General features: G+C 41.3%; 1 protein-coding gene across 1 annotated transcript; it reads left to right on the top strand.

The window, feature by feature from the left end:
- Positions 1-75587: 75587 nt before the first annotated feature.
- Positions 75588-211290, top strand: EPHA4 (EPH receptor A4). The gene is made up of 18 exons (XM_050964015.1): positions 75588-75700; positions 78234-78301; positions 82787-83450; positions 131589-131744; positions 147386-147724; positions 178827-178951; positions 180027-180186; positions 181427-181538; positions 188707-188765; positions 190746-190859; positions 191076-191261; positions 195568-195629; positions 196142-196351; positions 198904-199053; positions 201845-202038; positions 204412-204567; positions 204850-205717; positions 208769-211290. Exons 1-17 carry the CDS (start codon positions 75610-75612, stop codon positions 204962-204964), a joined length of 2961 nt encoding a protein of 986 aa, XP_050819972.1. The 5' UTR covers positions 75588-75609; the 3' UTR covers positions 204965-205717; positions 208769-211290.
- Positions 211291-288358: the final 77068 nt, after the last annotated feature.

The raw sequence follows: 288358 nt of genomic DNA, 5'->3' as shown, positions 1-288358 counted from the left end.
CAGCCTCCACGGTTGCGTAAGTTATTGAAGCCTTTCTGCAGCTGCCTGAGGCCTGCAGTGCAAGGAAGAAAGACCAAAGCAGCATGAGCTAAAAGGATATATCTTAAAATGGACTTGCAGAGTGGCCAGTGTAGGTCTACCCATGACTATTCAAATCAGTACCTGCCCCTGGGGAATTCTCCATCTTCTAGAAGGCTGTTTATGCTCTCTGTTCATTACAGGAGAAAGTTACAGGAGCCAGAGCAGGTGTCAGAAACCTCATCTATATCTGCTTTAGTTAACAACCAGTAACAAAATTGGATGCTCTTCTGGAAGATATGCTTTAGTCAAACACAAGTTATTGGGCTCATGCAGGAGTGACTAGATGTGAAATTCTATGTAATATATTATAGAGGAAATCAGATTAGATGATATAATGATCCCTCTGGACTTAAAAATCTCTGGCTCTATGAATCTATTTTAACACTAGTACTAGTATGGAGGGCTTTTCTGCATATCTGAGTGTTTACCTAAAACATTCCCCGCCTCTTCAACTTGCATGGGAAATTTGGGTTCCCCACCCTTTCCTGTAATATTACTACTTGTTATATTTCCCCTTCCCTTAGTTAAGATTTAGGCTTTGCTCCCCTTTGAGCTACAGTCCTGTTTTGATGAAGAAGAAACTTAATGCAGTATTAAGCAAAGATAGAAAACTTATTTCTCTATCTCTAACTTGACTCAGGCTATCAGTTATCCTGGAATAAACAGGAGATTAAACTGCTATAGTTAACAATAACATTCAGCTTTTCTTATCCATCTCCCTCTGGAAGTTTTGATCACAGGAAGAATAAGTCATTGTTGGCTCTTTCTGATGAACTTGACATTTGGCAAAGTTCTGGGCCAAATTGTGATGGCCCTTGCTTGGCTGCAGAAACGAGAGGGGAGGGTGAGTGCAAGAAACCTCCTGCTATCTACAGCAGAACAAGGGCTGTTGAGAATTGTATTCCCTGTGCTCTGGAGCATGTGGCTGGTGTGATTCTGCTTCCCACCACAGTGGGGTGCAAACTAGATTGAAGGAGGCAATGTGACCCCCACCCAGCACACCCTGGGTACCAATGTGCTCCATCCCAACCACAGCATGCATTTGCACAGTATAACTCCGATAACTTTCATCAACAGAAACATGAGAAACAAATATTCCTTTTTCCCATGTAGGCAAATTGCTCTCCAGAAAACCAGAAGCTAAATGTCGTATTTAACTTCTAATCTTCCCCCTGAACCACAGTGGAAGGGGCATGGCCATTAAGCTGCTTTCTGGCACTCTGCTCCTTCCATAGGGAATGCCCTATTTTTGCTGATCCATAAGGCCACTGCCCTCTCCTCCTCCAAATCCCTCCTCAAGAAACACACAGACTGTGATGCTACGAAAAATCCATCAACTCACCATGTTTATTCCACAAAAACTCTCCAATGGCTGAGGACCCATGCAGTAGCCTATGCAATTGCCTGTGTTGTAGTTGCTTCCCTCATTCTCTTTTCCCACTCTGATACTACTGTTTGTTAGGATCTTTTAATTGCAAATTAGATGGTAAGTTGTGTGGGGCAGGGAACATGTGTACCTCTGGGTATGTACAGAGAATAGCACAATGGGGCCCTGATCGTGACTGGAGCTTTTGGATACTGTAGTATCAGTATGGAGGGATTTATGTTAAATAAACATAAATAAATAAATAAATAAATAAATAATAGCTATAGAAGTAGGAGAGATCATCTTCATCCTAGGTTTGTGGCCATGAATCTGGCCTGAGCAGGTCAGATGCATCTGCTGTGTACCTTTCCTTACAGTTTATGGCATCTAACAAACTCTGTTCGTTTTGTGTGGATAAAGGCAAGCTCCTAACGCGCTGTCATTTTCTCTTCCCCACCTCTTCTGTAGCAGCTCTGCTATCAGGATTCCCCACGCCCATGACTCTTCATAGTATCTAATGGAGACCTGTGAGCCTCTCCATCCCTATGTCTCAAGGAGCCTGAGCCCTGGTAGAGGGGAGCACACAGCAGAGATGGCGCTCCCCATCCACACAAGGACCCACATACTCAGGTTTAACTCATGTCACAAAGCATATTTGTGGGGCTATATCTAATTCTCTGAGCTAGAGCATGTAAAGCACCTGGGGCTTCTTCCGACTGAAGGGTGCTTTTTAAGTCTAAGATGATATTATTTATAATGATTTGATTATGAAGATTGCAGGCTGTGAATCCTAAAAGCTTTATAAGCTCCTTGTAATCTGTCTTCCTTTTTTTTTTATTAATTCTCACCTCAAAATTCAACCCCACCAATATATCATTTTCATTCCAAGTTATAGCCACTCTGCCAAGTTCTACTTTTTCCTCATATTGATTTTATTCTTGTCTAAAACCTCTCTCTGTCATTCTGTAATAGAATAAAAATGGGCTAAATCAAGCACCTTACCCAATCAATGATTCTTCATACTTAACCAAGAATATCTATGCCAGAAATAACATTCCACAGTTTGGAAGAGATAAGGATGAAAGGGTCCATTTAATATATTAATCATTGTTCTTTCATTTTTCTTAGGGCAGGACAAGTTCCACTGTTTATTCTCTTGATTTGTTATGGGAACCTTTGAAGCTTTATTATTCTGAGTCCACTTTACAAAAGCAATGACCTTACGGAAAACATTCAGGGCCTGATTTTTCTAAATTTCCCTTGCGGAACTGCAGACACAGTTGTGGGTCTAATGTGTATATGCCATTACTGTAACTGTGTGTGTAATGGATGCCTAATTTCAGCACCCAATGGCTGTTAGATGGCTTTTTTGGGGCTCACACACCGGGTTAGAATGTGCAGTAAGATAACTGCATGCTGAAATTAAGCTCACAATTGTGTGAGTACTGACTGGAAAATCCATCTGTAACAGGGTATATTCCCATCTAGGTCTCGAGACCTCTGGACAGTTAGCTAAACATCTTGAAATTACTTTGCCACTCTTGTTCAGTGTATGGATTTAAAAAAAAAAAGCGAATGTTCTTGATATTGAATTGGACATTATGAAATGCAGAGACAGTGACACCACTATCATTCATGATTGATTCATCTTATATGTAAGGATAATGCAAAACAGGCTGCCACAAGAGCTTATAGCAAAGATAGATCACTTGTGACATCAGTTTCTGCTGAAGCTAGAGGAGGTGAAAAAGAAATAAATTAACAAGAGAATGGGCTTCACATCTGCTGTCACTGGCAGAAGAAGGATCAAGTAGGTGGTTTACTTGTTATCATTTTAGAAAAAAGTATACACAAATGAAAACTATCACCATAAAGTACTTTGGTCTCTAGATCCTGTCACACATGCTCATACACCTCTATAGCTATTAGATGAATAAACAAATGTAATCGCCATGCTTTTAAATTAGGGATATTCATGGCCAGTTTCTGCCACTGCTACTCATGGGGTGGAGCATCTTACTCCATGAGTAGTTCCATCAGTTTCAGTGAGGTTACTTGCAAAGAAACGGTACTACTTAGTGTGAGTAAGGTTGGCAGAAATAACCGTAAAAGGAGTAAAATTTATAGTGATAAGTACATACAAGGACATTACACCATCATAAGAAAATCTTACTTGAAATGATTAATTGTAAATACTCTTATGGTAAGAAAAAACAAAGCAAGAAAATATTTAAAAATAGAATGTGGAATGTGATACAGTAGGGGAAAGAAGTGACACCAAGCCTAACATAAGTTAGCCATTTAAGAATCAACAAAGGCCAAATAATGTACTTCTAAGCCACTTGTGTGAAGGATGGGAGAGCAGCTTGACCAGTGGTAATATATGGTGGTGCTTACACAATACAGTAATGAATATTATGGCAGGCCAGTGTATCTATTGGGTGTCTGGGAAGTGGGCTTTGCCCGCCCACTGCTAAAGGATCCCCCCCCAGCCTAAGGGGAGGATCCACAGGACTTTAGAAACCCACTAATTCCGGGGGACAACTAATAAAAGAACAGGGACAGGAGCGAGGTCAAAGGGTCATAAGAAGGGAACCTGAGGGGGACACCGAGCAGAGAACCCCGGACAGCGCCCACTGCTCCTCGAAGGCGTCAAGGGAGCCAATGGACGCCGCCCAGAGGAACTCCACCCGGATGCGTGAACGAACCATGGATCAGACACAAGCCCCACAGTCATCAGTGTCTCCATCAGCCAACCTCCTCTCCCTGGTAGTGTAGATGGCCTGTTTGGCCAGGGCGAGGAGGAGGTTGACTAGGAGGTCCCGGGACTTTGTGGGGCCACGGATAGGGAGTGAGTAGAGAAGGAGGTGAGGGGAAAAGTGCAGCCAGAAACGTAATAGGATGTCAATGAGGAGCCGGTGTAGGGGCTGCAACCTGGCGTGCTCCAAGTAGATGTGCGCCAGGATTTCCCTCACGCCGCAGAAGGGGCAGGTGTCTGGGACAGGGATAAACCGCACCAAGTACACGCCCGTGCTCACGGCCCCATGAAGGAGCCGCCAACTGATATCCCCAGCGGGCCTCGGGACCAGGTTAGAGTAGAGGCTGGCCCACTGGGGCTCCTCACCCTCCAGAGGTGGCAGAAGGTCCTACCACTTCATATCGGGGCGGGACATGAGGGTGAGGAAGTGAAGGGTGTGGAGCACGAGCATGTAGAACTGTTTCCTTGGCGCGGGTTGGAAACGGACCGGCTGCAGGTCGTGCAGCCGGCTTGCGGAGAAGGGGCGGGGTGGGGGGGCCGGTCGGGTCTATGGGGCAGGGGCCTGATGATAAGGTCCGGAGGGCTTGGGGTGGGGGGTGGGTGGGGCGTGCCCTCCCACAGGATCCGGTCAAGGTAGGCCCAAGCAGCGGGCGGCAAAGCAGCCTCCACCTCCTGGAGTACGCTCTGGGGAGTGCAAGGTCTGGAGAGCCTCATGCGTTGAGCGAGCATCAGGGGATCCAGCCAGCCTCCCGAGTCGTAGTCCAGGAGGTCTCCGATGCTGGTAGCTCCCGCCAGGACCAACCTCTGGCGCACCGCGGGGGACTCCGCCACCTGCACATGGAGCTGGTGATTGTGTAGCAGGGGCACTTCGGTGGCCGCCACGGACCTGGTCGCAGAGAACAGCTTCCAGGTCAGGAGGAGGTCCTGGTAGAAGACCGGCAGCCTGGAGAGGTCTCACGGAAGACCCCTCGGTTCGAGATAAAGGAGCTGCCGGTCGTATTGGAGCCCTCGGAAGCGGTGCAGAAAGGCGTGCGCCAGTGCTCTCCACGCCGGACTACCCGCACCATAAAGAAGCCTCTGCAGTGCCTGGAGGCAGAAGACGTGGACCTGAGTACGCAGGCACTTCAGGCCCTGCCCTCCCTCCTCCAGGGGCAGGTGGAGTACCCCTGCAGGGACCCAGTGCAGTCCTGGCCAAAAGAACTCCAGAACCACCCTCCGGAGGTCGGCCAGGAAGCCCAGGGCCGGGACCAGGGTGTTGAGCCGGTACCAGAGCATGGACAGGACCAGTTGATTGAGCACCAGTGCCCTCCCTCGAAGGAAAAGGCACCGGAGGAGTCCTGTCCATTTCCGGAGCCTCTCCGCCACCCTGCCCTGCAAACCTTGCCAGTTTTCCGGCGGAGACGGATGCTTGGCAGAAAGGTAAACGCCGAGATAGAGCAGCGGACCCGCACTCCACTGGATGGCCTGAAGTGCGGGGGGGAGGGAGCTTGCCCGCCACCCGTCCCCGACCACCAGGCCAGAGCTCTTGACCCACTTGACCCGGGCGGAGGAGGCCGCCGAGTACACCTCCTGGCAGGCCTCCACCCACACCAAGTCACCCGGGTCCTGGACCACGAGGAGCACATTGTTGGCGTACGCCGACAGGACCAGTCGCAGCTCCAGCTCTTGAGGCACCAACCCCGTCAACCTCCTGCGGAGGAGACAGAGGAAGGGCTCGATGGCCAGAGCGTACAGCTGGCCTGAGAGCAGGCACCCCGCCGCACTCCCCGCCCGAAGCTGACCGGCTCAGTCAGGGTCCAGGTGAGCCTGACCAGACACTCTGCGGAAGTGTACAGCACCCGGAGAAAACCCATAAACGCTCGCAGAGTGCCCAGGAGATACTCGTGGTCCACCCTTTCGAACGCCTTCTCCTGATCCAGGGACAGGAGGGCGAATGACAGACCATCCCTGCACCCAAGCTCCAAGATATCCCGGACCAGATAGAGGTTATCGAAGATGCTATGGCCCAGGATGGTGTAGGTCTGGTCTGGGTGGATCATGTCCTATGGCAGGCCAGTGTAGCAGGGTGGTCCCCTGCTCCTGCCCTGATGGGTTAAAAACAGCCCTGGGAGGGGCCTGTGGCTGGAGAAAGCAGCTTTAGGCTGGGCTGATTGGGGGAAGTGGCTGCAGCTGGGGCCATGCCCCAAACAGACTCAGCTGGCCCTATAAAGAGGCTGGAAGCCAGAAACTCAGGTGTCTCTTTCTAGCTATAGAGGGAGATGGGCCTGGCTGTAGGGAGCTGGACATAGGGTACCTGAGTGAAGCAGGGCTGGGGAAAGGCAGAGGAGCTGGGGAGCTCCAGCCTGGAAAGCCCCAGACTGCGGCCTAGCATTGGGCTAACAGGTACTGGGGGTTGCAGAGTGCAGCCCAGGGGTAGGCCAAGGCAGCAGGTCCAAACCCAACCTTGCCAGTGATGAGTAGGCTGATACTGCAGTCTGCCCCAGGGCATGGGGCTAGACAATGACCGACAGTAGCCACATACTGAGGCAAGGTGGGGATAGAGGGTGGAGGTTCCCTGGGGAGGGGAGACCCTGAGAGAAAGGGGTTACTGCCAGGGAGTAGCACCCCATGTAAAAGGACACCAGGCCCAGGGAGGGACACAGGGGCCAGAGAACAGGCAGATCACTGGCCTGCAGAGGGTGCTCCAGAGCTGAATTGAGCTAATACCTGGAAGACACCAGCAAGAGGCGCTGCAGGGGTGAGTCTGCTCATCTACAGCCAGATTTTCATAAGGACTGAGTCCCCCACAGTCTGGCTCTGAGCTTTTTGGAAAATCTGTCCCTGCATTAAAATATCTAGATTATTTTACAGACCATAAGGAGCACTTTAGTACATCCCTAATATGTATGTACAAATATCTGCCAGATCTGGTCATATACCAGCTACACAAATGGTTGGAACTATATTTTACTTATAGAAATATTAATTTGATAAGTATCACCTTGCTGTTAAACATTGGTCAAGGTCAAGATCTCTTTAAAAGTCATTGAGTCTTACCTAACTTACCTTACCTAATAAGCTCTTGGATGCTTGGAATGGGAATTTAAATCTGTTTCATTAAGTTCATTTTCCTGCCTCAAAATAAGCACAAACCAGTTTGTTGTTGTTAGATTGCTCAGCATGTGTTTGATAGTGAAAGAATATCATCTACCAATATAAACATGGATGTCTTTGTTTTTGAAAAATCTATCAGAAGCCTCGCGTATAAATACATCCTTAAATTTTTAACACAGATATGTTAGACTATCAGCAAGCCCAGTCTGGCCCATGTTCCACAACAGCTGCTAAACTGGCTGGGATTGAAAAAATGGATTGGTACTTGGTTTGTTTTGTCCTGAGAGGTCAGAGAGAATAAGGTGGGCATGGTACTCAGGTCTCTGGGGGAAGGGGTCAAAAACAGATGGTGGGAACATATGGCACAGTGTGAGTATAACATGAAGAGTGCAAGCCTACGGAAAGGATGGGTGGGAGGAACTCTTTCCAGGCAAGAATTTCCCTTGTAGAATCGAGAAAGCCCTGCCTTTCCAAGGCTCTGCCTCCCATCCCCCAACAGGTTCCATCTATTAGTCAGGCCAGCATGCACCTGTAGGTTAGATACAGTTTAGTAAGGGTTAACACAGGCCTGGGTTTTAATTGTGTGGTGTGAGGGAAGGTTGATTGTACTTAGAAGAGGGTAATAAAAAGAAATGCATACTTAATGTATAGCCAGAGAGCTAAAGATGCCTAGAGAATGTTAATGTTTTATGTGGAGAGGTAAAGTGAGTAAATAAAGTCATAACAAGCAGAAAATTCTCAGTTTACTGGTAACACTGTGAGTAAATGGTATTGTTTACGGGTCTGTGCTTTACTGTTTTAAGATGACACTGCCATACGTTTTCATTTAAGCCATGCCTCCAAAAGATTAAAACCATTTAAGGCAAAGCCAGCCTCCCTTACATTTTCATTCAGGAGTAAAACATGCTCCTCACTTGGATTCCCAGTAATTTGGGGCTTGACTGAGATTTAGTTTGACAATAAAAGAGAGAGAACCTATCGTTTGGTGTCATGATTCAGTATATAGCCCAGAAGATAAATGACTCATTTCAAAAGTTGATGAAAATGTATTAGTTTATTTACTGGTATATGATCTGTTATATTTTTCAACCAATCTTACATTATAAATAACATCCATTAGTTTAGAGCAGCTGTCTGTCTGTAGAGTTTAAGAAATTAGGGTATATTTTCACTTTACAAAATGTTTTATATTTTTTTCCTGGTTACTAGTACATAGTTGATTTTGTCTTTAAGCATCATTGGATATTAGGGTGGTGAGTTCTGTAGAAACCCCTAAAATGGATACATTGATTAATTAACAACATGGTACTTACCAAACCTACCCTTCAAATGATTCACCATGTGGCAGTTATGGGCCACATCCTAGCCCCACAGTGCAGAAAGCCACCTGAAGCTCTGTGGACTGATCTGGTTTCATGACCAAGGAGCACAGGTGGAATTCAGAAGGTAAGCTACATAGCAGCTGGATACTGCCTTCCTTCCAGCTGATCTGCCTCTGCCTCTTTGGGAATAACATCAGAAAGGCCATACATGCATTGAGAGACTCCTTAGAGTGGGTTTCTGTGGCTGACAGAGGGTATACAATGCTTCATATCACAGACTACCTTTAGTGGTTGTTTAAGACTTGTCTTTGCCCCTTCTTTTCTCAGTGTGGTAGAGGTCAGGGCTCTGAAGGGGTCGCACTTTATCCTAATGAGTTCCTCAGATTCCTCTTTTTTGTTAAATATCCTTGTAGACAGAGCAGAGGAATGTTTGATGTCATTCTCCTCTTGCTAAATCAATCTATGATACAGCACCTGTTTTCCAGAAGCAGCCCCCACCCTCCATAACACACAATGTTGCATCTTCTGATCCATTATACTTTAATTTGCTCTTGCTTTCTCCAAGAACATTTTCAGAAATACAGCCCCAAGTGAACCATCTTAATTCTTCTGTGTTCTTACCAGGCCTAACTTTTCACCTGATTTTCTTTTTTGTACCAACCATTTCAGGCTTTGATTCATTGAGCCCAAAACTTTACAACATACCTTGAAATGGACAACAAAGGATCTTACTGAAGAATTATCTATCTTTTCTTGGTTGCAGGTGTCAGCAGGAATTTTACATATTTTTCTAGTGACAGTGGTTCTAGATCAGGAGTGGGCAAACTTTTTGGCCGTATGGCCATATCAGGGTTCCAAAACTGTATGGAGGGCTGGGTAGGGAAAGCTGTGCCTTCTCAAACAGAAAATTTTAAAAAATCCTCTTGGCCTTCACAAAATGTGTGTGTGTGTGTGTGTTTTTTTTTCCCCCTAAGATTTGTTGTGAGGTTTATCTAAGTTTTTATCGAGAACAATATCAAACCTGTTCCTGAAAGTGTACACATTTTCATTTATCAAAACCCAGCTTTTTTGGTAAATTGATTGAAAACTCATTTTCAGTAAACAATGAAAACTTTAATTCTTTCAATAAAAAAAAACCTATCACACACAAAGACAAATGGTTCAATTTCAAACCCTGAGAAATCATAGCACTGTTGGAATTTTTCACACATTTTTGAGTTATTTTTGTTTTCATTTTTCAACCTGCTTTAGCATTTGCTCTCTAGGATGTATTTTATAGCACTGTGTGAACTGTAAATGTGCACAAAGCTAATCTATCCAAAAAACATTTTCTAATGTTACCCTGTCCTCCTTTCCCTCTGTCCATTTGTTTTTCTCCCATTTTTGCATTTTAACTTTAAAAATGGGGCAAGGATGCTCTCTTACTACATGTCTGTACAACACCTAATGCAATGGGGCCCTGATCAAAGTCTTCTAGGCATTACTGAAATATAAATATGTAATAATTAGCAGTTCTCTTTGTGCACTTCACATCCTCTTATCTATGACCCTTATATAAGATTGGTAATAGGTAGAATAGGAACTATGTAACAAAAAATACATTTATTTAAAAGAAAACATCTGCACATTTCCTCTTATTGTATTGGGTTATATTATGTCACTTATTCTCATATCATGCCTGGTGGGACATAATTCCATTTAATACAATGCACCCCTGGCACCGCACCAAAAAAGCGAACAAAACTTCCTATGTATGGTGTGTCCATTACCCAAAGAAAAGTATTTTCAATGATTACTGGCTTGCTTACTAATTTAAGGCATATAATAGCCTTGGATTGTATGTTCTGTGTAGCTTTTGTGCTTTCTTGAATAACGGCTCAATGCAGAGGGAAGACAGTTCAAGATTAATCTTTCCAACTGCAGCAGCTAATGTCTCTGAGGCTCACTGTAGTGATTTCAGGGTGATTAGTCATTCAGGAACACAATCAAGTACAGGAGAGTTTTTTTCAACAAGGTTACAATACCCAAATAAAATCGGCATCGAGAACTGGTATCTCTATGGGCTCTGCGTCAGTCATCCAGATGGGACCTATCTACTTTTTTTTCATTAAAAGCAGTGATTTACTGTCTTGGGTCTAATAACTACTTTCCTCCCAGCACCATCCTGTTTTCATCTGATTGAGAACAGAAGAAGCTTGAGCCTCTGCAAGTGGTTCTGAGATTCTCTGGCTACTGGGAAGACTATCCTGATTTTGCTCCAGAATATAGAGGATTTCAAACGTATTTCCAGTCCCATATCATTGTGCAGTCTCATAACCTGTGTCAAGCTTTTCTGCAAGTTTAAAATGTGCCTTTCTGATTAAAGATTCACTCAGATTTTAAAATGTTATTTCTGACTGGACAGCTAGTAAAGTGATCAACTGTTATTTACCTAGAACATAGCAATAGGCCCTTTTTACATTGAGTAGTTTATTGTCCATTTTTAATTAATTGATATATCTGCAAAAGTGTGTGTGGGGGGGGAAACGAAGGGTAAATATCACTTAAAATCAAAAGCAGATGCAAATGTACCATGGATTTGAATTTGTTCATTAGCTACCTCAGGCCACCTGGTGTAAATTGGCATAGCAACATTGTCTTCAACTGAAGAATGTTGATTTACACTGGCTGAGGGACTGGCCATAATTGTTTAACATCTTCTCCTGCCCTCCCCTGCTCCCCCAAAATCTTATTTCATTTTTAATGGTATTGATTGCAAAGTGATCAGAACTGAAACATAATTAAGCTGGGGGAAAGCACCAAGAGGCTAGATTTCAATGTTGTACATTTAAGAAAACTAAGAAATGCTGACATTCTGACATGTGCAAGGTTAAAAGATAGTTTCACAGTAGGCCCCAAAAATGTACTACACTTTTCCTATGGGATGCATCTAAGGTCTGTGTGGTGGGGTCCCCCTGGGGTGCCACCTGGAACTGGGGTATCAGTGAGCCCTCTGACTCACCAGCCTAGGCTCCCTCTCAGCACTGTGCTGCTGTGACAAGCTACAGACTGCTCCTGGTCCTACACTTCCGCTGGCATTCACACAGGCAGGGACACACCCAGCTGCGGTTACATGCAGGCTGACCAGCCACTACATGAACCAACAATAGACAGGCTACAGCTAAAATAACCCCCAGACCCTCAGCCTAGGACCCCAGATCTGTACCATCCTGCCCTGATCAAAATCCTGATCAGTATGCATTTATTACCCAGTTCACCTCCCCTAAATGTGGAGAGGAATATGCACAATAAGCATGTGTTAAACCAAGCTGAGATTTTCCCCAGACACTTCAGTCAAAGGCACACTGGTTTAGATTAAAACAAGTTTAACTACAAAAAGATTTTAAATGATTATAAATGACAGTAAAAAGATTAAAGTAGATTACCTAGCAAATAAACAAAACCATAAACTAAGATGGAAATCCTAGATTGCTAATTCATATCCAATCTCTCTCTTACCCTGGCTGCTGATACAAGCAGTTCACAAGGTTTCCATACACAGGCTAGAAATCCTTTTAGCCTCGGACCAGCACTTCCCCCAGTCCAGTCTTTGTTCCTCAGGTGTTTCTAGGAGTTCTCTTGTATGGAAAGTAAGGCCCTTGATGATGTCACAATTACACCCCACTTTATATAGCTTTAACAAAGGGCAGGAACCCTTTGTTCCAAAATCAGTTCCCAGCCCAGTTCATGGAAAAATACAGGTACTCAAAATGGAGATCAGTGTTACGTGGTCTGGTCATATGCCCTTGTATATCCTAAGAGACCATTACTTACAAGCCGTCTGGACTGTTCTCAGGAAGGCTCATCAGACTGAGGACAAGCTTCTCATAAGGCCCATTGTTTTTCCTAATGGCCCATTACCTTTTCCTTCACAACCAGCTATCTAGCCTGGAAGCATCTTGCCTAGTGGGTGTTGCCCAGGTCTAACTACATTTGAAATACAGATACATAGTCAATATTCATAACTTCAGATACAAAAATGATACATGCATACAAATAGGATAATCACATTCAGCAAATCATTACTTTTGCAATGACACCTTACATGACCCATCCTGTACAAAAGGCATCATAATTATGCCATTATCATATAATAATATTACTAGGATGAATATGGGGTATAGTGTCACAGCCTGATCCTGGTGCTCACCAGCTCAAACTTCGATTAAAATCAATCAGCATTGCAAATGCATAATATCCCTCAGGAGCACATCCTTAAAAGTGACCTGCAATATCCTGGAGGGATGAAACCTGCCCCTCCCCAGCTTCTGTTTATGATGTATAAAGTAGTCTTGAAAGAATGAAGCATGGGGAGCTCATTATTAAGCATTTTTTCTTTTTCCCCCCATGCTTGTTCCTTTCCCGTAGAAGTTTAGGAATTGCCTACCCATGTCTCCATTGAGTCTAAATGGATAACTGGAGAACTATAACATTACAAAATTGCATCTAACAAGGAATGTAAATCTGAGCAATTGAGAGAGGTGGAGGGTTTTAATTTAATGCCTTTAATTCAAGGGCCTGAAAAACAAAGATCTCATTTGTAAAGATTCAAATCACGCACTCTGCACCTTTCAGCTGAAGGCTGAAAAGCTCTCGTGGTTCTTTGCTCCTTCCAGGAGACCTCCAGCTAAACCAAAGACAAGACAATGTATTCTATGATTTAAAAAAACAGGCATACTTAAACCTTTTGGGCCTTCTTTGTACATCGTAAAATAAGTACAATAGAACACTTTCCTTATTTAATATTTCCCTTTGTTGATCACATTTAATGGACAAGAAATCAGTAAACAATAAATCAACCTTTGTGTGTTCGGATTTACTAAACTGAAATTTTATGGATGTTTTTAGATCATAAAGTTCTGTCTAAGCATACAGTAAATAAATGCTATAATAAATGTCGTACATATCGTAATAGCTTGTCAAGAACAAATGAACTGAGCTGTAGACTGTAATAGGCTACTTTTCATAACATCTGAACATAGTTACCAGATATCATTATGAATTTCTTAACAGATTAACATTATAGGAGCAGTGAGATTTGTCACTGTCCTAACTCAAAGCCATCATGTTTTTACCTCAAGGATGGGGGTCAGGGGGCGTGTTAGTTATATGAATGGCTTTCTAAATTCTCCGGTAGGTTCTGCTGTCATATTTAGTTGCTGCTGTTAATTCCGATCAATGTTTCTGTTGATGTAAAGTAATCCTGCCATTGGAAGAGGTCTAATTTAGATGCAGCATAATTTAATTTGCTCTGTTTGGACATGCTATATAATCTGCTGCTGAAAAACAAATCTCAGAACAGCTTTTCTTGTCTAGACTGACAATTGCACAAGTTGTTTTGCCTTTTGGGACACAGTGTTTCTATCTATCTGGCAGATTAATATTCTTTATATTCAGGTGCTATTTCAGATTAGGTTTTATGTGATGATCACTTGGGCAGACAAAGTAGCGTTTTCTTGTTTGGCTAATACTAAATAACTTCCTTCGTAAGCAGTCAGGAATATTATAAACTTGTAGCTTCAAGACATATAATTCATAAATAAACACTAATTGCTTTATTCTGGAAATATATACATTACCTTTGAAGATAGTTATACATTTTTAGACTTTGCATTTGCTCTCATATACATTTAATTATTGCATTACCATCATACTCAAAAGCCATAGCTGTCAGCTTCAACTGATAAAGTACATTGACGTGAATAAAACAGAATTGCAGTTCCATATGTTAATATGGTTCCATAGCTATTTAAATAGTCTAAAAACATACAGAAAATAAAACATGATTACAAATAAAATGCTGAAGTATGAGCTAATTTGTTTTACTTGCAGATGTCTTGTAGGATTATTGGGAATTTAAGATCCGTTCACTCTAAATTATGGAGCTAGAGGCTCACTGGGTGTAAATCAATTACTTCAGTGGAGCTATGCTGCTTTACACCAGCTGAGGATTTGGTCCATTGCCCATAGTTCACAAAATGATCATTTCTGAGTTGGCCTTCTGCCCAGGCTGAATTTCTCCCTTGCTGTGTGTGGTGGGGTAGAAATAGTCATTCTGCCTCTAAAAGACAAGGTATTATGTAAAAATGAAAAAAAAGACACAACAAGGAGGTGGTTTTGGTTTCAGACTGAATCCAAACTAGACAAATACCCTGCTGGACACAACCCAGAATTTTCCTTTCATCTGCATGCAAAAAAACTCCCCAAAAGCTTACCTTGACATAAGTGTGAGGATAACACTGAAGTGAATAGCAGTATATAAAGTACACACTGCTACGAAGCATGCCATACTTCATCATTCTATGACTTCCCATACCTTTTCTGCAGCTTTTTGGACTGAGCCAAATATCACAAGTTGATGTATGATTCAATGAGGGCTGCTGTCACCTCTTCTGTGATATGTATAACAAAATATGCAATGATGGTGCCTTAAAGCTTACTAGCTGCATTAAATAACTAAGATGTGCATTTAGCTAAACTCAGCGTTGGCTGGATCCAGCACCCATTCAAATCAGTGCAAAGTCTTCCACTGACTTCAGTGGGTATTGGATCAGGCCCGCTATGCAATATTTTAGCTCTTTCCTATAGTAAATGCAAGATAACACCACACATACTGAACTAGCCACATCTATTACCTTAAGCAAATAAGAAAGAAGTCTACTAAAAGAAACTACAAGAAAAGGAGAGAGGTTTGTTTCACATAAGGCAATATGAGATAAATTAAATGGCACATATCAAGTTACATTAAAACGATTAAAAAAACCAAGAATTGTCACCCAATTAAAGAAGAGCTGAAGAGGTAGATCAAGTCAAAGCAGATAAAGTCTCATGCATTAAGAACCTGATTCTATAAAACACTTAAGCATGTACTTAACTTTTAAGCATGTGAGCAGTCCCATTGAAATCACTGAAGCCCCTCATGTTTAGTTGTACATGTCCTTCAGTATCTTGCTGAACTGGGGCCAAAGTTATCAAGTTCAGTCAGTACTTGACTAGTAGAAAACATCCCCCCAATTAATTCACAAAACTTATTATATAAGTTTATCTGTGACAATGCAATAGTTTGGTCTGGATCACAGTCTGGTCCAAATATTTTTGACTTTCATACTTTATGGTGCCCATATTCAAAATAGTGCATTGGAGATAGGCACAGAACATATACATCCTTGTTTAAGGCTGCTAGCATGAGCCCTAAGTATCACTTAACTTCTGTTGAACCCTGATCTTGAAGGCATAAGTAGCACAGAGAGACAGATGTGTGTTTGTGTCTGCCCAAGAGAGGTAATGACTGGAGAACCAGAAACCTGAGAGTGGGGATCCTTGCTGGACCATGGAGAAGGAATACAGGCATAGCTGCCCTGAACTGTGATAGTTACCAGTGCAAACTAGAGCAACCTGCTAACCCACCCTTTGCAATCTTCTCTGTCCTGAGCTCCTTGGCAACAGCTTAGGATGTGGGTCAGACTGAAGAAAGATGTCCCCAGTCATTGATATCTACAATTTACATTGTACCTTTATAAAAGAACAAAAAGCTTTTACTGAGCGAGCGAGTGAGTGAGTGAAATGTCTCATATATATTAAGAGGATGGTACTAATAGGTGTCCTTATGCACAATATCAACAGTATCAAGCCATGTCAAGTAAATAAACCAGCTCTGGTTATCAAGAAAATCAGAGTTTTAAGAGTTAGGTGTACTTGAATTAAATTACGCTAAGAAGTTAGTAACATACTAAAACAATCTTTAAAGGTTTTGGGCTTACCTAGCAAGGGCTTCAGTTTCCCCCATTCCTCCTCGTCAGTGAGAGTCACTGGGCGATCAATATTGGAATCGAATTAAACAGCTTTTAAAGCCGTGTCAGGTGGTATCCACAACTGAATTATTTATGCTATTGGGTGACAGGTATATGCATCCAAAAATAATAATAATAATAATAATTTAGCACACTATTAGTAATATGAAATATAAAGGGCTTGATTTGGAAAAGTTGTTTCCAAATTAGTGCATAGGATTTTGTGCCCAGAAATAATTGCCGGCACATCTCACAGCACTTAGATCTCTACCTCCCTGCCACTCTCTGGGGTAATTCTTCTCCCAAATTGGGTAATATGATGTCTTGGCAATTTTGTGGGCTTCTTTTATAGTTTTCTCACAACTACTTGTGGGTGCAAAAATGAAGGGGCAAAACCAGAGGCTGCATTGAGGTGCTTAAAAATAAGGGCCAAAATACAGATAGCCTGCACAAAGATATGGATGACATAATAACCATGGACAAATGGACTAGTTGTCTCTCATACTCACCTTAGTCACATTATATGCTTGGAAACTTCAGAGGAAGCATTCATTGGTAAGATATGCAGGATTTTGTGTAACACCTACATGAGATATATAAAGGGGGAAAATATACAAGTTCATAATTATGAAAATATTTCCCCCCCCCAAAATAGAATGAGCATGGTCAAAGAGAAATCAGTCAGACCTCACTGAAATTATGCTGATTTACACCAGCTGAGGATCTGCCCATAAATCTTTATTTTTAGGGACTATCCCACTGAGGTACCTCTGTTCTTTAGGGTCATATCCATATACCCATCTCTTCCGAGTAGACAGACTTTATTTTGGGGAACAAATATCAAGACGAAGAAAGAAAATCTGTTCTTAAAAGTTTGTTTTCCTGTGATTACATCTTTTTGCTCATTGCTGTACCTTTCCAAAGTTCTGGTTTTCATGCCAGTAAAATCATGCCCAGAGTCATCTGACCAGGTAAACAGGATAATTGATTAACATAATTAGGATGAAACATACCAAAGTCTGTTTGAATCATTAGGGAGCAGAGTGCACAACATCACTTAGTGATACTAGCAACTCATCTATGAAAAGAAATAGTATATCAGATCTCAAGTGGGATTAGGTGATGTAGTACATCCCAGTTTAAAGCTCAGTGCTTCAATTGTCTTACTAGAAGCCAATTTAATTTTCTTTAGTTTTACGAAGAAATTACAGTAAGTGGAGATCACCATGTTGTGACTTGTATTATGATTTTTTTTATTATCCTCTTGTAACAAAGACACATTTAAGAAATATGTAGTATTCTCCTTAGAAGGCTTACTAATGATTTTGTGCAATCTTTTTACATCTCAATTAAGGAGACGGCATTCAGGAAGTAAAGACAATAAAAGAGCTTTAAATGTAATAAAATATTTTGGTTATTATACAGTTATGAAAAATGCAAACATTCATCTAGAAATGTATGAAAATACAACTTGCTGAAATAAAACCTCCATGTTTAGTGGGTGATCTAACATCTTAAATAGCTGCTAAAGTGTACACAAATTTAATACCTGTACAAATATAGAAAGTGAGTACTCCTACCCTTTAATAAAGATAAAAATGTAGGGCTTGATTGTATTTTTCAGCCCCCTTGTAGTAAGGGGCAACCCATAGCTGAGCTGCCCCATGAGTAGCCCAGGGAGAGAATTAATATTTATAGAGTAAAATGAGAGGGATTTTTGTCATTGTTGGGTCACAGGCTCATCAATGACAATTAGCGAAAATGGTCAGGGATGCAACCCCATGCTCCGGATGTCCCTAAAGCTCCAACAGCCAGACACTGGAACTAGACAATGAGGGATGGATCTTTCGAAATTGGCCTGTCCTATTCATTCCCACTGAAGCATCTGACACTGGCCACTGACAGAAGACAGGATAGTGGGCTAGATGGACCATTGGTCTGATCCAGTATGGCCGTTCTTTTATTCTTATGCCATTGATGTCAATGGAGCCAAGATTTAACCCATAGAATCTCAATTCCTTGCTCTCGCTTTAAGTGGAGAAATATTTTGTTGTTGATGTATACCAGTAGCAGATTAGTTCTCCCTCTGCTTCAATTTAACTCCATTGGTCTTGCAGTCTACTCTGTGTCATAAAGGCAGATCCACAATCTTTCCCTTACTTAAACCTTGTTTATGATGTGAGCACGTAGTGCAGCCCTTGTCATATCCACTCCTGATACAATAAATGTACAAAGAAACACGCCTAGGCAAATATGTGCAGATCTCAGTCTCTATTACTAGATATGGTCTATAGTACACAGCAAGATGTGCTAGCCTAATACTAACATATCACCCAGATGATCGTTTGGGGTTGAGTGTCATTGAACACCAGGGTGTGCCTCTTCAATGTATGATGAAGGAATTTAGCCATGTGACTGGTTACTGTTAATGGAAGTTGCACAGCAGAAGCCCCACTCACTATCCTGAAGATTTTCTCTCATAAATATTTCCAGGTTATCACAAAATCAAACAAAGTGAGCATCAATCGGAGCCCTAACTGTGCTGAATAACATCATGCTGCTCCATTATGAGAGCTGGCAGTAAGTAATATCACTTAGAATTTATTCATTGCTTATCTGATCTAGTGGTTATGCACTGGACAATGTTACACAACACATGGAGATATTGGCAAGGATCCTGTCTCCCACAGCCCATCCCCTGTACAGTGGTCTGGGAGTGTAATTCCCCCAATGAAGGCACCGTGAAAGGATATTGTAGAGGTCTTGCACAGGATGTGTCCAGGGCCGGTGCAAGGATATTTTGCGCCCTAGGCGAAACTTCCATCTTGCGCCCCCCCCCCCCAAAATCACATATATTATACACAATACACGGTCACAGAGTAACATGTTATAATTTAGAATTTATGTTTCCGCGCTTTAAGTTTAGCAAATTTAGAAACAAGTTCCTCCAAGTCAATGCTGTGAGCAATGTCATGTTCTATTGACAAGGTAGATAGCCCAACAAGTCTTTGTTTGCAACATTGATGTTTCCATATATGTTTTTATCAACTTGAGCTTCGAGAAGCTTCGCTCACCACTGGCCACAGAAACTGGGAGAGTCAAGAGGATGCGAAGAGCAATAACTGTGTTAGGGACACTATCTGTCAGCTTATTCTCCCATATGAAGTTCAATACATCTTGCGGTGATGAACTCCTTTGGACTCGTCTTGCAATAGCTTGCAATTCACTGCACAAGTCAAAGGCATCAATATCTTTGGATTCACCATGTTGCAAAGCTTTCTCCAGATTCAAGCAATGTTCCATAATTTGCTTTGGTGTTTTATTTTGCAAAACTGTAAACATCATATATGAAGCCAAATACTGAACTAATTTGCTGCATCAATGTGAATCTTTCTTCAACCGAATGTATTGCTGTGTCAATGACTGCAAAGTAAAAGTTCACTTTGAATTTTTCTTTCGGATCATAAATAGGTTTGTCATCTGCTTCATATGTGAACTGCTTCCTCTTCTTTCTAATACAGATTGGATCTGGTTCGAAAAGTGCCGGTACATCCAACTCCTCTGCAAGTTCACCTGCATCTACCAATGTTTTCTCAAAGGCTGCGTCACTTCTGCGGCCCACAAGAAACTTCTTGGTTTCTCCAAGTTGATTAATGGCATCACATATATCAAATTCTTTTGCCTGAAGTTGTTTGCTAGTTATGTTGATCTCAAACAATATGTCATACCACAAAACAAGAGAAACAAGAAACTTGAAACTAGAAATGGCTTTTGTAAGAGCCTTTGCATCAACTCGTGATGTATTGCCAGATGATCCTGTCAGAGTATTGTCTTCATAGATGTCTACCAGAGCATCACAGATGTCACCAATGAAAGCAGGATGGAAAAACTCCCCCCCAAGAAGACCTAAGACGTGATGGCTGGATACATAAACAGACACCTGTCCCTCACAGGCACTACCTCATAATATGCCAATGTTGCTCAGGACAGAACATCATAGAGGAATACTATGCATTCAGTGGTCTCTACACTGGCCAAGCAACAGCATGACAACTAACCTAACCAGTCCATCCAACTTTTTTGACTGCTTCTTGGGCACTGGTGAGGGGTAGCGGTGCCAGACTGAGCCCGGTGATGGGTGCACTACAAATCTAAAAACTGAGGCAAGGTGCTGGGCCTAGAGTCCTGCTGAGACTGCTGTCCTGCACCAAGTGGAGCACAGCCTCCATGAGGAGAGAACTCAAACAAATATCACGCTCCTTCTGCATGATTCCCCCAAGCACTTCTTCAGGCAGCTGCTATGGGGGTCACTCACAGGCTTAGGCCTGCCTGTTCCAGGCAAAACACAGCAGCAGGGCTTAAAACTCAGACAGGGCCGCCCAGAGGACTCAGGGCGCCTTGGGCAAAGCAAAATCGGGGGCCCTTTCCATAAAACATTTGCAATACTATAGTAACATGTATTAGGAAATGTAAAAAATAACTAGTGAAATACATTCAAAAACTAATTTGTAATAATTTGAAAATAAACTAAATACATTATTTAAAAACATTAAAAGCTGTAATGGTATGTATACATTTGCAATTACATAATGGGCAGTTGCTGGGTGATTGTGATAGTTGGTACCAATGGGCTGTCGTTGCCTGGGGGTGGTGCTGTTGTTGCCCACGGCTGGGTGGGGAGCTGGGCTCTGGGTTCAGGGGTGCCCAGCTCACAGGGGCTGGGCTCAGGGATGTGGGGAGATAGGGTCAGGGGGGTGTCCAGCTCAGAGGGGCTGGGCTCAGAGCTGGGGGTCAGGGCTGTTGGGGGGATGGGGTCAGGGGGTTTCCAGCTCAGAGGGACTGGGCTCGGAGCTGGGGATCAGGGCTGTGGGGGGGATGGGGTCGAGGGGGTTTCCAGCTCAGAGGGACTGGGCTCGGAGCTGGGGGTAAGGGCTGTGGGGGGATGAAGTTGAGGGGGTTTCCAGCTCAGAAGGACTAGGCTCGGAGCTGGGGGTCAGGGCTGTGGGGGGGATGGGGTCGGGGGGTGCCTGGGGGCACTGGGGCAGCTCAGCTCTGCAGGCTGCTGTTCTCTCCAGCCGTCCAGGCACAAGGGGAGCGGGAGCAGGAGCAGGAGCAGGGACCAGCCAAGGATCAAGGGGGCAGGAGCACAGGCACCTGAGGCCGACCTGTGGGGATGCACTTGCTTACCTTGCCCAATGCATGAGCGTTGAGGTCCTCTTTCTTCCTCCGCTCTACCAGACCACTGCTGAAGCTCTTTTCTTCTCCGTGCCCCTCACTGGGGCTGACGTGGAGGCTGAGCCAGGGGGTAGCAGCGGCTTTCCTCCAGAAGCGAAGCCCTGGTGTTGCGCCGCTGTCACAGGGCCCCTGCCACGTGCCCTAAGCAGAGCTGCGCAGCTCTGCCCAGCCGCCAGCGCCCCCGGCGGCTACGAGAAAAATTGCAGAGGCTGGAGCCCCTGCTCTGGGAGGGAGAGAGATTCTGAGCCTCTGTCTGCAGCTCAGGGATTCCCCTGGGTCAGCGCAGCCGTCGTCAGCCCGAACCTATGGGCTGCCGCGGCGGCGCCCTGACCCCGGGGGGCACCGTGGGCTGCTGGGCTGCCGCAGCGGCTCCCTGACCTGGGGGGCGCCCTGGGCTGCCGGGCTGCCGCGGCTGCGCGCTGACCCTGAGGGTGCCCTGGGCTGCCGGCTGCAGGCAGCTGCTGCCGCAGGCAGCTCAGACTACCTCTCCAGCAGCAGCGGCTGCAACCATTTAAAAATTTTGGGGGGGGCGCCGCTTTTTGGCGCCCTCAAATCTTGGTGCCCTAGGCAACCGCCTAGTTCGCCTAAATGGTTGCCCCGGCCCTGGATGTGTCTCAACCCTTGGTAGAGGGGCATGCTAGGAGATAGAGTTAGGGGTAGAAAGTGCTTGTTGGGATTGAGTGGGGCAGGCCACAGCACACAGCATTGCTGAGATTCTGGGTACTGCTGCTGCCCATAGACATTCATGAATGGACAGAGTTGTTCTGGGGCCACACTGGTGCCCAGAACAGCCAGTATCAGAAAGGTGTAAAGATGGCTTAAAGCAACTGTAGCCCCACTTACACCTCCAACAGGTGCAGCACACAATTACTCCTCTTAGCTCAAAACATAATAAATTTCATGTCCTGCCTTGCCAGCATGAAATCCTTCATGCACCCTTTGTGGTCATCTCTTTGGAATTCCCTGCAGCCACTTTTGAACTTGGGCATTTTCAATCCATACCTGGACACCTGAATAAAAGTGGTCTGGTCTTTAGAAATGCTGATCAGCTGCAGCTCCCATTGGTGCTGATAAAATTTTTAGGGTGCTCTTCTTTCCTGAAACAGACCACTTTTGGGTGGATGCCCAAATATGGATTTCGTAGCCTAAATTGAGACACTTACATTTGAATATGTTGGCTAAATCTTTTAAAGTTGTAAACAGGGCTGCAGATAGGCTATCAGAAATATTGACCTCATATCCAGATGTTATCATGGGATAGTGCCACATTTGACTGTTTGTCCCTGTGGTAACTGCAGGCGGCTCCATGTGCCCAGCAGGGCAGCCCCCAGCCCGAGTGTCCCCTGCTCAGAGCCTGCTCTGCCCAGCCCAGCCACAAGGTGTGGGTGCTGCTCCTCCACAGTGTGAAACGCAGCAGCCCCAGGGTGCCCCCTGCGCATGACGCGCTGCTGCTGCCAGGGCCGGCTCTAGGCTTTTGCTGTGCGAAGCACGCAAAAAAAAAAAAAAATGGCCAGAATGCCTCCCCTGGAATTGTGCCGCCCCAAGCAGATGCTTGGTTTGCTGGTGCCTAGAGCCGGCCCTGCTTCCTCCCAGAGCTTGCACCCTCCATCCCTCCTGCACCACAACCCCCTGCCCGATGCTCAGCCTGGAGCCTCCTCCCACACTCCAAACCCCTTGGCCTCAGTCCAGAGCCCGCACCCCCTCCTGAACCCCACTCTCCTGCCCCAATCGGGTGAAAGCAAGTGAGACTGAGGGAGAGCAAGTGATGGGGGGGGGGGAATGGAGTGAACAGGGCAGGGCCTTGGAGAAGTAGATCCTGGGTTGCACTTAAATTCAAAAAGTGATCTTGTGCGTAAAAAGGCTGGAGACCACTGCTATACACGTTCTACACAGACTCTCGTTATTCAGAGGTGCCGAAGTCATTTGTGCATATTTGCACATCTTAGCAAGCTTTTCAATAGCCTTCAGATATAACCTATGTATTCATTGGATTGCCACTTCTGAGACGCGCACAGTTGCTATTCATTATAAACATTCAAAGTGCTATATTATAAATTATAGTCAGAGCCCTTGCAGGACTAAACAAATTTTTACATCAGTCTGAAGAATTTAATAAACTTAAACCTCTTTAGAGTTTAGAGGCTGATACGGTTGAAATAAAGTAGAATGTGGAATGATCATTAGTACCCATCATTAAGTGAAGACTTCTTCAGACATTTCGGATTTAGGGCTTGTCTTCACTACAGGGGTAAGTCAGCCTAAGCCTACTCCAGCTAAGTGAATAACATAGTTGGAGTCGATGTAGCTTACGCTGACTTCCCATGGTCTTCACTGCACTGCATCAATGGGAGATGCTCTCCAGTCGACTTCCCTTACTCTTCTTGGAGAGCTGGATTACCGGGCTCGACCAGAAAGCATTCTGCTATTGAATTAGTGAGTCTTCACTAGACCCGCTAAATTGATTCCTGCTGCAATCGATTGCAGCAGTGTCAATCTCCCTGTAGTGAACAGCAGCCCTTAGAGACAAACTGACAGCTGGGATAAGCAGTCTCAACTCTAATGATTGCAATGGAATTGTGCCCACTTACATCAGAAGTGAATTTGGCCATTATCATCAAATTTTCTTTTCATTTGGCTCTGTAATGAAGGAAATCATTGTGATCTGGGCATTCCACTGCTGGCACAGAGTTCAATTAGATTCTATGTGTGTATTTATTTGAACTTGTGGGATCAAGTATTGAATATGGTTAATCTATTATGAGACATAAATTCAGTCAGATGGTAAAGAGATTATAATGAAATTATATACACCCTCTATTAGAATTCCACTGCTAACTGAACAACACATTTATTATTATTATACATCCCAAAGTGCTTTTGGCACAGTTCTGACGCACTCAAATAACAGACGTAATCCAAATTTATTGCCAAAGATAGATCCCCCTAGGAATGGCAAACTGTCCACTCAGTTCCTGTACTGTCAGATTCCATATTTTGCCAGCTATCCAAATGACTTTGGGTAGGTTTCCAGGAAAAATATATTAGATGCATATTATAAAACACTATTTTGACCTGCACCTTTGTTTAAAAAAACAGAGACAGACACACACACCAAACTTTTAAAGAAGAATAATAGAAGACAGGCTCTAGAATTTGTGCCTTAAGAATTTGATGGATCATTGAATTGCCTTCACAAAATAATCACATTTAAATACTAGGCATAAACATACAGTAAGATTCTGGAGAAAGTAGTTTGGGAGAGTTAAATACCAACTCCTACACCTTTTCATTTATTTCCATTCTCCCCCACCCCTGTTTGATTTAATATTGGAAGACAGGTAAATAGATCCTCCATAATGAGAGAATTGGCTGATGTGGTTTTTCCATCAATTAAAAAACGTACAGCATCTGGATCAGCCTCCATGCAAGAGACCTAATATAAATTGATTTAGAGAGTCTAATTCATATAAGATATGATTTCAATTCATTATCTGATTTCTAGAATGTAGGGCCTGAAGATCTTTTTTTCATTATCTAGGCACATGCAGGTCTTGGAAATCAAAAGGTGTACTGGTGCTTGCAAAGGATTTATAATGTACTGTGCATGATACTGCTGGACACCCTGTGCCCCCCACACTCCAGTTCAATGAAAGTTAGATTGGGACCACTGTGTGAAATGTCTCCTTGTCTTTTCCTTTATGAAAAGTTATCTAATTGCATTGGTTTTCCCTAGGCTAGGTCACTGTATTAGTAATAGGGCCTTATTCTCACAAATAGTCCCCTTGAGGTCAACAGGACTACTCTGTGAATAAGATAAATGGGATTTAGCTGCATTAGCTGGATTCAATGCTCATTTAAGTCAGCAGAAAGACTGCCATGGGCTTCAGTGGGCATTGGATCAGACCCTATATCAGTATCCCTTAAGACTCTCTATTCTGTTATCCTTACCCTGGAAAACTCCCATTGGCATCTATAAAGATCTTGCCTGAGCAAAGATTGCAAAATTGCACTTTACCACTAGGAGGCATATACTATTAAATAAACTACTGCTCCTTTGCTTTGTGACAGAGTGATCTATAATATGGCTGAAATTACTGGAGCTGGAAAAGTCAAATGGACTTGACTGAACAAAGTGGTTTCTGGGATTTTGTTGCTTATTCTGAATTCACTAAGGAAATTTGACAGCTAAAGGATTTTAAATCACAGTACTTTTAATGGAAACTCTTTCTAAAAAGAATAATAGAACTGGTACATAACTAATCAAATATATTGGTGCTCACAGGGGAGATTACATTGGTTCATTTGTCTTTTTGTTGGTGTTTTATACTGTCTATATTTTAGATTTTTTTCATTTTCTTTACACCTTTTCTCTAAATTTCAATGGGACAAAGTCATTGTGAAATGGTTCTGGAATAGATTACATTGTGCTATTTAGATTGTATTTCTGTAAAACCATTTAAGTGAAATATATTTTTAGAGGTTTTAAGTTTATATGGAAAATTGAAAAGTATTAAAAAGAAGATAGCAAAAGATTTTTAACAATACTAATGTTCCTGGATTCCATCGTTATAATAGATCTACATATTTGTATGTGCCCCTATGCTCCTCATGGAGTTAGCATACTGATGTGACTAAGAAATACTCTTGCAGCTTTCTATATAGTTTTCATATTATACTCTATTTACATAAGATTTTTAAAAAATCAAGTCTTATAAAAGTTAATTAGGTCTTTAAAAATGTGAAGTGTAATCAAAGAGTTTTGCTTCATGTCTAGGTTTCAGTGCTAGACTATTGGCATCATATTGCATGATTAAGAGTCACTCTCCTAATTTAGCTATTAGGCAATCATTAGGCTGATTACTACATATTGACTGCTGTACTTAGCTCTCTGATCATGCTACAGGAGGAAAAATTGTACCTGCAGAAATTTACTGACAACAGCTTTGCCTAACAGTTCTCAAAGCTGTTTTGCTTTTTAATATGTTTTGCCTTTCAAAGTAAATTCTCACCTTGGCATTTACAAATGTAAAATCCCTGTCAGGTTGTTACAGCAGATTGTAACATTGTGGCTGGATTTAATGCACAAAAGCCAAATATTCTTTGTGCATCCCCAACCCCCCAAATTCCATTCAGGTCATTTTTTCATATGGGAAGATAATTGGAATGAAATTCAGTTATTATATAAAGGAAAGAGGAAAGATAGTCTTGTGGTTTAAGGCACTGTCCTGGGACTTGAAAGACTTGAATTTAATTCCTGTCTCTCCTATGGACTTCTTAGGCAAGTCACTTATCTCTCTGTACCTCAGTTACTCATCTGTAAAATAGGGATTCTAATACTGACTTTCTTGTTTACTTAGATCCTGCCACAAAGAGCTTATACTCTATCTCCAACCACAGTTTTGTACACTGCCAAGCACAATGGGGCCTCAATCTCAGTTGGATCCTTCAGGCACTATTGTCACACAAATGATAGTATGAAGGAGGACCTTCCCAGTGATCCATACTAAGTTCTCAAGAAAAACTGGATGATCATGGGCTCCTGAACACTAGGCAGGTCCCCGTTTTGTGGGCTCCCTATTAGCTTTTTAAAACCCCCAGCATTTTGTAAATCCCTCAAGACTTGTCATCTGGCCAGCTGAGACAATGAAACTGAATACAGGCTAGCTGAGTGCATGTGTGTCTGCCTCAAGCATCACCACTCTACATGCCCTGCACCCTCTCCCACAAGGTTTCTCAGTGAGCTACCCCTCTGCTTGGGTCCTCAAGCCAGCCCTTTCCTGCATATGAAGTCAAATACACAGGGGGATGGTGAAAGAGACAGAGGGGAGTTTCTTCATCTCTTCCTTATGCCCAAGCCTTCCCCTGCACCCCTCTCTGATCACCACAGAACCTTCCCCAGCCTGCCCAATCCCACAATGACCCAGTCCTGGTTTGTCATTGTGAAAATCTGGTCACCCTAGTAAAGTAACAGCTGTGATGTTAAGCCCCATATTCTTCATGGAAATATGCTTATGATATGGATATGGTATAACTGAGGTATATTTTATTCAAGATGGGTCCTGTAAGGCATCATTGGACAGGTTATAATTTACTGAATGTAATTATTCAATTTGTATGTGTAGATCATTTCTGTATCTAAAGTTAGGAATATTGACTATGTAACAATTACAACTGTTATACTTGGATATGCCACCAGACAGTAAGCAATCGGCCATTAGAAAAAAGGCGATGAGTCTTCAAAGATGTGGATCCCTCATTTTCCGGAAGTTCCTTTCTGTGGACATTGCAAATAAATTTGGTTTCATGGTTGCTTTGATACTGCAAGGTCAGGTGGTGATGTCACCTGGTAAAAAGTGCCACCCTAGACACTACTAGTACTTTTCCACCGGAAACAAAGGCTTTCTGCCTTACGTAAATTCTATTTAAGGCTGGGGAGTAAGAAAAACAGGACTCTACTCCATTGCCTTCCTGTCCAAGAAGAGAGACTGCTGAAAATACCTGAAAAGACAAAGGAACTGAGCTGTGGGAAAGGCAAGGGCTGAGTCCAGACTGAGACAGAGGAGTCTAGTCTGTAAAGAGAAATACCTGAACTCTAAGTGACGGAAACTCTGCAAATTGCCTAAAGGGTGAGAACTTTTAGGGTGAGAAATTACTTCTTGAAACCAGTCTCTTTAAGATCTTAAGCTTAGTATGCGTGTTTTGTTTTATTTGCTTACTAATCTGCCTTGTTCTGTTTGCTGTCCCTTATAATCACTTAAAATCTGCCTTTTTATAGTTAATAAACTTGTTTTTGTTTGTTGTTAAACCCAATTTGTGCAATTTCTAACTGGGGGTGGGGGAAGAAGTGCATATCTTCCTCTGCATTGAGGGAGGGGGTGAATTTATGAGCTTACATTGTATAGATTTCTCTACAGTGCAAGACAATACTATTTTGGGTGTATTTTCCAGAGGAGAGCTGCATTTGAGTGCTGAGCATTTTCCTAGCTGAGTTTTCTCATAGAGAGCTGTTTGCAGACTGTGATATTCTACAGCTGGTGCGTCCCTAGCTGTGTGTGTGCTGCCAGAGGCCAGTAAGCCTAATTCAGCAAAACAGGGAGAGGGAGCCCAGCTTAGTGGAGCAGACAGGCTCATGAAATCCCAGTACACCAGAAAGGGGGGTCCAACCCATCACAAAGGCATGACTCTGACCCTTTTGCACCCCAAACTCCCACTGGACTGAGTTTGGGGTTATAGCAGGGTGAGCACCCACTCTGACCCTGGAGGGGTTGGAAAAGCCCTGCAGAGGGCTGGGGATGGGCAAGATAAAACCCTGGCTAATTGGGGGAAGTACCACGCCCCAAACTAAGTAACTGGGCCTTATAAGGAGGCCAGGGAAGCCAAAAATAGTTTCTCTTTCTGACTAGAGAGGGAGACAGGCCTGGCTGCTGGGGAACTCACCCAGGGGACCTAGAGTGAGAAAGAGCTGGGGAAAGGCCTTAGGAGCTAGGAAGCCCCAGGCCAGCAACTGCCCAGGCTGCAGGGCCTTGTCTAGGTATTGGGCTTGCAGAAAGGCAGCCTGAGAGTGGGTAAAGGCAGCCATTCCAGGCCCCTTTGCCTATGATGAGTGGCTGATACTGCAGTCTTCTCCAGTGAATGAGGGCTAGATGGAGACTGGGGAGTAGCCAAAACTGAGGTGAAGGGATAGTGGGTTGGGGGTTCCCCAGGGAGGGGAAACCCAAATTGGTGGGGTACTGCCAGGGAGCAGCACCCCAGTTAAGGGGGCACTAGGGTCCTGGGAGGGACACAGGCCAGAATGAGGTAAGGTGGATCACCAGCCTACAGAGGGTGCTCTGGAACTGGAAAGAGCTAATTCCTGGAAGTCACCAGCAGGAGGTGCTGCAGGGGTGAGTCTGCAGCTCTACAGGGGTGTACTAGGAAGGAAGGATTGGGCCTAGATTGCCATTACTGTGAAATATTATACTGAATTGGAAAAGAGGTCCTTTGGTTTCATAGCCAGTGAAATTCCTTCTCCCTCATGTAAAGTACTGGAGTAATTAGGCCTCTCGAGGTGAAGTGTTCTGAAGTGTCGGACATGGCCCTTTACTCCACTTCTGTGAGGTGTTGGGGCTCTTAGATCTTTGTCATTGCTGAGCTAGCTTGTGTCAGGCCATAGTGAAGCTCATCCCACTGGTAAGTATAGAGTGCATTTGCCCTCCGCTGAATCTCTGCACAACTTAATTTGCTTGACTAGCAGTCTCTCTGTGAATCCATAATTAATAGCCAGATTTAATTTCTCACATATGAAAATGTGGTTGCAATGTGTAATCAGCCATAAATGCTTGGAAACTTAGTCACTTTCTGAAGCATTTAAAATGATATTCATATCTCCTGAAATCTTATTCTCTGTGTATTTTATATAATACATACAAGTGCCCACAAAAAACACCTTATGTAAAAAAAAATGACATGACTGTTGGTGGGATATAACATCATCTAATGTATTTTTATCCTGTCATCAAGTAATATCAAATTATTTTCCTTGTCAAGATAACTGACTGCTCTTGATTGAAGATTATCATTAGCAGAATATGCTTTTGTTTTATAATTTCCCAAACCCGCTATAAATCCAGCTACTCACCTCTTCTCTCTGTAAAGAACTGACATCTGCCAGCTGTAGCTTCCCACACAAACGCAGAGCCCTTTGAATAGTTCCTCACAAAAGTCATGTGTATGAAAGACATTCCAGGTCAAGAAAGTAATATCATTTAAGTGATACCATTTCAGCCAGCAAGTTAAAATGAAGCATAGGAGAACTGATTTGGGATAAAATAACAACCTGCTCAAACCTTCCTGCAAAATACAAACTAATTTTGAACTGCTAACGTTTGAAAAAGTTCTGCTAACTTTTAGGATGTAGCTTTAATTGTTGGAATTCTGAGCGAGTGGTGATCCTCGTTACTAGCACCGAACACGTGTATATGCACTGAGCTCTTGCTGAGAATAGCCCAGGGATTGCTAGCTGTTCACTCCCAGCTCTGTAGTATGTGGGGAGATATGCTCTAGGACTGATCAAGGTTAGGGGTGCCAACTATTGGGTACTGTTGAATCTGAATCACAGTGTGGCTCATTTTAAAGGTTTTTTAACTTGCATATATCTCTTCCTCCATATATCAGCAAACAGAGATGGGCTCCAGAACTGATATCTATCCCCTTCAGTACCAGTAAATTCAGAGAAGGGAAGAGGGATAGGTGCATATGCATGTTTCTACCTCTTTCCTTTGTCTTGTGCAATCTGGATTAGTAGCAGCCCTCATTGTGCTGCTTTCATAGGAGGAGCTGAGTTCACATGGGTGGATTCTCTACTAGCTGCAGGGGGAGCTGCTGGGACAGAATTCCTATGCAAATAGATGTGTCCTAATGTTTTAGAATCAGTTCACTCTTAGGGCTGGTCCACACTACGGGGGGAAATCGATCTTAGATACGCAACTTCAGCTACGTGAATAACGTAGCTGAAGTCGAATATCTAAGATCGGATTACTCACCCGTCCTCACCGCGCGGGATCGATGTTCACGGCTCTCCCTGTCGATTCCGCAACTCCGTTGGGGTTGATGGAGTTCCGGAATCGATATAAGCGCGCTCGGGGATCGATATATCGCATCTAAATGAGACGCGATATATCGATCCCCAAGCAATTGATTTTAACCCGCCGATATGGCGGGTAGTCTGGACCTAGCCTTACTTTTGTACTCCCTGCTTTGGGCTGGGAGTAGCACTAGAAGTGTGAAAATTATTCCAGAGAACGTTGTTCTTGTGGCAGTGATGTGGTCTGGCAGATCCAGAAAACAGTAGGAGGGGGAAAAAAAGGTGTAGGTAGCTTTGGACAAGATTATGAACTGAAGTTTTTGAGAGTCTGGAGTCTTTCCACCAGCTTCAGTGGGCTTTGAATCAGACTCCTGTCCCAGACATCAGACATCTCATCACTGATTAAAATTTTCACTTTTCCAGGTGACTGCTGCTCTATAGCAGTGCATACACAGGTCTCCTTCAGATCAGAAATGCTATGCTTCTTCCAGCCCTTTACTCATAGACTTTAAGGTCAGAAGGGACCATTATGATCATCTAGTCTGACCTCCTGCACAAAGCAGGCCACAGAATCCTACCCATCCACTTCTATAACAAACCCCTAACCTATGTCTGAGTTATTGAAGTCTTCAAATTGTGGTTTGAAGACCTCAAGCTGCAGAGAATCCTCCAGCAAGTGACCCATGCCCCACGCTGCAGAGGAAGGTGAAAAACCTCCAGGGCCTCTGCCAATCTGCCCCGGAGGAAAATTCCTTCCTGACCCCAAATATGGCGATCAGCTAAACCCTGAGCATGTGGGCAAGACTCACCAGCCAGCACCCAGGAAAGAGCTATGGATTTTCTGTGTAGCTGACTCATAAGAGTCTTACAATGATTAAACTCTTTTGTTTTGTTGTCACTTCAGGAGGAGTAAACATCAATCAGGATTTTTTTCCCTGGTAATTAATCAGTGAGCGCCTTCCCTTCCCTACTCCCTTTATTGGCTTTACTTTGTCTGCCCTATTTCTTACTAATGGTACTAGGCAGCTGTACTACGTGGACTTCACTGCTTTAGTAACAGAACTCTACGCTTGGATCAATCATAGCTTTACAAATTAGAACAATCCACACTGCACACACTTGAAATATGAAAGAGAAGGATCCTAATTTTTTATAATGCAGCTTTGCATGCATTATACAGCGTGCATAATGTCCTTTAAATTAAGAAATTAGTTACATTTCCTTGATGGCTCACTTTCTTATTAGGTCACATTTGGCATAAGTCTTCTAGGCTATTTTTGATTAATCATATAATATCATCTTATATATGAGGATGGCCCATTTTCCACTAATTTCTCAACCCTGTCTTTTCTTTCTTTAATGGCATATGCCAACCTACTGATATAAAAGAAAGTGTGTGTGTGTGGGGCGGGTACAAACAGAACTCTGCTGTACAACTGAAACGGGTAATTAAGCTCTGCTAAGCACATTGCTACAGCCCAGCTGGCACAATTAAAGAAATAGCTGATCAGTTCCAGTTATTGATTCTGCTAACATGTTTGTTCATGGTTCCTTCTTGTCTAATTAGTTTTCCTGCTTACTTAGTCTGAAAGCATACCTTTTCAGTCACATTTGTTTTCAGGCATCAGATAGCAGTGCTGCAGCTAGACTGCTAGCTTCTTCATTTATTTGAATGCAACAGTGCTTATTCTCACATGCTCTTTAACCGAAAAATGCGACTGATCTCTCTGGGCCTTTACTGAGTTTTCCATAGATATTTGAGAATTCTACATTTATGCTCATTTCTTTATATTGTGGAAATTTACCAGTCTGAAAGGATCAAAATTAGTGGTTGATTTGGAGACACCTGTGTACCTCTTAAATGTGGATGTAGCTGCTGACTATACAAGAATGACTATTTAGGACACTGAACCTGTGTTGTGATCTGTCCAGGGGGACGGCTGTGTCAGGAATTTTATCACAAAACATGTTTTCACTGATTCATCAAAACTGAAACTTTTTGCAGAAATGTATAGGTTTTGATTAACTTCCTGTTGGGAAGGTTTCTAGGTCCAGGATGGAATATTTGGCCAGAGAGACAGACCCCAGAACAGCCAGTAGTCTGGTTCAGATTCAGTGTCAGATCCAGAACAGAGACTTGCACTTGGGTCTCTGACATCCAGGTGAATGGCTGTCTTGGAGTAGGTCTCTCTTGTGTTTTGGTTTTTTTTACACAGTCTCTCTCGTATATTAATTTTCATTCCAAGGGGGAATGAAAACAAATGCTGAAACCTCCACATTTTACACAATTAGAATTATTTTCTGATCAGCCCTACAGCTCTACTCTGCTTGTTCTAGTTGTGCTGTGTGCTGTTGAACAGCTACCACATTTCACCCCAGGGGTGAATGCATTTCCATGGTGGGTAGGTAATGTTTGTGTATGGAGATATGTAACAACAAACAGATCATTGCAATCCGCATTATTTTTATTTTAGGTTATTTAAAAACAACAAACAAGAAAATATACTAACATCTCCATGACAGAATTCACAATGGATTATGTAGTGGTGATACTGAATACTGGTGAGATAGATACTTACAATGTATGTGTCTGCACTCATGAATGATAACATTAAACACAGAAAAGCTAAAGGATTTCATACATACTAGTTTTCTTACAGATTTATGGGTTAGAAAATAAAAGGCCGAACTGTTCTATCACTTAAAACACTGTAGGAAGAATGATTTCTTTACTAAAGAGCATTGTTCATGCACCAAAAGTGTTTTGAGAAATGCATTATGTGAACTGAGAGAATAAAAAATATTATGTTAAAATCATACTGTGCTTTGGAATCCTTTGCAATAAAAGCTGCTACATAAATATAGGTTGCTATTAACTATATGCAGTACAGTAAGTGGATATATGGAATGAGCATTACAATACCCTCTATCTCCATTAATATCTCTTTGGTTCTTGATTTCCCTACCTCTACTGTGTGTGGGGGGGGAAATAACCAAAATTGAAGTGTTAGCTGATGAAAGCAATTGTCTGTGCTTCAGTCATCCAAAATACCTGCCACTGCAGCACCATGCAGCCAAGTGGCACCTCTTAGTGCCACACTTTTTGAAAGTGAGAAAACCTGTGATAGTGCCAAGCACCGTCACTTGCCTGCTGTCCATACCGCCTGCTGTCCGTACCGCCTGCTTTTCTGCCCCTGAAGATCTGTGAAGAAACAAGCTTGTTTCACAATTATATCCACAGAAGTTAGAATGAAAGAACTTGCAGCAGGTGTGCTGGGCAGAAGTACTGAGCATTTCACTCCTACCCATTCCCATATCACTAAAGCAACCTCCTGCCCAGTTGGAAAGAAGGGTGCTAGGCACCATTAGCACAAAGGATAGATTAATAAAACAGAAAATATCATGCCACTATATAAATCCATGGTGTGCCCGGAACTTGAATACTGTGTGCAGCTCTGGTCATCCCATCTCACAAAAAATATATTAGAATTGTAAAGGGTACAGAGAAGGGCAACAAAAATTAGGGGTATTGACAATTTCCATACAAGGAAAGATTAAAAAGACTGCAACTGTTCAGCTTAGAAAAGGGATGAGTGGGAGCAGGGGTATGATAAAGGTCTATAACATCATGAATGGTATAGAGAAAGCAAATAGGGAAGTGGTGTTCACCCCTTCACATAATATAAGAACTACAGGCCATCCAATGAAATTAAGAGGCAGTAGGTTTAAAACAAACAAAAGGAAGTCACACATCGCACAGTCAACCTGTGGAACTTGTCACCAGAGGATGTTAGGAAGGCCAAAATTATAACAGGGTTCAAAAACGAATTAGATAAGTTCATGGACAACAGGTCCATCAGTAAGCCAAGTTGTTCAGGGATGTAACCCCATGCTCTAGTGTCCCTAAATCTCCAATAGAAGCTGGGACTGGATGAGATGAATCACTAAAAATTGCCCTGTTCCGTTCATTCCCTCTAAAGCATCTGGCACTGACCACTGTCAGAAGGTCTGATCCAGTGTAGGCCATTCTTATGTTCTTAGGTTAAAGGTGAAGAATCTGTTAGGGATTCAAAGTCAGAGGGCATAAATAGGAACAGTGGCTGTGATTCAGGCTCAGGGCATGGTGTGAAAAAAGATTAGGGCATATGCACTTTATGAAAGAGGATTAGTGGATCTCTCCCTATGTGCAAAAATTGTGCATCCGCATGCCCTGTCTCTCCCATCTGCCATCTGGAGTCTTCTGGCTAGATGGCAACTATTACTTGTGTACAATATATGTACAGTGCCAATAATCCAACTGGAGAATATGTGACCTTGGGGAGGTCAACTAGGTTATATGGGAATAGCCAAGAGCATAACTTATCTCTAAACTGTACATAAGAATTAATAGTCATGTATATTGTTTTCTCCTCACTGCATTCCTTATGTCTTCTCACGCTTATGCCTTTACTCTCTTCATTACACAGTAATGATGCTGAATGTTGGTGAGATAGCTTGCCCCAATCTTATGCATTCATTTTTGAATAATGAATGTGGATTCTGATTACAAAGACTACTTTTTTCAGGTACAAGATGAGTTAGCCAATTGAAGGGGGGTGGGATGATCTCAAGGTTAAGACACTAGACTGGTACTCAAGAGACATGGGTTTAGTTCCTGGCTTTGCCTCAGACTGCCTATGTCCCCTTCAGTAAGTAACTTAGGCCATGTCTACACTAGCAGTTAGATCAGCAAAACTTTTATTGCTCAGGAGGGTGAAAAAACACTCCTGAGTGACATAAGTTTTGCTGGCATAAGCGCTTGTATGCACAGCACTATGTTGGCGGGAGATGCTCTCTTGCTGACATAGCTACTGCCAATTGTTGAGCTGGTTTTATTACATCACCGGGAGAGCTCTCTCCCATCGGCATAATGCGGCTCCATGAGCGCTCTTACAGCGGCACAGCTGAATCGGTACAGCTGGGTGACTGTAAGCCTGTATGTGTAGACATGGCCTTTATCTCACTGCACCTCAGTTCTCCAGCTGTGAAGTGGTGATAACAGCACTTCTCCATATGAGCGGGGAGTTGAGAGGATAAGTGCATTAAAGGTTGGGAGGGGCTCAGATATTAAAATGATGTTGGCTGTAGTAGTGCCTAGTTTGATCAAGATGGGTGTTTGGAGCCCCCTGACCTATCTTTTGTTGAGAACTCACCTTATTGTGGTGAAGCTTTCTCATTTTCCTACCGTAAAATGATGTAAATTGGTAGAGTCCAGCATTTATATAAAGCTGCTTGCATTTGTCTTTAAAACACAAGTTACACCACTCCCTATTCAAAAACCACGGGCTCCACTGTCACATCACTAGACCAGAAAGAGACAATTATACTTGGTAAAAATGTATCTTCCCAGCTCATTTCCTGGAAACAAAAGCTTCAAGTCATGGTGGTGAAAAAGCTTCCCAGTGGTGCTAATAAGGAAGAAGAAATGGCACATGGTACCAAATCATCATCTTTGTCAAAGTGGGAAGGAATAAAGCTCCAAAATATGGCAGCAGATGCTTCTGTGAAATGGAAAGTGTATCTTTGTGGCCCCACAAAACAGTTTACCAATAAAGCTCTCTTCGGTTGTTAGAGTTGGGTTCAATAGCAATGACAGCTGTCAAGGAGCTTGGGGAGTCTCTGCAATGCCTTCAACATTTTAATCACTCCAGCAAAGGCCCAGAATAAATGTTTGTGTTTTGAACACGGCTATTGCCATCCAATATTGAAAAGGAATGGGTAATTGTTATTTACCTACGAATTAAAAATGAGAAGGAGCCTTTGATCGTTGTGATACGGTTCTCGTTTCTGTAAGTAGTAAGGACAAGTCCACTTGCTTTTTAATTTGGAATGGTTAATTGTTGATTTGCATAGTCCCTACTCCCATAAAGCTCTCAAACCACAGATGATGAACCATTCCACCCCCACCACCCGAAGATCAACTGGCAGATTTTAATATTCCATTACTTTCCAGATTTACGGTAACATTGCATCTTGAGACACTTTGATTCAAACCGCAGGAAATTAATTTTCACTTTTATTACACTACCAATAACTTTCTTAAAAATAAAACTTTTAAAACTATTGATGACATGAGTATAATACTGTAAAAATGACATGAAGAATTATGAATTTTATTTCCTCAGGAGAAGGAAGAGAGGGGGTAATTATAGCTTTCGCACCATTGTGTTCAGCCTGGAATTAAAATGCTTTTCTAAGACATGAAACTCTCATAGCACAAGAAATTATCATGATGTAATTCTTTGCAGTTGAAAGGTATTAACTTTTGTTAACCCCTTTCTTTGCAGCTGGAATGTTTTGAGTGAATATTTCTGCGAAGGGCTCTATGAGAGGGCAAACCACATATAAATCCAACATCACAAAGACCAAATCGTTCTATGTCATCTAAAATTAACAGAAATCTTTGGGCGGGGGGGGGGGGGGAAGTGGCTTGTTAGTTAATTTTTGTATCACATTTTAGCTAATTCAGTTTTGTGGTGGTTTGATATTGTGATAACAGCTTGAAGTTATATAGTTGTTTGCACTGTTTTTGTAGCCATGTTGGTGCAAGGATGTGAGAGAGACAAGGTAGTATCATTTATTGACCAACTCCTGTTGGTGGAAGGGAACAAGCTTTTGAGCTTCACACAGCTCTTCTTCAGGTCCTATGAAGAATTATGAATTTTATTGCCACAGGAGAAGGAAGAGGCATAGTTAGTTATATAGGAATTCTTCCAACCTATGAAGGCATGTTTTTGACTTATGTTTTTCCTTGTGAAAATTAAGATTTAAATTAAATTTATTTGAGCATAAGCTTTTGTGGGGGGTACAGCCCACTTCTTCGGATGCATGGCAAGTAGTGGGCTGTAGCTCATGAAAGCTTATGCTCTAATAAATTTGTTAGTCTCTAAGGTGCCACAAGCACTCCTGTTTTTGCTGATACAGACTAACACGGCTGCTGCTCTGAAACCTGTCAAGATTTAAATTGTTTGCTCATGCTCTCTCTTCCCCCCAGTGCACAGACACATAAAAAGAGACAGTGTTAAATAAAGGTAAACTCAAATTATATACAAGATGTTCCTAAAACAACATTATTAAAGTATTTTAGTAACAAATTCCTGTAAATTCTATAAAGTCTGGAAAGTTAGTTATGTTTCCCAGCCATCACCATTCTGCTGCTAATATTCTCAGCCATCTACTTGTTACCTAGGTGCAAGAGACCCCCACCATTCACAACACCTTTCAACTTTAAGGATTACATTGTAATTTCTTCCTCAGTTGGAGCCCAGGGAAGGCTTCAATGGTATGAAAATTCTAATGCTAGAAATACAATTCTTCATGTTTACCCAACTGATTCAGGAATTGCTATAGCATATTTTGTTATATGATTGTATAATCCACACCCAGTATTGGGTACTGATGCTAACCAGTATTGGGTACTGATGCTACATAATAACACTCCGTGGAGGCAGATTAACAGAGGGTCTGTAGGATGTAGGCCCCACACTGGAAGAGATCCTTGGATCTGTCAGCTGGCAGCAGACACCTGATTACAGCTGGCCAGCCACCTGCTTCCAGTGCAGCATGTAGGATTCAGGCAGAGAGGACAGAGGAGAAGGAGATGTCCTGGATGCATCTTAGCCCTTCTGGTTGGCATTTAGATACTGTATTGACAGGCATCTTACAAATATCTAAGATAGTCAGCTCACATCAGTTGACTTGGCATGTGACTGGAAGGAAAGACAGAAGGCAGGCAGCAGATGGCGCTCATGTACTGCCTGGGGCATAGGGAGACTGCCCAGTCTGTACAGTTCTGATAAATGTCCCCCAGGAATATGGAGTTCAGGGCTGGGTATCTCTATACTACAAACAGATTGATGAATTGGAGGCAGTTCAGAGAAATGCAAAGAAAATTATCAGGGACTGGAAATGTTTTGTCTTGTGAGGAGAAGTTAAAAGTAGGCATACGTGGTGATTAAATGGAGGGGATAAAATCCACAACAAATAGCAGGATACTAATATGAAGGCAGGAGAAGGTATAGGATGGAATAGAGGGGAGGAACTAGGGTTAATGGGATGAAAAACAAAAATGCAGGCTTAGTATCAGGGAATGCTTTTTGATCCTGAGATCAATGAGACTGTAGTGGGGAACAGTTTCCAAAGGGAAGTGGTAGGAGTCAGGCTCTTTGAACCATTGAAAACTAGACAGGCAAAAGCACTATAAAACATACTGTAGGGAATAATTCTGCATGGGCAGGGGGTTAGACTAGATGACCTAACAGATGTTGTGCGTCTTTGATTCTGTACTATGCATATGTAGATTTTTCCCACACGCATCATTTGGATAGGGGAAGAAGGACCTTCTCATGGGTACTTTGGCATCTGTTGCAAAAGCAGGTGAGGTCAGGGCCGTCCTTAGCCATAGGCAGAATAGGCAGCCGCGTAGGGCCTCACTCTGCCTGGGGGCACCACTCTGCAAGCAGCCCAGGCAGTGTAGAAGCAGGGCTGCTGGGTCCTAGAGAGAGCCGAATGCAGCACAGTCTGAGGAATGGGATTGGCTGCTGGGGTCTCTGGGAAGGGGAGGGGGTAGGGGTTGGGGAAGGAGCTCACCTGTGAGTGTGACTCTTTCCCCTCGGCTGAGGTCAGGTGAGGCAGGTTCTGTGGCTCTGGAACCAGTATCCTTTGTTGTCTCCCATAACATCCATTCTTCTCCCCCCCGCCCCACAGAGCACCCCCTCCTCTCCAGGAGCACCCCTCTCTCTCTCCTCCCTCCCCTCCATCAGGGCTGGGTTGGGTGAAGTGCTGGGGGATAGGTGGAGGAAGGGCTGGCTGGCTGCCTGCTGAGGAGTGAAAGTGAAAGTAACTCACTTCCTGGGCAGTGAGCCAGAATTGGAATGTCACACAGGGCTGGGTTAGGATTAGCCAGATGTGTGAAAAATCAGGATAGGGGATTGGGGAACAGTGAGCAGATATCCCTATTTTATAGGGACAGTCCCAATTTTGGGGTCTTTTTCTTATATAGGCTCCTTTTACCCCTCCACCCCCATCCATCCTTGTCCCGATTTTACACACTTTCTGTCTGATCACTCTAGGTGGGGGTAATTGGTGCCTATATAAGACAAAGCCCCAAATATCGGGACTGGCCCTATAAAATCAGGACATTTGGATCTGGCCACCCTAGCTGGGGAGCGCCTCTCCCCCGGGCTAGCAGCTGCCAGTGATCCATCTCATCTGGGGGGAGCTGCACAGGGCAGGATGAGCTGCTGTGGCTCCATGGGTGCCCCGTCCCTGAGATCAGATGCTGTGCTAACTTCACCATGGTCTGTTGGGCTGGCGGCGGTGCCCATTGGCTTGTGATTGGACCTGAGGGTTTGCTGCTGCTGTTGCCACTCTGCACCCCAAGAGGTGGATTTTGGGGTCCTGCAGTTTTCCACCTATCTCCTCCTCTACTGCAGCTGTTGGACCAGCAGGCTGGGGGGTGAGCCAAGCATGAAAGCAGTACTGTGTTGCCATTTAGATTGTCATTTAACAACTTTGTTTGCCAAAAATTCTTGCTAACTATCCTGAATCCAATTTCAATATTTTTTTTAAAAATCAATATCTTAGCCAAAAACAGAAAATTAAATTGTTGACAATTATTAGTGACAGGTTTGGTTTGAGACAGGAAGTGGGTCAGTTTTCATCAGAGAAACAAAAAATGTTGACTGACTTTCCTATAGCCTGTTACTCCTGATAAGAGCCCTCCAACAACTGTAATATGCTCATCTCCTTACTAGTGTATAAAGCAGGGGTCGGCAACCTACGGCACACATGTCAAAGGTGGCAGGTGAGCTGATTTTTGATGGTATGCAGTAGCAGGCTGAGCGGCTCAGCCCATCACTGCTCTGGGGTTCCGGCTGCTGCCCTATTGCCAGCTGGAATACCAGCCATCGGCCCCACTCAGCACCTGCTGCTGGCCTGGGGACCCCCAAGGAACACCAGGCTGGCAGTGGGCTGAGCAGGCCAGCTGAACCACTTAACCTGCTGTCAGCCTGGGGTTCCATTCACTCAGCCGGCAGCAGGCTGAGTGGGCTGGTGGCGGGCTGAGCGGGCTGGTGGCGGGCTGAGCAGGGCTAGTGGGGGGTTGAGTGGCTCAGTCTGCTGCCAGTCTGGGGTGCCAGCAGCACTCAGCCTACTACTACTCTGGGATTCCGGCTGCCGGCCCCTTGCCAGTCAGGAGCTCAGCCGCCAGCCCCACTCTGCCTCCTGCCAGCCTGGGTGAGCAGAATCCCAGGCTGGTAGCGGGCTGAGGGGAGGTTGGTGGCCGGGATCCTGGCTGGCAGGAGTTGGTGGTCAGAACCCCAGACCAGCAGCGGGCTGAGCAGGGCCTGGGATCCTTGTCTAGGGTTCCAGCCACCAGCCCGCTGCTGGTTTGGGGTTTCATTTACTCAGCTGGCAGTGGCCTGAGCAGGACCAGTGGCCAAGACCTCAGATAATAACAATAGTTTATTTATATAATATAGACATAGAGAGAAACCTTCTACAAACATTAAAATGTATTACTGGCACGAGAAACCTTAAATTACAGTGAACTTGGCACACCACTTCTGAAAGGTTGCCGACCCCTGGTATAGAGTGACCATATGTTGTACTAAGATTCTCCTGCTCTTTTTTTCCCTTGTGAGTCAGTATAACTTTTGCCAGCCCAGAAGTTGGGCAGCCAATGTTTTACGTTTTCACAATGTTTTCTCCAACTTTCATAAAGTAAATACATAGTTAATATGAGTTAAAAAGGCCAGGGACACTTCTTTGTGAAGAATCTGTACAGCAGATCATGCCCATAGATGATCCAGAAAAGAAATTTGAGGTTGAATTTTTTAATGTTGTGATGGATAAAGCAGTATCTGCTGTTGATGAAAGGTTTAATACCTTGCAAGTACACCATGAACAGTTTGGATTTTTGTATGACATAACTAAATCAACGAAATAGGAAAACAAGAGCAACTAATGACAAAGTGTAAGAATCTAGAGAGCCTCCTGAAGCATGGTGATAGTTTTGATTTAAATGGACTTGAACTGTACGAAGAATTGAGTACACTGGCATCAATGTTGCCACAAGCAAAATTGGTGATGAACATTGTACAGTTTATTCATACCCGCAAACTTGTTGATATATATCCTAATGTGTACATTGCCACTCGTATTCTACTGACAATTCCTGTAACAATAGCATCAGGAGAACGGAGTTTCTCAAAACTAAAGTTCATTAAAAACTATCTCCACTCTACAATGAGTCAGGAATGCTTGACTGGTCTTGCGTTCTTGCGATCGAACAAGACACGACTTTGTCTTTGTCATACGATGACATTATTACTGATTTTGCAGCCAAAAAAGCCAGAAAGATTGCTTTTAATTAAAAACAAATCTTTGTTTCAATACTTCTTCATATAAATTTCCAATAAAATTTTGATAAATTAAAAAATATATATTATTTGCATCATTCTGTCATATCAGAATTTTTTCTATAGTGCTGCTTCTTTAGTGCTAGTCCATCAGCATTACAGTGTGCTTAATTAAGTTTAACTGGTTTTAATAATGTGAATGTGGCAAGTTTTCCAATACTATAAGCTTATGTTTGTGTTGCTAAGAGCAGATCAGGCACAGGGGCACCAGTTTAATAATCTCGCCTAGGGCACCATAAATCCTAAGGCCGGCCCTGGGTGAGGTGTCTAACTCCTATTAAGCAGATGAATGATACAATTACAAGGGGATTTCGAGCTCACTGGATTGAAGTGAGTGTGGTATCCCAATCACAGTTGGATGTTGGATGGAAAATAGATGTGGGTTGTGAAAGGGTCAGATCTCTGTCCAGCATGTGGAAAGTAGGATGGAGGATGTTAGTGTTTTGGGCACTTCTGAGGAGGGATGGGTTGGTCTCTATGGAGGGGGAAAAAGGGGAGGCCTCTCTGGCCTTTTGTTGGAGGATGGACAAGTATATAAAACTAAAATAAAGGCTGGTAATTAACTGAATCTCCTGACATTTCTATGGGATTTAAAAAACTAAAACATTCTATTAATGGTTAATTGCTATTTGTCTTAACTTTATCCTAAAGTTTTTGCCTGGCAATTTCTTAACTTTTTCATGTAGCAACATGTGGTTTTTTTGTGTGTTTGTTTCATGCATGCATCATTCAAATATCACTGAGCAGATTCTTCTTGTAATTTTTGTGGCACCTGTATTGGATCAGAGATGCTCCTGAGAGTCACAAGCTCTGCCAGCTGTGTGGGCAGAGCTTTCAACAACTGAATCTTGTCCCTCTCTATCCAAGAAAGGTTTAGTCCCACACACAGGGACCCACAACAAAGTGAGAAATGGGGTATTATCTCTCCCGCCCCCCCACCCCCCCGAAAAATAAGTCTGTGTTCACACTGGATACAAACTCCACTCTTCTAACTAGATGAGGCCATCCATACCTGAAACCTCAAAGAAATCATAAGCTCCACATGCCTAGGCAGCAGAGCTTGTAAATCTTGAGAGGCTTGTGTGTTAGCAGAGTCTACAACTTCAGTGAAGCTTCAAATGTGCTTTTAAGGGCAGATGAATAGGGATTTACAAGATCCACTGCCAAAGTATAAAGTGTAAGTACAGAATGTGATGCCTCTCCAGAGTTATAAGCTTCCCTCTGGCATTGCTAGTTGAACTTACCAGTACTATAAGGCTCACACACACCTCATGGAAGTTGAATATAGTTGAGTGAGCTTGTAACCGTTGTAAGCCTCACAATTCCTATCAATGATGACCAAATAATCACAGTGAGAGCCGCATTTCAGGTCTCTCATAGCACATATGGTTCCTGGTGATTACGTCTTCACTTGCATGGGGTTCATGGTATTAGTAGAAGTCTATAAGCACATTACAGTTGTCATTTTAGGTGGTATCAGTTTAAATCCCACCCGTAAACCAGTTAGCTATAAAGTGCCTCTACAGTAAGAGAATGGCTGCATTGGAAATGCTGTAAATGGACAGATCAACAGATAAAGGACTGTAGAAGTAGGTCTATGTTTTATCATACGCAGAGCAACATGTTATTTTAAATCATCTGCTAGAAGTTCAAGTCCGCACCAGGGGACCTGACATGGTTTTCGATATGAAGGAGTTTATCTTGAATAATTAAACTCAAAAATGGCTTTGCTAATGATCATCAAATTTCCTCTACCCCACCATAAATACACACATTTCCTGTAGAATGAGAAAATTCGACCCCTGCCCAAAAAGTGGTTTCTGAAGTGATAAGGATTTAATATGGAAGCTAGAAAGGAAACTGCCATTCATCCTCACATGATTCCATAACAATGGCATTTTATGTGTGAGGGAGATGAGGAACAGCAGATCATGCTCACCTACTGTTCTTTTTCTTATGTACTCTCTGGCTGTCCTCTATATGCTTTACATTAGTCTTCTTAACGCAACCACTGAAAATACTTTACATGGTTTTATTTTATGACAAAGAAACCTCTCCTGGATTTTAAATGAATGTTAGCCTCTTTTCTATTGTATATGCTACTTAACTGCTCCTGCCCTTTCTCTAATAACTAAAGAAGCATCTTGACTTTCAACTGAATCCCCTTGAAACACGGTAATAAAATTTAGGCCACATCACAGCATCGGTCCCTTGACTCATGTAAATTTGGCTTCTCTGCTCTGATTAAAGGCTTAGGCACATACATCAGGTTAAGTCCCATTGACTTCAGATGTTAACAATAAGCATGGGCTTAAGGGCTTTGCTGACTCACTACCTTAAAGTCCATTATACAATACTGTATTCTTCTCAAGAAAATATAGCCCCCTCAGCTCCAAAAATAGTCTTGTAGGGAGATTTGTGATATATATTTTATATTTTAATAACACTGCTCTACAGCCAAAATGCTTCTGAAATAAATGTAGTCCAACTTTACTAATTCTGGATCACTGAGAACGAAAATGATGCTTAAAATTGTTGATTGGCTCTAGTTTTCAAGATATGCTATTGGGTCAGTATATATGACCCTTGACTTGGGAATGGTGGAGGAGAAGTGAGTTATAAAGGGAAGGGATCTCAATTTAAACCAGAAATGACTAAAATACATCTTTGACTGGATCTATGAATAAATCTACGACTGGGTTTGGACAGTACTTGCTTTTTAGGCAAAACAATGAATGATACAATCTGAAGCTGGTATTGCGTCATACATGATATGAATTGCATCATGTTATTCCTAGAAGTCATGGATGATGCAATCATAACGAAGCTTACAGCACTCTGCTGAACAAATTGCCCTATATCAGCTCTAGAAATCATACAGTGTCGTGCTCTCTTCTTTGTCAGTGTTTGATTTTGCAAAGGGACACATTTCTGTTTAGCCAAAGTGAGCGGAGATGCCTCGTACTTGTGTGAACAGTGCAGATAACTTCTGCTATGTTTGTGGTGAAGTGACTTTTGCATCACAAAAGCGCAGTATAACCGCTATGGTTAAGAAAGCCTATCACCTTTATTTTGGCTGCAAAATTGGAGATCAGGACAAGAGGTGGGCCCCACACATACGCTGCAACACTTGTGCAACAAATCTTCGCCAGTGGTTGAACAGGAAAAGGAAATCTATGCCTTTTGCAGTGCCAATGATTTGGAGAGAGCCAACAGATTATACCAGCAATTGTTACTTCTGCATGGTGCCTCCAGTTGGGAAAGGTGTGTCAAAGAAGAAAAAGTGGACTGTGCATTATCCAAACATTCCATCAGCTATACGCCCAGTACCCCACGGAGAAGGACTGCTGGTTCCTGAGGCACCAGAATCATTCTCACTTGAGTCAGACAAGGAAGAGGAAGAGGATGAAACTTCTGGTCCTGAACCATCAATGTCACAGGACCCACGTTTTCCCCCCTCGTCCTCCTCTGAACCACACCTCATAACACAAGGTGAACTGAATGACCTTGTCAGGGATTTGGAACTACCCAAGAGTAAGGCATAGCTGTTGGGCTCCAGACTACAGCAGTGGAATCTCCTGGCAGGCTATCAGGGCAAATGGAGCCCATCAATGCTTGCAGACTATTGCTGGACAGTGACAAGAGATGCTCCATTTAATGAATACAAAAGACAAGCCAAGAAGCGCTGAGTAGACACTGAATAGGACTAAACTATGTACATAATAGTTTTTTGCCTTTTGTTTCATAATTAATTTTATTTATATAACCCTTTTGCTGATTTTTAAAGTGTTACATAAACAGGACAGGTGAAATATTATCATGTAAAGCAACCATAAACACATGAAAAGACCTAGATTTACAATTTATGATTAAAACTCTACTAACTACACAATATACATAGACATAAAATGTAAAAACTTAAATATCTTAGAAACAGTAGCCAATCAGTTGTTTTAATTGTCATATTTGAATTCAGCACATCAAAATACATAATAAATATCACATTTTATCTCTGAAGCAGACAACTTCTCAAAAATTGTAGACCAGTGTAATCTAATAACACTGATATAATGCAAGAGATCAGGTGTTCTCCACAAATCTGAAACTCTCCTTTTCCTTCATGTGAAGGTGTCAGTCCCTGCTGCAATTCTCTTGTCAGGGCGCTTTTGATGCAGAAATTTCGAGAGTCATTTACATAGTTCAGAGAATATATTACATAACAAGGCAGTCAAGCTAAATTACAGACAACTCTTTCCAATCAGGCTGCTGGAGTTCTCTGTTGATCTGCACAGCTCTTGCTGCCCCCTCCCCACACACTCAGATGTTGTCATGGAAACCATTTTTTGTCATGCACACTAGAGGGTCCCACATGTCTCCTTTTTTTTCCAATGTAATCTGCTGTCACTGCAGTAATAGCAGTAGCTGGTGGGTTTTTTTCAACTATACTCCTCTCAGTACCACATATCACTTTCAGCTACCTAGGTGAATGCTTGACATTACCAGCATGGTGTGCTGCTACTCATTTAAACAAGGAGACAAAAAACAGATGCACCCTGCTCAAAAAAATTGCTCAAATTACCTTATGCTCTGCAGGGTTGCATGGTATACATCCACCAACATTTCATCTTTTCTCTTTTAAGAGATGTAGAATGAACATCTTTCAAATGAAAAGGCAGCCTATTGGGGTGGTAAGGAGATGACAAGAAATAAGATCAAAGACATAAATAGAACAAAATATGCATAAGAGATCTCATCTGAGATCAAAGACGTGAGTGTAATTACCATGAATAAGAAGTGCAGTGCTCACCCAGAACAGAATGTTTTGTGCATGGAGAATTCTACAAAAATAAAAACTGTTCTGTGAGAAATTGAGCACTCTACAATGTGAGAAAGAGACATTTATTCTGTGGCGAGTGGAAAAAATCATGTTGAGTCCACTGTAAATGTAGTATTGCTAATAACACGCAGACCCAACGCAAGGCAAAAGTCATCAGAGCAGCTCAAAAAAAATAAAAAATCAGAACCTTTTGTTAAAGACCTGATCTGGGGAAAAAAGTAATCTTGAGAAATGCTTAGTTCACACAGTCTCTTTTTAGGGGTATATGCAGTACTCAAAATAAGGGGGCAGTAGAAAGAATTCCATCGATTACAATGATATAATATAATGCATATAAGAATTGTGTAGAAAATGAGAGGGTTCCTTTTATTTAATCTAGTCACTCAGGAGTTGACTCTATTTGTGATGTTTTTAAGGTCATTATGTCCTATGCCCAGAGGCCTTTATGAGACTTTTTAAAATGAGCTGAAAGAAGTTGCTCAGAGGACCTGACCAGCAAATGATACAACAGTGACTGACCTGAAAATGCAGAAGTGCTGAGTCTCCTCATACAAAGAGGGTGAAGAAAGATTTTGGTCAGTTATACCAGAGTATTTCTGGACATAAGTAAAGCTATTTCTGTTTCCATTTGCTACTGAATACAGAATTTGCTCTCTGAAACAAAGTAGTCTCGCTCCCAGATAAAGATGGGCCTGCAACTGAATACCTCAGACTTGGGGAAAATTGGAATCTGAACCCAGCTACAGAACTAGTTTTGCTGGCACCTATCTCTGTCAGTGATCTGAATCAAAACCTCACATATAAAGGTCCTTGGACTTTTGGGAATTTGAAGTCTGATTCTAGATTGAAATTTTATGTCTCAAGCCCAGAAAAAGCCACGTAGGAATATATGAAAAGCCTTCTGTCGGTGCTTACTCTGCATGCAAGCACTTTCTAAAGATGCCACTGTATTCAGAACTGTATTTAGCATGTCAATGAATGTTCTTTCAAACAGTAGCTTACAGTATCTTTGCAGAGACATTTGCTTTTGCACCTATAACACACGTGCAGTCCAGAAAAGGTATCTCCACTCATTTTATTCCTGTAGTTCATTAGTTTTCTGGCAGGTGCGGGGGAGTTCCCTGGAGCTTGTTTTTCGAGCCAAGGAACATGAATGTATTTGTTGTGTTAGAGCCTCAAATCTATCTAGCTCAGCAGTTCTCAACCTATTTATCACTGTGGCCGCATATGCAGCTTTCTGTGTGTTATGTGGGCTGCTTCCACACAATATATATACTACCTGTATGGCCCTGAAGATGTCACGTAGGCTGCAGCTATGTGCCGATTGGTCCATAGGTTGAGAACCACTGGTCTAGGTATAAACTGTAAAACTAATTTGTGTGTGTGTCTGTGTATGTGGCTAGGGTGGATGCTAATTGTTTCCATGCATGAAAATATTTTATCTGAAAATATGTTGTCTCCATAACTTTTTATGGAGCTGCTCAAAATCACATGACCATACCTATGTGCAATTCTGTGTCTAGAGTAGCATGGAGTTTCATTCTGCAGCTGCTGCATGTAAGCAGATTTGATTGACTTCCTTGGTGATTACATTGACTGCAGATGTTTGTATGCAGCAGCAGCAGAATGAGGGCAAGAGGGTTGGGTTTTTTTATGGCATGGAATTTAAAGAATTCGATGGTTCATGAGAGTGCATGAAATTAGACTGGCCCAGTTTCATATGACACAAGGGTCAACATTTTTGTTATTTTTCACTCAGTTAAACATAGTGGACCAGATTCTATCCTCAGTCATATCCAGGCAACCTCACTAATATCAATGGAATTGCATGAATGCAACTGAAAGAATAAATTGTCCCATTTTGTAAGTGATGTTATTTAGTTCATAATATTTGAAAAAAGGCTTTGTCAAATCCTTTAGGATAAAAATGGCCTATCTCATTAATACAATCATGTGGTGCTGTTCTGGTCAGGATTGAAGCACATTGACAGAGAGGAATAGGAAAATGGGTCCTGCTATTTCCAATACAGCCCCTTGTTCTGTTGAGAATTCTTACTAGACTTCATACTACAGATCTGTCAATGAGAAATAATCTCACTTAAAAATCAGTGACAGCTTTTTAGCCTGAGGGACTTGGCAGTGTCCATGTAAATACACATTTGAAACGTTTCCAATATATTTATTTTAGTGTCAAACCATATAACTCTCTCTCCCTTTTTATTCTATAAAATGGGTTCCATTTGAACTTGGTCATGAATATTTTTCATGCGTGTGCATTATATTTAGTCATTTTCATTACAGATAGTGTTATGGACCACAGTTCAGGAAACACAAGCCTTATTTTAGGAATGTAAGTATTCCCAGTGAAATCAAGGGGGCTGATTCTGCCGAATCAGAACCATACCCATGACTTCCATTAACAGCATGCTCCTTTTTTGGTGAGTATGAGATATTGGACATAATCCCTGATCTCTATAAACAGAGCACCACGAAAGATGCCACCTTTGCACTCAACTGACTCTGAGCCAGTTGAGAAACAGTCCAGCTCCCTCATATAAATTAAAGCAGGTTGAGAGTTGCTTTAATTTATGCCAGCTACCAACAGCCCAAGGGGAGAATGGGGCAGTTGGGAGTCACTGGGGAAAAAAGAATCCACAAACTATATACCCTCTTCCTAGGCTATGTCTCCTGTTTGTGGGCCAGCCCTCAACATGAGCAGCCAAGAAGTGGTAGTGTAGGAGCATTTATACCAGCTCTAGGTCAGAAGAATGCTTCCCCCCCGTGCAGGCTAATCTGGTTTTAGGGCCATTTTATAAAGACAGAGGTGTGCAAAGCAGCCACAGCACAGTCGAAGAACTGGGCCACTAAATGTACTTCACTGGCAAAGGGGCTATAAACTCTGACGCTATTGAAAATAGCAATGTGTATAGTCCCATCCTCTTCCTCTCTGGACCAAGGGACCACCTTTCTGTGCTTGCTCACAGCAGCCATCACCATAATTCAAATGAGATAATCCCAGGAGGGCCAGGTCTGCTACTATAGAAAATGGGATTTATGCCTTCAGTGGAGGGAGTCCTGGACCTGTAAAATGGACTTCCCATTTTAACCAGCGAAGACAAATAAAATTCTCCCTCTATAGCTATCTGGGCCTGCTTCCCATTTACACAAAAGCCCCTTATCTCACTTTGGCAATGTAAAGTGGATACAAATGTAAAGGGGCCTTTGTGCAAATGAGAATCAGGCCCAGGGGTGTGCATCCCAAGGAACATTTGGATGACATGAGGGGCAATGCACATCTTCTAAAGAGGTTGAGAGCATACTAAAAATAAAATGCTGCTTGTAAAAAAAAGGCTTATGTTTTTCTTCCCTCTGTAAAAGGAAATATGGGGAAAAAACCAAACCCATGTGTATTTGAAAGCTGCCCAAGGACAGCTTTCGTTTTATTTTGACCCACTTACATGAAATGCTTCTACTGGAATTCTCAGTTCTTTCAAAGACTGATCAATCCTGCTAATCTTCACTCAGTGGACAGATCTAGTCCCAGAGCCATTGATATACATCTCACATCTCCAGTCACTCTGTTATGAGAACGAAACAAAGGAATAGATGAGCAGCACTAGAAATGAATGCTTACATGGAATTTCCTTCTAAACAGTGTTTTCTAAAACAGTTTTTAAGAGGAAAAAAGAGAAAAGACTGTGAGCCAGGTCCTCTACTGCTGTAAATTTGCCTATAGCTCTACTTGACGCATGAGAACATAAGACGCAAACACAAAGAAATGGCTTTAAACTGCAAACTTTATTAATAAAGAGTTGACAGGGAAACGAGAGGTGAAATGAGCTTTTTCCACTTCTGTCACAACAGACTACCAGGCAATTCACTGGCTCCAGTGTGAGACAGATTGAGTTAAACAGCTTCAGTGGTATAGGCAAACCTCATCCTAACCCCACATGTCCTCAGCCAGACATTCAGTTCAGCCCACATTTCATTCTAAGCACTCTCCTCTCATATGGGAGCTAAGCGTGTTGACAAGGTGTCTGCCTGAGACTTAAGCCACCCTCTGCTTTGAAACCACCAGAGGTTAACGTTACTAATCTTTTGGGTCCCATGCTCAGGTTTACCTCAGGAGGTGACTCCCATACTTGGCCCACTCACACTGGTCACAGCTCATAAATTGTGACAAAGTTTAAACCTATCCCATATCCTACCTAATCATCAGACCTCCACTAGTGGTATTGCCAAGCATTCAAAAACCACGAGTCAGCCTGCTCCCCCCCCCACACACCAAAATCCTGACTTTGCTTTAAAAATCATGATTATTTTTTCTAAAAAAGTGTGTTCTTTGTATTTGCCTTCTGAGCCTTTATAATGCTCTTGGGTCTTGTTTACAAGCTTTTCTTCACAACTATGAGGGTTTCAAACTTCTTTTTTTAAAAAGCTCTGATTCTCCTGTAATCCTGTGACTCCAGGAGCTGGAGCTTTAACAAAAACACTAATTATAAGGCTTGCAATAAAAACATGAGAGTTGGAAGCATTGCACCAGACACTCTGCTAGTCTAGACTAGGGGGGGGAATTCCTTCTAGTCTCAAAAAGATAATCTGGCCAGGTGTAATGCATACACCTTCTGGGTGTGGTGTTGTGTCCCATCTAGTGGCACTGAGACCACTTAGCAAGAGAGAGAAAATGAGTCTGTTCTACAGCCTTTACAAACAGCCAGTTGGCTTTTAGCTCATGCAGTAGAGGCTTATGCATTTAGCTCAAGAGAGCGTAGGTTTGATCCTGCCTGCTGATGACTGGGGTCTGTCAGTGTTACACAGCACGCCTGGGGACCTGCTAAAGCAACTGCAGTTCACATGAGTGGGTAGACAGGAGCAGAGGGCCACACTACAGAAGTTCTTTATGCCCCCTAAGTGGGGGAAGGAAAGGGAAGCCAATCATGAACCCTGCCTCACCTAAATCAGCCATTCAGGGACAGATGGTGTAGTGTAACCCCTACCAAAATCCCCACATAGGACTAGAAGGGACCTTATGGGTCAATGACTCTAGTTTCCTGCTATCGCAGGCAACCCTGTCATATAATCCTGTTCATAACAGAAAGCAGGAGAGAACAGAATGAAGGGGGAACATTGGCTCCTTCGCCACTTCCCAAGACCTAAGCTTGGCTATTCACCATCAGTCCAGTCAAGCTTCCAGTCTGGGCTGACAGCAGTGAGGCATTGATTTGAATAGGGCTGTGCCTATTTACACCAGATGAGGCTCTGTCCCAGTGTTTTCAGCATTACGGGGCCTGTAAACACATGAGACCTGTCCTTTGCACCCTGTGCTGGCTTTCCACAAAGTAGCAAATTAAGTTTAAGATTTCAGACCTTACTGGCCCGGTGCTTGATATCTAGAAGATCACGTAAAGCTATGGCATGAAGGCCATGGCTGACTGGAACCAAAACCAGCATTTGCCAGTTTTTGAAAACTGATTTGTTTTGTTGTTCTTTTGCTGAAACAACAATTTTTCCATTAATTGTTTTGAAAAGAAATGCATTTCTTTCCAAACATTTTGCTGAAAATTTTCATCACTTTCCAAACAACTGTAATATACCTATGTACAGCTATCTCTGTACACACACATCTCTTTAGAGAGAGAGGTGCAGTTTGCAATCCTCTGAATTCTTTATTATTATAGGTGATTGCGTTTTGGCTTTTATTGTTGATTTACTAATATGAACTTTAATTTGAGTAACTTTTGTTGCTCAGGAAAGGTACCAGATAGCCCTGGAAACTGAAATCCTCTTTGTATTCATAATACTGGCACAGCATGGGCAGTGAAGGTGTCAGTTTCAGCATGCTGGAAACCCCCTCTCAAAGGACTACCTTTATGGATGTAAGGATGGTTTAGGCTTTGTGCCCGTTCAATCCTCTGGGCTGTGAATGCCAAGAAGAGTGTAAATTATGATGCTTTTTCTGGTGGTCAGTAAGAACTGGGCTGAGACTAATAACTGAATTTAAATGGCCAGCTGAGCATCTGACAAATGGTATAATACTCTCAGTCATTAATAATCTGCCTATACTACTGGTGACCTAAAGGTGAAAGCCTGTGGATCCCATTATCACTCCCCTTGGCTAAATTATTTTCATATAAGGAAGACATTTAAACTGTGGATAATAGTGGCAAAAGGTATTTTTGGCACAAAATCCTCCAATCAATGTGTCATCGTTGGTGGCCATGTTGTCAGAGGAACATACCAGAAAATATCTGAGCAAATGAGGAGCCCAAGGAAGGTGTTTTCCACCTTGCTTTTACCCACTCCTAAGGCCCATGTGGAAGCCAATCTGCAGGCCAACATGTGTCTGCAGGTGGTGTGGTCTGGGGTGGGACTGGGCCCAAGCAGGATTGATCCACATGTTTTCATATATACATTTTGTAACCTGACAAAAGCAACTATCTTTCCAAAATGTAGGTTCTATGTGCTGTTGATAAATGTGTCCAGGTTGGAGATGGGGTCTCTGGCTAAATGCAATATGGTGAAATACAATATGAATAGGCAGTGAACTTGCTTTGGCAGCATAAATTTGGGAATCATTTAAGCAAAATGTAGTCCAATGAGCCCAGGGCCGTGCAAGGATATTTTGTGCCATAGGCAAAACTTCCACCTTGTGCCCCCCCCATCCCCTCCCCCCGGAGCATCGCTTATTATAAACTTTCAAAAATGAATACTACATAATGTGGCATTGTTCATTAGAATTAATACAAGGGGGTCAGAGGAGATGATCACAACTGTCCCTTCTGGCCCGGGGAAACCTATGAGCAAGGAGGAGGCTGAGAATGCCCCCAGCTCACAGGGTCTCTAAATGTTTAAATGTTCCCAGGTTCTGAGTACTTTGCCCTCCGGGGGGGACCCAGGGGCAAGGAGGGCAGAGCCAGGCTCTCCCAGGGAGCAGGTGAGGATCTCCCTGGGGATCAGGGCTGGCTCCCTGCATTGGCACAGTGCCACCAGGGGAGTGGGGTCAGTGTTTGAAATAGCATCTGCGCCAGCCCTTTCCCCTCCATCACGCTGCAGGGTTTAGTTTCACTTTCCCTCGCCCCAGGAGACAGCTGCGCATGGCCACAGGCGCAGCATGTTGGAGGGTGAAGCTCACCTGAGCTCAGGACCTCATCCTGCCTCCCCCAACAGCTCCGTCCCTTGGCCACGCTGGTCGCCGCACCCGGCCAGCTGTCTGCTCCTTGTTCCGCCTCAGGCTCCCACTGACTGTCCTGCGCAGTGCCCCTCGTTGCAGGGGCCGGTTTGTTATGAAGGTCTCACTCCCCACCCTGCCCCGCTCAGCTGATTCCTATGACGCCGGACACTGCTTTTTGGCGCCCCCAAATCTTGGTGCCCTAGGTGGCCACCTAGTTCGCCTAGTGGTTACACCTGCCCTGAATGAGCCTGATTCACCACTTTCTTGTATCTTGTGCAGTCTTTGACATTTGTGCGAAGACAGGATAGAATAGTACTGAAACAAAATGGGAGCATTTTCACTCATTTTACACAAACGTAAGTAGTGACACAAGGTTTTACCCCAGGAGTGATCTCAGTGAGATCACTTGTGGAGCAAGGCGTGAGAAATCTTGGCCAAGATGTTTATGTCATTAGGATGTTACTGATAGAAAGATGCGTTCTTTTGTCCTGCATCCTATATATTATTTTAAACCTTTCTTCTTCTGTACTATTTGTGTTACTGCCATGTGTAGGAGCTCCAGTTATGGACCAAGACCCCATTGTGCTATCCGCTGTACAAACGCAGAACAAAAAGATGGTCCCTGCCCCAAAGAGCTGGCACTCTTTCTTCTTCTTCTCCCAAAAGAAGGCTACACCCCCTTCCTTTTGAATTCTCTTGGTCTCCAGCTTTTTCCTAAGGGCCCTTATTAATGATGTGGCTGCATCTTGCTCAGTCCTCTGTGGCTTCCTTGATTTACTAATAAAAATATGTAAAAGGTACCACTGCCTATAGAAACATTTAAACAAACCTTAACAACACACATAGTGTAGAACTATTCACCAAAGTGGGGATGTGAAATTGCTCCAACTCACCCAGCGCCATTACACCACAAGTGTAATGTGAGTAGAAAGTAGTGAGGTTTTGATGCATGTGAAAGCAAAGGAGACAGCAAGCAGGGTGAATTGATTTAGATACGTAAGTCATTTGTGTCTCAGTCGTCTTTCCCCTTAGGTGCAACTATGTCAGAAATGTTGAGTGGGGCCAAGAATTGAGAATGCATGTGCCCTGCAGCTGGTTTGAGGTGGACATAAACAGGAAAGCAAAATGTTCAGGGGGGGGGGACATATTTCCCTCAGTCCCTCTCAGAGCAGTTGTGCCCATCCACTTACTCGCTCTGCCTCTAAATCTATCTCAAGTGAAGTCTTTTCTCCTGTTGTTTTTTTTTAATATTGTTCTGAAATGATGTTGCTGATGTCATCTGATGAAAGTTCAACCAAGGAACTTTGTCTGGGATGCTCCATGTATTCAATCGCACTTTTTACAACTTTCATGAAGGAGAAAAAAAATGCACATGCCACTAATAATATCAAAGAAATATCAAATTTGCTCTATTTTTCACTCATATGTAGAATCAAATCTAAGGCCCAGATCCTCAAAGATATTTAAGTGCCCAACTCCTATTGAAATCAATGGGAGTTGGGAACCCAAAAACCTTTGAGGAGTTGGACCTAGGATGAAAAACAACCTTTAGGAGTTGTGTGTGTTGTGATTGGAAGAAGTGAATCCTCTTAACCATATTTAAAATGTCCAGTCAATTCCACTTCTTTACTAAGCCCACTCATAGACCTGTGTGACTGTGACACATCTAACATGCTAAATATTATGAATGCTAAGCTGGCACAGACTCATGCGAAAGACCCATCAGAACAAGAAGAATGTGTACACTTCAGTTTAAAAAAGAAAAAGAGCAGGCTAGGTTCTTGAGTCTGTGTTGTCCGCAATAGATGCATGTTGAGTCACAGATATTTCAGGTCACACAGAATGGCTGAGTTATGAAATGAACTGATGATTTTCATGGACACTTGGAGGCTCTTTGTTTTTTCCTGTTTGGAAAGGCTTAGCCTATTGCCTTTGTGCTGAGTCTGCTGGGATCTTGCATGCCAGAGATGATAATTTATTTTTGTGAAGAAGGACGTTTATGGAGGTGTGACAGATGCAGCAATAGCAACCACTGTGAGAATTTTCCCATAACTTAAAATATGTATTTCCTCAAGGAAAAAATTTTAGTTCATAAATTAGATGGGCAAAATCTAAGTCACTGAGCTGATAGAATAGCGAAGTTTCAACTTTATTTTAACAACTACAAGTAACCTTTCGATGGTATGAATTAGGACAAGGGCAAGTTGGAACCTGAAGTTGAGATCGCATTCCACATATGCACACAAATACCTTAGCATATATAATAGAGCCAACTTATTTTGTTTATATATAAAGCAGCTAAACTAGCTAGCATTATTGAAATGGATATATACATGACTTCTTTTAAAGCTGCACACACCATGGAATTGAATGCTGTGACTTTCTTTTCGGATTACTTTTTTAGGCCTTACTGAACCATATTTGTTGCACCTAATGAAATTCCTAAGGGAGCAGAGGAACAAAGAGGTTAAAGTGCCCAAAGCCATACTTTCAGGCCTTAATTGGACACTAGCAGTTCAACCATAAGCACCCGTCCAAAAGAATGGTGGAGCTCTCTGTGGGCTCCAAACAATGGGGATGTGTGGGTTGATACCATCTGCAGCCTAGGGTTGGTGGAACAAAAAGATGTTTGAAGAGAAGAGAATTTCTCAGAGATATGATAGAATGGGAATGATCTGAAATAATCAATCATTATGGTGACATAAATCACAACACACAACAGCCCTCAGCCAGGAGATGTCAAACACCGCCCGCAGCGTGTCAGTCTCTCTGGCATCAGCACTTTTGTGCCTTCTGCCACTGCTCTTTTGTGGGACATCAATTTTGTTGGGCGATGAGACCCAAGAATGTCACTGTCTCGCTTGCTCACTAATGCAAGCTTTATGATTGCGCACCCTAACGTGCACTTGAGGTGCATTCATCTTTTGACACAGATGAACAATCGATTTTGAGCCGGGTGCCGAATCCGCCAGATGTTGCTTGATCTCATAATTACGTTAGCGCTATTGCACCAGAGTAACTGCATCCAAACAATACAGGCTGATCAGTGGCACAAAAGAGACCATGAAACTCTCATGTGGTCATCTGCTCCAAGCCTGACATTTATGCCTAAAGCTTTTAGATCTGAAACTTAATTTCCTCTCCTTGATTCCAAGCAAAATGCTCTTTGCACAAAATTAAAATAATATTAATCATTTGGGAAACAGTAAAATAAATGGTTTAAACACATACAAATGTTAATGAGAGGCCCACAAGGTTTAGCAGTAGTATTTTGTTCCTTGAGCTGCTGTACATTTGTAGTAAATAATAATAATTAATTATACTTGTTAGGGTAGGTTAGAATGACATTCCAGTTTAGACACTAAAAAGATTGCTCTGAAATTCACTCAGATCCTCCTTCTGTTACAAGACACAACTTTCTTAAATGGAACAAGTCTAATTCTCCTCTCATGTGCACTGTTTTTATACTGGTATATCTCTCTTGCCTTCAATGGAGTTGCTCCATCTTTATCCATCTTTAGGAGACTCAGGCCACCACACTGAGCAAATTCTACCAAGAAAAATTTCAGAGAAGTAAAATGGCTGTGGCACTCATCTAATGGGGCACACTCATCTGAGTTAGAAAGATGTCTTATCGTTATAGATTGTCTATAGACAGTCTGACTGACAGGACTCCCATTCCTAGTATTAAAATAACTGTATGCAAATTACTGCAGCTAAATTATTCTTTATCTTGTCAAACTGAGCTGTAATTTACTAAGCTAAAGTTGAAATAGAGCAAGGACATTTTAGTTCCATTTCTTCTGTCCTCGCACACCCAAAACTGCCATTGGCCTATCCTATTTTTGTTTTCACCACCTTTACAGTGTAATATAGCTTCATTAGCTTTGGTGGATTTGCTCCTGATTTACCCTGGTGTAAATTAAAGCAGGGTCAGACCACTGCATTCAAGGAAGTCACTATTATATGCTCCTGAAGTTGCTACTGGTTTCAATGTAAGTTGGGGTTCACAAGGACATTTTGTTTCCTAGAGCATCCAGATTTTCACCTCCTTTTTAGCTGGAGGTTATAAGCAATAGTGAAATTACAGGATTTTCCTTTCCTCCTGATTTTGAAGTATAACATGTCTAGAAATAGACCCATGGAAAATTGTAGCACAGTAAGAGAGCTATAAAGCTAAAAGGGAAAAAAATAATCCCTACACAATAGAACTCTCAAACTGTATGTCCTTGTAATAGTCTCTGTTCTTGTATTTTCTATTTAAATATGAACATAGACAACAATATCTAATTTAGAATAAACTTGATTTCCCCAGTACAATTTTTATGTGCTATAATCCTTGCAGAACAGTGGGCAATTATTATTTTCTAAAGTTTCAGCTAATCACTGTTTGCATAGTTGGCTTCTGAGCCTCAATAAATGTCATTTTACAAACTATAATTAGACTGCAATGGAACAAAGCTTTGGGAAGAATCTTGAACCTTTTAGCGGACTTAAACTATTTTCAAAGTACACTAAGGACTAGATTCTGATCATACCAACAATGGAAGGAAAAAAAGTAACTCCACTGAAGTCAAAGGAGTTACATCAGTGTAAAGCCAGGACAAATGAAATCAGAATCAGGTCCCTTCTTCCTTTCTTCCAGTCAGCTGTGGGCATACAGAATTTTCCATTTAGTTAGTCAAAAAGGACTATGAAGGGAGCTTTCAGAAACAATAGAATAAAGTTTTATTATTTAATTTATGAGAAACTGATAGGTATTTTTACATGACCCTGAATATGCAGCAAGTTCTTAAAGGCACATTGAAACAAAATTGGACAAATTCATCTCTGGTATCAGAGTAGCAACCGTGTTAGTCTGTATCTGCAGAAAGAACAGGAGTACTTGTGGCACCTTAGAGACTAACACATTTATTTGATCATAAGCTTTCATGGGCTACAGCCCACTTCATCGGATGCATGCAGAGGAAACACTCATTGTTTCATGTTCTCTGTGTATATATATATATATCTTCCTACTGTATTTTCCACTGTGGCCCACGAAAGCTTATGCTCAAATAAATGTGTTAGTCTCTAAGGTGCCACAAGTACTTCTGTTTTTTTATCTCTGGTGTTGTGCCACTAAAGCCAAAGAAGTAACAAGGATACGTTTGGTCCATTTTTTACCACTTGCTTTTCCCCCATAGTGTCAGATTTTCTTTGGGGTATGTGGGTAGTGTTTTATTTTAATAGTAAAAAAGAAACTCTTTTTTCTTTTGGCCAGAATTTTGAAAAATAAAAGCCTACATTTGGTAAAGCTCCTAAATCCTTATTTAGTTGCCTAAATAGCAACTTAAAAGCCAAATATTAATCACCCAATTCTTTTAAAATCTTGGCCTTTGTGCATGGAGTAGCTACAGAATCAGGGCCAATATATGTAAACAACTTGTTGCACTTAGGGCCTGAGCTAGGAAAAAGCATTCTCCTGGACATGGAAACTCCATGAGCTTGCCTAGTGCTGCTGAAATAGTTCATAGGTGGAACTTCAGGACTACCAGCCACAACATCTTCATTCCGATTATTACACTATCCTATTGCTTGTCCCCTTCCTTGCAAAAGGAGATTGTGAACTTGGTAATCAAGAGAATCCTCAGCACATCCCCCAATGTCCTAGTGAAGGGGCTGATTTAGTCTGCAGGGGAGGATTCTGAAGGCATCTAAGGCCCAAACTGTTACATCCTCCAGGCTGCTAGGCCTATTTCAAAGTCCATTTAAGAAGAATGAAATGTTGGTCCATTAAGCCAAAGGTGTTTTATGAGCTCCCCTAACAAAAAAGGCTAGAAAGGTCTCATTGTGGAGGTTAAGCTACTCTTCCATTTATCAGGCAATATATTATTTTAGATGACACTATAATAAGCAGTTTGGGACCTGCCTGTCTCTTCTAGGTATAAATGAATCCTTAGAACTGTAGCCATTTGTGTGGCCTCATTGAGGTTAGTGAGAGGACAGATCCAGAATATGGACCTGCGGAGGAGATGCATGACTTCTCCTCACCTATCTGCGCTAAGATGCTCTGCAACTCCATAGTATACTGTTTTTCTAGAGCAGCTGGGCCTCCAGATAAGGACAACTGTCTCCTCAATAAGTTGGTCTATTCTGAAGTCACTGTCCATGACATTCTGCAGCCAGCAAAGCTCAGAAGGCTGTGGGAAGTTTGATATGGTAAGACCCATGGGGTCTGATCTGGAAACATCAACAGGAATGCACTTGCTCAACACCCCTCAAGATCAGGCCCAAAAGGACACAGAACAGCTACAGTATTTGAGAGTTTGGTACGTGGGGCTTGCTTTAACCCTATGACTTAATTAGCCCTCCTTGTCCCCAGTCAACTCCAGTATGGAGACTGAGAATCAGGGGATCTACTCAGAAGTTCTTTAACCCCAGCCCTTTCCAAGTACCCCTGCTATTTCCATACCTGTTTTCTGTGTACTTCCACAGAAGGGTTCTGCACCTCACAGGAGATGGACTCTGCAAAAATATAGCTCCCTAACTGTGTATAGTGGACCTACACTGGCTCTGACCTTGTCTACACATTTAGCTATATCAGCACAAGAGCTTGTGCAGATGTTCTTATTTCAGATTTAAATAATAGTTTCTTTCAGTTTAATTTAAACCTACTGTTAATCCATTTAATATAATCCAAAATAAACCTGGTTTAAACTGGAATAAGCATCACAACACACCCTTTTGCACTGGTTTAACTAAATAGTTGAAAATTAATATAGAAACTAAATGCAACTCTGCATGTAGACTACTCTTCTGGTGCCAAAAGTACCGCTGTGGCCATGGGTTACAGCTAGATTTGCCCTGATCAAGGAAATTTAGAGAGACCCTAAACATATATTTTAAAGGGATCTCCCTTTACATTTTATTCTGGAATGCAGTTTTCATTACTGATACTAGATTTCATTCCTAGTCCCAAACCAAAAACGTTTTTGAAATTTCACACATTACTTATTTTCACAAAGAGTTTCTTTCCATGGATTATTTTTAAGCAACACAATATATTTGTTCCTATGAGCATATCCTTCTATGCTTCATCACAAGAGGATGGCTGATATGTAGATTAAAAGCTGTCACAGCGGCAACATAATGAATTAGTTTGGACCATACAGTCTTCCTCAAATGAGAATACTTCATATAAGTAGCCACATATGACATTAAAAAAGTATTGCTGATAGCATATTCTTGCAAGACTCCTACAATATTTCACTTTTAACATTCCCCAATATAAAAATATTGCATTAATTTCCCTTTATCACGCAGCCAGGGATCTGAGCTGATGTACAACATACTGGGCCTTCATGATTTTGGAAATAACTCGATTACTTTTCCATCTCTTTAAATGAAATGAAAGTTTTCAAACCAAAAGGCAACAGCCGATTAACTAATTAAAAATGTATCCATCTGCTGCTTTGGTGCCTGATTTGTTATTCAAAACATGCAGATCTAAGTAGGTTGTTTTATTTATGAAGACCTTATGACACTGAGAGATTTGCACTTGTAAACATGTAAAAATAAAAGTAGGTACAGATGGATAGATACAAATAGATCTTTCTGGGGTTCTAAATAACTGGTGGGAAAAATTTAGAAAATAGGCTCCACAGAGGACCTCTCTATTTATGTTGTTTCCAATCATTTAATATTCATAGTCAAAATAACAAAGCAGCCAGCTAATATGTTGCAGGGTGACATTAGCCTAAAAACCAATAGAGTTTGTTTAAAAGATGCAACAATTATGTATAGTAGTTCCATGTTGATGATGGACATTTAAGAAGATTCTGCATAGCTGGTATTTAAAACAATATTTACCTGGCAAGTGTCTTTCAAATTAACGACAATCAAAAGAGAACATAATCAACACTTAAAATATCATAGAATTGTAACACACATTGGAAACATGAGTAACTTTTGTTTACAGTAAATATTTTGAACTTCATCAATGTTTTGTGCTGATCCACCTGATTAAATTTAGCACTAGTTTGCCCAAGGACATGTAAACACTACTGAGCACTAGTGCATTCATTAATTGTGCCGAAAATATGTTTGCATTATTAATGTAAAGTGAAGTTCACCCATCATTATATGGACTGAGGAAAAGTCCCCAGTGCAAAGAAACCAGCATAGTCCCTCTGCGTGAGACAGGCAGCTGCACAGCCAGAGCTTGGTCTTCTCACACTGGTTTTACACTGGTGTAACTCCAGTGATTTCAATTATTTAGCAATATGTGTGAGGTAATAATCAGGTCCTGCACACACTGGGGGAATTCCACAAATACTGCTCATGGCAGAAGTTGACTTTTCACCAGTTCTTTAGACCAGCCCAGAAGAGTGTGTTCAGAACTTGGAGAAAGACATGGTCAGTAGCAGCTGTGGAGGGTTTTAGGGTTGCTTGCCCTTTGCCTGTAAGTGAGGGGGTGACCTCTATCCTCCAGCCTACATACAAGTTCCCTACCTAAAGCATGTTTATTCAGACTGTGTGTGTGTGTCTCCGTGTGTGTCTCCTAAAGCAGATAATTTCATCCACAATTTATTTTTAAAAAATCCATTGTAAAATATCCTGATTACAGTGGGACTCTTATATTGAAGCCATTTCTACCATCAAATGATGTTTACATAACATGGAAAATCACTTTAAAAGCATTGAAACGATTTTGTTCTACTTCACCATATATATGGATTCACTAAATCCATGTTCATTTTAAGCAGGTTGCTTCGTACAGTGGCTCTCAATCTTTCCAAACTATTGTACCCCTTTCAGGAGTCTGATTTGTCTTGTGTACCCCCAAATTTCACCTCATTTAAAAACTACTTGCAAACTCAGACATCAAAATACAAAAGTGTCACAGCACATTATTACTGAAAAATTACTTACTTTCTCATTGTTACCATATAATTATAAATCAATTGGATATAAATATTATACTTACATTTCAATATAAACAAGTCATTGTCTGTATGAAATTTTAGTTTGTACTGACTTTATTAATGCTTTTTATGTAGCTTGTAAAGCTAGCAAATATCTAGATCACTTGATGTATCCCCTGGCAGATCTCTGCATACCCCCAAGGGTACACGTATCCCTGGTTGAGAACCAGTGCCTTTCTATACAAGAGATTTGCATTGCTGTGGATCTCTTTCCATGGCAAAACAAGCATGTTAGATGCATGGTATCAACAAAATACATAAACACACTTTTTATGTGTAATTTAGCTGATGAAGAGGATTGGCCTGAGCTGATTTTTGGTGTTACGCTATCCCAGCAAATTCCCTGGTGACGACAGAGAAACTTCCATTATGTTTGCGAAGAAAACTTTCTACATGTGACTTGATGAAATGCTGTCTTCCTGAGTCTGCAAATAGCCTGAAAAATATCTCTGAGGCATGAGTATTATCTCTGAACCCTAATGGTTACAAATGTTACCTGTTGTTTTACCGCAGATCATTTTTGCAAAAGCATCTAGGAATTTTAGGATTAAGGATGGATTTTAAATTGGGCAGCCCTATTCCCCTCCACTCCCTAATTTGTTCTGTAGATGTATTTGGAAGCAAGTATCATAATAATTTGGGACAGGAAAACATGCAAGTCTTTATATGCTTGTACTTTCCATGATATTTGCCAAGAGGAAACATTCACTGATGGTTACAGAGTAACCACTTCCATTAGTAGAAAATGGCTAATAAAATTACCACTTCACCCTTAATCCATGATGATATTCCCTAAATTTTGCAAACTGCTGCTTCCAATTCTCTTACTATTGGTGCCCCTGCAAACTTTTGGAATGGTAGACAAGAAAGAATACAGCTGATCTTGACAGGTCATGGCAAATATAATCATTCACAATCTCCTTTCTTCAAAATGGACCTATTGGTGGAGAACACGTTTCACAAGAAGTCTACAATGGAAACATTTGCTGGTTTAGTAACGTTGGTTAAGGGTATGGTTTTTGGTGACATTTTCATGCCAGCAAAACTTCTAGTGTATATGCAGTTGTTTTTGAAAAAAGTGCTTTTGCCAGTATAGCTTATTTCACTGGGCAAACCATTGTACCATTTTTTGCCAGGAGAAGCTGCGATTACACAATAAGTGTTTGCCAGTATTGCTATACTGAATAAAGCTATACCAGCAAACCTTTGCTAGTGTAACCCTGGACTTAAAGTAGAATCCTCCAAGAAAGGTGCTGAATGAGTTGTTCTTCTTATTATCCTTACATAGTCCTGTACAATTTTAAAGAGAACAGTGTTTTGTTATATGACTCCCATTAAAATGAGGAGAGAGAATTGCTGTTAAAGGGAAACTCAAACCTGACAGAAGAATAGGATTTTTCAAGCAATGGCCACAAATAAAGACAAAATATTTGATGCAATAAACAGATGAAATGAGAGAAGACAGTTTGTACCTCATAAATTAGAGGAATTGTTCAAAAGCTGTTTGTGCACATGGAATGCTGTCAAGGTCACTGAGAGTGAGGGGGTGAGCTGATGAAGTACTGGCCCAAGGATATCTTTAACTTATGCACAGAACAGTTCTAAGATTGATTTAAAACACAGAGGAAAAAATGAATGCAACTTATTTGCAATAAAAGGCCAGTTTCTTCCATTGTCCATCCTGGAGATCCGCAGGTGGAAGGTCTACACACAGTTCTCACACTTAGTTACCAGGTCTGCCCTAAGTAAGGTTTCCTTAGTATTTCCAGTATTCTTTGCTATAGAGAACATTCCAAATATTGAGGTAAAATACGTGTGTACACACACACACTCTCTCTCCCTCCATCCAGTGGTCACACTTAAAAACATGCCAATTCCCTTTTTGATAACTAACTTGGTATCTGCAATATTTCCTACAACAAGGATAGGGAAATAAAGAGACTGTTGCAGATTCTGAGGTAAGTTTATCTAAGGCAAAATTAGTATGTTTTTAAGAGCAACCACTATATATAGCTACTTCCAATATAAGATCTCAAAGTGCTTTACAAATGTTGCTGAATTAAGCCTTACTTCTATGAAGAAAGTCTCCCTTGTTTAGAGATGAGGGAAAACTGAGGCATGTTTAGTTTAAGGCCAAAAGTTTTACATGGGTGCGTAAAGTTAAGCACCTTAATTCATACAGAGGCATCTAAATGGGTGGCCTGATTTTCAAAGGTGTTGAGCTCCCTGCTGTCTTGAAGATTAGAACCTATGAAAATCAGGCTATTTACTTATAGATTTTGGTGACAAACTCAAATGCCAAGTTTCAAAGTTTTAGCCTTAGGCCAAACTTTCAAAAGTGATTAGTGATTTTTGATGTCTCAATTCTCAGATGCTTAACTTGTGACATTATTAGAGGTTTGATTTTCAGAAGGCATGTGTTCTAGTATTTCTGAAAATCAGGACCATTTAAGGCATCTAAAGTTGGATGTCAAAACAATGAGAGACCCAAAATCACTAGTGACTTTTGAAAATCTCAATGTAAGTGACTTGTCTAAGGTACCACAGGAAGTTTGTGGCAGATCCTTGGCTTCCAAAACGCAGTTCCAGGCCCTAACTACTAAAGCATCTTTGCCTTGCCCTCTGAATACAAATCCCTCTTACATATCTGGAAAATTTTCAGAGATCCTTTCTCCTTTCTAGGAGGCAAATACTAATGTTATATACTTAGCCTAAAGGGAAGGTTAGGACCATTTTTTCCACAGTTATACAAAAATCCACATCATATATAAGTAAGGAGTATTTAATCCTTTATTCTAACTACACTACAGAAATATTTGGTTTTCATCCACGTTTGCAAATATTTCATTCATGATAGTGGGATAGTCTATCTCAGATAGAATGGTTTAATCTGCATTCATTAGGATTTACACTCCTTTAGGAATGATAGAAATCTCCAGTGCTCTGTAGGGAGCCTGTCTGGGGTGTGGTTTGATTTTTTCTGTCATTGCATAAATGATCTCCATGAAGATTTCTGTCTCAAAATACACTGAATAAACACAAATTAGAGCTCTGCAGCTCACAAATTTGTCATTCTTTTCCTTATATTTTACCAGAAAGATAACTCATAGAAAGGCAATTTCACTGCATTGTCTATCAATAGAGGTTTATATGGAATATCTGCTGGTTTAGTAATAATAGTGCTTTATTAATAATAATGCAAGAAAAAATGAAATCTCAATCTGAAAACAAATCTGAAAACTGGATATCTCAGTAATATTAATTGCAAATGTATTTTTTTCCAGATGGATGATCCAATTCTGCCCCTCCCCACCCCCCATTTAGGTTTAGTAAATAATCAAATTGCTCTTGGAGTAAGATGTAGCTATGCCTGAGCAAGAGGGGCAGGGTCTGACCCAGAGTTCTTAAAAGATTTACATAATCTTATTCTTGAAAGGGGAAGATAAACTGTCAGACTAAACCCCGTATTTCTTATGGCACAATGTGAACTTCTGATTTTCAAAAGAAAAATTGTTCCCATGCAGTTTGCAACTCTGTTGTTTTTACCCTTCAGTCTGAATTTAATTGACATGTCTAAATGTGCTGGAAACAGACTTTGTATGATTTTGCACAGACTATTTCACTTACATTTGTTTTTTGTTAATTGTGTGCACTCTTTTCCAAACACTCCAAGGAATTCTCATTCAGAGCTTGATTGTGTAATCGTTACCCATCTAGGTGAGCCCTTATTCACATGAGTATTTTATTTATGCCAATAGGACTGCTCAAGTGAATAAGAGCTTGCCAAGGTGAGTAAGGGCTGCGCAACTGAGTCAGAATAACTCTGTTTCATGAAGGCTGCTTATACTCCCAAATGATAATAAATTAGAAAGAAGCAATGTCAATGAAAGAAATGGCTATAGATTGACACTATGAAGCCAATGACATTCCAAAAGCATTTTGTAATAATTGAGGTCTCTTTAACTTCAACTTTAAATAACCTTTAAATCAAATGTCTGCACAAACATTTCTCATTGGGTTGCCAAGCATCTGTGCCAGCACCGTGAACAACCTCCAGAGTTATAAAGATATTTGCACAGGTTTATTGGTCACACTTCTACATCAAAAAGCTGCAGATTGCCTTTTGCCTGTCCGTATTAACAAGGCAGATTACAATAATGAAATGTGCTTACAGACATTTAGCAGAAATGGGCTCTTATATTTATTATTTTTGATGGTTATTATATGAAAAACTATAATACCTGACTTGACATTCTACTATATAATTCTTTTCTCTGTGAGATCTGTATCTCTTTTCACTTTTTCCCTAACCCTTTTCTCTTATCAGAATCTATCAGTGTGTGTGTTTCTTTATATATCAATATAAATTTATAAATATATATAAAAAGATAAAAAGAATAAAGTGCATCATAAATATTGCTGTCTTCATAAATATTTTTGAGTGACTCAATTTTCTTTCTAGGACCTGACAGTGGTATATTATAAATGTCACTCCAACACTGAGATTAGAAGAGTATTGTAAATAGCAGGGTAGCAACTAGTGCTTCTATTGTTATTGTTAAAATCTTGTTACATTTCATTTATGGTTCTTATCTATTTACGCACTGATCTAGAGACTAGTGCTGATCAGAAAAGAAAGCAAAACTATTATCTATCCTCAGTTTGTCACATGTGCCTAATTATAACAAGCATAATATCAGATTTTCTGCAAGCTGTATGAAGGCTATCACTAATAAAAATAATAAAAGCAACGTGAAATGCCTAAGTCTGACTCCATGCTATGATTTTTAGCTGTGTGGATTCTAAAATGAGCTAACGGCCTGATCCTGTTCCCATTGAGGTTAATGGCAAAACTCCTGTTCACCTCAGCAAGGTTCAGTCCCCTAGCTTGCCTTTTGCAGAACTAAACTATTATCCACATGTAGATGTTCACTTCGTACAACTTTATATAATGAGGAGTAAAATCTTACTCATAACAAATAAAGAAGGCAACAGTTATTCTCACATTACTAGTAATAAATTTCTTCAAGTAATTTATCAGCATATATATGAATACTCACAAGTCAGTTAAGAATCTGTAAATCCAAGAAGGGAAGGCTTAGGCACATCTGAAGACTTGTACTGGGAAGGAAACTATAGCAATTCTCTGGTGACTAGCCTGGTAAAAGTCCATCTTTTGTGCATTATTCCTTTTGACAACTAGACTATGAGTGCTAAACTTCCTAGTGTGATTTTACACTCCATTCCAAATAGCTGTGTAGGGCTTAAGGTGTGTGGGAGTTCAGTAAATGGGCTTGCATTTTTGTGGGAAAGCACTTTTCAGGTGATTTTTTCCTCCAGATTGTGGAACTGCATACTAAAGGAAGAGCTTGTGTTTCCTTTTTTCCTTTTTCCATCTAAACGTTGTGTTGGGCCTCAGGAGGCCCCTGAACACACAAAACCACCTACTGAGGCTGTCACTTGACTGACAGCAAAAAGCTTCTTGGGAGATGAACGGACATGAGTAGGTGGACATGGAAAAATAAAGGACTGAAAAGATTAAATAAAAAAGACCAGAATGCCAGTACTAAATCACAGTTCTTTTCTGGTCTCTACTGCATTCATGGTTATAGTAATTGTTAGATACATTTGTGTCATGTAAAATAACTCAACAAACATGAATTAGTTTTAGTGTCAAGTTAATGTCAAATGTTTAACAAGAAATACACTAACTGCAAAAATATATTTAAGACCAACCTTATATGTAAATGCCCAAATATCTTAATAATATAGTTTATATATAATATTTTGGACTATTGTAATGTTAGAAAAAAGTAATATAAAAGTATAAATAAAAAAGTATACTATAAAAATAAAAAGCGTAATATAAAAGTAATATAATGGGTAAAATATATTTAACTGAGTCTTTCAAAAACCTAAATCATCTTGAAATGTGTTCTTTGTGTATGTGTGTGTACACCACTGTTTGTTGATTTCTAGACTTATAAACTGTTCTAAATAATTCAGTCCTGGTCAACCTCTATGAAATAGACATGACCAAACATTTAACAAAACAACCTAATTATTACAACATGTCCTTCAAGTAAAAGTAGTTTCAGAAGTTTTGAATGTAAATAATAAGACATATAGAGCAAACCTGGCTATGCTTTGCTGAGCTGCATTAAATTGCCTATCTAAATTATGTAAACTTGATTATGGTGCAAACATGATTAGTCCCCATCAAAGCTGAATCACTTCTGATACTGGGTCACAATAATATTACTAGGCAGGTTGACAACAGAGCAGATTGCTCTGTTAATAGGCAGTTTAACAAAAAAAAGTAACAGATCCCAATTTCTGTAACAAAATGTTAAGGGCTAAATTCTGAGATTTTCCTTGTAATCTGGAGTTAATTTGGTTTAATGTAACTGAGAGCAGAATTTGGTCTAAATCTCAATTATACATGTTAGAGCTAAGATGAGTGTAGAGTTGTTATAAAAGATACAAAGCAAGGAAATTGTGATTATCTTGGCAGGGATTTTTAAGAAAGTTTATTTAGGACCAAAATATTAGATGGTAGTGGGAAGTATGGTGGGGTTTTAGTAAAATTGTGCATTTTTAGTGCATTCCATTTACTGTCTCTTTTTGCATTGTCTGTGGTGATTTTATGTGGAAACCCTTTATCCTAATAAATGTAAATGATCCTAATACAATAAAATATTTTTTAGAATGATTTAAAAATATTGTGTAGCTCAAACTGATTTCTCTGACTTTACTACAAAAGTCTGTGTTTTGTTACTAGAAAGGGAGGCGTTTTTCTTGACTGTTTCATTGCTCCCATAAAGTCTCCATTGACCTAGAGTGGATCTGTTGGATGTCTCTGAGGTATGAAAATAGAAATAGTCAGACTGCTTTAATTAATCATTGGCTTAATTTTTGTATAAATAGCCAAAAAAGAGATAAGCTCCGCCTTTCCCCCCACATTAGGCCAAGAAACCTTGTAGATAATTAAGCTGTGGAAGTACAACATTTTAAAAGCTGCATTTGCTTTGCAAGGACTATTTTCAAAGTTCCATTATCTGAACAGCCACTTAAAGGATTTATTTTCTACTGCAAGAATGAAGTATACTAGCTATCAGAGTTATCTTTAGGATACTGTTAGTGGTGCATGTTCAAAGAAATGTTTGGTGGGAAACCCTCCCCCTCATATCCTGACCCTAGCAACTCATTACAAAAACAACATTAACACACTTAAATATACATATATCTATTTAATAGGCCAGATTCTTTATTCCACATGCAGCAAAACTCTCATTAACCCCCAATATCAGCAATACCTTGATGCATATATATATATATATATATATATATATATATATATATTAGCCATTTAAAAATGAAGACAAAAGTTATACTACTTGAATCCTAAGAAACAAAAACAAAACATAACAACAACTTAGTCTCTGTCTTTGGATGCATAAAGTTATATTACAATATTGTTTACAATATTATTTTTTGAGAAAATGTAGCTCTGTTTAATCATAAAACAGTTGATTCTTATTATGTTTCTGTCTTGTGTTTACAAAATAATCATAGTCACACTTCAAAATCGACAGCTGTAGTTTTGTGAAGAATTTTGCATCTATAGGCCTCTTTTGAATAAACTAGAATTAATACTCACAGCACTAGTTCATTTTACATCACTCAAAAAATCTTTTAAAAGGTCTGAATTTGAGCTATCAAGCCAAGACATCTGACTGAAGATATTAAGGCCCTGATCCTGCACGCTTATTCCAACAAATCTCTTGCCGAGGGAATCAAATTCTGAGCTAATTTTGCATTTGATCTGTGCCCAAAATTCCTATTAAATTAAAAGGAAGTTTTGAAGATCGAAGTGATCAGGACTAGAGCTGAAATCCTCGTTACACAGAAGTCAGTGGGAATTTTGCCATTTACTTCAATGGAGCCAGGATTTCACCACACATTTCTTGTCTTTGGTTCTGCCCATTAGACTTCACTATTACAGCTTATGTGGGGCCCAATCCTGCCAAGATGCAATGCTGTGCACAGTGATTATTGTGCTAAGTAGTCTCACTGAAAACTTGAGATGTAGGATCATCTATTGCTGCTATGCTGTATTAGCAGAGAGGACTATAATAGGCCAGGTTCTTCATTCCACATGCAGCAAAACTCTCATTAACCCCCAATATTGGCAATATCTTGATGCATAGGGTGAGTTAAGAATGGACTTCCAATCCTTATCAAACCTAAACTAAACCTTAAAAGTTTAATTGTTTCTTTAGGGTGCAATTCTGCAAAGAAACTGAGCATTCCAAAACCATTTGCTTTCCACACAACGAAAGGGTGGTTAGTATCCAGCAGCTGCAGGGCCTTAATTAGCCAGTGTTTGCAATGCGTTTTAAAGAAGAAAAGCAATATATATATATATACACCAATCATTATTATTTATCATTATTATTATATTTATCATTTATCATACAATCAGTGATTAAACACAGGTTTATACATATAAGGATTTAGTAACATTTTGCAAGCTATCACATTGGAATAAGTTAGTCTGAGGTTTTTCTTACATTCTCTTTTAAGAGAAAGGAAATATTCCCACTGTAAAGCAGAAGTTCAGACTGTTTTAAAATATATATACTTTTAAAGAGCATTGTTTACCATAGTGACACTGGCTAATAAACCAAATACTGAGGGATCTTTAAAAGCATGGGCTCATTGTAAATGTGCATATAGAGATTTAAAAAAAAACTCTCCCGGCTGAGAGTTTTCAAAGCAGTGCTCAGATCTCTCATTAAAATTAAAATCCCCTGCACTGCTTTGAAAATGTCAACACATTCTATTTTTACCCATTGAAAGAGGCTCTGAATCTCTGCTTTAAAAAATAAATAAATAAAAGTGGGTATATATGTGTGTGTATCTGTGAATCCCTTTAACCAAATGGTCCATAATGTTCAGAGAATGAACACAAACTTGATTTTTTCCCTACAGACCATAACACCTTCAAAAGAGCTGTTACATTTGCCCTTCCAGTGAGTGTTACAGATTCCTGGTTCAACAGAGTATTTGTCTGAGACAGGGGCTATTTTTTCTTTTTAAACTCACTGCATGTAACTGAGAAGGACACACTGATTTGAGGCAGCTGCAATGGGAAAGGTTTTAATATTCAGAGTGCATATTCCAAAGGAGTGGGAAAAAGTCATATTACTACAGTTTCATTGCCTTTTTTTTTAAAAGTTCCACAGGCTGCTGTCCATGTGCATTAAAAAATGATTGGATTTACATCTTTTCAGAAAACTGAGGGTCTCCTCCTCAGGGAACATTCCTATTGGTGTGCAGAATCGAGCCTTGCGATTCATAAATGACACATGGTAATTGCTTTACATTTGTTTATTACATGTGTTTCTCCGGAATCATTTGAAGGGGGAGAAGAGCAGGTGGTGATGGTATAGCGTTGGTTGGAAAATACCTGCCATTTGGTGCAATCTAGCACATTCTGAAGTGTGTGGGGATGCTGGAGGGGGGAGAGAAGCTTCAGAAATACCTTTGCTGAGCAAAGGAATAAAATTAATCTATGGCAGGGTCCAGGGATGATTTAACAGCGCCCAGAGATCGAAATGAATATCCCCAGCGGCAGAGAAACGCACCATCCACCCCTCATCCCCTTTCAATTAGAACACTGTGTGTTTGTTCATAAAGATGCAGACTCCGGTACACGTTTGGACTGGCGCCCTTTTAAAATTCCAGTGAAGGCAACTCCCTTTGTTATTTATTGTTAATTGAAAGAGGGGAAAACAGCATCTGAAAACTGTATATTTCAGCTGCATTCATTTGTAAATGTTAAATGCTAAGATTTTATCCCGCCTCCCTACTTTTTCTTACCATCCTCTTCTCCACGTAGGAAAAAATGAGCCGAAATAGTCCAACCCCACTTCTCCAGCTTGCAGCTTGCAGAGGCTGCAACTGGCGAGTTGTTAGCTTGTGGCAGTAAGGAAGGATAAGGAAATAATAAGGGCTAATCATAATTAATAACCCCGACAGTCTCGTCAACAGATCAGCAGTAGCAGACACTAAAGCCTCTCTCGCGTTCAGAGCTATCTCACATTTTGTTATTACAACACTTGGGGGTGGGGGTGAAATCAGCTAATTTTATATATTGTGGGTTTTTCAACATAGTTATTTACAGAAGGGATGGTTCTTTTCCCTTGATAAAATCACCCCTTCCACATTAACCTTTTCCAGCATTAAAAATGTGCAGGGAACGAGTGAATGTGCTGCACATATTACGCAACCGTTCATTTCTAGGCTCCAGACAATTATTTAGATACAAACACCTTTAAAAAGAATCCCCGTCCTTTGACTTGTCACGTTGACGTCTTTGTCTGGGTTCCCCCGCTATCCCTCAATCCACGAGGTGGTGCTGTTGGTTTATGATGAGAAACTCCGCCGGTGAATGAGACCAGCGCTTTTCCGTGAAGCCAGCCCTGAGCTTGCAGGATGAGGTGAGGAAATCCTGACCCCAGTCCATGCATGCACTAAGGGGAAAGGGGCAAGAAACTGCAAACTTTTTCCTCGTCCTGATTAGGCGAGGATGCTCCAGGATAATATACATCAAAGGGCATGTCCTCTCCTGCCACCTATCAGCTTAAAATGAATAAGTATGTGTGTGACACTGTTTGCAAATAGAGGAAAAAGCACACCCTGCCCTGGCTTCTGAGGCATGACACTATTTTTTTGCCATGTACGTTATCAATAGGGTTGGAGCGCACTGATCATCCTCCCCTAAGCAAAATAAATTGGTTTGGGTGTTGCAGATACTGAAGGCTATGCGAGGAATCGCTGCGGGTGGATAGCATAAGCTGCACCAGTCTCTTCGATTTTTCTATTTGAGTATCCTCCAAGGAAATCGCTGGAAACAAGATACGTAGCGCGATTTTGAGGAGTTGTTAGCTTCAGGGACTTCTCATTTCTCAATGCCCTACTGTTAATGACAACCTGCACACTTCCTCTCCCATTTCTCATATGTATTTCGTAACACTTTAAATCCCTTTTTTTTCGCTGGCTTTGAATCAGAACGTGCAAACAAAATCTGTGTGTGCTGACATTTTTACTGGATTAATGGAGACAGATCAAATATGTTACCTGTCACCAGACGCTCAAGAAAGTAGTGGGGTTTTTATTTTTGTTCGTTTGTTTTGCTTCCTGTCTTGGAGCAAATTACTTGTGTGTGTACTGAGGGTTGGGGGCTGGGGGAAATCGCATGAAATTAACAGCTAACCTCTACAAAACAAAAATTCGATATATCCCCTTTGCACTTCGCTTCCCCTACTAAACGTTTACTAAACACAATGAAATCCAGAATAATACAGATCGGTCAGAAACAAGTTCAGCTCCTTTCGCGCTCAGGAGTTTTGCTCTTGGGTTGAAAGTTTTTTCCTTTTAAAAAACCAACCACAAAAAACAAACTACCAAAAGCTCAGCCCATTAATTTTAGGGCAAATTTACTAATCGCAGCCTTCCTAACTCTTGTCCGGCGATCGCTTGCTCAGGAGAGGCAGGGGCTTAGCAGCATCGCAGCCACCTCCCCATTTGCCAAACCGCAGACAAGACCCTTCAGCCACATTATGAGGGTGGTGCTGCCTGGAGGGTGGCACAGACCCCGCGCCAGCCGATCGCCCCGTGCGGAGGAGCCCAGCCAGGAAACCAGGTGGGGGCGGGGCTAAGAGGGAAGTGGGGCGGGTTTGGGCAGCAGGGTGGGGTTTGAGCTGCCATGAGCTACTCCGAATGGCGAATGGGGTTGATGGACGGGCAGACGTCAGCCGCCCGCCCCGCCCCCTTGGCAATGTCTACAGCTTGCTGCCCTCCCCATTGAAGCATTTATTCCACTGGGATAGAGGCGGTTGGAGCGGCGCTGGCACCGGCGAGCCATGGCTGGGATTGTCTATTTCACCCTCTTCTCGCTCCTCTGGGGGATCTGCGGCGCTGTCACCGGCTCTCGGGTGTATCCGGCCAATGAAGGTAGGGGGGCAGCCGGGCTCTTGGCTGGGGCTCGGGGCTCATGTGTGCCTGGGGCAAGTTGCGGCTTTGAGCGGAGTTCATCAGCAGGGAAGAGGGGGGGCAAGCCGCTGGCACCCAGGGGCATTGCGGGCTGGGCACCCGCCCGCGGGGGGAGAGCTGGTGGGTGCAGGGTCCCTGATGCAGCGGGAGCTACTGGGGTTGTGAGCTGGCTGCGGACCGGACTTGGTTCCCAGCAGGCTCGCTCGGCGCCTCCTCCGGAGACTTTTGTCCCAGCACTGGGCGAGTAAAGTTTTAGCCTGACGCGGGCTGCTGCGGCGCGGGGCCCCCTGCGGCCGGATTGCCGCAGACTTGACATCTGCGCAGCCCCTTGCGTGTGGACGGGTTCCGCATACGCGCGCGTGTGAGCCTGACCTGGGTTCCCAGGGCAATGTGCCTTGCACTGCTCCCCTCACCGTGCGCGCACGCACCCCGGGCCAGGGACCAGCCCCCCGTAGCTGGAACCCGCTGGATCCGAGCGACCGAGGTTGCAAATCAATTAGTGACACTAAAATGCGCCGCGAAGCAGTTTCCCTACTCTTCACGCGCCCCCTTTCTGGGGCGGTGGGATCGCTGCGAGAACTGGAGTAATTTCTTATTGATGAGCTGGTGGAGTGGGCGAGTGCTGATCAGAGAGAGGGAGCCATGGGGTATTCCCTGCCCCGGAGATGGAGGGGGCGCCAGTAGGAGGCGAAGCTGCAAGAGTGTTGCATAATCGCATGGACCTACACATGCGCTCCCTGCAATAGACCTGGGCACATCTGGCTGCAGAGAGGTGCAGCTTCTCTGAGCCTTCTCTCCCAGCCGGTGCCCGCTGGAATCTCAGCTCTGCTGCCACTGGCCCCCAGAGTAGAGGATTGAGGGACGAAGTCTTGTGTTAGTTAGCTGAGGATTTCATTGTCCTGCCTGCATTCCCCCTAACGCACCCTGCCTTTTTGAAAATTAAAGACCTGAAAGGAGGCTCTGTATGTGACACAAACTGGGCTCCCAGAGTTTAAACTTGAGAATGGAAGGCGTTGCAGATGAAAAGCTGCTGCTTAGAGCTGCTGTGGGTTGCTCTGGCCTCTTCCCCTCTCCCCTTCATTTCGTATCTCTTTTTGATTCTCCTCACGTTTCCTTTTCTCCCCCCCCTCCCTTTTTTTGGGTAAATTGGGTTGCATTGTTCCCTTTGTCTCCCTAATCCACCTTACATTAATCCAAATGGATGTAGGAGGGTTTTCTCCAGGGACAGAAAGAAGAATGAAGGGGAGTTTTGAGAAGGAGATAGCCACATTTTAAAATAGTTACAGGACTGACTGTCATGTTAAATCTACCACATCTGTCTGGAATGAAAGATGGACGGGTGGGAGAGGATGATTTTTAATTAAAGCTATTTTAAAAAATACTCAAAGATTCCACATTTGTCCTTGACGGCCATAAACAGCCAGATTAATAATCGAGCCCTTCCTTTAAAATGGGGTTTGCCACTTGATTGTTACAGCTGGAGCCTTAATTTATAGTGGTCTTCAGAATCTGTGGTTTTGCAGAATCACTGTGGTGAAGAGACCAATTTCACTGGGTCTAGTTCGAAGTCTGTAGTTAACTCCATATTAGGTGAATGATCTTGTATTCTTTGCACATAACAAAATCACACTACCTTTGATGGGAGTCTGGGGTAGTGCAGGGAATTGCAAGATTGGGCTGCAGCACACTTAAAATCACCTGGTGTTTTGTTCTTTTTTCTCTTAGAACTGAAGTGTGTATGTATGTGTTCATTTATCTACAAATACAGATTGGCGAACTCAAAACATTTTTTTTTAAAAGGGCAAACCCATTTTTCTGCAAATGCAGAAAAAACATCCAGAATGTGAAAACAATGTTATGGGACACTTGTGATGTCACAAATATGCTGAATGTCTAAGCAGTTTATTGAAGCCTCCTTCTAAAAAATATTCACCTATGTAGTGTGAATATCAAACTGGAATAGCAAACAGAACAAATAAGGTGTTTGTTTTGGTCTGAAGGGAATCCCATACAAAGTCACTTGTGGCTTTGCCATATTCAAGAGTCAGGAATTATGTGATCATCCTGAATCTTAACAGACAGTACTTTCCCACTCTTTGTGTAGCCTAATGTAAAATACAGGGGTTACATAAATGAGTATTTGGGAGCTCATCATTTGTGGTATATCTTCTAGCATTTCTGGTTGCCTTTGTTGTTTAATTGAGAATTATTCCATCTAACAGATGGGTTTGAGTACTAACAATGTTAGATCATCATCCTTGGAACAAATTTTAACAGTTACAGAGGTTAAACACGCTTTCAAAAATGCTCCAGGTTTAAAAGTGAGAGAAGATCAAGTTAATGTAGATATTCACCTAACTGAAAAAAAATTTGGTTTAGATCTAAGTTGGATATGGTCATGCTCTGCATGTATAGAAATGCTTGGGTAAATACTGTCTGTCATTTTGACCTTTGGCAACTGGAAATTAATCCATATTTTTCTGTCTTTCTGCAGTTACCCTATTGGATTCCAGATCAGTTCAGGGGGAACTTGGGTGGATAGCAAGTCCTTTGGAAGGAGGGGTAAGTTCTGAATTACTATCTGGTCAAAAGGGTAAAAGGGATTGATTAGTAAGTTTCTGCAGAGTCCTAATGTCTCGATTATTGTTGATTGTGGAGGTCAGATTTTTTCCATGCCTATAAAGTGAATTACACTTTGTTGGAGAAACCCTATACTCCCTTCAGATAGTTCTATCATTGAAGAACTAGAAACCAAAAGGGCAGAAAAAGGGTTTCAAAATTAGGAGATTGGTCAAACCATGGACTTTGATGCCTATTTAAAACTGAAATACCAACAAGAAATGTGATCTGGCTACCAAACTGGAATCCATCCCTGTAATTGTTATATCCACGGACAGTCTCCGTTCAGAGCAATTGCTGTTCTATTTCTTAATTGAGTGTGTGGTGTGGGGGAAAAGGAATCAATAGACAAGATACAAGACAGACCTTTCTTATGATGTGAAGGGACAGTAGTTTAAATAGATTTATTTCAAAGTGAAAACAACATTACATGGTTTGATCCCTGTACAGATAAACCCCCATCTCAGATTTTTTAAGGGTTTTCTTTTGTACAGTGGGCAAATCATATGAATTTCTTTTGAGGACCCTGTAAAAAGAGTAGTAAGCAACAGTATGTTATGTTTCAGATCCTGGAAGGAAGGGTCACACATTTTGGGTTGGATTTAGGGAGATTTCAGTATAGTCCCTTGTATGCAAAACCTTCACTGCTAATTTAAGTAAGTATTTGTAGGCACAAGCTGGCTGCTACCTGCAGTGAGCCCAATCAGGCAAGCTGCAGAGCACATCTTGTCGGAAGCTGCTGAGAACCCTCAAATCCCTCAATCAAGGACTATATAGGAGCTGAGAGCACTTTACACCTTGAAGGATTGGACCATTTAAGACTGAAAAAAATGTATCGAACCTTTTTCTCTGCAGGAAATTGTAAAAGTGAACAATTTAAGAAAAAATGTTGGCAATTTACAACCTGCTCCCATCAATTAAAATACACTCAGATCCTTTTTAAAAAACAAATAAGCCTTCTTAAATACAAATACACACTATTACTAAGTCAAATGAGTGAAAATAAAGGGGCTCAAAGATAAGTAGTTGTATAAGTGGATTCTTCCAGTGCCTTAATGAAACACACTGTAGACTAACATTCCACCCTGTGCCCCCCCCCCGCCCCTACTAAGAAGGAAAGGAAACAGTAGCAAATGGAAGGAATTTGAGGCTATTTATTTTAGTGATGCATTATGCATAAGCTTTGAATTAACCATAACATGGGAAAATGGAGGATTGTTTTGCCCCCCATTGTTGTTCTGCCTGAACTTGACTGCAGAACACTGCGCAGTCTCTGAGACTATTTTTTAAAGAGAGGGGGAATGATTGGCAGGCCTCTGGCGGTGTAGACAGCACACATTCACTGCTGATTGCAGGCAATTGCCCTCATCTTTTGACAGTGGGGAAAGGTACAGCTTTATCTCAGTGAGAGTCAGGCTTCCTTGTTAATTCTATACCCTAGAAAGGTCAGTGATTCAGACAGAGCCTTTCTTATGCTTCACCAAGGGGTACCTACAGTGTAGATTAAAATATATTAGAGTCTTTTAATAAGTCAGTAGCAGACTTGATGACCAAAGGAGCTCTGTATGTTTTTAATACTTACTTGGTTCCCCCTCACTCCCCTTAGTCATCTTTGAAGACTCCTCTCAAGTTTGAGAAGGAAATGGGTACTGTTTTATTGTGGATGTGACTAAACCGACCTATGTGTGTTCTATTTTTAAGCTGGTAGTGAAAAATTTAAGAGTACATGATATCTCTGTGCAATAGAGTGCTTGGAAAGCATTTATTATAACTTCATAGGCTGCAAATTTATTTCAAAGCAGCAGAAAAGAACACCCTTTTCTCTTTCTTTTTTTCTTTGTTCAAAAATAACCCCTGAAGTTCTATCCTTCCAGGCCAGTTTGTTTTCTTTTTAACTGTGTATAGCTTATTGTATGTACTTAAAAAATCTGGTTTGATAGCTCTTCAGCAGACCTTTAGATGTTAAGCATTTTATTGGTTAATATGAGGTGTTGGAGGTAAAAATAGGGTATTGACCAATGAATAGAACTAACCATTATCAAATATATGTAGTAACTATGGAGGAAATAAAGTATTGCATTATAAATTTAAATTAATGAATTACTCTTAAGTTTCACAGTTGAAAGAGAGGTTCTCTTTCTGGAATGCTTTCTGTGCACCATTAAATCATGGGATGAGTTATATTATAAAAGTTCATTTTAAAGGGAAAGCAAAAAGATATTTCTTTGACCACACATTTAGAGTTGCATATAATCTCAAGTGGCTGGAAATTTAGGACTTTAATTGTTTTCAGCTGCTGACAGATTTTAAAAAAATTAAATAAGAAACAGATTTTTTTTAAAAAGGTCATGCATGTATTTTGCACTGAGGGCCTGATTCAACGCCCACTGAATTCGGCTGTAGTCTTTTCATTGACTTCAGTGGGCTTCAGATCAAATCCTATAACTACATCGTCTATTGTATGAACATGCTAAAGGAAATCCCTTTGAAAACTCTTGATTTCCCGTCCCCTCACACACTCAGAAGGTAGTGCAGGCCATCGGAAGATAAAGAGAATGGAAAGTAATGGATCATAAAAACAGCACTGTAACACAAAACTAGTTTCACGGCAGCTGCGAATTAAGGAACTCTATCTGGTTACTAACTCCATGTTAAGTTTTACATTGATAGATGACTTTCCAGTTTTTCCCTTTTCTGCAACATGTAGCGTGACATGATGTGTATCGATTTTCCACCCACTTCCCTCCTTTTTAATTCACAAGTATCTCTAGGCAGAAACTAAAACATTACCCTCTTTACTACTTTTAAGTCATGGTGCCACTGCTAACTGCCATAGATCCATAAGCAGATTCAACTGCTCTGGAGGCTTTTAAATTAAAGACCACTTGCGAAAGAGCAACTCTGATAAAAATAATGCAGGATATTATATGCTGAGGTCCACGGTGTTAAGAATGTTGCCGTTTATCAAAGCAGCACCTTTAGTAGTTTTCAAAAGCATTTCTAGGAAGCCCCTGGAAAGTTGCATTATAACAATTTTCTGAGCATAATTTTCACGTGTTTCATTTTACAGCCTGGAATCTGAGCCAGAATGTAGCTTTTATCAAATACAAATGTTTAAAAAAGGATTCCCCCCCAATTCAGCAGAACCACGATTCTTTTTCTGAAAAGGAGACAAAAGAAGGCCACTGTGGAGGCTTTCTTTTCTACATTATGTGATTATCATAATCTGTAACATTTTTTTCAAAGCTGTTATTCACCATTTCCTTTCTTTTATGGTATGTTCATCACACTTTTGCTGAAACATTGGTTCACAACCATGGGAGCCAAATTCATCCTTCACAGAACTTCTCTGACACGAATGTAGTTAGTTACTTCAGGGATTGAATTTGCTCCAACGCGATAGCTGTGTTGCTTTTTATTCCCCCTACTTTCTGTTCCCTTCAGGAGAGGGAAATCCCTACATCAATGCAAGTTTAAAGCCTGCCTGCAGCATTATAACATATTAGGGTTTATTAGACTGTAAATTTAACTGCCTGAGGTTTCTAACTCCAGGATGGTATGAAAACAAAAGGCGGTAAATAAGAGTTTTTATTTTGGTGTCAGGAAGCAAAGTTCTGTCAGTGAGTCTAATTAACTGACAATATCGCATTCCTCTCTCCCTGTCTTTAACAATCCAAGGGTGAAATCCTGCCCCCATTGAAGGCAATGGCAAAAGTCTTATCGACTTCACTGGGGCCAGAATTTCCCCCCTGGTCTCCAGTAAAACAATGTTCACAATAATAGCTATCCATTTGTAACTAAATTTGTACTGTTGCCACTCCAAATTGAGGATGGTTTTATGGGGGAATTTGATTGTAGCTGGTTTTTGAAAGCGTAGAGAAATGACTACAAAAACATCCTTCCTTATGGAGACACTGGACAGGGACTCTGGAAATCTGAATTCAGTTCCAGCTCTGCCACAGACCTTCTGTGTGACTTTAGGCAATTCACTTACTCTCTCCATGCCTCAGTTTCACATCTGTAAAATGAGGATAATTAATACTTTGCCTGTCTTTTGATATTGTATTCTTTCCAGTGCAAGGGCTATCTTGAAGTATGTGTTTTTGCAGTGATTAGCAAATCCGAGCCAGATATGGGTGGGGGCCTTTAGGGATTGTTGGCCTAGCTCAGTGTGATGTTTTTTTGTTTGTTCTTAAATATATGTTCATTGGGGTATTTTACCAACCTAATTTTGAACTTGCTTTCCCTGTAACAGACTACTTTTTAGGTACTTGCTTTAACACATATGACTTGGTTTAACGACTTTTCCGTAAATGAAAACAAATCAAAGCTGCGTGCTACCAGTGGAAGCAAAAGGATTAATTCTGTAGTGAAGAGTTGATGTACCTTTGTTAACACTGGTGTACTTTTTGCTTTGATTCATCACAGTGGGAGGAAGTAAGCATTATGGATGAGAAAAACACTCCGATCCGCACCTATCAAGTCTGCAATGTGATGGAGCCAAGTCAGAACAACTGGTTACGAACTGACTGGATTCCCCGCGAGGGGGCTCAGAGAGTATATATTGAAATTAAATTCACATTGAGAGACTGCAATAGTCTGCCAGGCGTCATGGGAACTTGCAAAGAAACTTTTAACCTTTACTACTATGAATCAAACAATGATAAGGAGCGTTATATCCGGGAGAGCCAGTTTGCCAAGATCGACACCATTGCTGCTGATGAGAGCTTCACTCAAGTGGACATCGGTGACAGGATCATGAAGCTGAACACAGAGATACGTGATGTGGGCCCGTTGAGCAAGAAGGGGTTTTACCTGGCTTTTCAAGATGTAGGTGCCTGCATCGCCTTGGTGTCTGTCCGTGTTTTCTACAAGAAGTGCCCATTGACAGTACGCAACCTGGCTCAGTTTCCAGACACAATTACTGGGGCTGATACGTCCTCTCTAGTGGAAGTTCGTGGCTCCTGTGTGAACAACTCAGAAGAGAAGGATGTGCCAAAAATGTACTGTGGGGCAGATGGCGAATGGCTGGTACCCATTGGCAACTGTCTCTGCAATGCTGGCTATGATGAGCACAATGGAGAATGCCAAGGTAGGACCAGTCGTATTGTACTTTTCATAAGGGCTCGGTGTGGGTAATTGAATGAGAGATTAAAGTAAATGGAGTAACACCAGTAATTAGCAGCCCCTGTGGGATGCAATGGGACAGCAGTGTCTAATGAGAGAGTGCAATAGCTCCAGGTGGCTAGGCTAAGAAGTGTATAATACTGACAAAACAAATGATGCTACTGCAGTCAGCAGAAGGCAAAACACATTTGCTAACAAGCACTTAGATTTGAATTACCTTGCTGTAGCCACCGAAATTGGATGCAAAAGTAATGCACTGGAGCCACTTTGGTATTAAAACGGGAGAAGAATCAGTCAGAGAAACTTTGCTTTTATTTTGATGATTTTAGCTCTCCCGGAAGTGTAAATCTTTGATGTTTCACTTGTTGCAAACTTTTGCATTAAATAACTATTTGATACTGCTGCCTTTGTTAAATATTTTTATTTCTCAGAGGGTCTCTATTGTTGTCATTACAATGGAGGTGCTAGGATACTCTTAGAAATGCTACAGGCCTCCACCCCCCATACTAGGCTCTGCAGAATTAGGGATTAAAGTTCATATAAAAGGCAGATTATCTCCAAAAGATTTACATTTCCCCCTAAGATGTTACTATTATTTTATAAGTAAACTATTAGAAATCTTGGGACTGATCTTCTAAACCCTTACTTGTGAGCATAAATAAAGATCAGCCTTTAATGGCTTCTTGAACGGATGAATGAGCCCAATCCTACTAGGTGCTGAATTGAGGGTGCTTAGCATCTTGCATGATTGAGCCTTGTATTGTTCTTTAAGATGATTGGAACGGTAGTTTTCTTCATAATGGACACTCTTCTGTTTTGCTACTTGTGCTTGTTTCCTAGGATAAGTTTAATATCTTGTTGTTACTAAGAAATTGAGAGGGAGGTAATAACACAAACAACCGACAGCTTTTCTGCTATTCCAGTATAAGAAAAGAGCTATTTTTTCTTAAACGCCCTACTGAAATTCTTTTAGATGATAATTTACAGTCAATGTGAAGTTCATTGTTATGCATTGAAATTAACGGTTGGCAGGAAAGCAAGGCTAAGCACAAGCCTCTGCCTTCGTTCTAGCATTTTCATTTGGAGAAAAACATAAGCATATCTTATTGGCCACAAAATTACAATGGGCTGCAGTGAGAATTGAAAAATTAACAGCACAATGGCAGGGCCCTCTATTTACAGTAAATTACTCTGTCTTATGGAATGTTGTGAAATAGAACCTTGGAACTCTTTGCATGTCAGTAAACATACAAATGTGGCTGATATGGTGACTGGGGACTATAGGAGAGCATCAGTGGCTGGAGAGATTTTATTATTATTTTGAAATGGCCCAATAACTTGTAGGCAAGGCTCCTTGACACTTTTACAACCCAATTTGTGGGAGGAGGAGGTGAATGAAAAGGGGATCTTGGTTTATTGCATGGAGATTATCCTGAGTTCTCTTCAAGGGCTATTGGGTCAGTAGTGGGTCACACTGACTGAGGCAGATCTAACACTTTTTTTTTTTTTTTAGCTGTTGGCTCAGAAGCGATGAGCTAATTGCATGACAAATGCTGTGTTGTTCCAGGGAACTCATTCTAGAGGTTTTAATGGTGGGCAGTACAGATGGTGGGGCAGTTTTGGAATAGGTATTGGGAATTAATGTCTACAGACACATTCCCTATAAACTCTCCACTTGACCCATGAAAGTTGGAACCACAAAACCTGATTCTCCATTTCCTCAGCTAAAGAGAAATCTGAGGGGGTCATGTATAAAAAGAGAAAGAAACTCTTGTGTAAAGCTAGCCTGTTGAAGTTATTTTCAGAGGATGCAAGCCATCAAGTAATTTTAAATAGTTAAAACCATTTCATCACTGATTATTTGTGGTTTCCCTTTTGGCATTGCCAATCCCAAAGTCAGAGTAGTTTACCAGGAAACTCCTCTGATTCATGAAGTTTACAATAAAGTTCACAATTCACTCTCTGTTGGTTTCTACTGAGGTTAAGGCCAACTAGGCTTTTGACATTGCTGGAGAAGTTTTCCCATTTACCATTTCCATAGTCTAGTTAATTTTACAGTTCAGCAATTTTGCTTCTTTCACAGGTTTTTCTGGGGGGAGGCTTGAAAGGGGGAATTGCTTCCCATGGATTTTGAAGGGATGGTGAGGGGGGAACGAAAGATCTTAAGTCTGCAAAAGCCTATAAAAAGACACCAGCCTATGACTGGAACCTTGCAAGCAGGTTCCACCCCAATTGTTTTTCAATGGGTCGACTGTGGCAGGACAAATACAAGAGTAGGTCAGAGGTCACCCATTTCCTCATCCATCTTCCTCCTGTGATCCCGAGGTCAGAGTTGATTGATTAAGATCTTAAAAGTTTGACAAAGGCTTGGTGGGCAAGAATAGTTAGGGTGGATGGGGAGGGCACCCCTGTTGTTGTGAGATCTAACGCTGGTCATCTGCTGGAGACTTCAGAAGCCTTTGGGACAGAACTACACTTCCTCTTGCCATTCTCATCTCTAGCAGTGTATGCTAATGGAGGCCAAGAATGAGGAGACATGTCAGAGTTTATAAGGTGATGGCTGGATTGCCCCAAAAACAGATGCAAGTTCATTCCAGCTCCTGATTTTGAATAATATTTTGTGAGCTGATTTTGTTCAGTCTTTGGTGGGAGACAACCACATAGTGTTAAGCAACTCTTCTTTCAAGGGTAATGTATGTCTGTAGTTAACAGCAGTTTGAACCTGTTGAATAGTTGATGCTGAGAATTAGAACAGGTCAAAAAAACAGGTTGGTTTTTATTTTGTGACAAGTATTGCAAAATATTTGCCCCTCTTTTGTCGGAAAATTTCTGACAAGCTTTCCTGAGGATAATTGTTCTGCTGAGACCTTGTCATCTGTCAAAAATCAATGAAGGGGAAAAAATAACATCTTAAACTTTTATGAAGCTTAGGAAGTTTCCCAGATATGCAGTGGAACAGTGGAATATTTGACACTGATGCACACAAACAAAGTTGGTTAGCTGAGCAGTCATTCTCCTATCATGATAGAGGTTTCAGCTTTAACACTCAGTAGAAAGAAGGTAAATTTAACATTGATTTTTGTCCTCTTCTCATCACCCCACCAAGGTTTTATGAAAGAAAAAAAGTCACGGGGAATACTGTTAATGAAACATTAAATTATCTTATCTTATGACCTATCTCAAGGCTAAGGTAATTACCCATCAAGGAAAGTCAACTCGTAATGTGGTTTAGATTTAGTTAAGCAATTTTCTTATCACAATAAAGTGGCTGTCTATATTTTGCGAAGGGAGTAAAAGGAAAAAAATAGACCAATTATAAATATAATAGATTGTAACCATCGGGGCTGGTTCTGATGCTATGAAATTACAAGTCTCAGTTTAGATCTGCCATTTAGTATAATATGTGAGACAATCAAGAGGTTTTTTTTGCTATGATTTGTATAAAGGTTATGAGAGCTAAGTGCTTTGTCTTCATACACACTTGCTGTTGTGAGTTCTGAACAGGCCTGTTGGCAGAAAATCCAACATTGTTTAAAATGTGGCTTGACGCGTTGCCTTTTCATCTCCTTGCCATTTTTGGAATTTTCCTCCTACCTTTGATAATGGCAACCTTAAGAAGCAATCCCTTGAGTAATGTGATTGGTTTTATCTCTGTGGCTTTGAATAATGGCTGTGATCATTGAGAGAAGCAATTCATTTTATATCAGAAGATTAGAGTTTAATTATTGTTCCTTTTCTGTAACACATTGATTTGGTTGCGGCCAAATTTTTACCAAAATAACTTCACTGCTCTTTCCATCTGCACAAAGGGCAATCGTGGAGGTTACCCAGAGAGGGGAGAGTTGAGTTTGCCATTTAAGGTGTGCAAACTGATTATTTTTTTGGCCGCAGAAAAAAATGAAAAGTGGAAGAGAGAAGCTGCTGGATGGGGGAAAGGGGAGCTGTAGTGAGAGACAGTCTGTCTGAGCCAAATTAATTTAAAGACTTATCTATATAAAATAAGTGATTTGAAAATATCTCCTTTAGCAGAGCCCACCACATCTTATTAAGATAGCTCCCTATATGATTTTGTACCACAGTGTGGTGCAAGATGTCCACTTAAATATTTGGCACACTTAAAATTCCCCCCTTAGATGTAAATCTAAAAAGTTCCTTTAAAATCTTCCTAGGCACATATTTGTGGGTGTGCTTCCCTTCGGAATCAGTAACAAAACTGTTATTCATTTATGTGAGAGCAGGGTCTGGTCATTACATGGGATGTTATTAATAAGAAGGAAGATCAACAAACTATGTTAAAACCAAATAAAGAAAAATCCTTTATTACTTTATTAGAAGACTGGATAGCAGCCTTTGGTTGTTTTTGTAAGATAAATTCTCTTGATAAAAAATCTCCAAACCTAGCTTGTGTTGCATGTGGTGAGACCTAGATATATAGTCTTGCCTGTCGAGGGGTTATTTTATCGGTGTCTAATAACACAGTCCAGTGGTCTTAGATTTTATTGTGCTTTTGAGGAGGAGTGATTAAGGAAAAGCTCAGCTGTACACTTGTCTCTTTTGAGACTCTGCTCCTCCCTCCCAACTTGTGATCTAAATATCTTCTCTCATTTCATCCCATAATGTTGCATCTTTTTATATGTTTTTGGGCAGCAGGCGAGATCATATAGTTTCATGAATCAAAGACAATTAACATTCCCATGACTAAATGGACATTTTATGAATATTCAGAGCCTGTTTCACCTCCCTGGGAAGCAAACATGTTTGCTTCCCTTCTCTTTACTCCTGTTGGAGACTAGGAAAGTTTTCTGTGTGAATGGGGATTGTCAACTGTCTGGCCAGTTTGCCTTTTGCATGCGGCAGATTCCTCATTTGCATATTTTGTATACACTCTCATGCAAAGTAGCACACCCATTTCACAAGGAGATAAGAGCTTCCTTTGGAGACGCTGGCCAAAATCTCCTTCTGTTTAGGCAGACCTTGAAGATTTGGATTTCATGCAAATTAATTCTGTTTTGATTTAAGCTCTTTCTTTAAGAGATACAAAGTGCAATATTTGCACTGTGTTCGTATTGTACCCCGGCTCTTCTCCTTCTGAATATGGCTGATTGTCACTCTCTACTAAGTGGAGCCCACTTGCTCAATTCAAGTTGACATATGGGAAAGTGCTACCCTCTGGTAAAACTCTCAGCTTGTTTGTAAACTGATCACTCATTTCAGGTGTCCTTTCTAGTGCTTTTTATTGAGGGAAGGGGGGCGGTGCATGTTGCTGGGTGTGATTTTACTCACAATGTTTATGGGTGACCTTCTGTAGCTACATCTTCTCCAAGGGAACCAACGTCAGGAACTGGACCCAAAAATAAAAGCATAAAGTTGTGTGTCTCAGGAAGACTCTGATGCAAATGGCCAGTTCAAATGGGGTGTAATTCTTTTGACTTGCCACAGGAATGAATTTGGCCCAGAATTATTAGTTTAGGGGATGGAGAGAAGTCAGCTTATAGTGCTCGGATAAACTTGCACAAATGAAACTGCTACATTTCTTTATCAAAAGAAAATAATCTCTGAAAAAAGAATTATTGCCTTCGGTAAGCTTCCTAATTAAAAATGCACCCATATATTGTGGTTTAAGTAGCTTTCCCTTTTTAATTTTTTCCTTTTAACTTTACTTAAAATTTGCCTTTGGCCTGCAGGAAAGCTGAGGCTCATTAAATGCTCCCCAAACCCAGGCTTGTTTGGGACGGATTTGTTGAAAGGCTTATTGATTTAAATCAGAACACATGCTGCATGCATGTACTGTATTTGTTTAAAAAGCACCGTTTTTCATTTTGTGTTTTATAAATCAACAATATGAAGTTAGGACTGTGATCAAATTAGGGGCTGCATTCTATAAACCGAAAAAGGCAGGGTTTTTCGTTGCAAATATAAACATACAATTTTAGATGTCCAATTAGCGTTTAACTTAGAGAAAGATAATTTCACAGGGCCGTAAACTTCACAGTGTGAGACCATGTGGCACAATTAAGTAGAGGCAGGGCTGTTTAAAACAACAAAGGAACGTGCAGAAACTTTGGTTTTGTCCTGTGCAATACCTCAGGAAGTGAGATGGTGCTGTTCAAAGTGCAATTGGAATGGACTATTAGGGTTAAATAATACCAAGAGGCACTGTGTCTTCATGAGTTAGTTATTAGTGCCAAGAGAAAATTCAGAGAGAAAATTCTCTCTCTTAGGATAGGTTTAAAGTAGTATTTTCATTATGGTAGCACTTGGAGGCTTCAGCTGAGATCAGGGCCTTGTTTTTCTATGTCTAGCACAAGACAGCCCCCTGCCCCAACATCTTTACAATCTAAATAGACAGGACAGGCAAAGTATGGGGAAGGAGAAGGGAGTAGTGCTGTCCCCATTTTAATGGATGAGGACCTGAAGCACAGAGCGATTAGGTAACATGCTCAAGGTCATGTGGGGAAGTCTGTGACTGATCTTGGAACTGAATGCAGATCTCCCGAGTCCTAGTCTAGTGTCTTAGCCATCAGGCCATCTTCCTCCCTCAGACAGATCCACGCTTCTCAAAGGTGATCCTAGGAACAATGCCCTAATATGTTACAGATTTCCATCTATTTGAAATCTTAAATTACCATTTGAACCAAGTTAGTTGATAGTAATCATTTCTCTTATATATGCGAATACGCAGCCCCAATACAAGGCTGTGGTACAGTGTCTCAATTACCCAGATAATCCTGTTTGCTTGTGTTTTTAAACTATGAAGTGCTGGGTAATTATTCAATTCTTAATAGAAGGCAAATGGCAATGTAAACAATAATTAGGATGTTAGACTAATGCGTTTCAAAGCAAATTGGTTTTTTTTTTTTCATACTGTTCAGCATGAAGTCCTATAAAGCTAACAATTTAGTGGCAAGGAAGCAAGTTACATTTTGTTCATATTTTATGGTGTTATCTCTTCATGCCTTGTTTCTGTGAATAACAGTTTGCCCCAATGAAGCTGCCTAGTCCAGAGCCAAATGTCGCTTTAACAATTGGCTTCCTGCCGTTTGCTATTTGGCTACACTCTCCCATGACTCCAGATTGGCTCTTTGTCTCCTTCAGTTCCAGGGGCTCAGAGGTTAACAGAATACTGACTTCCACCCACAATACTGACGAAAGGTAAATATGGACAGACCTGGTGCTTAGTTAAGATACAGTCTTGGCTGGAGAGCTTATCTGCAGGACTTTGTTACAGATAAATGGGCTAGATTTTCCCAGCTACCGTTCTTCTGAATTATAGTTTTCTTAAAGGGATCTGATCTTCCCTTGTTGTATTTCCATATTGAGAAACATAGCCTTATAAGGGCCTGATCTAGAATTCCACATCTAAATCCCTCTTCACTTTGGAAGAGTTAAGATCTGGATCTAAACTCATGGCCATGGCTACACTGACGCTTTACAGCGCTGCAACTTTCGCGCTCAGGGGTGTGAAAAAACACCCCCCTAAGCGCTGCAAGATACAGCGCTGTAAAGCGTCAGTGTAATCAGGGCGGTAGCGCTGGGAGCGCAGCTCCCAGCGCTGCACGCTACACCCGTAAGGGATGTGGTTTACATGCAGCGCTTGGAGACCTCTCTGCCAGCGCTGCCGCTCCGACTACACTCACACTTCAAAGCGCTTTGAAATTCCAAATGTAGCCCTGGGCCAGAACAGGAACTACAGCTCCAAAAGCCCTGAACTTGGAGAAACCCCTCTTAACTTCACAGCTCAGGCTCAGTTTCATCTCTACCAGAAGCCCACGTGTGACCTGAAAACAGATGCAAAACACTCACTGCTTTCATTTAATAAATGTTATGTATATGTAGCATAGTTCAGACTTTCCAAAGTCCATTAATTAAATCTTGTCAACATATCCATTCCTTACATTGTATTTATCCACTGATTGAGGACAGTGCATGTTGGTAACAAAAGCATCAGTCAAGGAGGCTGCATCTTTCCTAAATATTTTAACAATGCCTCTGTCACACACAGGTGCTTTCTGTCTAACATTTGCCATGCATTCTCATCAGCGTCTGAATGAATGGGTTCGACAGTCAGCTCCCTTTCTCCATTATCAACATTTTAAGAAAGGTTCAAACATTCATCAGCATTGATGCTGTTAATGAATTACCGCAGTTTAATTGCTGCTAGATTAATTTTTATCCTGAGAAGAGCAGGAAGCTTGGTTTAAAAATAAATAAAAAACAATGAAACTCTTCAACAGGTTACAAATTATTAATATTTAAAAAAAATCTGTATTAGTTTCAAAGTGTCTTACTTAAAGGGTGTGGAACAACTTTTTTTTTTTTTTTTTTTTTGTTAAATCCCAGAAGCTTCCTGCCAGGCCAGATTGTGAAAGCGTTAATTAACAAGTCTGTCTTTCCAGACATAAAACATATCTGCTGGAGAGATGAAAAAAGTGTCGAGGAGGGCTTCTGTGAACTTGATGCTTTGAATTAGTTTTCAGTTTTAAGTGTTTTCTGTAGTTGAAAAAGACATCTCCACTTTGAAAACAGTTTCCTTTTGAAGTGTCCAGTCTGGCAATGATTGAAATAGCCTCTAGGCAAATTAGCATGTTAAAAGAATTGGATCAATACTTTCCCCTTTCCCCTCCTTCTCCCTCCCTCTTTCTCTCTCTCTTCAGAGCAGAGAATTTGAGCAGCACTAGAAGCCTCTTGACAGCTGTGCCAGTATGATTCAGGAGAATTGTCGATAGCAGTATGGGCAACATGGATATACTGTGATCAAGCTGAGACAGCTTGATCCAGTGCCCAGACTCTTTCAAGGATGGCCATTTGAAAATGGAGTCAAGAGAAATTGACAGCTCTGGAAGGCTGAAGCAGCTCATATAATTATGGAGAGGATTAGACGGAAAGTGTAGGGAGAAATAGGAGATCAATAAAGGGCACAAGTTGACTGAACTCCTCCTTAGATGTTGCAGTTCTCCATTTGTAATGCTTAGCCTGAGCGTGTAGAAGATTTCTTGAACTGTTTTCAAGGGGCAAGTAAACAAAAATTTTAAAAGGGCTTGGGTCAAAGACAGCAAACTTCTAGGTAGTACATTGAAAAGTACTAGTTTACAGACTGCAGAACCCACTTCTGGTTTCTCTGTGAACATTATTTTATTTTAAGAAATGTAACCCAGTTTTCTGGTTGTTTGTAACTTGCCTGCTTCTGTCTTTGGGAGCCAAGGACGCTTGAATTCTGATGCTGTCTACTTCTGCAGCCTTTGGGCTGTCCCTGCCTCAAATACCGCATCTGTCATGTGGGACTAACAGTTCACCTCCTTCCCTCCCTCCCAGGAGTGCTTTGAAGATGTGAAGTGCTAAACATTATACAGTACCTCCTTACCAACAGGGGCATCATTACCTGAAAACCACTTTCCTGACAGCACTGTGGTAATCTAATTAGTAAATGGTGCTTGTTGAAAATCATTGCTTTGCCTGTCCTTTTTCGAGCATAAAAAACCTCTTATTGATCCAAATTACATCCTAGTCTTCCTAAAATGTAGGAACCGTGGTGACTTCTCAGCACAGCCATTCCAACTCTCACAACCTTTGGATGATATTTACATCTGGTTGTAAATGCTGCGGGGTGGCTGATTGATGACAGCAGGAAAGCAAATCAGCCTCGTTTTTTCTACCTGAAATTGTTTTGAATGACCTGTATATTTGCCATCCTACCCTCCAGCTGTGAACCTTCTGTTCATCCCATTGCCTTCTCATACAAATGAACTGGTGCGTTTTGCCCACTCAGAATTACATTACTGAATTTCCTCGTTCCATTTTTGTAGATTGTAAGTGTCCAAGTTAGAGCTAATAAGATCATTAAAATCAGGAGCTGGTCCCTAGATATAATCCAGTCACTCATTAATCAAGGGCTCTGCAGTTAATGACAATATGATTGAGATAATATTTAATGTTTGCAGTATTGCATCCAACGGTTGCAGATTGCATCCGAGAAAGTGGGTATTCACCCATGAAAGCTCATGCTCCAATACGTCTGTTAGTCTATAAGGTGCCACAGGACTCTTGGCTGCTTTTACAGATCCACACTAACACGGCTACACCTCTAACGTTTGCATTGTTGTTGTAGCTCTGTTGGATCAAGGATATTAAAGAGACAAGGTGGGTTGGGCCAATAAAAGATAGTATCTGACCCATGATATTTAATATCAGATTGTCACAGTGCCACCTACCCAGTCTGACCTTAGGTTAGTTATTGCCTCAGTTTCCCACTCTTGGTCTCTCCAGTAACTTCAGCAGAGGTTTTCATGTATCATGTAACACCTCCAGGGTCTAGGTTTATTAACAAAGTTCACAAGGAAATGCAAGAACTCCCAGCCAGCTTTCCTGGCTGCCTCACAACACTTGGTGCACGGTTCTTAGTCCTGTCTCTGCTGAGGCTTTCCTCTAGCAGACTTGTTCTCCCCGCTCCAGCCTTCCTCATTGGATCCTGCTCCCTGCAAGACCTCTGTTTGGGAGGCAGAGAAAGTTTCTCTGTGTAGAACAGTCCATAAGTTAGACATCCTTCCAGTCTCTCCCTGCCCTCTATCAAGCAGCAGGGCCCCTGGGCCCTGACACAGATTAGCAAAAATTACAGCACTGAAAGATTTTTTGCATGAAATGTGTGCTACTGAGGGCATTCTCAAACCCTGCACAGATACCCTCTGTTGAATCCCAGATGTACACAATGCAATGTTCGGCATTCATCCCCTTCTCAGTTTTGACTAGAGCTTTGTAATAACCAAAGAAGAGACTGCTCCAGAAAATCCATGCAGGGTTGTACATTGGACCCACTTCCTGCAGAGATGGGATTTTGGGTGTTGTGAATATCGAGTGCTGTAAATGGGCCACCATTTTAGAAATTGTCTGGAGAGGCTAAAGGTGATGAATTTATGAGAGAACACATAACACCAGTCCTGTTTATCTACAACCACTTACAATATCGGAGGCAAAAGAGCTTTTGAACATGTCAGTAACATAGGGAGCAAGGGTAGTTGTACCTGACTAAAACAGATGCAAGAGAAAGCCATAGAGAGAGAGCTTTCTTGCATTTTCCTAAGATCCTGGTGCTGACCATGGTCAGAGACAGAATACTGAACAAGATAGACTTTAGATCAGATTCAGATTGGCAGTACCTGAGAGCAGAATTGAGGCACCTTCTTCTTTTCATGGTAGAACACACCAGGTTGTCATGGGAGTTGTGCATAGACCAGAAGCAGCCTGTGACTTTATGAAGGGATTATTTCTTCCTCTTCCTCTTAGGGATATGCTGTGTCAGTACTCTGGATCAGCTCCTTGAGCAGGGCACAGGACCTCAAGGGGCTGGAGGAAAAAGATGACAGTATACCAGTTTTTTTGCTCCTCCAGTCTCTGGGGCTGCCAGAAGCTTGTTTGCTCCGCAGGTTAGAACAGCCCTTGTACTGATGGCTGCAAGGTGTCATTTTGCCAGCCAGGTATTGCTGAAGTTCAGGAGTACTCCAGCCATGTGTCATCCCCTTGCCTTGCCATGTGGATTTAGCCTGCGGTGTTTCTCAGCTTCTTTAAAGTTCGTTTTAACTTCCATTTTTGTAATGTGCTGTTGGCTAAACTTCTAGAGAGTTCATGATAACTTGACCTCTGAGTACACCTGTATTAAAACCTGGTTTTAAGAATACTCTTGTAACAGACTAATGAATGGGCATTTTTGTGCAGGTTTGCTCATTACCCCTTACTGGCTACGTTGACTCTTGTGTAAACATTACCTCTTTATTTGGTTCGAAGTTTGCCCTTTGAAATCCAAACGCATTCTGTCAACCACTACTCTCTCTTCCTAAATTCTGGATGACCTGCAAAGAGAGAGATGGTTATGCAATTATTTTTAAAAAGGCCCTTGTTTTAAGGAGCATGGAGTAATTACTATTTTGTTGCCTTATCTCAAATGAATGACAGTAAGGTGTCCTTCAACATTGCTAAGTAACAAGGAAAATATGTGTTTGATAGGGATAACCTTGAAAATTTGCAACATGTAACAGTTATCACATCACAGTAACCTTATGGTGGGATAAACAAACATGTAACCTTTCTTCCTCACAGCTTAAGTCCTCAAAGAGAATCCTCTCTAGACTTTTGGTCAAATTCTGCTGTAGATTACACCTATATCACTTTAACTGAAGTCAATTGGATTGCACAGGTGTCACGGAGGACAGAATTTGGTCATCAGAGGACAACCTGAATTAAATGGGAGGGTGGAAAGATAACTAAAAAGGTCATATCTAGGATGTCTGGTTTTGTGTTGAAAGAAATATTTCTTTTTAAAAACCTGCCATAAAGAACAACTAGATTTACCAGCAAACACTAGCATACACTGAAGTGGACTCTTAACATTTCCCATGTCTCCTGTGACGCCTGCAGACTTGAGCATTGGCATTAGGGTTCTCTAATCAATTTCTAATTGAGAAATTGGCAGCCAGGTCTCTGTGGATTGGGAATGACTCATGCCAAAGAAACACTGTGAAAATTAGGCTCCATAGCTCTGTATTTGCTGGAAAATAGCCTCCTCTTTTTCCAGATTTTTCAGCAAATATGTTGGAAAAACTAGAAACCTAATGTAGAATTAATTTCATTCTTGCATGGCTAACTGGAGATGACTATCTGCTATACAAAAACACTTAAAAATACACCACCGAGATGGTTTGACCTGCCTTTTCTCTTTATGTAAGTTTGCAATGCCTTCATCATTCCCTTTTCAATCTATATCTGATTTCGCAAAATAAATTCTTTACTTCCCTGTGCTCTTAGTCATAAATCTCACAAGTAACTCTACAAATAAGTACACTGAAATAATACAAGGAAATACAATCTCTCTAAAGGAGCTATCATTAGGGGTTAAAATCTGATATTCCTACTCCCACTGAGTAGTACTTTACTCCACAGGCAATTCCTTTGGCTTCAGTGGGTCTACTCAGATAAAATACTATTCAGTGCGACTTGAGATATCAGAATCTGTCCACAACACTGTGGAAAATATTTGAAAATAATGAAATACCTAGATGGTGTTCTTTTAACTAATCCAGGTCCAAATCCTGGCTCATGGTTACAATGGAATAATGGGGACATTAGCCCCCTGATTCCTACATTTCCCCCGCCCCCTGCCCAATTGCCTTGGGAAGAATCTTTGTGCTGCTGGCTCCATTGTGTCTGCTGGCTGGCATTTCTGCTTTGGTTCAGTTAGGCCAGCAGCTACTTCCTAAGGTGTGTGATCTTTTTAAAGGTCCTCAGCCTGTGGACATCATACCAAATGGGCTAAAGGTAAAAAATCCACTGCTATCTACATACTACACAGACCACAGTGAGAGATTATGCCATACTCTATCAAAAAAAACTGAGGAACCACCTGATCAGCATCCTATACAGCAAACAGGAAAACATCAAAAAAGAGCTCTCCAACCTGGAGACTCTCATCAATAACCAAACTTCCATACAAACGGACTTCACTAAAATAAGACAGGAGATCTGCATTACTCACTTCACCTCTCTACAAAGGAAAAAGGACTGTAAGCTGTCTAAACTCCTACCTGCCTCATGGGGCCACAGCCGTGGTACCCTCAACCCACCCAGCAATATCGTCAATCTATCCAACTACACACTCAGCCCAGAAGAAAAGTCTGTCCTATCTCGGGGACTCTCTTTCTGCCTTGCCACCCCCACCAACATGATACAGTTCTGCGGCGATCCGGAAGCCTACTTTCGCCGTCTCCGACTCAAAGAATACTTTCAGGACAACACTGAACAGCACACTGGTACACAGGTACCCTCCCACCAACAGCACAAGAAGAAGAACTCCACATGGACTCCTCCTGAGGGTCGAAATGACAGTCTGGACCTCTACATTGAATGCTTCCGCTGACGTGCACAGGCAGAAATTGTGGAAAAACAACATCGCTTGCCTCATAACCTAAGTCGTGCAGAACGCAATGCCATCCACAGCCTCAGAAACCACCCAGACATTATCATCAAAGAGGCTGATAAAGGAGGTGCTGTTGTCGTCATGAACAGGTCTGACTACGAAAAGGAGGCTGCCAGACAACTCTCCAACACCAAATTCTACAGGCCGCTTCCCTCAGATCCCACTGAGGAATACACTAAGAAACTGCAACATCTACTCAGGACACTCCCTACACTAACACCGGAACAAATCAACATACCCTTAGAGCCCCGACCAGGGTTATTCTATCTACTGCCCAAGATCCACAAACCCGGAAATCCTGGACTCCCCATCATCTCGGGCATTGGCACTCTCACTGAAGGACTGTCTGGATATGTGGACTCTCTACTCAGACCCTATGCCATCAGCACTCCCAGCTATCTCCGCGACACCACTGATTTCCTGAGGAAACTACAAAGCATTGGTGACCTTCCAGAAAACACCATCCTAGCCACCATGGATGTAGAGGCTCTCTACACGAACATCCCACACACAGATGGAATACAAGCTGTCAGGAACAGTATCCCTGATGATGCCACAGCACAACTGGCTGCTGAGCTCTGTGCCTTTATCCTCACACACAACTATTTCAAATTTGATGACAATATATATCTCCAGATCAGTGGCACCGCTATGGGCACTTGCACGGTCCCACAATATGCCAATATTTTTATGGCCGACCTGGAACAACGCTTCCTCAACTCTCGTCCATTCACGCCCCTTCTCTACCTACGCTACATTGATGACATCTTCATCATCTGGACCCATGGGAAGGAGTCTCTGGAAAAATTCCACCACGATTTCAACAGCTTCCACCCCACCATCAACCTCAGCCTGGACCAGTCTACATAGGAGGTCCATTTCCTAGACACCACGGTGCAAATAAGTGATGGTCACATTACCACCACCCTATACGGAAAACCTACGGACCGCTATGCCTACCTTCATGCCTCCAGCTTCCATCCCGGGCACATCACATGATCCATTGTCTACAGCCAAGCACTGAGGTACAACCGCATCTGCTCTAACCCCTCAGACAGAGACCAACACCTACAAAATCTCCACCAAGCATTCTCACAACTACAGTACCCGCACGAGGAAATAAGGAAACAGATCAACAGAGCCAGACGTGTACCCAGAAGCCTCCTACTGCAAGACAAACCCAAGAAAGAAACCAACAGGACTCCACTGGCTATCACATACAGTCCCCAGCTAAAACCTCTCCAACGCATCATCAGGGACCTACAACCCATCCTGGACAATGATCCCACACTTTCACAGGCCTTGGGTGGCAGGCCAGTCCTTGCCCACAGGCAACCTGCCAACCTGAAACATATTCTCACCAGCAACTGCACACTGCACCATAGTAACTCCAGCTCAGGAACCAATCCATGCAACAAACCTCGATGCCAACTCTGCCCACACATCTACACCAGCGACACCATCACAGGACCTAACCAGATCAGCCACACCATCACCGGTTCATTCACCTGCACGTCCACCAATGTAATATATGCCATCATATGCCAGCAATGCCCCTCTGCTATGTACATTGGCCAGACTGGACAGTCGCTACGAAAAAGGATAAATGGACACAAATCAGATATTAGAAATGGCAATATACAAAAACCTGTAGGAGAACACTTCAACCTCCCTGTCCACACTATAGCAGACCTTAAGGTGGCCATCCTGCAGCAAAAAAACTTCAGGACCAGACTTCAAAGAGAAACTGCTGAGCTTCAGTTCATCTGCAAATTTGACACCATCAGCTCAGGATTAAACAAAGACTGTGAATGGCTTGCCAATTACAGAACCAGTTTCTCCTCCCTTGGTTTTCACACCTCAACTGCTAGAACAGGGCCTCATCCTCCCTGACTGATCTACCTCATTATCTCTAGCTTGCCTGCATATATATATACCTGCCCCTAGAAATTTCCACTACATGCATCTGACGAAGTGGGTATTCACCTACGAAAGCTCATGCTCCAAAACGTCTGTTAGTCTATAAGGTGCCACAGGATTTTTTGCTGCTTTTACAGATCCAGACTAACACGGCTACCCCTCTGATACGGTTCATTCTTGGAGACCCCTGCAGGTTTCATGTATCAGATCCACGTTACTGTGCTGATGGCTTTAACTGTGTGACCTGTTTTGGCTTAATATCACATTTCCACCCCTCAGCCCCCACAGTTTTGTTAGCTTATATCATAGCACGTTGAAAAATAGCCTAATTTACATCAGCAGAAACATTTCATTTGCACCCAGATTGGTTTTAATGCGCAGCATGTGTATCCACTTACTAATCTAAGTAGATAATTAATAAGTAGATATCTACTAAGGAGATGCGGGCTGTACAGGTACAGTACCTATATCTGTTGGGAGGTGGAGAAGGGATATTAAAATTGTTTACGAGTTCAGAGCTGTATCAGGCCTTGCACCATTTTTGAGTTATGATATCATTACCTGAGCTGTGGAAGCCAAGAAATAAAACCCTTAACTGTGATATATGAGGAGTGTTTATGTCTTTGAAATATAGAGAGGAAGGAAAAAGTCACACACAGCATGATATATTTTTGCCCTGTTCCCATATATGTGTTTTCCATTAACACATATAGAATAGACACATCATTCATTAATGTGTACATCAGAGCATGCCTTCTTTTAATGATGCATTCCATTCAGCCAATAAAGTGTTTGTTTCTTAAATCAGTGATTCAAGCTCATTGAAACAAACATGGGATTCGTTATCTACCTGGTAAGCATTGGTATAGGCCCCGTAATTTTTATTCTTTGCCTCACAATTTCCCATCACTTTCTTTGAGAACACTTTTTTTGCCACTTTGGAGGAGGTTATTATTGTATTTGTAGCCAAATGAAGATTTGTGTTGGAAACACCAAACTGATTACTTAAGCAATATTGAGCAAACTGATTATTCTCAAATAGACCATTGGCAGCACTTATCTATTTCCGTGCTGGGAAGCTGTAATAGGGTGGTTTGCCCTTGGGCTGGAAAGTCTGGGACCCAGCCAGTCCTGATTACAGAATGAGTCCCCTATAAAGACCGGGAGGTGGCTGCAACAGACCAGGGAAATTGCTCCAGTTAGGAAGGGATGGGAGGAGTCTGCTAAGGCAGGAAGGATTCAGACCAGACCAGGGAAGCTTCAGCTGTACCCATTGGAAGGCTGGAGGAAGACTTTTGAGTTTAATTTTTAACATTAAGTTAATAAATCAGATCCTAATCCAGACTGCTGTGATTGTACTGGGAAAACCATGTGTGGAGTTTATTTGGGCATCCAAGAAAGGAAACTGAGGTCCATGCAGGGCTGCCTTGAGACCACCAGAGGGCACAGTGAGGTGAGCACTCATCTACAGAAGCACATAGAAGGCTTTCCAAGGATCACAAACAGCTGGTTTCTTATGCACTCTACTAGATACTCTTTCATGCAAACTGAACACACTCTTCAGAATTAAATAATATTATTACAAAGTATCAGCAATGGGAGAAAGAAATTAAGTGTTACAGACGAGGGAGAAAAGCGTGTTTGCAGTAAAGTGTGGAGTAGAGATAGAGACATAAGAGGTATGTTGCAGTTTTCATGAGTTTTGGACTCTGACACCAGCGGTCATGAGATCATCTGGATAAGCCAGTACCCATCAGAATTAAGTCATTTTATCTGCCACTGTGTAGACAACAAACAGCACGAGGTGCTTGATTCAAAATCCGCTGAAGCAAATGGAAAGACTCCTATTGGCTTCACTGTTCTTTGGATCAGGCCCCAAGTGCAAATTGCTTTACCAGATAGTTTGAAGTCTTAACTTTCATGGAGTCCCTTTATACTGCTGGTAATTTGCACCATTTGTACTTTGCATGAGATGTTCTGATGCAAATGAAATTAAAATAATAGTAACAGCCATGGCTTGTGCGTATGCACAACACAGGAAACTTTCATTCTGATGAACTGAGTGGAAAAAGAAATTTGCTTTACTTGACATTTTCATGTAAGAGTGGACTGATAATGTTGAATAGAGCTGCAATCAGATGTATTGACAAGTGTGTATAAAGGGCTATATAAAAAGTGCCAAAATATGTTTTAATAAACGTGTAGAAGGCCAATTGATTTTTGCAGCTTGTGCATGTTAATGTACGTTTTCTGTATGAAACACATTTGTCACCAGGTTTTTACAGTTCGGTAGATGTCATAAATTTAAACACTGTAATTGAACCTGAATTCACTACAGGTTTATTTACCAGATCAAAGAGTGACGTACATACAACACTCACTCTGTCTGCCAGCATAAACTCATGAGTTTAGTGAAGTGCCAAGGAAGGACTGATAATTTGAATTATGTTAGTTCTAGCAAATGACAGGTTTTGTTGTTGTGACATGTTCTACAGATTATAATATTAACAGGTGCAAACCTCATATAAAGGATATCATGGGGCATGCAGTATGGTCCAGCTATGTAATAGTGTGTCATTTAATAGTTCTGGATAAACGGATCAAGCCTAGAATGTACCGGTATCTCCATTCATATGATGGTTATACACAATGCACTTGACTTTTGTTCATGAAGAAAGTTTTGTCAGCTAACTGTACTCGGATGCATTCACAATGTATAAAAAAACATCCCTTTCACATAAAAATGCATAATAGGTAGTGTAATACAAGAATGATTTATAAATGTTTTTACATACAATAGGAGATTTTTTTTATTTATGACTTTTTGAAATGTAAAGGGTTAGTGACTTTTTTTTTTTCTCTTGCACCCCTCGCTGTTCCTTAACTCTCTTGCTTGGAATTACATTACTATAAGTGGGGAGTAGCAGGAAATAAGGATAGGGGTTCATGATGCTATTCTAAAAGGGTGTGTCATTGGAGCAGGGATCGGCAACCTTTTGGGATGCAGCTGGGCCATTAGTTTACCTGCCGTGTCCACAGGTTCCACCGATCGCGGCTCCCACTGGCCGTGGTTTGCCACTCCAGGCCAACGGGGGCGGTGGGAAGCAGCAGCCAGCACATCCCTCGGCCCATGCTGCTTGCTGATGCCCCCATTGGCCTGGGACGGTGAACCGCGGCCAGTGGGAGCCGCGATCGGCCGAACCTGCCGACGTGGTAGGTAAACAAACTGGCTTACCCTGGTGAGCCACATGCCAAATGTTGCCGATCCCTGCATTAGCGCATAATTTGTAATTTGGAGGTACTGATCTTTTTCCTGATTCTTATGCTGATCCTCTCTTCCTCCAAGAACTAGAAAAAGTGAAGAGCTAAGTTGAACTAATGTTTATGGAATTGTTGGTTTTGATTAATAAAAGTGTTCATGATTTTTGTAAGTGAGCAAGAAAATCCACTGAACAATTAAAATTGGAAGCTTTTTTTGTTTTTGTTTTATATTGCTGCTCCTCTTATAAAAACTACAAGTCAACACAAATATTTTTTACAGTCAACAAAAGTGTTTTTGGGGAACAGATACTGGGTTGTTTCTCCAGCCTCACCCCAGAGCCATCCTAGGAAGCTGTAATTTAAGTATTTTTGAAAAGCGTAGGATGGCAACTGCAGTATGAGCCTGACGCTGCAAACCTTATTTATGTGATTAGTGCGACTGACTGTAGTGGTCAGGAGAACTTGCGTGAATCAGTGCTACTTGAGCAAGTAAGGATGGCAACAATGTTTGTCTATACCTGACACAGGCCATTGAAATTAATGGAAAGAGTTGGGTTATGGATCAGAGTTGAGTTGTGGGTCAGGTGCATAGCAGGACTGAGTTTGCATTGTGATAAATTGGTACATTTTACACGTATCTGGTGGGTTAAAAGTGCCATAAAAGACAGTATATTCTCCCACCAGGAAATACCCCTTTCCTGTGGTTTCTCTGAATGGCATCTAGGCCAGCTGTGTTGACTTTACAATGCTCTGCCACCCTTGCCGTCCATAGAATAAGGAGCATGCTGGGGTGTGGCTTTAGGGCATAGCTGGCACACCAGTGCAATCCTCTATTTTCAGTGGATGCAATGGTCTAGAGGGGTCATTGTAGCTGAGCATAAATCAGAGTAGCTTTGAAATTGCTCTAACTCAACCCAGGAACCAAGCAATTAGTTCCCTGCCATCCCCAGAATATGGAGAGCTACAAAGGTGGCAGAAATTCTGTTTTATCCAGGTTCATACAGTGCATCCATCATCATGATATCTGAGCCACTTCTGTCTTCTCCCCTCCATCCGTGTATTCAGTATGGCTCTTATGGGATGGAGACTTGGGAGCAGCAGAACGTGTGAGTATTTCTATCTTTTTAACAAAGGTCTGCGCATATGGTTCAGAGCACAGGTGCAGTTGGAGTTTGAAGACTAAGGGTATGGCTACACTTGAAACTTCAAAGCGCTGCCGCTGCAGCGCTTTGAAGTGTGAGTGTGGTCGCAGCGCCAGCGCTGGGAGAGAGCTCTCCCAGCGCTGCACGTAAATCACATCCTCTACGTGTGTAGCTTGCAGCGCTGGGAGCCGCGCTCCCAGCGCTGCAGCATTGATTACACTGAGGCTTTACAGCGCTGTATCTTGCAGTGCTCAGGGGGGTGTTTTTTCACACCCCTGAGCGCGAAAGTTGCAGCGCTGTAAAGCGCCAGGGTAGCCATGGCCTGAAATGATGTTAATTTCAAGTAGTGGGTCACAACACAATTGTAAGTAGTCTAAATGCGTGGAGCAAGTGATTTTCTTCAGATCACTTTACATATTTGCTTTTTAGTCATTCAGACGAAGGGCAAAAGCTTGCAAACATCCTCAGCGTTTCTTGAAGTCAGTGGGACTGGATGGTGCCCAGCACCTTGCAGGACTGACTCCTAGCTGGATTAATACAAATTGTTGGCTACTTTGAACTACTTTGTTTAAATCCAAACTATAGCTTGGTCATGCTAGATGTGTTGCAGTGGCTGTACGTGCTATACATTAGTCTGTACTCTTTTATTATAAAGCAATCCGTGTCTCAAATAAGTATGCAGTATTGATGCCAAAGTATCATGAATATAGGGTTGTCATTGATATAAAAGCTTCATAAGAAGGACAAATAACTGCTTCATTCCTGGAAGAGGAAATAGACACTGGCGGTGATTGATATTGACAAAGTATCTAGTTAATTTTTGAACCATTTGCTTGCATAGAAAGTTAAAAGCTGATCTCAGACTGTCCATGACATCTGGAAGATAAGCTAGATTGTTAAATTTCAATCTATCAGTCTGTTTCATCTTTCAAGAGGACCATTCAAATCATACAGTGACAACCCTGGTGTTTGAAATTCACCTTGTGAGTCCTTCAGTGATGCCCTCCCCTTTTAAAGAACACACATTGTCTGTCTGAATTAGCAATCCAACTGAGAACCTTTAGTCGTCCCAAATTTGCATTCCTAAATAAATTCAAGCTCTTTCAGAATTAGTGCATTTTGATAGTGCAGAGTATATTATCAGCTGCTTTGTGCAGACCTTAGACAGTTTTCTAGAAACACCACCACCACCACCACCACACACTGATACCTTTTTAAAAGCATGCATTGTTTTTTAATTATTTTTTAAAATATTTTTTACAGTTTTGTTATCCTGGGTTATTTTACTATTTTAGGCTCATGACAGCTCTTCAGACTGGGACAATTTTTTCATTCAAATAGAATTGTAGAAGCAGAATTACCTTTTAAGACTCAAGAATAGCACTGTAGTAGAAACCAGAACAGTACTGGAAACTCCAAATCTTAAAAACATTTAAATTAAAAAAAAAAAAGTGTTTTGTCTCTTTATCACTCATGCCATGTTTTCAAGCTTTGCTCCACAATCAGCAAGGCCAAAAAGTTCAGTTCAGTTCTTTTTTTTAAAGAAAGTTGAGGTTCTCACATAATCCAGTTGTCTCCCAGACCTGAGACTTAAAAAAACATCCATGAGAGGTGGCAACAGTGATTTCCCTTACCCATAATACAACACATGGTAGCCAGTTTCCATGTATCATTTGGATCTGATTTCCTTATCAGTCTTCTCAGGGCATAGTACGAAGGCCCGATTCTCTGTTTATTTACATCTGTGTAACTCCGTTGATTTTAAGTCTGTTGATTTGTTACTCCTAATGTACATTGGTGTAAGTGTGAGAAGAATCTGACTTCCTATTTTTGGAATGGTCCCATTAGAGTAGTAAGCAGATTATCAAGATATAAAATTACTTTTGATTTTTTATGGATCTATGGAGGTAATTATTTTTGTTCGTTTAGATTTCCTATCTCTAACTAATTATATTATCTCTTCCATAGGAAATTGCTGCTAGTTCTTCCATTACTGAACTGTGTAGTGCCAAAATTCCTGGAAATAGTCAGACAGGATTTAAGACCCAAATGTATGTTTTGTTGTAGCTTCAAAAATACATGAGCTTTTGGGTTGATTTATTTTCTTTCTTTTTGGAAGTAGAAACAGGCTTAATGCTATGCAGAATGTGCACATGATCAGAACTTTATAGGCATATTTAGTAATTCAACTAATGTGGAAACTAAAGCTATCCGTGCCAGAGATTTGAAAGTGGGTTCTGGTGTTAAAACCAAACCAGCAAGTCATATTCTGTATTTGTTTTAACATTTTGTGGAATTGTTATTGGTTGTTTAAAGTTCCCATAGCTATTAAATCCTGGGAGTGCACTGACGTGACACAGTATGTGAGCTGTTATTTGTGGGTGTTTCATAGACAGCTATTCTTTGACCTTGCCCGATATGAGGATCTTAGACTTCCTTATCTGGATTACTGACTGCCCTCTTACTGTATCTCACTTTCACCTTAGCTTTCTAAAAATGCAGTGGCAAATCAGATTGCATTAATGGAAAATGCCATGCCCCAGAAAACAGCTTTAACTGCTGACAGAATGAACTGATGGAATCAAGGCTGGTAGGATACGCTATTTTTGACTGTGAAAAGGGCATATTTTAATGGCTTGCTGAAGGTCCGTGATGTGATTTCATGTTCTTTCTTGTTAGTCATTTTTGGCTGCTATTGACTATAATGGCTGTTGTTAACATTTAAACATTTTATCAGACAGAAGTGTCTTCTTTTGTTCTAAATCTAAAACAGGTAGATGTTTGTCTGATCCTTTTAGTTTTCTAAAATAATAAGTAAGAGCTGATAGGGAGGAATTTGCTTTGTAGAAGTATGAAGCCAAAATTCATTATTACACAAAAAGTATTTGGGCTTTGCACCAGCTTAAAAAGATACTTGTGCTAATCATCAGTTTGTGCAACGGTACTGCTTGTTCCAACCTTGGTGTATGTCTCTAATAACATCTGATTCATACTGATTCTCACAAGCTTTATGGTTTATTACCCGCAGAGGCTGGAATGTGTGGATGTGATGTATATTTTTTACTTTATTAACACCTGACACTTTGTTTCTTCAAGGCAGTGCCTTTTCCTCCCTCCTTTCCCTCCACCCCCTGCTTCCAACCCACGCAGGTGAAATTTCACAAGCATTTAATCATTGCTCATATCTCAAGCATCTGGACACACCTTTCTAATTGTCATTTATATCCGACTGTCATTGCCTGTGGCAGTTACAGAGCTCACATTTCCACATAATTTGCTGCAAAACAGTTTAGTAAGTTACTAATACACATCAGCAAAGAAGACCCAAGAACCTGAAGTTATGATTGTGCTCATTCTTGTATTGTTTTCGGGAGGGGGATGCTAAAAATCAGTCTCATAGCATTGCTGCTGCATATTTTGCACATAGGGAAGGATTTCAGAGCTAGAAAACTCTGACCTTGAATGCTAGAGTGCTTTGAATTGCAAATACTTTGTTTTATTGGCTCTGTATGTGCAAGCGAAGGTGGATAAGTTCTGAAGCAGTGTGTTTAAACTCCCTGTTGCAGAATTTTGTGCACAACTGACTTACAAGTCAGCATTAATGATGCTAACCTGCAGGTAGCTATTAAAGTATTTGGATGCTGAGGCTGCTGCTTAACAACAGGTCTGGGAAATCTTTTACTGTGACAGGGCAGCTGTTTTGTCTTGTGTACTCAGCCTCTTGTAACACTTCCTTTCTGCATGATGCTGTGTGCTTACATGAGTGGAGGAATCCTCTTGGATCCTCGCTATTCTTGTTCTTTCACCAGGGCAAACTGCAGATCAGAATTCTAATGGAGAGCCCAACATTTTCAATGAAGAACCTCAGTTCTCTTGCACAGAATTGAGATGCACTGAATCAGGACAGCATCACAAGCCTGGTTTTGAGGAGTTTTGTGGTGTAAACAAGTTGAACAGAGCAGTTGCTGTGCATGAATGACCCCCTTTGTTTTCCTTTCTCTACTGGTTTAAAGCAATTGGGAACTAGAATCCATTCTCACTTTGATTTGCACTCAAGTATCACACTCCAGTGAAGCACTGAAGCAAACATCCAGGTGATGGTGTATTTTTCAGTATGCAGCACATCAACTAGAATTGTCATTAAATATTTGTATGGTCAGACCCCGCTTTACGTTGATAAAGGTGATTTATGCCTGTGTTCCAATAGATTGATGTACCTTCTCCACTGAATTAGACACAATTTAAAAAATAGCCCTTTTTAAGTGGCATGTTAACAAAATGTAGGCAGAAACATACAAATAATAATGGAAAATATCCATGGTTTCTCCCCATTTAGTGATTGATCTCACGTACACAGTTAGTTTTGCACTGGCACAGTATAAATTTAGTGAACCATTATTGGCTGCTATTTGGCTCCACCTTTACATGGAGAAAAAAACAGCATAGCGAATAAAGTTTGACACATCAGACATGCCATAACTAATTCATTGCAGTCACCACTTTCCCTCTCTACTCCTTGCACTCCTGAACTGTGTTAGTTTTTTCTGTTACTTTTTAATAGAAAACACAGTTTTTGTTTCCTCAGATGCATTTTTTAACAAATGAGCAGAAGCAAGGAAAACTCTTGTCTATTAACTAATTGTCCCTAAAAAATCAGGGAAATCAATGCTCATGTTGCAGTACTATGCACCAATTGTATCTGAGTGTGTTTAACAGGCAAATGAATGTTTCAAGTAATATAGGGTTACTATGTTACAAATTTAAGTAAATATTACAGAGTTTATAATTAAACGGAAAGCCAGTGCTCTCTTTGCAGTATCCAGAGGGATAGTAGTGGAAATAACATTTTGGTGAATACATCATATGAAAAATTATTTTAGAGGTTTGTGGACAGCATGTGTAGGGATATATTTCAGATATATAAACTTTATAGATGTTGTTTACCCATTAAGGGAAAATGCTACTAGTAAAGGAAATTATTGTGGGCATGATCTTGCAGACACTTCCTGCTGGTTACAGTAAGTACTACAGTGAGTGGTCCCTCATTCTCCTTCCTCTACAGCAGTGGTCCCCAGCATTTTTGTGGCCAGTAGCACATTCATGTTTTCAGAAGAGTGTGGTGGGTGCCAACAATTTTTCAAGGCTTATTTTGTATTTATACATTAAATAATACAAAAACATCATATTTAGTATTGATACATAATATATGAATCCATAAGATTAAAAAGGGTAATTTTACATGTAAAAGGTATTAATTAAATTATTCTGCAATTACTCTTTTCACCTTACAATGTGAATTTTCACTTTTTTATCTACCTGTAAGAAAAATTAAGGAGTTTTTACAAAATAAATATCATAAACAGTTTTCATCGTACTTATTTTAAAAAAGTAAAATATTGTTGAACTGCTGGTCCAAATATATATATTATTCTTATTTTGACATAGCCAGTCACGGTTAATGAAAAATATTCTTTGTATTTTTACTTATATCTGGATTTCAATAAACAACAAACAAATATGAAAAAAGTTAATCATACGCACTTATCAGCACTTAATGGAAAATAGGTATAATTAATTCACGTGGTTTTTCTAATAAAGTCAGTGTGATTTTTGGCACTGCATTTCTTCAGCCAATTTTTCGTAGTTGGGAGTGTAGGATGATATTCCTGTTCATAAGCAATCATCAAGATGGGCATCTGTAAGTCGAGATCTGTATTTTGATTTTATGATGTTCATTGTGGAAAACAGAACTTCGCATAGATAAGTGGAACCGAAATAAGGTTTTATTTTGTATGCTACATTTTTTAAGGCAGGAAACTTTTTTCAGTCAACCAGATTCCAAAAGTTTTCATCTGTTGCGCAGGATTTTAGAACAATATCATTTTGAAGGTCCAAAATCTTCAGTTCCACATCTTCTGTTCTTTCTTGAATGAGACTCACAATTGATGTAGCCATTTCTGTTACCTCTATTTGGCAAGTAAAAGGATTCACAAGAAAGGCAAATACAGGATCAATGATGGTTAACTGTTGAAATCTCTTTTCAAATTGTTCCAGAAGTGTTTGAATGTGGATAACAAATGGTGATGGGTTAAAATCACAGTCACATACTATTTTCTTTGTACTTGGGAAATGTACGAGAGGCTTTGTCTTCATTTGTGACATCCACAAGATCAGTTTTACTTTGAACGATTTTACAGAACCTATCATTTGAGTCACACGTTTTGTCTTTTCCCTGGAGCTCAAGATTTAAAATGTTCAATTTGTCAGTGATGTCGGCAAGAAAAGCCAAGTCCATTAACCAGCTGAGTCTTCTAGTTGCTCGAAGTTCTGATTTGTGGACTACAGAAATTCTTTGATCTCTTCAATTAGGCTTTAAAACGTGCAAGAACTTTACCTTTGCTCAGCCATCGTACTTCTGTGTGCAAGGTAAGATCAGTTTATCATCAACATCTTCCAACAGGGCCTTAAAAAGTCGGTGTTGCAAAGGTTTCGCTTGAATAGTTAATTTATTTTAATAACAACATTCATGACGTGTTGAAAAGAAAGAACTTTGATGCACAAAGCTTCTTGGTGAATAAGACACAAAGCTTCTTACAATGATAAGACATAAAGTTCAGAAAGGATTCATTCTTCTTACAGAGTGCAATGAATCCATTGGCGCTGCCCCTCATTCTGGTGCCTCATCAGTGGTGATCACAGACAGCTTGTGTAGTGGCATATTCATTGTTGTTGCGTATGATTTGAATGAATTATAGATGTCCTCACCCTTTGTTCGCCCTTTCATAGGCGATACTTTTAGTAACTCTTCTTTTATGGTGAAGTCACTAAATACCATCCTCACCATAACTGCCAACTGCGCTATATCCGATATATCTGTCGACTCATCAAATTGCAGTGAAAACCAGTCACGTATTTCCAAGTCATCCTTTAGCTGAGTTTGCATGTCGTTTGAAATTGCATGTATCCTCCTCGTAACTGTGTTGTCTGGTAACTGCAAGTCTTGTATTGCCGACAAAATCTCACGCTTGTTAGGAAATCCTTGAAACAGGCAATCAGCGCCAGTCAAAAATACTTCCTTCAACAATTCACCATCTTGAAAGAGTTTTTTCTTCTTTGTGAGCAGGTGAGCCATTTTAAAGGAAGCAATAGTAGCACTTTTAGACTTTACCACTTGTCTAGTGAAAACAGATTGCTGGGCTGATAGGTTTGATTTGAGTTGATTAATTTTCTTCTTTCTCAACTCAGATTTAAGTGGATGGCTAATGTCAAAAGAGCCATGATTAGTTTGGAAATGGCGTTTGACATTGTGTTATTTTGGCACTGCAACAGCACCCCCGCACAATAAGCAAACACATTTCCCTTTATTTTCAATAAAACAATAGGATTCTTCCCACTCTCTGCCTTGAAATAATACGTGAGTTGTCTTTGTCTTTTATTTGAACCACTCATCTTGGGGCAAAATGTTAAAAAAATAATAAATTGCAAAGCACAAGAAAACAGCAGTATCAGTGCAGGAAGAATACTCACATACAGGGCTGGCTCCAGGCACCAGTAGAGCAAACACGTGATTGGGGCAGTACATGCTACGGGGCGGCATTCCGTGCATTCTGCAGAGTCGGAGCATTTTTTTTTTTTTTTTTTTGCTGGCAGTTCTGGGCAGTGCAGAGAGAAGCCGCGAGGACAGAGAACACTGGCGCCCGCAGTGTGCTGCCCTGGAGTACTCTGTCCCCAGCAGGCACAGGGCCCCGGCTTCTCTCCCCTGCTAGGCACTAGGCGGGCCCCACGCCTGCCGGGGACAGAGAACACCAGCGCCTGCAGCCCACAGCCTGCAGCCCCCGAGTTCTCTGTCCCCAGCAGGCGTGGGGCCCTGGCTTCTCCCTGGCTTGAGCCGCGGCCCTGCGCCTGCCAGGGACCGAGAACACCGGCGCCCGCAGTCTGCAGACCTGGAGTTCTCTGTCCGTGGGAGGGGCGAGGCCACGGCTTCTCTCCAGCTTCAAAGCCAGAGAGAAGCTGCAGCCCTGCACCTGCCAGGGACAGAGAACGCCGGCGCCCGCAGCCTGCGGCCCCCAGAGTTCTCTGTCCCTGGCAGGTGCGGGGCCTGTTGGGCACTAGGTGGGCAGACAGAAATGCCCTAGTGGGCGCCAGGGCACCCGCAGGCACCATGTTGGGGACCACTGCTCTACAGGCTCAGCCATACCAATATAACCTGTTTTTATGTCACTATAACTGTCTCTACAAGGTGAGGGGGGTGGGAGAGCCTGTACAGTACAGCCACAGAAACTATACCAGTATAATTAAAGCAGTACAGCTATTTTGTGTGTGTGTGTGTGTGTGTGTGTGTGTGTGTGTGTGTGTGTGTGTGTGTGTGTTTCCTGTGCTCATATGGGAATGATGGTGTTGTTATCTCTGGGATAACTTTGGTCAGATCTCACTTTGATATGGATCAGAGAGAAAGAATGCTAAAGAAAATCAGTGGCAGTCTGCCCTGTAGTAAGCTGTACAGCTGGTAGTACATGTTTGCAGTTTGGGATACCCAGGACAATGCAATGCTTTGTACTGATGCAAACCTGCCGTTGATGGCAATGGGACTTTTCACCTGAAAAGAGCAGCAGCATCAGGTCCCAGTTAATGAAATGGGAAGCGAGCTGTTTTTTTGGTAAATCATATTCTTTTTCACAGAACAAGAAAATTTTCCTGCTACTGATCTAAAAAGCTAAATATCAAAATCTCTGCTCACGAGACTGATAACATGAAGCATTTGCCCTTTCTAAGGTTACTGTGCTTCTGTGAAAACAGTTTTGTGCAGTGTTACTTTGCATCTTCACAAACTTCACTGAATCCTAGAGTTTAAGACCAGAAGGGACCACCAGATCATCTGACCTCTTGTATATCACACCACCCAGCACTCACACACTATACCCAACAATGGAAATCAGACCAAAGGCCTTGGCTACACTTGCGAGTTACAGCTCAATAAAGCAGCCCTGGGCACCCTCACTCCCTGTCCACACTGGCAAGGCACGTAGAGCGCTCTGACTCCACAGCTGCAGCGCTGCTGGTACTCCACCTTGGTTAGTGGAATAACGTTTGCTGTGCCCCCACTGGAGCGCCATGGCGCAAGTGTGAACGAGGTGTTGCGTTACTGTTCTGTGATCAGCCTCTGGAAACGTCCCATAAACCCCTTAAGTCAAGTGTCCACTCTTGTCATTGTGAAATCGGCTTCAGGAATGTGGAAATGCCCTTTCAAAGCTCCATACTGCTGCTTATCAGCTCCGAGAAAAGCAAACATTTACTGTTTGCTTTGAGTGAGTGAGAGAGAGGTGTAGGGGGGGAGAGAACAGGGGTCTGAACTTACAAGACAGTCTGCTGAGACACTCTCAGCACCCCAAAACCCCACTCTCTCTCCCCCCACATACACACAACACACTCCCTGTCACACTCCAAACCTCCCCGCCCCATTTGAAAAGCACGTTGCAGTCACTTGCATGCTGGGATAACTGTCCATAATGCACTCTCCCAGTGCCACTGCAAGTGCCGCAAATGAGGCCATGCCAGTGCGCTTGAAGCTGTCAGTATGGACAGACCGCAGTGCTTTACCTACTGCGCTCTACAAAGTCGGGTTTAACTCACAGCACTCTACATCTGCAAGTGTAGCCATGCCCAAAGTATTACAGCTCTCAGGAGACTGGATGTGTACTACAGGCAGAGAACAGGAGGGACTGAAGAGCACCAATGTCTAAGGCCTCTGAAGTGACAGGGAAGTAGTTAACTGTGATATGCCCAGATAATCCTGTCAAGTGACCTGCACTCCATGCTGCAAAGGAAGGTGAAAAAACCCCAAGGTCACTGCCAATCTGCCCGGGGGAAAATTCCATCCCGACTCCACATCTGGTGATCGGTTAGACCTTAAGCATGTGAGCAAGAACCAGCCAGGCAAGCACCTGAGAGAAAGCAAGCTCAGTGCCATTCAGAGCCCTGGCTCTTCCAACCTGTGTCTTCATCTTCAGCCATCCTGAGTGCTTCAGAGGAAAGAGATTATCTTAATGTATTAAGTGGAGGGAAATCTCCTCCTGACCCTTGCAGGTGGCCCAGCTGGAACCCTGAAGAACATAAGACATAAACCAAACGTGAGCCCCAGGACTGCTGAGCCCTGCCCGCTGCTCTCACAAATATCCCTCCCATACAATCATACTTATAGATTTGTCCAGCTCTCTCTCAAAGCCAATTAGTTTGTTTGGCCCCACAACTCCTACTGGGAGGCTGTTCCAGACCCTCACCCTTCTGATGGTTAGATGGTTATAATTTTCAGCCTGAATTTGTTCATGGCCAGCTTTGTTCTTGGGCCAACATTATCCTTTATCTTAAATAGCTCTTCATCCTCCCTGCTATTTACCCTCCTTAAGTATTTATAGAGAGTAATCATGTCTGAGAACAACACATCTAAGGTTGTGTACAGTAGTCTTTTACACTGTCTGGATGTCTGTGCACACATCTCATTGCAGTAGCGGTACTGTATTTGAAGTTGGGTTCATTTGAGTTTGGTCACAAAATTACATAGAATGGAGAAATATTTTGTATAAAATTTCACATGGATTTGATAACAATCCTTCAGCAAGTAGATATATAAAGCGAGATATCTTGAAAAACATCTGCGGTCTCTTGGCAGAAATCTGGTAGCAGATATTTTTCCATGTGAATTTGGCATCAATAAGAAATTGAAATATGTGTTTCGCAAGTGACACTCTTGTGCACACAAAAGCTAATTTATTTGTTTTGTTGGGTGTAAGGTTACCCTGTTAGTGATACACTAAAGCCTCATTGTGTAAAGCGGTCTCATGCACAGTTGGGATGTTACTGATAGCATTCTGTTAATCATTGCAGCAAAATTAAGTCTTAATATGGGTTATTGAAACTAGATAAAAGTAATGTCATAAGAACTGTAAACTGATAGCTTTAATCACCTCAGAAAGACACCAGGCCAAATTCATAGGTGATGTGAGTTATATGTCAGAAAGTAGGTATATAGGGAGTCTGAGAGTGTCATAGGGCCAGATTCTCAGCTAGTGTAAATTGTCATGGCTTCATTGAAGTCAATGGAGCTTGGACCAACTGAGAATCTGGCCCTTAATGCAGTTCTGCTCTGGAAATGACTCTACAAATGGTATTCTGGGCTTCCATGTTTATTATCTTTTACTAATTTCCATATCAATGTATGTCTGAACAAGTTGTTAACACACATCAGTGATGAAGCCCCCAAGAACCTAAAGTCATTATTGTACTCATTCTTTTTTACTGTTTTCAGTGAGTGCATTCCTTGGCTTACAAGTAAAATCATGTTTTTTTTCTATCAGCCCAGCAACATCAACCATGGGTGTGAAAGTCCACCTGGATTCTTTCCTTCTCATGCATCATCAATCATCATCACCGTCATCAGTAATAAAGACTCTGTAGATCAAACTACATCTTGACTTACACCTGTGCAGCCTCATTGTCTTCGTACTATGCCATCAGTGACACCTGTGCAGTCCCAGTGTGCCATCTTTGAGTTTGCACAGGTGTCACTGACTCGAATGTGATAAACAACTATATTTGATGCACAAGAAGGGAGAGCACCTTTTTCACTTGCTCATGCCAGCAATCCGCTAACATTAACCAGCACCTTGAGAACTCTGAAATTGCATTTTAATTACTTAAATTGTAAGGTCATTCTTTGTGTGTGTAGCACCCAGCACAATGGGGCCTCCATCCCTGACTGGAGCCTAGGCACTACTGCAGTGTAAATGTTAAATATTGACTTTGGTCAGGGAACAGGCACACAAGCTGGTATCTTGGATGTCTCTATCCAACCCTCCATTCACAGTTCACATTTCCATTAACTAATTGTTCTGTTTGCATTAGGAATCTTATTAGAATGGCTTGTTGAAGAGCAATGCAGTGAGGAAGAGAATGGTGCCTCATCTTGTGAGATTCGGGCCTCATGCACATTAGCAGCTGTTTTTCTGAAGATTCCCACTTAACCCTATATATTTATTCACATTTGTTGTAATGAAAGCACCCATCCAGTGCTCTAGGGGGAAGCTCAATTCAACCATTTTCAAATCTTACCAAAGAACTGGGCACAATTCTGCAGGCTTCGAATTGCCAGAATTGTATTGTCATCTGGCTTGTAAATCAGTACTTCATCTGGACACTTAAAACTAACTGTCAAAAATATGGCATCCTTTGCTGAGGCAAAAAAGGGGCTCAGTGTGAAATTCAGGGTCGTAGACTATTCAGAGATTAAATCAGGCCCATATTCTAACTCCATGTCTCATGAATTTCTTACAGTAAAGACTGATTGGGTCAGAGTCTAGCTGGAGAACTTGTTCTTTTTTCCTAGCGCTTGTTGCCTGGGCAGGTGGCATTGAGTGAAGAGCTCCACAAATCCAATTCCAGCACCTTTATTTCCCTTCCTTATCCTCTGCAGGAGGCATGTGTGGGAGGGGAGAGCGTTTTCACTTTGACGGGAGAGGTGCAGTCCTTACCCAGAGAATGCGAGAAGACAGAACAACAATTAAGAAAATCATTTTGAATGTGCATAAAACATGAACAGAGACAGTACTAATGTTTTATATTATGCTGGTTACAATACTTTGTTGCTTTCCTGCTTTTTCCAGTATTCTGAGTGTGCCAACTTTGGTGTCTCCCTCCATATATCACAGTGCCCAGTTTAAAAGGGGGTTAATAGTACCAGAGTTTCCATTCGTGACATAACAGATTGTCTCAGGGTTACAAGTGATATATTTCTCCCCAAATAACTTCCTGCCTCGCTTTTTGCTTATTTGTAGCAAAGGAACTGTCGCAGGGAAATGAGCATATTCTCACATTACTTGATAATTTGCCAGGCATCGCTGAAGGTGATTTATAATTTATACATGGAAGGGATTCGCCGATCTCATTAATTATCAGCCAAATAGCTACATAAACACACTTTCAACTCATCATTTTAAATCAGATGTACTTGAAAGGGCCAAGGAATTCACCTGCAAGGGCTTTTGGCAGCCTGTGCTTTCCCAGACAACCAAAGTATGACAAAAGAATGCAAAAGCTGCCAGAATGCATTCCACCTTATAGCTACTCAGAGGTGGGAGGTTTCATCTGCCCTTGCTATATTGCTCTTCCTGGCTGAAATAATCTTCAACGGGATCTGATTCCTGTTCCTTTTGATTCTAGTGGGAGTGAATTTCAGAGATGGGAATGTGAAGCATTTACAGGATTTCCCCTCTCTGCCCTCCCCCGCTGAGCATTCTGCTGAAGCTCTGTGATGTAAAAAGCTGGTGAACTGAGACTCTACAAGCTTCACCATCATAGTCATAAGAGAAGACACAGATATGTGTATCACTTCCCTTATATGTCACTTTTTATTTGAGGATCTCCACGTGCTTTACAAACATTAATTAGTTAACTCCCGGCACCCGTATGACGTAGTTATTATAAACAGTATGGCCAATTGTCACATACATAAACTGAGGTAGAGATTAAGAGCCGGAATGTGGCTTGCCATTATGTGGGTGCATTGGGGAGAGAGAGTTTAGTTAATCCACCTCCCCTTCCACTGTGATCAGCCTGCATTAGGAAAAGGAGCCACAACTATAGCTCCTGTGCTCAGGAAGTGACCTGAAACTGATCAAGGAGAAGGCTGGGCCATGCTTATATCATACACCAATTAGACTGGGCAGACTGTGCGGTGAAAGCTGTACTGTCCTTTCAGGATGTAACAGTTTGCTCACCTTCCATCCACATCAGGAAAGGATTATGCAAGGCTGTGGTTTAAAGGTATAATCTAATCCGTAACGACAAAGCCAAAAATAGAACCCAGGAGTCCTGACTCCTAGTTTCCTGTTCTAACCATCGGATCATACCCCATTTCAGGAAAACCTGGCTGAGGGAGAGTGTCAAAGCTGAAAAGCTCACATCATGAAATTGCAATATTTGCAAGATGGACAAATTGTGGAGCAGGTTTTCAGTCTTCTTTCACTGATCTGACATGTATAGGACAGAATGGGAGAAGTCATATGTGAAGAAAGCCTATTAAACTGTTTGAGTCCATCCCTTGCAACTGCAGGATGTAGTCCTTTGGTAAAGAACATACTGGGTATTAAACTGATAGTGAACTTGATCTAAGCCAGCAGGCTAAGAATGAGAAGTTTGTTGCTACAGATGAAAATTGCACAGAAATGTAGAAAAATAATGTGTCTGCATGAGTCTTAGGGAAAAGGGAATGAAACAAAAAGCAGCTGTTTCCTTACTTGTTTAGATTAAACTGTGTGATGTTTGTTAATCTTTGCATCTGTAATGAGCTAGTACTGATCATGCACCCCAAATATCAAAAGGTGAGGAAAACAGAAGCACCTCATCAAATTTATGATCCTCTCTGAAATGTCATGGGTAATCAAGTGTGGATAGTTAATGGATTGTGATTTGCATGCCACCATTTTTACTGATGGTACATTAGATAAGAACTGATAGTTTTTACAGGGATGCTTATGTGTGTCTTTTAGAAGTATGTCCATCTATTTGCTCTAATGTTCAAGAGGTTTATTGTTTAACATTGTGGTTAATCACGATTAATTTTTTAAATCATGATTAATTTTTTAAAATTAATTGCATGAGTTAACTGCGATTAATCGACAGCGCTAATATATATTAATGCCAAAGGTAAAAAAAAAATAAACAAATGAACATGACAGTAGCATCTAGAGGTTCCCATCTGAAATCGTGACCCCATTGTGCTGAGCACTGTACACACATCTAGTAAGGGACAGTCCCTGCCACAGAGAGCTTACATTCTAAGGCCCTGGTCCTGAAAACATTTATGCATGTGCTTTGCTTTATGCACTGTTTGTAGTCTCATCACTGTTAGCAGCATGTAAAATTAAGTACATGCATACATTTTTGCAGGATCGGTGCCTAAATAGACAAGACAGACAAAGGTTGAGAGAGGAAATGGGAACACGTAGGGGAAATGACTTGACGAAGGTGTCATAACAGATTGGTGACAAAGCTAGGCACGGACTATAGTAGCGGTTCTCAACCTTTTTCTTTCTGAGGCCCTCGTCAACATGCATGCCAGAAAAACTCCGGGGCCCAGCGGGGGTGAGTGAGTGGTGGGTGGCTCCGGGCCAGGGGTGGGACTTCTGTTTTGGGGAGGTGGGGTGCAGGGGCTGGTAGGGCTTGGGCCAGCTCTGCACAGCGCGGTCCGAAGAGGGAGTGGCATCTCCACCCCCTGACTACCTCAGCAGGCCACCCACCTTTCTGGGGCTATGTGCTGGTGGCTACTCCCCGAAGGCTCTGCTGGGCCCCGAGCTGCCTTTGGCTGTGTGAGCAGGCTGAAGGAGAGGAGGAGATGGGGGAGGGGAGTGGAGTTGTCCTCAGCATTATCCCACTCTTGGGTAAGCTACTGCAGTTTTGCAGAGCAACACCCTTGTGCCCCCTCAACTTTGCCCGTGGGCTCAAGCACCGCCACTCCTGGCTTCAGGGGGACAGGGCAGAGCTCGGGGTTTCGGCCTCTCACTGCTCCTGGCTGCAGAGCGGGGCTCAAGGCTTCAGCCCCATGGCGGAAGGGGGTGCCAGGGCTCAGGGTTTCAGCCTCATGCCGCTCCCTGCTTCAGCCTCGCAGGCAGGGCGCTGGGGCTCAGGGCTTCAGCCCTGCACCTCTTCTGGCTTCCACGGACCCAGTTGAGAGCCACTGGGCTATAGGACTCCTGCTTTCCAGTCCAGTGCTCGATCCACTGCATCATGCTACCTCTGTTGACCGATAGTTTAAAATCCTAAATTAGCAGAAATAAACAGTGTCCTTTTTTTAAACAGTCAGTTTGCCTCTTTCCTTCCGAGGCAGCTTTGCAGTGCACTGTGAGGCTCTGACTTTGGCCTGGGATCTGCTAGTCTTTGTAGAGAGGACTGTAATTTTCTCTGTTTGTACAGCACCTGTCACAGTTGGTTCCCAACCTAAACCTAGTGGGCCTCCAGGCACTATTGCCATATGAGTGTTAAATTATTATAATGGTCCTATTTGGAGTTCTGCTGTAGTCAGTGGGATTCTGCCGAGGGATAGAGGTCTGTGCTAGAGGATCCGGGCCATGGGTCAAGGCCATAATTATTAAAAAGAATAGTCAATTAAATTTTAAGAGTCATATGATTTCAGACAATTTCAGACTTCTTACTACTTCATATGAATTATTGGTGCACTTAAAAATAATTATTCATACTAATATGTATTGGACACTCTTCTGCTATTTTATATACTGTATTAGCAAACTCCCTTTTTTTTTTTTTTAAATATTTTTTAGACATCTGGTTCATGACAGCTAATGCTTGTGTGCTTGTGTCAGTAGCAAGTGGACCTTTTAAATAATACTGTCAGGGCTAAGTGTTAGGCTTTCCTGTTCCAAACTGCTAAAGCTGCTACTGTGCTTTATCACAGACTTCATCTAACTTTGGAAATTTAATTGCCTTTTTACAGAGCTGTTAAGATTTAAGAAATGAGAGATAATCCCAGGCTGACCGGCCAGTGCTTTGAGATATAGATCTCCATTCCCATCAGTACTTTTTCACTGATTGGGGAGGGAAGCTTGTAAGCAGGTCTCCTGACAAAAGGATTAGAGCTTGTTAAAGTGAACATTCAGCCAATTAATCAGCTTTCACCAGAGTATATTGTAAAAATTTAGCTAGTGGTTTGTCCTGTAAATGTTCACATCTTCCGCTTGTAAAATAAAAATGGCATTAATTTATGTTTAAAAACAAACTAAAAAAGTGTGTTGTGTGCAGCCTTAGCTGCTGATTATGGTTGTTTTTAAACAACAAACAAACCACTTTGCATCATAGAGCTTCTTTTTCCACTCCTGCTCAAAGGAAACTATTAACTCTTTTTTTTTTTTAATTGACTAATTATTTGAAACTGACCTTGGAATCTCAATAGCTCCTGAATCCTAGAAAAAGGCGACTAAACTTCCAAAGTCAAATGAAGTCTGTGACAGAGCACAGGGACAGCATGAACAGTTCGAAATTAGAAGGTTTAATACTTAGCCCTGACAGGAATGGTTTAAAGGCCTTGTTGCTACTGACACAAACATCAGCTGGTATTTAATTCAGGTCTGCATTAAAAAATGACTAAACCGCTCATTTCAAACAGTTCAGTTTTCTGACAGGGCACCCTGTAGGCGTGCCCTGCATTTATTATTTAAACCTTTTTTTAACAAAAAATAGTTTCTGAGAGCTTTTCTTCTCTTTTAGCCCCCAATTCAGCAGTCCATCCCTATTCAGCAAATGCTTCCCCACATGCCTGAAGTTAAACACATGTTTAAATGCTTTGCTGAATTGGGGCCCTACTGATATTTATAAGGGAGGGAGCAGCCATACGACACATGCTGAGGTGCACAAGTCCTTTTTCTTCTCCTTCCTGTCTGTTCAGTGCCTGCCCTCTTTCTCTTCAGTTCACCTTTGCGGTTGCTCAAAGTGTAGACCTAGCTTTGTAGTGCTGGGCTAAGAGAATGAAGCTGGTTTGAATTTTTTTTTCCACCATGGAAAATTTTGACATTTGATCAAATAATCAAAAATTTTCTGAGGAAAAAAATGTTGAGGAAAGCAGGAACTTTCCAGGAGAAAATTTGTTTCATTAAAAGCCCAGTTTTTTTCATTGAAAATACAGTTGTGCTGGAAAATTTTCTATCAGTGCTAATAGAGAGTGCCTAGAAGCAGCTCCTGAAAGTGTCGTTGATCATGACAGTGTCTGAGACAGGAACTACAAATGATCACCAACAAAACAATGGAACTGCCTATATATAAATTTGTAGTATTTCTAATTGTTTTGAGGATTTTTAAATTATTTCAGGAAGTATATCTGCTCTGTATTTGAAAGGAGGAGGTTCTGTATTTGCCTTGCAGTACTGTAACTTAACTACAAAACTTTCTGAGGCTGTACTGTCAAGATGCACAAAATAAATAATGGAGAGAGAGAGTCTTTCCCCAAAACTTCTCCCTTTTTTAGTAATATTAGGTGTTACTCTTGGCTGCAGTACGTACAACATGATGGCAACCCTTGCAGTCGTTTCCTAGTTGTGTTCAGCAGTTGTGATACACTATCTGGTGAACTGTGAGCTTCAGAATACCTCTTTGCATGCTTTTTAGCAGTAGCATTTTCCGTTTAGGGCCTGATTCTAGACCTGTTGAATCATTTCAAAGGGACTATGATGCAGTCAGTGTCAGTTTCTCAGGGATGTCTTCTCTGGTAGCAGATACCAGGTAAGTCCAGATATATCAGTTTTGACTCAAAACAAGCATAAGGATCTACTGGGGAAAAAAAACAAATACTCAAGAAATGCTGGAAAGGGGGATGGAGTTTTAAAAATGAACTGTTGGCTGAGTTATCAGACTAATTTTGGTTTTGGTTTTATATTGTTTTTTTAAAGGTTAAAAATCCATTAATAATCAGAATAGGTTATTTTAGTGCATTCAACATGTGGGGACAGTTTCTTCCTCTGATTAGTACTCCGCAAATGAGACTGTTTGTGGGAGAAGGGCTGCTCAGTGTGAGTGATGGTGGCTGATTGAAGTCCTAATGCAAGAAGTGGCCTCCTTTTGAAATGTGATAATGCCATAGAATCATACTGTGCTAGAGATGCCATGATCCTGAATTTACAGAACACAGTTTCCAAGCATGGGCACCTAAATTGGCCCAGATCCCCCAAATTGGACACTGAATACGGTCTGAAATCAGTATGTCTTGAAAACTGGATCTGAAGATGTTAAAAGGGCAACTAAGCCCTTCATGTGTGGGATTAACATACCATTCTAATTTTAGCATCGTCTGTCTGACTGCTTTGGTTTGTGTCTGTGATTTTTTTTTCAAACAGATTTCCATATCCCCTCTCCTGTTATGCTTATGCACGGGATTGGGCTAACAGCAGCACAATATTTTCCACAATTTTTTAAAGTTGCTGTTCTTGTATGTTAAAGATAATAGAACAGAAAAGGAAGATGAACAATACAAGATGGTATAACTAATACACAGCAGGTAACCCTAGTGCCCAGGATAATCTCCTCCCAGAAAGCAAACGGCAGACCACAGTAGCTGTCAGCATTGGTGCCCCATCTCAATCCAAGGAAACATTTTGGATTGTCAGGGTTACTCATTCCCACCCAATGATTAGCATTTTTGCCACCTCGCTCACCCCTAGTGTCTGCCAGCCAAAGCCAATTGGGGATTTTGGACCTACGGGGTTGTGAAGAGATCTTGCCACCTGCGAAATCGTCAGTTCTGGGTGGGTGGTGTGGGATGTGCCACTGATGAGTTGAACACCAATCCTTGGTAGCGTGTCAGGTATACCACCAAGACTCTAGCAGCTGGTGGGTCCCAGATACCACTCCAGCAATCTGCAGCCACGTAGCTTCTCCTAGGGTAACCCCAGACATCCTATGCCTGTGAACTGCTTGTCACCAGCCCTCCTCCTGTCTGCCACTGACTCTTCCCTTGCTAGCAGAAAGAGCAGCAGCAGATTCACCCACTGAGTCATCTTTTTTTGACAGCTGATTCATTGTATTATAACAACCCAAGTACATTAGGTAGGTGGAGTTGGTGCACACAGCAGATGACTGCTTCCCAGATACTTCATTATTAAATTTCCTTTCTAAACTTTTTTAAACTTGTGGCTAATTTAGCAAACCTTAAAAAAATGCCATGAAAATTGGCAGTCCCAAGGCTTGTCTACACAGGGAGGTTAGTGCATAGTGAGGTAAAATGTGAATGTAAAATGCACTAGCTACTCTGTACTTTCTCTCTGTGTAAATGCTCTTTACTGCACACTGAGCACCCTTAGGTGTACAGCTCAGTGTACTGCTAATGTGCACAGAGGCACGCTTAGTGTTTAGCTAAAGGGTCCACTTTGGGAGTGTGTGAACTTAGACTAGCTAGCTGCAGCATCCACCAGCTACTGTGGGCTTTTTTCCCATGCAGACAAGTTGCTGGAAAAATCTAGCTGAGTAAGGTTTGATGCATGTGGTGGGCTAGGCAAATTTCGCCTTGCACAGGTTCAGTTTAGGCAAGAGCTGGCAACTGACTACTCCTTGATGGTTTGCTTCTGTACAACTTACACCTGCAGGAGGAATTCTCATAGCCCTCCTTCCAGTGACTCCCTCACACCAACCACTGCCAGGCCTTTCCTCCCCTTTGCTGACCCACTGGCCTAACCACTTCATCTGCTATTTCTGGAGGTTGAGTGGGGCCTTCCATCAGGTCCCCTTCCTCCAAATCCAAAAGTCCTGGTGAGAGGCGGGGGAGAGATGAAAAAGGGCTGGGAGCTGCCAGACCAGCCCCCTTTACATACAGGGAAGTGGAAGAAGGAACAACTCTCCTCTGTGGCCAGAAAAAAACCCTGATCTGAGAGCATAGGTAGATAGCTTCTCCCCTAAATCCCTAGTGTTATAGTTACAGAAATCTCAGGATTTCCTTAGCAACCACTCAAGTACCAGATTTATGGGGCTTCACTTTGCTAGCCTCCAGCTGCACTGGGATACTTTCCTTCCCAACTATCAGTTTAACTGGAGGAGAGCAACGCTGTGCTCCTTCTACTGCTCTGTGACAGGATCTGACCACTTTCTGGGACCCTTCTCCTATCCATCTCCCAATAGAAAAATCTATATTTGGAGATGGACAGTGGCATTAGCTGGTGACCCCCACAGGTACAAGATGAAGGGAACAACAACTGGCAACCCTGAACTTCCTGGGGGAAATGGGCAACTGAAGAGCAAAGTTGGGGAAGTGCTCAAGCTACTGTACAGCAGGCCCCTCAGCCTTGAAGGCAAGAATGATAAGGGTGGGGAAGCCAGGGAAGACCAGACAGAGACCTGGTGGGATGTACAAATAGTGTCAATCCACATCAGCTGAACTTCTTGGACTCAGTTTGATGATCATAGTTCCATGTGCACCCTTAGTTCCCCTGAGTTTTACTTCCAGGTTATCTTCAAACCCTTCTTACATACCTATCCAATTAAAAACAAGAATACCAAAACCAACTAATAAATCTAAACCACCCTTCCAATGTGCTCTTGTTGGTGCTTGTATTCCTTTATCCATATTTAAATTCATTCAGTTAAAAATTATCCTTGGTGACTACAAGTGATCTGTTTTTTCCCCTCATCAGTGATGGGAGTTAAAAATATGGAACTGATTGTAATTTGTAGAAAATATGAAGTCATTAGCAATAGGAGACAGATCTGACAGCGCTAACATCAAAGGAAGCTGGCGTTATTTGGAAGCAGCACTGGGTTCATCACATTGAATTCTACAACTTGACTTTTAAGACGGGCTTGAGAGAAGGTTAACAATTTTTTTTTTGTTCTTCTGGCTTTTGAGGATCGTTATCAGCCTCAGGGGCATTACAGTGAGTAACTAGTTTGGACCAGAAGAACGACTTAATTTTACAAGAAGCTCATTAACTCATTCTATTTAAAATCTTCTCATTTCACCCAAAACCCAATTATGCTTGGACTGGCAGTGATTGGGACAGGCATTATCTCACAGGTAATGGGGGGAGGGGGCATAGGGAGTCCTATGGTATTCATGTTGGAGAGAGAAGGGTGACTCCCTTTCTTTGACTTTTAGGTCAAAAGACCTGGTCCCTGGGACAGCTTGACAATTAGAAAATCCTGATGAGCATTTAGAACTAAAACAGCTGTACAATCACTGAGGGGTTCATGGCGCGGGGCAGAAAGCTCATCAAAAGAGACTATTCAAACAATTGAGTTCTATAATTAACACACAAAAATCTGTTCAGAAATGGTAATAACAGTAAAAGAGAGCTAAGAAGAAGCTGCCTACTCATGTGGCAGATGTGGTTTTGTTAAAATTTGAGAAAGAAAACCATCCATGTAAAGAGAGAAAAGAACATTAGAGGGAAAAATGAAAACTTTTTATTCCCCGGTGTGCAGTTAGAATACAAACTGGAAATATTTCCAAAGTAGCAGGCGTGGTTGAAAAGGGAACCAGTCATCAATAATCTGAAATAGGTTTTAAGAGGCTAGTATCATTTTTTTTTAATCATTTTAAAAATAATTCCTTTTCCCATTCTTAATTAGAACTAATTTACTGGAAGCTTGAAGCTGAGATCTGCTTCCTTCAAGAATTTACTTTTTCCTTTGTTGCACACATTGGTGTGTTACTATAGGGTTGTTCATGATAGCTGGGCTGCTGCTGCTGCTTTAAGAATAGTGGTTGCTTTGGGATTTCTTTTAATCATATTGTGGTGTGTAGATGTTGCTTGTAATTAGTAGAACTGGGAACACTGGCTGCTGGGAGTCTCAAAGGACAGGAAACAGGAAGGAGTGGGTAGAAGTTGAGGAGGCAGAGTGAGAGTTACAGAGGGTGCAGCACCAGCTTAGTAAAGAGGTTTCCACTTTAAAAATAAAGTCCTGTTGAAGTTTGTTAGTACCTTGCCTGGTTGATACAACACACATCCAGAGCATTTTGTGGACTTTATAAACTATGGCAGCACATAGAGTACAGACACTGCACGCTTAGGTAGCGTGGGTATAAATAGAGTGTAGACTGGGAGGCACTGCTTACAGCAGTGGTTCTCAAAGCCAGTCTGCTACTTGTTCAGGGAAAACCCCTGGCGGGCCGGGCCGGTTTGTTTACCTCCCGCGTCCACAGGTTTGGGCGATCGTGGCTCCCACTTGCCGTGGTTCGCCGTTCCAGGCCAATAGGGGCTGCAGGAAGCAGTGTGGGCCAAGGTATGTGCTGGCCGCCCTTCTAGTGGGAGCCGCGATTGACCAAACCTGTGGACGCGGCAGGTAAACAAACCAGCCCAGCCCGCCAGGGGCTTACCCTGAACAAGCGGCGGCCCTAGTTTGAGAACCACTGGCTTAGAGGACAACAGAGTAGAGTAGTGTGGCCTGCACTCCTGAACCGAAGGATATATACTCTATGTAGCTCTCTACACGCTCAAACAATGCCTTCCATGTCTACATTACTATTTTTAGCAGTGTAGCATCAGTCTGTCCCTTCAGTAAAAGACTCTGGTAGCACAGAGAGGCTCTGACAGAGGGAGACAGTGGGGAAAGGCTCCAGCAGCTACCCACTGCTAGAACCTTTTCCTGCTGTGTACCCTTGCTGGACCTTTTCACTGCTGCATGTATCTACATCTACCCTACATCTGCTGCAAGTGTAGGGAAGTGTAAACAAGTTCTAAGTTTATTTACACAGCTGATCTGTTTTTCTATTAAGCAGATCAATTGTGCTCTGCCTATAAAAATGCCATCAAATACATTAATGCAACATTGTTTTCTGTTTAACTGTAGATGCTAGAAGACACAAATCTTAAGATTATTGCACCAGCACTCACTTAGTCACATTAATGAAGGTTTAAGTGGTGCATTGACCCTGTGCTAGCCCTCTGCAAAGGGATAAATTTCCTACTAAGGTCCTGATTCTGCAGTGAGTTCCATGCAGGCTCCGGGAGCCATACTTGTACTTACAGGATTAGGGTTTCAAATGCAGGCTAACTATGCTTTATAGAGTCACAGGTCAACATTCTAGGGTTTACACGCCCGTAATGTCCTCATTACAAGCCTCTATACCATTAACTTTCTTTACTGCTGCTGTACATTGAACTAAGAATTTAAAATTTATGTGCCAGACCTTCTCATTGACTAAGCGGAGTTGTGCCAGCAAAGAATTTGGCCCTTCATCTATCCATCTACCTTCTCCTCTTTATTAGCTTCGAAACCAGAAGCTGTGATTTGTCCCATTAAAAATATGCTTCTGCAGTTGGCGTGAGTTAGCTGGTAGCTCCATAAGTTTTTTCCTCTAGCTTCTTTATTGCCCTCTAAATAATCTGGCTGCTAGTGCAGCTCCCATATCGAGAGGGTCATAGAGAGGGCTATGGGCTTAAGCAGCAGCCCGCCAACCCAAATAACTCTCATTTTTGTGACTTTAATGCCACTGAAATCTACCACAAAGAAGTTTAGCCCCATGGAGACTCCCTTATCCACACCCAAAGTAGTAGTTAGCCTTCTGGTGAATGCAGAGTCAGGGAGGGAGGGTCACCAGGGCAAAGGGAAGTAAATAAACCAAGAAAGAGAGCCAAAAGGAATATAAATAGAGTTGTCTTAAATTTCCCAGATTTAAATATTTTTGTAGTTATTTTGAATTTCAGTGAAAAAACTGGGATGAATTTTTTCAGGAAGTTTTTTGCCAAAAATTAATCTCATTTTCCACCACCTGTAGAGCTGTTCAAATTTTTCAAAATGTTGATGAAATATTAAATTCAAATTTCAACAAGGAAAAAAAAGGACTGCATTTTGGGTGAAAATGTTTGCATTTGTTCCCAGCTTGAAATAAAACCAATATATAAATAAATTGATATTTAATATTTTAGTTTTTAATTATTTTTCTTCCAAACCTATCAAAAGTGTCTCTCAGTATTTTGTATTTACGTGCAATAACTTCAACGTATTTAGTTGTAGCATTGCCCTCTCCCCCGTGCACCCCCCCCCCAAATAAAAAGCGTGGGGAGAATCAGCTAGGAGAACTATTTTGTTTATTTTTCAACCTCACTTTATTTTGGAAAGGTTGAATGAAAACAAGCAAAGCAACCTCCAGTCTACACATAAATTGTTTCAGGAAGTCATGAGCTTCTGAAAACAGGTTTATAATGGGAGGCTGGGATTTTTAAAACAGCCTAAGGAAGTTATACACCCAAATCCCTTTGATATTCAGTGAGACCTGGACTCCTGCTTTTCTTAAACTCCTGTTTTTGCAATTATAGCTGTACTTTAGTGGATATCCCTAGTGAAAGCTATGAGAATGGCAGGCTAAATTTTTTGCTTGCTAAGGTTGGCGGTGTTCTTCTGAGTATCATGAAAAGATAAATAAAATAGATGTGCTTGAAAGCAGGATTTGTGTAGCTGTGAGTCCAAGGTTTGGTTTAGGCTCATCTTCACTTAAAATTATTTTTTTTTCCCCAGAAAAAATACAGGTATCACAATTTTGTTTTTTCACACTGAAAATATTTCTGTTTAAGAATTTCCTTGGAAATCTTAAGGATAATTCTGTGTTAAAAATAACTTTATGTTGGTGGGTGATCTGAATGGAAGAAAAGATTCCTCTCTCTTTCTCTCTCTCTCTCACTTTTTTTTAAACTAATAGAAAGAACTAATTAAGGGAAAGCTAAAGGAATTGAATTCAGGGTTTGTATTGCACATGTAAACTAATCTTTTTACAATGACATCTTTCGAAAGCTGTGTAAGAATACCATTCATGCCCTGTCCTATCTAGCAAATCCTCCCCAGAAAAGAAGCAAAATGAAGGATTGTCATGAGCAAGCAATAAAGACTTTCAAGGAAGGGGTTCTATTCACACTTGTTGTTTGTCTACTAATTCATTAACATTAAAAAATACTGTATAATATCCTAGTTTTAAAAAAAAGGCCAGTACCAGTCATAGTAGGTGTGTCAGCTGTACTTCAGGGAAAGAATACCCTTGACAGGGTTAGGATCAAGTTTTTAAGTGAAAATACAATAGAACTCTGAGGTGCAAAGAACTGTTGAATAAATGCAATGTATTCTCAAGTATTCTTATGTGCCAAGTGCCGAAATGTAGTGCATCTGTGAACACGCTGAAGTGAAGAAAACCATTGGTTCAGTAGTCGGTGATTTTGTATAGCCGAAGCAAAATGGCTCAGTGCTTCAGAAGCTGCCACTGCATTTAGAGAGAGCTTTTTGCAGGTCCTGAAATATTAATGACCAAGGTTTAACATAGTAGAAAACAAAAGATTATGTTGTGTTAAGAAAAAGGGGAAAATTCCTGTGAATTGTAGAATTTCAAACCCCACTCCCATGCCTACTGCATCCCCTCAATCCCTTCCTAGCTGCAGCGTCTGAAAAGAGGGTATAATGTGGGAATTTTCCCCCAGAATGTGTAACTGCTATATATTCCTGGTTTTGTGATAAAATGTTAAAACCACAGCAGAATTTTCGTCCCCTGTATGGGGATGGTTATTCTGTTTTTTCATTTCCCTTTCTTTTTTACGTTGCAAAAAAGTGCTCTCTGTCTGCATCTATGTATTTGTCAGTTTTAGGTGTAGGGCATGATTGTGATCTGACTTATGCTAATACAAACCAGGTGCACCACCATTTTCAATAGAGTTACTACTAATTTACACCAGTGTAACTCAACTCAGAGTCTGTCACATGACAGTGGTTTTAAACCAAATGCATCAAGGCTGCTAGAAGTATTTGAGCACATTCATCAAACACTGCAACTCCGATGTAAAAAAATATTAAGGTAGTTTTCCCCTTTTTTTGGCAGCCTGTACTACAAGCAGAATAACCCATTTTGCACAAGTTGCCTTTGTTTACTGTGACTGACTGAGTGACAGCCTGTACCCAGTGGGTTTCTATTTGTGTTCGGGGACTAATTGTATTTGATGTGGAGAGGCCAGAGCTTCTTCCTGCCAAAGCAGCAGTTTCTGATTTTAATCGAAACCCCAAGGCCATTTGACGTTTAGCCAAAAAGCACCTTGCAAGCTGAACCTTATCTAATTATGTGATGTGTATAAACTCTGGAAGCATAAATCTTAGTCATTGGAGCAACATGTTATTATAAGATTCCCTGGTCCAGTGACAGCCAAGGTGAGCGAGGCCGAGATTGATCTCTCAGTTCTTTTACTGACAGTGCTCTACACATCATGAAGTTTAGACTCATTAAGGAAATTCTGTCAGTGGCTTTGGTTAGGAAGAGCAAAGTAACATGCTCCTTTACAAATGTCGCTAAAATCCCTGTCTAAGGTGTGTATCTTAAAAATTAAAGAATAAATGAAAAACAACAATAACTGGATGGGTGCAGAGAGGAAGAACTCTAAAGATAGTCTAGGTGCCAAATGAAGAGCCTTGAGAGTGAGTCATGCTGTAAATACGGGGAATAACCCTCCACCTTACACTCTCTGTTTTTATATAAAAAAAAAAAAGCCTGGATGTTTGCTCTGACCTCTGAAGGGTTGAAAGCCGGTGGTGTTGGCTGCCTTCTCTCTTTTGCCAAGGCACAGATTTCTAGGATGACATACCTGGGGGCCCCTACTAAAACTTGCTATTAATGACAGTAATGAGTTTTTTCCAAGTGATGTAAAAGTAGCCATCCATGTAAGCGTCGCCCTTATGAAGATGATGTCACTGAAAGGGGATTCGGTGCCAGCAGTGCAGCTATTGGATACCCTAGCTTCAAGGAGGGAAGAACATGCTTATTTCCTCCCTTGAGAAGAAGGAGCCAAATTAATCCTGCCTTGCCAGAGGGAGACATGCCATTTCCGGGCATGTTAAACTCAGAGCCTCCCTGCCAATCACAGTGGGTGCCTGTTCCACTCCGTCTCCAAAATTGGCACTGTCAGACTATCAGCTGCCATTCCTTAAGTGGCCGTAGAATTAAACTGTTGTGCTCTGTTACTGTGCTGTATGAGTGTGTGCATGCAGGTGGGAATGGGAAGTGACATGCAAGACCATGTATAACACAAAGATGAAGCAGGTTTTCCAGCAAAGTTGGTAGGGGAATGTGTTTATAGGTGCTGTTGTAATAGCACCAAACCAGCTTCTTAAAGGGCCCTTGTTTGAATTAGAAATTGTATCCCTCAGTGTAGGGCTAGCGACTAAGAGCTTGTTGGTTTGTTAGCTTCTCATCTGGGCATGGTTTGTTATTCTTTGAAAATGTCTCCAGCCTAGATTTTGAGTAAAGGAGACAGATTTTATTATCACATACTGGGCAAATAACACTCTTCATTCCCTTTTCTCCTTCTAGCTTGCAAAATTGGATACTACAAGGCTGTCTCCACAGATGTTTCCTGTGCCAAATGCCCATCCCACAGCTACTCCATCTGGGAAGGCTCTACCTCCTGCACTTGTGATCGGGGCTTTTTCCGAGCTGAAAATGATGCTGCCTCCATGCCCTGCACTCGTAAGTCAGACTCTCTTATTTATTTATTCTTTCTGCCTCAATAATTTGAAAAACGTTCCCTTGAAATGCACATCACGCTTTGAGAAGTGTGCAGCAGCGCCATTCAGTAACCATTCCTCTTCAGCCAAGTAAACGCAAGGTATCGAAAGCAGGTCTTTTCCCAACACAAAACATAACATGAAATTATAATTAAATGAGAGATGAAATCATTGCTGTAAAAATAAATAGCTCAGTAATAATCAGATATTTGACCTCATGCTCCATTATTATCAGTTGCAGACACAGGACTAGAACCTGTATTTCCTGAGTCCCAGTCCAGTGCACTATCCTCTGAACTATACAGCCTCTTCTGTTTTAAAACCTTAATGTATGTAGAAATTGTGATACATTTGTTCACAGTTACAAGGATGAATGTAAATATTTGGATATTTAATGACTATCTGTGTCGAGTTGACTAACTTAAAATTTACAGCATAACTCCTTAATGATGGTAGTAGCAGTCTTAAATACCAAGATTCTTAGTTTGTTGTGCCCCTGTAAGATACATACATGGTTTATAAATGCATATGTCCAAATCTATATCAATCAAATCTGTGCAATAACTGTAAATCCTCCAGTCGCTCCAACTTGTGGGGAAACAGGAGATTACATTTAATTCCACAAGGATGTTTTCATCAACGAGAGCATGCCTACAGGGGTAGGTACAACCAGCATATCAATCTGGGTATGTGTTAGTGGGTCATGCTGTTTAAGAAGTGAGATTTAAACCTTCCCTCAGCCTAATATTTTGATAATTGAGTTTTTTTCTATATGAATATAATATTCTGAGTTAATAAACATAAAGGCTATATTTTGCTGGAGTATATTTGTGTACGGCTCCCACTGAAGTCTATAGGGACTGCTTTTGGATCCAGAATTAGGATGTGGTGGTGTCTGTGTGTGAGAGCGAGCAAGCGAGAGATATTCTTTGTTTTGTTTTTCTTGTAATCCAAATTTCTTATGAGGAGATGGGTCACATTTTATAGTGTCAAGTATAAGGGGGTAGCCATGTAGTCTGTATCCACAAAAACAACGAGTTCAGTGTCACCTTAAAGACTAACAGATTTATTTGGGCATAAGCTTTCACGGGTAAAAAAACCACGAAAACCCTTCAGATGATGCATCTGAAGGGTTTTCGTGGTTTTTTTACCCACAAAAGCTTATGCCCAAATAAATCTGTTAATCTTTAAGGTGCCACCGGACATTTTATAGTGTCCCTTTTAATCTTCATTTCTCCCCTTCATTTTTTGTCCATCACTGTTAACAGCATCCTTCCTAAATTCCAGCCCTTCCCTTCCAACAATCGCACCCCTGAGCACCATTATTACAGCAGCTAAAGATTCCAATGAAAACCTGGCCTTAGTGAGAGAAGTCCTAACCAAAAATGAAACTATCAAACGAAGGTTTGAGGTAAGGAGACACGGCATGTGCAAGTGACCAAAGTGCAAAGAGAGGGTTCTAAGGGATAGTGAGTCATATCCAGAAATCTTTTTTCTGTGGAAGGATAACAAGTATATTTACAAGTACAATTCTTTCTTGTGAAGCATGTTCCTGCAGATGATCAGTTTGAGATAGGTCCATGTTTGCTAAGTTTAATCACTGTGGATGAGGTTCTGACCAGCTTGTGTGTGTGTGGGATAGAGGCTGGCGTGATACTCGGTCACAGCTGCAGTCGCTGTTCTCAGGATTACCCCCAGGGTTATAGCTTAACCCAGAAAGTTGGAGACGAAGAGATGGGGACACAGCCCTGCCTCCACTCCTCACGTCTGCAAATGAGAATACTGGACACACAGAAACAAGGAGGCTGCACAGTACCAAATGCACTGGAGAATTAGAGGAAGAATGATGGTTCCAGGCAGAGCTGAGACCTGGACAGTGTAGATTTACATTGCACCCACTGTAGCCCAGTGCCATGATTTGAGCCTGTATATATTACAGAAAAGAGTTTGCATGCGTATGCTTGCATGTAGTCTGTAAGAAATGTAAAATGGATTTGTTTTGTTGGATTGCTAAAAAAAGGTTAAAGGGTTTATTTCTATGTGACCCAACGTGAAGGAGAACAACCAGGTTATTTCTGTGTTCTTTTATTATCAAGAGGGCAGTCACATACGGCATGCCGCACACTCTCCAGCACACCCCTCCTCTGACGTTTTTGGCTTAGCTATGTTCTAATGTTGTTTATGACTGTGTATGCTTATGACATTGCAACAGACAAGGCTCTGATCATGAAGTGTATCCCTTGTGTGAGCATGTTAAGACTTCGTCTCACAGCAAGGCAGGTTTTGCAAGAGGACACCTGCCCAACCTCTCCTTCTGAAACCAACTCCAGATAGCCATTGGCCAACTCCTTCTGGGCAAATGATGGAAGCCATTTAGGGAGCCTGTATGTAAGTAACCCCTCCAAAGAACCCCCGAGTTAGTCTACCTTTCCTGACAAGATGTGGAGATGGAGAAGAACATAAACATTAGAAGTTTTTTTTCAAACTGATTTCAGATGCTAATCAGTTCTTACCAGTTGGTTAAACCAGGTGACAAAGCCAATTCCCTTGTGCGGACAGCCATAATAACCAGGCACCTTCTTTGTTCATTATGCTCTTTTTAACCCTGGTATTCTCATTCAGCCCTGCATTTAGTAATCACTCAGTGTGACGGCACACTAATGAAGAAATAAAACACAGTATCTGAGATCCATTCTTCTAGCAGAAAGATAGACTATGCTCCAGTGGCTTGTAAAATCAGGTTTCTGTTCACTTGGAGAACTATTAGACCAAGTGAACAAAAGTAGTGTTGGGTAATTTGGAGGGAAACACCTGGAATGGACTATGGGTTGATCATTTTTTTAAACTATATATTATCATTTCTAAATCTTTTTTTAAGATGAAGAACTTCAGTCTTCTCAGGACTCTTTTCTGTAGATCTTTGACCCTTTGGTATCGATTTCTTTTAGTAATATATCAGCTCTCTCTTGTCATTTGTATCTTACCCTTTGCAGGCTTGGGGAGGAAGACTCTCTTGCAACTTTCCATTAACCTGATTGTTCTTATGGATGAGAGGGAATTAGAGATCTTCCTCCCTTCCCTTTTACACAATTCTCATGTCAATGAAAATTGCACCTACTCTCTGATGTGCTGGGCCGATCATGGTCCCCAGAGCTTGGAATATTCTGACACTATCCCTCTGCATCAAAGATTTGATGAGGAATATTTTACATGTTCTTTGTCCTGTGTTAAATTATACAAACCACTTTTTTAACTCTTGCTCATGCCTCCTTTAAGTAAATGACCCAAATTTGACTGTAGTTACACTGGTAGAAATCCAGTATAGCTCCACTGATATCAGTAGTTACTCCTGACTTACACCTACAAAATTGAGAGCAGAATATGGCCAGGTAGGGTTGCATGGGTATGAATGGCAGCAGAGTTTGATCCACAAATTGTAGCTGGGACATGTGAATAGAGCAGACATAGATGCACAAAGACACTCATTTACTTATGGGACAGAAGGGAACTTTCACTTCAGTCTCATCTCCAAGGGATAATCACTGATGTTGTGTCATTGCAGAGGAAAAGAATCACCTCCTCCTTTCTTAAACAGAATTCTCCTTCTTACTTTGGATCAGGAATTCAAGCTTGCAATTCTAAAGCAGACAGGGCTTTTCAGCTGTGTGCTAGGGCAGGGAAATGGTATGGTTGACCAGAAACTGTGGAAAAGAGTTATTTTCCCCCTCTAGAAGCATGGCAAAAGTTATATTAATGCAACTATTCAGACCTTCATTATACTTCAGTACTGGTTGAGATGAGGAGTCTGCATAAAGTCAGCACTTAAATGGGGTATTAATAGTCTCCACAATAAACAAAGCTATGAGAGGTAAAAAGCCATCAATTTAACAGTTCTCTTTCTAATCTGTGAGGATGCCGATTTTAGACTTTTTATTCCCCCTTGCTAAATTCCATTCTGGCATAGGCAGATGTAATTCCTACTCAAGTCATTGAGAATTGCTCTTGCTTACCTATGTGTCTCTTTCACTGTTTTTTAATAAACAGTGCATACATTATAAGCCGACATGAAGCACTTTTGTGTTGTTTATATTGCCGGTTTGATCAAGGTTATTAATGGTTTGTGATTGGGAGCATTTTACAAAAGAGATGATTAGTATAGACTGTCCACCTTGAGATCTGTCTAAGTAAACGATTCTGAATAATTTAGACCGTTGTGCCACCCAAACAAGGACTGATTGATTGATAGTTTGGCCTGGCCTAAAATATTCCTTAAACAGCTGCTTTTTAAGACCGTTTATACCAAGATACGTGAGGAAAGTGCCTGCTTTAAAAAGGCTTTCTCCAGTTTAGGTCATCAAGAAATCAAAAGAACCTTAACTTCAAACAGCAAACGTCACTTAGTTTGTCTTTACATTCACCTCTTCTAATTGAATTTAGTGCACTTCTGTATTTCCTCCAGAAGGTATATTGTTTTTAAATTACCATTTCAGTCCTGTTACTCAAGCCCCCTGCTTCTAATGCTTTCTGACAGTTATCAACATAATGAACTATAATGAAATGAACAATCTACAGTGGAAACTCAGTGTGGATTCCACTAGTGCTGTGTGACTGTGTTGTTAAAATTTGAATGTAAATTAAAATAACACTGTCCTTACTTGTTTCCAAGGTCAAGGTTTAAAAAAAGGTCTCTAAGGTCTAAACAGTTTAATCTTGCAAATGTTACATTCTTACATATGTCCTTGATGCCATCCTCTGTTACACTTAAAATATTGCAAAGATAAACATTGGCCTACAGTTTCAAAAATGTGGCTGCAGTTACATACCTATTTGCAAATACATTCACAATAACTCTGCATTCGAATGACTAATTGCACATAGAGCTGGTCATCTGAGCATGTATTTAGTATATTTACTACAATTGCTTACGTTTTTGCACAAAGAACACACACAATACATTTTTTCTTAAACTTAGACCTTCACTGCACATCCAGGCAAATTCTGATTGTCACCTCTTCTAATTGTTTATAATTTGAGGTCAACTGCTGGTGCAGAAGAACCAGATAATAGGAAGCGGTAGTGTGTTGCAGACATCTTTAGCATGGACTTTTTCATATTTTCTTCCCAGGATTTCCCCCAGAGTTTTTCTAGAAATGCAGTCTGAGGCCTTCAGTGAGAAGTTGTGCCATATGCTATGAGAGAGCAAATGAGGACCAGTGTAAATGACATTGAAACCTATACAAGAGACTTATTTGGCACCCTCCTGTCATAGGAGGCAGTGTTTCCCAATGTAATAATTCTGCCTCACCTTATTAGAAGATGATAATTAAACAACAGATTTTATTATTCCTTTAAGACAGATTTAATTATATGAAATGCTGCCTCATTTTTAAGGAACAATAATCCATGACTGTATTGTGTAGAACTTCCTTCATACTAACTGTTATCTTGAAAAACTTTTTAGGGTAAAATATTACAGATGCAAACTTATACAAAAATAACAGAGGCAGGAGAAAGAATTGTATTTTGCAGAGGCAATAGGGAAGAATGGTTTGGGGGATTTTTTTGGTTTTGTTTTTAGATGAGATTTAGAGATACGTCATCAGTTAGCTGCAGCTATAATGGAAGAGATTTGAGATGAGAGGAATTTCACAGGAGAAGGCTCTCTCTCCACAAACAGTATGATTGGATGAAGGGACTGAGAAGAGGCTAAGTGAGTAAGGAGGGTATGGGAGAAAGAGAGGGGTGACTCGCTGGAACAAGTCTGTAGAACATTTTAAAAACAAAGAGGGCATTTTTTTGGACCAGGTGAGTTGTACAAGGCTGTGTCTTTATTATAATTAAGGTTCAAATCAACAGTTCATTAAAGGCAATATCGCCTTGAGATATTAGCCAGCTTCTGCCTCTCTTTCTCTATATCTTTAAATTAGTACAGACATTTACTGGATTAATTTGGGACTCTGATTTGGCCCAGTCCTGAAGTCCATACTCGGGCAAAATTCCCATTGAAGTAAATCAAGTTTTGCCGAAGTAAAGAATTCAGCAGTTTGTTGCAGTGACATGACCTATTTTTCCAGGTTGGACATTTTCCTATCCAGTGTCCAAAGAACTTTTTGCCATTCATAATGGGTTTCATTGCTTTTAATCTAAAAAGCATTTGGATGGATATTTGCTCTTAAGCTGCAGTTAAGCTGGTTAGTGAAGATGTGGTTGTGCTTCTTTAGGCTGTGTGAGAGCATGAGCTGCCACAAATGCTGGTTTAGGAAGGTCAGTAGTTGTTACTAGAGTAGCTATTGGTGCTGGAATTCAAAGAGCCCACACAGTGGTGACGTGTGTCTCAAACCTGCAACGGCACATTAATAATTAGAGCTCTGCGGTAACTAGCTTTGCTTCAGAGAAGTGGAAATATCAATTGCATTGTTCTTTAAATCAAAAGAACCAGGTCTTACATATCAAGTAACCCAAAGAGAAGAGGTCTTTTGGCCTGCCAATAGGAAATAATACATGCTAGGAAAATGGACCAAAGGTCCTAGTTAGGCAAAACTCCCACTGAAATCAAAGGGAGTCTTACCTGAGTAAAAACTTTGGAATCCGGCCCTTGTGTCCCAATCAGATGCCCTTCTATTAAAAACCTGAACTAATATTAATCTGTGCCCAAAAAGAAAGAAAAGTAGCTGATGATTGATATCTCAAGTGGTTGTTACGTTTTGTGGACTGTTGACTTTAGCCCTCACAGTTGTAAAAACACATAGCCTATAATGATAAATGACTAGAATGTCCATGCAGCTAAGAAGCAACTGTTGCCCTAAATGGCAACGCTTATGTAAACTAGCCTGCAGCAGCCAGAGAGCTGTCCACAACTGCTGAAAGAAAGCAATTAGTGGCTGCAACATATACAACTGTCAGGGGAAAGCATGGGCTTTATTTCAGAGTCAAAACTTACACATCCCAAGTGTTTACTCTGCGTTATAACCTGTCTTTCAGATGGAGAGATTAACAACAAAGTCTTATCTGAAGGGCTTCACAGCCCAGACACTGAAGCATTATTGACAGCTCCAAAGTTGTACATGATTAACGAAGCTTTATAAAATAGAAAGAGGAGAACCAAGGTGCTTCTTCTTGAACTCTTGTCCTGGCACCAGTTTCCCCAGCATTTCAGTGAGGCAGCAACAGGAGTTTAAAGGAATTTATCTTATTATTTATTTGAGGGTTTTTTCTGTGCACGCGGTTGGAAACACTGCAATCTGCATTCGCACTTGAACTTTGTCTCTAGAGAGTTCAGTCCTAGACTTGTGATTGATTAAAAAAGAAATAATAATACTATGGTTAAAAGCCTTTGGGTTCTGAGAGCTGTTCTAGATATGAATCTCTTTCCTCCTTGCATCTCTTTATATAGTCCTTTTTATTCTTGCTATATCATACACGATGCCTGGCTTCCAAACCTCATACAATAGAAGATGTATTTGATTTTTTATGACTTATTGTACAGTGAATAATGTGTGTCCAGTTAGGTTTTCTTTCCATTAGAGGAGCTGACATCTGGACATTTACTCCCAAACGCCTAGAGTGCAAAGTTGTTCCTGTATCTTATCAAAAACTTCAGGGCTTTCCTATAGTTTACTCTGGGGTGGCCAACCTGAGCCTGAGAATTTACCAACGTACGTTGCCGAAGAGCCACAGTAATATGTCAGCAGCCCCACATCAGCTCCCCCTTCCCCGCACTCCCAGCGCTTCCGACCCACCGATCAGCGCCTTCCTCCTCCCTCCCTGCACCTCCTGATCAGCTGTTTTGTGATGTGCAAGAGGCTCTGGGGGGAAGGGGAAGGAGCGAGGGCATGGCTGGCTCAGAGGAGGGGGCGGGAAGGGTGGAGTGGGGGCAGAGGTGGAGTCGGGGTTGAGCAGCGAGCACCCTCGGCACATTGGAAAGTTGGTTCCTGTAGCTTCAGCCCCAGCATCGGTGCCTAAACAAGGAACCGTATATTAACTTCTGAAGATCCACATGTGGCTCTGGAGCCACAGGTTGGCCACCCCTGGTTTTCTCAAAGCCGAGTTGCTGATTCGAGTCAGTCCTATTCATACCAGGTCCCTTTTAGATTGCAGTGAGTCTTGGCTGGTCTTTTCTGTTACATGACTCTATTACGCAGCGGACTAGGCTCTCCTTCATGTAGGGCCTACTCCTGAGGCATTGGAATTAAGAACGGTCAGCATCTCACTGGATCAGGCCCATAAGAAAATCATTCTGTAGAACCTGACCCAAAGCCCACAGGAGCCACTCAGTCTTTCCATTGCCTTCATAAGCTCTGGATCAGATCCATAGTTTACATTTTGCTGAATTTAAGTGTTCAATAAGACTTTCTTGGTTTAAAGATGAAGATTAGGCTTGCTTTAAACCACAGCGGGGTATCTTGACATTTTATTTTGTGCTAGGATCACAACAATCCTTATCGAGCTAGGGTCTGTCGAGCTAGGTACCAGGGTGGGTGGATGATCTCCCCCCCACCCCATCCCAAATATAGCACAAGGATAGTTAAAGAAGATAAAAGTCCTTTTTTGCATGTATGAGGCTTTCTAACATTTGGTGGGAATTGCCAGTGAGTTACAGCTTCCTTTGAGCTTCATAATACAAAGCAGAAGTAGACTGAATGCTGGGTGAGAACCCATTCAAAAGTAATAATTATCCATTGCACATTCTGTGCAGGTATCATGATGGAGAAATGTTCTTTTACACACACATATACACAGCAAATGAATGGATTTGAATTCCAGTGAGTGAAGGCCTGGTACTCAGATACTTAATAGGTACTTAGGCCCAGATTTTTAAAGGTATTTAAGCATTGCAACACCCAAGTCTCATTTTCAGAAGGACTTAGAAGCTGAGTCCCATTGAAAATGCGATACAGGCTCCACAACCAGTTAGATGCTACAATGAGCAGAGCAGCACGTAAATACCTTTTAAAAATCTGAGCCTGAGTGCTATCTGTGCCTGCTGACCTCCCAGAAGGCTCTCTGCATAGAAGGCACTCACCACCTTTCAGGAACAGCCTTTTGGCATTTTAGGCTCTTCACAATAGCTGGTTTTCATTTCACACCGTATCACGTGATAAGAATCAGACTGGAAGGACAAGCTTCTGTTAGGGCCTGATCCACAATCCACTGAAGTCAGTGGAAAATCTCTTGTGTAATTTAGTAGGCCGGTTAGAAATCCCCACCTCTTTTTACAGCGACTAACAGAAAGAGTGCCTTGTTTTAAAGACACTAATGTCAGTGGCTGAGCAGATGTTTAAGATAAAGCCTGGTCTTGTTGTATCGTGTATATTTGGAAAACCTCCATTAACAGATCTGTGGAGAGCGTGGGTTTCTGTTTGCTTTTTTAATAGAACTGCACCCACACACACGCACTCCTTCAAGATAGTAAACAAAATCTTAGCCCAGGTTGGTAGTAAACAAAAATGGTTACCATCTGATTGCTGATGCCCATCAGGGACTACACTGATACCCAGTGTCACAACCATAAAACCCACCAGCACAGGTACCCTTATAGACACGTTCAGCAGAGAGGCCAAAGATTGAATTGGTACAGAGAAAGGTGCGCCCTCCAGCTGATCCTTTTAGTAACAGGGCTGAGTCACTTGGCAGGGCAGTTGAAGCAACTTCCACAGCTACTCTTCTGTGGCTAAATAGACATTAGTTGTCAGTGCTATCAATCTAGCACCTCTCACAAGCACTAAATTCACTTTAAAAGCATAAGAGATGTGTTTCGCCCTGGATGTTAAACCCATGCTGGATCCTAGAATTGATTTTTTTTTTAATCTGATAGAAAAAGCATTACTAAGATATCCTATAGTGACTATTCAGGTTCATTAAAAAGAAAACACTTTATCTTAAATGCTTTGTCCATGTAAATCCAAAGAAAAAGGGGGAAAAATAAACCCTCTCCATAGCTTTTGTGTAAGAGAGAACCTTTCAAGAGTCTTGGTAAGAAGAGGTGTTTGTCATCACTGGATAAAACACCCCCGCATGTACCATCCACATTAAAAGACCATCCAGAATTTCAGAATGTTGGTTTTTCCAAGATGGAATGCTGACATCCTGTCAGGCTGAGGCAGTTTTGATGGCTTAAGACCCATGCTATAAATTCCTCATTTTGTGACATCTCATTATGCAGAACAACAAAGTGGTTCAGGAGCTGCTTTGTGGGAATCCTTTCTTTCTTTTCTTTTTTCACTGTCTTTTAATCCAAACCTTCTAACCACATATTGTTGCTGGACTAAATTAGCTGGTCTAGTGAAAACAGTATTTCCTGTGCCAAACAAGTCTGTCTGGGTACAGTCGTGGAAAGGTATAATTGAATTTACTGTCTGCACACACCCAGGGAGGCTTTCAGAGGAACACCTTATTGGGCAGATCACTAATAAAAATGCAATATGTAAAATCACTGGTGTTAAAACCTTAGTCATACCAAGAGCTCACATGCAATCACCTAAAACAATGTATTCAAATTTCTAACCCGAATGCACCCGGGCTGATTATTTCTCAAGTCTTTTAAGGGCCATGTAGGTCAGAGAGGATTTACAGCAGCAGGGAGACAGGGTAGGTTGGGACTCTGAAGGTGTATCTATGTGAAGTACCAGACTGTGCCTGTATGTCACAGGCCATGGTAATGGGTAATAGTAAGAGGCACTGCCCTGATGGGAACACCTCAGGTCAGCATAGTGTTTCCAAGATTGCAGTCACAGTGCCACCCTTCGACAAAGTGTAGTATTCACTTTCCTGCATGCACACAGGAACTGTTCTGCTGTCCTGTAATGGGGTCATGGCCCTGTTCTTTACTCCCTTTGGGGAGTCCTGTGCCAGCAGTAGTGCTAGATTTGCACAGTCCTGGTACATTTGGGTGCCAGGACTGTGATTGTGCCAGGTCCCTGAGCCAAAGGGGGCATGATGCCTTTCCTTTTCCTTGTGCATGCATGAAGGGCTGGGCATAATCAATCCCTATGTGGGGGGAGGGATAGCTCAGTGGTTTGAGTATTGGCCTGCTAAACCTAGGGTTGTGAGTTCAATCCTTGAGGGGGCAATTTGGGGATTGGTTCTGCTTTGAGCAGGGGGTTGGACTAGATGATCTCTTGAGGTCCCTTCCAACCCTAATATTCTGTGAAGCCATGGCAGGAGCATTGATCCAATTGCATGAAATGTTCTTTGCACCACTTGCCTTTTGCAATGGTTTAGCACACTCACAGAGCAACTTTTTTTTCTGACAGAACCATTTTGTCACGTGCACACAATGGCATCTCTTCTTGTTACTAGGTGGTTCAAGGTTAGGGACAACATTAGTCATCTGACAAGGATCATTTCTGTATTAAACAAAAACTCTTCCTAAACAGAGAGCTTTGTAATGCTTTTTTGGAAAATTGATAGAAACAATGCAGTGCGATGAAATGTACTTCTCCTGCTACGCTCAAGGTCCCCTGTTTGCTTCAAGTTACCTCATGGGTTAGACTGATGTAGAGTGACTGTTGTGAAGTGAAATTTATGGGGTCCAAGAAGTAGTAACATTCAAAACTTCCCTTCCCTCTTTGTCTGTGTAACATGCATTATTGTGATTCCTGCACCTACGGCTTTTAGAAAAGCACCATAAACGACGAGCCTTATGATAAAATCGCAAGAACTGGCAACACGGCGCAGAACCATCACAACCCTCCTGTCCCATATCCAAACCTTCCTCCATGAGGGCCCAGAAAGGAAACCCCCATGAATGCAGCTCTCTGGCCTGCAGAAGGTGCCGTTTCCCTGTGTGATCCCAGTGGCATGTTTGCTCCCTCCACTTGCTTTGCAGTGGAAAAACACTGGCTTCACTCTATTTAGGGCCCTCTGTATCCATGAAAGGATTTTTCCCTGTGTTATTGTATGGGTATTTTCTTCTGACCTGACACAGGAAGCTCTAGGCATGTCCGAAACAAAGGATGTGCCGATCGTAGATGAGATAGGAAAAATGCCTTGTGTTTTATAAAACAGACTGAAACTGCTCTTGTCAATCTGAAAACTCTGCCCACTCCTAATTCTTATAGCTCCATTAGCAAATATGCTTCAGGAGGAAAGGAAATTGTCTCCCCTCGCCTTAATGTCAGACCATCATTTGGTAACTCCCCCAAATCTTTCTTTTCATGCTGGAGGTGGTGTGCTCATCTCTGCGACCTGCAAGCATTTGCTTCCTTAGTTTTCCACTTCGATGCTTCTCTGTTTAGACACTGCCATGCCTTGTCCCACATACTAATTACTGACTTTTTGCTTCTGAGGAGCTTGATTCTTTGTGGCACATTTTCCCACGTGAAACTGGACATAGAGCCTTGGAAAAGCGTCTTAATGCCTTAATGGACTTCAGAGTAACTCTAGGTTTAACCCAAAAGTTGCTGCAGTGTCTGAGCCGGATGCCGCTGTTTAGGATATTTGAAGTATATTATAGGCCAGACTGTACAAACCCTGCTCATATTCAGTATCTTACTTCATGAATGCCCCCCACTGAAGTCAATGAGACTTTTTGAAGAGTATGGTACTACTTGTTGAGAATAAATGTTTTATAAGCTGGTCCTGTTTTAAGCAGCAAAGTACTAATCAGACTTGCCTTAATGGCAGCCCTTCTCACGGCTCTCCAGACATGCAAACAAGACTGGGCAGATGCTATCGAAGGTGGTAGCGTTATAGTAAGTGTCATGGCAAGTCTGTAGAAAATGTCTCACTTTAAAACACTTCGGCATTTCCACGAAGCAAGGAGCTGTGTTTGTCCAGGGCCTAGTCCTGCGAGGTACTGAGCATTTCTGGGGATGCGTGATCTTCATGGGTGTTCAACTTCCTTAGCAGGCAAGAGTGGGGTCTGATTGCCCTCAATTTATTGGGATGTACTTCTGCTGTTGGTTTCTGGATGCTTTTTTTATTTACTTTCCAAAACACATTTTAACTTTTGAACTCTCTTGTTGTGATGAAACTGCTGGAAGGTGGAATGGCAAAATTTCCCACAAGACAGAAATACTGAGGGACAAATGCTGTCACCCTTAGCAAATGGGCTTTGTGTAAAGGAGTTTTTTGATTCTGGAGGGTGAATGGGAATCCTCCCTTTGCCCATAGCTCAGTGCCCAACAAGTAGTTCTGTGACTGTTACTGCAGCTCATGGCTACAATGGTGTCCTGGACCACTGCCATCACCCTTCATACATTCAGGGGCTATTCTGACCAGTGGATCTGAATACTTATACACCCACTGGATATGCTTTTTCCTTGCTTGATTCTGAAACACCCCCCTTCATGGAGTTTTACATCAATTTTCACAGAGAGGAAGGATGGCTTTGTGGTTAAGGCATTAGACTGGGACCCAGGACATCTGGGATCAATCTGTCTCTGACTCTGCAGCACACTTCCTCTGTGAACTAGGGCCCCTCACTTGATTGGCTATGCCTCAGTTTCCCCAGTGTAAAACAGAGATAATACTTATTCCTTTTTTCTTCCCTTTGTCATGACAGAGGCTGTCACTTACTGTGTATATGTACAGTCCAGATCTTAAAGTGCTGAGGCCTTGATCTCAGCTGGGACCTCTAGGTGCTACCATAGTACAAATAATAAATTATAAATAAAAACCTGCATGGAGCACTGTTCTGTGGTGAATAAAGAGTGCAGACTACTTCCTGCAGAGGCTTCCTGTGGCCTGACCACCTTTTTCATTGGACCTCACCAGTTCCACTGCCTTTCAGGCCCAGAAGTAGAAGGTTTAGCTCTGAGAGAGAAGCAATGTTTCACAAGCTGGGCTGGGTCTGAGGGATTGCTCTTTAATTATTACTGTGTGAGGCGCTCAGATACTAGGGGGATGGAGTACCTCGGTACCATAGATAGATAAATAGATTGATCTAGTTTCTGTATGTATGATCTTTTTTTCTTCACCCACCTGCCTCACATGCTAAAGACCTAGGATTGGATGGCCCCTTTCTGTATGTAAAACTCATTCTGGCTTCATGAGACGTTTCAAGTGTGTACTGAGGATATGACATGGCCCTAACAATCTCCCCTTCCTTAACGGAGGATACTGCCTCTACAGTCTGCTCCAAAGCTGAGGCCTTCTTATCCCTATTGAATCTGGGCAAGCAGATCAAACCTGTCCCTTTACCATCCTGTAAACTGCATAATCCCTTCACTGTTACCTTCTGCTACAATTGAGTTGCCCTGCAGTGTCAATAATATAAATCCTACTTCAGCTCTGTTCATTTAGTTTGTAGCCATTGCCTGATGGGTGTTTCTACCTCTTTGCCACTTGTCATATTATGATTAATTTATTTTTTACGCATCACAAAATTGGCTGAAATTTTTCAGTTTTTTCAAAAACACTTGTTTTTCTAAAACAATTGATGAATTTTTAAAAACCATGAAAAATGTGAATGGAATTTTTGTGTTTTTTTTTTTCCTGGCCTCCCTCTGTTTCCCTGTAGAGATGGTTGAAATTTTTTGAATTTCTAAATGTTGATGAACTAACTTAGTTTGAGAGAGAGAATTTCATGAAAACTTGCCAACTTTTCCCCCCATTTTTGGACTAACTCTAAAGTCCTATTTTAGATTGTGACCTTCTAGAAAAGTGTTGCTCCCCAATATCTTTTGGGGTCATAAAATGTAAATCCGAGACTGTTAAGCACATGTGATCATGTCCTTCAGAGAAGGGCCTTCAATATCCTAGTTACCAACTCTCTTTCTTTCTGCCTACCTTATTCCCCCTGCAGTTACATTTGCATCAGAGACAATATTCTTCCTTATTTCCTGTTCTCAGTTGTTGTAATGTCGATGTGCATTGCTAAGTAGCTACTGTGTTCCATCCCCCAGAAGTGGCTGCATTTCACTGGTTAGTAAAATGTTCCTTAGGTATAAAATCCTTTACCTACCACATAAGGGTGTTCTGAGTTATTCTTGCCAAATCTAAGTTTTCTGAAATCATGAGTTTGACCTCAAAAAATTATGAGATCAGCTTTAAAATCATGTGATTTAAAACTTAATTTTTGGATGTTCCTGTTACTTTTGAGCCTGTGGAGGAAGGCACCTGCCTGAAATACATAAATAAAAATGCAGGCCTGTCCATTGGCTACTAGGCAGGGATCTCACTCTGGTTTCAGTGTAATTGGTAACAGTGGGATCTTTCCATGAGTGAAATATATAAGGAGATGGTGGCCATCTTGACCGAGGACTGCCTTAGGCATTATTCTCATTATATGTAATGGGGAATTCCAGTGATGTTGAATAAGCACAAAAGTTTGTGAGTTTGATGCTACCAACAGGAGATCACAAGAGACTTAAAAAAATTAATATAAAATCTGTGATAAAACCTATGATAAAACATCGAGTTAATTTTGGTTAATGTCTGAAAAATGCATTGTGCTCCTCACAGGGTATGGTTATTATTTAGTAACGAGTTAATTTTTCACATTCATTAAGGGACCAATACAGTGAGATATGCTGCACAATCTCTACTATCATTGACTGCAGTGGGAGCTACGGCACTCAGCCCCCCCTGGAGACAGACTTTTGAGATGCCCTGAAGGAATATTTTCCCGTATTATTAAGATAAGGCATTTTTGTTTTCTAGGCCCTCCGTCCGCTCCCCTGAACCTGATTTCCAATGTTAATGAGACATCCGTGAACTTGGAGTGGAGCGCCCCTCAGAACAGTGGCGGGCGTGACGACATCTCCTACAACGTGGTGTGCAAGAGATGTGGGGCTGGCGACCTCAACCGCTGTCGGTCATGTGGCAGCGGAGTGCACTTCAGCCCCCAGCAGAATGGCTTGAAAACCACCACTGTCTCTATTACTGACCTTCTGGCCCACGCTAACTACACCTTTGAAATCTGGGCAGTGAACGGAGTTTCCAAGCAAAACCCCAGCCAGGAGCAGGCTGTCTCAGTCACTGTGACGACTAACCAAGCAGGTAGGCCTCTAAACACACTCTCCTCCTCTTCCTCCTCCGTCTGCTTTTTGCAAATGCCCTGACTTAAGTTCATGTCTTCGTAATCAAATTAATGAAGAGAACCCAAAATATATAGCACTGATCCGTATCCATATTTTCAGGATCATTTATATGGAGTAATGTTAATGTTCAAAGGTGAGCTGTGGGCAGAAAAACAGAAGGGTTTGATTAGGACTTTTAGGTACAGCCCTGCGCTAGGCGCGGTGCAGATCTGCACCACACTGGGAGGCATTCTGCAGTGGCAGTGCCCCCTTCCCAATGCAGCACTTTATTGGTGCATGATAGTGGTCTGTCTCCAGTCTCACATTATTGGGTTGTGCTAAGGGGGTGGATCAATGACCCTGCCTTCTCTCTGCATCCTGTGGGAGAGACCCTAAAAGTGGAAGTGATTAGGATGGAAGTTACAAGGGGAGCAATATGACTTCCCTAAGCTTTGCCCGACACTTACAGGGGCTATTCAAGGATCGGGGTAGTAACTCTTTGCACGCTTCTCCTACACTATGCACCCTTACAGATGGCAAGCAGAATCTGGCCCATTGTTAAATATCTTTATAAGCAAGTTACTAACAACATTTCCATTTATCAAAGCTGAAATAGTTTTTTAATATCAGATGAACCTTTCACTGTTTATGCTATTTTGTTTGCTTTTTTTTGCTTGTCATCCTGCCAAGACAGTGAAACTTGATTTGTAAATTTCATCTCTGTTTAGACTATATTCCATTCCACTTTTTGGTTTTGGTTCTCTTTGTTTTACTTTGCAGTACTGCAGGAGAACTACAGTATTCAGTTCAGATTCTGTTTTTAAATTTTAATTTGATGAAAACTGTTTTTATTCAGACACGGACAAAGTTTCAAATACAGCCTCCACACTGGAAGTATGTGTGCAAAATTATTTACGTATGCACTTGCATTTGTACAACTCAGGTCTCTAAACATCCTGCTACCAGACCCTTGGATTATGACTTGATCCAGGAAGGTGCCAAATGGTATCAACTCTAATTAAAGTGAAAGGGACCCAACACTTCTAGGAATGGGTCCATAGTTACCATTTATGTACAGAATCATGGTTTTGTGTACACACTGTTGTATAAATATCTAACCAGTTAGAAATACACTTAATTATGCAGGCAAAATTACAAATACAATATTAGAGTTGTAGTTCCTTTGAAAATTTGGTCCAGTAGGTTTTTCGTAGAACCTTTTAACTGATTGTGGTTTCCAAATGAAAACTATTAATTTGGCCAGCACTAACAGAAAAAAGGACTAACAGAAAACACAGAGAGAATCTTAGGAGGGAGCTTCGGGAGAGCATTCCATACAGAATATGAAACACCAAAGTTGAGGACTGCAGCGGGATTTGTGTTTTGTGCAATGAATGCCTAGCAGAGAAACCGCTTTTGATTTTTTTGGCATGTGTGGGGGTTAGTGGATGCATGAATAATTAAGTGGGATCCATCTACTGTGTGAAAAATTCTGCCATCTTATGATTTAATATTCAAACTGGAATCTGATTGAATATGCAAACCAGAATTGATTTTGTTTGTTATCCACGGGTAACAGTTCTTCACATCAGGAGGTATGTATTGTTGCCAGTATTTCTTGCCATTAGTCTATCAAATGCTTCAGGAGGCCAGGGAAAACTATGCCAGTGTGAATGAAAAGGAACTCAAAGGTGCCAGACTGCGCCCCCTGCACTTCACATCACATTGGGCATATAACATCTGTGACGGACCCAGACCAGTGGGGTGCAGGAGTCTGGTAGAAGGCAAATATACTGGCCAGTGGATGAACAATTTTCCCTGAGTGACCACAGCAGGGGCTGCCCTAGAGCAATCAGGAACCTGCTAGAACCAGTTAAGACAGGCAAGCTAATCAAGACACCTGGAGCCAATTAAGAACTTTCTAGAATCAATTATGGCAGGCAGGCTAATCAGGACACCTGGTTTAAAAAGGACCTCCCATCAGTTAGTAGGGATGTGTGCACGGAGCAGGGAGTGAGAAGGTGCTGCTGGAGCAGTGAAGAGTTCAAGCGTGATCAGACTTCAGGAGGAAGATCCTGCACTGAGGATAAAGAAGGTGCTGGGGAAGGCCATGGGGAAGTAGCCCAGGGAGTTTGTAGCTGTCACGCAGCTGATGCAGAGAACATTGTGGACAGCTGCTATCCACAGGGCCCTGGGCTGGAACCTGGTGTAGAGGGTGGTCCCGGGTTCCCCCTATCCCCCCAACTCCTGATCGGACACAGGAGGAGTTGACCTAGTCTGTGAGAAACACCAGAAAGGAAGGTCTAAATTGGAAAGGGATCTGACCTGTCCCTGACCCACTAGGTGGGACACAGAGACTGTGGGGATTGTTCTCCATTTCCCCCATGCTGGCCAGTGATGAGGTTAGCTGAGTGGACGGCAGGGTTGAGCCACTAGCAAAAGTGGCCAAACTGAGGGCTGCCGTGAACCTCTGAGGCAAGCAAATCTGCCTATAAGCGCAGGACCCACGGAGGCAGAGGAGGAACTTTGTCACACATCCTAGGATAGCCGTGTGAAAAGTAAGAACTTGTGGCCCAAATCTGCAAACCTTTCCTCCCAGGAGTTAATCCTTACGTATGCAAACAGTCCCTTGACTTCAGTGGGACTGCTTGGTTGAGTAAAGGTTTGCAAGGTTGGGCTCTTGGGTTTTACAAGTAGTTATTCATGTAATCATTGTAAATGGGAGTCTGGAGTGCACTAAAATTCCTATGGCAGCAATTTTCTGTTGTAATATTTCATTATAAGGAGACACTGCCATGGTTAAATATATAACTATATATATATCCATCCACAGGGCATGTTTTTGCTCTCTCACCATTTTATACCAGTGTAACCGCCTTGATTTCACTGGAGTTACTCCCAATTTACACTAGTATAAATTAGATTAGACTCAATAAAAAAAGCTAGTTTGTTAACTTTAGCTGTTAAAACTGAAAGAATTTAAAACACCTTACACATTTTTTGCTACGTATCCTAAGACATTCCAACACTTCACAGAAGAAAAAATAGATGCACTCCATGAACATGATTATTTACTCATGTGAGCAGCCCTCTTGGGTCAAATCCTGAGGTCTTCACTCAAGCAAACACTCTGAGACTGCATATGGCCCTGAGTCTATTAAGTGAGTGAGCAGAATCCAGGGAGTGGGACAGGTCAGGGTGGGGGCTGCCTGTTAAATGTGCTAGTATCTGCTAAGGGGATTCGGATATGCCATTCTCAGAAAATGTTTCATTGCTAACCAAAAAATGTGCAATTTCCTGAAATCTCAGAATAAATTTTTTGATGTTGATATAAAAATGATCTGTATGTGTGAGCCTCTTTAGGAGCGAGCATGTGAGGGCAGATGGAAGGCACTGGGAAATCAGTACATTTATTACTGTACATGATATGAGCTGGAAGATAGGTACTGCAGCTACAGAAGAGGTACAGTTGAACAGCACAGGTGCTTTTTGTTTGCTTTTGCCATTTTACTCAACTCAGCTGAGACATTGAACTAGGCTATTCACTTTTGTCTATAGATTTTTTTTTTTTCAGTTTGCAGCCCTTCTCAGTTTCCAGTGCTGCAGGAAAATGTTTATATGAAAATAAACACAACTTTTGTCATTGATTTTTTTTTTGTGGGGGGGGAGGGGAGGAGAGAAATATATTGAAAAATGTACTAGTCCTGGATACTGCTTCTTTAAAAGTCCCTGTTTCCTTTTAAGACTAAATTTCTGATCTCAAATCAATTGAAAATCTCTCTTTAATGTTCAAGATAAAACTTCAACGTGGTGATGTTTAAGAATTTTGGCAGCAGAGTTTAGCTCAGCTTTCTGCACATTGGTTATAAAATGATACTTCTTTTAGTACCTGGGAGACTGACACACAGGACACTTCCCCTCATTTAAACTTGGAAATATAGATATATTTAAAGAAGCAAAACATTATGATTAAATGGGATGTTGTTGAAACCTACTGGCAGTATCATTATTGCAACGAGCACAACAAATGTCAGTTATCAATGGTTTCTAACACCCGTGGCGAATTTGGCCTGCTGTCTATGTTCATGACCAAATAAAATCACAATTAGTCCATCATCTAAAAGTGAAATGAAAGCACTTGTGGAAGAGCTGCAGGGACACATTCTCGTACCGTGCCAAAAGAGGCTCTCTTTGACTGGGAAACTCTACCAGGAGGTTGACTGAATGACACACAAATCTCAGAGCCTTATTTTTTCCCAGAGGATAATGCTGCGAAGCTGTTCAAAATTAAAAGTAAATCTCTCAATAAAGAGACTTTTCATGACAAGCAGGAAGCCTTTGTTTCATGGATGGGGGCACAGTATAGTTTATATTTTTATTAGAATACAGCCTAAGCTGTTTAGGTCTCAAACCTGACAGCCCAGTTCACTGGGAATATTCCTTGATCTGTGTGTACGGCCGCATAGCGCGGTGAGGCAGTGTTCTGCATTGATGCTGAAGCAGTTCATGTGGAATGAGGGTCAACAGGAACAAACAAACTTCAGATGAGATTCAAACTAGAAGATGATTATGCTGCTTTCCTTCCTCCCTCTTTTTTCAGTTTCATTTTATGGGGGACAAGGCTGTCTTTTCGGTCCTTTTCTTGGAGAAATTACATGGTTGATGTTTATGAATAGACATAAACAGGCCGCCTGGTGATTTGTTACCTTTGGCTCAGTTTCTCCTTAAGTGGACCATGGCAGTTAGATGGATACAGGATATGCCAAGGTTTCTCAAACAGGGGTCGCCGCTTGTGTAGGGAAAGCCCCTCGCGGGCCGGGTTGGTTTGTTTACCTGCCCCATCCGCAGGTCCAGCCGATCACGGCTCCCACTGGCTGTGGATCACTGCTCTGGACCCCTCCCATCCGCAGGTCCGGCTGATCACGGTTCCCACTGGCCGCGGATCGCTGCTCCGGGCCAAGAGCGTCCCAGAGGAGCAATCCGTGGCCAGTGGGAGCCACGATCAGCTGGACTTATGGATGGGGCAGGTAAAAAAACTGGCCCAGCCTGGCAGGGGCTTTCCCTACACAAGCGGTGACCCCTGTCTGAGAAACCCTGGGATATGACAATTAGGACAGAAATAGTGTATGAATAAGCAGACCTGGTCTTTTCCCTCATCACACCAGACTGTGGATGTTTTAAAAAGTGCTGGTGATCAGAATCAAGAAAGGATCTTATGACTATCTCAGACTTTCTGTCCATCTCTGCCTTCCCTTCCCCCAGTCTGTCTAGCTGTCTATTTGCCCATCTCAAAGATGCTTCATCTCAGAGGCAGAGAACTGTGGCAAATCATGCTCCAGTCTTTCTGCCTTCACCCCTCCCCCCTCATATGCTTCCCTGGTCCCTCAGGATCATAAAGAACCCTGCCATTGTTTGCCTTCCATTTTGTGTAGTAACTATCTAGGTCATAGAGTCATCAGTGCTTGGGCTGGACACCTTCCACTGCAGCATGGACCCAGATGAGTTGAGTATTCCTTGGGGCCTCATTTCAGTGGTAATAATTTTATCAAACTGTGGTATCTATATCCATTCTAGATATTCAAGCTCAATGTGGGGAAGGAAGAGGCTGACACTCTTTTTGTTTGTTTGTTTTTTGTTTTCCCCCCTCCATTTCCTTATTGAGGCACAATTACTAAAACAAAGAAAAATCTAAATGAACCCTTGGAAGGAGCCTTATTTAAACAACTAGAATTTTTGGAAAATCAAAGAGGTCAGGGTGGTTTGTTTGCTTCCAAATGACTCACCATCTCTACAGGATTTTATGACAGAGGAACAAATTCTTATTCCATCTTTTGGAGTAACTTCTTTCAAGTCAGTCTTTCCTTTCAGACGTTGATTAGCATTCCACACACATTGCACCATGCACCACAGAAAATGCATATAGGGTCCTACGTTCTGGCAGTCTGATGTAGCCTGTGCAAAAGCAAATAAGGATCCATGGATATACTGTGCCCTCAGACAGTGCATACTGCATACATTGACAACAATAGAAGTTGCATGCAGAGATCAAGAGCGTGATATGGCCTTTAGTTTGATTCCCATACTTGGAGCAAAACCTGCCAATGCCCCTTAAGGTAAGGGCTTGTTAGTGTTTTCCGTCTGAATACCAGTGCCACTAAAACTAAGGGTCTGTCAGTGTTTCCATTTACCTGTCGCCACACGTATTCATAACTCAGCCATAAAGAATTGCTCCACACAGAAATAAAGAGCTATATAAAGAGGTTGTTGCTTCTTTTAATTCCTGCAAATTAACAGCAACCACATGGATACACTTAGGGCTTGCCTACAAAAACATATAGTTTCCAGCAAGCCTGGGTGTGACTCTACCCTGCACTATCCTGCCATGCACTAACTGTCCATGTGGACCCTGCCAATGAGCATTAACATACCTTAGGGTACTTTAATCTGCTCCTGTTACAAAACAAACAGTGCACGGCAGCAGAGTCCCCATGGACAGTTAGCGTATGGCTGGATAGTGCATGGTAGATTCACACCACTGCTTGCCACAAACTGTATCTGTCATATAATGTTCATGTCCATATGAAAATAAAATCAGCTGATTCTTCAGATCTGTCTGTCTAACTAATCTATCTGTCTCTGTCACTGCAGGACTTGAGCATAGCCTAACTATTTTACAATCGAAACCACAATAACTATCCCTTACAGGAAGAATAAACAGTCCAGCTACTTTACAGAGTTTTTTGTTTGCATGCCTGTTTATGTGGGAGAATGAGTGGTGGCAGGCATGTGGGCACGAGTGTGTTGAAAATATTATTGAAAGGAAATTGAGTCACAGAAAGGAGTTTTATGTTTCATTCTGAAAATTGTGAGGGCCAAGGTTGCAGGAGTGAGCTCCAACTCCTGTGAAAGTTCTCACAAGCCTCCACCTGTTGGCCGACAGTTCATCGTTCTAGTGGAATGTGGTTTTTCTGGAAGGTCATGGTCCCTTGAGGGAGCAGTGGTTGCACAGGTAGGAAGGGAAGGAGAGCTTTGACTATCAGGGCAGGGAACTGAGTAGGACTCCTCAGTGTGTGGAATGATGTATTCATGGGATGTGGTGTGGATGACCACAACTCCTCTAAGAACTAAGAACCGTAGCAGGGGGTGATTAGGCAGGCTGTAGCACCTCCAGAGAAGTAACCACTACCTGAAGATCTAGCATGTAGTAGTTCAAACTAGGTTTTCCAGAGACCAACAGACAAAGGCCTGGTCTACACTGGGTTGGGGGGGGGGGGGAATTGATCTAAGTTACGCAACTTCAGCTATGTGAATAACGTAGCTGAAGTTGATGTACTTAGATCTACTCACCGCGGTGTCTTCACTGCAGTGAGTTGACTGCTAGCGCTCCCCCGTTGATGCTGACTGCGCCTCTCGGGTGGTCAATTTATCATGTTTAGACTAGATGCGATAAATCTACCCCCGCTGGATCAATCGCTGCCTGCCGATCCTGGGGTTAGTATAGACATACCCAAAGAAAGGAGTTTTAGATAAATAACCTGAGTTTAAACTGACTCAGGGTCTTCTTTCTGATCCTGCAGATGGACAGGTCTTTCTGTCCAAGAGGCGGGGGAGAGGGAGAATCCCTGCAGAGGGGTTGGAAGGAGTTGACTTGCACAGTCTCCATAAGACTTGATGGGTGATCTCTGGTAAACATCTAGCATGCGTGCAGGCTCTTGTATTGTTTTTTATGTGTTTTCTCTGTATGCTTTCATCTTAAACATTAATGTGCTTGCTTATAAAGAGCTGTGAGGTAAGTTCTAATAACGGGCAATTTGCAAATGTTCATAGCCTCTCAGGAGAGAGCAAAACAAACACAAGTCTGTTAAGATAGAATGACTTGCTGGGGAACTCACATTGAAGGCAGGGAACTGTGCAGCCTGGAAAATCCCTGGTCAGGAGGGAGAGACGGGTGGGGTCACTACACTAGAAATGATCTGTGAGGAGCTGGGAGCCTTGAGTGAGTTCCCTTGGTGGAGAACGGCATGGGAATGCAGGTACAGTTGCCCTGAACTGTGACAGTGTACTGGCAAGTTGACAAACTACTGCATATTGTACCAGGTTTTTCCAAGATGTGACTGATAATCAAGCCTGGAGGTAATGAATGAGTGGGTTGCCATGGCTGGACCTGTATCTGATGTACAGTATTCTGACCAATAGCAGATATAAGTCGGTGGGGTAATTTTTTGTTTCCGTAGCTGAAGATCCAAGTAGCAATAAGGTATCTGAAGGACACCCAGGACAGACCAGTTTACTAGTCACAATCGGATGCCCTCAATTTTGGGAGAAGTTAGAGAAAAGATATATAAATTCCATTTTACCAGCATGGCCCCACCTCCTACCATCTTCCTACCACCACGACCTCACCTTTCTCTACCACCCCGTTTCAGTTAGCTGCTCCCAATGGGCCAAAGGGATCAGGATCAGACAGTCTACTGTAGGAGACTAGGTTGACTCGTGGGTGTGGGTGTGTTACCTTCCTGCTTAGTGCTTCCTGCTCCTTGTTCCTGTTTGATTCCTGGTTCCTGCTTGCTGACCTCAGTGTTCCAGTTTCTCTTCCTGTATGTGTGTACATAGCATTGGGTGTATGCAGTTACTCAGAGCCTGCAGCTCCAGACCTGCCACTTGGACTGTTGTTATGTTTTGTTCAGGCTATTGCTGACTCAAGTGGCTCATGGTTATTACACGTTTTTATTGACCACCTATCTGTGTGTCTCACTTCGATTCCTTGTGTTTTGGAACTGCAGTTCTGGGGCACATCAGAGCATAATGTTATGTTGTCAAGGACTGGACCAGCAACAGAGACCTTTGCATGACCACAAAATGGAGAGGGAGCATCTTACATAGACTCTGTTTTGCATTGAGACAATATAGTTTATTTAGAATGGCTCTGGTCCCCAAAAGACTGAGTTAAAGTGAGAACTTCTGGGTCATGCCAGAGGCCCAGTGCATGGGACATGTGCTTCCTCCTGGCTGTTGTGCTGTGGAGTTGTGGCAGAGCTGGAAAAGTTCTGTTCCAGAATCATGAAAAGAGGGGATTGGAAATGGGAGGTGTTTTATTTTATGTTAAAGGAGGTGGAGCAGCACTCCCAGTCTCCTCAGCAGAGTATCACTCCTGAACTCAATTGGAAAGGCGATTCCAAGCTATTGAAGGGGAGATTTAGAGAAGGGGTGACATGATGAGAGTGGCAAATACTGAATGCTTTGCAGCAGGATTTGGTAGAGATTCAAGTACATTGTATGTATTTTTTTTTTTAATCTAAACTCTTGTGAATTTTTAACACTTGGAATTCATCTACTAGGTATAAGTAACAACCTCTTTTAAAAATTGAATATGTTGAGGTAGACCCTCAGCGGGTGTAAATTGTCCTAGCTTTATTGAAATCAATGGAGCTATAATTGTCACCAACTGAGAGTCTACCCCATTTCCCCCCTCCTCCCCCATTTTGTCTCTCTGAGAAAGTTTTGCTTTTGCTTTTGGATGTTTGAAGGCTTGTAACACATTGCATTACCACAAAGAGTTTTAAAGCAATACAAATAATGGATTTGAGGAAACCACAGAACTTTCAAATGACTGTTGTAGGAGACGGCCACGAAAAAATAATCCCAACACATAAAAGAAGAAATTACGTGGAAGGAAAAAATAAGTGGTTAGGTAAGGAATACTTTGCATTTGGCTGTCTCAAATGCTTACATGTGAGATCTGTCAGTACATCAGAGATATAGAGAGATGGCCAGTTGAAAATTCATTCCCAGGCACATTTAATTATGTGTGTAAAAGAGTGTGTAGAAATAAGGAACTGCTGTTTTCTCGTTAACAACTCACTGTGTTCATACACAGATTGCTGCTTCTACTGATGGTGTATAAGAAAGATGTAATTATAAGTCTAAGCTTATGTGCTACCATCTTAAAAGCGAAACCAGGAAAACTATTGTTGGGGGGGATTAAATTGTTATTTTAAGGTAATTGGTTTTACACAAAGAAATAAAAATAACAACTGCCTACTTTCTGGCAAAGCCATCTGCACCACCCATTTCCATGAATTTGTATTCAAGGTGGGGAATATAAGTCCCGGTCAGGGGGAAAGAAAAGCTTTCTAAAGAGTCTTAGTAAATAACCAGCTTCAGGGTTCAGCGAACAGCTTAGACAAGTTGCATGTCAGACAGTGCCAAAAAGTAATTACAGCATTTAAATAAAAGTTGGTCACATTTTTTAAAAAATCTGATGGTTCACTATGGGAAATGGAAGATTTTTACATGCCCTCAGCAGAAAAGATTGTTTCATCTTCAAGACTGAGCAGCACCAACCTTTATTTTTATTTACCTTTATTAACATTAAGCTAGATGTGTACCTTGGAACCCATTCTGATCTGTGTTATGCCAGAGCAAATTCAGAATAACTAAACTTAGATCAGACCGTGTGGGTCTTTATTTACTATGAATTAGTTAGCTGCATAATTCCCATTCTTGGCAATGCTTGTTCACTCTACAACTCTCTCCATTTGTAGTCTAATCTGAGTGATTCCCCAAAAGCACTGCATGGAAGAGTTTTCAGTTCTTTATAAAAAGACGGTTTGTGGCTACCAAATGTTCAGATGGGCTTCTTATTTTTCTAGCTGTCTTCCCAACTGACTAAATTAATTACTATCTACAGAGAGCAGCCAGAAAGACACCAGAATCCAGTCTGTAGTTGAGCAACAATAAAAGGATTCAGAGAACTTTTATCAAAGCTTCCATTAACCCCCTGCTGATGTCCTAAAACAGGATTTTTTTTAGAATGGAAACACAAAAGCTAGTCTGCACAACTGCCCCTGTGTGTCCATTCAGAGGTTTTAAATCCGCACAGTTACTAATTAAAATGCCATGCAGTGTAGCACAAATAAACATAGCCTGTCTCTGAATTCCACAGTTTCTGCAATGACTCCTGATTTGAGGAACAGGTTAGTAAATTGACCTGGCTGTGGTCAGGGTAGTCCTGTTCCATTCATATATTTAATGGTTAGTTTGTAGCTGCTGTTGAAAAAAGTGTCTCAGATCTATCCATATGCATGAAAAACACTCCCAATGATTTCATTCTTTGATGTCTTCTGTTTTTCTTTTCTTTTCTTTTTCCTTTTTTTTTTTTTTGCAGAGAGATTTATTGAGCCATGAGGGCCAAATAGAGCTGTAGCATGTCTACTGGACTCTATAATCAAAGTGGTAATGTTTTGCTGGACATCATAATGCTGAGCTTTCCAGTGAAATTTCTTTCACTCAGATTTGTCACTTCTGATTTGGCCTCTCATGTGAACTAGCATGAAGAGAGTCTCTGTTATTATGGCAGGACTCCAGTGGGTTCCTCCTCCCCAAACAAATCATGTAAATGTGTGTCTGCTCTCTGCATACACTTGAAAGATTTCATGGCATCTCTTTAGCTTACTGTAATCTGTCTTTATTACTAAATTCAAGCGCTGGTATCTCAAAACTCTGATTTAGTAACCTACTTGGCTGTTGGAGTACTTTGATTCAGGGTCTCTGAGAGTAATATTTTGTAATCTCTAGGTAACAAAAACATAGTGTTTTTTAGACATTTCTCTTTTAATAATTCTAGAGAGGAGAAAAGGAATCCAAAGCGTATCTCTCTATTTTTTGTTTCAAAGATTCCTACATGGAAAAGTCTATAGAACTTAACAGAAAAAAATTATAAACGTTCTCTAAGCTTTTTGAACTATCCTATAGAATTTAATCAAAAATTATATTCCTGCTTTTGAATACTATAGGCTGGTTTACACAGAGAGAGAGAGAGAGAAAAAAAAGACTATCATTTTCTATTGAAGTCTGTAGGTTTTAGAGTACCGTAATTTCTATTAAACCATGTTTAATTTTGATAGAACCCTTTGGTTTAATCAGTATTAAATTCTGTAAGATGTTTCCATGAAGAATTATTGCAGACTGCAAAAGTGCTAGAGTTAAATGGTAATATATAGTGGACATAAATATCCTTTCAAAGATTCCTGAATATTAGTGGTAAAACACTGAACATTTTAAATTAACTTTTTTTATTATTTTTAATCTATCCTATCCTGTTATAGGAGCACATTAATAAATAACAGAATAAAGCAGATGTGGCTGGGTAGCGTGCAAAAGAGAGCGGTTGTACATAACCGTTGTCTAGTATGTGAAGTAAGTTTTGTGTAACATCCATTCATTTTAGCAAACAAATAAAAGTAAGATCTGAAGACAACCCAGAACAATGACTCCCTGGGAAGACTGTGTTTGTCTAGATAACGTACCACATTCTTTAAATCTGTCCTCTGAATCAGCCTCCATTAATCTTTCTTAGCATAACAGTGAATGCGGACTGACGGGCCGCATCTTTCCTTCTAGTTATCAAGACTTGATGCACGCACCTAAATAAGACTGTAGGTGAATTGAATATGCAAGTAGATTCAGGCTTAACAAATATTCTTTCAGTTCCAAGGATAATTGGGGCCATCATGATTGGTGGGATTTTGTAGGGTGCTGCAGGATTTTGTGGGTTTTCTATAGAACGTTGTAGATGATGTGCCGGGCCCTGCAGTGCATTTCCATGAGTATGTCACACTCTGTTGCTGTTGCTGCTGCATGTGCAGAAAGTTAAAAAGGCTGCAATTACGCTAGCGCTGGGAAGAAAGCAGCAAGAGAAGTGATTTGAAGAGAGTGGACCAGGCGCAAAGGAAGACAGCTTTAGAACTGGTGGCAAATGTGCGATTTCTCTTCAGCTGGAGATCATTTTTAGAAACTGAATAGCAAATGTCGCAAACAGTGCAGGCTCGGCAGGGTAGGCATTATTTTGAGTCAAATACAGAATGATCTTTACTGACTGTGGTAAATTGTTCATTTTGGGTATTCACTTTCAGATGTCACCAGTTTCGTCTGGGCATAAATAAGGATCACATTTGTGGAAATGTCTGTCAGAAAACTGAGCTGAAAAATGGGGTGGAGGGGATATAAGAGAAGTTGAGACTTAAAAAATGAGAAGAGGTTCACAATTTGTTAGAAACAATGTTGGAATTTTAGTTTTTTACAGGGGGGAGACTTTCCCCTCACCCTTCTCATTTTTCCCTAATTCTGCCGAATGAGCCCCAAAATAAAACTTGGGGCCTTCACTCTCAGAAGAAGAATGATCAGTCCTCTTCTGATCAACAGCCAGACGGGATCATTCAGAGGTCTCTTCCCTCAGCCGAGGAGCATGCTGGGCCAGGAAATAAAAGGCTAGGATCAGAATACAAACTGATCTGTGGTTGGCAGCCCACGAGACTGCTGGGCCAAACTGAGGATCATTATTATCATTGAATTTTGTTTGCACAACCATTTGGACTCTGCAGTCTTCAGTTTTGTCTCTAGCCAGTTTAAAAAGTAATTTTTAAAAAGTTACTGTTTCCTATTTTAATCCCCCATGCCTCATGACTTCATGGGATGATAGTTTAGCATTGAAATCATTTAGACTTTGAAATAGCACTAACAGTAAGTAAATATTCCTAGCAATTATCTCACCTTCCTGACCAGTTCTGTTAAGGCAGCCATCTTGATTTTTTTAAGCACTTGCTCCATCTGGGGAGTTTGTAATTGACACAATGGTGGTTTATTAAAATGAATAATTCAGTTGTTTTCAGCACTACACATAAAACCAAAATCAAAACAGCTAAAAGCTTACACGAATTGAAATTAGGTGGCACCTGTGATCTAATCTGTTACTGACACCCTAAAGCAAGATTTTAATTCTAAGGCTGTATGTTTCAAGGCTTGAAGACTCTTCACATTTCCATCCCTCATTCTGTTTTAACTGAATTGACTGAAGATTGCTCTTATTTTTACAAAACTATGCAGTGTGCAGAATGAGGGTTTCTTCCTCATCTAGTCTTTGTGTGTTTTATAATTTGCTAACTACAGATTTCAGATGAAGAAAAGTGGACTTAGTTCAATTCCAGAGAAATATAGGGGAATAAAAAAGAGGTGTGTGACAGAGTCCAAGAGAGTCTAACTAGTGACACTGCTTTCTCTGAAAGCACAGACTCCCCTTTCATCCCTTGAGGTGGCCCTTCAGGAAGAGAGATGAGGCACATTCGCAGGGCAGTGTGGCAAAGCTTGCACTGCTGGTATCTGTGCTGTAACTATTCACAGAAGAACCGAGGGATCCATCTTCTAGTGTTGTCATACTGGCACCTTGCACAAAGCACTAGGTTACCTTTTTAAAAGTTGTGAGTATGAAAAACCGTCAAGCTTGATTCAGTGTGGAGCGTTTCTCAACTGTTCACAAAAGCCTGCAGTGGAGATCATGACATGTGCCAAAAGATCATCTAAACTTTGCGCGCAAGACAGTGGCCTCACTTAGGCAGGAGAGCTAATAAAATTTAAATCTTTGGATTGTTCAGTTTAAATGTAAATACTTAAATGTGAACTTGCTTGAGGAACTTTGATGGCTTTTAAAAACTCCTTTCTACCCTCAGGCAGTAAAGCAGTAGCTGAAGCTTTATATTGCTTTTTGATATTTCCAGGCACTTTATGCTCAAAAGTGCATATTTGAAATCAAGCCTTCAGTTGCTGTTGAAGCCTGTGACCTGCCTGTATCTCTGTTAGGGTAAAAATGTTTATCATTTTATTATCTTCCTTCCTCAGAGATTCTTGGCATTTTTGATGATGTATGATTGATTCAAGAAGCACAAATGGTGCAGCCTAACTCCTTTGAGGTAGCCATAGCACATTCAAAGCCAGAATGACACCACCTGACCAAATCTAGTTACTCAAGTAAGAAAAGCTGCTTTGGAAGAACCAACATCTTATATTTTTGTCTATAAGTTACTTCTGTGTGGGAGACCTGCAAAAGCTGACGAGTGAAGAGTGCAAAAGGCTTGTATTTATCTGGATTTCTTGGCAGGCTCTTAAACAGTTCTGTCTATAAAATCTAATATTCTTAATGCTGAGAGTAAATGGCAAAGAAAATTATTCACCAGGTATGGATCATCTGGACAGCTGCGTTCCAAGTAAATAAAAGTCTACACTATGGGAAATGCAGAAAATGTGTCTCATTAAGGAATATCACCATGAAGTATGGTGCCCTGGATTCATTCATTTGTGCCATATTGGATTAAACTTTCATGATTACTGCTGAAATAACTAAGTGCTCAGATGTCATGGTGGTAAAGGCAGAATAAGGACTGAGGAAAGGAGGAAAATTCCATATTGACACACAGAAGATCTGAGATATTAGGCATGGAGCCAGAGCTATCCCTTCTAATAAGGGACAAGTGGTCACTCTGGTATTTAAAGACTATTGTTAGCACATCTTACATAGTTTTACTGATCCCTGATACACTATATCCGTCAGAAGTGGTTTAAAAGCTGCATACAAGAAGCTATATGCGGAGCACAACAACAGGAAGTTTTATTGGTCCTACAAAACCCAGAAACAATGCTTCACATTCTTGAGGGCCATCTACTGGAACCTTGCCCGGTAACTATTTACATATACATGCAACTATACCATAGAGCACTTTTGAGACTTTGAGTGGAAGGAGAAAAAAAGGGAGAGCTGAGGGGTTGGCAAGTGACCTGATGTGAGAAGGGCAGTAGCTGGAAATGGGAGCTGAAGTTTAGACAGTGACAGTACCGCCTTAGCCTTGAGAGTGAAGACAAGATGGTTGAACATGTGAAAAGGAGAGGTGCCGGTGGAGGAATTTGTTTTTAAAAATTGCAGAGTAGATTTTGATTGGTCCTGCACATAGATATAAAGGTAAAAGAGAGGATGCAAGGAGATTTCACCTCATACCCTGGTGCCTTGGGACTAGCTGCACTCAGTCTGGAGAGTACAGGCACAGCCCCTGCATAGCTCTGGTGGTGATACTGGCTTTTCCAAAAGAGAAGTGACTGAATGAGGTTGGTATGCCCTCTACATCAACAAGTAGAATGGGTGGCTTGTGGAGAACAGGGTCTGGTGCATCTTCTAATATGACAGAGTAATATGTGCTCTCCATGTGCCCTAACCAGAATTCAGCCCATGGGATGCTACTTCAGTATGGTCGTTTCATGTTCTCCCTCAGAACAGGTTTTAAACCTGAATCAATATTAAGGGATGTCCCAGCTATCTCCCATTATCATGGCTGCCCGTCCCACATTCTGCTATTCTCTTTATCCACTGTAATTTATTAAAAGGGCATTGTTTCTTCATTTAGGCTGCAGAATTTGTTTCTCTTTTATGTTGGGGCAAATTCTGATCTCGGTTACAGTTAGAAGTAACTCCACTGAGGCCAGTGGCTCAATACCTGCCCAGGTTAGGGAGCTGGCAGCTAATTCCAAATCTAACAAATTGCTTATGGCTGTAGAATTTCTTTAAAGCAATTTGCAGTGCTAAATACATCCACCCCTTTTGTGTTAATAAGCATTTAGGAATGTTTCTTTGCCTATTCCCCTCCCCCAGCAGTTGTAATGTTCAGACAGATTTTTATAAATTGCCTTCGAACTGAAAGACTTGTTTTCCTGTTTATTTTAAACTGGCATTCATACATACAGGAAAAATACACACAGTATCCTGCCATGTTTCTGTTGGCAAGTATTTAAGTTATCCTTGTCAGAACATGCCAACAGGATTTCTCTTAGCAAGCTAGCAGAAAGAAAACAATCGGTGCTCAGACTAAACAGGCCCCATGCTTGGGTGTAATGCAGGATTCTTGTTAAACACTGCTCCCCTAAATGATGCTCAGCAGATTCTGTGTCCGTCTGGTTTATAGCTGTTCTATGGGAATGTGGAGTACTGATTACAGATTCAAGTCTTTGGAATTACTCCAGATATACACTATTGTAACTGAGATCAGAATTTGGCCCTTGGAGATTAATAGCCAAGTTCTTTAATTTTTGTTGTCCTCAGTGGATGCAGAGCCCATGTAACTGCTTCCTGCACCACCCCTCTGCTACTGAAGCTTCTGATCTAAGCTACAGGAGGGCACTAGTAGATATGTCTACATAGCAAATAAATAAATAAAATAAAAAATGAATGTGTCAGGGAGTCTCTGGGCTTGGGCCAACTAACTCGGGCTTGTTCTTTGGGACTAACAATATCAGAGTAGACATTCCTACTTGTGCTGGAGCCCAGACTCCAAGACCCTCTTCCCTCACCGGGTTTCAGAGCCTGGGCTCCAGTCCAGGGGCAGCGAGTTCTATGGGCCCATGGTGCCAGTGCTCCAGGAATATTCAGGGCCCAGAGGCCCAGCTCCACCAATGTTCAAGGCTGGGTCTCGCCCCTGCCACTGGCGCCACCACCGGCAGTGCAGAGGGGCTAAGGCAGCTTCCTTCCTGCCCTCTCTCCGTGCCACTCCTGGAAGCGGCCGGCGCGTCCCTGCAACTCCGGGTTGTAGGGGGTGTGTGTCTCCGCACGCTTCCCCGGTCCCGAGCGCCAACTCTGTAGCTGCAGGGGCTGAGGAAGGGGGATCAGGAGAGAGGAAGGGGATTGAGAGACGATCCCCAGGGCTGTGGGAAGATGGGCCCCGGGCTGGGACTTGCTCACAGGAAGAAGCCAGGCACCTTTCTTCTCCTCTCCCCACATGTTCACTTCACCCTGACCCTCCTGCCTAGGAGCCACTGCCAGAAGGGTGTGTGGGTTGCTTTTGGGGGCCGCCCAAAGTAAGAGCCGCACCTCTCACCCTCTCCTGCACATCTGCCCCAGCTCAAAGCCCGCACCCAAACTCTCTCCCAGAGCCCGCCCTCACACCATCTCCTGCACCCTAACCCCTTGCCCCAGCCCAAAGCCCACATCCCTCTTGCACCCAAACTCCCTCCCAGATCCCACCCCCCGCACCCTCTCCTGCACCCCAACCCCTTGCCCCAGCCTAGAGCCCACATCCCTCCTGCACCCAAACTCCCTCCCAGTTCCCGCCCCCCGCACCCTCTCCTGCACGCCAACCCCTAACCCCAGCCCAGAGTCCACACCCCTCCACACCCAGACTCCCTCCCAGTGCCTTAGGCAAGTGTGTGGGGGGGCGGAATTGGACCTGTTCTGGGCACCACCAAAAATTATACGAACCTGCCGCCCAGCTCCAGCCCAAATGTATACCTGGCTCTTTTTTAGTCCTGTAGTTGACCTGGGCTCTGAGACTTGCTACTGCAGGTCTTTTTTTTTTTCTTTTCTTTTTCTTTTTTTTTTTTAAATTCTCAATGTGGATGTACCCAGTGTGTTCTGACAAACACCAGACAACCCCTGAGGCTCCATAACCAGCTTCATGTCATTTAGAGCAGCCTCAGTGCTGCTCTAATCTATGCGAAGACTGGACTCAGTGTCACTCAGGGATCCACAACAGGCTCTTTGTGGTTCTTTTGTCAGCAGATATGGTGTACCTCTGAGAATATAGGCCAGGACAGAGGCAACACGTGTGTGTGTGGGGGTGCACAGAGTTATATGCCCCTTCCCCTCAGAACCTTACTGCATACCACCAGAACCTTTAAATTGTGCCGCTCTCCCCACTATCAACAGTCTCTGCCAGGACAGGATGGTAAGAGGCACTGCACTCCAGTGATGGAAATTAGAGCAGCCTTAGGGCCAGACTGACCATCAGCATTGATTGTGGGCAGAGGAGTCAGGAAGGTCGGCCACCCCCTCAGGTAAGCTCAGCAGAGCTCTATCACACCTAAGTATCAGCTTGTGGATTTTAAAGCCTGTGAGATATATTTGAAAACTGAAAAATCCCTGGTTAGTGTGGCAGAGGTTATATAATGGCTTCAGGAATCAACCGTCATATATGGCATTTTGCAAATTTCAAACTGAGATTCCTTTCAAAAGTGACTTTTTTTGTTAATGACCCAAGTTTTTCTGTAAACCTTTAACTTGATAGGAGTGAGAGCTAGCTTTTGAGGTCTGAAACACTCCCAAAGCAGGCGAGTATTCTTACTTGGAGTCGGCAAGAAAATTGAAAGGAAAATTTCAGCCCTCTTGTTTAAAATACATATCTATCCCTTTTCCTTCTGAAGGAAAATATAATTGATGTAAACAAATCACTTGATCCGAGAGCTTGTCCCTCCTTTACCCTAAAGATCACAGTGGTTATGATCACAGTGGTAACCCTAAAGGTTATTCACAGTGATTGGCTTTTGGAGTCTGGTAAAAACATAACCATACGTCCCTTGGTTTTGGGGATGACCTCATGTATAGATGGCAGTACCACCCAGGCTATTGCTAATGGCACTAGAGCTACCATAACCTGCTACTAGTCAGCTAACTCTCTGAGTCAGTTCTTCTGCTGAACAGCTGGCCACAAGGAGGTTCGAGAAGCTGTACAGCATGAGAACCACTGGTCTAGGCAAAGGATTGAGAACAAGAGACTAATCCCAGCTTTGGGTCACATAAACCAAAATTTTCAAACTTGGGTGCCTAATGTTAGGCAGATATGTGGATTTAGATGCTTCACTTTAATCATTGTGTTTGAAAATGCTGATCTTAAGCACTCCGTGCCTCAGTTTCCAAATGGAGGAGAGTAGCAGACCAATCATCTTTCCTGCTAGGAGACAACAACAGCTAGCAGGAGACTGCAGAGGAAGGAAGATTGTATGAAGACAGAGGATTATGGAGTGTTTTGTGAGGCCTTCTGTGGGTCAGATAAGCAACCAAACTTCTTTCACTAGTTCATAGGTTTTGTTACAGTAACACAGGAAGTGGGTTCATATGGGAAGGGTACTGTTTTCTGATAATTAAGATGCATGTTAAAAATAACCTAAAATTTACTGGGCTGCATGCACTGTCCCCAGATCCCCAGCATGGAAAATGGCCCTGGGAAAAAATGGCCCTGGAAAATGGCCCTGGGAAAAAATGTTAACAGTCATTGGGATGGAGGAGTATGCAATGTAGTTGTGTGTTTGGGTCCCAAAACATTAGAGACACAAAGTGGGTGAGGTAACGTCTGTTATTGGGCCAACTTCTGTTCATGAGAGACACAAGCCATGCACAGAGTAGGGGTATGTCTACACTACAGGATTACTCCAGATTGTATAAAGTCGAGTACACGCGGCCACACTAAGCACATTAATTTGGCGGTGTGCGTCCGTGTACCGAGGCTAGTGTCGATTTCCGGAGCGTTGCACTGTGGGTAGCTATCCCGTAGCTATCCCATAGTTCCCGCAATCTCCCCCGCCCCTTGCAATTCTGGATTGAGATCCCAGTGCCTGATGGGGCAAAAAATGTTGTCGCGGGTGGTTCTGGGTACTGCCTCACCCCTCCCTCCATGAAAGCAGCAGACAACCATTTCGCGCCTTTTTTCCTGGGTGAACTGTGCAAACGCCATAGCACAGCAAGCATGGACCCTGCTCAGATCAAGACCGCAATTGTGGACGTTGTAAGCACCTCGCGCATTCTCGTGCAGTCTATGCTGAACCAGGACCTAACAGGCGAGGAGGAGGCGGCTACAGCAGAACGGTGACGAGAGTGACGAGAACATGGACACAGAATTCTCTCAAACCGCGGGCCCCTGTGCTTTGGAGATCCTACTGGTAATGGGGCAGGTTCTAGCCATTGAATGCCAATTTTGGGCCCGGGAAACAAGCACAGAGTGTTGGGACCACATAGTTTTGCAGGTTTGGGATGATTCGCAGTGGCTGCGAAACTTTTGCATACATAAGGGCACTTTCATGGAACTTTGTGACATGCTTTGCCCTGCCCTGAAATGCCATAATACCAAGAGGAGAGCAGCCCTCACAGTTGAGAAGCAAGTGGCAATAACCCTCTGGAAGCTTGCAACACCCAAACAGCTACTGGTCAGTCGGGAATCAATTTGGAGTGGGAAAATCTACTGTGGGGGCTGCTGTGATGCAAGTAGCCAAAACAATCATTAAGCTGCTGCTACAAAAGGTTGTGACTCTGGGAAACATGCAGGTCATAGTGGATGGCTTTGCTGCAATGGGATTCCCTAACTATGGGGGGGTGATAGATGGAACCCATATCCCTATCTTGGCACCAGAGCACCAGGGCACTCAGTACGTAAACCGCAAGGGGTCCTTTTCCATGATGCTGCAAGCACTGGTGGATCACAAGGGACATTTCACCAACATCCACGTGGGATGGCCAGGAAGGGTTCATGACACTCACGTCTTCAGGAACACTACTCTACTTAAACAGCTGCAGCAAGGGAATTACTTCCCAGACCAGAAAATAACAGTTGGGGATGTTGAAATGCCTGTAGTTATCCTGGGTGACCCAGCCTACCCCTTGATGCCATGGCTCACGAAGTCATACACAAGCAGCCTGGACAGTGGTCAGGAGCTGTTCAACTACAGGCTGAGCAAGTGCAGAATGGTGGTAGAATGTGCATTTGGCCGTTTGAAGGCGCGCTGGCGCACATTACTGACTCGCTCAGACCTCAGCCAAACCAGTGTCCCCATTGTTATTGCTGCTTGCTGTGTGCTCCACAATTTCTGTCAGAGTAAGAGGAAGACCGTTCTGGCGGGGTGGGAGGCTGAGGCAAATCACCTGGCCGCTGTTTACGCGCAGCCAGACACCAGGGCGATTAGAAGAGCACACCACGAAGCAGTGCGCATCAGAGAAACTTTGAAAATGAGTTTCATCATGGGCCAGGGTACGGTGTGACTGTTGTGTTTGTTTCCCCTTGATGAACCCTCCTCCTTGATTGACTCATTCCCTGTAAGCAACACACTGTTCCCCTTCAATTACAGCTTGCTTAAGGAAATAAAGTCACTATAGTTTAAAAGTCATCTGTTCTTTATTAAAAAGTCATTATAAAAATAGGGAGAGAACTGACAAGATATCCCGGGTGTGGTTTGGGAGGAGGATAGGAGGGAAGGAAATGGCCACTAAAAATATTTCAAAGTAATGACAGCCTTTTGGTTGGGCTGTCCACAGGGATGGAGTGGGCGGGTGCACGAAGCCTTCCCCCACGCGTTCTTACACTTCTTGGTGAGGAAGATATGGAACATGGTGAGTGGTGTGGGTGGTTACACAGGGGCTGCAGCGGCACTCTGTGACCCTGCTGCTGTTCCTGAAGCTCCACCATATGTCGGAGGATGTCAGTTTGATCACGCAGCAGCCCCAGCACTGCATCCCGCCACCGCATATCTTCCTGCCTACACCTCTGATCTTCCTGGCACCACCTCTCATCTCGAGCGTCCCTCCTATCCTCACGTTCATTGGCATCTTTCCTGTAATTTGATACCATGTCCTTCCACTCATTCAGATGAGCTCTTTCATTGCGGGTTACTTCCATGATTTCTGAGAACATTTCATCTCGCGTCTTTTTTTTCCTCTGCCTTTTCTGAGATAGGCTTCGGGATGGAGTAGGGAGGCTTGAAAAATTTGCAGCTGCATGAGGTAAAAAAGGGAGAGAAGTATTTAAAAAGATACATTTTAAAGAACAATGATTATACTCTTTCGCAGTGAATAACACTATTCACCTTACATAACACATGTGATTTCACTACAAGGTCGCATTTTGCATCTTAATATTGAGTGCCTGCGGCTCTGGTGTTAGAGATCTCACAGACACAGGTCTGGGCAGCAGAATTCAGCTTGCATGCATCCATGGTAAGCCATTGTCTTTCAGCTTCTGCAGCCTTCATATACACAGTGCCCTCCTTTCCCAAATACCAAGCAAATCCCGTTCAGTGCTGCTTCTTTCCTGTTAGCATGCAGCAGCAGAAACCACCCCCCCATCCAATTCTCTGGGATGATCACTTTACCCCTCCCCCCACTACGTGGCTGGTATCATGGAAGATCACTGCTAATCACCCCTCTCTTCCCCCCACTGCGTGGCTGGTAGCAGGGAAGATCCCGGCTAGCCAAAAGCGAAAAAGCTCAGCGCCATTCCCCCTCTTCTCTCCCCCCGCTTGGCTACCTGCAAGGAAGGATTTCTTTTAAGCAACAGGCAAACAGCCCAGTAGGAATGGCCATCTCTGTCCCCTTAATTAAATTCCTGAATTTCAACCAGGTTACTATGAACGATATCACTCCCCTGAGGATAACACAGCGAGATAAAGAACGGATGTTGCTTGAATGCCAGCAATCACTGGGACCATGCGCAGCTAGGCTTTGTCCTGCAATGATACCAGATTACTTGCTACGTGCATGGCGTGGTCAAGTGTTCTACCACGGAGGACGGAATAAGGCTGCCTTGCCCAGAAACCTTCTGCAAAGGCTTTTGGAGTACCTGCAGGAGAGCTTCATGGAAATGTCCCTGGAGGATTTCCGCTCCATCCCCAGACATGTTAACAGACTTTTCCAATAAGTGTACTGGCCGTGAATGCATCCCAAGTCCTCAGGGCAAATTTATCATTAAAAAAACGCTTGCTTTTAAACCTTGTTTTATATTTACAAAGGTACACTCACCAGAGGTCGCTTCCATGGCTTCATTGTCTGGGCTAGTGGCTTGGGAGGGCTGGGAGGGTAATTCCGTCTGGGTGAGATAAAGCTCCTGGCTTTTGGGGAGAATGGAGCGCTGTGTGCTCTCTGCAAGCTCTTCCTCCTCCTCATCTTCCCCATCCGCAGAATCCTCAGCCATGGCTGAAATTACCACCCCCACTTCGGAATCCATGGACAGGGGTGGGGTAGTGGTGGCGGACCCCCCTAGAATTGCATGCAGCTCAGCATAGAAGTGGCATGTTTTCGATCCTGCCCTGGATCTTCCGTTTGCTTCTTTGGTTTTCTATAGGCTTGTCTGAGTTCCTTAACTTTCACTGCACTGAGTCCCTGTTGTGGCCTTTTTCCATCATGGCCTTGGAAATTTTTTCAAATGTTTTTTCATTTCATCTTTTGGAACGGAGTTCTATTAGCACAGAATCCTCTCCCCATATAGCGATCAGATCCAGTACCTCCCGTGCAGTTCATGCTGGGGCCCTTTTTCGATTCTCAGGAGACTGCATTGTTATCTGTGCTGATGAGCTCTGCATGGTCACCTGTGCTGTGAGCTCTCCACGCTGGCCAAACAGGAAATGAAATTCAAAATTTCGCGGGGCTTTTCCTGTCTACCTGGCCAGTGCATCCGAGTTCAGATTGCTATCCAGAGCGGTCACAATGGTGCACTGTGGGATACACCCGGAGGCCGATACCGTCGATTTGCGGTCACACTAACCCTAATCCGATATGGTAATACCGATTTCAGCACTACTCCTCTCGTCGGGAAGGAGTACAGAAACCAGTTTAAATATCCCTTTGTATTGATATAAAGAGCCTTGTTGTGTGGACGGGTGCAGCGTTAAATCGGTTTAATGCTGCTAAAATTGGTTTAAACGCATAGTGTAGACCAGGCCTTAGTTTAAGAGAGGACAGAGCAGATGCCTTTTTAATTCATTCTCGTTCGTGTAAAAATACGAGGCCAAATTCTGACTCCTTTCACGTCAGCGGGATGTCTCGCAAATGAAGGTGCTATCCAACATGAGTAAGTTACAGGAATCTGGAGCATATCATTTTTGCTTTCAGAAACCTTTTAAAAACATGCATGAATCCTTTCTCTTCAACCATCCTGTTCATGCTGTGAGGTTACTTAATATAGTTTTGAAAATCAGATTTAAAAGTATTACAAGGGGTAGATTCAAAAATCCTTGTGCATATCAGGTTTCTTGCATTAGCTTTTCATTTCAATAAATAGAAGATCTTATTTTATGTCTCTTTTGCTTTCTGAAGTTTTTTTTCTTTAATCCCTCATGTGTATAATACATTAAAGTCATTAATAATGAAGTAGACTTTTAGCATCTACCCTGGAAGGTAAAACCCTTAATCACAATAACATCATTAGTGCATTCAAGCACTTAATTTTGATGCTTGACAGCGTTTTAAAGCGCATAGCCATTGATAAGAACAAATAAGTGTTGTTATGTTTAATTGAGGGGGAAGCATGAAAAACCCTAAACTTCAAGTAATTAAATTTAAATATGTCATTTGAATTTAGCTGAGGTAATGTATAAACTGTGAATATATTTTTCAATCAGCGAAAGACCTCTTGAGTAAGCCTGATACATTTAAATTCAAATTCTGGGGAGTGGAAAGTAAACCCCGCTGCGGTTAAGAAGGTAACTTGACTAAAACACTGAGCATTGTGTGCCTTTGACATCCAAGTGCTCAGGTTTCAAGTACTTTCATAAAGGGCTGTTTTCACTCATGGCTGCTTACAGGCCAGAGACCTCTCATTGCAACTGTTTATTTCCTGTTGTTGTCCTCCTCCCAATACTCATATGAACTGGTAATGAAACACTGTCACGCTGTCTCTGCCCTCCTTTCAATTGCCCCAAAACTGTTATAATTCAGGGCTTGTTGGCCCTAGGAAATGGCTTTATGGCACTTGGGTGAAATTTTTGTAGTGCATCTGCTCTCTCTCTGTTTGTAGTCCACAAGCACAGAACTGCAGTAATAAAACTACTAGTAGGTGTTTAATGGCAGGTTATTGAGGAAGTAGATAAAAGAAAATTGCTGCATTCACATCAGTGGCGGGGTGAAGTTTTAAAGGGAGCTGAACTGCTGAGCTTTGAACTGAAAAAAGTTATACTTAACCATTTTGTCAAAGGGAATCTTTTATTTCATACCAAAGTATTTCCAGTCAGTCTTCACTGTGAAATATACTGGTTTGATAGAATTTCTACACAGTATGTAGCATTCTGATATGTATGTGTCTGCCTACAGACATGTATATTGGGTGTGGGGAGTTTAACGTGGTATTATTATGGCAACAATAACTTTACAAAGAGTGTTAACTTTGTTTCACTTTCATACTACTTGATGTATTTTTCTCTGTTGAGCACCTCCAATAATACAGATTTAATGAGGCATTCTTTTTTAGAAATTGAGGTCCACAATAGCTGTGCTGCTTGGTTGTCTTGGGGAGAGTAACATTTCCAGTTACATAGTTTGTGAACAACCAATTGCTTCTCCCAGATATTGAATTAAAAAAATAAAAACCACTTTTTTTTTCATTAGAGGGACAAGGTGGGTGAAGTAATATAGTTTATTGAAACAGCTTCTGTTCGTGTGTATGAGAGAGAGAGAGAGAGGCTTTCGAGCTTACATAGAGCTATTCTTCAGGTCTGGGAAATGTACCCAGAGTGTCTCCGCTAAATACAAGGTGAATAGATTGTTTAGCATAAGTAGTTAACACATATTTCAAGGGACCATTTAAGGTGAAGTAGCCTATTAACATCTCTCCAGTATTTGGGGGGCCGGAGAGGGGAGGAAGAGAAGTACGGGAAAGGGGTTGGTTATAGATTCATTGTCTCTGTTCAGTCCATGATTTTTAGTGTCTAGCAAAGTTATGAATTTCATCTCCCAGGCTCGTCTTTTCAAGGTGTTGTGCAGGTTTCCTTTGAGGATGTGGACTGAGAGGTCAGATATAGAGTGATTACTTTGTCCCTGGGTGATATAGTGTTGTTGTCTTTTATAATTTTTCTGCATGAGTTCATTTGACAGTGCACTGATTGGTTTCATCTACATAGTTGTTTTTGGGGCATTTAGTGTCCTGGATGCTATGCACCGCGTGTTGTCACGGGCATATGCAGGACCCATGGATCTTGAAAGGTGTATTGTGGGGGTTGTTGACTATCAGGTTTTACATCTTTTGTTCTGGCAGAGTCTGGCGCCGCTTTGGATTGGTGTGTCCTGGTCTGTGGGAAGCTTGCTTCTGATAGTAAGCTTGGAGAGTGGGTGGGTAGAGAGGGTGAAGAAGGCTAGAAGAAGGGGTTCAGAAAAGATTGCTTTCAGGATGGGGTCCCCGTCTTGTATGAGTTGTAACTGTGTGACGATACCTCGCATGGATATTTCATCAACAGACAAGAGAGTAGTCCCAGCAAAGATGTTTAAATGAGTTCAGGTCCTCAATTTTCCAGTACACTAGAACGGTTATCTGAAAACTTAAATTTGAATAATGGAGGTTATGTCTCCAATATGTATCACTTATATGAATCCTCAATTATCTGAATGAAATCCATGTATGCCATTCCATTTGAATAAATGAGGTTCTGCTGTACAGCATTAGTAACGTAAATAAGAGGGGAGAGTAGCATGACATTTAAAAAGGTAAAGGGGGGTGGGTGGAGAGAAGCAGCACTGGAATTCCATTCCACTGCACAGAGAGTTACCTCATTTATATTATTGCTCTTTGTATCTTGTTTATAAATCAGTGGGAATAAATTGCCAATATTGCATCTAAATTAAGAAGAGAGAGTGGAAGGGTTAGCCGGAATAGAGGTGAAGAAGGAGGAAAGCAGGGAAAGAATTGCCAAAAACTCTTGTGACTCCTTCATATCCCGCACACACATCTGTGAAACTATATCAAATGACCCAAACGTCTCTGTTATCCTGTTTGGTCAAGTTATTCTTTTTAGGCCTGGAGGCTGTACTTTGTGTACTTTACAACGTTTTAGCCTGTTCAAACATGCTTGTGAAGAGTCCATCTCTCTAAGATACTTCTAGTGCCCCCTATCACTATAGCGTCTGAGCACCTCACAAACTTAATTTATTATCATCACACAGCTGTGAGCTATCCCCATTTTACAGATGAGGAGCTGAGGCACACTGAGTTGCCCAAAGTTCCACAGGACATCAGTGGCGGAGCAGAAAAAGGGACCCAGGTCTCCCAAATCCTAAGATAGTCCAATGGTTTTGGGACTATTCTACATCTCCATAGGCTCCTTTGTCAAAGTTTGCTACAATTAGCTGACAGAATGTATTCTTAGTTCCCTGGGTTCTATTCATGATTAGCTGATGTGCTGCTGAACACAGTTTGTCCTGACCTGCACTCATTGTTTGGTCATTGCCAGCATTGTGTCTGAGTTGGTAATGTGGATGACAAGCCCTAGGATGACCGAAACTCCAACTTTCTCAAAAAAGGCACCCTTATAGCCGTAACTCTCTATGGGCCAAAAGGTGGGCACAGCACAAAGCCTAAGAAAATGGCTGTGTTTGGGAGAGTTGAATGGGGTTCAGTGTGGGAAGGAACATTTCCAGCTTCCCCAAGCATTGGGCTATAGTAGTCCCTGTAACTGTTGAAGCCACTACTTACACAGGAGCAAGGGTGATCAGCCAGTGGATCCACACAACAACAGATCCACCAGATCCTCCCCAAAGACACTGCCCTTTATTTATTCACAGCTGTACAACACACAAAGGGGTGTGGAAACCCTGCAAGGGGTCCCTGCATTCTGGCATACCGTGCAGCACCAGTACTACACGTGCTCAGGGCTTTCCACGCAGAGTGTGGAAGAGCAGGATATGCCCCCAAAGGGAGATTCTGGAGAGGCCCTGGAAAAGCAAAGCTCCACCCTCATAAAGGAGACTGCAGTGACCAACACTTGAATCTGGGCTGTTAGATTTTCTATGCACTGATAGGATTGGAAAGATTTCATTTCATAGTATTAACACAATGAAGGCTGGATAAAGGGTTAAGTAGAATTAAGCTGTATTATGATCAATTTATGACCAGTAAGGAACAAGAGGGTGAAAGTAGAGTGCATCTTTTAGCTTAATTCATAGAAATTAGAGATAGAAATGAACTATTAGGGTATCTAGCCCATCCATCCCTGTTTTAGCGCCAGGTTGTTCTCTTCAGTATGTTGAAGTGCATGAGAGTAAGTGAACAATTTTTGATATATAATGTGGACAGGTGGAAAAACATTTGCTAACCCATAGGGACTGAGTGCTCTAAGTAAAGAGGAGATCAGTGTGTATTCATGTGCCGTGAATAGCCATTTTACTTCAGAGCTAAACCACATTGTCTTGTATTTCTGTAGCTCACCATTGCATGGAAAGAGCTTTTTATATTCCAATATCTAGGCCTGGAGAAATGAAATAGTAGAGTGGGGCTGTTAGAACAATAATGAGGAAGGGAAATCATAAAGCGAACAAATTATCTATCTGAGATTGCTGGGGTCAGATCGTAGTAAGTGACAGATTCCCTGCAAAGAATGGTGTCTCTGCCCTCTGCGTGGCACTTGTTAACTAAGCAGGTTCCTCTCTGGTTGGGTTATTGCTAATCTGCTGTGTTTGTGTGCGTGCGCAGAAAAAGAACCTGATTCCCATTTTATTAGCTAAGCAGTGATGCTACTGCAGAGCAAAGGGTGGAAAATGTGCCCTTGGTTTAGAAGCCACTGGGCTATCAAGCAGGAGAGTTGCATTATCAATCCCATCATGTCAAATCTATAACTTGATGGCTCACACCTGAATCCTCCCTGTTGGCTTATGTTTATAGTCTCCTCTGTCATCTAGTATCTGTCTGTGCACATGAGATTCGGAGACAGACAGACAAAGAGAAAGGGTCTAAAGGCATTTCTAACAGAGATGCCAAGCTGTCAAATAATAAATCAGGAAGAGGCTCTCTGATGGCTTCACTTCAGCAAGAAGACTCCCTTTTGTGACCATGTGTGTGGGGCCTACTGGTTATTTTCACTCCCATCAGAGCTGTCTGATACGGTCAAGTAGGTTTGAAGCTTTCACGTTCAATTTTCCCTTCATTTATTGTGACTGTTTTATTTCTCTGTCTTTCTCTGTAGTTTTCAGGGCTACACGTTGCATCCTCCTTTCTCTTTTGACTACTTACATGGATCTTCATCCCCGAGTTAAAAAAATAAAAATCTGTACTTTTCTAGGGTTTCAGGGACAAAAGAGGAAATACATTCAATTTAGGGAGACCTCTAATCTCTGGTTATACAGAACGGCTTTGTTAGATAAGATTAAAAATTTCCTGAATGTCCCTCTTCATCCCTGGAGACCCCACCATTTGTATCAGCTATTGTCAGTAGTGGCAGGGCTTGATAACAGCTGGCTAGAGACGTGACCACACAGCAACACAACAAGAACCAGGCAGCCTGGTTCATAAATCTTCAGCAAACCCATTCCCCCAGCACAGCTGTGAATCTGTTACTGTCATAGTCCCCGGGAAAATGCTTTGTCCTCCAACAAGTCAAAAACTGAACTTCAACACGATCAAGGGCCCAACTGAAGTGCACATTGAGAAATATTCCGTTGTCTTTTTAATTGTAGCCCTTATTATTGAACAAGGATGTAAATTTGAGTTGAATTTTGTTGGATACATGGCTCATTTTCCAAAATCATGTTTCCTTTCTGCCCTGTCAGTGGAATTGGAAGTGTATGGTACTGTAATCCAACTGTAACTAGCTATCATTGTTATATAGGGACAGTTACCATTGGAGTCTTATTCACAATACACCAGATTCTGATGTCTTCTTCATGGTGGGTAGCACCTGGCTCCCCAAGTAGTCCCATTAAAGTCAGAATCTGACCATCTGGAGTAAGCCCATTAACTTCAGTTGGACTACTTACAAACTGTGGTACTTCACAGCATGAGTTAGGCTGGCAGGAACCTGGCCTATATACTTGAGATCCAAGTATCCCAGTGTTCATGGGAGAAGCTGAATTTGTACATGGCCCAATTCTGCTCTCACTGAAGCAGAAGTCCCTCAACTTCAGAAGGACCAGGACTGATTCAAAGGTTCAATATCCCATTTCTTGTAATGTTAATAGCTAGTGAAATGACACCAGTTAATATTGGAAGTGAATAGGTGGAATTGCTATGAAGCCAGAACTAACAATTCCAAAGCCTCATGCAACACGTTTAGTAAAGTTCAGAAATGAGCCAACATAGATTATTATGATTGGAAGGGACCTCAAGAGATCATCTAGTCCAATCCCTTGCTCAAAGCAGGACCAGTCTCCAAATGGCTCCCTCAAGGATTGAACTCACAACCCTATCTTCTAGTATGTTAGCCTTTTACAGGGCTTTGGCTCTAGGCATGGTATAACGTGACAATACTTGGACCACCATGCTGTTAGAGACTCCTGCTCTAGTATGGACCAGAATCCAAGAATGGGCTTGTTAGAGAATCTTTCTGTAAGAATAAAATCTCACTGTGCTGCAGGTAATAACAGCAAAAATAGCAGCCGTATGCTCAAACACAAGTCTTTTCTTCAAGAGTCATTTTAATTCCCAGCAGTGCTATAGATTCACAAAGCCCATTGAGTAGGAAAGCTACAATTAAAAATACATGATCCTCATTTAAAATTAAAATATTGCTAATATACAGTTCTTCTTTTTTCTTGTCAGCTCCGTCTCCAATTGCTTTGATCCAGGCTAAAGAAATAACAAGACACAGCGTTGCATTGGCCTGGCTGGAACCTGACAGGCCGAATGGAGTCATCTTGGAATATGAAGTCAAATATTATGAGAAGGTATTACTCAAAATGATCAGATGAGGTTTGTTTCCATTACAGCCATTCCCAGATAGGATCTCATTATCGGGACCAAATAGGTTTGGTTTCATAATCATAACCAATTAGGGATTTCATACATTTGAACAGTTACACTGAATAATGAGACTAATATACTGCACTCTGCTCTTAACAGTGTATTTGGGTTTTTCTTTTTTTCTCCCTTAGAACCAGGTTTTTACAGTGAGCATATTTATAATGAGAATCAATATAGCTGAGAAGTAGTGATACATTAGCCTTACGTCAGAGATAGAAGTGTAATAATGAAGTATGTAACACAGCAATAATAATATCTATTTAAGTCGATGGCTTCTGCTTAGAGTGATGGTGTGGGTTTGATGGCTTTTAATAGAAAATAAGGAAAGGAAATTACATTCTTCAGCCTTTCCAAGTTATAGGGAGACATTATTTCTACAAAATAATTTGTCTTTCCCCAAGTACAGAACTATGAAAAGAGCTATTTGCTTTCAAGGTTGCCTGGAAAATGAACAATTACCTTTTCTTTCTCTCGCTCTCTTTTTTCCTTTTTTAAAGGTAATCACTTATTTGCCTCCCTAATAAAGCCAGAAAAGGGCAGCTGATTTTAACTGAAAATAGATTACAACATTTTCTGACACATTTTCCAGCCTGAAATAGACGTTAAGACATGGGCTTTCTGGCAAACATTTCCCAAGGGTTTCTTGGATATGTAGCTCCTGGCTGGAAGAAGGGAAGAAGAAAGAGTGAGCAAGAATAGAATTATATTTGTTCATCAGCAGGATCATGATTGAAGACCTGGTTACTTTCCAGAGAATTTTCTCATTCGATTTCTGAAACAGTCATTGATACCTGAACATTAGACCTACCATTCCCATCATCCTTTCTGGCCATCCCCAAGACGCCCTTTTAAAACCCAGTACTAGTAAGGGATCTTTTGATAAATCAAATGCTATTAGTCATAGCCTCAGACAGATTTGGTAGTGAACTGCGGGGTCCAGGGTTCACTGTGCAGGGAGACATTTTTGTGTGCCTCACCCCTGTGCTCTGTTGCTCCTAGGACCAAAATGAGCGCAGCTATCGTATTGTGAAGACAGCTGCCAGGAACACAGATATCAAAGGCCTGAACCCTTTGACTTCATACGTGTTTCATGTGCGAGCCAGGACAGCAGCGGGATATGGGGACTTCAGTGGGCCATTTGAGTTCACAACTAACACAGGTAACAACATGTGCATCATTGGCGGAGGGCTGACAGTAGATACATTTCTTCCCCCATTTCTTTCTCTTTCTTTCTTGACTCGACTCAGATTATACTGAATTTGACTGAGTTGCTCGTTGGGAGTTTGACTTCATTTATTCACTTGAATGTGGCATCCATATTGTGCCATACTCCTGTGTGGCACTATGATTTGTAAAAATGGCTGTTGACTGCCATTTCCGCTGTTGTTTCTCAGATCCGGCCTTAGTAAATGTGACATTGCACAGTTATTTGGACATGCTGCATACTGGATGCATGATGCTTACAAATCTTAATGAAGAAATCTGAATGTGGTATGGTAGAAATACACACTATAAATGCTCTGAAGTTTTTTCTTTCATTGATTCATGGAGATTTATATTCTCAACTTCTTTTAATGCTAATGTGCATTATTTGCATACATTTCCAGTGTGTCTCATATAGAGAAGGATAAACCCCAATTACTCTCCTTTTTTAATGTACTCTCCTTTTTTTATATGAATCAGTGAGATATATTATGTGTGTCTCCTTGCTTTGTGTTTTCTCTTAAGACAGTTTTGCAAAGGGAGGCATTTGTAGATTGTGCTATCTCTAAGTAGGTTCTCACTTGTTTAAGTCAAGGTAACATGTAATAGTCCACAAAAATGTGAATGGAGTGTTTGCTTCCTAAGACAGCGGAAGGAAGAGGATATGACCAAACATGTTTCTTTAATTTCCATTATTCAGGTCTGTTTAAATCACTTCAGGTCACGTCACTCTGTTAACTTCCCTCAGGCATGGCATGAGAAAACTTAAAAAAGTCAATCCACCAGGCAGAGGGAAGACATTTTAAAAACAACTTGCTCTGTTTGTGTCAGTGAGGAATGAGCATCTGGTCCATTAAAAAAAAAATAAAGTAAACTGGGAAGCAATTCAGTGGGCAATAAAACAGGCATTATACTCTCTGACTGAGTATGGAGGGGCGAAGGAGAGGAAGTCCTTGTTCTCAGCGAGTTGAAGTTCCCCAAACCATTATCAAACGTAATGTCTTTAACTAATTAGGGCCCTCCTGGAAAATTATGTTGAATGAATACATAATGAAGGCCTGAGATTGGCTTTGAGTAATACCCTGAACTGCCTCTGCAAACCAGAACACAGCACTAAGTGTTGCTCTTGACAATTTTGTACTGTAGGTGGCTGTGCCCCGGTGTGTGACACTAACTGATGTCTTCTCTGTCTCTAGTTCCTTCCCCCATCATTGGTGATGGTACCAATCCCACAGTGCTTCTTGTCTCAGTGGCTGCCAGTGTTGTTCTCGTGGTCATTCTCATTGCTGCTTTTGTCATCAGCAGGAGGTAAGAACTTAAGCCTCTCTCTCTCTCTCCCTCTCTCTTTCATAAGGGAGCTTTTTGTCTCATCCAAACAAAGCTGAATTCTTTGATTAGCATCATAAACAGTGCATTTGCATTACAAGCTCTCTCCCATGTAGCTTTGATCTTCTCAGCATTAGTACCACAGCAGTATGTAATGTAATGGTAATAGTTCCAGCACTATTTGCCCTTAAAATGCAAAGCTGATTTCTGTAACTGGGATTGAGAAACAAGCCAACTGGAGAGCTGCAGATATTGTAATTTTGATGTTGAGTTTAATGAGTCTGAGTACAGGGGATCTTCTTGGGTTGGCTTGTTATATGTAGGGGAAGGAAAGCAGTACTGCAGTGAAGTAACTTGCATGGAGAACCTCAAACAGTGTTGCTTGGGTGTTTTTGATTTTTGGTTTTAATACTCTCAGTTGTCTGTACATGTCTGCATCAGCCATTGGGATAGTTCTTCCATTGTGGGGAAGAAAGACACTAAAGAGAAGCCATAGGCACTCAATACTTCATATACAGTAACACACCAGACTGGGTCCTTTGCTTACATTGTCAGGCAGAACTATAATCTCCCCTCAAGCACCCGCTTCTGCCCCCAAAACAAGGTTTACCCCTCAGAAAAATCACTACAGTATCTCATATCAGAGAGGAGAGAATACAAGTTGGCCCACTCTCCATAGTAGGTCTGATCGCATTAGCTATAAATGGGCACAACTTCCTTTTGATTTACTCTTTCACTTCAAATCATCTTAAAAAGAGCAGTTAAATCAGTGTGATTATAATATCTGGTAAGTAGTCATGCATTGTAATGGCATTCTGTGGGTGTTCAGCTCAAAGCATCCATGCTGGCAGGAAAAAAAGAGGAAAAGAACATATGAAAATGTAATACAGAGAGACAGGTTTATTAAAAGCCATTGCAACAGAAAATAGCATCACCAGGGCTTGATGACTTAATCTCCTCTCTGCTTTTATTGATCACTTTATTATTTAAAGCCAGATTGATAGCGGGATACATTGGATTTCTAATTATGAGTCGCCACCTTGGAGAATTGAGCCTGTCGAGTTGTTCTGAGATGATTCCTTCCCCACCTCCCCCAATAAAAAAAAATGTCACTTCTCAAGGCTGATAAACATGGCTTGGTGATTGGCCCTCAATGGATCACTTTTTAGAAAATGAAATGTCAACCCCATGCCCTAGTATTGATTCTCTTTAGTATCGGCCATAAAGCTGTCAAAGGAAAGGCTGCCTGGAGCCTGGTAGCTGACAGACTCGCTGATGCTGATGCGTACTCAGCCAATTCTTCTCCCCACTCAGGCTGTCTGTTTAGTTATCTCTGCCTAGAAGTGTTTAAATTGGACAAAACACAGATAAAGAGCAGCCTGGTAGCCAGGACCAGAGGCTGGCCTAAGTGCTGGTGGGAATGCAGATATGTTAGTCAAGTGGCAGTGGGTTCAAAGATGCCCCACACCTCTGCCTCATTAGGTTTTAGAGAGGCTGCGGAAGAGAAGAGACATAACAAAGTAAATGAAATGCTAAGGCAGCAAAAACCATGAGGCCCCTTCTTGGGATGTTCTGTGAATATCAGTGCATTTAAGATGTTTATTATAGCACTTACCTGCCTACATACACTTAGCTCCAGTAGTTGAGAGTAGCTATTGATAAACAGAGCCCAGTTTTCAAAAGCAGGTGCCTTAATGGGGCACCCAAGGCCAATCCGCACTAGAAACATTTGCCAGTATGGCCATATTGGTAGGAGAGATGAATTTTTGTGACATTTCTATACCAACAGAAGCTCAAGAGTGGACATTGTTATAACAGCATAAAAGGACTTTTGCCAGCATAGCTTATTTTGCTCGCCAAACCGCCTGCACCAGGAGGCTTTTCCAGTGTAGCTACACCAGCAACCTTTTCTAGTGTACACCTGGCCTAAATCTCATAGTTGTGCCATCAGATCTGTACGTAGGTATACAAACCTCCATTCTGTGCAGTTGTACTCATATCAGTATCCTAATGTGTGATAGGGATTTCCATTTAGAGTGCCCACATTTGAAACTGGGACTAATATTGTCATTTAGCATTAAATCAAATCAGTGTTCAAAAAAACAAAATTCATCTTCATGGCAGAAACTTTCCTAAGGACCCTGCTGTCTCCTACCTCCAGCAGCCCAAGAATATGTTGTTCTCTTCTGTCGCTGGGATGTTAACATTAGGATTAATCCACTTAAGTGTTAGTTTAAACTTGCATAGACTAAGTCATGTAAATTCATACAGCAAAGGACAGATGGCAGCTTGAGCATTTCTACAAAGCTTTCCTACAAGCACACTGCTAAATTCAGACTATTTCAAATGTAGCTTTGGGGGAACATTTGGAGCAAGAGGATGAGGCTTTATTTTCAGAAGAGAGTTGAGTGGAGAAAGATGGCTTTTATGAATCGTTTTTTGGTTATGTAATGAAATTATTTTTTTTTTTTAAACAAATGTGTCATGTTAAAAGGTCTCTTGGCTAGTAGACTGGTTTACCTTTTACTCTCCAGATTTGTTGCAGACACAGCAGCAAAATGAAGACAGACTCAGGCATGGAATTATGTGACAGGCAGCAGCTTTTATTAAACTTTGGCACAGACAAGAAGTACTACCCTCCCATCGCCCACACTCTCCTCTACCAGGCATTTAATTGGTTCTAGTGAAGGGGTTACAGGGCTCCTTATCATATAACCTGTAACTTGGGGTAGGCTCTCCTTAGCCTACACCTTCCCCTCCCAGATTCTGCTCTCTCTCTGAGTCCCCTAGCACCACAAGTCCTACAAGGGGGGTGGAGGGTGCAGAACGGTGGGGACCATGAGGGCCACACGGACTCACCCTGTCCCTTGAGCCTAAAGCCCATCACCAAATTTCAGGTCTTTTACTGTGGGAACTGTTGATTTAAGTCTTTCGTCTGCAGTGGAAAGTGGATGGAAGTTGTGACGAGTTAACAATCCAACCTTAAGCGCTTTCCTACTCAACCAACTGTGGCTTGACGGTACAGCTAGGACAGCGAAAAACTCCCTGGTCCTCTACTACTTGGCCTATGGGAGAAAAGATTCCTTCCTGACCCCTCAAATGGGCAATTAGCCAGATCAGCAGCGTCTGTCAGGCCAGGTTAAATCCTGAGAGCTGGGGAATGCTGCCCTGCTCCCAGCTGGCCAGTGGGTGCCAGAGACTCCTGGGGGGAGGAGCTACCTGGTATCCCTCAGCAACTGCCCCCATAAAATTCCCCTACTCACTGAGGCAGGTGGTGAGCATTTAGAATGAGTTGTCCACCTTTTGCTAATGAGCCTTGGAACACCAGGCTACCTCAGTCATAGCCTTGTGATCTCCTGGCAGGCAGTATTTTAATCAGAGCAGCTCTAACCCTCAGCTCCCCTTTTGTTTGTAAATGGTAAAGGTGCCAGCAGCCATGCAGAGGCTGAGAGAGCAGCCCAGAGTGCATGCTGCTTCACCACAATACATGCTAATCCCCCCCTTTGTTGTTTGTGGGGTAGGCCTATAGGGAAAAAAGCCCCACCCCTTCTTTATCTCCAAGTCCCACCTGTAGGCTTGCCTGCATTTCTGACCCCTGCAGTTTGTGAAAGCTTCTGTATTCTCTTCCTGAACACCGCCCCTATTTAATCACCACCCCGAAATCCCTATAATTATGGAACTCAAACCTGGGACAAAGATTTCCTTCTGTCATTCAGGTGAGCTCTCTGTGGATGTCAGTTCATGCCCAGATTTCCTCCCTATGGCTCAATGACTGAATAATGAGCTTCCAGGTTTTTTTTTTTCCCCCAGGGACAATTGTAGGCAGCAGTGTCCCGCCCCAAGCCAAGGAGAAAAGGTCAACAGGTGACAAAGATAGAAGTGGAAGCCAGGTAGTTAGTTTGGAAGGTATTATTAAAAGCTAATAAGCTACAATTATATTGCTTGAACAGTAATTCCTGTGTTTCCTTTTACCTGTTATGCATCCTAGGGTGTTTTGTGCTAGTTTTTGTGTAGGGCTTAGAGGGAAGTTTTTAAACAAGACAAAAAGGGCATTTTAATACTTAAGTCACTTTCATGTAATGCACATTTGCATTGCATTTCTCACTTCTTCATTTCAGTATTAATTGAATTAGATTGGAGGGGTCATACATAAAATTCAGAATAACTTTTTTCCTAACTTAGGCTGCATGATGATCATTTACTTAACTGAAAGCGTTCTATTCATGCACAACAATAGCACTGCTCACATGTTCCTCTGTTAAAGGTCCATTCCTATTATTCACTTATAGACATTGGGTCACATTTTGTGCTGACTTTCACCCTGTGCAACCCTCTCCCCCCCCATAAATGAGAGCAGAATTTGGTCCCTTGATTCATTGCAACAGTCAGTCCCCAGGCAATGAAAACGGCTTTACTCGGCATTTGGATTTAGAGGGGGTTTTTAATGGTTTCCTTGTGTTCGAAAGTATTGGTTTCTAATTGACTTCGCAAAGAAAGAAGTTCACAGGCATTTGTGGCATGTGCAGTCCCTGGTGTATGAATACAATTCCCAGGAGATTATAGGGAGCTGTGAGACCTGGATCAAGGGCAGTGTGGGACTGTTTGGTGTTTTTTCCCCTCCATGTTGTTGGTAAATTATTTAGCATATTGCACACGATAAACTGTGTTAGAAAAACCTTATGTTTGCAAAAGCAAGCACTCAGAAGTTAGGAAATGCAATGTTAGCTACTGGAGAAACAGATAAGCACACGCAGGTTCTCATCTTCTGTATGGAGAAACACCGAAAGGAGATGAGTCGTACTTTATCACAGGTATTTGCTGACAGCCTTCAGGAATTCTGAGTTCATTCCAGGCTCTGGAGGGGAGACTGTTGTGGTAGTCACAGATCCTTCTTTCTGTTCTCCCCGAACGTGACCCCTAATACTCTATCTCCTCTAACCTGCCCCTATCCTGTCTTTTTGCCACCCCATCTCCTCAACCCAGTCCCATTCTCCTCTCCAACCTAGTCCTAGTCCTCATTGCCAATGCTTCTCATTCCAATCCCAGTCTCCTTGCCCAGACAGTCCTAGTTTCTCCCTCCAGGGTCCAGGTCCAAATTTTGATCTCGCTTCACCCCCCAATTCCATATCATTCTAGATGTCTAGCTGCTCCAGTCTTCTTTCCCAGGCTCCTCGTGTGGTTCATTTCACTCATTTCCTTACTCCCCTTGCCCCTGGGCTACTAGTCCCAGTCTCCTTACTTAGCCAATCCCAGTCTCCCCACACATGTTTCTTATCTGAGTTTAGTCCCCCTGGCTTCCAGTCCCAATCTCCTTGCCCAGCCAGACCCAGTCTGGACTGTTGGAAGTTTCACCACTGATGTCAGTACTTGATCCCTTCAATGCTATATAACAATACCTAGCTCTGATGTGTAGCACTCAAGGAAGAGATCTTAGAGTCATTGTGGATAGTTCTCTGAAAACATCCACTCAATGTGCAGTGGCAGTCAAAAAAGCGAACGGAATGTTGTGAATCATCAAGAAAGGGATAGATAATAAGACAGAAAATATATTGCCCCTATATAAATCCATGATACGCTCACATCTTGAATACTGCGTGCAGATGTGGTCACCCCATGTCAAATAAGATATATTGGAATTGGAGAAGGTTCAGAAAAGGGCAGCAAAAATGAACGGCTTCCATATGAGGGGAGATTAATAAGACTGGGACTTTTCAGCTTGGAAAAGAGGTGACTAAGGGAGGATACGATAGAGGTCTATAAAATCATGACTGGTGTAGAGAAAGTAAATAAGGAAGTGCTGTTTACTCCTTCTCATAACACAAGAACTAGGAGTCACCAAATGAAATTAATAGTGAGCAGGTTTAAAAAAAAAAAGGAAGTATTTTTTCACACAATGCACAGTCAACCTGTGGAACTCCTTGCCAGAGGATGATGTGGAGGCCAAGACTATAACAGGGTTCAAAAAAGAACTAGATAAATTTATGGAGAATAGGTCCATCAATGACTATTAGCCAGGATGGGCAGGGATGACATCCCTAGCCTCTTTTGTCAGAAGCTGAGAATGGGCGACGGGATGGATCACTTGATGATTTCCCGTTCTGTTCATTTCCTCTGGGGCACCTGGCACTGGCCACTGTCAGAAGACAGGATACTGGGCTAGATGTACCTTTGGTCTGACCCAGTGTGGCTGTTCTTATGTTCAGATGTAGTAGGTCTCAAGAATGCTTTACAAAGGAGGTCAGTATCATGAGATCAGAGATTAGGAGGCCCATACAGGAGCAAGTAAGTGGAGTAGATGGGCAGTAACAACCCCCAGCTTCGGGTTCCTTTGACTTTTGATCTGGCTCTGTACTTTTCAACTGTCCCCCGCTCTTTATAATGGGCCAAACCAAACCTTAGATCCAAACTTGGCAGCTTTCGGTATAAAAGTCCTCACTACAGAGATGTTTCTGGTATTAACTTCTCTCAAATCCACACAAACTTTGATGCTTAAAGCTAAACTCAAATGCTTTTTTAAAATTAAAGACATAAATAGTATAAATAGTTGTGTGTTTACGTGTAGAAATAATAATGTATAAACTTACTATGCTGTACCACCTATCATATTAATATTCACAGCTGTGTAGATTGAACGGGCTTGCTTTTTAAATTCCACCTCTAATTTTGTGCAATTAGAGTGGGTACAAAGGCTAGTATTTAGATGTCTGCCTGATTGTGCTTGCAAATCAATCAGTTAGACATCTAAATGTTAGCATTTGCATCCACATTTAATTATGCTAAAAAATCCCAAAGGCCTAATTGGGTCTGCTTTCAAAATTTGGCTTCAGAATTACAAAGATCTGTGTTTTAAAGAAAAGTAGCTGCAAAACAAACCTCCTTCTTTTTCTTGAATGGAAAGATGTAAATTTGAGGGTTTTTGTTTCCCTTGGTAAGTTTGTTGATGACAGTAACACCTAGAACTGTGTAGGGAATGCAGCTTCTTGCAAGGCTGTTGGTTATAAATTAGGTTATCAACTGTTGTAGTACAAACCCAGAACATAAGTCTTGTCAGGTATAGCAATTCAAGTCTTCGCAGGTCAAGAAGATTCTGAGTTCGTCTCCTAAATTAAGAGATTTATTTTGAATTGTAATGCTCTTTTTATCCCGACAGACGCAGTAAGTACAGTAAGGCCAAGCAAGAGGCAGATGAGGAGAAACATTTGAATCAAGGTAAAAGGCAGTGGTGCTTGGTTTTTTTGATCTGGTTCACAAAGCATGTCTGTGTTCTTATGCTTAGAAGATAAAGAATGACATTCCTCTTGAGACGAATATTTCCTTGTTTGCAATCCTCTGCTGCCAGAACGAAGCACCTAGTAGCAGGGAAACTTTGAATGGCAGGCTTTAGTCAAAAAACCTTTGGGATTTTTGGAGAGATTTTTTTTCTTCCCTCCTACTCAAAGGTTTTGGCGACCTCTACTTCTGGCTGAAAATAATAGGCATGCTTTTCTGCCCAGTATATGTCAAGGATGCTTCAGGATAGGCCAGAGGAGGTGCTTAAGGGGAAATATGAGGCATACATTCCTTCCTCAAACCTTGTCTACACTACAGGTTACTTCAGTATAACTTACATCACTTGGGTGTGAATAATCAAAACCCCTGAGCAACATAAATTATACCACCCTAAGCGCCTGTTTAGACAGCGCTATGTTGGCAGGAGAGCTTCTCCGCTGACATAGCTACTGCCTGTCGCAGAGGCAAGAGCTATTAACCCCCCGGGAGAGCTCTCTTCCGTTGGTTTAGAGCAGGGGTTAGGCAACCTGTGACATGTGTGGCAAAGGCAGCACACGAGCTGATTGTCAGTGGCACTCACACTGCCCAGGTCCTGGCCACCAGTCCGGGGGGCTCTGCATTTTAATTTAATTTTAAATTAAGCTTCTTAAACATTTTAAAAACCTTATTTACTTTACATACAACAATAGTTTAGTTATATATTATAGACTTATAGAAAGAGACCTTCTAAAAATGTTAAAATGTATTACTGGCACACAAAACCTTAAATTAGAGTGACTAAATGAAGATTCGGCACGCCGTTTCTGAAAGGTTGCCGATCCCTGGCTTAGAGCATCTCCACCACAAGCAGTACAGCATGGTAGTGTAGATATAGTCTCAGTGATTGAACATGCTGTTGTTTCTAGTTCTACTGAGTGAAGGATCAAGCTTAGGTTCTGAACTCAGAACTCCCCTGGCCCAAAAAATGGAAGTTATGCATACTTTATTCTCTGAGGGCACGTTCACGCTACAGATTTAAGTTTGACCTATGTTAGGTCAACTTACAGCCACCACAGTAATTACTACAGTGGCTGATGTCCACACTACCCTCCCTCTGTCGGTGGTGTACATCCTTACTAGGAGCGCTTCCACCGACTGAAGAGGGGCAGAGTTGGGGATTGAGAGACAGGGATCTCAGTTCCACATAGCTCCCCATCGGGAGCCCAGCTGCCCACCAGCCAGCAGCCCGGGCTTCTGGGCTCCCCATACTCTACCAGGAGAGTGTATGTGGGGCGGGGGGGGGGGGGTGTCAGCCACACGGGCTTCTCAACTCCCTGAGTGGGGAGCCGGGCAGGCACAATCTAACTGGGAGCCGAGGGCAGCTGGTCTCTAGCTGGAGCATGGAGCCATGAAATTGACAAGATAGCCAACAGCCAATGTAAGGAACAGTATCTAAACAGACACTGCACCCCCCTAACTACACTGACAGAAGCCCTACCTCTCTCATGGAGGTGGAGTTATGTCAGCGTAGTGGGGCATTTACATTGGCGGGACAAGGCTGTAATGTATACATTGACATAATTAGGTTGACATAAACTGCCTTGCATTGATCTAACTGTGTAGTGTAGACCAGGCCTAAGTCACAGGGCTGCAGCCAGCTAGTTAGCCTGCTACCGATATCAGTGATATATGGAGTTCATTCACTGTCAAAAGCCTGATGCTATGTTTCAATAGATGGGAAATTAAATGTTTGCCTTTAAAAATAAAGCACAGTGGAATCTCCTTAAGTCCTTTCTTCTTTATTCAGTCAGTGCCGACATGGTGAATCTTTATTGGACACTTTCTTTGCTGTTGTAAACCATTAAGAATTCGCTCCTTGTATATTCCGTGCTCAGCAGTATGTAGGTCAGTGACATCAAATAAAGCATTTTTGTCTTGCAGGTGTGAGAACATATGTGGATCCTTTTACATATGAGGATCCAAACCAAGCTGTGCGGGAATTTGCCAAAGAAATCGATGCCTCCTGTATAAAGATTGAAAAAGTCATAGGTGTGGGTAAGTTTCAGGACATCTGTGTTTGTGCAGTAAATCTGTTTTTGTAATGTATAGCTTTCATTGGTGTTTAGGTACCTTGAGCTCTAACTGTCGTTTGTGTAACAACTCCCTAAAACAAACAGGAACTTTCAGAAGTGCATTGATAATTACGTTTTGGCTACAGAGGGTCACATGCGTTTCATGTTCATGGCTGACTGTTTGGTCTTTTTCCTGCAGGTGAATTTGGTGAAGTGTGCAGTGGACGTCTCAAAGTACCAGGAAAGAGAGAGATCTGTGTTGCTATCAAGACTCTGAAAGCTGGGTACACTGACAAACAGAGGAGGGACTTTTTAAGTGAAGCCAGCATCATGGGACAATTTGACCATCCCAATATCATCCATTTGGAAGGCGTAGTTACCAAATGTAAGTAGGTCATTTCTGTGACAAGGCCAATTTGGAAGTCATTGAGAAATTAAATCTGCATATTTTTTCCCTGTTAAGTGACAGATGGAGCAGATCCACTGATAGCTAATAGGAGGAAATCAGTGGAGGACAAGTCATTAATCTTGTTGTCAGCTGTAAATGGGTTTATAGTTTCAGCTGGTACCCGATCTGCAGGCAGCTTGTGCAAGATTTTTAGGGGGAATTAATACTGCAGTTTTTTTGGTATGCTAGGCAGGCATCTTTCAAACCTTTGCTAGACTGAACTGCTTGTTACAAGATAGGTGAAGGCAGATGGTAAGCAAAGTATTTTCAATACTTAAAAAAAAATCAAAACAAAACTACAGTGTCGGTGTGCTTTGAAGTACAAGGTGTATCTGTGAGGAGCAGGTCTTTGAAACAAAGTAGTCTTTATTTTGGTATGATTTGCATATATGCTGTCTCTGATTTATGACTCTGATAGCTTTGCCTCCATTTACAGTAACACCTTGTCAATCATTTTGTTTAAAGCCTGTTAACATTCACTTAGTATTTGAATTCTGTCTCAATAAGAATACGACAAAGCTCAACAGATGCCGTTTCCAAGCTAGAACTGAAATACACCTGCGAGACCCATGTGGGTCTGACTTCATAAAGCACCACTGAGACTGTGTAGTGGAAACAGTTACTGTTTAAGATGGCTGTGCTCCAAATACAATGCATAGAATAGCTGCAGATCAATCTGCAGAGTGGTAAAAGTAGAGGATTCCTTAAATTTAGGGGTTCATTTTCAGTGCAGTGTAATAGCAGAACAAACCCTCTGCATCCATTGTTGTGAGTGGATGGGGTGCATTCAACCCTTCATATAGCAATGAGAATGCATGGCATTTAATTAAAAAGATCTCTGGATATTGAAATAAAGTGGCTGATTAAAGTGAGAGTGGAGAGCCCATAATTTTTAATGAACTAACTTTAGAAATGAGCTACAGAGTGGGAAAAAATCAGTGACAATAAGAATATTTCATTTAGGGAAGGTCTCAGTTAGACACCCATCCCCTCTGGAATGTCAAATAGGAGTTGGATTCCTAACTCTCCCATTTGTGCCTTTGAAAGTCTCTCTCTTTTATATCCTTGAATTCCCCCTTTTAAGGTGCAGGATATTTGCTGTGGCTGGAAATATAATTAGTTTAGAATATCATTGTTTTCTTTTAAATACAGGTTCCACAAGGAAAAAAAGTTATTCAGACTGCTATTGCCTATGGCTTATAAGGCCTTGCTAAGTGTCTGAGTACTTTAATTAAAAGATAATATTATAATTAAATACCTTTGCAGGTCTCTTCCCTTTAAAAGGGGGGGGCGTTTCTGAGTAGGTGGTGATATGTTTGCTGCAGACTGATTTTCATAGCACTTCTGGAAAAAAGAGAAGCAACAGGGGGATCTTTGTATTGGAATCCTAACGCTCTAAAACCCCTTAGCTAGTACAGCTGTAACAGTTATAAATGACTGGAGGCATTTGCATAATGCAGTTCTCACCGAATTAAAGTGATTTAACATTTTCACTGAGGAGGTGGTAGGCTGACCCCAGTGTGTCCTGTCATCTAGCTCTCAGGAAGCAGCGCTTCTGCTACCAGCCAGCTCGGGCACCTCAAAGCTGTTGCTGTTTGGTAAACAGGGCTCCTTAAGAAGACATTCATCTCAATTCCTCTTGTAGGTTTTCTGAACATTGTGATCAATGAATACATTTAATAAACTGAAAACTAAAGTGCAAGATGAATTGTGGAGGTGGAGTGTTGGAAGAGAGGAAGCAGGAAAGTACGAATGCATTATTGGCTGTTAGTCAAGTACGTTTATAATTGACTAGATGATGGTAACTTGCTCCCTCCCCAGCCTCTCTCACCCCCTCCCACTTCCCCACTACTCAAGCAGCGCCTGAGTAATGGAATTATGTGTTAATGCACTGAAAGAGAGTCTCCCTTTCTTTTAAATTGACAAAGTGTATTTTGATTGAGGGAGGTTAATTAAAACTCATTTAGATGTATTTGTTCTGTCAAATGACCGGTCACAGTTGCAAAGGGTAAATGAAATGGGGAAATATGCAGATTGGATTAGAATGGTTTCCATTCTTACTGATGAATGCTCAGATAGGTGAATTTTCCTGTATGGAGAAGGAGGGGGAGTGATAATCTTATCCCAGCCTTTTCCTGTAAGAATGCAAATATTCAGCCAAGGCTTTTAAGATCACACACACATAATTGTTTTGCTCAAGGCTTACCTTTGTTCATGCAAATCAGATGAGTAGGTATCCAGCTGCTTGATTACAATTTCAAACGCATGTTGGTCTACATGAGCAAAGGTGGCATGTGATTATGATAATGAGAGTTTTGGGTATTGGCTAAAATGGTAGGAGAATCAGGAATCGGAGGCTGCGTCTATGTTAACAGGGACTTTAGTGGCATAATTATGGTGCTGAAGTTTTGCAGTGCAGACGCATCAAAGGAAGGGGGTTTCTCCATGCTGTAGAAACACCGTTAGCCAGATTGATGAAAGCATTCTTGCATCACCTAGCAACGTTTACATGGGTGGGAGGTGGGAGGTCAGCCTAGCTACAGCGCTCGGGTGGGGATTTTTCATACTTCTGGCAGAATTACAAGGGGGAAGCGTTCTCTTGAGTGAAAAATGCACTGATGTAGAAATAATTATGGGAGCTTTTCAGTACTAAAATATTTCACAGATGGCCAGTTTTAATAGTCGATTGTTCTGAGCAGATACTGCTGGTGAATGGAGCAAGGAAAAGTTGTGCATTTTTGCCAGTTCAGCTCTATCTTTATATTGAAGGCATCTGCAGTTTAGGTCACAGGTTGGTTGAACCCTCTCTCCCCTATAAAATTCCCTTTTTCGAAGCAGTTCCTATCAGTATGAAAACAAAAATAAATGTTCTCAGGGACAGGATTTTTTTTTTTTTTTGAAGGAAGAAGCGGTGTTAGAGCAGAGAGGCAGGAATCCTGGTTTCTGTTTCTGACTGCCACCCTCCAAGGAGCTGAACAATACTAAGTCTCTGACTTCGGTTGGGGTTGAGGGAGCTGATCTCTTTGTAGAATTCACACAGCCTCTCATGGGACTACGCTTGGCAATCACTTAATCTCTTTATGCCTCCAGGGCCAGCTCCAGGTTTTTTGCCGCCCCAAGCAAAAAAAAAAAAGGGGGGGGAGGGAGTGCCACTTCTGAAACAAAAAAAAAAACCCCAAAAATGGAGTGCCGCCCCTTGAAAAGTGCCGCCCCAAGCACATGCTTGGAACGCTGATGCCTAGAACCGGCCCTGTATGGCTCTCATTGGTCATTTTTAAAACAGGAGTAATTAGATTGGTCTCAATCCGTCAGACACAGAGTCTGAACATGATGCGTGCTTAATCCATTGAAATCATTTGAGGTTTCTCACCTGCAGGATCAGAGCCATATAACTTTGTATGTCAGGTATTCTTTCTATATGTGCATATTTATTCATTATTATTATTATTATTATTATTATTATGAGAGAGGCCATTTTTTTTAGTCACCGTTCTATGTCAGTAACCCAATATTTCTTTTTACATTTGTTAAAGTTAGCTTTTCCCTATTGCAGTATGGAAAGATGAGTGCTGCTACTGCATTTGACCCCATATTTGACACAATTCATTGAATCGTTTATTTTATGTGGGAAATGGAGAGAGCTCATTTAGAAATAGTGAGACATACAGGATACAGGTTCTGGACTGAGAAAGTCAGGGACTGGGGGTGAGGTGGGGGAAAGGAGTTTATATTTTGCATGCTCAAATCTCAAGCTGCACCTGAATATCTTTTAGCTGCTGACAGCTTTCACTCCCCTGAAGCTTTGATTTTTCAAAAGAAGAAAAAGGATCCAAGTGCTCACTGAGACTGCCTCTAAAAGAAAATGCATATTCTAGCAAAGAATTTAATTATCCCAACAATTTTTCAAGTTTGAACAATTCTATCTGGTTCCCCCTCCCTTCTACTTCTTTAGCAAGCAATTATCCATTCATAGGTTCCCTGGAGACCCGAGGCCTCTTTAGTTAGAGACCTTGTCAACAAGTCACCCAAAGGGTTAACCTTCCAGATGGAACCCTTAGATGTTCTTGTCCCATAATATTTATTTCCCAGATCCCTACAGCTGAGGCATAAGCTTGGCGCTTTTTAAATTAAATTAGATTGTGCAAGACAGGTGTCTTGGCAGTAAAATCATGTGCAACCCATTTTTATCTCATTAACATCGGTGTTCATCAAGGAATTGTGTTTTTCTTTCTGCAAACTCTAGGTAAACCGGTAATGATCATAACTGAGTACATGGAGAATGGTTCCTTGGATGCCTTCCTCAGGGTAAGTGATTGCTTTATAATAAACCCAAAGAGGTTTTACACAGGGAAACACACTTTGATTCCTGTTTCTTGTTCTAGTTGGTGGAGGGATATAAAGAATATAAACCTAAGAATGTTTGTTTGTACTTGGGAAATGCTTTTTAATATCTTTATCTAGCTGGCGAAGAGATACAGAGTAGATGTAACATTTGAAATGTAGGCTCTTAAATAATCCATGTTTAATAGGGAGCAGTTTTGATTTATTCCATTTTTTGAAAGCCTTGCAATGCTGCAGATTCATTAAAACTGGATATATTCTATACATCACAGGAAGCAATGACAAAACCTCTGGGTTTGTACTTTACTGGTGAATTATAGACACTAGTCAGGAAGGTGAGGAAATAACATTGCATTTCATTTCAAACAAGATGAAGATGTAGAGGTGTGCTCTTTGCCAGCTTCAGCTGTGGCAGTAATGTAGCTTTTAACTTAATGCTATGTGATTTTTTTCCCACCTCCGTTCCTCATCTACAGAAAAATGATGGCAGATTTACAGTAATCCAGTTGGTGGGAATGCTTCGTGGCATTGGCTCTGGAATGAAGTATCTGTCTGACATGAGCTATGTGCATCGGGATCTAGCTGCCCGAAATATATTAGTCAACAGCAACTTGGTCTGCAAGGTGTCTGACTTTGGCATGTCCCGTGTCCTGGAAGATGATCCTGAAGCAGCCTATACTACTAGGGTAAGGCAGGAAAGGGCCTTTTCTTCCCTACAAAGTGGTTTTGTTTTTTTCTTTTTTGTTTTGTTTTTAAATAATTTCAGGCACACGTGAAAACCTGTTTCATTACATAAAAGTGTACATTGGGCCAGGATCTCAGCCAGTGTAAATCATTGTAGATCCATTAATTTCAATGCAGCTACATCAATATACCTCTGTTAGGTTCCAGCCCATTTTCTTGCCTTCAGTGTACTAGGAGATGGTGACAGGAGCGTGAGACCAGGAATTAGGGTTTTGGGTCCTACTCCTGCAAATGTTTATGCAAGTGCTTAATTTTGTGCATAGTCCCACTGAATTTAGTGGAACTACTCATGTGTGCATATATAGGTATGCACTTAAATGTTTGCAGAATCTGGGCCTAGATGATGTGGACGGCCTCTTCGTGCCCCTAAAATAGATTCTGTGATTCTGTTCTAATTGTGATTAAAGAACTTCTCAAGATGTCCAACCCCTAAGCAGTTTATGCTATAGATGCCTGATAAATTACAAAGACCATTTACACAATGAAGATTTTCTGTTCATTATTAATAATATGCAAATTAATATTTAAATATGAAAAAGTGGGGGTAGATATGTAATACCATTCGAATTTTAGCAGCATAGTGCTACTAATTTTGCTATCCTAGTTTTAGTATTCTGCATGTAACGATACCAACACTGCTGCTCACCAGCAATATTCTGCCATTACCAACACCTTTGAAATTAAGATTCACCAGGCAAAAGTTAGAGATTTTATAAAGTCTTTTTTTAATTGCTGCTTGTTGCATTTTTAAATATCTGCCATTCTCCATCTGTTCTCCTGAGTGCAGAGATTGTCTACAGTATTCAATTTTTGTGGTTTAATCCCTATACTCATCCTTTAATGAATTCACAGTTCATTGTGAGGAAAAATAGACTTATGTAGTATTAAACGCTGGCCAACCCTGGTATTTCCCACTAATAAGGGTGCTGAGAGAGGGGGGCTGAAACAGAAATCTGGAAAGCTGTATTCAACCAAATAAAAGTATAGACAAATATACCAGGGCAAGACAGAAACTACTGAAAAGCTTCCCTTTGAATTTAGGGAGTACAAATATAGTACTCTGTTTTCTCTGAGCAAACTGCAGTGAATCAATGTAATTTGCATTACAGTACATTGTCTTCTTTTAGTATCAGTAATGAAGTGCTGGGAACATTTGGATGAGCTCCACTGTACTCGATCAGCTTAAAAAAATGTTGAGCTTTACTGACAATTTTTAAAATAACAAGCGCATATAAGCCGTGTCCATACATCTGTGTTTGACAGAAGAAGGGAGTTTGCTTCACGGTCACAGATAATACAGTGAAGTGCTTTTTTTTTTTTGTAAAGCACTTGTCCTATCTTAACATAATTGTCCGTTCTATTCCCCATCAGGATTCTAACTCATTGAAGTGAAAGCATCCTAAAGCTGTAGTCACAGACGAAAAAGACATACTAATGCATATATGCATTCACACAGGGCCTTATCTAAAGCCCTTTGAAGTCAGTGGAAAGACTCCCATTGCTTTCCATGGGGTCTGGAAGAGCCCCATACTAAACACTCGACAGACACACAATGGACAATAAACTATCAGCCAGGTAAACAGACACAAAGGACAAGCAGTTAGGAACAAAAGGTGTCTCTATAAAATGCAAAGAAAAAGAAACTCAACAACATAAATTATAACACAGAAGAAAAAACATCTTTGTTCAACTTTCAGTAGTGTTCCCAGATGGGACTGCAGGAAACCTAAAGCTCAATTAAAAACACCTTGTGCATTAGCATAAACAAAAGGAGAAATCTCTGGCACAGCATCACTTGAGGCAAAATCAGATAAACGGGATGGAGTTCTTTTTAAAACATTAACTAACCCCAATGGCCTAATTCAGGTGCCCGAGCCTTTTTATTTGTGCGTGTCAAAAAAATGCAATAAAAAAAAGCTCTCCCCAAAGTTTGCTGGTATCAGAAGTGGTCCTGTTACATGATACTATACTTAACTGTTCCTATACTGACTGTAGGAGCCTGAAAGCTGATTTACTCTACTTCAGAGTTATGTACGGGATATCGTCCAGAGGGAAAAGCACAGTATTTCATACAGCTTCCCCGATGATCTTCTCATTATTTTGCTGTTCTGGGGGAGGGGGGGAGTCTATAACCACACTTTGTTGGACATGGGACAAGTAGGTCAGACAGGCAAGCAAGAAAATAGTCAAGCCCTTGCACTAACAGTGTGTACTTATTTGTTTTGTATACTAATCCTCTAATATATGCCTTTATAAACTCCTGGCTTTTTCCCATGCTCACTGTAGCCCTAAGCAGAAATCTGGCAGTGGGCTGATAAAAATACATTTAACAATTTACTTATTTGCATCCCTGTGACTAAAGAAAACAGATGGATGGCATCTGTCTCCAGGGCTCTGTCTTGCAGTTTTGAAGCCAGTGACATAGCACAGTGACATCCACATGAAGTGTCAGTCTAGTAGCTTACCAGCCTCTGTCTTCTTCTGTTTTTAACAGGGTGGCAAAATTCCTATCAGGTGGACTGCACCAGAAGCAATTGCCTATCGTAAATTTACATCAGCTAGTGATGTGTGGAGCTATGGCATTGTAATGTGGGAAGTGATGTCATATGGAGAGAGACCTTACTGGGATATGTCCAATCAAGATGTGAGTTCCTTTATGGTGTTGTTTTATTTTTTTTCTTCCTCTTCGTTTCATTTTTTTCTTCTTTCCTCGCAATCCCAGTGTGGTGGTGATGTGTTAGGCCCAAATTTTGCAAAAGGAGTAGTAGCATGAATGGACTCCCTTGCCCACATGTTTCCCTTTGCAAGATCAGACCCTTATATAAAATTTTCCATTTTGGATCAGACCTTGCTTCATCATGTCTGGTATCCTGCACCCACAAGTGACCTGTAATTGATCTATTTGTGCATCTATTGCAAGTGTTATATGAAGTTGAGCTTGTAGACTTAGATGAGGCACTCTTCTGAACCCGTTGATTAGGTGAATTCCAGAAAACACAATGACCATGATCCAAAAAAAGGATCCCTATGCAAAAAAGCACTTAAGCAAGTTTTTAAGTCCCATTAAAAGTCAATAGGACTTAGCCGCATGTTTAACGTGAAGTGTGTGCTTAAACGTTTTCTTGAATCAGAGTCTACATGTTGTATATTGCTCTTACTTCTATACTTTCTGCAATGTGTTATGATTTCTAGAAAAAAATTATTAACAGTTTTAAAGGAAATAGAAGAGTGAGGAATGGAGCTGAAATGTTCATAAATTCTCATTTAAAATATTTCAGAAATAATTATGTTAAAAAGAGAAGGACAATGTGAGTATTAATATTAAACTTCACTGAGGGTTACTGGGGAAAAAACACTTGAATTTATGGGGCTTCCCATTAAGAGTTAATTTCCCAAACCCTAGTATACTTGAAATTATTAGTATTTGTTGTTCATATAATTTTATTTCTTTTACAATATTCAGAACAATGCATGCAAGGTATAACTGTGATTATCACTCAAAGCATCCCTTGACAATGGAATAGTTTCCCCAAGAGGACATTAAAAAACAGCTTCACTAAATGATTGTTCTTAAATTATGCAAGTCCCTTTTAACAGTACCATCTGGACTACTTCATCCTATTCCAAAGGGGAGTACACACAATGACTGTTATTTCAGAAGAGTTTTTAATAATAATACTAATAAGGGTCTACACTAATAGAATTTTTACTCAATAAAACAAATATTTCCTGTGAAAATAATACATGGGCTGGATAGAATCCCTTTCCCAAGGGTTTTATAAGCAAATAAATGAGTGGAGAAAAAGTTAACCAGAATATATGCTTATGGAGTCAAAGGTGGGAAGTTAAATAACATTTTACAAATCATCCACTTTCTTATATGGAGCTGAACATTTTCAAAGAGCATTTACATGTGGATGGCATTTAATCTAAAAAAGGGAATTTAATTACATTTCCTTCTGATGTGGATATCTCCTCTGGCACCCTGCCTTGCCCTCCTGTATCAACAGGAAGTCATCAAGGCTTTACAAGAAAACAAAGCACCAGATGCACCTTGGAAACACATTCGTTAGCAATAATAGGTAATTCAGAGCAATACAGAAGTGGGTTTCCAGATGCCTTCCCTGTCTGATGGGTCAAGATAGATCCAAAAACTGGTGAGGTAGCTATGGTATTGTCTGTGGCTCCTAAAGGAAAAAGTGTTGTGCAGCTCACTTCATACATAGAGAATTACATAGACAAAGAAAGACAATGCAGTGGTGATGAATGGTTTGTGAAAAGTACTAGATTGACTGCCCAGGCAACACTAGTTCTCCTTATTCTCTAAATGGTCAGAGGCAGTGCAAGCATCTCCAGACTGTCAGGCATCGTGTCTTAGCCACTGTTCTGGAGACCAGCTCTAGGGGTAACAGCATAATTCAGTCTACTGGAGTATTGATTCATTGACTATTGATCTTTGTTCTCTGCTAAGTCTGCCAACAAAGGTGTCCATTAGTTCCAGCTGTGATGGGGGAAAGGGCTGTGATGTGGGTACCATCTATTAAGAACGCATAGATTGGAATGACCGCATAGATTTCCATACTACCCTCGGATAGTAATGAGCTATATGTACAGAGGGTGTGAGGTAGTTGCATAGAGTCAGGCTTTGGATCAGGTTGCATGCTGTTAATAGTTAACAAGTAAGCTGCACACGTTAACTGACACAATAGGCCAGATTGTGACTGTCCAGGTGGGAATGTGCAAGGGGAGGAAGAGGATGGAAGGAGACTCCCCCTCCCCTTTGAATATCAACCAGTCACAACTGGGGAGAGAGCACAGGCCCTATGCTAGATTGCACTGCTAGTGGAGCTGAGCTAGCTCAAGAGGAGGGAGAGCACAGGCTGCACCCTGAGACAGGGTGAAGGGAGCTCTGGCGCTGAGGTGCAGTCCTCAGAACTGGCTGAAATTCCTGCAGGATTCTTGCTGTGGCATTGCGCCTCCTCACCCCTATCCAAGATGACCAGCAGTTTAACTCCGGCCCCACTGTATTTCAGGAAAACAGTGATCCTCATCTGTGTTATTTTTGTGTGTGGCTCGTCAATGGGCAGCATCTTTGAAGACGTGTGCTTCGGAAGCCATACCTAATGCAACAAATGTTTATGATATTTATCCCCACTCATGAGCTTGAAATGCATGTGATTGTCTTCCCTGCACCATAGATGTTCCCTAAATGTGCTCATCTCCTCTGGTTTTAAACCTTAATTAATTTCTGAATTCGCAAAAGGAAATGGTGAGAGTAGGTAGGCCTCAACAGCGGCTTGAGTTTGAATTTTATTTTCCACATTGTTTCCTTTTGTTGTGGGTTTGTTTCCATGCTTAGGGTCAACGTAGAACGGTTTATACACAGCTACAGTCTGTGAAGTTCTTTAACTGTTCTTTAATGGTGCTGTGGGTAGGTTATTAAAGCCATTGAGGAAGGGTATCGCCTGCCACCCCCAATGGACTGCCCCATCGCTCTCCATCAGCTGATGCTGGACTGCTGGCAGAAGGAACGCAGCGACAGGCCTAAATTCGGACAGATTGTCAACATGCTGGACAAACTCATCCGCAACCCGAACAGCTTGAAGAGGACAGGCACCGAGAACTCCAGGTCAGCTGTGCTTTTTTAATGGTGATCTATGAGGGAATACATTAGAGGTGACAGGCAAGCTGTAACTCACCTAAACTGTGCTCACACGAAGGTATGCCTCACAGTGCTTGCTAGACTGCACAGCCTTTTTTATCCAGCGGAAGATTGTCTCCCATTGGGGTTATTCTGACATTCCATCCGACTGTGGGGCCCAGATGCTCCTGGCTCTGTGAAAGTAGAAACTGAATAAGGAAAGCAATTGGTTTATCCTACCAGCTCCGAATATTTTTATAACATAGATTTAAGGGTGGCTTTGAAAAGATCTGATGCAATTAAGTGATGTTTTCTTGACAAAACAAGACATGCTGAGTCTCTCTTTTTTTCAATAAAAGATCCTGAAGGGGTCTGCTTCAGTGCAATGTAACTAGTAGGAGTGACCTGGTTTGCTAAAGAAAAAAGTACATCATCAAGTTTTATAAACCCTAGATAGGATTTGCAAATGAGCGTTACAGCATTACAGCCAAAGCCTTGTGGGCACAGCGAAGGTGTGGATTAATTATGTGAATTTGAATTTGATTTTGTGGCAAGACAAAGTTTCATGTCTGTACTGATCCTGTGTCACGTTGCAAAGAAAATTTCAAAGCTGTTAAAGAGATCTTTATTTTGGGCCAGATATTCAGGTGGTGCAAATCAGTGGAACTCTTGAAATCAATGGAATTTCACCAATTAACACCAGCGGAGGATCTAGACCTTTATTTGGGAATGTGTTTGTCTGGTTTTAAAGCAAAATTAAGTCTGCTTGAAATGAATAAGTGGAAGGGTCTGGAGGGAGAAGAAAATTAGCAGAGAAGGATGATGGAGGAAAAAAAATCCTAAACATGATCCGATCCCTGAACAGAAAGGAAATAAGATATATATTCTCTATGCTGCCTGGAATGAGTCTCCCGGAATCAGTGGAGCAATAACAGAGGCCAGACAGTTCCTGATTCAGCCGCTGGCAGGCCAGCATAATGGAAAAAGCTGTTTTTCACTTTTAAACTAGTGGATCCCTCGGTGACTATTGCTTACCATTTACATTACCAAAGACAGGTTATTAGCCCTCTGAGGCCACTATCACCACACTTCCTCCAGATTGCCCTAATTGCAGCTGTAGCCTGGCGTGTGTATCCACCTCTGTGGTTTAAATAATTTAAGAATGAGAAAGTCATAATACCAACTGTTTAATCTCCTCCAACTTGATTTGATTCCAGCTCACAGATAACATATCTTTGACTACATTTAGTTATTACAATAGTTGACAGTCTGTTGTGTGTCCCTTTACCCTGTGTCCAAATCCCATTTGTAGACTTCTTTTCTTTTAGACTGCAAATTGTTGTGTATGCATTATATGTAATATGAAAAGGGGCACTGAACAGACTGCAAGAAAGTATGGGTGAATGTTGTGTTAAGTGCTACCAATGTGAACCCAATCCGTCTAGACAATATATAACAGCATTGCAGAACCAGTCTTTGATGCTATGCATTTTAAAATAAATGATCAAGATGGCATTTGCTTTGTTTAGATCTATGGTAGTAATTTACAGTGGCTTAATGAAAAACATTGCAATTTTCAAAATACATAAAATAATAAATGAGCTATTAAATAGGCACTGAATTTGTTAAAATAATTATTCCAGAATCTCTACAATGGAAAATAAGAAGCACATTCCACAGAGCAAACAAAGATCAAAGCTACCATTATTCCCACCAATCCCTGCACACGTGCTGATCAGGAATGGATTGATTAAAGAGGGGATTAACTCCCGGCTGTCCTGAGTTTGTTTGAACGCACGGAGCCTGCTTGCAAACCTGGCTAGAAGCCTGCCTGAGCTGAACTCTCCCTGAGGTTTGAGCTCCAATCCAGTCTGGCAGGTTCTGAGCTCACAGTTCCTCTGCTCATACTTCAGTAGTGTTTCTGTAGTTGCTGAACTGAGGTGTGACATAAGCAAATTTGGCAAGTGCTTGAATTGCTGTATGCAGGATACAGACACAGTAGCCTGAACATGTTGCAGCATTCAGGACCTCATGGTTTGCTGAGCACAAAGTGTTTTCGATGAACTTTGTTGCATCTGGGGCTTATACTATAAAAGGCACAATGATTTGATAACAGTAGACACCTGGAATCAAATTTATTCTTGGGGACAATTGGCCTGTTTTTATATGGTTGCTGAATTTGTCATTGGTTACATTTTATAGTGCATGAGCCCCAATTTTTCCTAGTTACAGGCACCATGCTTCCCTTGTTTGAACTAATCTTCTGTTTTGCCTAGTCCCAGCGTAATCATTGCAGAGCTTAAACTTTGTTCTGTTAACCAGCTAATACCTGTTGTCTGTCCATGTATTTTCTGCTCCTAGACCAAACACTGCTCTGTTGGATCCGAGTTCTCCGGAATTCTCAGCCGTCGTTTCTGTTGGGGATTGGCTTCAGGCCATTAAAATGGATCGATATAAGGATAACTTCACAGCTGCTGGCTATACAACCCTAGAGGCTGTGGTACATATGAACCAGGAGTAAGTACTCAGCATATAACAAAAACTGGTAAATCTGGATTTAATCGGCTTCTTTTGCTTTGTGCAACACATCATTACACTCATTAAAGGAATGGAATGCCTTTCATTTGGATGGAGTAGAACTTTAAAATGCTTCCACAGTGCCTTCAGTTATTTAATTAAACATTTCTATACATCTGCCTTGCTTTTGCAGTATTACATGTGGTTGACTCTCATATGTTGCTTTGCGTCAGCATTTAACACATGTTCTCAGCCCTCTGCTTCTTTTCTTGTTTTAATCAGTGATCTGACGAGAATTGGGATTACCACCGTTGCGCACCAGAACAAGATTTTGAGCAGCGTCCAGGCAATGCGGACCCAAATGCAACAGATGCACGGCAGAATGGTTCCCGTCTGAGCCTGTACTGAATAAACTCAAACTCTTGAAATTAGTTTACCTCATCCATGCACTTTAATTGAAGAACTGCACTTTTTTTACTTCGTCTCCTTGCCCTTTGAAATAAAGACCTGCAGCATTGCTTGCTGTACCGATTGCTGAAACCGTGGGGAGGGGGTCCTATCAAAATGACAAGCCGTCATTTTAAACCAGACCTGGAACAAATTGTTTCTTGGAATATACTTCTGTTCATCAAGGATATGTAAAATACATGTATCTATATAAATATAACATCACATTCAAGTTTTGATGCTGTGTTTGCTGCCAGATACTGTGCTTAAAAAATAATTATTCTTCCTTCCTCCAACGACCTGGGGGTTACAACCACAGTATTTTATTTGTGGGATAAACCATGCTTGTGCATCTTTCACTGGAACGAAGAATCTACCCCAGGATATTTTCTGCAGACTCAGCATGTCACTGATACCATGCAGAAACCTCAGTGAGAATATTGTTCAGCTGATCAGTGCCTCTCAGTTAGTGATTTACCCATTTACAGGGTGAGATCGGGAATAACCCACCTTGAGGATTACTGGACAAAACTGGACTTCTGGGGGGATTTGTTATTGGCTGTTGTTGTGCCATACTGAGTTGTAAATCTGTAAACCTTTTGCAAACATCTGACAGTCAGCTGTGACAGTCTTGACTGTGAAACTTCCAGACTCTCATCCCTTTCCCCTTTGAAGGAGCAATCACTCTTGCAACACTGAAAAGGTCAGTGAAAGTATAGCCTCCATTCTATTCCTGGTGTTTTTATTTTTTCAAACTATACTATTACCTGTAAATACTGCGTGGAAGAAAATGCATGTAGGATTGTGATTCCCGATTGTTTTGGATAAACCTTTACTAGTTTGCCAGACTAAGCTCAACTGTTCCTACTGCGCCACATTCAGTTGCATGCACTCTTTAGTGACAATGGAAATTGGGCTGTTCCAAACCTTAGTCTCACTTGCAAGCTCAATTGTGGGTTGAAATGTGTATAGATGATGGGAAGTAGATGGTGTTGGTGCACAGTTCATCATGAAGAGCCTACCCCTGTTCCTGTTGATTTCTCACTGGTGGGTGAAGGATTGGACTCTGCAGTAGTGGTGGGAAAACAGAGAAACAGGCACTAATGCCTAAAAGCACCAGTATTGGTAAATGTGCCATTAGAGGGGAACCACAGATATAAGATTTCCCTTGGTCTTTGGAAACATGATATACTCTACTTAGGTAGAACAATCAAAGCAAACCCTCTGACCTTCTTTTTAGGCTGAAGTTCAGTCTCTGCTGTCACATCTGTGGTGTTATGTGACCAAGAATGGAGTAAAATGGAATTATACATGCATTTTTTCTTCCTTTTGCACATGTAAGCTAGTGTGTAGTGATGGGTACACATCAAACAAAAATGTTACTCTAGTCTAGGAGATCCCTGCATTTTTATTTGATCACGTGGGGATTCAGTTTGGTGAGATCAAGAGAGCTCCAGACACATTTGGGCTTGAATTTTATTTGTATGAAGATCCATTAACACTGTTCTGTTAGTGTAAAGAGGCCTTAAATTGGGCATAAATTACACATACAGTCCGTTTAAGGCCACTTTACACTACCAGAGCAGTAGTACCTTGCCAGACCTTAGTGTATCTGAATAGTAGACCCATTTGTGCTTTGATGTGGAGGTGCAGAGAAGAGGACTTTCATGCCCCTGAGCATTGATTTTTGCAAAGTTTTGTGAATAACAGACAGAGTCTTAGTAGGGTGAACTTCACATTTCAAAAATGATGAGATCATCTCTCAGGTCACAGTTGCTTTTGGTCCACCTCTACACCTGACAGCAGCTTCAAAAAATGACTGAGTTTGATATGTTGAAGTTTAAAGTCACTATTTATTCTGAATCCAAAACAGTTGACTTGATTGAACAAGTCAAACTTTCCATTATAACAAAGTCATTCTCATTATTTTTTGTCACTTGTAACAATAACTTGCTGATTTGAACCACTAGCTTTCTCCCCAATCCCCAGGTCCCAGCTTATTCTGAAAGCAAGTTGTTCAGAATGTGGGATCCTAAATTTGAGACCTGTAAAATCATCACAACTTAGTAAAAACCTTTTTGCAACATTACTCATAAGAGCTTTTCTATTTGGGAGGAATTTGAGATTTGTTTAAAAAAGTACTTAGACCATCATGTTTTAACATTATTTTGCTGGAAGATGTAAGACCTGGAGATTCATTTGAATGATCTGACATTTGTACTTTGCCAGCAAATATCCTTTGTTCAGTTCAGAGACATTTATCTTCCCCTTGCTGCAAACCTGCTATAGAAAGTCAAGGCTATCTTTTAAATAAAAAAAAATGTACCCAATTCTCTGGACAATTTGGAGAATTATGTAGTAGGCATCTAGTAACAATAAGGTCAGAGTATTTCAATATTTTCTTTTTCTTGAAGGCAGTTCAGAAACTAAATTTTCAGTGCTGCCACTCATACTAACTTCACTGTGATCAAATGAGAGTGGTGAATGGGCAAGAACATGAACATGTTTTTAACTGGAGGAAAGGTAGGGGTGTGTGTGTGTGTGTGTGTGTGTGTGTGTAAAACTGAAGGGGTAGTAGAAAGAGAACTTAAATGGAAAATGGAGTTTTTTCTTAACTAAAAAATGATTATTCCACTCAGGACTTTGCATTAGGAAACTGCAGGGTGTCAATTATGCTGCAAGGGAAATGAAAGCTTCTTAGCAAAAAGGGATACAAAAGAAGTTCACTTCACTAAATTCACCTGATAAATTCATGAGCTTTTTTAGTTTTAAACGTGTGTTTTTTTAGTAGAAAATTGCATGCACAGAAGCACAGGCTGATCTTTGTACTGGTCATTGGCAGGCTAAACTGTCATTAACTTAGCCAAGAAGATGCTCCTGAATTCCAGTGGGAATTCTTCATATATACATGTGAATTGTACTTTCCATCCACTCTGAAAGAAAACCCTCTTTGTCTCATTTGGAAGTCATTTTCCCCACCTGCTGGTAGTGTTTTTAATTCTGTTGGACTTACCCACGTTACCCAGTTGCGTTGCCTGCAAGTAAGTCCAGGATTCATCAGTTCTTCATAATAACCACCTGAACACACCTTTGTTTGCCACTGTGGAATTGGCATAGTGGGTCAGGGCTACGAGGAAATGCAGTGTTGATCCTTGCTGCTGACACACGCGCACATACACAGTTGGCTTTGGTGTGGTTCTCTGTTCCCCTGCTAATATAAACCATTTACAACACCTCTCTCTCTCTCTCTCTCTGGGAATTGTTCATTCCATTGCATTTGGAGATTCTCTATTGTTTACACCTCGCCATGATTTGTGGGATTAACTCTACTGCTCCTGGAAGACACAATGACATGCTTTTGGGTAACAGAAGGCACTGTTAATGGTTGGACTTCCATTAATACTACCATTTCTGAGCAGTGCAGATAGAACACAGTCAACTGGAAATCCTGCACCTTTTCTTCCTACATTATTTCTTTAAACTATTCAGTGAGCCGGAATGTTGCCTTCACACTTAAATACAGATAATAACCATACAAATGTAATTTAAAAGGAAAAAAAATAACAGTTGTGGGCTTGTGCAAACTGGCCAATTCCCACACCTGCCTATTTGGGCAGGGAACCTCATTACCTAGGGGTAAATGCAGTGGCAACTTTGTTAGGAAATCCAAATGGCTGCTGTCCAGGTGCTGCTGTAGCTGCGTTTGTCCAGGAATTTGTATTTGGTCTAATGTGTTCCTGTTTCCTTTTTACAGGGAAAATAGATTCTTCTTCATTGGCCTCACAGCCTTTCCTATTGATCATATTGACCATGGGAGAACAAAAGACCAGACATGAAGCCTTCCAGATTCCACAAGCCCTGCTTCACCAGCACTGATTCTGGGGAACACAGACACTCAATAAGTGGAATCAGTCCCTGAAGAGTGGGGACTTTTAATTTCCCTCTTTGCATTGAAACAAAACAAAAAGACTATAAGGTTCAATATCTGTTCTCCAGTTGTCATTTGAAGAATGTACTCTATCAAAGCCCTTCAGACTTCTGGGATTTCCCCTCACTCTCTTCTTCCTTCTTATGGTTTTATTTATATATTTTGATTCTCCCCCCATCCCCCTGCACCGTACCCTCTGCATGTCACTGCTGCATCTTGTTTGAGTGCAAGTGACAGAGCACTACAGGTATTACCATGGACGCCAAGTCAGATGGCATGACACAGAACCCAGTTCACATGAGCTGCCTATATACATTGCTGAAGTGACATTTTACACAAAATGTGCCATTGCAGTGATATAAATATTTTTTTTTCTTAAAATGGGTAACAGACTTCTTATCTCTTCCAAATGTGCGCGTGTGTTTTCGTGGATCTGCATCGCTGCATGTGTAGAACTGCCTGTGAATATGCCGAAAGAATCTCTGGAAGCTCTGGATTCCATCCATCGCTAGTCAGAATTACATGGAAAACAACCCAGCAGATGATGTCTGCAACAGTAGCAAGAAAACACACACAAAAAGTTTAAATTTCTGTATCTATAAATGTATTTTATAGCTGCCACACTAACCTTAATGACTGGTTCTGCAGACTAGAACAGGGGCACTTTCACTTATGTTGTGGAGTGATGAATAATAAGATCCATAACGGTGATAAAGCTTTCCATCAATATCACTTATTCTTATCAAGACCTGTTCATGATCAAAAACAGTTTCTTGATGAAAAGTTGACAGGCAACGATGCCTGTATCCATCCACTGGTAACTCTGAACTGTTACGTAGCCTTTTTTATCTGAAAAAATAAGATTTTAAAGACTTGTTGAATGCAAACAAATATATGCAATTCTTATCCATTCACAGAAGCACATTGCTCAGTGTGCCAGCTGTGAGAACCATGTGTCCTGTAGCTGACAGTCAAATACTTCATTTTCTCCCAGCAACAGTTAAGGAAATTAAATTGCAAGAGACATTTACGATTACGGCTGTTAACAAAAGGGTTGCAAAAGTTTGTCGTGCTCCTAGTCTCCATAGCCAAAGGATAGGTGAATTAATGTACAAGGTAATTTCTGTGGCCCAAAGACCAGTGCTAACAATACCGGTACGACCTAGAAAAGTTTACTGAGTGTGGAGCGTTCACTGTTTATTTACCGTAAATTATCCTTAGAGTGTAGCTGTATGCTAGAGTCTGGCAAATGTGCTGCCATTCCACATTTTGAATTCAGCAACAGATATGCTCAACCTTCTTTCTGGTTGCAGAGGACTGATATCTACTGAGGTAGCACAGTACAGCACAGCAAGCTATAACGGGACAAGCAATCAGTCAAACATGCATTGGAAAAACCAAGACAAAATATGAATGTTGCCACGTTAAAAGAGCATGCCGCACTGAATGGAGCCATAAAGAAATGTCTCAAAGTTACTTCTATTTCCTCCTTCTCTCCTGGCCACTTTATTTTCATTATTAAAATAACATTACATGCTCTCATGAACCATACATTAAAGATCAATATAGCTGAGATGTGGGGAAAGCTCATGTAGTTGTGCTGAAGGCAGAAACCATACAACACTATCAAGGAGTCAGGGAGTGGAAGTGTGCATTGCAAAGCCAGCACATTCAAATTGCAGTTCTAAACAGAGCTTGAGTTAAAAAGTAAACAAGTTACTACAGACTTTACTTCCATCTTTTCCTCCTTACAGAAGACGTCATCAACAGGTCTCTCTAGCATGGCAAGCCTTTCTTAGAAATTGTTCTGCTCACCACACTACCGGTTGATGTTCGTCCAGGTTTCTTGCTGTACTAACTTTGTGATGGATCTGTGTATTTAAAAATGTATTTAAAAAAAAAGCTGGTACTTAACCAGTAAACAGGACTTAAAAAGCAGTATTTTTCTTTTATGTGACATTTTCATAACCAGAAAAAAAATCCTGAATACTAATCAAAGAAATAAAGAGAGAGTGCATTTATTTTTTTGTATCACTGCAAGTATGTTGGAATATGCAAGGACTATGGTTAAAAGTAGAATGTATGAGGCATATTATAATTTAGTTCATACTGAGAAAAAGATTCTAACAACATTTTTTGGTTCATGAATTTGAACAGTCTCTGGGTTAGACATAGATTTTCTATTTTAATTTGTAATTCCCCCCCACGCCCCCTCCATGAATTTTAGGTACACATAACTTATGTCATTTATTTATGGTCTTTTATACCTAGTTTGTAAAATTGTAAAATAGCAAACAATGCAAAAGTTTGCATTTGAAAACAATAAAGTAGTTGCTGTACAAACCTCAGATGTGGCTATTGCTAATTATTGCTACTGTTTATGATTGATCATTTGCTGACAATGCGCTTGGCATAGCACAAAACTTCCCTGCCCCCAAACTGGTTATTTCTCTGCAGTATTTGTGACAGAAGTGCACTCTTATCATATTAATACCGTAATATTCAGACATTTACTAAAGTACACCATTCTCCCCTCCTTACACAGATACCAGTGTATTCCAGGTGATATTTATGTGGGGGTGTGTGTGTGTGACAGTCATTAAAGATTTTATTTTGAGGTCTTATTAAGGTTGATTAAGACTTCAGTTTCCTGAACAATGAGAACAGCCCCTTTTTCAATTGTTCCCTTGACTGCTTCTTGCTATATTGCCATGCTGCCTTTTATAGGCTTATGAGGTGAAATTGCTAGCTTGATTGAAGTCAATGGGAGTTTTTCAATTTACTCCATTTGGGCCAGGATTTCACACATGATGGGGGAACACTGACCATGCAACTCTCAATCTTTCAGTCCACCACCAGGTGATGGACACTGCTGCTTTGCTCTTGTGTTACATTTTCAGGATAAGGAGTGGATCCAATGGTATGTGCTTGGAGACACATGGCAGAAGAGAGAAAGAGGAGATAGAGAGTTAGGGACTGTGGAATAGGGGATTGAACAGGGGCACAGTGAGAGTGGTGAGACAGCAAAAAGTGGAAGGAGTGAAGAATAGGACAGGAAAACAAGTAAAAAAAAAGGGAACAGGAATGGTGGATACAGAATGTATTGGCAAAGCAAAGTGGTAGTGATGGAAATTAGAATGTCTCTAACCATGAGGTGGGTAAGGTTCTGGAAAAGCCTCCCAATAGGAACTGTGGGAAGCAAACAATCTGTTTTAAGAGAGAGCTGGAGAAAGCTATGAGTGCAGTTGTCTGAGGGGTTTGCTTGTGATGGCAGGGAGCAGTGATCAAAAGCCCTGGGGCTCGCTTCTGGTTTTTGTCTTATGTTCCTAAAAGCTCATGCTTCAGGGTTTCAGCTAACTACCTGCAAGGGTCAGGAAGGGAAATCCCTCCACCACACACATGTATTCTTAAAGTTTTTCTTAGTCTCCTTGCTCTAAAGCACTAGGGATGGCCACAAGTGGAGATGGGACACTGGATAGGGAGGGTTCAGGGCTCTGAGGTGACACTTAGCATTTTTTCTCTCAGGTGCTTGGCTGGCTGGTTCTTGCTCACATGCTCAGGTTCTAACAGATTGCCATATGTGGGGTCAGGAAGGAATTTTCCCTGTTGGTCAGATTGGCAGTGACCAATTGTGGGGTGGGAGGTTGTTTGCCTTCTTCTGCAGCATGTGGGTGCGGGTCACTTGCCAGGATTACCTAGGTATGGCTCCCCTACCATTTGCCAAACCTGTCTTCTCATATGCAGAGGGTACTTCTGGCAAACTGCGCATTGGGTGGATGAGAGATGTGGAGAAACATACTAGGAACTTCTTTGAAATGACCAAACTCCTTTATTACCTCCTGTTTGAGAAGATTTTTGACTAGTCAAAGACTAGTGCCACTAAATCAGCTATGAGCCCCTATCACTAACGAAGGAAACACTGAAGTAGCTCAAAGTGTAATTCACAGAGTTTTAACTGTATTTAAAAAGAAGTAAGGCACGTGTAATAATGAAGGCTTCTGCTGCAAAAGGTCTCCAACGCACGTAAATTGTATAAGGAGAATCTTGTAGGGCTACAATGCATTCATTCAGGTGTGCTAAGACTACTGTTGCAGTCTTCTGGAAATAGATTTGAGTGGTATTGTCTCTTTTTTCCATTATTTAAGAATGAGTATAGACTGAAAAAGGCCATTTGTTTAACTCTTTGGAATTCTATTAACTATGTGAGAAAAAAGTCTCCCATGTTCAGCAAATGCAACCAAACATTGCTGAAGGGTACAGCTGTGTAGTCCAAGTATCAAGTTTGGAATACACAGACTTTCTGGAACCACACGTTACAATTGCATCAGTGTTCACTTAATCATCCTGGACAAGGAAGTCAAATACTATATGCAATTTGTACGCACCACGAAAAGGGAGGCCACCCTTCTGAAAATGTACTCTTCAAGATTTATTTAGCTTCTGACTCGTGACTGAAACTCTGTTGCTGTCAGTGGAATTGCACCATGGATGAATTAGGCCCAATACATTATGCTTTATGTGCAGTAAACTGTCGAAATTTGTATCATTTGTACTTGGGAAGAAATATCAAGCAACGGGATGCTCCTACCATTTATACAGAGAGAACATGCACGCTGGCCAAAAGATGACAATTCCTTATTCAGAAAACTTTAGAGGTTTTGTGTTTGTATTCTATATTGGAATGAAAACAAAAGCTTTTGAAGGTTTTTGTGAACCGGAATTGTGTCAAAACATCCATTTTTTTCAATCTAACGGGTTAGGCTTTCACTCTCTCCAGACAGTCCACCCTGCACCTAAGAAACTGTGCCACCAAAACCCATGTTTTCAAAAAATGTTTCCCTTTTCATTTTTTTGACAAAGAAAATAATCAAAAAATTTCAGACCCTCTCTCTGTCTTGCCTTATTATAACAGGAGGACAATAAGAGAGAGAAAAGGGAATGAGCTGCTAGTATACCTAAAGCATGTTTTTGTGTCCCTTACTTGCAAAGAATGCAGCTTGCTTCATGAGGACTCTTTTGAGTAGCGTAATGTGAGAAAAGGCATGATTTATTTTCAGATGCTGGGACCATTCTAGTCATGTCAAAATCCATTTTGCCTTTTTTTTTTTTTTTTGGTTACAATTGCAAAAAATGCTCGTGATACTCTTAAATCAACAATAGGATTAAAACTATATGCATTTGAGGCCTTGAGCTTAGTTATTTTACCTATTCCCTTTTAAGGAAGTACCCTTGGGCCATTGACTGATTCTCTATTGAATGGGTAACAGACCTCTGACGTATCTTATTTCTGGCAGTGGCCCTGAACATAATTCTTTGTTTACAGCAGCCTCACAGAAAGTTTTATGAATATGTACAAGTTTGCCTAAAATATAAAATTAAAATCTAAAGCATTCCATTCCAATCAACTTACTAAAGCATATATTTTACATACACAGATGGAGAAAGTAGCCACGGGACTACTCACTAACTTGTTTTAATATATATAAATAAAGCAAGTATTATATAGATAACAGATAAGGGCCAATTATATCCCAGTAATCTGCTGTGGTTTACTAGCTTGAAACCAGACCAACAAAGTAATGAGATCCATGTTTTTCATAGTGTTTAGTTACTTATTTAGGATTCTGTTTCATAAAATGCACCATAAAACTGTTCAAACTGCAGCAGACACTTCAAAGCCAAAGTTCTGCCTTCAACTTGTGAAGATTGTTTGGTTTTTTTTGTCAGAAGTTGACTGACAAAACAAAAACAACATTGGAATCTGATTCTCACCTCACTTCCACCAGCCTAACTCAACTCCATTGAAGTCAATGTCTAGTCAGGCACTGTCAATAGAGAATCAATGGAAGTTAGGCTGCTAGATATGTTTGAAATAACCCTCGGCACCTGTCTGCATTTGTAGGTACATAAATACATTTAAAAATCTGATCCTCAAAGAACAGATTAGTGATGAAGCTATTCATTGGAATAGAAAATGATTGTTCTTCAGTGATGGAGAAGCACTGAGGTATTACAAAATTAAGTGACAATTACAAGGCTATACATCTACTTCAGTCTTTCCATGTCATAAATTACTCAAGATTTTGCCCATTAGATTGTTGCATCTTTGAAACCACTTCATGAGCTAATTGCCTTTATCATGTGCCAAAGGATTCTGCTGCATTATGCACGCTACGTTACAAGGACACATCACCACCTGAAAGTTTGTTCCACTACCATTTTCATTTTTCAGGATGTCTTGAAGTCAATTGGGTTGTAAGGATTTAGTTAATAGTAGAATTTAGACTACTAAGAAGGTATCAAGCTGTTTTAGCAAAACTGAAGTATTTCATGGAATGGTTTGATTTTGACAACAGTTCTCAGTTTTTGAGGTCCAAGATTGACTTTCAAGAGAGAAATTGTTTGTTTAGAAAATGTCACTTAATTGATATTTCACTCCCCCCCAAGCACATTTGAAACAAACATGTCAAAACAGTTCATTTTGACATTTTCAAAACAAACTATTTTGATATTTCCAAAAATGTTTTCAATGTTTTTGTTTTGTTTTTTGGTTGAATCGATTTACTGAATTTGATCTAAATTCACAAATAGTTTGGGTACCGAAAAAAGTATTTTCCAGAAAATTTACTTTTAAAAAAAAAAATCACCCAGTTCAACTTCTCCCTTTGTAAACTCACACTGGGAATTCACTGAAAACGTTATTTCCTGCCTGCCTAGAATGTTGTGTAGAGTTGCAATGAACAACAAGTATTAAACAACTACTCCCTTTTCAACTTTGGTGCGGCTACACTTCAATGATGCACCAGGTTAAAAGGTGACTATTAAAATTGATTCATTTTATTGGGTTTTTTTTAATTAAAAAAGGCTGTTTTTAAAAAAAAATATAACATCAAATAAATGGACACATCCAACAAGTGAAACTGACACTACTAGGATATACCAGTAAAATAAATGAAAAATTGTACTTAGTGGAAACTGACTTAAATGTAACTACATTAATTTACATCAGCTGGAGATCTTGCCCATTAACTATAAAACATAGAACCTTATCATAGACTTTAATTATCATTTTCCCTATTGAAACCATTAAAAGTGGGGGAGAGGGAAGTTACACAAGTAGAGAGAGGCTTTTGAGAAATAATACAAATACCCTCATTGTTCAGATCAGATTTGTTTTCAGGTTCATATTGTGGCTGCAGATGGATTTTCTTTGGCTAACTGGGCCAGGATTGTGTATTTGATCCTTAGAGACATGAGTGTCATTTCTGCACATTTCTGCTGTGGTTATTAAAGAGATAGGGCACCTATGTTTCATTCGTCAACTTTTGATCTCCAGTATACTGGAGATTGGGGAGGGGGAAGTGACCCTCTTTCCATTAACTGAGTTTCAGGCATGGGCACAACACCAGGTGTAGGTGAACAAGAAGTGCTCCCAATTATCCAACAATCCAAACATGCAGCAGACTGTTCAGTTATGCCTGAAGAGGCACAGTGAATGGTAGAGCCAGAATACAGAGTCTTTTGTTGAGCCATAGATCATCCACAGAGGAGTAAGCAACTTAATAAGCCAACTATTATTTTTCAGAAGTATCAGTGGCAATTTTTAAAATGATTTACCATAATGACACTGTTTCACTCCTCATACATTGTGTGCTCTTATTATAGCGTTCCTTCTGCGCTGGTTTCATGTTGGTAGGTGAGACTATTTGGTAGCAATTAGATACCTGAAGTCAGCATCTCCACTCTCCCTGCACATGGGTATATCAGTTTATCCTCAAACAGCCATGACCTGCTGAAATATTGATTTTAAGCATTTCTTCTTCTTCTTCTTCTTCTTTAATGTAGTTGTTACTTTGTTTTTTATTTGCTTTTGCTCTTCAGATTGGTACCCATAACTCTTGTTAGGTTTTATGAGTCCCCTTGAAAAGCTTCCCCTGGCCCTAAGTTTTAGAGTTGATTAGTTTTGGATCCCACTTATCATTCTGAGCTGATGGAAAATCTCAGTAACTTTTTTTTTTTTAAGTTGGTTTGGAAAGTAGGTGGAGTTGAAGTAACAAAAAAATCAATGGCCAACTGCTAAATCAAATCAGCACTGGTTGACTGAATACCTTTAGCTGAATTAGTTGATTGACTTTAGGAAGTTTATGGAGAAGCTATTTTTGTATTAAGGAAGCCCACACTGCTGTTTTAATTTTGGGAATCACTTGTAAGTGACACAGTAAACCGGTGTTTGAATTACACTGTAAATATTGTGTTGAATTAGAGTTGGAGCTGGTATAGAGGTGGTGAGCGCCTCAATTGTACCAGTTTGGAAACAGGTGTTTTCTCTTTTTGTTCAGTATGAGCTGAGTGACAGAACTACTTCTGTGGATCCTTTGAGAAGGATTTTTAGAATACTGCCTCAATAAGGGTAATTGTTTCCTTGTGTATTGCTTGTTAGCATCCATCCAATAGAGCTCTAACAGAGAGCCAGGCTACTTCTCTCTCCAGTAAGGTACTTTGTTTGGTTTAATATAGGAGGGTCGGTGGACTCCTGGTATTTCTAGTCTTGTAGGTCAAAGCTGGTGCTAGTAAATAAGGGCTTTCTCAGAGACAATGAGTAAGGAAAACAAATCTAAAACTAAGCCAAAGGGTCAGGTTCTGATCTCACTGACACCTGTGTAAGTCTAGAGTAAGTCAGTTCACTGCTGTTACTTTTGATTTGCACTAGTGTAAATGAGATCAGACTCAACCCAGAAGACTGAAAATGCTAAAAAGGTAACATTTTCAGTTTTCATAGTCTTAGACTTATCTGTAATTTTATGATGAAACTAAAATTTGCATTACTTTTGTTCTTAACTTGGATTAGTATTTTCCCATTTTAGACAATTTACTCACAGCTGGGAATGAATGTGAATTCCATGTTGACCATGTGCCTCTGATTTCTGGTTACATTCCGGATCCCATTCAAAGCCTACGTCCTCGTTTTCATAGTTGTTTGTGTGCTGGAACCCACTCTCCTTATTCTGCATCCCACCATGCATGATGAAAGGCACCAGAATTAAACTCTCCGGGGACTAGTGCAGAGCATTTTCAACAGAGGGCCCATGACTGGATTTCCTTGCCAGCAGAGACCACTTATAGGGTACGACACAAAACCCTTCTTTTTGCTCAAGCTCTCCTCAGTGGTGATGGCAAGAGATCAGAAGAATGGTCTAAAACCACTTTCATAAAATAGCCACTTACTCCCACTAAGTAATGTAAGTAACAGCAACCTGAACTTTTCGGGGGTCTGGGTGCAGCTGAAGTATCCATTGTTGTGGACGATTTATGTGGTACGCAGATACCACGAAAGGAAAAGGAACAGAAAGCACTGCAGAACCCATGCATGGGAGGCTTTTGTGGAATCAGAATTGTGATAGTAGAATTTATATTAATAATGAGCACAAGAAGGGAAGAGCCCAACTTGAATCTCAGAGCCATGACTGGTAGTTAGAAAGGTGGGGAGGAAATTGTTTTACTTGCAAATTGAACACATTTGATCTCTACTCCCTGAGAAACAATAAACACACAACCCCACAATCCAATTTTTACTGAGTATATCTATATAAATACTTACCTGAAATATGCCCAGTGGTTTGTTGATAGGTACAAGAAACCTCTTGGTTTCTTGGTGTAGATATGGTGTGTTTGTCTCCATTTTTCTTCATCTTCCTGTTTCTGGTTGTCAGCAATCGTCTTTCCACTTTCCATTCCTCAAGAAGAGTTGTCAATTTATTCTCTGTTGCAGTCACAATTGAGGGAGGTACTCATCAGAGATGTATCAGATATGTGGGTGAGCCATAAAGATATACTTTGTTTTCATTCACCTATTATGGCATGTGACAGCTGAATTACCAGCTCTGGGGGTTTGCCCCTTTGACTGCTCTTTGGTCCCTCCTATCAGTGTCCAAAGAAACCTAATGAAAAGGCTTTCTCCAGGATGGTTATGAAGGACACTAGTGGCTGGGGGGCAGGAGATGGACACATGGTGCTACTCTTTTTTTTTGTACGTTGGTGGGTGCTGCAGCTGATGTCTTGTGTGACTCCAACACATGGCTCAGTGGAGTGAGAGGGCAGGGGCACAATTAAGAATTTCTTTGTTCCCATCCATTTTACAAGTACTGACTGGGTAGGAGCTCTAGACCTGCTACTACTCTTGCAGGTGCTGTTGTCAGTCACTCTAGGGAGATGAAAAAGTAGGGGGTATTGAGGGAGCAGCTAGAAAAGAGAGATTGAAAAAGGGAGAAGTATGAACATTTGGTGCTGTGTGCTGGCCCATGTAACTCACTGGGTGCAATGTCAGGTCATATGGCTGTGTAGCAGGGTGCTGGTGCAAAGGCACCTAATTAGCCCCTGCTCAGCCAGCCCCAATCAGGAGAAATAGATTGGGGCTGGGGAGAAGTCTGGGGTGCCTGGCCTTTAGAACTGGCTGCACCTACAGGCCTGAGGGTTCAAGGGCAATAAAGGCTGGCTGGCAGCCAGAAGAAGGGAGAATGGCTAGGGGAAGGTCAGTCTCCAGGTTGAGGGCAGACTGTGTGTAGAAGAGGAGATTGTAAGGTCTACAAGCCAAGCTGTATATAGTATATCACTAGTAGTGGGAGAACTTGGTGTAGATAAAGCCATGGGTGCTGAAAAACTAGAGGCCTCTCTGAGTTTTATTAGGGCAGCTAGTGGGCCCCAGGCAGAAGACTGTGTTACAGGCTGCTGTACTGCATGTTGTATTTTAGGCACACACACAGTGGCTGCTTTGCTTCAGCCTGGGGTAATGGGATTTAGAAAGAATTTGAGAGATGTTTAAAATTTCAGTTGCCATGGAGTTACACTGCAGTTACACCATTGTACAGGGGAGTAGATTTGGCCCCAGACTTCTTTCAGTGAAAAACATTCAGCAAAATTTCCTTAGAATCTAACTTAAAAAAAGGGCAGGCACATGTGTCTAGGGTTTGTGGCTAGATTTATGCAAATATAAACCTATTTGCAACCTTCAGGTTAGAGGATGTTGACAGGAATAAGCATTGAAGCAGTTTAAGCCTCATCTGCCTTTAGGTGAATGAATGAATGGTTAGAAATTTGGCTTAGGGAACAGATACTTTACAAAAGCCTGTACAATTCTGAGATCAGGACCCAGCAAAGGAATTACTCATTCATTAATAATCAGATGGAACTTGTGAGGCCTCCATTGGATCTCCTTAATCAGCAGTAGTTACTTACAATGACAGACCTCTACGGGAGGAAAACTGGTTTGGGTGATGGATTAGATGCAGTTTTGCTGTTTAAGCAAAAGCCACCTTACCCAAAGAGTTAGTTGATTGACTGCTAGACCTGTTTTTGGAGTCAGATGCTGGTGGAGTGGGCAAGAGAATCTTGTGTAAATTTTCTGCCATTTTACATGTAAGGAATGGTCTGTAGTGGTGATGCTGTTGCCTCCATGGCTTGAATGGTTAGTCGAAGTTCAGGGTCTTGCAGGGAAGTTTCCATTAGAATAAGAAATCGCTGATGAGAGTTGGGTATAAAAGGTTTATTTGCAACAAAAATGTACAACATGGTCCTGTTTCCTTGAACACAAAGAAACAAACAACAGCAGGTAAATTTTCCTTACTTTTCCAAACTTCACTAAGCTCTGTGCCCAAGAACTTCCATCTCTTTGCTTCCTCTGAGGGTCACCCTCACTACTCCTTCTCTAGGCTTTTTCTGTTTCCAGCACACACAGGTTGCAAACTAATATTCTGGCCACTGTGTTTGCAATTAGGGAAACACTTCAGTCCACATGGTTTATCTCTGATCTGCCATGCAATCTAGTCCTTGGGTGGTAGCTCTCCTTGTTTGCAGCTGTCTCTACTACATAAATGGGCTAGGTTGTGCCTTCTGTTGAGCCTGAAGGAGGGTACTTGGCACAAGTATTTACTGTAATGAGGTCTGGGATTGTATTTGAATCCAAGACTCTGCTGATGGCAGCCATTAACACCTTGAAGCTAAGCAATATTATAGTAGATGCCCTTCTCCTAAATACTCCTTAGACACTCTTACAGTCATGGTGACTTCACTGTATTAGTTACATATAGTGGGAGTGTGTTAGGAGAAGCCAAGGTAATCCTACCGCAAGCCAGCAATTTTCCTTGGGGCATAACAATTTTCAGGTGTGCTTGCTGGAAAAAATCTTCTAACCCTGCTCTACAGTATAAGATTTTCAGCTTCCAGTTTCATAAAAGGTGAAATTGACCCTTGTGCAATGGGGCCAAAAGAAGGCCTATAGCCTGTGCCATATGAGAGGGAAAACTAGATGATCACAATGGACCCATCTGGCTTTATAAGCTATGAATTTCTTGAGTCTCATCTAAGGCCTCAAAAATAGACTTACAGTGGTGCATAAGTCTTTTGCTGGCTATCTACATGGGTTGGATTTCTCGCTGCAGTTTAGGAGTTGTTCTGGTTGTTTTTAATTTTTCTTTTCCCTTTTTTAAAATGGCGTTGCATGAAACCAGGTTCTTTGCCAGTCTCACATGCAGCAACATATCAAACCAGGATTCCTAGCAAGCCTCAAAATATATCACCTGTTCCTAACACATAATTATACTTCCTATCTCTAATTTTGCCATCTGATGGGAGATAACAGGGCTTTCCCTCATGCACAGTTTGCTTGGTAAAATTACTCCTTCTGTACCACATCTCAGACTATCCCTTACCTAAGTGTACCCAGTATAGACTAAGGAGATGGAGGATGGCAGTAAGTGGTACAACTCTCCTGATTTCACTATGTTGTGCCTGCTTCTACCAATCATGAATGTGGCCCATTGTCTTCAGAGCCCTGTGAGTTTCTCTTCGCAAAGTGCACTTGCCATATGCACTAATGATCAGAATGTGTTAAGCCTCTGCCTGTGTGGTAGAGCCCAAGGAACACCCCCTGTTTGGTCATCCTCTTACAGGTGCAAGCCATAACCACCCCAAACAGGGCAGGAAGCTGGGTGGAGAAGGTGGGGCCTAACGTCCCTGCTGCAAGAGAAACACTTGCAAAATTCTGCTGCTTTTTAAATGTAAATAACTAGGTGTGTTTAGATTTAAAGTGAGGAAATATTTCTGGGTTGCAGTTTCCCAGTTTATGAAAAGATGATTTGGGCTCTGTTACCCTCTTTTCCTAAATATCTTTGTTACTGAACAACAAGACAGCTGGGACAATCTCTGGCCCTTCACAATGGAGGAAGGAAATCCTAATAGGAACCCATTTGTATTCCTGAAATACATAAAGCCATTGTGAGGATTTTGTGTTGATGCGTATTATACTGATCGTAGTGCCCAAGACAGAGTGGAGTCATTTGTCTGCTAGTGAGGTCCTTGCTTGGGCTGTCAATGAAATAAATAGAAAATTATTTGAGATTTTGCAAGGAATTGGTATCACTTAATTTTATTTTATTTTATTTTTTGCTAAAGATCCCCCACATTTAACTGAGAGCAATATACCTATGGTTAATTAGCCCACATAGTAAGCTTTATCATCAGTACAAATGATGGTTTCCCTTGCCTATGATTGGGGTTGGAGCCACTGCAGCCATCAGTTGCTGAAACTGAGGCAAATTCCTGATGTAGAGAAGGCTCAGTTTACTCAGATCAGGGCTTGACTGATAAAGGACTGTGTTATTGGTTTTTTTTTTTCACTGCTGCTTCCCTATGCTCAACGCAAAGTAATTCATGGTTCCTACTCTCCAGCCCCTATTTATGTCAGTTTCTTCCTAGTGCATCATTAAATTCCTCTCCTCCTTCACCCTCAAATTGCCACAGGGCTAAGATTTTCCATTTGCAGAAATCCTGAATGTGAAATGATTTACTTACCAATCCTGAACTGGTTATAGGTCTAGAGTGGCTTGTGCCTGTTTTTATGACACACACAGAGGGTAACAATTGTATGCAATGCAGATACAAATGTATTTAAAAATAAATGAAAAACAGTGCACTGTTTAAATTACAAGACTATATAAAAGAAAGATGAAACAAAGACAACGCTCTGGTGGGTCCTACAATGCTTCCCCAAGCTATCGAAAAAGAAAGCAGTTGTTGAACATAACATGATTGTGCACAGTACCATGTCTGTGCTCCATGCTGTGTGTCAATCTTATGTGCAGGGGGGTGTGTATATGTGCTCCTAATAATATATGATGTCATACCACCTGGTAAAGAGATCTTGGATCCTGGTTCTAGAGGATGCCCAAAATGGATACCAGTTTGTGATGGAGAATACAGGTGCTACACTGGCAAGGAGGGGGTTAATGAGGGCCCAGGGGTCCCAATTGGCCCTGCCCATCTATACCTGTAGCAGATGTCAGGGGTGGAGAGGGATGAGTAGATAGATTGGAATGTTAAGTATCCACAGCCAATGGCTTCTCCATCTTACATTGCTAATGTCAGAGTTAAAATAGCTAATGCTATCAACATTTTTTATAAGGATATGAAACCTTCAGGGTTTAAACTAATCTCAAACTATTAAGGTTTAGCATGAAACCATCATGGGACTCAGACAATTCCACAGCAGCCTACTGTGGAGTTTCTTGGATGTCGCTCTGAAGAATCTGGTGATAGGATACTGGACTAGATGTTAGGCTATGGGTTTGAGCCTTAAGCACTCATCACCACATTCTGGGTATTAGTGCAAGTACAAATTGCTTGTCTCTAGAAGGATATCTATGTCCGTTCTTTAAATTCCTATTATTTCCTGATGCAATGACTACATCATCTTCAGGACAGTACTGCAAGCATATACTTGGTGCGCATTGATTGCAGAGAAGTTACAGCAGGGATGAATTTGGCCCACAGTATCGCACCTAGGAAAAAGTCTGCATGCAAGAGTGTTAAGAGATACGTGTATCTTCTGAGACCAGGGGTAAAGCTTCACTGCTGTAGAGTATTTAAGACAGTGCATGCCACCTGGGCTGCTTCTGAGCACATGGCGTCTTATCAAATTATGAGCAGAGTTTGTGTGATATTGAACCTCGCTTTCTGGGCGAAAGATCAATATTTTAACTAATCTACCTTTTACTGAATTTATTCAAGTTTCTTTGTGCTGATGCCCAAGTTTATGTTAAAGTGAATAATTAAACTTTTTCTGCTTCTATTAAGAAGGGGATTCCATGGATTTATAGGCTTACATTTTGAATCATAGCTATAGGGTATTTTATCTCATAATCTATCGTAATCTCATTACATACAGCAAAAGTAAGGTATGGAAATGTGCATCTGAGAAACTGGCGGTCCTATTCATGAATGATTTGTGTCCACCATCACATTCAATTTCATGCACATTTTATGGAAAGATTGTGCAATATGTCTGTTCCATATATAATCCTATATAAATCTTAGTTTAGTTAATAAGAATTGGCTGTAAGAATGTATTTGGGTAAAATCTGGTATATTCATTAATCTGGGAGGTAATGTGTCCAATCCTTTGTGATTAGTAGAACTTTTTTACATGATGAAATAAGATTTCCATTAATCTTCATCATATCTGTTGGGTAACTAGGTGGAGGCCTGAGGCTGGGTTACTTTAAAGGAAATGTGTTCTGGACTTCTGAGTAACCAGTGAGGTATAACAGAAGCTATTTAGTGCCGGCTTGGTAAATCCAAGTATTGGAATATCCACCAGCTTTGGGGATTTTCTGCCCCATTCTTTGCAGTTCACTCTAATAATCAGGTGGCTCCGCCTGGGACTCTGGTCACATGGGGTAAAGCTCACAATCAGACATTTGTCTAGTGTACAGCTGGACTGGTGGGGGCTACAGTTGCAGTTGTGCAAAATTCACTGGCTTCAATTTGCTGGGGTTTCTGCAAAGGTTTCCTTCATTTTCAGCCCAGGTGTGTTTGCATCCCTGAATTGTGCTTCTAGATTTGGGTTCAAGTGAAACTCTCTAAGATAGCTGAGTTGCTTGTATATTTTCAAATAATGTTCATTGCAAATGTAGCCCCTTTTCCTGTTTATGTATAATTTGGAAACCAATCCAGATTACTACAGAGGTATTCCTTGTTAGCAACCATTTGCTGAATAGGCTGGATGAACAATTTCAGTCTGTTCAGAAACAGTTCACTTCAATTATTTGCGGTTTGCTATTGATTGTGTGTGACTGGTCAACTGAATCACAGGTATTTCTCTGCTGCCTGACTGGATGAATGAAACTTTCTCAACAAACGATTATAGTACAAACAAATCCAGTTCTTACTCTGAATCATTTTTCTTCTAAAAAATGTCTGCCTCATGCTAGCCTAAGAACTCAGCAGGAGATTTCCTTGGCATAGGGTTCTAAATAGCCACTTCCACACCATTTTATTATACCCTCTGACTTAGGGAACATATGGGGAGGGGCACTGCAAGTGGATATAAGTTAGAGCAGCCGTGAGGTATTATAAAGCTACCTTTGCTCTCCCCTTCCTCTGTGCTTTTAGCCATGGACTGTACAAAGTTTGGCTGGACCTAAAGATCAGTGCAAATAGAACTAACCAAAGTTTTAATAGCAACAGAAAGATTAAGGAAGTGGATCAGATCAGAGATGTAATGCAAAGTGATTATTAAACACCAAAATATGGGAAATAGTAAGTTCCAAAGGTTTTGAAAGAGGAGTTTTTACTTAACCTTGTAGTCATAACAAAAGACTGAAGTCAAATGAATAGTGTTCAATCCTTATCCTAGCTGCTCAATGAAAAACACACCACATATTATCTATATGAACTACGTATCATTTAAAAAATACATAAGAATGGAAAATCTGTTGCTGGTTAGAGAGTCCACCATGTGAACAATTTATATGTACAGTCTCTAGATTTGAACAAAGATGAAGTACGGATGTTTGTAATATATTACATGCTTCCTCCCATCCACATCTGATTTTGCATCGGCAATCTGTAGTAATGTTTCTTTTGATTTGTATAACCGCCCCTCCCACCCCAATCCTTCCTTACAGAAGATGAGATTATTTTTTTTAAAAAATAGACATAAATTAAACATATGTTCCTCACAAAACTACAAATGTTTGGATTTTATGACATCATTTTTCAATGATCATAAGAACATAAGAAGGGCCGTACTGGGTCAGACCAAAGGTCCAACTAGCCCAGTATCTGTCTACCGACAGTGACCAATGCCAGGTGCCCCAGAGGGAGTGAACCCAACAGGCAATGATCAAGTGATCTCTCTCCTGCCATCCATCTCCATCCTCTGACGAACAGAAGCTAGAGACACCATTCTTTACCCATCCTGGCTAATAGCCATTTATGGACTTAACCACCATGAATTCATCCAGTTCTCTTTTAAACACTGTTTACAACCTCCTCAGGTAAGGAGTTCCACAAGTTGACTGTGCGCTGTGTGAAGAACAACTTCCTTTTATTTGTTTTAAACCTGCTGCCTATTAATTTCATTTGGTGACCCTTAGTTCCTGTATTATGGGAATAAGTAAATAACTTTTCCTTATTCACTTTCTCCACATCACTCGTGATTTTATATACCTCTATCATATCCCCCCTTAGTCTCCTCTTTTCCAAAGTGAAGAGGCCTAGCCTCTTTAATCTCTCCTCATATGGAACCCTCTCCAAACCCCTAATCGTTTTAGTTGCCCTTTTCTGAACCTTTTCTAGTGCCAGTATATCTTTCTTGAGGTGAGGAGACCACATCTGTACACAGTATTTGAGATGTGGGTGTACCATGGATTTATATAAGAGCAATGATATATTCTCAGTCTTACTCTCTATCCCCTTTTTAATGATTCCTAACAGCCTGTTTGCTTCTTTGACTGCCTCTGCACACTGCGTGGACACCTTCAGAGAACTATCCATGATGACTCCAAGATCTTTTTCCTGACTCATTGTAGCTAAATTAGCTCCCATCATATTGTATGTATAGCTGGGGTTATTTTTTCCAATGTGCATTACTTTACATTTATTCACATTAAATTTCGTTTGCCATTTTGTTGCCCAATCACTTAGTTTTGTGAGATCTTTTTGAAGTTCTTCACAATCTGCTTTGGTCTTAACTATCTCGAGTAGTTTAGTATCATCTGCAAACTTTGCCACCTCACTGTTTACCCCTTTCTCCAGATCATTTATGAATAAATTGAATAGGATTGATCCTAGGACTGACCCTTGGGGAACACCACTGGTTACCCTCTCCATTCTGAGAATTTACCATTAATTCCTACCCTTTGTTCCCTGTCTTTTAACCAGTTCTCAGTCCATGGAAGGACCTTCCCCAAATAGGTTTAAGGCTTCAATCAGATCTATAGTTAACCCAAGGCTATACCTGGGAGCACAGAAATGGTTGGGCATGGTGGAGGTGGGGAGGGCAGATTGGGGAAAGGCAAAAAATATATAGAATCCTTAGTGAGCGGAAACCAATCTTAGATATTGCTTTTAATGGGTCAAATCTTCAGCTGGTGTAAATCGACATAGCTCTGGTGGACTCAGTAGAGCTATGCTGATTTACATGAGTCAAAATCCTGGCCCACTGAAGTCAATGGGAGTTTTGTCTTTGTACACAGTGAGGGCAGGATTCTACTCTCAGCCTTTAGTTCTTGTGACACAAATAGGAGGACCCAGTCAATAAGTGATCCTTTATTTTAAAAGAATGCAGCACAGCTATTGCCACTTTAGACTGGATTCAGGTTTCTTTGTGAACTGGAAATGTGGAACAGCTTTACTGGAAAAACTCACAGAACTTTTAAGCAAACCCAAACTAACTTCCAGCAATTTATTGTCCTCTATTGAATTAATGCAAAACGTTTAGGTTTGCATGTTTTCAAATCAAAGCCAGGTGAAATGATGAGGTTTTGGTTGTTTCACCATGAGAGTTTGAGTTAAGGTCAAACCTCTGAGGACAGAAAATGAAATAATATTGGCAAGATCCTCGCAATTATTCTCTATCTCTTGCTGGGTGCATCCTGGAACAGTATTATTGCATCAGGAGGCATTGTGGAGAGCCGTACATGTGGAGGAATCTCAGGAGAGCACTGTGTGCACTTCCCTCTGCAGCCAGCCATCTCCATTAGGTCTTGGAGCAGACGGGGGAAAGTAGGTGGGTCCATGAACTCCCCTCTTTTGAGGTGGATTGTACCCTATGAGTTGCTAGCAGACAGAAATTTCTGTGCTGGGGATAGCACAAGGGCTGCAACCCCTGTTGGCCTCTTGTGGGGAAGGAAGTGCCAGAGAGAGAGAGGGAGGCTGTGTACCATCTCCCTTCCTCCTGTTCACCCTCCCTCCTGCCCCACACACTTGTGCACAAGGATTAGCCACATTCGGACTCTATGTACATGTGTTATCACAACTCAGGGTTACTTTGTTGTGATCTCTTATAAAATAGAGATCCTGGAGATTGTAAACACAGCTAATCTTAGATTTTTTTAATAGAAGGCAACTGACAGAAACACATAGTTTAAGCTGCCAAGATGCTTGCGAAGAGTGGAGTCCATTCAGTGCCCAATTGCCATAGACTTTAATAAGAACTAGCAAATAGCTGGAGTCAATAAGCTGTTATGGAGGGCAGCTGGGCATGTTTATATTTCTCATGGTTCTCCTACTTATCTGGTTCCAAGAAATGGCTCACCAAATGCTGCAAGGATTGTTGCTGCTCTCAGTGCCAGTGAACAGCTGAAGAAGAGCTCTGTCTAAGCCAGGAAGCTTGTCTCTCACCAACAGAAGTTGGTCCAAGTAAAGCTATTAGCTCACCCACCTTGCCTCTCTAATATCCAAGGACTGACACAGCTAAAACAACACTGCATCCAGTAAATAACTGAAGTCAATTTAACTCTCACCAGATTGAGAGTTCAAGAATTCTATCCCATTATACCACAGCTTCCTCCTCACTTCACATACACAGCAGCTTCATAAATCCATACAGTTCTCTCTCTTATCTAAACTGCAATGCAGTTATTAAACAAATTGTAAGTCTATTTCATATCCTTTTTAATACTTTGAAAATGGCACAATATAAAGCTTAATAAAAGCTGAATGCTCCAAAACTGCTCTTAGAACTGAAAATATGACTACATCAAAAGTCTTTACAAGGGCAGGATTTTAATGGCTGAATAATACGCTGGAACGGAGCAGTAATTTCTTCTCGAATGTTGGGATGAATTATTTATGCTTTGACAACATTATGTGTCTCTAAAGCAGCTTTTAGTTATTCGCCTATTCGAGGCTACAGCTGATCCTGCTGCCCGCTCTTGTAATTACATTAACCTCCTGACACGACATGACAAGCTTTTCCTGTGAACTGCGATCAATAGCACATAACTGCTACCTATTTAATAGGGCCACTGTTACACTTCAGTTCAGATATAATTAGCTCTTCCCCTCCCCCCCTTTCCTTCAGAATGGAGCATGGAAAAAAATCACTCTATTAATTTAAAAAAAAAACAAAATAAATGTCGTTAAGGAAAAGACAAAACACATTCAGATCACAAAACAAGTGAGTAATATGTTCCCTAGTTTTCTATTCAAAATGCACAGCCCTACCACATCTGCATTTAAATGGAACTGAATACCATGGCATATGTGAGCTTGTAGGAATCAATTACAGGAGCACTGGCACAGGTGGGCAAGGCTGTGAACTGATACAGCTGGAGTACACATATAATGGACTAAGCTAGGTTCATTTCCTCTCTGTTTTAACAGAATTATAATACAGGCACAGCATTTGTATCATAGCTCTGGAGTTACCTGTTTGAGGGACAGCTATATTCAGTTCAAACAAGTAATGGTTTAGACACTGAGTGCTAATAACTGAGTTTACACTTTCAACTGAATAACTATCTAGTATATCCACCAGTTTTTTTTATTTGTTGGCCAGTATTCAGTGTTATGTGAAGATCATTAACACCATGGCTGACAGGTAAAATCTTAGCTCTGATCTAATGGAAATTACCTTTCAAGTGGCATATGAAACAACCCTCAGCTTCTAGCTGACCAGGAGGCTTTCCTATCCAGCTGCTCATTCAGTACACCCAAATGGTATTCTGGAATCAACCATTTCATAGATTCCCAGGCCAGAAGGGACCATTGTGATCAACTAGTCCGATCGCCTGTATAACACAGTCCATAACACTTCCCCAAAACAATTCCTAGAGTAGATCTTTTAAAAAACCAGCCAATCTTGATTAAAAAAATAGTTAGTGATGGAGAATCCACCAAGACCCTTCATAAATTGTTCCAGTGGTGGTTATTCTTACTGTTCAAACTTTACACCTAATTTCCAGCCTGAATTTATCTAGCTTAATCTTCCAGCCATTGGATCATGCTATACATTTCTCTGCTAGATTGAAGAGTCCATTATTAAGTATTTGTTCCCTATGTAGAGCCTTACAGATTGTATTTGTCATCCCTTAGCTATCTTTGTATAAGCTAAATAGGTTGAGCTCTCTCATCTATCACTATAAGGTTTGTCTTCTAATTCTTTCATCATTTTGTGGCTCTTCTCTGAACCCTCTCCAGCTTATCAACATCCTTCTTCAATTGTGGACCCCACAATTCAGTACTGTACTAGACACAGTATTCCAGCAGAAATTGCACCAGCGCCAACTATAGAGGTAAAATAACCTCTCTACTCTTACTTGAAATTTCTGTTTATGTATCCCAGGATTGCATTAGCTCTTTTGGCCACAGCATCACACTGGGAGCTCATGTTCAGCTGATTATCCACCACCACTCAGAAGTCTTTCCCAGAGTCATTGCTTCCCAAGATAGAGTCCCCCATCCTGTAAGTATGGCCTATATTATTTGTTCCTAGCTGTATACATTTACATTCAGCTGTATTAAAATGTATATTGCTTGCTTGTGCCCAGTTTACCAAGCAATCTAGTGACCTGTCTTTTTCATTATTTACCACTTCCCCAATTTTTTGTGTCATCTGCAAACTTTGTCAGTGATGATTTTATGGTTTTTAGGTCATTGATAAAAATGTTAAACAGTGTAGTTTACATTCTTTCTTCATAATGTCTCCTTTATGAACTTTCATGTACTACTTTTCCGAATGGCTCTTTGAAAGCTCTATGCTGCTGCTTGTTTTAATAGGAAAGGCTGAGTGCTGGTAACGTATTTTTATAACATTGCAGAAGGCTTATTGGTCATGAGTGGAAAAGGAAAATATAGCAATGATCTGATTGGGAAGGATCACAAACCTCTAGGTACTTATCCCATTTCTTATAGATAGTGATTACAATTTGGAATTTAGCTACATGGCTTTATTGGCCTTCCTCATGAGGGACCATTATTATTTATATCCCATACAGCACCAAACACAAAGATATTTATCCACTTGCCATCAAAATCCATGAGATTCTTTCCATTATCAACAATAGATGGTGTATCAGCTTACGCTAATAATGATTGGTGCTATTACAAGCATTATTAACAATAAACGTAGTGGAAGGATCATCCCAATTGTTTAATTGTTTATATGTTCTTTCTCCCATTGAACTCAATGGGGAAACTTCCGCTGACTTCAAGGGCAGAAGATCAGGCCCTTTGTGACTATACCATTAATTGGCTTTCTAATGCAATACAAAGACAAAATTGTTTTGTGAAGAAGAAATATCCATTTCATTAAAGTTAATAGTGTCATGCTTCCGACGAAGTGGGTATTCATGCTCCAATACGTCTGTAAGTCTATAAGGTGCCACAGGACTCTTTGCTGCTTTTATAGATCCAGACTAACACGGCTACCCCTCTGATATCTGTTTTCTTAGTACTCTGTGTTTTTTAATTGTTTCCTTGAAGGACGCTATAGACATTTCCAAGTTGTAGCATGAATATGACTCAGAGATATGAAACCATATTAGTTCCTTTCTGTACTGAAACTGCATTTTAAATGTGGAGAATGACAACCAAGTTGTAATGAGCACACCTGACATTGATTTTCTACCTAATGTATTCCTGTGAAAAGACTATATAGGTGTTGCTTGGTAAAATATTTTCTTGAACCTTTCAAGACTACAGGAATACCGTAGATTCATCCTACTATCAGAAATAAGCCAGACTGGAGTAAGACAGAAGAGAACATAATAATAAACATGGAAAAAGTATCTGCTGCTAAACCTCCACCATTATTTACCTCTCTATTCTATTGCCCCCCAAATGATGGGACATGTAGACAATGTTTAATTTAATTCTAAATTACAAGAATATTGTTTTGGCCACTGAGGGAGACTTGATGGCCCAAAGATAGAGAAAAAGAAATCAGATATAATGCATAGGTTCCAAAGGAGCTGAGAAATGTCTTGTATTTCTCTTGAAAGATATAAGAGACAATGTAAAATGAGCTATGAGGATGTGGGAAGCTTATGATTCATTGCTACCTATTATAAGAACCAGTTTGCAAGTTCTTGAATTATGGCAAGCCCATTTTCCTGTAACCAGAACACTGGGCTGTGGCAGCCACTAGTAGCATAACTGCAAGGTGTTATACTGCCTGTTAATAAAGCTTACTTTTGGGGACATCTTTCCTTTAGGATGTCAGTTTAGTCAGTAAAAGGTCTGTTTGTTTGTTTTTTAAAAGGGCTACTCAAAGCGATATTCAAGGATACCTCAATTAAATTAATCATTTAGCAGCTTGCTAGCTTGCCATTGCTGAAATGAATGAAAGGGAAGAACAATCATTGGCTTTTGTTTTATCAGTGTTATTTTATTTATTAAGTGTATTATGGTAGTGCCAGAAGAGCTCAGCCAATTTTCAGGCTCCCTTGTGTTTGGCACTGTTTAAACTCCTAGTAAGATACAGCCCTTGCCCCAGAGATCTTACCGGCTAAATAGACAAAGGAAGGATCTTGATCCACATTTTACAAACCAGGAACTGCGGCACAGACAGGCTAAGTGATTTATTCTCAGTCACACAGCAGACCTGTGGCAAAGCTAGAAATTGAATCCAGATCTTCTGGGTAATAATCCAGTGCCCTAACCACAAGACCATCTTTTCTGCCTTATTTTTGCTGTTTAAACTGGGCTGAAAATCTCTCCTAAATGTGGATTTGTTTAACACCCTTGCAACATTAATAATAGTCATCTGGCCAGATTTTCACTAACAATCATATCGTTCTATATTTATTTATTGAGATAAAATTTCCTTTTCCCGCCAGCAAATATTTTATTTTAAAGATACTGAGCTGACTGTACTAACAACTTACATTAGTGATAGGGAATCTGAAGTTAAATAGCAGTCTGCTATATTTATAACTGACAGCAAAACCTGATTGCAGTTCATAATTAAAATTAAAAATCAACAGCTTGTCAGCATTAAAGTGAAGGAAATCTACACTGGGAAATGCATAATGTAGCCTGAGAATTTGTACACCGACTTATTCTCTTACATTGTCACAAGATTGTTCCATGTGCTATCAGCTAAGTTTCCGAGCATGGGGTTCCTTAGTTGTTCCTAGTGTTGAACAAATGCAAGTCCTGAAGGATACCTTAGAATCTCCTCACTTTTCTAGTCATCTTATTGCTACTGTAACTCCCTTTCCTTCCAGACTGTTATGGATGTGGTGCTTCATCTCCTGCCAGAACGCCTCTAAAGTCAGTGCCAGTTCTTTCTTGTAATGGGGTATACTGGCCCCTTAGGGCTACAAAAGGAAAATGTGAGTTGTGTATAGTGTGGAGGAATTAGGTAGTGTCCCTTTAAGTCATATGGGAGCCCTCACCGGGAAATGAGGGACTTTAAACGGAAATCAACCCTGGGGTCTCCTGCATAGTGATGCAGAGCGCTCTCACTAGATCAGCAAGCCAGGCAAAAATGATGGGTTAGATCCTCAGCTGGTATTCATGGGCATAACTCTACTGAAGTCAATATTATACCAGCTGACAATCTGGCTCAGCCTTTTTCAAAAGATATCGGTGTATTATATTACTCAGTCTGCTGGCATAAGGCACTCAAACAGCATTTTCTGAGAACATCTGGCTAGCCTCTCAGCTCTTTTGAGAACTTTACTGAGGTAAAGTTTAAAACCATCAACAACTGTTTGTCCTGTTCTCTACAACTGCTCATATTTGACTATAAATTATTTAGAAGTGATCACTCAAGAGTGGCATGAAAGTAATATCCTAGGTACCATTGAGATGATATTGTGTTAGTATTCTGTTACAGCATGTCCCCATACTGGACAGATCAATGCATGCTCCGTATCAATACTCATTTTAAGCAAGGGAGCACTAAATGTGTGCTACTGTATACATACAGACCCAGGGTACAGTTAGTCAAACTCTATTGAAAAGAAAAGACTACCACACAATTTCTTTCCTAATTTATTTTCCTGCTCTGTTACCTCAAATTCACCTTGCTGTCAGAGAGAGGTACTTTCAGAAAAATGATCTATATAGATTGCTAAATACCACAGGACAGTTGTCAATAAATCATAAACTTATTGGCTTGTGGAGCTAGCCAAGTCGTGAGGATTGCAATGAACATGTATTGAACTTGTACGTCTTCAAGCCACGAGAAATGGCTTGGAAATCTGGGCCCCGATTCTGGGCATTCTGTAGGACCTTTGTGTCACTCCTCTGGTGCATAGCAGCCCTAAATCAGCACATCTACCCTCCAGACGATCACCACTGTTGTCATGCATCAGTGTCACTCTCTCCCCCAGTGAGGAGGTGTGGTCAAGGGAGAGGAGTATGATTCGGAAGGTAGCTGTTACAAGGGCCTTTGGGGCTGCTGGCAGCTTGTGCAGGTTAGAACAGCCATTGCAGAGTGTACCCCAGGATTTGGGTTGTGCAAAGGGCACCATTGCACCCCTCTGCCTAGTGGTACTGAGCCTTCCTTGCGCAGATGACAATCTGTCCTTGGGTTTAGACTAGCCTCATGTTTGGCTGCTTATCTGAACCTCTTGAGGGTTTTTTTGCCTTGCCTCTCGTCCTCCAGTCCAACTTGATTATTCTCCCCCCATATCTCATCCTTTCCTCTCTCTTTCTCAACTCTCCTCACGTGATTACTGATCCCAGTCTCACAATGCGTAGCCCTACCTGATGCAGGTCACTTATAGAATAGAACAAGTAACTTGCCCAGAACAAGTTCTCTTTTTCCGTTTTCACAGACCTGGGAGCAGATCAGGATCTGTCTCCTGTTTCATACATTCATTTAAAATTATTTGCTTAAATGTTTCATGAATTTTGTTGGACCCTTTATTTTGCTATTCAGTATTCAACAATGTCAAAGTGTGTTTGTTTCCCCTAGGTTTAGATCCTGCAGCTAGATGTATTAACTTGAAGGCTTTCCATAAGTTTGATGCTCAGATCTTGTTGCTGAATTGGCACCACATGTTGCATAGTATTATTTCTACTTTCTGATTGGATGAACATAATCCTCAGGTTTCTGAGGTGAATGCTCACACAAAGCATATTTAAGATTTGGGTTCCACCAGCATTCACAGTAAATCTAATAAAACTCAATTGCAAGAATATTTGCAGAAAGTGAACACAGCAGGAATGCTAACAGCAGCAGCACCTAAGTAGTTAAATTTGAATGGGTGTTCACAGGAGATTTTACATTATTCACCCATCTCTTACGCTTTTCACTCACTCTGATTCACCCAATGAACGTTATTAATTAACTAAATAGAAGCACAGATAGAAAATAAAACCAGACAAATCTTTGAAAAACAAGTTAACATAGGAAGAAAAAATATTCAGAGCACAGATACTCAATGGGAGGGAGAAATCTGAAAAGGAGTGAAGCTGAAAAAACCTTAGGGTTGATGGTGTGCAGGAAACTAGCCATGTGATTGCAATGTGATCTAATAGCAAGAAAGGGCAACATAGGTTTGGGTAGCATGCACAGAGGAAGTAGTTCCTGGGCTTAATTCAAACATACTGGCACAGGGGATCTATTGCCACCCATTTGTGCCTGTGTTGGGTTGTTGGTACCTTACACCGCCACAACCACTCTTTCTGGTGCTGTGCTCTCTTTGCCCCTGGATACTCCTGGGACACTGCATTTTTATCCAAGCTCCACACTACTAGAAAGAAATTGACAAATTGGAAGGCATTAATAAAAGATAAATAACGATGATTGGGGACTAGAGAGACTGATGCACAGGAATAGATGTAAAGGGTTCTGGGAAATATAGAGCTTGGCTAAATGATAACTAAGGGGGATATTTAAAGGATGTAAAATAACAAGGAGCGAGACAAATTATAGAAGATACAATACAACTAGGAGTAATAGGATGAAATCAAGAAAGGGAAAATGTCAGTGGAATAGCTAGGAAATCTTCCTGACTGATCTCTTAGGTTGTAGAATAATCTGCCAAGGGAAGCTGTGCCAGACCCATCTGGGAGGACACTTAAAACTTGAGCCTTTGGGATTAATAAATCAGATTTACAATAGAGAACAATCTTACCCAGGCCAGAGGGATTGCCTATCTGCCCTTTTTCATCTCTACCCTCTATGATTTACACATGGAAAGGGCTGCAGAGGAAAATCAACTAGAATGCTAGTTAACGTCCCTGTGCAGCCGGCAGCTTTGCCATCTGTAAAGCATTACTGCTGCCAGTCCTTCAGAGACCAAATGGGAAAAGGAGAAGAGAAAAGGAATTGAGGGGGTGGGAGGGAGAAGCCAAAAGGGGATTTTTAGTAGCGTACATCAATGAGGGAATGTACAAATTTGAAAAGAGACAGATTAAATGAAGAGAGCAGTGAGAGAAAAGGGAGGCAGGAGAAAGAAGAGAACTTTGGCTGACAACTGAAAATTTCTGTTGGGTGAAATTCCTCCCTATTGCCTCATGGAACTATATTTTGAATGCCTTAGTCATACTCTGTTGTATCAACCAGGCAAAGTACTAACAAACTTCAACGGACTTTATTTTTAAAGTGGAAACCTCTTTCCCAAGCTGCTGCTGCACCCTCTGTAACTCTCACTCTTCGTCCTCAACTCCTTCCCTCTCCTTCCTGTTTCCTGTCCTTTCAGACTCCCAACAGCCAGTGCTCTCAGTTCTAATAATCACATGCAACATCTAAACACCACATACTCCCATATTTTTACATAGGCCAGCCTTCCTGGCCATCCTACATCTCCCATTTTGCACCATTGTCTCCTTTTCTCCTGAGTTGTCATGGTGCTTCATGAAAGCCCCTAACCATGGTGTATCCTGGGTGTCATTGTCTAGCTGTAGAACTCAGCCCATATGGGAGGGAGGCACCGGAACTACTGCCATGAGGTATTGTGGTGGCATTTCCAAATCAATGTTTTTTTCTATTTTTGGCCAAAATCTTTTCCATTTTGAGAGTTTAGTTTTGTGATGAAAAGTAAAAAAAATTCTGCCAAAAGTGGACACTTAGTGAACATTTTGTGTTTAGTCAAAAACCCAATTTTCTTCTGCAAACAGTCTGGGTGAAATTCCTCAAACTAGCCCTACCTGCAACTAGCTGATAGATGCAAAGCAGCAAGGGAAAAGGGGAAGGGTCGCACTTTGATCTTGCTTGTACAAAACACGTTTTTCAGACAGAGTACATGACATCAGAAACATCAGTGGAAACTGTAGACACTGTTTTTCCATAAATAATGGGTATTTGGGATCTTGCATCAATGCCACAGAAAGTGGACTGATTCTTTGAAAGAGCACCCTAATTATTTAGTGGTGATATACAACACACAAAAGACTAACCTAGCTCAGTAAAACACTTAAGCATTCAGTCCCAGTGAAGTTAATGGGACCTAAGCATACACTTAACATCTTTGCTGAAACAGGGGATAAACATCTAGGGCCAAATCCTCAGAGGTATTTAGGTGACTAACTCCTACCTGTGAGAACCAGGGCCCTAGTTCCTACTGGTTCTTCTCTTTTATAAGAATGGCATTTCCCAGCATGCCTTTCTGCAGCTGGCCATTTATATTTTGCAGAGCCAAGGGAGAAACACCTTCATGGTGCTGCATGTTCCTTTAGTCAAGCTGGTAAGTATTAACTCTTGTTATGTTTCTCACTAGCCTGAATAAAGGACAGCACTCAAAGTATGTACCTCGCAGCATTGTTTTATAACTTGGAAAATGGTAAATAGTCCTTGCACGTGAGCCCAGTTAATGTCTCAATTACAAAGGCAGCTCCATGGGTTGAGTCAGAATTGGAGGTGATTGTGGAGTTTATAACATTAAATTCAACATACGTTTCCCCAAATTTAATGTTGGGGAAAGTCAGCAGTTAAAGTGGTCAGCAATGAATGCCAGCTGCTGGTTAACATGCACTTCAGATTTCAGTGGTCACAGTTGCTTACTTCATAGTCCTATGTTCTTGCTTAGCCAATTCCATTGGAAAGCTATATGTGTATATGAAACTAGAAACTGTATGCAGTAGCTATAGTTATTGTTAACTGTAAATCTCCATTTGTGGATCACATGCTCATTTATAGATTGCAGGGCACTGAGAATAGTCCTCAGTGTCTATTGTTGGAGATGCAGGAAATCTTTTGCTGTTGGGACATAGAGATATGTTGAGAAACATTGGGTTTGATTCTGATCTCAGATCTATCAAGAGAACTCCACTGACTTAAGAAATGGGCTCATTGCTTGTTTACTGAAATTTGCTTAAATGGAAAGTAGGGAAGCATCACCCTCAGTGTTGCAATCAAGAAAAGCCTGGCTTCACCTGTGAAATGAATGCTCAGTGTATTTCCAGAGTGGCACTTTTTGTAATTATGTGATTGAGTGTAATTATTAAACAGTATATAATTTAATTTAGAATTTAACATGCTAATCCATGAGTGTGTGTATATAAAATACATATACTTATAGATGTGCTGGTTTACAGGTGTAATAGTATGGTAACTGCTTTTATTTGTTCCACTCTCTATGGTCTGTTTCTATTGTAGTTAACTTTCAGTGTTGTGCAGTCAAAGCAATTTTATTTTTTGGCTTTGGTAGCTGATACACAGCTGAGTGAATGATGTAAAAATATTTCCACTAATGTTAAATTAATGTGCTTGGCCACATTCATGCACCTTTGTTTGTGTTTGCTTTTTTCCAGTGGTTGAGTTTTACTGGCACTAATCTATGTCAAGATCGTGTTTGTAAAGATTTTTGAGGGGTGGAAGGAAACTTCCTGGCCTTGATCCTGCCAACACTTATTCACATACTGAACTTTTAAGCATATCAGTAGTTCCATTGACTACATATATTGGCACTGGAAGTACTTGGGAGCTCAGCCAATGAGGGAACAGCAATAGTACAGTGTGCTTTTTTTTTTCTGACCTAATTAATACAGAGTGTATAGTAAGCATTGACTGCTCTCAGCAATGGATAGGAATCAATCCACAGACTTAGATTATTCATCAAAGAATTATGAAAACTTATTAAACTAGTCTCTCTTTTTCTGCTTGTAAGATAGCTGTGCAGATTGTGATTTCCACTAAATGCATTGAATAAATGACTTTGAGTTATTCACCATGCATCCATAAAAGCTGCTATAGTTTTGCTTTCCTGGTTTCCCCTAGTAGCACAGGGCTTTGTTTCCTACCTGGTGGCCATGTTCCTTCAGAGGATATTTATTAAGTTGTGGCCTTTGTTGTTTCCTTTGCTATCTGGGCTTACTCTGAACACTGTGGCAGACATGCAATAAAGCCCAGTAGCAGAGGAAATAACAGTGCAGTTAACCACTTTAACACTGATAATAAATTAGAACTAATAAGCTACAGTACCAGGACAGCAATTGCCCTGACATAATAAAATGCACTAGTTTTAAACAAGTGGCAGCTGCTTTCATTGTGCTTTCCAGTAAGGAATTGGCATTATATCTTCTGGGTAATGTTACTGGGAGGGTTTTCTTAGGAGTTCAGCTTCCATTCAGGTACCTAAATGAAGTGGGCAGAGTTTCAAAAGTCCTCAAGATCTGGGAGCTAACACTGTTCCTATATGTGACTAACTGGGAGCTAAGCACTTAGAAATGTTTTATATAGATAGCTGAAGTTGTGGGTGCTGCATGCTTTTGAACATCTGGCCCGATATCTCCTTTGTTTCTGTTAAAGCTAAAACTGGCTCAACTGAGAATTATGCTTACCATGTTCAAACTCAGGAGTCACAGTAGCAACTGTATCCCTGTTACCAATTTATGTCCCTGTGGATCAAATAGTTCTCCATCTCATTCCACTGACAACTCCATGGTGAATACACACTCTGATACTAGAGGAGAGGCCTGCTTCATAGTAAAACCATTCTTCAAGGTAGCTAAGTGGTGTGTTTTGAAGGAAAGGCTGAGGTGCCTCTTTCCCAGAGACAAAACCCCCACAAGGAAACAGTTACATATATAAAGGGCAGAAGGTCCTGCATTTTGCTCTCTCTCACAGCTTGGCACAGCTTAAAACACATGGTGTGTTTTAATTTAACTCCACACCAACTGAATGAATATAGTAATGATCATTAATATTTTTATGTATAAACCACTACTGGTTATTAATTAGATAATTCTAGCCCTTAAAAGCCACACAAGGATATGATTTGTGATTCATGACGGAGTCTGAGCAATTGTGCTAATTTATTATGGTTTTGGAAACTGAAATGTAAATTTACAAGCCTTGTGCCTCATTATTACCATTATTTTTTATTCCAAAGTCCCCTGACACACATTATTGTGCTACTCCTGGTGTGCTACTGGAAACCAAGATAATAATACAAAAAAATGGCTTGTCTTGTATCTATTTAACGTTGCTGGCAAATTGAGACAGGATGGTAGCAAAGTCGTGCAGCAGGTTTCCCTCAGACGTGCCCCCTTGTGTGGTTTGTGGAACTTTTCAGGTTTTCTTCATCGCTTGATTGCAGAAACATCTGTTTCAGTTTCTGAGAAATATTTGTAGCAGTTTTACATCGGGATTTAATTACTGCCACTGAAACATTCCCGGGTGTCATACTGTACTAATGGATTTTAATCTACACTCCCTTATATCTATGAAGTGCAAATAACAAATAGGAGCACTGCTTCGCCATGACTTTAATAACAGCAGCTATTTACTGAATAACTATGTGCTGACTGAATTCAAGGGAAGGGCAAACCTCAAAAGAATTGGGATTTGGTGTCTAACTCACAAACTGATATCGCAATTGGATATTTTTTCCATTCCGCATGCATAAAGCAGACCACTAAATTCTAAAATGACTTTAACCACAAAAGAATCTTTAATCTGAATCTTGAATGACTGCGAACCATTAGAAAACCTTAAAACACTGACTATTACTGTTGTTTATGCATTTCTAAAGCACCAATCACTGTGATCTCTGGGTCTAGAACTTGAGTTCATGTTTGAGCTATAAGGAATGTTTCCTTTTAAGAGATGATCTGCTGTGGATTGTTATGTACTCTTGTTAATCATCCAAATTAACATGAGGAACCAATCTCGTTTTAGTACTGTCGAGAAAGTAGGCTTCACCTAGGCTGTGAAGTTTTAGACACCTCAGTGCCATATTTGGAAACTATAGAAACACACAATAGCAGAGGCAGCAGTAGGCGGGCTGAAATGAGGCGTAAGGTCTCCCCCTCACCCACATAAATACTTTACTCACCACTTGTGGATCTGATTGTCTGGAGGTCTGATTCCTTCTTGGTGCTATAGTAGGAGAGAGAAGGGGAGTGTTTTCCCAAAGCAGGTCACTCTCTTCATTAGCTCTGTTATTGACTCTAGCCTTGTTAGCCCTGTAGCAGTAACACAGTTAAAAGACCAAAGGGAGCTAGATTGTATTCCACCTTGTGTATCAATGGCTGAGTAGTTTTGTATTGGAAAAGCATTTAATAACCTGTGCAAACCCACAAAAGGCATAATTTGTCACTAAGGGCATAATTTGAAAACAGTGGGTTTTGCAGCTGTATTTGGGGCCTAATTTGGCCCAGAGAGCCTTTATTATTGTGGCTTCTGCTCTGTTCAGATTCTCATCACACCTGACTCAGCAGTATGCAGATGAGATGGAAAGAACCCAGCTAGACTGTCAGATGCCCGGTTGAGTTTGCAGGGCTAAAACTTGGGAAAAAAAATACTGAGTACACAATATGGAAATCATTGACATTATTGTTATGATTTATTATTGATATTATGGTGGCACCAGATGCTCTGATCTACATTTAGGTCACTTATTTTGGTACATTAAGCTTCTATTCTCACTCAGTCACCTGAGTTTGAAAACTTTGGACTAAGTATCTATGCGGAGTATGCAAAATATGCATGAGTGGGTGCAACCAGAAGGTGTTGGAGGCAAAATGTGCAGTTGTGCAAACTGAATTTAGAAACAGTTTAAAATACACAATTTAGAAACTACTTTTTCAAAAAATTGGCCCATTAAGTTTACTTCATGCAATGGTCTAGCAATGACAAATATTAATGCTCTGATTCCTGCAACTTTGTTTTCAATGCCTTCAAACTAAGGCCTCGTCTAAACTAGAAAATGTTTGCTGGTATAATTATGCGAGCAAATTCTCCTGGTGCAGATGCAGTTATGCCAGCATTAAAGTGTTTTTTGCCAGTATAAATCATACCCAATTAAGTGAGCAAAATAAGCTATACCAGCAAAAACACTTCTATACTGTTATAACTGCATCTGTACAAAAGCTTTTCCTGACAGAAAGGTTGCAAAAAAAATCCTGCCCCTAACAGACAGTGCTATAATGGCAAAAGTGTCTAGTGTAGACTTGGCCAAAAGTGCATTTTCCTTTTCCTAAAAACTATTAGAATTCACAAATCACCACTCTGCCCTGGGTTTTTAATGCTTTGCAGAAGGCTTAGTGATGGATTGGTTTGTCTAGGTGTTTGCTAGGCTCTGACATTCAATAGCACACGAGGACAATGAGTTCCAGAGAGCCCAAAAAATCCTCCTCCAGCTTTCTCCTGAGCCCAGGAACTCATTTCACATCTCATTCATTAGACAAACTAGCTGATCTGAAAATGGGCATGCAAAATACTCCAGATAACTCTGATTCCGAGTTTAGTAACCCAGCTCCCCAAGGGAGCACAAATAACTCAACCTCCGAACCTCAAAGAAAACATTTGATTTTTGAGGGGGCAATTTATGATGGAATGAATGTAGGGTAGTGTTTGTTGAGATATGTAGGTTGAACAAAACAGTATTTTGTTAGTGTAAAATGGCAAACTTGTCCCTTAGCCTGTAATCTCTGAGGATTACCGGCTCCTACTACACTCACAAACCCACAATGTGCTGTTCATAACCTATTTTCCTTGAGCAAATTCATAACAATTCAGGGTTTTGTTCAGAGGATGGGACTTCATCACTTTGACATTTTGTTTCTGATAGAAATTGTACATTTCACAATATCGCAAATTAGTGACAACTCATCTATTATGTCTATACCTGTTTCACTCATCACCATCATCACAATACTTAAGTGTAAAATCAGTTTGCAGTTCCATTCACACACATCCATTTCAACTTTAAGAGTAATTCCTCACAGTTCTTGTCACAGCACCGATGCGGGTTAGCAATGAATGGACCACACAGCGTTCAGCACTCAGATAAACACCCAAAAGTTTAGATATTTGCCCAAACCTGCCATCACCTGTTGGGTTTACAACACTGGGCTGGAAATCTCATGAGGACAAGCTTTCCTGCATGATTTCTGGTGCTTCTGCTCCCAGATCCAACTAGTGCTTGGAAAGTCGTAGATTTTAAACCAAAAGGGAAAATGCTGGTAACCTAATCTGAATGTTTGCATTAGCACAGGCCATAGAACCGTGCTCAATAATTTCTGCCTGAATTCCGCAACTACTGTTTGAAGTATAGCACATCTTTTAGAAAGACCCAGGCTTAATTTAAAGTCCTCAAATGGTGGAGCATCTACCACATCACTAGATGAATTGTTCCTCTTATGGTTAATTACTCTCACTATAAAAATGTGTACCTTAATTCTAGGCTGAATTTGTCTAGTTCAGCTTCCAAACCTTATATCTCATTATGCCTTTTTCTGCTGTATTAAAGAGCCATCTACTACCAAAAATCTCTTCCTACAAGTGTAGGTACTTGTAGACCATGATCAAATCACCTCTTAACTTCCTCTTGGGATAAACTAAATAAATGGAGCTTCTTAAGCTTCTCCCTATAAGGCATGAATGAAGAAATATTAATTTTAAAAAAGGTCAGTTGACTTCTTTTCCTATAATTTATGTATTTGTTTAAAACTGATGCATGGGGCCCCAAGCTCAGCTGAAAGCCTCTGTTTTTCTAGGCACTATAAAAAACAAAGACAAAGTTCCTTCTCTGGAGAGCTTACATTCTAAATAAGCCAGACTGACAAAAGGTGGGAAGGGCAGAGAGGTGAAATGACTTGATATGCTGTCAGTGGAACAGCCAGGAACAGAACCCAGTCTGCTGTGTCTGTATGCCCCATCCACTAAACCACACTATTTTGTCTACCTTTTTGGTTGACGATAAGACTAACTTTGTGCCAACTATTGCTTAGTTAGAAGATTGTGGGAGTGGGTCACGATTTAGTTTTTCTAATCTCTAGTCTCATTAAAAGTGGATAGAAGACGCTACCTATATGTGAAATAAAATAAAAATATCCAAATAATAACTCCCAGTGACCTCTGTGTGGACAATGATTTTAGGGAAGAGGCTTTAAGTGTGACAGGAGAAGGTGGTTATGGGCTCTAAGGTAAAGATATAACCCAAATTCCTTATGCTGCCCACCTTTTTGCTACTAGTTCAAATCTTTCCTCTCCCCTTCTCTTGGGTGACCATGGAACTGGAGGCTGGTTTTGCCTACAGTTCTGTAAGGCTCAGATTATGATTTGGAGCTTGCTGAATAAGCATTTGCTACACAAATTCCTAAATCCACTAAACCAATTTCCTTTCCTAATTCAAAAACCCAACCAACAATTTCATGCCTTCTCAGTCTTACCAAAGGCTTTATTTTTCTGTCAGGCTCAAACAGCAAGATGGGAATATGGGGTAGCTACGTTTTATCCCCTTCGTCCCTTGCATTTGTTTAAAGCCCCATTATAAGATTCTTTTTTCCTTTTGTACCAGTTCACACAGACCAGTGCTAAATTTAAAACAAGAGAGCCCTAAAATGAGCAGCGTTTCATGCACCCCTAATCTAATAGCCTGATTCTGCACTCACCAGAGGGAAGGGGAGAACTACTGATTTCAATGGTGCAGTATTGGTGTCTGAAACACTTAGTTGTATGTAGACACACACAACTGTGTCTGGTGGATTTGCCCTAAAATTCATTCTCTAGAAGAAGTACCTTGGGCTAAATATTTCCATTTCAAATATACACAGTCTTCTATCTTCACTGGACTATATGGTTAGATTAAAAAATAAGACCAAATACTGCATTCTGTCCTCTTATTCTGGATTTATATTGGCATAACTCCATTGAGAGCAGTGGAACTACTCCAGCTTTCCTGCAGGGTAACTGACAGCAGAATTTGGCCCACCAATACATGTGGTGCTAAGATTTTTATAGTCGAATGTTTGTTTATTGCATAAAACATTTTTGTGTGAAGAATGATGGCTCATTTTCTAACAGTTCCCACCAAATAAGTCAGTTTTAAAGGTCTGCCAATCAAATTTCACACTACTGTTTTGCCTGAGCCCAGGTTTGACATAGATACTTAGGTGTGTGGCCTGTGTGTGAACTTGGAGGAATGAGAGAGAGAGAGATGGCTAAGAAAGGAGATGCTACTGTAAATGGATTAACCTTGTTTGATGATCACAAGAGGAAAAAAAACTCTCTAGAGGCCATGAGTATAGCCATGTCTAGCAAGGTCCAATAAAGGGGAAGATTGGTCTGCCTATAATGTCACCATAGCTGTAATTCTCAGGAAACAATAAAACTCTGGTATGTTATTAATTCAGCTGTTCTGGTTACTGCAGAGATGCTATTTGAGTACTGCCATTAATTCATCATTTTACCTGCTAATATATTATTTTCTATGGGGATTCATTGTTTTAACCCTCAAAGTGAATTAGCCTGGGGCATATTTCAAAGATTTCTGCCCAATTAAATCAATCCAAGGACATTCACACTGCATCAGAGCCACTTGCCACTTGCATTAACAAAAATTTAATAAAACCAGTCAAGAGGGTAAGATATCTTTAATAGGACTTTATCATTAAGACTTTATGTTAGTAAAGCTGGTTGATCTATCTATAGAGAAGAAAATATACTTGGCTAGTCCCACAGGAATCATATACTCTCGAAATAGCCTAACATAGGCACAATCACTAATGGTGGCATTTGTCACACTCATTGCTCACACTCATCAGTTTGGGACAGAGAATTCTTTCCCAGTAAACACTGATCCTCTACAGAGAACACACACAGCAAAATACCAATATACAAATCCATATTGTTGGAATTTCAGTTATACAGTTGTAAGAAGACATATTTTGCTTGGAAGAATGTGTGTGTATGTGTAACACATCTACATACAGCCAGAGAAACAGGGAAGCATGGACTCATGATTAGTGTGGTATGAAAACTTAAACCAAAAACTGGATAGATAGAGTTTTGACTAAAAAGAACGAGGAGTACTTGTGGCACCTTAGAGACTAACAAATGTATTTGGGCATAAGCTTTCATGGGCTAAAACCAACTTCATCAGATGCACAGAGTGGAAAATACAGTGGGAAGATATATCTATATCTAGAGAGAGAGAGAACATGAAAAGATGGGGGTTGCCATTGCACAGTGTGTGTGCAATTGCATTCCCTATTTGTGTATACAGTTAACGCAATTACACAGGCAAATGAGGTAATCCCTTGGGCTAGTAGCTAGCTAGGCACATTTACCCTCACTGTAATAGTAAGCACCAGTTAGGTGTGCATTTTGCATCCCTAATTTGTTTGAAAACCTAACCCACAATTCTTAGCAGGATCTCAAAAGTAGTAGGAGAAAGAGTACCTCAGTCACCCCATAGTTCAAATAGCAACTGCTAATAGTGGCTTATGTAGAACAAAGCCTCCTCTTACAGGTACAGTTAGTCCCACAAATTAAGGAGGGACATTACTATTAAATTATTTTATTTGTGCTCTCCTTTTGTGACAGTTGTGCACACTCCCTACAAACAGGAAATAGTACTACTAGGACCAAAAACTATCCCAGTTCCATATGTGTAACTCTTGCATTCTCATTGGTATCAGTGATGTCAACAGAAGAAGCACAAGACAGATTTGTAGTGGATATTATCCCGCATTGGGGGACACTTAATACACAAATAATCAACTTGTAGCACACATTCTATTATCTTTTTATAGGGTATTATTCCATTCCAGGGAGGCTAGCAGTGTGAAAAGAGAGAGAAATAACGCAGGACGTAAAGGGAAGACAGATCTTTATAGGGAATTATCCTACACCGGGAGGCTAGCATTGTAAACAGAGGAAGAAAAACAAGGCAAAATGTGAAGATGAGATTCTTATGCTGCATCAGTGTGATCTAACACACACACTATTCGAACGGGTAAAGAATTCACAATGGAAAAACTCATCCTAAGATTTTATCCCATTTTCCTGTTTGCTAATTGTCATGATCAAACTGTGATTTTACTAATTTATTTGCTAACAATAGTTACTCTATGGATGTTATGTGCAAACAAATGTTAACATCTCTAGAATGGCTGTGGAGCTGCTTCACTTTTCACAGGGGACAATTGTCTGTAAATCCTTAGGGTCCGGAATACAGTGCCTACTTCACGCTTCTCCCCGCCACTAAACTCTGTTAGTTTTAGGGATGTGCAGAGAACCCCCATAGAGCTGCACTCATCAGTTTGCAATGCCTGCGGACGCCTTATACAAGCTCCAGAAATCCTTCCTCCTCTGCTCAGCATGGCCCCTCACAGCCATGCAAGGGGGGCAGAACTTGCCCCAATATATGGACATCAAGTGATTGGGGGAAAAGGGCAGAGACCACTTCCTAGAAGGAATCCATCTCTCAAGTTAAAACAATTCACCCCTCTGTAAAAACAAACCAGATTCAAAGGACACCCTGGGAATCCATATGCCCCTACCCTTCCAGCATGTGTCTATGCAGTAGAGAGGACGTCTAGTTGCACAGCCTTATGGCGAGAGAGAGAGAGAACGAAGAGCCTCCCAAGTTATACCACTGATCACTAAGAGTGTGGGTGAATGCCACTTCATCACCTTTCTGTCCTACAGCAAGTTGTAGAGTAGTCTGCTTGTTTTGGGGCTTCTGTGTCAGGCCCTGTATATGCTATGGCATTGCAGCTATACCACGGTAGTGCCTTAGCACAGATGCTTTGTACAGCACAGAATGGGTTTTCCCATCATTGTAGGTAGTCCACCTCTCCAAGCAGCGTCAATGGAAGAATTCTTCCATTGACCTAGCCACATTTATGCCAGAGGTTAGGTCAGCACAGCTACAGTGCTCAGAGAGTGTGAATTTTATACCCCTCTGTCATGGTATAATTCCCCACTCTGAACCTTAGTGTCCAAAAGATGGGGTACCAGCATGAATTCCTCTAAGCTCAATTACCAGCTTAGAACCTGTAGCGCTGCCACCAACCAGGAATTCCAGTGCCTGGTACACTCTGGTCCTCACAAAACCTTGCCCGGGGACCCCCAAGACCCAGACCCTCTGGATCTTAACACAAGGAAAGTAAACCCTTTCCCTCACCGTTGCCTCTCCCAGGCTTCCCTTGCCTGGGTTACCCTGGAAGATCACTGTGATTCAAACTCCTTGAATCACAAAACAGAGAGGACAATTCACCTTATTCCCTCCTTCCTTTTCCCCCTCCCAGACTCTTCCTGAGAGAAAGTAATCCTGGTGCAGAGAGAAATCAGCCTCTCTCTCCCTCTTCCCTCCTTTCTCCCCACCAATTCCCTGGTGAATCCAGACCCCGTCCCCTGGGGTCTCACACCAGAATAAAAAAACAATCAGGTTCTTAAACAAGAAACTTTTAATTAAAGAGAGAAAAACAGTAAAAATTATCTTTGTAAATTTTAAAAAAATGGAATAGGTACAGGGTCTTTCAGCTATAGACACCCTCGCAGCCTAAGTACACAAGTACAAATTAACATCTTTTCAGCAAAATACCAATTTGAACTCCTTTCAGCCAAATACTCATTTGAACTTCTTCCAACCAAATACACATTTGCAAATAAAGAAAACAACCATAAGCCTAACTCGCTTTATCTACCTACTACTCACTAGTCTGAACTTATAAGAGCCTGTATCGGAGAGATTGGAGAGAAACCTGGTTGCACGTCTGGTCCCTCTGAGCCCCCAGAGTGAACAACAACCAGAATCTAACAGCACACACAAAATTTCCCTCCCTCAAGATTTGAAAGTATCCTGTCCCCTGATTGGTCCTCTGGTCAGGTGACAGCCAGGCTTACTGAACTTGTTAACCCTTTACAGTCAAAGAGATATAAAGTACTTCTGTGCTATTAACTTTTCTTATCTGTTTATGACACCCCCACACCCGAATGCCCTATCTCTGTCGATCAGGCCCCAGCATGACATTCCTTCTGAGTACTGTATATCACCCTGTAGCTGAGACAGAATGTGATCTTCTGAGGGTGTGATAGCTCAGGAATCAACGAATATAGATCTAAAAATCACAAGGTGGATGAAAAATCAACTTTTTGTGCTATCCATGGTACTTTGAAGCTCAGTTCAGGGATGGGTTGTTGGGGGCTTGAGTGAATGTGATGCCTCCTTTGTTGGACTGGACTCCGAATAGGGAATGCTTCATTTTTATCCTGAAGAAGACAATCCTGTTTTGTAAAATAATAATAATAATAAAAAGGGAAACAAAAGGGAAATCTGAAGCACATTAACCGCATGTGTGTGATTTGACGGAGTACTAGTTAGATACTACTGAATGCACATAGTTTCCACTCACAACAGCACCATTGTTCAAAATGTGCTGCTGAATGTGGGGGGAGTGAGAATTACTCTTTTCAGGCAGCTCATCCCACTCTCTGGGTACAGCAAAACTGTTCCTGACAATATTTATTCTTGGCTTATAACAATTCTTCTGGGTACTTTTTTTTTCTTTCTGCAATACAGCAGATTGCAAAGCCCCCCAAACCAAGAAGCCGGTTTGTCTTTCCTTTTACACTGGCAAAAATAAGGAGTAACTCCAATAAAGTCAATGGTGTAGTGTTGGTGTATAACGGAGGCCAGAATTCAGGCTTGTAATTCCCATTCCTTTCCTACCAAATTACTCAGTTTGGACAAGGTAGGTCAACAAGAAATGAGGAAAATAGAAATGATAACAAAGCCCAAAAGCACAATTCTACACTCCTTACATATGTAAATGTCACATTCAATTTTAATGCAAATTCTTGTCTGATTAACAATGACTTATGAAAATATCCTATGGAATTTTATAGGAAGCACTGCCTAGTGGGTAGGACACTGGACTGGCAATTGAGAGTTCAATTGCTGGCTTAGCCACAGAATTCCTATCTGACCATAGGCTAGCCACTTAATCTATCGTGTGCTCAAGTCTCCATCTGTAAAATAGGGATAATATTTGCCTACCTCTGAGACGTGTGGCGGATGAAATCCATTAATGATTGCTGGGCACTCTGATACCTCTGAGGGACATTTAAGTATCTAGATAAAATTTAATAGAAAATGCTAATTTTTCCATGGGTTTCAATATTAGAATATAATAGAAAACTATGTTCCTGCTACTATTTTTTTTGAAAGGAAAAAAATAGATTAGAGATTAGCATTTTCTATTAAATTCCATTGCCTCCCAAGTTCTGTAGAATTTAACATGAACAATAAGATTCTATGGATGCTTTCTGTAAGAGAGGACAGCAAAAATTGGCCTAAAAATAAAATGAATGGAAGGTAGGAAAGACAACATTGCAATACAAAAGATCAAAATAAAAGTGGGATCCAGTGCATAATCTGTTTAAAGGAAAAACAAGATCAGGTTCTATGTGGTTAATTAGAGTAGACCTGTCTGAGAAAAAAATATTTAAGAGGGGGTAGAAATTAGCATGAAACCTAGAAAATGGAAAAAATCCAGTGGGTGAAAAAGAAATGGTTGCTGATGTGATTTACATGCTTCTACTCCCTCGTCTGGCACAAACTTCCTGGGTTACATACGTCAGCTGGTTTCTAGGGCTTCTTTTCTTCTGTAAAACATTTGCATGTCTCAGGGATGGAAAAAAAGCCGCTTCCTGCTCTCTTGCAGTGATCCTCTTGAATAGTCTAATAATGAGTTAATTTAGCAATTACAGCATATACTACATGTATGTATAAATTACAGCATATACTACATGTATGTATAAATACACTGGGATTTAGTTCCCATCAACATGGTATCTATCTACCTAGGTTCTTATATAGTGCCATTAAGTTGTCTGAGCACCTCAGTTAGCCTCATGATTCAATGAGTGCACTATATTAAACTTCTGAGGAGGTACTGACCACCCACAGTGGCACCATTTGCCCTAACACTGCAACCCTAATCCTGGCCTGGTGAGGAAGACAGTCCCCAGAGGAGTGGAAAACAAGCTTTCCTTGCACTCACCCCACTGAGACAGCTCCTGTCCTGCAGGGTTGGGCCTGGCTCCCCGCAATGCCACTCATTCAAATTTGGACACCCCTCCATCATGACAGAGGGGCAACCAAGTGAAACATGAATGGTGCTGCAACTTCAATGGCTCCCAAAATTAGAAAGTTTTCTTTTAGTCAGCAGGTCCTTCTTTGTTTTTTATTTGGTGTTTGCTTGTTTTACTGTGGTGCTAATGTGGTCACTTTGTCTGGGCTCCATTTATATGAGTTATGAAATGCAATGAGGAATCATATCTTGTGTCTCTTTGCACCAGCCAATACAGCTTCTTAAAGACCAGTCATGGGAATAACCATCCCAGAGATTATACCGGAGGAATTTAACTAACATAGTTAGAGGAAAGTTTGAACAGAGAGATGTATCTTGCATCACACCTGGTAAGATGTAGGCTCTGACAGATTTCTAGTGAGGTCAAAGCCCAGTGCCCAGGGACTGCTGCTGTCAAGGATAATTCTTCCCAACCCACATACTACACTCCTCAAGTCCTGGGTACTAACAATTAAAGCGTTCCCAACTGACTGTAGAGTCCAGGCTGGGACATAAGGCTGAAGTGGTGTCTGAGCTAGGTGTGTCGTAGACTGTTATTACCTTAGTTTGGACTTGGGAGCTGCAGTTTGATGAGGATGGGTAGGGGATGACAACTATAAATATGTTTTGTTATAGATGACCCAAACTTTGTCTCCGCACTGAACACTTACATACCACTAGTTATTCCTACTCAGAGTAGGGATAATCTGCACAGGGCTGGATGTGCAATACCTGCTCTCAGGTCAAGGAGCATTTTTCTGTTTTTCTTATCAAATAGATAAAATAGTCAGCCTTTCCGGGTCTTTCAGCCTCACAGAACAGATGCCATTTTGATTTGGGCCAAGGAGATGCACTTACTTTACAGTTTACCTGGTACTCACATTCCCTTATGAGCAATTGGAATGATCCAAAAATAATTTCTACAGCATAGCCAGACAAGCGCTCATTCCCGGGGATACATTTTACAAACCAGTTTGCCCACTTTTTGCTTACAATCAGGCCTGTGTTAAAGTATCACCAGAGAATGAATGAGCAGTGAGAAACAATCCACCCTCTGGGGGGAAAAAAGAGGAGGATCTCTGGCTACAGGTACACATTCCAGAGCACAAGGCAGAGAGAGTGCCCGTTTCTATGCAGATCCTCAATTCTCAATACATGTGCTCAAATTAAAGGTCTGTGAACTTAGACCAGACCATCTAACATTTCTATTCATTCCAGATTTGCTGTACTTCTAAATATCAGTTATCAGGTTTGTGTAAATTATAGGGATTCTGAACTTGGAATGGCTACAGTGTGTTTAATTTGTCTGTACAGGAATAATGAGATTGTGAAAATCTGAGCTAGGAAATCTCAGACACATTTATAGATAATTAATGCAGTGTTGAAATCAGCACTGTGTGTATGTGTGTTTTTTAACTAGTAATTTAAAAGAGCATTATAGAAACACATTAACAGTTAGTTATTAGCCAAGGAAATGTTACGATTTTTTTGAGTCATCCCCCTCCCCAATGAGTTAGTGTCGTAGTTCTATATAACATGGGCCTAACATAGGAAATCTACTGCACTGGAGAGTTTACAAATTGATTCCTTGCAATTTTTTGTCACATCAGGCATTACAGCTAGGTTAAATTATTGAATTTTATGTGGCAGGACAAGAGAAATGTACTTTTTGGATAGAGATGTGCAACTGGTATTTTAACAAGGAGCTCCCACAGAAATGTTCCCCATTAGCTTGTGATAAGTCTATGTATGGTTGTGCATGTCCTCCCAGAAGAAAGGCGGAAAGATCTATTTATTTGTTTACCCATTTAAGCATAAGCTTGCTTCCTTCATTATTAGTCTCACATGGTGGAAGTGTTGAGAATGTCTCCCTGGATCTGATTCTCCTCTCCGTTTAAGAGTGTAAATCAGGAGTGTTTCCATAGAAGTCAATAGAGTTACACTGGTGTAAATGTGCTGTAGATGAGATCAGTGTTTTGCCCACTGAGTATAATGCATGGATAGCAGAGATGTCAGTTTGGAATCTAAAGGGAGTAGGAGGGAAAGACCTTTTTTTTTTTTCTTTTTTTTTTTAAATATCCTGCCCCTCTACATGTAAATAAACAACTTGACTTCAGCTTATTTTTATGTATCAATCGATCTGCCTGTTAATCTGTGTGCTAATTTTCCATAGCATGTATTGTCCCCCCAGATTCCAAGTGATAGCTGCCATTTCTGAAAGAGACATTTCCCCAAGGGACCTTGTGATGCTCTGAAAACCCCTTCCAGCACTTCACTGACAGAGGAGGAGAGAGCTCTGAGTAATCTTTTATTCTTCATACAATATATGAACATATCTTCTCTTTCGGTTCCTACTCCACTCTTTCCCAGGAGTTGTGAAACTTACAAGAAATTTCTCTTCATTTGTTGGCTTATTGTGTAGTATTAAAGGCAGTATTTAGACACTCTCTCTAGGATTGACTTTCAGTTGGACTCTAGTATATATGCTAGAATGGCATGATGTCTTTAGCAGCTTTCACTGGAGTGAAGATCCTTCATAACACATGCTAAGATATGGCTTTGAATCACAATTTTACCTCAAATTTCTCTTTCCCTCTTAACCTGATCAGACCCAAAATTTCATATGGCAATTCAGTCAAATCCTGCAGGTTTCACCTGAAATCATGAGGACATGAACTTTGTATGGATTCAGCACTAAACCATAATTTGACCTATGACTGTTCCAGAATCCTATGTCTGTTCCAGAATCACTTGAAAATGTGTGAATCTCTTGTAAATCTTTCAACAAACCAGCTCTGCCTTTCACATGTGCAACAAAACCTGAAACCAGGCCAATGACGCTTGGTTTTTTGTTTCACTGCAGACATTTCAGAGAGCTGCGATACATCTCTGCGTATAGGATGTCTACAGGAGGCATCAACTTGGGCTCGTTACAGCTTGCCATCTGTAGTAGTGACAAAAGGAGCTACATTAGAGCCTCAAAACTCTGTAATTCTTCTCATTTTCCCCTGCATCTTCTGCAAAGCACTTAGGCAATTAGAACTATCAGGAATTTTTGTTTCACTGCATATATGATTCTGCTCCCCTTACTCCTCCTGTATTTCAAGACCCTACATTATTTAGTATTTGCTGCCAGATTAATTTAAGGAAGAGTATTTATTCCTGTCTAACTGTGCTTTTTCCAGGGGTGCCAGATTCAATACCCAGTTGATATTCATTTCTAAGTGATGTTGATCAGGCTCCTAGCTTGTAAGGTGTACAGTATAACTTTGGGTCAATATAACTCATAACAGCAAAGAGAATGGAAGTTCCCCTTCTCAGACACAAAACAGTAAATTTTCCCAGGTGAGGAAAAAGACATTAAAAAAAGCTGAGACTCCAAAAAGAGCTAAACTGGTATTAACAGGTAACCTGATTATTGAAGATTAGTGTTCTATCAGGTAGCAGAGCATTTCTTTTGGGACACTAATATCTGTGGATTAGGTGGACAGTAACAGTCTCCAGGAATGTGTGGTTACAGTGATAAAATTCTAGTTTGAGGAGAGTGATCTCATACAATGAGTCAACTGAAATTTTCTAAACTCTTCCAAGTTCACTGGGGTTACAAGACTGAGCAAATTTAATTATAGAAGATAATTTAAAAAAAAACACTCTGGTGTTAGGGTTCCTTTCTCTCTTACTTCCAGAACTTGTCTTTCCAGTGTGACATTTGTCTAGGCATTGCTCAAAAACAAAAGAGGAGAAAGAAAGAGAAAAAAAAATAAGAACAAGCCCAAGCCGCTCCCAGTCCTGCGTCAACTCCCACTCCTAAAAGTAAAACACTAAACTTCTTTTTCAGCTCTAGACTGATTCAGACAACTGTTTTTCATCCAAATGCGCTCCCAGTCCTTCTCGCACACTTCCCCTCCCACTGCTGTGCCTTCCTTGCTAGTTTTCTAGAATAAGCCCCATGAAATTCCTGGTAGCACCACTCCTGGGCCCTGTTCATTGCAAATATATTTGTGCTTTAGTGCTTCCACATTCCTTTCATGTCGGGCTGGACAAACCTACTTCTGATCACAGGCTCTAAAGTAGGAAATACCACATGATCAACAGAATAAAAGGTCTGCTGCTCTTCCACTTGTTTGTTTTGGTTTTTTAACTCTTGAATTATTTCTCCAAATTGTTTCTCTGCATAAAAATGGATTATTGTGGCTATTGACTGGAAGTTTTAAACTCAAATGTTACTAATTTAAGCGGTGCAGCTATGGGGCTATGTAAGAGCAAACTTCTGCTCCATATGCTTATGTCTTCACTGCAGAAAATGAACTACTAGTAACTGAATGAGGAGCAGGAATAGCAGATTTAGCATGGATAAGATATGAAAGGGAATTTAGACAGAGGGCAGCAGAGGAGTCAGAATTACCATGGGATAAAAAAGACCAGGACCTTTGCCTGGACTGTAGGACCCCTCATCGTCCTGCTCAGCAGCTTTCACAGAGAGTGGGTTGCCAGTGGCAAAATCATGAGCACCATCTGTGGATATAGAGTCCAATGTTTGCTTGCACTGAAAGATGAAAAGTGTTTTCATTTCCGCTGCAAGTACAAACGCCGCTTTAGGAAGGCTGTGGAATCAGCATAGTGCCCTCACTTGCTATGAGGGGCAGAGGAGGAGCCAAAAAGGTGGTAAGAAAGTCAACAAGGCTCAATACTTCAGCAGAGCCAGAAGGGGGAGGTAGCGTTTATGGAAAAGGTCCCTTCCCCAATTAAATTACAAGTGTTATGCACGTTGCTAGTGGACTATCCTAAAAGGACAGACACAGTTGATTTAGGGCTGATTTCCAAATTCCATATGAAGGCACCAGATGCCATGTTTGGGCTGAGAATTTGAAGTCCATTAAAAGGTTCAAGCATATAATACAGGACAAAATTTTGGCAGAAGTGGCAGTGAAGAGAGTAGTGGGACTAATCTTGAGCCTTCCAATGCCAGACTTAGCTTTCCATGATACCACACCTAAGTGAGATATAACGGGAAAATATAGGATTATTCATCACTTATCTTACCTCAAGGGCTCCTCTGTAATTGGCTATATCAATCTGCGGTTCCGTTCAGTTCGATATTCCTCATTTGATGCCTCAATAGCCATGGATAGACAGGGTGGCCCTGGTGCTCTGTTAGCAACACGCAATATCATGTCTGCATTCAGGTTACTTCCCATGCACCCCAGAGATTTTAACTTGCTGTGTTTTCAGTTTGTGGGCCATTATTATTTTGATAAGGACATGCCCATGTGGTCCTTGGTCTTTTGAGTAGCTTTTTAGATTTTCAGTTTCATGTTGGAGTGGGTAATGATGAGAGAGACAGACCTGAATAATCAAGACCGTGCACTTAAAAACTTCCTATTTTGGGGAAAATTTGGACTGAGCAATTGTGCCTACCTACTGAGGGCATTCCATGATTTGGCTGAGCACTTTGGAGTCCCCTGACCATTAAAATGAAAACAGAAGGCCCTGTAAAAAGGCTAACATACTTAGGAAGTTAACTGGACACAGTTCAGGATGTCTCTTGGCCAGTCACAGATAAGTTATATATTCTTATGGCTCTGACAAGGGCAATCAAAAGTACAAAAAAGGTTATTTTGAAAGAACTCCAAGAGATCATGGGACACTTACATTGTGTACTGGGTGGCTGCTCATGATATGGCATTTTGAGCTCATCTATTAAAAGTCACCTCTGGAATGTGGAAGGAACCTCACCATTTTGTCAGTGACTAGGGAAAAGAAAGAAGATTTAGAGAGTTGGAAGAAATTTCTCGAGCAGTTTAGTGTTGTCTCAATTTGGTGTTTGGCGTCGATTCTGTGGACAGTTTCGGGTGCAATTTGCTGCCATAGGGAATGGGGTCTCAGGTGTACTATGAAGGGGAAAGATGTGCTCAGTGGTGGCCATAGGCTGCGGTAACCCAGAGTATTATGATCAACATTGTCTCTACTGAATTTTGTCCAATATTGGTGGCAGTTGCTGTTCCAGGACAGACATTCAGGAATGCAAAGGTTTGTTTCAGGTACAGCAACCAGCCTATTTTTCATATAGCAAATAGGCAGTCAGCTCAGTCTGCATGGGTAATGAGGCTAGTGAGGACTTTGGTATTGTATTACCTCTTGTTTAACATTGTTTTCTATGCATTGCAGGTTCCAGGAGCAGACAATGGCATTGCTGATGTTCTGTCTCAGTTTCAGGTTAGCAGATTTCGGGAGCTTGCCCTACCTGCCAGGACAGATCCTCTGGTGACACCTCACCACCTGTGGAAGCCTAGCTTCTGGCAGCCATGAGATTAGTTAAGAATGCTGTTTCCCCAAGAATGGGCCTACCTTACTGAGTTCATGCAATTGTGAGCTCAGAAAGGGCTCTAGTGTCTATGGACCCATTCCTAGGCATCAGGCAATGAAATATGTGGTATCACTGGTGCACCACAGGTTAGCTTCCTCTGGTATCAGGTCAGCTATTTGGCCTGTCCTTCTGGTGCAGGATAGCATGTTTCCCAGACTCACATAGATGTTTCATAGTGCAGAAGCAGTTAAAGGGGTGGTGCCGAAGTAACAGGTAGAGGAGACATCTCTTAGCCATTTCTACAGGATTATTAAATGCTCTGTGCAGGATATGCAGTTCTGGGATGGAGAGTCATTTTGTTTAAGGCAGCATTTGTCGTGGCTTTCTTTGGCACTTTTAAGGTAAGTGAGCTGGTGCCTCAGATAGCCACAAACCCATTGTCACCTGGAGCAGTGTTGTTACAGTCAAGGTACTCTGAAACAAACCAGAATGGGAAAGGGGCCTTTGTGGTGTTATGGATATGTATGGATGAATGTAAACTTTCCTAGCCATGTGGAACAAGGACCTGGGCCTGCTGGTTATTCATGGGGATGGGAGCTTTCTGACAAGACATGAGTTTGCTCCAATAATGAAAAAGCTGGGTGGAGACAGCAAAGCATAACTTTCTTTCAGGATTCGTTCTTCCAGGATTCGGGCAACAACATTGGCAGTATCAACAGGGTTAGGGCACTGGAAATCTAATTGCAACAGGACTTATATCTGCTCCATTTTCAATAACCTTTCTTCTGGTAATAAGTGTAACTAACCAATAGTATTTGTGGAGAATGCATTTTGGGATCTGTGCTGGTCTTTTAGAGCACCGAGTATAGCAGTTAGGTCACAAGTCCTTTCCGGCTTTTGGTTTTGACTAGACATAACCTTATCTGTTTTGGATTCGTGGGGATATCCAAAGCATAGCTGATGCTCAGACTTGCGGGTACTCTATAGAGCTTTGGGCTTTCAAAGAAGGCAGCCAGGTGGATCACAGGTGGTCTTCAAGGCCAACGCTATACACATTCAGTGGTTTGGCAGGAGAGGCATACTGCGGGATCTGCCAGTGCTTCTCCTGAACTCATTGAGTAACGTACACCCACCTAAAGTCCTGGTTATTCATCTCAGGGAGTGTGATCTTGGGCCTGCATGGAAAGTTAAAGGAAAGTTCTGAGAAGTAAAAAACATTGGATTTTGTGGATGGGCTTTGTGCTCATCGTATAAGGGAAGCTCATGCGGCCTTCACCAGCCAGGTCCCCCCCGACTTTAGTACCCTCTTTCCCTCTCATGGGGCATGCTCTGTTTAGGATCCCTTAGGAAGAAAGGTGATTGAGAACAGTGAGACCCCTCTGCACTCCCAGAGCATGGGCTGGAGTTTGTAAGCCAAATTTTGGTCTTTCCAGTGCAGCTTGCCTTTGTCCATGATCACTCCCTTCCCTCCTTACCATTATTTTCTATTGCTGTTAATATAGAGCTAGTTGTCTGGTTTAAAAAAACAGAACAAAAACTTTAGGCAAACCAATAAGATACTATTATAGTATTAAAATATGTAAATGACCTCTATTTATGATATACTCTGTATCCAAAAATATCATTTAGTAGTATGTATCTGTTTATCTATAAATAGGTTTATGAGGCTGGATCCCTTTGATTTACAAGTAAAAATAACCTAGCTGGAGAGAGGACTTAAGGAATAATAATAATAATAGTGACTTGATGTATACTCTGATGTTAGGGGATGTTCAAAACTTGAACTAGGATTGATTTCTATATCTTGAAAAAATACCCTAGATTTTATAATAGAGTCTGGATCAGAACATATTTGAAGTTAGAGTGCTTTGAAACACTGATTCAGATCTGGACCTGTTAACTTGTCCCTTTTTTTTTTTTTTTTTCCAAAATGTGGTATGTAATAAATGCAAGGGGCCATATTTCTCTAGCTAGTCTCTCCTTCAGTTTGCAGAAGACATCAGTAAGGAATCCATTTTGCTGTAAACCTCCAGACCTAAACCTGACTTGGAACCTTTCAGACTGGTTCTCAAAAACAAATTCCTGGCTATTCCAAAGTGTTCACAGCTCTGATGCAACTATTCCCACTAACTGGTAAAAAGTTAGTAATGAGGCAGATCATTAGTCAACACTAACTCTCTCTCTATTAAATGAGGAATGTTTTTCAAGTAAGAGGAAGGACCTAACAGTATCTAATTGTAGTGAGCAGTTGGTAACTATGACACTTTTATTTTAATGGCACAATCAATTTTATAGATGAAAGTTTGAATTAAACCTTAAGGAAACTGTAGTTCTAGGCAGACAGCCAAAGCTTGAATTACTATACTTAGTAACTTGAGAAAAAAATGATTTATAGGACCTTATGCATGTCTGTATTTCTTAAAGGCACTCTTGCTTTTGTTTTATGTCCTTTTAAAATTTTTTTTAAAGAGTACAAATCAAACACGGAATTATAAAAAACAGCAACAAAGAGCCCTAAGATTCCTGATGCTTGAACGTGTGTGTGTATGTGTCTGTATATCTGTCTGTCTCTGCAACAGAGTTATCATGACATTTTCTTCATGACCTCAGAATTGGGTCATGGTATCTTGATTCCATAGCAGAATCAGTTCAGAAATACCTTTTTGCAGGAAAAGTTCCGATTTTTGTTTCATCTATTCTGGAGACTGTCATTTCCCCTTAATGAAATGTTAGATTAGCTGGAACAAGCTTTGAACATCTATCTGACCTCTCATGGAAGTGGTAACACACAGAAAACCTTTAACTAACTCCATGGTGTCAAAAATTCAACCCTTGTAACTTATAATTCTGCACTCGGTGTCTTTTTTTGCTCTGGCTCTCTGTGAGGATCAGTGTATAAACCATGTCTGAAGTTTTTACACCAACTAGATTTTGAGTTATGAGCGGACAAAAAATGTTAGAACAAATTTCCAAAGGTGAAAAACCACCACTTTTTCAAAGTCTCATAACTCAGAAATGGCTTGTCCCGATTAATGTCTAACTTTAATACCTCCTCTGAGCAGAAAATACATGTCAGGAAATTGTATGCTGCAAGGATTTCCCCCTTCCCCCCAGAAAGTTAGAGGGAGTGACAAAATTGGACTTAATAGGGGTAGGTCTTGACAGTTTCTATTATATGGTGGTTGAGGGGAGTAGAGAAGCAAGCTGCATTAGGATTACAGGAATTTTGCACCAGCATGCAGAGGCTGTGTGGCTGCTGCTTCCCACCACAAGCAAGTGGCAAAAAGCAGGTAGGGACTGAGTGGAGCCAAGTCCCTGCACCCTCTTATGCACTTGTCATAAACAGATAGTTAAGGGTTAATGTCTCTCTTACCTGTAAAGGGTTAACAAACAGGGACCCCAAACACCTGACCAGAGGACCAATCAGGAGACAAGATAGTTTAAAATCTCGTGGGAGGGAAGCCTTTGTTTGTGGGTTTTGGGTTTGACTTTGTTCTCTCTGAGTCCTGAATGGGGCTAGAGGTGTAACCAGGTTTCTGCCAATCTCCCTGCTACAGTCTCTTATCTGAAAAGGCGGTCATAGTCTTTTAATTTGTTTTCTTTTTCATTTGCATATGTGTACTTGCTGGAAGTAGCTTAAATTGTGTTTCTGCTGGAGAACGTTTCTTTCTATTGTTTATAAGTTGAAAGACCCTGTAATTTTACCATCTAAAGTGCAGAGATAAACCTGTTACTTTTTTCTTTCTTTTTTTATTAAAAGCTTTGCTTTAAGACCTGTTTGAGTGTTTTCTCCTAGTTAAGGCTCAAAGAAGCTTGAGTCTGTATTGCCTGAGGGAGGGAATGGTAAAGTTCCTCTTTGTGTTAGATTCACGGAGTTGAATCAGGTGATCTTCTAGTGTTCCCAGGGCGGGAAGGAGCTGGGGAGGAAGAAGGGAGGGGGAAGGAAATGGTTTATTCCCTTTTGTTGAGAAACTCAGGGAATTTGGGTCTTGGGACCCCCAGGGAAGGTTTTTGGGGGAGACTAGAGTCGATCAGGCGCTCTACTCTAAGTCCTGATTGATGGCAGCCTATCAGATCTAAGCTGATAATTAAGCTTAGGGGAATTCATGCTAATACCCATATTTTGGATGCTAAGGTCCAGATTTGGGAATTATATTATGACAGCACTGGCTGGCAGAGCTTGGTGGGTGTGGGGGGTAAAGGGAGAATAAACTCATTACACTCATTTTCAAGACTTTAGTACATTTCTTTCCTCTCAGTGCAAAGTAACTTCAGAGAGTCTCAATTCTACCCCGTGCTCCTGATGGGATGGTACACCTATACAGTGCCACTTACTCTGGGCTGTGCTTAAATGCTACAATCCGGCTCCCAAAGGTGACCCCTTAATACACAAGTCCTGTAATTATTGTCCCTAAAGGGTTAATAAGCCTTCAAATCTGTTACTCCATCCCTGTCAGTAATATTATTTTAGGATTACCAATAGCTCATTCTTAAACATGTTCCAAGCTTGTAAACTGTGTGATTTCCAGGCTTTCTGGTAACAGCTGGAAACCCCTAATTATAGTTCATAGGTTACACATTCATCTGGTAAAATCTGTAAACAAACCCTGGAAAGTAAATATTCACTTGTATAGTTAATTTCTGAATGCTACAAGCCCAATTACCAGGGGGACAGGAGAATGCGTCTCCTAGATTTCTTTTCAATATATCGGGATGAAAACATCCACCAGGTTAAGAAGGGATTATGATAGCATTTATGAAATAGTCAGTGGCTTGATGTTTACTTGTAACACTGGCCTTGACAATTGTTCTAAGATAAACTGTCTCTAACTGTTTGCTGATATTGTGTCATGGGCAAATAATTGGGGAAACTAATTGGAATCATTATCTAACAGCAGATTTCACTTTAAACCAGTCCATCTTTATAAGTTAAGTATTTTTTGTACTCATTTCCAGGGAGTGAAATCTCTTGCTCACCTAAAGAAGAGGTATAACCACAGTACATGATTCTTCATAGCCAAAGTGTGTCAGCATTAATGGTTAAGGGACCACCTTTAAAAGCAAGACACAGTTCTTCACTCTCCAGGTTGAGTCCTTGGGATCTGTTTCTGAGAAGCCCCTTCCTTAGCAGTGTTCTCAGCAGGTGCAGCCTAGCTACACAGAGGATAACGGTGGCTGTGTGCCAATTTGTGCCTCCTAAGTTCTGGGTAGGTTCAAGGTCAGATGTGGCCCTGCCCTAAGTCAGAGCGCTGCAACCGCTGCTCTGGACTTGCAGCTCCTGACCAGGGCCAGTGCAAGGAAGTTTCATGCCCTAGGCGAAACTTCCACCTTGCAGCCCCCATCCCCCACCCAGCTTACCCCCCCCCGCAGCAGCTAACTCAGCCCCCCACCCGGGGAACCCCGCCTTGCAGCAGCTCCCTCCCCCCACGACAGTTAACCCCTCTTCCCCTTGTCCCCCCACGGCAGCTAATCCTGCCTGGGGAGACTCTCCCCCCCCCCGCCACGGCAGCTAACCCTGCCTGGGTAGCCCGCCCCAGCTCACCTCAGCTCCGCCTCCTCCACAGAGCACACTGGCGCCGTTCTAATTCTCCTCCCCACCCAGGCTTGTGGCGCTGATTGCAGGAGACTTAGAGTGGGGGCTGTGTGCTCAGCGGAGGAGGCAGAGTGGAGGTGATTTGGGGTAGGGAGCTGTTCCCCTGTGCGCCCCACCCCTCATTACTGCAGGGAGCCCTCCCCGCGTGCCCTCCATCCAGCTCACCTCCACTCCACCTCCTCGCCTGAGGGGACTTTTAGGCGCCCCCAACCGCTAGGCACCCTAGACAGCTGCCTAGTTTGCCTAAATGGTTGCACCGGTCCTGCTCCTGACCCATGTTCCCCAGCTCCCTCTGCAGTTCATCCCACAGCCTAGAATAGCCAGAAAGCAGAGTGCTCAGGGCACAGTCCTTCCCCACTGACCCTCCCTCACCAGCCTCAAGTTGGGTGCTGTGTGGGAGGTGACGTCGGGCTGCCTAGACTGCCCCTGGACCAGGGGAATTTCTACAAGGGATCTATCTGGGTTCTGGTCACTGCCCACCACTGGAGCAACATAAAGGAACCAGGTCATGGTTCAAAATCAGGGCCTTATTTTCTCTGCTGAGATTCCAGTTAGTGCCAGTTCTGATGTGGACCCCGATGTACTGTGTTGCAAAGAAGGCCTGCAAGATTACTGACGGGAGTCATGAAATGGAGACAACTTTGCAATGATTGACTGGGGCTAGATTTAAACCTGTAGTCTACTGCCAATCTCTTGAGCTATGTGCTCTCCAAAATCACAATTAAAACAATGATAACGATTATAACTTTAAGGATTAGAGCTGATTTCCTAAAGCAATTATGCTTATTCTCAGCATTTTCAATATACAATAGTACTCAGTTTATCAGGGTTTGCTCAGACTTCTTAATATCTGAGTTACTGAGAAATGCTGACTAACATGGAACTGTCAGAGTTACACTGCATAAAACCATAATTGTGTCAGTTATAATGGTCCAACATGTGAGGCTCTAGGCAGGTACAGCTACCAGATACAGTCAAGAGAGAAAATAAAAGACAATTTTTTTCCTTCATTTAAGAGTATTGTTATGTTCATTTGGCTAGAATGTGTTGAAGCTATTTATTTATATACTTAACACAATTTAAATAAAATAAAGCAATTTTACATAGTATATATAATTTGCCCATATTTGTCACACATCAGACCTACTGGCATTCGCTACTCTGTATGTCTTGGGGCACCAGCAGATGTAATGACTGGTAAAAGTTGTTTCACTGATTTCCTATTCCAGAAAATGCAGATCTATTACTATGTAACACACATCATTTAGCTGGATATAAAATTAATGTGCAGATGTTAACATTTGCAAAGGCATATTTTAAACTCCACCAATTTCTTCCTTTCTCACTTGCATCTTTGGGAAAGATTGTTATCTTCTGCCCTTGGAATTCAGCCTCTTGGCTGAGATGTCTGAAAAATCTTGTCATTGGGCCAGTTTCAATCTCAGTTATGCCAGCGTCAATACAGAATAACTCCACTGATTGCAGAGTGCACTGAAAATAAAGCCACAAATAACCATCTAAAATAGAGTACCCAATAACTAAGACTCCAAAAATTAGGAGCTGCTTTTGGGACTGTAGGTCTAAATCCCTTTCAGCTAAAACTCATTCCTGTGCAGGATGATGGTACTGAAGTCCCATATAAGCCCTCGAACTAGGTGAATGTGGTGAATTAATACCCCATTGGATTTTTTAAAATCAATTCTCACAACTTTTTGTTTAGTCTCCTTTAATTAATGGGGTCTGATCTTTCAAAGGTGGACTCCCAAGATTTGTGCATCAGCGCAGGCATAAAGTGACGTGCCCTTTCTTGTGCACTAAAACCCGTGTACAGATGACAATCTGTACCCATTTGGCTAAGGAGATGTGATCAGCAACAAAGGAAAGCCCATCTCTTCTGGTTGCTTAGAGCACATGCTATATTCATGAGCCCAAGGTAACTGAAGTCAGAGAACAGGGAGACAAGAAATTCCTGGTCAGAGGAGTGGTACTGTGTGTCCCACTTGGCATTCACCTACCCAACCCTATGGAATTCATTCTGAATTGGCTGAATTCATAAAGAAAAGCATACAGTGAGCAATGTCACTACTCATCCTCACTGCACTAGTCAGGGCAGGATTTGACCCTTATTTCTTGCTTGAAAATAATTAAATTGATCTGATTATCTGGCTGAGAGATGCTCAGAGTGGGACTAGCTGGGCCAGTGAAGGTAGCTTTATCTCACAGGTGTGACTACCCAATCCAGCAGTCATGGATCATAGTATAGCAAAGTTCTAACCATATTTCCTTCCTCTTACCCCACCACAGCCTCTACTCTAGCTGTACACCATATGAGGATTAGAAGAAATTCCTTGGAGCTGATTTGTCTGGCTTTTTGTGCGGTTTCTGCAGCCTGAGCAGGGCAAAATAGCCGGATCATAGTGGAGAATTGGGGACTATTGTTTTAAAAACCAAAACACACATATTTTGTCACTCGCTTTTCATGAACTTGACACTTATTTGTATGTGAGCACATGCTGCTGTTTTAAACTAATATAAATTTGCAAAGGCAAATATTTTAAATTTATATAGGTTTTTTACTGTTAATTTTCTTATGCTATGCCCTAATTACCAGGGCCAGTGCTACCATTAAGGCGAACTTGGCGGTTGCCTAGGGCGCTAAGATTTGGGGGCGCCAAAAAGAGGTGCCCCCAATTTTTTTTACAGTGGTTCCTCCCCAAGCGGGGTCGCTGCTCCACTTCTGCCTCCCAGGCTTGCGGCGCCAATCAGCTGTTTGGCACTGCAAGCATGGGAGGAGAATTAAAGTGGGGGTGGTGTGCTCCGGGAGGATGTGGAGCAGAGGTGAGCTGGGGTGGGGAGGTGCCACACAGCTTCCTGGTGGAGGGTGTGGGGAGCTGCTGCAGGGCTGGGGGGAGGGGAGGAGATGCAAGGTGGAAGTTTCGCCTAGGGCGCAAAACTTCCTTGGACTGGCCCTGCTAATTACAGATCATTTTTAATAACCATTCCAAGCAATGTATCGAAATCCTACATTCCCTCTTTGGTAGCCATTATTTCAAATAATTTTCTTTTAAAAAATGTTTCCTCATATGCTAAATGTTATGGTATCGTAGTTATGCATAGTCAGTCAGACAGTTTTTGCAGAAGAAACTTAGCTGTATGTACTACTTTGCATAGATATTTATAAATATATTGCTACATTAAGGGAGTTCTGCAAAATATATTTGCTGGATCAGATTTTTTCAGCATATTGAAATGCATCTTGTCGTATACGACTCATTTACTGCATATGTTTTTATTGCCACAGGGGATTACATAATGATCAAAAGAGGAATGAAAGAAACATGATATTTAATTATTCTATCACTAAGGAATGCTTTATCACAGAACAAGTGTATGTTTCCCATAATGAGAACAGGTGTATGATGTGAAAGCCCACAGTGAAATTTGTGGGGGAGGGTTTTTTTGAATGGAATTTATTAGCATCTGCACAACCCCCTTAAATTTATGGCTGTTAAACCAGTTTACAACTTAAGGCATTTGACTTATGGTTTAGTGCACACCACCGTATGTTTTTATGTATGAGCCAAACACTTCACACACACACACAAACACACACACACAGATCAAAGCAACCTGGTTTGTTAGCACATGCCATGGTAAGTACATTTGCTGTGGAAGCTTTTGCTAGCTGGCAGTTGATAAGAGAGAGTTCTGTGAAACAGGCATATTCTCTTAATTATTGATGGAGTTACAGGAAGGCATAATGGATTGGGAAATGGTATTTGCTACAGGAAAACAGCCCACCTGTCTCTCATAGGTAATAACCCCCATGCTGCTTTTATGTTGCTTACGCATGTGCGAGTTCAAAGCCATTAAAATGGAGAGATGCACAGAATACCAAACCTAAAAAGGAAAATTTTGCTTCAGTTAAAAACAGAAGGCTGCTTCAGTTAAAAACAGAAGGCTGCCTTCAGAGCTATTTGCTTTCTATTGTTTTTATCCTGTATTTCAGCAATAGCAACCTGTGATTATGTTAATGGAACAAATCAGAACAAGATCAGGAGACAAGGGCAGTCTCTGAGCAAATACTTGTATATATGACTCCCCATATTGGGAACAATGGGACAAATTTCACTCTCTTAAACTGGCAGGAAAATAAATTGACTTCAGTGGAATGACTCTGGATTTGCATTTGTGCATCTGAGAGCAGATTTTGGCCCAGCCCATTTCATTCTACTTCAGCACCCCTCTCCAAAAGTATGAAAAGTTGCAAAGCATCAAGATCTCCGCATATGGCTCTATATTTTCTGTAATTTCAAATAATCGGAATACCTGATTCTTGCTAGGCACTGTTCAACTGAACTGCCAGTGTAAAGAACTGCTCTGCTCTAGCTATCAATTTCTGCTCCATTCAGTAGTGCAAAATGGCTAAGTGAAGCAGGGAGGGAATGGGGGACATAGATCCACTTAATTTTTGTTCCTATCCTGTTAAGAAATCCTGACTTCTCTTCAATGGCTTGATCTAAATGGAGTTTACATTGGGGGTGGGGAGGAAAGGGCAATGAGATCTAAACCTAGGCACTCACATATTCATGGCTTTGCAATTTACTCTCAAGAACAGAGGTCTGCATGAATCCAGTCTTTATTCTTTTCCGCTTTTGTCTGGAATATCCTTATTGCTATTCAGCTAGCAAATCACCATCTTTTGAGAGGTGCAGATGCATCTTGCCAGTTAATATAATTGTTACGGGGGGAAGGAAAATGGGTATATCACTGTCTACCTGCCAGTATAATAAAAAGTAGGTTACACATATCCACAAATATGCACGCGCACAAACATGTTGCAGCATTACAAATAGCACATTTCTGAAGCTGAAAAGGAATTCCTTTCAAATGCTTGAGGTGTATAAAGAGTCACCTGAAAAGAAAAGAGGAAGAAATGAGAATTTCACTGCTGTTTAACTTCCAAGTTAATTTTATATATGGAAATGATTTATTGAGGTCTGCTTCAGTGCCCAAGAACTTCCAGTGTGTGCACTGGTAAAAGTGGGATCCCTTTCCTTTGTTGTTATGTTTCATCTTTAAACTTTAACGCTAAAACGTAGCAGTTTTTCTTACAGGGATTTCTGTGAAGAGAGTTTTTTTCACTTTTCATCTATGTAGGTTTGCACCTTTGAGTTTCAGGTTAAATAAAAACTTTAAAAAGCATAGAAACACTTAAACTGGATGCTGAGTTTTGCATGGTTTGAACCACAAACTCTGAGCAAGGTCCGCTCCTTTTGTGATGTGTGTGTTCATAGAATCATTAAATTATAGACCTTAAGATCAGAAGGGACCATTATGATCATCTAGTCTGACCTCCTGCACAACGCAGGCCACAGAATTTCACCTACCTACTCCTGTATCAAACCTGTGTCTGAGCCACTGAAGTCCTCAAATCATGGTTTAAAGACTTCAAGGTGCAGAGAACCTTCCAGCAAGTGACCCATGCCCCATGCTGCAGAGGAAGTCGAAAAAAGCCCCAGGGCTTCTGCCAATCTGCCCTGGAGGAAAATTCCTTCCTGACCCCAAATATGGTGATCAGCTAAACCCTGAGCATGTGGGCAAGACTCACCAGCCAGACACCCAGGAAAGAATTCTCTATAGTAACTGAGATCCCACCTCATCTAACATCCCATCACATGCCATTGGGCATATTTACCGCTAGTAGGCAAAGATGAATTAATTGCCAAAATTAGGCTATTCCATTATACCATCCCCTCCATAAACTTATCAAGCTTAGTCGTGAAGCCAGATATGTCTTTTGCCCCCACTGCTACCCTTGGAAGACTGTTCCAGAACTTCACTCCTCTGATGGTTAGAAACCTTCATCTAATTTCAAGTCTAAACTTCCTGATAGCCAGTTTATATCCATTTGTTCTTGTGTCCACATTGGTACTGAGCTTAAATAATTCCTCTCCCTCCCTGGTATTTATTCTCCTGATATATTTATAGAGAGCAATCATATCTCCCCTCAGCCTTCTTTTGGTTAGGCTAAACTAGCCAAGCTCTTTGAGTCTCCTTTCATATGACAGATTTTCCATTCCTTGAGTCATCCTAGTAGCTCTTCTCTGAACCTGTTCCAGTTTGAATTCATCTTTCTTAAACATGGGAGACCAGAACTGCACACAATATTCCAGATGAGGTCTCACCAGTGCCTTGAATAACGGTACTAACACCTCCTTATCTCACGTGTAATACCTCACCTGATACATCCCAAGACCACATTAGCTTTTTTCACAGCCATATCACATTGGCGGCTCACAGTCATCCTGTGATCAACCAATACTCCGAGGTCCTTCTCCACCTCTGTTACTTAAACTGATGCCGCCCCAGCTTATAATAATAGTTCTTGTTATTAATCCCTAAATGCATGACCTTGCACTTTTCATTATTACATTTCATCCTATTACTATTACTCCAGTTTACAAGGTCATCCAGATCTCCCTGTATGATATCCGGGTCCTTCTCTTGGTGTTGTGGGGAGAGGTCAGGAACTACTCCCTTTCCCTCCTGATGCCTTGAGAGGCAAACAGTTATCCCATTTCCCTCATATCACATTCTTCTGGTAGTCCAGCAAGGTCTGTTTTCTGAAGTATGTGGCACCCATCACCATAAGATCTGAGCACCTTGGTTGACTTAATGGTTTACACAATTATTTTCAGAGTAATTGCCTCCTTAATTACAGGCCATTTGCAGCTGAAGAAGTGGAGAAGGGAAATAGGGATTGGAAAGAGTCCAAGAGCCACCATGAACAATGGTTCAGTCTTTTCCTCTTGGACAATAACTTCTTTTAGTTGCTCCATGTTTCTAATAAGTCTTCCTGGTCCTACATGTTATTACCTGGACTATGTCTGCCTACTTCTTAAGCTAAATGTTATTGTATTGATTAGGTGAGGCAGTACCATCGCTAGCCTTCTCAGACAGCAGCATAGCGATCAGGTGGTGGCACATGGACCAGCTTTCCTCACAGCTTGGGTCCTCGTTGAGATTTTAAGTTCAAAAGATACGAATGCAGTAATGTGATGGTTCTTGGGGTAACCAGGGCGGAATCACTTTGTTACGCCCTGTTTCCAGTAAGAGGGAGTCTTGCCTGAGGTAACTGGTTGTTAGCTCCCTAATGCCACTCTCCTCCAGGCTATGCCAGCCCTATCTTTGCCTTGCAGGTTAACAATAAATGCACCCGAGTCCCCTTGAATTGTTCTCCTGTGATATCCAGCCCCTGACATTGGGTACTCTTAGATCTCTCAGAGCTGCTGTTCCCAAAGGAACGGGGTATCCCCAATTTACCAGTTTTACCTTAAATCACCACTCCTGCATAATGCAAAGGACTTGTGAGTACAGATAATAAAACAAAAGACGACAGAATAGCAGTTGCACTAGAAACAAGGGAGTGATGGAAGCAAATGGTTATAATATGAAACAATAATAAAATGTGAACTAGAGACTAATCTTATTAATAACTACCTTTTCTATCTAATAAAGTAGGTTTTCCCTCCCACACAATTCACCCAAAGTTCAGTCTGTTGCAGAGCTGGCTGGCTTCCTGGGAACCAGGATCCAGTCTATGAAATACCCCTGCTTGACAAGTTGTCTCCTCAGTGAATGGATGCAGAAAGTCTTGCTCCACTCCATTATACTGAATCATTCTTGTCTTCATTCATGGACAAAGTGATCCCTTGTCTGTTATAATGTTCCTTTTTGCCTTCGACTATATGCAGTAGTCTTAATGGTTTTCCATTGACTGCTCTGGGATGGGGCAAGGGTAGACAAGTAAACCTTGCATTACATCACTGGCTAACCAGGGGGTGGGTGACAACTCTCTGCCATTTCAATGGCCTTCATGGAGACATCTGATTTTTCTGGTGACTAACTTTTTCTCCAAGACTGTAAGGCAGAGTTTTCAATATAGTTCCATTCTTTCTTAAATATTACCTGACAATGATTATGTCTATTGATAAGTTACAAGCTTTCTGTAGAGACCTCAAATGCTACTCTTCATGGATAAATACCACGAAAGCGGTGTATTAGACATAGGGAGTTTGTCAGGTCTGAGACAGGAGTTGCTTGTAAAACACACATCAAAAAGCAAACCCTTTGTCAGTTGCACCAAAGAGCCTCTGTATCTCAAGCAACTTTGTGATATTGATCTACCTTGCTGGGACACTTGTAACGAAGATAAAGATGTCATGACTGTTTAGGTTGTAAGCGCTTAGAGACAGACATTGTCTCTTACTATGTGTCTATACAGCACCTAGCACAGTGGAGACTTGATCTCAGCTGGGAGACAAGTACAATACAAATAATTCTTACACCAGCATAACTATAGTAAGAGCAGTGGATTTACTCCTGATTTATAGCAGTTTAAGTGAATTCAGAATCAGACACGTGGCTACTGTTCTGAGACTAACAAAAAGATACTAATTATGGTGGTAGATTTTGTCATGTGAACGCCTACCTGCACAGGAAACTGTTAGGAAACCCATTCATTTCATGTAGGCCACCAAACAGCTTTCAAATGGTAATGACTTTTAGCCACTATGGTTCTGCTATGTGTCTAGAATGGTCTAAGTTTACTTGGTCCTGCCTCAGTATAACCCCACACCTTCTGGGTGTGGTGTTCTGTCCCATCTAATGTGGGAGTAGAGAGAGAGAGGGCGATATGAATGAGTCTGCTGTTGGCTTTTAGCTCATACGGTAGAGACTCATGCACTAAGCTCCAGCAGTCCCAGGTTCAATCCCACCTGCTGATGACCAGGGTCTGTCAGCATTATAAGTGAGGGGCTCCTCTGAGGTTTCAGCTGGGAAGTCTCTGAAGCTTGGGATGTGCTTTCTCAGCTAGGGGAAGTATGTAACCCCCATGCCTCCTGAGTGTGGTGTTCTGTCCCATCTACTGGCGCCAAGACCATTTAAAGAGAGAGAATTAAGTGATTCTGCTAACAGCCAGTTGACTTTTAGTTCATGCAGTAGAGGCTCATGCACTAAGCTTCAGAGGTCCTAGGTTCAATCCTGCCCACTGATGACCAGGGTCTGTCGGCATTACATCAGCACAGGGAGCTGGACTTGATGACTTCTCAAGGTCCCTTCCAGCTCTACATTGCTATGATTTGATATGGCTATCTGGCGTGTGTTAGATTTAAACTGGTAACTTGAAGATCTATATCCCATTTCTAAAACACTTGAACTATGCAAAAGCTGGTTTTATTGATGTAAATCTTTTTCCAAAGCTTTGCAGTGAAGTGTCCACCCATCACAAATGATGTATCCTGACAGACATAAAGTGAACTACATGTACTTTTTAAAATAAAATCATCTATGTCACGAAAAAGAAAAACAAAACAGCTGGAACTGTGTCCTTGTTCATGCATCAGAAGATTTTCAGACTCTTCTAATGCAATATAATAAAGGTGTGGGGGGGGTGAACCCTACAATATTCAAAATATAATAAAGTGAAAAAAGTGATTCTCTAATCATGTTGGAATATAGTATTAATAACTGCAAAATACAGTACACATTATGAAATGACATTATAGCTCAAGTGAAATAGAAACATTGATTTATGAATGATTGAACTAAAATGCATTTTAATTGTAGTGTCACCACCTGTTTGACAAAGTGGCTTTATATTGGCACAACTGGTACTAAAAGGAAGATTATATTGCTTTAGTGAGTAGACTTGTGGTTAAAAGAAAGGAAATGTCACAATAAGACTTTGAATGGTCCACTAGCCCCATGTCCAAAACTGCTCAGTGCTTTAGAAACCACTGCAAGTGCACAATTCTTCACGTGCTATTTCTCCCAAATGCCATGAAAGACGAGCCAATTTGGTGTTGTAATTTTGTTAGTGCTGCTTGGAGCCTCAAGAAAGTAAACAGTATTTACATTTGGAATATGCAACATTTAGATCAACTGGAAAGCCCAACCAAGTCATGGATTTGAAGAGCTGCACCACATGCAGGGGTGTTGACTGCCACCTGGATGTGAAGAAGGAAGGCAAGGAGCAGAATGTATTGACTTTAGAAGACAGATTAAACAAGATAAGGTTATAGTCTTGGCATGATTTGTTGCAGACCAGTGTAAAGTTTCAGGTAGTTTACACAGTGAGATGATTATATCTGAGACAGGGCCTAGTCACACTAAATCAATGTCCTGCACGAAATATCTATGTAGATGACCTTATTCCATTACTTGTCAGTCTAGTGAATGCATACAATATATGTGAGAAAAATATGGTGCTCCTCTTGGAGGGGAGTAACAAAATTAATATGTATGGTGAATTAGTTCTTTTGAACTCATGCCATAGCTTACAAAGTCACTGGGCTAAGTTTCATGATATCATTTATATACAGCTGTTTTTGTGCTCTTTCTATTTTGCAATAATAAATACAAATAATAATAAGCTCTCTACTAACGGGCAATTTAATTGTGTGTGATTAAACACAGTAACAGAGTCAGGATCCAGGAAGAGATGGGCTCAGGTGCCAAATGTCCTTGGGGACCTTCCTTACTGGAAGTGGGAACTTTGCCAGAAATTGCAGCATAGTTTTATTTAAAAAAAAAAAGAGAGAGCGAGAGAGAGAAGATAAATGGACTCTTAGTGTAGTATTGTGCCAGACTTTTAATTTTCAGGAAATTGTTTGTTTTTTTTAACCCAGCTAATAGTCAACTCAATTTCTGAATTAGTTGAAAAGGGAAGCAGAAACTAAAATGGGAGGAAAAAAAAGTGGCTGACATTTTAAGCTAGAGAAGTCTACCACAGAAAACAGATTTCTCTTGGCAATCAAGATAACTTAACAACTATAAACATTGTCAGAGGGAAAAATTACATTTTGCTGTTACACAGATCATATACAGATGACTGATTTTTCTCTTTCAAGTTCAAGCACAAAAGGACTGTTTATATATTTCAGCATCTGACCTAGGCTGGCATAACAATCTTGAAGAGCTGAGCAAAGATGGCTAAAGGGCTCTCAAAACACTTCTTGGCAAGGAATACAGGATAACAATCAGTCTAAGTATAAATAGCTCAGAATGTTGATAACAAAAATGAAGTTGTTGCTTCAAATAATTTGCAATGCTTGCCCGCTTACACAGATGCGATCAGAAAGTTTTTTGTTACAGCAGTTATGTAGCAGGAATGCAACTGCTTTGCATATACACTGTAGTTTCCCTTACTTGAAATAATATACATGTGCTGGAGGTACATGTACATATATGGGACTAATCCTGCAGTCCAGACTTACTCAGGCCAATCTTCCCATTGATTTAATTGGAAGATTTGCTTGAATACAGGCTTCATGACTGGACCCAAAGCAAAAACTTTGAAGAAGAGGTTAAGAGGAAGGAAATCTATATAGAGACTCCTTTCATGCTACCAGAGATTTCTCCCAGCTGTGGCTTTCTTGGGGAGACCCAGTGCAGTAAAGATGTCCTCCACACAGCAAATACTAGAGCCTTTTCTTGTATTTATTTTCCAAGGTACACTTCACAGGTCTAGAAAGGGGACTGTGTGTCATTGGCCCCACTCGATAGAACATTACTCAGTCACCTCACCCTGCATGGTTCCTGATTCCATGGAGAGCCCTCTGCAGAGTCGTAGGAAGGAGGTAGGCTTTCTAAACCCCACTTCTGCACAGGAAATGCCTAGTGGATAAACTCCCACTTGTGTATCTTGAGATACTAGTCTGGCTGATGTATGCATGTTTGTTTCTTTTCTTTTTTTTTTAAGTCCTACCAAATGAGATGAAACTTAAAATTTAGCATGATATTTTTCTGACATTTAGCCATACCATCATTGATCTGATAAGTCTTGAGTGACTGACTGTAATAAGTGTGAATGATGCTCACAAATCACAATATGTATAAATAAAATATCATATTAGCATTTTAACTCTGTGCAATGTTTCTTTCACTTCCTTTGAACTTTACTCATTGACTTTAAGTCTTTTTTTAAGTTCAGAAACCCTATCTTTTTTATTGTTTCTAATTAAGTTCTTCAAATAAAACCAGTCAGTGCCCAGTTCTCACACATTATATGCATGCATAGTCCTGATAATAAAGCTAACACAGGAAGTGCTGTGGAATGAAGAGAAGAACTGAACTCTGATAACCCAGCCATGGCACTAGGAATGCACCATGGTGTGAGTGGCCAACCTGTGGCTCCAGAGTAGGGTGACCAGATGTCCCGATTTTTGGGTCTTTCTTATATAGGATCCTATTACCCACCCCCCATCCCGATTTTTCACTCTTGCTGTCTGGTCACCCTACTCCAGAACCACATGCAGCTCTTCAGAAGTTAATATGTAGCTCGTTGTATAAGTACTGACTCTGGGGCTGGAGCTACAGGTGCCAACATTCCAATGTGCTGGGGAATGGGTGCTAACTGCTCAACTCCTGATTTTGTCACAGGCCCTGCCCCAACTCCACCCCTTCGCACCCCCTCCCCGAGCCTGCCATGCCTTTGCTATCCTCCCCACCCCCCAAGCATCCTGCATGCTGCAGGAGGCATGGGGAAGAAGGACGAGGCACTGATCAGCAGGGCTGATGGCAAGTGGTGGTGGGGGAGCGGATGGGGAGTTGCTGATGTATTACTGTGCCTTTTTGGCAATGTACATGGGTAAATTCTGGCTCCTTCTCAGGCGCAGGTTGGCCACCCCTGCACTATAGTATGCAAATTTGGCCGGCAGGCATACATGAAGCAAAGACCATACCAGCCAAAAGAATCAGGAATCTAAGTTCTCCTTTTCCTTAATCCAAGGAGCTTCTTTCAAATGTGCTAAAGGACCCCACAGGAACATTTTTCAGAAGCACCTAAAGGACTTAGCCTCCTAAGTCCTATTTTCAGAAGTAATTTAGGCCAAGCTTTTCAAAAGTTAGTGATTTGTATGTTCCCCAATTTTCAGGAGGCTGACTTGAGACGTCCTGAAGAGACTTGATTTTCGGAAAGTTTTGAGCACACACTATCTGAAAATTAGGCCTTCTCGAGGTGCCTCAAGATGTATGCTGAACAAATTTAGGCACCAAAATTCACTAGTCACTAAAGGAAAACTTGGTATTAGGAATTTAGGAGTCTGAGGCTCACTGAAAGTCAAATGGGATGTAAGGTCCCAAGTAAAACTGATTAGAACATTTTTTAATTGTTGTTTTTAAAAGTTACTTTATTGAAGCTGAGCCGTTTTGTGTAGCCATGTCAATTTTAATGAAGGACTTTTGATAGGAAGGCCTTTCTCACTTCGATAGGTGGTCTAGAGTGGATTGTGACATCACTTCAAAAGAGGGAGGGAGACCTGAATAGTCAACCTGACTTTTTTGACCCTATTCCATTTTGCAAAATCATTCAGAAGGTTTTATGTCCTTCCAATTAAGAATGAAAACAAAAGCTTGAAAGTTGTCACAAGCTTTTGAAAAAAATTACCCCTTGTGTTTAGCCTAATGAACCAAAATAGCTTCAGCTATTTAAATAGCTCATTTTGAAGTGCTGGCCATTTAAAAAAATACTTTTATTAGTCATGAAAGGGCTATATTTTAGGATGAGAGATCTTAATGGTAATACACTGATTTGGTCTAACTGGAAGGGCTAGAGAATATACTACACTAGAAAGGCTTGATCGGCGTTATGACCTGGAAGGACAAATAGGTCTTTTCAATCTTTTAGTTTCTATGATTTATAAGCTTTCCCATACTCCAACCTGTACAATTTCCAAAGTATCAGTTAATAAAATCTTTAGGCCATATTATACTACTACTTTTTAAAGGAGTCCTTTTATATCACTGAGTTTATCTTAAAAACTGATAGTATGATATAACCCATAGAAATTAGAAATGCGAAAGAATTGTTAGGTCACTGGCAATGCAGAATTTATCCTTTGATATTGTCAGTACGGTGTTAGATGAGTGAGCTGGGGAAATTGATAGAATTATGGATTTACAATAGAAAACCACTAAAGCAAGATGCTTTCACACAGGAAAAAAGGATGGTTTCTTTGAACATCTAGAAATCTAGTGTTAGTAGAGCTTGACAAATTTTTTTAATGGAATTTTTGCTGAAAAATGCATTTTTGGGGGCTTCAAAATAATTTGCAAGTTTGGGTTGAATTTGACAAATAGTTTCCGCTGGGAAAAAAATGCTGATTTTGTGTTGAAATGGCTGAAACATTTCATTTCAACTTTTTGTTTTGAAATGGCATTTTGTTCTGAGATTTGGCCAATTTGAGCATGCATGTGCACATACACACACACACTGAAAGACGCCCCAAAATGGCTGAATCAATTAAAAACAAACTAAAGTTTTTTTGTCAGCCCAAAATGTTTTGTTTGACTCCAAACACATTTTTTGAGTTTTTGATTTGTCAAACATTTTTGAGGGGGAAAAAAAAGGGGAAGGGAGTTCAGTTTGAATCAAAACCACTTTTTTTTTGGGGTTCATCCCATTGTACCAAAAGAATCCATTATTCACTTAGCTCTAATTGTGTTATTTCATACCTGAGCTAGAAACAAAGTTAATAACAGCTAGCATTTTGTCAGCACTTAAACATGTCATTGCACTAAGTAAGCTATTTCTAGACTCTCAGAGTCCACTTGTAACCAGTAAGCCACATCATACAATATGGATTGAAAATATTGAATCAGCTATGAAAATATTGTAGGGAGTGTTAAAAAACCAGCATATTACATGGCTATGTCAAGGACAGTGATTTCTTTTTTTAATTATTCCATTTATCAGATACAATTTAGCATAAAGAACTTATGACTATATCACATTGAGTCATGATAAATGAAAACACACACACCCCAGCACAAACTGCAGTATATGTTTTTTTTTAAAATACAAATATGCCTGTCAAGTGGTTTTCACCAACATCCTGACTCGCTGCATACCGATTTTTAATTACTTGCATGCTGCCTGAAAAACATAAACAATACAAATTAAGAAAATTTAAAGGTAGGTATGAATTAACTGACAATGTAATACAATATTTCAGATGAGACATAAAACTGAGGTCCTGAGCACTTATGGTTGTTAATATCCCATGGAACTTTTTTGAAAGAGTAAGGGGTTAACCCCACTGTCCTGGGCCTGATTCCAAATGCACATTCTTTCTCCTTCAAATCTCCCTGTAGTATCAATTGGACACATTATTCTCTTCTCCGTTTCCTGTCATAAACTAGTGTGTGGTGGTTTTTCTGTGATTCTTTGGGATGAAAGATGTCATATAAATATAAGATATTGTTGTTGCTCTTATAAGGCAATTAATATTCAGTCAGAAAGGGATGAGGCCAACTCAGCCCTTCCCAAGCGACATAGTTTAATTATCTGCATAATCACTTCAGAGCTCACACCAAATCTTCTCTGTAATGTAGGGGAATTTGATCTGTTCTGAGTGGCATGCACATATTTAGTCCAACAGTTGTTTATCTGTTTCTGATGAGTTTTTCAAGAACTCTGATGACCCTTTTCAATCTAAAACCATAAGTAAGAAGAAATCATCTTTATCAGGGACACAGAAAGGCTTTTTAAAAGAAGAGTGGAAGGACAAGCAGTATATGTAGCTAAGTGTGTGAAAAGGTCAGAAGTTCAAAGCGGAAAAAATGTTCCTTGTCTTTTATGAGATCTGACAAGAAAGGAACTTATGGTTCAGATCTTTCCCCATTCCCCAGCAACTAGAGTTATGAACATGTTATAATCATCTCCTACTTTAACTTGAATTACCTGATGTGTACGTGTGGAGGATATTCATCCATCCCTCAATTTCTGGTATACGGATCTCTACTATTGACCAAAAAACCTTGAGATCTGTTTTAAAACCCAAAGATATCTGAGAACACACTGTAACCTGGTCTATGGCCTCTTAGTGAGTCTCTGAGAAGTGTGAGGAGGTCTGAGAGATCAAACATTGTTTTTTGTGGCAGTTAGGATTGGGCTGGTGCCTTAGGCAGGGAAGGTGGGCCAATAGGTAAAGTACCTTAGAAACAAGAGTGGTAGACATTTGTCAAGTAACAGTTACAGTTGTCTGGCTAAAGAAAGGGAATAAGATGATAAGAATAACACCAAACAGAGCAAGAGACATGGACAGTATCCCTCCAAATACAAGTACATATGAATACAGACAGTAATTATAGCTTAAAAGTGTGCTCAGTCGTGTCACTGTCTGTAGGCTGGCTCACCTAATAAGTTCATCTGTAGATCAGGTGGTAGAAGTTTTGGAGCTGGGTTTGATTCTTGTGGTTGACCATGATGTCAGCTGCCTGTAGCACATGGATTTGGGCAATGCGTGCACAGACACACAATCAAATATATTGCTCTCTGTCTCTCTCTCTCTCTCTCATGTTCAATGAACCTGGAATGGCCCTGTAAATGAGCGGACTCACCCCCACGGTGCCTCCTGCTGGTTGCTTTGGGGAATTAGCTCGATTCCAGCTACGGAGCACCCTCTGCAGGCCAGTGATCCACCTGTCCTCTGCTGGCCCTGGGCCCCTCTCTGGACCTCAGTGCCCCTTTAACTGGGTCTCCCCCCTCCCAGGGGAACCCCACCCCACTATCCCTCAGTATTGGCTACTGCCCAGTCATTGTCTAGCCCCCATGCCCTGGGGCAGACTGCAGTATCAGCCACTCATCATAGGCAAAGGGGAGTTTGGCTTGGCTGCCTTTACCCACCCTCCGGCTGCCCCTCTGTAAGCCCAGTACCTTGCAGGCCTAGAATTAGGCACCCTCTAGACACCCTGGGTGAGTTCCCAAGCAGCTAGGCCTATCTCTCTCCAGTCAGAGAGAGACTGCCCCTGCTTCTGGCTCCCCTGGCCTTCTTATACAGCCTCGTGGCTCAGTTTGGGGCGTGGCCCCCAGCTGCAGCCACTCCCGCCATCAGCCCAGGGTTCTGGCTCCAGCTACGGCCCCTTGCCAGGGCTGTTTTAGTCCCTTCTCTCCCGGAGCAGGAGTCCACCCTGCTACAGACCCCTTCATTTGGACAACAAATAAAAGGAAAACAGGTTGTAAAGCTGGTGTGATATGAAGATATTTTAGGAGAACAGGGTGCCTACTTCGAAAATCTTCCAGTTTGCCTTCTAATATCTAGAATGATCATATTCATATTTCAAATACTTAGACTGTGTTTTCCAAAGAAGTGTTCAAGACGTTTCTATTTACACCAAGATTTAAATCTACTTTCCTGAACCATGTGACATGTAAGTAAACAAAATATGTTAATGCTTCATGATGTGTTCAGTGCTTTTCCATTTAACATCATACAGTATTTTATGCCATTCCTACTGCAAAGAGTGGCATTTCTTATTTCATAATAAGAATTTAAACGCTGAAAGTGGCAAGCTAGAGTTGTCCTAGATCTCAAGAAAAATTCTGTTTTGAGAGTATCCAAACATATTTAAGCTTCTTTAGCATTTGAAATTGATCCAACTTCATAGTATTGCCGCCCATTCAAATACCACAGTCCTGGATAAAAAACATTAATTGGATCCTACCAAACCATTGCATTACTGCTTCCTAAACTGACATTCCTATTTGATAACAATGCTTCCCAGAAAACTCAATACAGCCTTCATGTTCCAATAGTAAAGGAAAAGTAGACACAGTCTGATTTCCAGAGGTACAGAGCATCCACACCTTCCATTAAAGTCAAAGGAACCAGAAAAACTCTTCACATATGAACATAAGGCCTAGTATTACTGAACAACTACCACTTTTTACAGTATCCAAACTGTACGAGACACTTGTCTAGGGTTTCTTTTCATTTTCTTTTTTTAAGGGGTGGATTTGATACTCATAAAGGTACAAAAATGACAGGAAAGGAAAATGAAGCCTTCTACGGCCATATCTGCATTGGGCTTTTCCTTCTAACATGACCTATTATTGCCTTTAGGAGTAAGAGACTTACACAGTTTTCATGCTTATTCACTCTTTGGTCTGTATGGAGACTGGCAACATGGATCAATTGTAGAGCAATTTTCTTAAAATATTCAGTGATATTTCTCTATTAGGAACTCCCATTTATTTTGTTTTCTACCCAGTTAGGTGGTGAGGCCATTGGAGCAGGGAATCATTTACAACAATGTATTTGTAAAGCACCATGAACACCTGGAAGACTATCCTGTACCCACTGAAGTCAATGGCAAAGCTGTTGACTTCAGTGGGCTCAAGGTTTCAATCTAACTGAGAATTCAACAATATCCATATAAAACCCACAGTTTGTTTTTCAGTGACTAATGTGAAATATCTGTGATGAACTGGGAAATATCTGCATTATTTTTTATTAATATCGTGCATGGCTCTGTCTATGTGTTTATGATGGGTCACTTAAAGGAGAAACCACCAGGAAACAAATAATAGCAAATTTAAGACACCTAGTGTTAACAGATTCAAAAGGAGTTAAGATAAGAATGACTGGGCCATCCATTGGGAAGTAGCAACCTAGCCAGCTCCATCCAAGCTAGAATGGTTTACTTTTCCCAGACCAAAGCCTGGATTCAAAGGGGATCCTAAACATAGGCATAGTTTGACTTCTATATTTGGGGTGGTGGAGAGGGAGAAGCTCCAATAAGGACGATGGGGCCACGCATGTGGGAAAGAGAAGAAATCCTGCGCCTATCTTACCCAATGCTTGCAGTTTGGGAAGGCAATGCTCCTCCTGGCCTCCTCCCAAACTACACCCATGATCTTAAATCTTAAAGATGCTGGCCTCAGGAAGAAAGAAGATGAGTGGGTTGTCAGCAGACCAAGGCTGACAGCTAAACTCATGGAGATTCGTGGAGACAGATACGCGAGTTGCAGCAAGCAGGCTGGCTCTCCCAATTAAGAGATGAGGATAAACTGGATTTATCTGAGTGATGGATAAGAGGCTAAACTAGGAAATATGCATGTAGGACTCTTTGTTGAGGTAACCCATTTTCCTAACTGCGGTGTTCTTTCTTGGTTTTGAAGCATCTGTTTTTAAGTCACTTTAATCAGCTTGCTGGTCATAGGTCCCTGGAGTGAAAGGGTTTACAGGAACTGAACATATTGGGACTATTGTGTTAACGCTGTCAGTGACAGGGGGCTTTCACCCAACAATCTAGACTAGGAATGTTGGATCACATGCTTCCTTCTCCAGTAAGGTGCAGAAAGCCAGACCTGTCACCTAAGTGGTAGACTCTAAAGGGTCTAAGACACAGTTCACTCTATAACCATAATACTATCACACTGGGATAATTTCCAGTTCCTACTACATAGAGTTAATTTCAACAGGTAAATCTGAAACCACCAGTATTTGTTTTGCTTAATATAAAGTTAGATGATTGCTTTAAAAATAATCTCATAGTAGCAATATTGCTACAGTATTCCACTTGTAGTTGGCTCTGATGGCTAGGAAACTGGCTCACTGAACTTGTTTGAATTGCTGAACTGGGCGAGGAAAAAAAACAAAATTAAAACAAGGATACTGTATCACAACATGTAATTCATTTATTCTGACAAGTATCAGTTTAAATAATTCATAGTGTACTTTTAGTAAATGTAATAGGAAAAGTAATACATTCTTGGTAGCATGGCATCTGACTGCAAAACTCTATTAAATTATTAAAATTTTAAACTTAATCACTGGAACTATTACATTTCTTGCTAAAGGCAAAAGTAAATCATCATTTTTTACCCCCAAGAAGTATGGGATCAGTGGATTGAGAATTTTTTAGGTCCCACTGTATGTCTCAGTTTTCTGTGACACTGAATTAGTGTGACATTCCGAGACCTTCATTAGGCGGTTTTCTTATATTTTTTTCATTGCTGTGATTTCATAAATATACCCCTTAATTTTATCAGGTGGGACAAATGAGTGAAGATGTACTAAATGGTTTCACAAGAAGAACTCCCTATCCCCAGACCTGAATGAGTAGTGTTCCAGGCCTGCTTTTTGTCCAGTGTTGATTTTATTTTTAAAGGCACAGACAAATATTAGTTGTGAAGGGGGAGGAAAACTTCCTGGCTTCATGAAAACAATAGAAAAAGTCTCCTGAGAATGATGATATAAAAAGACTATGACTTCAAGTGCAGGAAAAAAAGCAGCAAGAGAAAATGAACCCCTAAAAATACAAATATCTTATTTTCATGCAAATGTTCTAATTATAAAAATACTGTGGGACAATATACACTGAAAATACATTACATCTGCAGAATTGCTTCTATAAAGAATATGCTTAACAGTGTTTTCTATCAGGCATCAGCAATTCTTTAAAAGGGTTTCCTGAAAAAAAGTGATTCTTTCCCTTTATGGGAAGTTCCTTCCCAATTTTTCAGAATACAATGTTGAAGTGGATGAACCAAAATAACAATGTAAATATATTACCCTGCTAAGTCCATTTTGAAAGCTTTCTTATTTATTAGGCAATTGAACTCTTATTTGGGAAGGGAAATCACAACTCCCTTTGTTTCAGAGTAGCAGCCGTCTGTATCTGCAAAAAGGTACTTGTGGCACCTTAGAGACTAACAGCCAGGTCATGGAAGCTGGCAGATATGAGGTACTATTACTAAATGCAATGGCACAAAGTTAACAAAACAAGAAAGATGAGAGAAGAATTGCTAGAATCTTAAAGACTTCTCAGAACCCTGGTTGGTCTCCCTTCGATTTACTGTAAATTTTTAAAATCTTAGTTTCTCTGTTTCAGAGCTGACACCTCTATAATACTAATTGGTAGTGGGAGGCTTCAGAAATAATGGCCTAATTATATTCTAGATGTAACACCAATGACTTCAGTTGAGTTACAACTGAGATTAATTTAGCTCATTGTTTTGATTATTCAGTCACATAGCATTGCAAATAGTCCTCACCGTATGCTTTTCCCTTCAAAATAAGAAATCAACATTATTTTCTACTATTTTCCATGTACCTTTCGCTAAGGTTTGTACAGAATAAGGTCATCATTGATTACAAGTCAGTGTCACAGCGACTTACAAAGGTATTCTTCTTGCTTGAAACTGTCCCTTATTTTTCTCTTTCCAGGGTGTCTTCATTTTTTTTAAGCCGTCATTTATTTTCTTTCCCTACAGAACTAGAAATGTTTAGATACCATCTTGAGTATGCCTTTGAATGAGTTATATCTCCTCCTTGAGAGAGTTTTAATGTTTTAAATCTCAAGGAGTCCAGGTGGCCTCAGAAATGTCCATATGGTTTGTAACATGTGGACTAGATAATGATTTTTCCCCTGGGACTGCAGAAACACAATCATTCTTGGAGATATCCAGTTCCTAAATTTGCCAACAGTATCTCAGTACTCTTTTCTTCTTTTTAGATATATACAAAATTAAATTTAAAAAGGGAAACAGATGAAAATTTCTTGCATATCCACCATGCAGAAGGAGACAGAATTTGTTTTAAAGATAATTTCATTACTGACCGTGGACAGAATCACATTGTAGTTAAAGCTGTATCTGTATTACCATTTGGATTGCAAATTATCCAAATCCCGATTGTATCAGTTGATAAATTGCATTTGATCTAAAACATTTCATGTGGGGAAAAAGTCTGAATTAATAACAATAATTCAGCCATATATAAATTTATTTTTAAATTTTATTTCTAGGGAAAAAACCACAGTGGTCAAGATAAATAATTAGCACTAATTTGGCCATTAAGGGTCATAATCCCACACATGAAAGATTTTAATAAAAAGTAGGGTGGGAAAAGGTTACCTACAATTGGGTTATGTTTAATTTAAGTTATTAAAGGGTTAGCCTATTCTGATGTAGCTGTTTTTTCTAGATATCATGTTCTTACAAATCTAGATCTGTCTTTTATGTGGCTTTCTTGTATGTGAAATAGTAAATGTTTGGATCAGATTTTATTTAAATGCTTTAGAAAAGTGGCAAGGATATAAGAATTCCTTAATCTTTTACTTACTTTAATTTAAAAAATGATCTAAAACATATTTCCAGTGGCCTTCAACATGGATTTATTTTAAAATGGAAGCCATTATCCCTTGCATGTAGAAACAGACAACTTCTCCATATACTTTATAATTACAGAGAATCTGGGATACTTCAGAAGCTACTACATCCAGTTGCCTTATTCAGCAAAGCTCTTAAGCACATAATTTTAATGGAACTAACTACATGCTTACTGTTAAGGATATGTTTAAATGCTTTGCTGGATCAGGGCCACTATGGGCGGGTCAAGCAGATTCTTCAGCTGCAATGTGGTCTCGACAACATTTCATGAATATAACAAGTCAGATAGCCCAAGCCACAAGGCCTCCACATTTTTGTATCATGTTGTCAAAGAGCCCAGTCTGTAGCCTACTGGAGTTAATGGGAGTCTTTCCACTGACTTCACTGGCTTTGGACTAGGCCTTACATAAGTAGCTTCTTCCTATTGACTCCTTCATGCTTCCCTGACTAGCTTCTTCTCCACTCATGCTTTGATAACATCCTGCTAGCTAACAACTAAATATTGTTGTAGATGCCTCTCTGATTTCTATTTGTGGTAGGGCTAGCATTTTGTGAATTATAGTGTGTCTTTCCTCTGACAAAGGGGGCACCAAATGATGTGTTGGTCCTCTTTTATATAGAAAATCTAATGTATTTTTTTGCTGGATGTTGGTTCTTTAGCAAAAATGTAGAAAGCGGCCTACTCAGTGGCCGCCAAACATTATACGTTCCTAAACTCACTCAGTGGCTAACTTTTTGCAATAAATTTCCCTAGGTGCCTTGTTTCTGCCTCTGAGCATGCCCATCGCAGCCTCACTGTAGGTGTCTGGATGCCTAAGTCTCAATGTGATGCATGTCCCCGAAAATAGGTGTTCTAACTTTCCTGAGGGGCCCAATCAATTAGACATATTCCAAGGTTGCTCACTGGATTGGGCCCCACATGCGAGCTCACACAAAATGGCCCACCTCAGAGAGGATAAAAGTGGCAAATCTCTGTTCAAATCCCTTCTCCCCTCCTCCTCAGGGGAAGGGGGATTGAACCAAGGGTTTTCCACGTCCAAGGTGAGCATTCCAACTGCTAGGCTAAAAGTTATTAGGAGAATCTTCTTCCCCAGTTTCTTGCAAAAATGGCATAGGCACCTAACTTTAAGAGAGTTTGCAGTTCAGAATCCTAAGCACAGATAGGTGCTAAACTCCCTGAGAGGGGTGGAGTTTAGACACACCCCTTTCCCTGGCATCTCCCATTGGCTAACTTGAGTGGGGAACCACCTAGTGTGCTGGTGTTTGTGAATCCCATTCAGAGGCATCTATCTCTCCCCATTCATGGTATAGGAAGCCTAAGCACCTAATTCAGGTTTTGTGAATCCCAGTGTTTTCCAGGTGTTTAAAAGTTAGGCAAATGCTGGGCATCGCAACACCTAATTCCCTTTGTGAATGTAGCCCTAAGTGACTTAGGAGCCTAAGTATCACTGTCAAAAGTGATTTAGGCCTTTTACAAGAATTAGACTAAGTGCCTAAGGACCAGATTTTTAAGGGTATTTAGGCACCTAAAGATGTATTGCATCTCTACTATAAGACTTTTATAATAGGGTGATGCAAGTAGGAAACTGGGCAGTTACTGAAAAGAAATTCAAAAAATAACTAAACATGACATTAGTAAAACTTCCCTGCAACAAGAACAAAAAACAGCTAACTGGTTTCAAAAACTAAGAACATCTTAACATTGTCACTGAGAGTATAAATAAAGGATAAACTCTCCAGGTTTTTTTTGCTGATTTAACTGGAACTGATTATTTGAATTAGGAATGTGGTAACATCTGCCACTGCAGAAACAGAAGCAAGTTATGCTGGTTTAATTGAGAGCAAAATAGGATGTGACATACCAATACTACAGTGAGGAGTATGGTATAGGTAGATAGATATCAGTACTGAAGAGGGAAAAGTAATTTACATAATAACTTACTGATAATTGTAACATTTTGCTGTACATAATATCCATAGGCTAATAAGTATATTTCTAGATATGAAAGAATCATGCCTTTGAAAAGGGAGTGAATCCCAGCCTTGCTATGAATGATACTTATGTGAACTAATACTACTACTCATTCATATTCAAGAGTTAGAAGCAGTATAAATTCATCCCTAACATTATATCAGTATGACTCGCAGCTCAGTATCAAAGTAATATATAGTTCATCCGTAGTAAGGAACTAACTGTGGGGGACAAACATTTTGAGGATGGCAGAATAGGTGAGTAGTCGGTAGGTAGTCAAATAGAGAGAGACATCTTAAATAAATAAGGTTAATAAGCTATCCTTATCCAGCCATTGTCAGATCTTAAAAAAAAAAAAAAGCTAATTTGCATGGTAGCAAATTGTGAAATATTTGCCTTCACAAGAAGATAAAGAAAGATGGCAAGCAGGAAAAAGCAACCTTACAGATCCTTTTTGGTTCATGTTATCAATAAAAGACTTATGCAAAAGTGCGATGTGAGCTTATAAACGTTTTGGGCTCACACTAGATTTAGTGACGAGAAAAGTAAGAAATGAGCAAGTGCTGCTCATCAGTAGGTTCTCAGGCTGGAGATATTAAAAAATACACTGTTCAGGACATCAGAGGGTGAATTCTTAGTCAATCAGTAAGCCTCTTGGATACCCTATGGGTTGGAGTTAATGGGAGTTTGGTCATTGATTTCACTGTTCATAAAGTAGGAACTATTTTTAATAGGCAGCAGGTTTAAAACAAACATAAGAAAGTACTTCTTCACACAGCACACAGTCAATCTACAGAACTCATTGCTAGGGGATGTTGTGAAGGCCAATAATATAACTGGGTTCAGAAAAAAAGAATGAAAAAATGCAAAAAAAAGAATTAGATATGTTCATAGAGGATAAGTCCTTCAGTGTCTATTAGCCAAGATGATCAGGGACGCAGCTCTGTGCTCTGGCTGTCTCTAAGCCTCCAGAAGTTGGATCAGGGGGATGGATCACTCACTAATTGTCCTGTTCTTTTCATTCCCTCTGAAGCATCTGACAT

The sequence above is a fragment of the Gopherus flavomarginatus genome, chromosome 8 (assembly GCF_025201925.1).
Source record: "Gopherus flavomarginatus isolate rGopFla2 chromosome 8, rGopFla2.mat.asm, whole genome shotgun sequence".
Classification (NCBI taxonomy): Eukaryota; Metazoa; Chordata; order Testudines; family Testudinidae; genus Gopherus; species Gopherus flavomarginatus.
Note: the sequence above shows the minus strand (reverse complement) of the source record. Positions and strands in the feature narration are given on the sequence as shown.

What these genes read in the sequence shown, in the direction of transcription:
- EPHA4 (XM_050964015.1), top strand. Translation starts at nt 75,610, where the DNA reads ATGGCTGGGATTGTCTATTTCACCCTCTTCTCGCTCCTCTGGGGGATC. An exon ending in GCTTTTGTCATCAGCAGGAG is followed by an intron (nt 181,539 to 188,706) that starts GTAAGAACTTAA and finishes TTATCCCGACAG; the next exon opens with ACGCAGTAAGTACAGTAAGG. An exon ending in TGAAAAAGTCATAGGTGTGG is followed by an intron (nt 190,860 to 191,075) that starts GTAAGTTTCAGG and finishes TTTTTCCTGCAG; the next exon opens with GTGAATTTGGTGAAGTGTGC.